At 34.2% G+C, this 242,427-nt stretch overlaps 3 protein-coding genes across 6 annotated transcripts; 1 reads left to right on the forward strand and 2 right to left on the reverse strand.

Annotated features, from left to right (window-relative positions):
- Positions 1-28,630: 28,630 nt before the first annotated feature.
- Positions 28,631-82,159, reverse strand: CENPC (centromere protein C). Of its 4 annotated transcripts, none has more exons than XM_051964110.1 (18): positions 81,529-82,157; positions 77,844-77,890; positions 77,116-77,186; positions 76,285-76,382; positions 73,446-73,554; positions 72,534-72,792; positions 71,915-72,118; positions 63,020-63,858; positions 59,703-59,897; positions 53,589-53,886; positions 49,483-49,593; positions 46,292-46,374; positions 39,523-39,630; positions 39,153-39,260; positions 36,737-36,832; positions 34,082-34,236; positions 29,843-29,933; positions 28,631-28,858 (listed from the first exon to the last, which is right to left on the reverse strand). In XM_051964110.1, exons 1-18 carry the CDS (start codon positions 81,571-81,573, stop codon positions 28,761-28,763), a joined length of 3,015 nt encoding a protein of 1,004 aa, XP_051820070.1. In that variant the 5' UTR covers positions 81,574-82,157; the 3' UTR covers positions 28,631-28,760. The 4 variants fall into 4 exon arrangements, with proteins under 4 accessions (XP_051820070.1, XP_051820068.1, XP_051820069.1 ...); XM_051964108.1 differs by having other exon boundaries at positions 72,534-72,828; XM_051964109.1 differs by having other exon boundaries at positions 39,523-39,627; positions 72,534-72,828; positions 81,529-82,156.
- A 19,889-nt stretch (positions 82,160-102,048) lies between these two features.
- On the forward strand, positions 102,049-161,411 carry STAP1 (signal transducing adaptor family member 1). The gene is made up of 10 exons (XM_051966628.1): positions 102,049-102,259; positions 123,524-123,595; positions 132,323-132,436; positions 136,940-136,996; positions 139,689-139,861; positions 146,414-146,542; positions 155,622-155,691; positions 157,181-157,277; positions 159,946-160,056; positions 160,910-161,411. Exons 1-10 carry the CDS (start codon positions 102,140-102,142, stop codon positions 160,978-160,980), a joined length of 1,014 nt encoding a protein of 337 aa, XP_051822588.1. The 5' UTR covers positions 102,049-102,139; the 3' UTR covers positions 160,981-161,411.
- Positions 161,412-164,382: 2,971 nt separating this feature from the next.
- Positions 164,383-233,781, reverse strand: UBA6 (ubiquitin like modifier activating enzyme 6). The gene is made up of 33 exons (XM_051966627.1): positions 233,667-233,781; positions 230,645-230,707; positions 222,856-222,950; positions 222,570-222,598; positions 222,278-222,372; positions 221,656-221,767; positions 219,094-219,174; positions 217,645-217,767; positions 212,831-212,954; positions 207,797-207,900; positions 205,194-205,256; positions 204,330-204,406; positions 202,484-202,550; positions 201,527-201,670; positions 196,864-196,931; positions 196,472-196,550; positions 195,138-195,218; positions 194,476-194,553; positions 193,137-193,318; positions 186,381-186,486; positions 184,249-184,338; positions 183,836-183,916; positions 182,465-182,593; positions 181,180-181,231; positions 181,005-181,068; positions 178,704-178,773; positions 177,806-177,877; positions 176,164-176,281; positions 174,149-174,342; positions 171,563-171,690; positions 170,267-170,354; positions 169,864-169,958; positions 164,383-166,758 (listed from the first exon to the last, which is right to left on the reverse strand). Exons 1-33 carry the CDS (start codon positions 233,750-233,752, stop codon positions 166,626-166,628), a joined length of 3,171 nt encoding a protein of 1,056 aa, XP_051822587.1. The 5' UTR covers positions 233,753-233,781; the 3' UTR covers positions 164,383-166,625.
- Positions 233,782-242,427: the final 8,646 nt, after the last annotated feature.

Here is a 242,427-nt window from a genome sequence, read left to right on the forward strand (position 1 = left end):
TAAAGTTAACTTGTAAATCCATTTGGTTCTGGGTTTTTCTTTTTTTTCTTAGGGAGCTCATTTACATCAATTTATATTTTTTAGATTAGTGTTCTATTTCCTCTTTTGTTAATCCAAGTTTACATTTTTGTAAGTATTCATTTATTTCACTTAGATTGTCAGTTTTATTGGCATATAATTGGGCAAAATAACATTTTATAAATGGCTTTAATTTCACGTATATTGATTGTACATCATCCTTTTCATTTTTGGTACTTGTAATTTGGTTTTCTTGTTTTTAAAAAAATTAAATTATCCAGTAGTTTCTCTATTAAATTAGCTTTCCTCCCATAAAACCAGTCCATAGTAATATTTATGTTTCAATACTTTTCATTTCAATGTTTTTGTTTATATGTTTTTAATTTTTTTCCCAGTTACATGTAAAACATTTTTTGTTTTTAAACTTTGAGTTTCAGATTCTTTCCCTTCTTCCCTCCCCCCCACACACTATTTGAGAAGGTGCATATGAAGTTATACAAAACATTTTCATAACAATGATGTGAAAAAAAGAAAACATAAATCTTCACCCTGGAAACCCCACTACCACCATCAGTAAAAAAAAAAAAAAAACCTTTAAGAAAAAAAAATGTTTAAAAAAAGAAAAGAAAAGAAAAGAAAGAATTCTTCAATCTGTATTTAGATACCATCAATTCTTCCTATTGTACTGCTGCGAATAGCAAAGTCATTCACAGCTAATCATCCCAACACTGCTATCTACTTTGCATATAGTACATTTCATTTTGCATGAGCTCAAGGAGGACTTCCTAAGTTTTTGTGAGAACATTCTGCTCATCAGTTCTTATAGAAGAAAAATATTCTAACATAATCACATACCACAATTTATTCAGCTTTTGTCCAATTGATTAGCATCCCCTCAATTTCCAATTCTTTGCCCTGAAAAAAAGAGCTGCTATATTTTTATACAAATATAGGTTCTTTTACTTTTTTAAAAATCACTTTTGGGACTCATGCTTAGTAGTAGTATTGTTAGATCAAAGGATATGCATGATTTTATAGCTCTTTGGGCATAGTTTATCTTTTGATCATTTAGTAATTAGGTAATAATTCATTTTTATAAGTTTAAATCAATGCTCTATATATTTGAGAAACGAGACTGTCATCAGAGAAAGTTGTTTCAAAATTCTTTTCACAATTACTACTGCTAATTGTATTCTTCTTCTCCTATTTATTCTATTCTCTCTTTTTTTAACATCCCTTTTCAAAAATATTTTGCTTCTGACCACTTCTCCCCCAATATGTCCTCCCTTCTATCATTCCCTCCCCTTTTCATATCCCCTTCCTCTCCTACTTTTCTGCATGGTAAGTTATTAGATTTGTATGTAATTTCCTCTTTGAGCCAGTTCTAATAAGAGTAAGATTCACTCTCTCTCCCTCCCTTCTCCTTCCTATCCACTGTATAAACTTTTTCTTTCCTCTTTTGTGGTAGATCATTTACACTATTCCACTTTTCCCTTTCCCTTTGTCCCAGTACATTCCTCATCCTTTTTTTTTTTAATATTATTCCTTCATTTTGAACTTAAAACTGTGTCCTCTCTCTCTTTCTCTTTCTCTCTCTCTCTCTCTCTCTCTCTCTCTCTCTCTCTCTCTCTCTCTCTGTATATATATAGATATAGATATACATTTCTTCTAACTGCCATAATAGAAAGTTCTTATAAGTTACAAATATCCTTCCACATAGGAATGCAGATAAACCTTATTAAGTCCCTTATGATTGTATTTCTATTCAGTTCTGGACTTTTATCACAAATGCCCCCCAAAATGTCCATTTCTCTTCTAAAGAATTATGATCAGTTTTGCTAGGTAGATGATTCTTGGTTGTAATCATAGCTCTGTTGCTCTCTGAAATTATTTTCCAAGGCCTCCAGTCCTTTAATGTAGAAACTGCCAAATTTTGTATTATTTTAACTGTGCCTCCACTATACTTGACTTACTTCTTTCTAGTTAGCAATATTTTCATCTTCAAATGGGATCTCTAGAATCTGGGTATAATATTCCTGAGAGTTTCCATCTTGGGATCTCTTTCAGAAGGTGATCAATGGATTCTTTTAATTTCTATTTTTCCCTCTGGTTCTATAAAATCAGGACAGTTTTCTTGGATAATTTCTTAAAAGATTATGTCTATGCTCTTTTTTTATTTCAATCATGGTTTTCAGGTAGACCAGTAATTTTAAAATTATCTCTCCTGGATCTATTTTCCAGTTTTTCCAATGAGATATTTCACTTTTTTTCTATTTTTTTCATTCTTTTGGTTTTGATTGTTTCTTGATTTTTTCATAAAATCATTAGCTTTCATTTGTTCAATTTTAATTTTTAAAAAAAAAATTTTCCTCAGAAAGCATTTGTTCCTCCTTTCCTGTGCTTCTCCAGGATTCAAGATTATCTTGAGCTGCTTTTTAACTCCCCGTGAGTCCCCCTAAAATTTCCACCAACAGACCAGCAGAGTCTGAGAAGAATTATGAATGGGTGTGTTGGGCATGTATCTTTATTCGGGATGGCAAGGGGGGAAGCCATTTTTATGGAGAATACCTAGTTTCTACTAGTACACAAAATATTGCCCCTTCATGCACTGATTGGTTTATCTGTTTTATGTTTCTTTATGTTCCCTTAGTAATTTTGTGGTTTTAGGCCTTAACTATGGAGAGCATAGATGTAATAAATTTGTCTTGACTGCATACATTGATGTTTCTATCTTTTCTTGCTTTCATAGTCTCTATGAGAGTCAATACAGCTGATTTGTCATTGGCATTTCACACTTTTCCATTTGAACAATGTTACTTTGTAAAGCTTTTTGTATTTCCTTTTGTATATCTCATTTCTCTTTTCAATTTTTCCTCTATCTTTCTTACTTGATTTTCAAAATCCCATTGGCTCTTTTCCATGAACTGAGACCAATTCTTATTTTTCTTGAAGGCTTTAGATGTAGGAGCTTAGTGTATTTTGATTTTCCTTGTCAGCATAATAATTTTCAATGGTCAGAATCTTTTTCTGTTGTCTGCTCATTTGCCCCATCTATTACTCGACTTCTCTTTGTTAAACTAGGACTCCATTTCTAGGGTGGAGGGTGCACTGTCCCAGGCTTCAGGGGTTTTGTGCAGCTGTTTTCAGAGATCCTTCTATTTCTCTTTTCTGCCCTGGAGCTGTTAGTTACATCTCTGCTTTACTATGACTAAATCCTAGAGTGCTAAAGAGTCCTTCCACAGTCCTTCCTATAAGCTGAGCTGCCAGTACCACAGCTGTCCATGCCCTCTCACCCTACTGACAAATCATTACTGCTGACCTTTTAAATTGTCTTGATTATTTCTGGGCTGAGGGACCTGGAACCCACCAATACTGCCACTGACTGGGGCCCTCAGGCCTGTTCCTGTTTTGGTGGCACCCAGGCTGGGGTCAGAGCTGCTCTGGGCTTACCCCCTAGTGCAACAGACCTTCCTGCTGTTCTTCAGCTGGAAAATTGTTCCACTCAGTCTTTGGGGGGAAGAGGAGGGTTCTGATATTCTAAAATTTGTTTTAAAATCCTTATTAAAGGAATTTGAAAGGCTTTGGAAGAGGGCATGGCAAGTCCCTGCCTTTACTTAGCCATCTTGGCTTCATATATCCTTCTTTTTAATTTTATTAATCCCTCCTTTGGTTTTTAGGATCCTCCATTTTGATATTTAATTGGAGATTTGTAATTTGTTTTTTTTTCTGTTTGGATTTTTTTGTTGTTGTTGTTGACTACCCACTTCACTAATATGCACTCTCTTATTGGTTCACATGTTTAGAGCTATAAAATTTTCTCTTTGTTTTGGCTGCATCTCACAAGTTTGGCTGCATCATTATTTCATTGTAATTCTGTTAAATAAAACTGATAATTTCTACAATTTGTTCTTTGACCTACTCATTCTTTAATATTAGTTTCCAATTAAATTGTTAACTTTGTTGAGTGTAATTTTTTGCAATGGTCTGAAAAAGATGAATTTAACATGTTTTCTTTTCTGCATTTGGTTATAAGGTTTTTGTATCAGTATATGATCAGTTTTTGTGAAGATTCAGCTGAAAAAAAAAAAAGAAAACTCCTTTGTATTCCCGTTCAATATTCTCTAGGAGTCTAGCACATTAACTTTTCAAAGAGTCTCCTTTATCTCATTTCTTATTTTATGATTCTGAGCAGGAAAATTAAGGTCCCCCACTAGTACAGTTGTACTGTCCAATTCCTCCTGCAATTCATTTAACTTTTAAGAATTTAGATGCCATACTGTTTAATGTTTAGTATTTGTATTACTTCATTGTCTATGATAACTTTCAGCAAGATGTAATTCCTCTGTTTTTCTATTTGGAGTGTAGTTTTGCTTTTGCTTTGTCTGAGATTACAATTGCTACTCCTAGCTTTTTCACTTTAGCTAAAGCATAATAGATTCTACTCTGACCCCTTATTTTAATACTATGTGTGAATCTGTTTCTAGTGTGTTTCTTGTAAAACAACATATTACTGGATTCTTGTTTCTAATATGTTCTGCTATCTGCTTCCATTTTATAGGTGCATTAATTCCTATTCATATTCACAGTTACGATTCTTACCTGTACATTTCCCTTCATCTTATTTTTTTTTATTTATCCTCTCTTTATCCTATCTCTACTTATAAAGTTTATTTTGCTTCTGTCCACTGCCTTCCTTTAACCATCCCCCTTTTATCATACACTGACCATTTTCTGTTATCATCTTCTTTTTCTTTTTTTGCAAGACAGATTTTTATACCTGTGGGTGTATATGTTTGTCTCTATCTGTATCTATATATATACACATATATTTTTTCCCTTCTTTGTGCCACTGTAGATGAGTGCAGTTCATGTATTGCCCACCTTCCCACTTTCCCTTCCACTCTCAAGTTTTTCTTGTGCACATCTTTTAAGTGAAAAAAAATTTCCCCATCCATCCTTTGCCTTTTCCCTTTCCTCATGGCTACCTTCTTTCACACAAATCCATTTTTTTTTTAACATTATCCCAAAATACGTGGCTCTCTTCAACAATGAGATGAATCAAATCAGTTCCATTTGTTCAATAATGAAGAGAACAAGCTACACCCAGTGAAAGAACTCTGGGAAATGAGTGTGAACCACAACATAGCATTTCCACTCCCTCTGTTTTTGTCCCCTTGCATTTTTGATTTCCTTCTCAGATTAATTTTATCTTATTTCTAAACCCAATTTTTTTTGTGCAGCAAAATAACTGTATGGATACGTATACATGCATTGTATTTAACATATTTAACATGTATTGGTCTACCTGCCAATGGGGGCAGGGGGGGCGGGAAAGGGGAAAGGAGGGGAAACGTTGGAACAGAAGGTTTTGCAAGGGTCAATGCTGAAAAATTACCCATGCATATATCTTGTAAATAAAAAGCTATTAAAAAAATTATCCCAAAATAATTGACAGACTCCCATATTTTCTATGTAGACTCAAGTACTGAAATAATGAAAAAAATTCTTTTAAATTACATTATTATCTTCCCATAAAGAAATGTAAACAATTCTCTTTTGTGTTTACATTTTTATGCTTTTTTTGAGGGTTTTTTTTTTTTTGAAACTATTCAGTTCTGATATTTTCATCAAGAAAGCTTAAAAGTCATTTATTTCATTAAATACTCATTTTTTTTCCTCAAAGGATTTATACTCAATTTTTCTGGGTAGATGAGTCTTGTTTATTATCCTAATTCTTTTACATTCTGGAATTTGATATTCCACTCCTTTACTGTGGTAGATGTTAAATCTTGTGTGATTTTGATTATGCTTTGATCATATTTGACTGGTTTCTTTCTGGCTTCTTGAAGCATTTACTCCTTGACCTGAGAGTTCTGGGATTTGACTATAATATTCCTGAGAGTTTTCATTTTCACATCTCTTTTAGGAGGTGATCTGTATATTCTTGCAATTTTTACACTCTGCTTCTAAGATATCAGGGAAGTTTTTCTTAATAATTTCTTGACAAATAATATTTAGGCTCTTTCTTTGAACTTGGCTTTCAGATAATCCAATAATTCTTAACTTTTCTCTCCTTGACCTAATTTTTTAAAATAGCCTTTTATTTTTCAAAATACATGCAAAGATAATTTTCAATATTCATCCTTGCAAAACCTTGTGTTCCAATTTCTTTTTCCTTCCTCCCCCATTCCCCACTCCTGATTCCCCCCTGACTTCCAACAAGTAATCCAATATAGGTTAAACATATGCAATTTTTCTAAACCTATTTCTACATTTATCATGCTGTACAAGATAAATCAGATCAAAATGAAAAAAAAAAATAAAAAGAAAGAAAGAAAGCAAGCAAACAACAAAAAAGATGAAAATACTATGTTGTGATCCACATTCAGTCCCCATAGTACTCTGGATGCAGATGGCTCTCTCCACCACAAATCTATTAAAATTGCTCAAAGTTGGAATATTGTTATCTAATTCAACCTTTTTTCCAACCTATGAATCCTTTCTATAGCTCATAACATTATTACATGATGACAGATTTGAAGAATGATTGTCCAATCCACTTTTTACATAAGAAATAATCTGATCCAGGACAAGAAAATGTTTTACTAGAGTTTGTGGGGGAAAAAAGTAATAATAAATACTCCTTTAAAGAACAACTGTGTTTAAGGAAGAAGGGTTACTTACTTAGAATCTCAATTTTCCATAAGTAATGTTCAACAATATATCTTCTAGTAACATCCCTGGAGAACTTGGTCAAATTTAGCAACAAGTTCCGGCTTTTTTAATTGGAGGCAGATTTCACATTCAGAAACCCTATTATACATTTACAGGTGTGTGTGTGTGTGTGTGTGTGTGTGTTGTGTGTGTGTGTGTGTGTATCAGCAGCCGTGTCTTTTAATCATTTAAACTATACAGCTCCTATACTTTAGAGCTATAATGGACCTTAAAGATAATATTTCTCTTCCTCTCATGTTTTCTTTTATAATAGAACTTGTGATTTCATTGCTAATCAGGGACTTGCTTCAGTTTTACAGGCTTGTTTGAAACTGCATTAATTAATTTAAGCTGCAGAATATGACAAGTTTCCTGGTAGCTAACTTCAAAGTTAGGAAGACCTGGAATCAAATCCTGCCTCAATACACCCTAGGTGCAAGATCTTCCCTTCTATTACAGATTAGTAAGAAATGACACATCCAGGTTCATGCAGTGGCAGAGATGAGAATTGAAGCCAGGTCCCCTGACCATAAATCCAGTGCTCTTTCCACTCCTCCACACTGGCTCACAAGAATACCCCTGAAGAGGAGGTCCACTATAGATTCACTGACAAGCCAAGAATACCATCAAATATACATGTATATAAAGAGGTGTGGAGGTTAATGTCCCAGGAAGAAAAGGAATGCATGACACATTTAATCTGAATTATTAACATTCTTCCCATCACTTTCTATCACTAAATAACCAACAAAATAACGAATCAAGACCTAATTAATAGTATTTGTCAGCGCCTAAGGTATGGGTGCTACAGACCTGACTCTAGCACATCCCTGGAATGTGTATGTTCATCCATGCATTAACATATATATCTGTGTGTGAATGTGTTCATGTGTACTCTCTAGAGATATGTATGTTTGTAGTCAAAATATATCCATAATTTTCTATTTAATAATTTATATATCTGTAGACTTAAAATATGTGCATTAATAGACAGATGATAGATGGATACATAATCAATACTGTCCTGTTTAAGAATCAACCCTGAAATTGGATCATGCAGAAAAAAACAGACAGGGACACACACATACACACACACACACTCACACACACACAGAATTTTGAATGGAGACATCACTGTGCATACTTTAGGGGAAAAATTAGCTGTACCAATATTACTTTGGAAAGAATTACAGATTTTAGAAATGTTGGCTATCATCCATCCTTAAATGGTTCTATAGTGATATTATCTTTCAATTCTGAACTGCATCATCAAACAGTAGAGCCCACTCCACCATCATTTCACCCCACATGGACTAATTATGAAGAATGAAATACATTTTTGGATATAGCCAAATTTCTTTTATTTAATTATGTGTATCTGTTAGAAACATTTGGTTTTATTTCCCAGATGCAAGAGATAAGAGATAAAAATAAATGCTAATTGGAAAAATAAAACTTATTTTTTTAAAGTTCATGTTTATTTCTGTGTTAAATTCATAAGAAAATTTTTTATTAATAAGGAAAATGCTTTCTTTAAGAAAAACAATTTAAGACCTCAGAAGTCTGAACAAAAGAAACACTCAGTAATGACTTCAAAAGTTTGATGATTTCTACTTAGTGTTTATTTTGTGCATACAGATTTATATACATTATCTCTCCCCCATTAGATTATAAGTTCCTTGAGAGCAGAGAGTGCTTTTGCTTTTCGTGGTATGCTCAACATTTGGCACACACTATCTGATGCACACATGAGTGCTTACTAAACAACTTGCATAATGATTGAAAAAATAAAATAAAACAACAAAAGACTGACAATTCTGAGTTACCACTCCACACCTAGCTAATAGGACAGAAAAGGAAAATGGCAAATGTTGAAGATGTGAGAAAATTAAAACGCCAATGCATTGTTAGTGAATTGTATACAATTCAACCATTTTGGAGAGCAATTTGGAACTATGTTCAAAGAGTTATAAAATCATGTATATCCTTTGACCAAGCAACACCAACTACTAAGTCAATATCCCAAAGAGGTAAAAAATAAAAAACAAAGGATTTATATATACAAAAAAATCGACTTTCTTTTTAATAGCAACTTTTTTAGTGATAGCAAAGAATTGGAAATAGAAGATGTCCATCAATTAGGGAATGATTGTGATGGAATACTATTATGCTTTAAGAAATGATGATCAGGATATCCTCAAGAAATCTGGAAAGATTTACATGAACTGATGCAAAATGATACAAGCAGAACTAAGAGAACATTGTACAGCGTAACAGTGCATTTTAGGATGATCATCACTGAATGATTTAGCTGTTCTCAGCTATACAATAATCTGAGACAATTTCAAAAACACCATTCATCTCCAGAGAAAGAACTGATGAAGTCTGAAACCAGATCTACTTTTTTCCTTTTCCTTTTCTTTTTTTGGTCTGTGTTTTCTTTCACAAAATGATCAATATGAAAATATGCTTTGTATGCCTTCACACATATAACCTATATTAAATTGCTTGTCTTTTCAATGGGATAGGGAAGGAGAAAATTTTTAAATTTTTAAAAATGTTTAACATTGTTTTCAAATGTAATTAAAGGAAAATAAAATATTAAATTTAAAAAATTAAGAAAAACGTTACACTGACATAATACAAAAAACATGTATGGAAGAAAACAAGAGCAAAAGATGGGAAAATGCAATAATTTTCTTACTTCCTTCTTAAATATATTTAAAAAAAACTATAGATTATAGAAGTTCAAAGTTTCTTATACAATCCTCTCTCCTGATCTTTGTATATTGAAATGTTTTTTTTAATGTATTACTAAAATTCACAGTAAAAAGAACATTAAGTAAAATACTTTCTGCAGCAGCTCCTCCTAGAATCTATTTTCTTTCATTGATGAACTTCTCAAATGTATAGTCTTAAAAATATTTCATTTTTAATGACCTGTCTTTTGTTGCCCTGTCTGGTTTCCATCTTCACTGCTTTAGTAAAATAGCACCCTTAAATATCACTAAAGGCTAACTCATCAATGAATTCAAATGTCATTTTCTTAGCCTCCAGGACCACCCCAGTCTGTGGCTCCATCTTTTGCTGTTTTTCTCATTCCTTCTTTCCCTCAAACTTTTTCCTATATTGAATAATCCCTTCATAGTGTTTCAGTCATGCTCAAGAATCTAAACAAAATCTCCAAGTCCCTGAGAGCTTACTTAAAGAGTTTGCCTACCTCTTCCAGCCTTGGGCAGACCCTCTCTAGAGAACATTTTGAATTTTTCCCTGGAGTTTAGAATTTTGAAGTCCCATACAAAATCACTTGCTAGAGACATGTGGAGTTGTGCTTTGTGCTACATGGCATCAAATTTATATTAGTATATAAAAGAACAAAGATAATTTAATCCAGCATATTTCAAGTAATTACCTTAACATGATATATATATATATATATATATATATAGAGAGAGAGAGAGAGAGAGAGAGAGAGACAGAGAGAGACTTTATTTTATTGTACTTTGCTTCATTAGCCTTTGCAGATATTGCTTCTACTTTTATTTTTAAAACAAATTTAAGGTTTGTGGCAATCCTGCATCAAGCAACTCAATCAGTGTCATTTTTCTAGTGGCATGTGCCCACATCACATCTCTATCACATTTTGATAAACCTCAAATTTTATTTCAAATTTTATTATTACGTGATATGGTGATCTGTGATCAGTGATCTTTGATGTAATTGTTTTGAGTAACCACAAACTGCGTTCATATAAGTCAGTGAACTTAATTAATAAATGCATGCTCTGATTTGCATTGACCTGCTATTCCTTATCTGCCTCCTTCTCCTTGGGCATCCCTATTCTTTAGACACATTATTGAAATTAGGCCAATAAAAAATTCTACAGTGAATTTTAAATGTTCTAATGAAATCAAAAGTTAATCAATAGGATAAATCTCATTGCTGTCTCATTTTAAGAAATTTCCACAGCCATCTCAACCTTCAGCAGCCTCTGACCAGTCAGCAGCCATTAACAGTGAGACAAAGACCTTCTACCAGCAAAAAGATTACAATTCACTGAAGGCTCAGGTGATGCTTGTGATGACCCGTTAGCACCTGGGTACTTTAGAATCAGCCGGAGTCAGGATAAGCAAAAGTCCTTGATCTTTATTCTTTGTCGAAGAGTGAGGAAAGCAATGGACACAGGAATCTCCTCTTTTTTCTACCGCCTGGAGTCACACTCCCTTGTCCTCCTCCACCCTCTAATCCCTCCTCCAAATCTCTCTAGACCAACAGATCGAGCCAGCACCGAGTAGTGGGCAGGGCCAGTCTTTCTCCAAGCAAATGCTAATAGAGTATTGTCCAATTGGTAGTTAGCCTTAAGTGCTTGCTTGTCCAAACCTCAGTGTGTGAACTCAAGAGTTTGAGCCCTTTACAGATGGTTAGCATTTTTTAGCAAGAAAGTGTTTTTTTTTTTAAATTAAGGCATGTATATTCTTAGACATAGTTTCTATTACACACTGAATATAGTATTACTTAAACATAACTTTTCTATGCCCTGGGTGTTTTTTGCTTTGTTGCCGTGGGCCAAAATTGAACCTGCAATATTATCCAAGGCATACCTGCATAAAAAATAATATATTGCATTCTTAATGTTTATCATGTTTACAAAGGCTGTGTATGAATAGATACAGATGCATATTATACACACACACACAGTCCCAGGCATTTCCTCTGGCTATTCCCAATGTCTGGACAGTCCCACTGCTCCAACTAGTGATCTCTTCGGCTTCCTTTGCAGTAGTTGTTTTGTCTTTCATTTTTAAAGATGACATCACAGGATAAAATCTGGACTGAGGAGTGAATGGCCCGGGATGAAACGGATGACCTTTAGTGTCTGAATAAGTCCCAAGCTTTGCTCAACGCCTGCTGTAGAAGCTTCCCATATTTGAGGGAGCTCTCTTCAGAACTCACCAATGCATTTGGAGCCTGTAACCTGTTAGCCCATCTAGGACAGTTTACCTGGATGGGCTGCTGCCCCGACTGCAGCTTCTCGGAGTCACAGATGAAAGGGCCAGGCAAACCTACAGGCGGATGAACAACCCTGAAATGAGCTCAGCAAGCCCTCCATCACAGGCGCTACGCCCTTCTTGAACACTCCATGATAAATAAAATAAAATCCCACATTTTACAGGAGGCCTCTCCCAGTCTCTTAATTCTATCTTACCTCTGTCAATTGTTTCCTATTTATCCTATAGTTTGCTTTGTATATGTTTGTTTATATGTTTTCTCCCCCACTAGATTGTAAGCTCCTTGAAGGCAGGAACATAATAGAAACTTAATAAATGATGGCTGGTTGATTGAAGAGACCAAAGGAGTGTAGAAACTTTGAGATTTGAAGAAATGAATGAACAATCCTAAAGGATTAAACAAGGATAAAATGTTTACCTTTTCATATGAGATCATACCTGTAACCCCACCAAATCATAATATCATCAGAGGGAGAGTAGACAGAAGGACTGAAAGTAATTTGGTTATGGTTTGATGATCCTACAAGAATTGAAGAAAAGGAATAAACTAGATGAGAGAAAGGGGAAGGAAAATAAATTTAAAGAAAATTATCTCATAAGTAGAGCGAGCAAGCAGACATCTATACCAAGGTGGAGGGAGGGAGGGAGAGAAAAGAGGGAGGAGGGCAAGAGGGGTAAGGGTGCATTGACCTCTATTTAAACTGATCAAAGAGGAAAAATATGTATATACACAGAGTTGGTTACAAAAATACATCTTATTCAACAGGGGAAAGAGGGAAAGGAAAGGAATTAATTATTCCTAAAATTGTCAGAATATGCAAAAATATTAAGAGTTCTTTTTGAGATATCAAAGAATGAAAGTATAAGGAGGTATCCATAAATGGGAGAAGATAATAAATGGCAGTTTCAGAAAAACTTGAGAATTATAAACTGATGCAAAACCAAGTAAACAGAACCAATTCAATATATTCAATAACAACATGGAAGACAAACAACTTTGAAAAAATTCGGAACTCTGATCAGTGTAATCACCAACTAGAGTTCCAGAGGGGTAATAAAAAAACATGTCATCTCTAACTTAATAGGGACATGAATTACATTGAAAATAGAATGAGATTTTTTTTTTTTTTTGGACTTGGTCAGTGAAGAAATTCATTTTACTTGATAGTGATATTTTATTTTATTTTTTCCATTATGGGGAGAAGGGAGATCCAATTAAGTCTAAAAATATGCATATAGAACTATTTACTCCATATATTCATCTAGCTTTCTTCCTGTTATTACTACAGCTTCCCAATGTCCCACATTCTTCTCTCTGCTACCTCCATGACAACTTCCAGGGCTCCTTGAGTACTCAGGGAGATGAAATAGCATTGAAGAAACACCTAATACACTACTATGTAGGAAAATTAGCAATCCACCTAAAGAAAGTATGTTTTCTCATTTATTATTTAAATCATTTAATGAAATGGACCTCTTGGAGTAATTTCACAGTTCCCTCTAGGTATATGACTCACAAGACTTTTAAGTACCTTTCTCCTTTGATCTTCAAATATCTTTTTTCTCCATCTTTAGAATGTTAAAACTGCTTTATATTTTAATGATCTAGCATTCAGTTTTAAAAACCTGTTGGAAAAATTAAGTTGAATAGACTAAAAACTAGGATAGAGTGGCTTTCAGACAATATATATATATTTATAGATATTTTCATTCTTCCTCACAGCTGTGAATTAACAGTAACATTGTCCTAATGTTAGAAAGTACATGATTTGTGATTCACTTTTAAATCACATCACTGATTCAAGTGAAAAACTAGAAACTGCCTACACAGTATTTGTTGGGCAGATCCTGGAATAGAAAAATTTAACTGACTTCTCTAGATTAGGGTCTTAAGCCTTCCCCATGTCCCTTCCTTTGGTAAGGGAGCAGCAACGGGAACAGTGGATAGTGCACTAGGCTTAGAATCAGGAAGACTTGTATTCATGAGTTCAAATCTGGCTTCAGACATTTACTAGCTGTGTGACCCTGGGCAAGTCACTTAATGATATTTGTTCAGTTCCTCATTTGTAAAACAAGCTGGATGAAATGAAAAATCACTCCAGTATCTTTACCATGAAAACCCCAAAAAGGGTCATGAAGACAAAAATAAACAACTAAATTTTGTCAGTGTTTATCCAAAATATTTCCCTTATCGTTTTGCCATTTCTACTTATTTGGATTGAGACATTAACTTCTTAAAAGGCATATGCCATGTTTTACCTAGGATTTATAATATGTTGACTCAGATTTGCTTTCAGATTATCTAACAGAGAGCAGAGCCCTTGGGAGAATGGAACACGAAGCTAAAAGACTTTAATGAGAATGTTGGATAAGATACAGAGTTATGAAAGAGAGTCAAGAGAAAAATTGGGTCACTGAGCACCTGATGGTAGGAAAAAGTGAAAAAACAAAAACAAAACACTACCTTTAGGAAGAAAAAAGCATTTAACCATTTCGAATTTTCTTTAAAATTACAAATTTTTAACTCTCTCATACCAGAAAAAGTCTTTCTTCCTTTAAACATTTTATTTTCTTAATTGTGAATCTAGAATGGAAACTTTCAAATTGTCAAAAATTACATTTCTACCAATAGATTGAATTTGACTGCTACTATTAGAACCATTAATTCAAAATAATTCACCATCACAAGAATTTAGACTATTCACACAACTTTTATAGCTAATTTTCTACACACACTATTCTCAATGTGACTTTTAGAGGGTCAGTTTTCCTGAGAGCTAACAGAATGAGTTTTTCTGAGGGTGTCTCTGTGTATAAATCTTCAGACTCCTTCCTGTTCATCAATTTATACATACCCATCAATGCAGAGGCAGAGACCTCGTGAGCAAATGTTACCTAATATGGCATAAGACCTTTCCTATTTTTCCAGCATTTGTTTCCTCATTTTTTGGTCATATACTCATGAAATTCATGACTCTCTTTGAGTAGTTCATTATTATGCTCATTATTCAGAAGAGAAGACATTACTAACCAGATATTTAGGATTTGCTAAATTTCTTGATTAAGTAAAAAGAGGGGGACTATATTAGACTTCCTTAGTCATCCTACTTTCATGTCCTTTTACAAAAACCTCCAAATACAGTTGTGCATCTAAGTTACTAGTCTAAGTCTTGTCCATGCAATAAAGTCTAAGATCCTTATTTTAAGTCTATGATCCTATGAGACCCATTCAATTGTAGGAAAGACAAGTGTTTCCCCTCAGGGTTATTTAGTAAATATTTTCTGTGTGAAAGAAATGATACTAAGCAATTTTCAGAGCAGCATTCCCGAGTTGTTGTCATTAAGTACAGATGACAGAAACAAACAGTATTTTGACAAAAATAATTTTCAAAGACTCTTATGTGCTAAATTACCTCTTCCTGGCCACTAAATTTTTCAATATCTTGAAAAAGTTGTATTTTGCTTGACATAGGTAAATGTTGGGGGATGAGACACCTTAACAACTTTGGGTGTCACAGGTTTTGCAAAAGAATTTGCAGTCTCAAGTCTCCAAGTTGAGGTTTGGCAAAAAAGGTTTTATTGACACTAAGTGGTTCTCAGTGGGCTAGGAAAGTAGTAGTGCATTGAGAGAAAGAGTTTATATAACCTATTCAACATGTAAAGGACTGCTTGCCATCTAGGGGAGGGGGTAGAGAGAGGGAGGGGAAAAATTGGAACAGAAGTGAATGCAAGGGATAATGCTGTAAAAAAAAAAAAAAAAAAAAAAAATTACCCTGGCATGGGTTCTATCAATAAAAAGTTATTTAAAAAAAAAAAAGAGAGAGATTAAGAGTTTAATTTTATTTAGTCTTCTGTGGCCCAGGGCTAAGGAGCGATCTCTGAGTGAATTAAGGGTGGAGGGTGGTAACCTGAAAAGTAATTTTCAGGTGAATTAAGGGCGGTGATTATTTTAGGAGTAGAAGCTAAAGAATGACCTCCAGGTGAATTAAGGGTGGAGGCTGGGTGGTGGTCCAAAGTTAGAAGATTCAGGATTTTATGATCCAGGGCCTCACAAAAATCAGGGGACCAAAGAATCCTATTACATCATAAGCACTTGGTCTCTAGAAAGCATTTCTATCCCCTTGGCTCATCAGCCAATGTTAATATCCAGTCTATGGGAATAAGGGCAAGAAAACAAACACCAGAAATTGGTTTATTAAATTATTTGGGTTTTCCAAATATATTAGTTGTATTCTCCTTCTGGCACAAATAAAATTTCTTTTAAAAAATTATGCTCTTTAATTACCCAAAACAGAATTAACTGAATCTGTTTAATAATGGTATGAAAGCTAATCAAGCTGAGAGAAAGCTTATTCAAACTAACAACTGTTGCTTTCTAATCCAAGGAGGTCACCAGAGGAAGGAAGCCCTCAAGGAGTTAACAAACAAAAATAAACTGGAAGAAATAAATCACTCAAAGTGAATCTTTCATACAAATAACACTAGCGGCTCAGGAATTAAGAGGGATTCTGACCATGACTTGTTTCTTATTTTAATCTTTATTCTATTCAGCCAAAAGATGCAATATTTTCCCCTTAATTCAATGTTTCATTTTTAAAAGAATTTGTTAGTTTATGATTCTTGAAATTCCTTTCCAGTTTGGGGTCTACAATAGAGAAGGTTGTTTTTCCCTCCCTCAAAATTATTTAGGTACCTGCCATCAAGTTAATAGAGGTGATCTAAACCCCGAGGCTTTCTGCTAACCTCCTCTATGGATTTGGCCTGCCAGTCAGTGCCATACTCCCCTCTCATTCTTTAATGGCATCTCTTCCCAGTTAATTGTGAATTCTACTAGGGAACTTGTCTTTTCCACTGCCAATTGTTAAAACCACTTTCCTTGCTAACTCTATGCCCTCCCAAATCCATTTCACATTTACCACACCTGGTACTTATTTTACCTCTTTCATTTTGATCATAGCCTCTTCTCATAAATAAAGGTACCTTTTGGCAAAGAGAACACCATTGTGAATTCTTCCCATGTGCCTTGCACTGTAATGCCAGAGAAACTAAGCAAGACAGAGATTAGAGAACAATTTAATAGTTTATTATCCATATTTGGTCCCAGGCTGAACGAGACTACAGTCTCAAAGAATCCAGCCTCGAGCATTAGACAGCAAGACTCTTTTACTGGATAACAAGAACAATGACATAATGGGGGAGGTACTTGAATGGGGATAACCTAATGGGGGGAGGCACCTAGGATGACACAATGGAGGGAGATACTGGAGAGGCTCCTGATATTTTAATGACATCTAAAATGGATAAAGACTTTTATCCCATCAAACATTAAGAAGGAATGATTGCAGCCTAAAGATATAAAATTTTTATCTCATCAAACATTAAGAGGGACAGGTTATAACCTGAGGCAGAATAACTAAATAGGACAATTGGGAAACTGGATCAGGACATTAGAGAACTGTGGTACAACATTCCACACTCTCTCTTCTAACTATTCAAATCTTTGAATTATCTTCCTCTAGAATTTTGAACAACCCTATGTGAAGTAAATAGACCAAATAAAAATCAAAATAAAGCTAGAACAATGCAAGGACTCATGGCAAAGTCAAGTCTCCCCCTGATAACCCCAGAGTTAATCAGCAATACACAAAGCTCCTTATTGCAAGCATGTCAGGTCCTCTGCAGTTGGGGAGCATATGGACAATTCATTGTGAGTTAGGTCTGTGATCATTTGTGCATGACTTAGCCTCTGCTTACAGAGCAGCAGGGCTCAAGACAGTTGTGCTGCCCATTCAGAGGGGCACCCGCTCCAGGGGAGAAGGGTGAGGCTTGGAGTAGCTCTACCTGTTCCCGCCCAGAGGAACAGACACAGGGCTGCTACTAGAATACAGATTTCTGAGCAGATTATGCACAGTTAGACCAAGGCAGACAAACCCCAAACTGTTAGAGGCCCAATATCAAACTACAAGGTCCCTTTAAGTATGCTGCAATACTAATTAAGGACCTGGGGTAACAGGAGTAGAGAAACAGATCAGAGAGACTGCCAGTCCCAAGACAGGTATCCAACAGAATAAGGGATTTCAAAGTTAAAGCATAACCAGAAAGCAAATCATAGTCCAGTAAATTTAAGCAAGGAGTAAAAAATGAAAAGAACTGTTTAAAGGACTTCCAATTAAATCTGAACTAGTAAGATAGGGGGTAGGGCAGAAGTGCCTAAGAAAATGCACCAGTTTCCCCAATTTCCTATTTCTTCCTCCCTCTCCTTTTTTTTTTTTCTCACAGAAAGGAATTATCAAATAACCATCCTACATATAAATCATATACATATATATATATCAGACCAAAAATCTTTCAAACAGCAGCAATAGTTACAAGTTTTAACAATTTCCATCCCAAGTCTTAAACATAATAATACAGTTAAAATTTTAACAATTCAACCACTTCCCCACTCCCCCATATCAGTCCAAATTACATCAGGAGAAGGGGCGATGGTTTTCTCAAAAGCTGCTTCCTGCTGAAGATGGGCAGAGATGCTCAGTCCAGGGAGGGGGGATGGGTGTGGTATGGCATACTGACAATCAAAGCTGATCTAGGTCCCAGAAGCAAGTCAATATATCTGTAATTTGACCAAATCTAGAAACAAAAATAAATCTAACAAAGAAAAGTAAGAACAGTCTGAGACAGAAAGACTGGTCCACAAGGACTACTACAAGATGTGGCCTCTCATTATAGTTATAAACCTTAAAAAAAAACTTGAATATCCAAACACAATATCTAGTAACTGATAGATGACCAGACTAAATACTTATTCGCTCAAGTATTTAGCATATAATGATTACAGATAACCAGACTGGAAGCAGCAAGGTATGACATAATTGAATTGCATTAACAGTTTCTTATTGACTATTCTTTTGATTATAGAAATCAGTTACAGGAGGAAAAAATGCAGTGACATATTAACTACAAACCCAAGAAATTTTACCTCCAATAACAAATCCCATTAACTAAAGTTTCAGACAAATCCTAAACAGATATTTACCATAACCTTATATTTATACAAATCAGTTAAATTTAAATCTTTACCTTTGAAGACAAAAGATCCCTATCCCATCCAACCTTTAAAGTACAGGAAATCAGTGGGGGGAGGGAGAGAGGGAGAAGATTCCATAAAACCCACATGTCCAGCAGAGCTGGATTTAAAGCATAACTTACAATGTTATAGTTAACAAACTCTGAACCAAACTAAATACAGCTTTAAATTTCCAATAATACAAAACTGCTTTTCCTATCATATTTCAAATAATGAAACAGCAGAGTTTCTTTCTCTCCCTCTGGCCCCATGTGGCCATTATTCCCAATGGACTTCTCCTAAGTTCTAACTTGGCCAGAGTTGAAGCCTTCAGAAGTCAGATCCTTTTTTGCTACATACTTTACCTAATTAGAGGCACATAACCCCTTTCAGGTAAGTTAACAGAACTTCTTTAACAAGCTATTGTTCTTTTCAAGATCTCATACTTAAAGTTAATTAAATCTAGCCTGCACAGGCAACAGTAAAATTATTTCTCACATTTTAAAACTGCCTAAAAGAATACTCAGAACAAATCTGGCATGCAAAGTCAATAGTAAAATTATTTCCCAAATTTGATCATTGTTCTTAAACTTAACAGAGCTCTTAAATTAACAAAATAGACAAACAAATCACACAGAACACAGAGCACACATAGACTGTCCAGCAGTCAAAACATTTAATACAGAGCAGGGGCTATCTGGAAAGACTAGCCTTGAGGGAAGTTGTCAGCTCCAGTCTGCCTTCCCCTCTCATAATCCAAACGGAGCCTGCTATTTTGTTTTGTTTTGTTTTGTTTTGCAAACACCTAGATTTATACTCTGAAATGGCCACAGTTGTGCCAGCTGGCACACAGAATCAGATGATGTGTCTTAGGAGACACTCAGGTAGTGCCAACTGCGTCCAGTTCGACACTACTTCTCAGAATTTTAACACCTGTCGATGTCCTGTTATTCTGAGAATCCAGGTGCTAGCACAAGCAGGTAACCAGATAGTGCCCAAAAAGGCACTCAGAATCAGATCAGACCATGTGTCTAGGAGATACAAAACCAGAGAGTATTATCCAGCATCCTGAATAACAGCCTTCTCGGAATTCAATGCCTGTTAGCATTCTAGTATTCTGAGAATCCAGGTGCTAACACAGACAGACGGACAAACAGACAAATAGATCAGATTGTGTCTTCTGACACCTGGATTTACTCTCCCCTGGCCAAATCGAAAAGTATCTGTCGGGTGTGGCCCCAGCTGGTGAACTGATCTCTTCCTGGAGCCTCTGGAGGAATCCAGAGGACTAACCTTTCCCAAGAAAAAGAAAACCCAGATCCCCAACTGTTTCCAGGCCCAAAGTGGAGACTTGAAATGTCTCTAACCCCTAGTCCTGTTCTCAGTTTCTGATATCTCACTGGGGCCTCCAAAATGTAATGCCAGAGAAACTGAGCAAGACAGAGGTTAGAGAACAATTTAATACTTTATTAAATAGAGAGATTTACTGGGACCAAATGATCCATGTTTGGTCCTAGGGCTGAATGAGACTATCGTCTTAAAGAACTCAGCCCTGAGTGTCGGACAGCAAGACTCTTTTATAAGATAACAAGAACAATGACATGATGGGAGAAGTACCTGGATGGGGATAACCTAATGAGGGGAGGCACCTAGGATGACATGATGGAGGGAGGTACTGGAGAGGTTACTGATATTCTAATGATGTCTAAAATGGAGAGACCTTCATCCTGTCAAACATTAAGAAGGGATGATTATAGCCTAAAGATATAAGACCATTATCTCATCAAACATTAAGAGGGAAAGGTTATAACCTGAGGCAGAGTAACTGAATAGGACAATTGAGAAACTGAGTGCCTCATACTTCAAACTAGGAATTGATACCCAACTCAATCAAGTCCACACTAGCCGAGGGAAAATCTCTCCCAGAAAAGGCCTAATCTCTATCTTGCCTTTCTCCAGGAGAAAGAAGAGATAGATTCAGATTTAGGATATAATACTTCAGTTGGGATACAAGATATCTGGAGGGAAAAAGGAAAGGGAAAAAAAGTTGGTCACAAGTAATTAAGAAAAAGTGATTAAAGCCAAGGTATCAGATCAAAGTAGAATTAATAGTAAACCTCACTTGGCATTGAATTTTTGGCTTATGGCTCTGGCTGCCTAGGAAGAGATTGGCTTTACAGGTTATCGTTGATAAAAAGAGAGGAGCTCTAGAGGGGAGACAAGAAAAAAGGATTAGAAGAAGGTAGCTATGAAAGAACCAAAATCCATGAAAAGAGCAAAGTCTTGTCAATCATTACACTGAAATTAAAAGATGAATAGGGAACAGTTCCTGTCATCAAGAAACAAGTAAATTATTGTATGAGAGTCCAAGTGGACATACCCAAGATATGGGAATGAAAATAAAAAATATCACTAAAACTGGAGGTGAACAGAAAAATAAATGGGAGTCAAATCAGTAATTCATTCAGCAAATAAAGTGTAAAAAAAATTCATTTAAAAAATTGACGATAGACATGGTCTTTGAAGTTTAAGGTACTTTTTTCATCTAAGGAAAGGATCTAAAACACCTTTCTGAATAGCTATTTAAAACTTAAAATGCGTTATTTAATTATAATCATAAAACCATAATCTCTGGATCACAGATTTAAAAGCTACAAGGGATCTTCTTAAGAGGTCATCTGAGTTAACCCTTTCACTTTATACATGAGCAAACTAAATGCCAGAGAGAAAAGTGATTTGTTTAAGTCATGCAGATAAAAGTAGTACAGGCAGAATTTGATCCCAGATTCTGATTCTAAATTCAGTGCTCTATAAACTGTATTATGATCTCTTAAAGATAGTAATTAGTTATTATATAACAATTTGGGTAGATAGATAATATATTAAAGAAGTGAAGAGTAAGAAAGTTTCTAAGTTTATCCAATTAAGAAAAAAATACTGTATGAGCTGGAACTCAGGCTCTCAGGGATGCTGAGTATATGATAGGTACTTAACATTTTTAAAAATCCCCAGAAGAAAATAAGGGTTAGAAGGCAAAAAGAAATACAAAAGCCCAGATTATACAGCATTAAAGTAATGAAGGCACTATTATTTGAGGAAAAGTGAAAAGGTATAAGAAATTCAATAAAGCCAACATCAGTCATCAATCAATTTCGGTCCTTTTTCATACACATCTGAAGGTTCAGACAAAATCTTCAGTTTATTTGTTCAATAGTTCTGTGTTGGATTTTGTATCCCTAAGGAGAGGGATTGCTCATAAATTTGGGTCTTAATTTTAATTTTAATTATTGTTATTGGTACCTGGAATTTTCCTAGTAACAGACTAAAACTATGAGTAACAGTTTATCCGGCTACATGCCACTGAAGTATTGAGGGATCTCTCACAAACACCTCTAGTCAAACTCCAAAAAGAACTAAACAGAAATAGACATAAATCCCTACACCCAGTCCAAGAAGCAGTACAAACCCAGAGTGGAGTTGGACCACTGCAAATGCCAGGCTAGACCAACATTCAGCAACACTCAAGCAAGCCTCCAGAGGCACACCAAGAAACAAGGTCAGGGAAGTATCAGACAGACATCCAAGGAAGCATCCTTAGAACCCAGTTCAGGCAGGCCCAGGAAGTTACTATGCCCAACAGCCCTACAAAAGGCATTAACTTGAGATATGGTCCTAACAGTACTTAAGAATAACCTGACTGCCAAATCAAGTATAATCCCACAGGAGGAAAAATAGATCTTTAAGGAAATAGAGGCCTTTGAAGCAATTCAGATTTTTTAAATGGAAAAAAAAATCAGTTGGAGAGGAAAACTTAAACTTCAAATGCAGAAATCATTTTTCTGGGGGAGGGGGTGTTTACATTCTAATGGGGTAGAATAAATTTAAGTGTCTCCTTAAAATCCTAATGACTTTAAGAGCTTAAGACAAAGTCAAATAAGAAAGATAGGGGGCCTGGGCTCTGTTCTGATATTTTGAAAAGGAAATTGGAGGAAAACAAATATGAAGAAAAAGAAGATATCAAAAAAGTAAGCATGGCAATCATATCTCACACAAGGCAATAGTAAAAACAGATTTGATTAAAAGTCAACATAATAAAATTTGTGGGATGCAAATTTTAGTCCTTAGGGTAAAACTTTTATGTCTAAATACTTTCTTCAGTAAGAGAAAAATAGGCATAAGACTTAAATAAAAAAAAGCAATCAATTAAAAAAGACAAATTAGTCAACAAAAGAGAAATTCTGCAACAAAAGAGATTAACAAAAATGAAAGCAGAACCTTATTAAATTGGTAAATATAACTAGGAACTTTTTTAAAAAAATAAAAGTCCTTTTTTGTACAAAAAAGAAAACCAAATTATATGAATTGTGAATACATCCATCCATTCTGGAGAACAATTTGGAACTATGCTCAAAAAGTTATCAAACTGTGCATACCCTTTGATCCAGCAGTGTTTCTACTGAGCTTATATCTCAAAGAGATACTAAAGAAGGGAAAGGGACCTGTATGTGCCAAAATGTTTGTAGCAGCCCTGTTTGTAGTGGCCAGAAACTGGAAACTGAGTGGATGCCCATCAATTGCAGAATGGCTGAATAAATTATGGTATGTGAATATTATGGAATATTATTGTTTGGTGAGAAACGACCAATAGGATGATTTCAGAAAGGCCTAGAGACACTTACATGAACTGATGCTGAGTGAAACGAGCAGGGCCAGGAGATTATATATTTCAACAACAATACTATATGATGACCAATTCTGATGGACCTGGCCATCCTCAGCAATGAGATGAACCAAATCAGTTCCAATGAAGCAATATTGAACTGAACCAGCTACACCCAGCGAAAGAACTATGGGAGATGACTAAGAACCATTACATTGAATTCCAAATCCCTACATTTTTGCCCACCTGCATTTTGGATTTCCTTCATAGGCTAATTGTATACTATTTCAGAGTCCGATTCTTTTTGTACAGCAAAATAACGGTTTGCTCAAGTATATTTATTATGTATCTAATTTATACTTTAATATAGTTAACATCTACTGGTCATCCTGCCATCTGGGGAAGGAGGTGGGGGAAGGAGGGGAAAAATTGGAACAAGAGGTTTGGCAATTGTCAATGCTGTAAGGTTACCCATACATATAATCTGTAAATAAAAGGCTATTAAAATAATAAAAAAAAAACTGTGATTTTTCAATCCCATATGTAGTCTCTTAACGGAATATGAAAATCTCAAAATCTTAATTTATGTAATGTCTGATTTGTATACCTATTTTATATACCTTTATACCCAGAGTTACACAAAAATATCTTGGGAGAAAAGGGGTTGATAGCGGAAAGAGTTTAAGAAGCCCTGGTCTAGAGAACTCCAAAGACATTGACTAAAAATTTAATTGAAATAATAAATATTTCATCAAAGTTGTACCAAGAAAATAAGAGAGAAAGGTCTTTCAAAATACTAGAGAATTCATAAATTATTTTGGAGTATACCTAACCAAGAATTACGCAAGGACATGAATGCAACTATAAAACACTCTATAGAAATAAAGACAAACCTAAGTAATAGAATACCAAATTTTCATGGATTGACCAAGGCAATATTATAAAAATTACAATACTGAATTCATTCAATTATTAAGTGGCATATCCCAACTAACAATGTTACTTTTTTGGGCTAGGAAGTAATGGAATTATGCCTGCAAGAAATGATGAAAAGGATGAGTTTTAAAGAAACTGGGAAAGATTTGTTTGAAGTGATATAGAATAAATTGAACAGAAGCAGAATGCAGCAACATTGTAAAGAAAAATAATTTTCAAAGATTTAAAAATTGATCAAAGCAATGATCAATAACAGAGGACAAATGATATAGTAAGCCATCTCCTGACAGAGTTGATGAAACTAATGCACAGAATAAAACATTTTGTTTATTATAGTTTTTTTATTTACAAGATATATGCATGGGTAATTTTTCAGCATTGACAATTGCAAAACCTTTTGTTCCAACTTTTCCCCTCCTTCCCCCCACCCTGTCCCCCAGATGGCAGGCTGACCAATCCATGTTAAATATGTCAAAGTATAAATTAAATACAATATATATATATATGTCCAAACAGTTATTTTGCTGTACAAAAAGATTTGGACTTTGAAATAGTGTACAACCAGCCTGTGAAGGGAATCAAAATAGCAAGCAGACAAAAATAGGAGGATTGGGAATTCTATGTAGTGGTTCATAGTCATCTCCCAAAATTAAATATTTTTGAAGAGAGCTAATATGAGAATTTGTTTTGTTTGACATTTAATACAAGGTATTTGTTTTCCTATTCACCATAATTAGGAGGTAGAAGGGAAGGAGCTAAGCATTGAGCTTCCCTACTATCCCCCTTCCTACCTCCCCCCCCCCCCCCCCCCCCCCCCGGCAAAAAAAAAAAAAGAGAGAGAAAAGAGTAATTGAAGCATCCATAAATGCACAGAAAAGAGTAAAAGGCCAAAGCCACACGACAAACAAGACATTTTAATGGATACATTTTTAATTTTTACGTGTGTATCTATGTGTAAAGCAAATTTCAGGTACAATCTTTTTCTGCTTTATGTATGTAATGCTTATTTTATATTATGTCTGCTAACTTTGTAATTTTTAAAAATAAATTTAAAAAAAGACATTTTTCCTACCTTTACAGACTTAGAATATATCTTCTTTCCTATACAGCCACCATCCTAGTTCAGGTCTCTTGCATCTCTTGCATGTAATGTAATTTATTTGGTTTCCCTGCCTCTTCCTACTCCAATTGATTCATTTAACTGCCAGAGTGCTTTTCTTAAAGTATATGTCTTAAGTTACACTCAGTAAACTCCAGCAGTTCCCTATTAGAACTCTCAAGTGACCTCAAATGAGGGAAAGTGAAGTTCAATTGCAATCTTGGACAGTTACTAGATTTGTGGTCCTAGGCAAGTCACTTAACCTGCCAGTTTCTCCAGCTTTAAAATGGGGATAAAGCCTGTTTCACAGGGTTGTTATTTTGTTTTTGAATTTATTTTTTATTAAAGCTTTATATTTACAAAACTTAATTTGTTAAGGGCCATGCCTAAGTGAAGAGGCAGGTCAATTCTACAAGAGCCTCTACAGCTGTAAATCATAACACTTGAAGAAGCTGCCAAGTAGCCTTTCTTCTCTAGTATTTTGAAAGACCTTTATCTCTTTATATAAGAAAAATCAGATCAAAAAGGAAGAAAAAACTTCTCTTTGGGTGTAGATGTAAGTAAGATCACTTAACAAGTGGAACTAGTTCAAATCATCTGTTGAAATCATTGTTGAAGAGAATCACATCCAACAGAATTAATCATCATATAGTATTGTTGTTGCCATGTATAATGATCTCCTGCCCATTTCACTGAGCATCAGTTCAGGTAAGTCTCTCCAGGCCTCTCTGAAATCATCCTGTTGGTTGTTTCTTACACAACAATAATATTTCATAACATTCAGCCATTCTCCAATTGATGGGCATCCACTCAAGTTTTGTTTCTTGCCACTACAAAGAGGGCTGCCACAAACATTTTTTGCACCTGTGGGTCCCTTCCCTCCTTTAAGATCTCTTTGGTATTAAAGCCCAGTAGAAACACTGTGGGTTAAAGACTGTTAGATAATGTTTTGAGCACAGTTCCAAACTGAATGATTGGATCCAGTCACAGTTCTACCAACAACGTATCCGTGTCAGAATTGTTATTTTAATCAAATGTATTTGTAAAATGCTTAGCATTGTGCCTGACACATAATAGGTGCTTAAATACTTGCATCCACCCTCCTTTTTCCTTTCAACTTTATAACTCTTAGAATCTTTAACTTCCACCGAAATTCAGGCTCAAATATCAACTTCCTCCAGACATTCCTGGTCTCCCCTTCCTTCCCCCTAATTCTTTCCTCTCCAAATTATCCTTCATTAATTAATCTCATAAAAATAGACATTATGTATATATTTATATGTAATGGGCTAAGGCTTGAGTTGATGCACTGAGGTCCTAAGCACATGAGGCTAAATAGTAATTGGACCATACTCTATTAATATATAAGCTTGGAGAAAGAATGGCCCCCACCCACTCTTTGTGCAAGTCCCGATGTGTTGTATAGGAAATGACGATTTTGGTGGGTGGAGGCAGGGGAGTGGAAAAGGAAGGGGAGGAGAGACTGCTTGCTTTTGCCAAGTGCATCAACTCAAGCCTCAGCTCATTACATTTATATATGCATATTCTCTCCCTCATTACAATGTAAATTTCTTGAGGACAAGTTCTACTGGTCTAATTCCTGACACAGTATTTAATAAATGCTTAATGAGTAATTATTCCTTACACGTGATATTCCACTTTTAGTCTTTGCTCTAGCTGTCCCCCATCCCTGGAAAAACTTCCTCTCCATTTATTCCTTTTCAAATATCATTTTCTTCATAAAAATTTCCCTAAGCATCCAAGTTGCTAGTTACCTCCTGCTCTTAAAAGTACTTTGTATTTAGTCTGAGTGTCATATAGATAGTGCCTCCCCACTGAAAAATTATCCATGCCTATATCTTGTAAATAAAAGCTATAAAAAAAAAAAAAAGATAGTGCTCCCCCCTCCCCCCCAAGTAAGCTCTTTGAGGATCAACTCTTCAAATTTTGTCTTTAATGTCCTAAGACCTGAAATATACTGGATAATTTCTAAATGCTCATGGATTTCTTATATCTGCACATCCGAATCCGAATGATACTGGACTATTAAATAAATTTAAAATGTTTACTTCTTGAGGTCAGGACCTGTTTTTACTTTTCTTTCCATTCCATTTCATTCCCAACGCTTTGCACAGTTGCATTTGATAAAAATCTGTTCACTGAATGACCAAGACCTTTTTCATATTTGGAATATACTTGTTAAATTCTATCTCATATAATCCTTGACTTTCTTTAGTGGTCAGCTCATTTTGTTGATGAAGCCTTCTCTAATCTTCTCCTTCCAATTATCACAATTCTCTTCTTTGTCATTTTTGTTATATATCTCTCCCAAGACAATCTAAGTTCCATCAAAAAAGGGGTTATTTTATCTTTATTTTTTAATCACCATTATCTAGCATAATGCTTTGCACATAACACCACTTAGTGTTTATTAAATTTAAATGGAATTGAATGGTATTAACAAATTCTGAAACAAAAAACCCCTACCATTTCAATCTTCATTAAAGAAAATAAATTTTACATTATCTACACTTGATTTAAAAAAAAAAATCTAAAAATCTTAGCTTTAGAACACTTTTCAGATTAAAAACATAGCTTACATTTTAATCACTGGCAAAAATATATCTTCTTAAAAATAATGTACACATGGACAGTTTGCAAGCATCATTTTAAAACCATATTCATTATGAATGATATAATAACACTCTAAACTAATGAGACACCATGATACCCAGCACAATCCTGTTAGGGGGTAAAATATATATTGAAACACAAACCAATGTGGCATATTTCCTAAACTACTATCTATGGAGAAGAAGATACAAAAATGAAGTTGTGAGCTGCTTTATTTCTCCCACTTTAAAAGAGTAGCTTTTTCCAAAATAATACTCATTTCAATTTTTTTGTTAGTTAATTTAACCTATAACAATTCAAAGAAAAGGAAAAAAAAATCCATGATTAACTAGTTAAACTATTTTTCTTTTGACAAAAACAAATGTCCTTCATTTTACTGATTAACAATTTTATTGTCCTATTCATGTTACTAAGACCTTGCCAGAAACATTTTTTACACCTGTGGGTCCCTTTCCCTCCTTTAAGGGGGGAAAAAAAACACCAAGACACATAAATGAAAGAAGTTTGAAAATATTTATATATTATGTACACAAAATAGAATGTTTATGATTCAAACACAGGCAAAAAGTCATTCCCAAGAAAAACGGTCCACCTATACAAGAATGCTATGCATACATATGTAGTTTATTTTTCTTTTTCTTTTTCTGGTCTTTCACTTTTTATCTGAGTGAAAAGAAGAATGCTTCTCTCATTCAGGAGATTTTTTATGTTGTAAAAATTACCTAGAAGCAAAATAAGGAAAAACATAGTAAAATTATGAAATTTTCTTCATAAATTTAACTCATTTCCTTTTGACCAACTTTTTGTACACTTAAGAATACATTTAGTATGCTTAATTCCAATAAACAGTACCTCAATTCCTATTTTTCAAAAAGCCTCTTATCTTTCAAGTAATGATACAGAAAGAAGTTAAGTAACTTGACCAAAGTCAAACAGCCAGTAAATTATCTGAAGCAAAATTTGAACCTAAATATTTCTCCAAGTTCAATGCCATATCTACTGAAGCATATTGCTTCTCAAAAGGAAAAAGTCATAGTATCCAATATTTCTTAAGAGTCTCCCACATAAGTAAGATCTGATGCTATTTAGTTTCTGAGATCAGCCAAAATGGAATGCACTCAGATTAGAAAAGGAAAAGTCTTTGAAGTTCAAAGACTTAACCAACAGTCCCTAGGAAAGCAAAGGTCACACTGAACTGACAAATTCTTTATGAATTGTTTATGCAAGAAGGTAATCCTAATTAGCTTGGATAATAGAAAACAATAGAAATCAGGTTCACACTGAGTGCATGTAATGCCAGAGCACTGTAGTACATACATAATGGAGTAATTTGTTAGGAAATAAAGTTATTTCTTTAATAGTATGTACACATATATTTACATGTATACATATAAGAAATTATATACACATATGAAAAGTATTTGAGGTAGAATAACAAAAGGATAATAAAAATGGAAGTATGTAAACCAAGTAAGCATGACCATATTAGTTCTTCGTAAATTACTAAGGAATATTATATCTTTCCTTCTATTTGAGGATTCCATATTTTAATTTTTTCTATGCTCAATGTTCATTAATAATCATTTTCTCTATGTATCTCAACATTCAGTTCCTATTTAATATGGCTTTTAATTCTACTGTGTTCTTATATAAAAATAATGATAAATGTTACAATTCCTTTGAAATTACTTTTCTTTCAATCTTACCTGAAGGAACATAGAAAATGTCCCCTGTAGTCAAGTTGTAAGATGTTTCATGTAAAGTACATATAAGATCACCACTGACAATAAAGAATACCTGCAAAATATAAAATCCCATCTCCATTTAATTAGAATTTTTAAAAACTCTACTCTTATAATACACATTTTTCTTTTTAAATTTGACCCTCTTAGTGATATGTTTCCTCAGTTTTTTTTTTTTTTTTTTCAGGATAGTAACTTTTACCATAAGGAAGTCCTGTTCAGTCACAATAAGAACACTAATAACACATAATTATTACATTTAAAATAATAAAGTGCTAAGACCCTGATAGAGTACCACCATCGAATGTATCGAAACTTATTTACAACACATTTATATAAATGCAGAGAGAACTCCACAAAAAACCTAGAAAATTTGATATTTGGATAGCATCCTGTTAATTTAAAAAATAGGCCCTCTCTTACCCAGGGAACAAAAAGCTCCATTTAAAAATATCAAAATAGATCTGTTAAAATTTTAAGCTAAAGGCACCATAAAAGCTTTTATATGCAAGAACAATTATATTCTGAATGATTCTGAAAGGACCAGAAAATCTAAAATTCAGAAAAATCTAAGAAATTTTTATTTTTGATATTGAATCTGAAAAGAAATTTGCCTCCATTATTATTACATGGAATTCATTTAAGCAAAAAGCATATGTTCATGTTCAAAAAATGAGAAATTAACACTTTATAATTCTTTGTAGTCATTATCATGGTAGATTCATGTAACTTTGAATGTCATTTTTGGTTAGCCTACATAATTATTACGCTGAAATGCCACTGAGTTTACAGAGAAAGTAGGATTATAATCAACACTCTTAAAACAATGTTTTTAAGTAATCTACATACAAACTACAAAATTCCTTTAATCACTATCTCAAAATTATAAAGAAACTCAAGAGACTACCCTTACTCCAAATTCAATCTCCTCTACAATTGATCATCGAAATTTATCAAAGGATTTCATCTACCTCCCAATGTACCCCATCACACCAAATCTCTCATGATTTGGAAGTCTTTTCTTAAATCAAGCTGAGATCTACAACTCTACGACTTCCATTCATCCATTATTCCTAATTGTACTTTTTGGGGCTACTTAGAAAAATCCTTCTTCCAAATAATACTCCATAAGCAAATATTTGAATACAATTGTAATTCTTACTGAATCTTCTTTTCTCCAAATTAAACATCATCTAATTCTTTCAATTGATCTTCCAATGAATGATTATGATCCCTGAGCCTTTTATCATTTTATTTACCCTCTGTCGCTTGATACACTGCAGTGGATCAATGACTCTTCCAAAATAAGACTCTCAGAACTGAATACATGTGGCTCTAATGGTACAAGAGGACTATCACTTGCTTACTTTCCAGCCTCCCTTAAAAAGTAGTTTTTTTGACTGCTATACAATATTGGATCTGCAGTGTACCAATAATGTCCTTCAAACCTTTTTCATGCAAGTTGATCTGTAGCCACAAATTCTACACCCTCTATTTGTGAAGTTAATCCTTTAAGTTTTTTTTAAAACAGCCCAAAACAACAATCTTTTTGGATCCCCATTATCATAGCTGCTTGTTTTCCCTCCAATTTTGTGTTGTCTACAAATTTTATGAGGGTATCACCTTTAGCCAGAGCCAAGTAACTAATAAATTAAATATGTTTAAGCCTAGGCCTCCACTAAGGACCTCATTGCAAAGTGATACTGAATGATTAACGATTACTCTCTGGGTCACCAATTCTAAATTCACTAAATTCTACTAGCCCAAGGCCACGAAGAACTTTTAAAATGTTTTATTAACATCTAGATAAGCCATGTCTTACAAAAGTCCATTGGTCTAACAATCTTATACTAATCCTTTCAAAAAAAAAGAAAGAAAGAAATGGCTTTGACATAATCTATCTTTTGAAAAGAAATTTTTACTTTACCTTCATTTATAAATATGTACTATTTGCACCACATACTTTCTTCCCTAAAGAGCCATTTCCTTTTTCAAAGAAAAAAAAGCAACAATGCTAACTAGCCAAATCTAACCAGATCTACCATATTTATGATGATTATAATGTGCCACATCCAAATTTCTCAAGTTTTGCAAAGGAAGAAGGAAAAAGAGTTTTCTCACCTATCCGTTGGGTCAAGTTGGTAACTATAACTAGTTAGCATCACATTTCACTTTGGGAGGATGTGATGGGGGGGGGGGGTCCAAAAAAATTGTTTTGGACTATTGGACTATTTTAAAGATTAACTAGGGATTAATTAACCTTAAATAGGGATTATACTAGCCTTAAATAAGTGAGTTTCACAAATAGGAGATGTAGAACTTATGGCTACAGATTAACTTGTAGAAAAAGATTTGAAGGGCATTAGTACATTGCAGGCCCAATATTACATAGCAGTCAACATGCTTATTATTTTCCTACTTCTAATCACTTCACTTTGTACCAGTTCACTGTCTTCTAATACTTCTTAGTATTTTATTTTAGTTTTTTGTTTTGTTTTTTCATCTCTGACTTCTTCAGGATAAATACCTAGCAATGGGGAATGCTGGGTTGTAGGCCAAGACCTATTCATGATAAAGTCATAAAAGCTCAATAATACATTTTAGTAATTTGTCCGAACTGAAAGTAACCTCACTGATTCACTGATTTGTGGCTTACAAATTCTATTCTCTTTTCTTTTTGAAATACTGAATATTTTACATATATGTGTGTGTGTGTGTGTATATGTGTGTGTGTGTGTATATATGTATGTATGTTAAGTGGATATGTGTAAATCATACACATATATTCCCATCAAACTCCCAGACTTCCTTATCTTCTTCCTTATTATCCCTAGCAAATCCGTACACCCCAGGTTAAAAATTCCTGCTCTTGAGGAATTTGGGAAAGAATTATACAAGAATTCCATAGAATTAGAAACCACTAATGGACTATGATTTACAATGATAGATTTACATATTTATTATCAAATACATTTGAAAAATCAGGAGCGAAACACCAAAGATATCGAAGACAAATTTGGAGAATTAATAGAGGAAAAGTACAAAATGGAAGCTTGAACAGATTATTATGTTAGCAAAAGATAAGAAGAATCATATCATGTCATTTGGAAGAGGTGGGGAAGTCAGCCAGCATACTAATAAGGTAAATTAGTCTGCCTAAATCAATTTATTAAATTAAAGAAATATTATAGCATTTTCATGGATTGGTCAAGAGCATAGAGTTGAATTATTGAATTTAGGATTATTCAAATGTCATAGACTTCTTCCTCTGCCTGGGTCCTTTATCTCATTTTTTCCCCTACTGATTCTTAAATTCCCCAAAATTTTCAGAGTATAATAGAACATTCCCTTGTTTACTGAAAGAAATCTAAAGTCCCAATAGTAGCTCACTTTGTTACTAATTTATTTAACTGTCCATTGGAATCAGATCAGTTATATTTATTGTCCTTCCAGTTTCATGCCTAAGAATTTCTAAAATGCTATGGTTTATGTAGACATCACATTTCTATAATTTTTACTCTCCCTCCCAGCGTTTCATAAGGCAACACTGCTCAAGTCTTTCCCTATCCTCCCTTTGAAAACCTAGATTATATTCTAAATTGATGTTGGCATGCTGTTCCACTTAGATATCAAGTATTTTCTGATAAATACAGTCTCTGGGCTCCTTAGGTCTCCTCACTGTTGGAACTGCTATTTAACTTTTTAATTTTTGTTAAAAAATGATGGTACTCTGTATTGATTCTTTTTCTTTACCTTCTGTTTTTAGAATCAATAACTTATTTTGTATATCAGGTTACAAACTTTTGTAATAGGATGCTATAGCTTTACTTCTTTATACTTTCTTCTAAATTAGTGATAATTTTCACCCTTGTTCCAACAATTCAATGATAAAATTGTCATTGGTTGCTAAGAAACTTGAGTTACTACTCAAGTGATTTCCTCTCTTTTAAGATATAATCATTTCCATTTTTTATGATTCTGTTTAATTTCTTATGGATGAAACTCAGTTATTTTCGATCTGTTAGCATAGCACAAAGCATGTTAAAAATATTTGTTGCTAAGATGGATGGACTGTAAACAAAAAACCTCAATACATTATAGTTACTCTTCCATTTTATTAAGGTTTATAAATAGCTATTTTGGTGTTTTCTCAAGGCCATTAAAATTGGATACAACCTATAATACGAAAAAATGGATACTCACCACTGTATCTGAACAGACGTACTGTTTTCCCTTTTCTTTAAAGGGCTCCAAAATCAATGTGCCAGTGGCAAATAATGAAGTATTCAAAATTTTAAACATTTTCAGCGTGTCATCCTGAACACAAAATTCATGTGTACCTTTGAGCTTCACTAGGTCTAAGGGTTTAAAAGAAAGATATAGCATGAGTTACATAATGTATATTAGAAAAGTAGGATGGTCTATATTAAGAACATCTAAGTTCCAATCTCAGTTCTGCTAATAACTTCTTGTGCTACTTCACTTCCACTATGAAGTTGTTTCTTCTATAAAATGAGGAGGATGACTAAATTAACTTTGAAGTCCCTTCTAGATTTAAATCCTATGATCCACTTACATGTGACCTTGTGGAAATCAGCTCAATTAAATGCTTGCTTGCATTAACTATCATGTATGTACTTCTACTTTTTCCCTTGACTAGTCACTCCGAATGCTGAAATATTTTTGAGGCTCAAAATATTGATCAGAAAATGTTGAAATAGGTATAGAGTTAATTATATGTCTTGATTTCATCTAAAGTTCCCAGGATTCAATGTTTTCTTTTATCCATGTATATTTCTAGATACATAACTTGATCAAGATAAATAAAACCGGAGGCACAGTGGTTAGAATACCAACCCTGAAGTCAGGAGGTTCTGAGTTCAAATCTGATCTCAGACACTTAACACTTCCTAGCTGTATGACCCTGGGCAAGTCACTTAACCCCAATGGCTCAGGGGGCAGGGGAATATAAATAAAACCATGGAGTAAAAGTTAGTAAAGTCAGACATTGATAGCTAATGGTTTCACAAATATGTAGATTATTTTCAGTAGGACAGATCAAAACACACCTATGCCTTCTTAATTCTCAATCCAATTTTCCCTTAAGTCTTCCACAGCAGATTTATTCTATATAAAGAGTCTTTGCTCTAAAGATAGATATCTGTGAATACAAGCAAAACATTTATGTTGTCTATCTTTCATTTATTCTAAGTGATACCTTCACCCCTTTTCCAATCGTATGTGTCACTTTTTTCATGATCATTGTTATTATAACACATTCCAATTTTACCCATCTATTGCCTTTTGGGTAATCCATAATTTTTATTTTGTAGAGGTTGAGCAATTACATTGGAAAGATAAGATCTTATTCAAGTGGGACACTATTAGAGGAGAGCCATAATGCTTTTTCATAAATTGCTGATTAAAAGAATGAAAATTTGTATTGTGTATCTTTCATTCAATTTGACTGAGAAAATGGTCTGCTGTGAAGAAATGTCTAAAAAAGTCTGTCTGTTCCCTTTTCATTCTTTCAGTCTCTTCAAGCTTTGCTTGATCTCTTTTAAGTGGTTATAACCCATGATACTATTCTGGAGCTTCTCTTCCCTCTCACTCTGAATGAGCTCATGTCATAGTAAAATATCACAGATTTAGATATGATTATAGATCTGGAGCTGAAAGGAACTTTCTAAATAGCTCCCTAATCCCAAATCCTATGACGTTATTTGAATTTCAAGTATCTCATTTATAAAATAAAATTGATGGACTAGAAGACTTCCAGGGTTCTTTCAAGGTCTTTAATCCATGATCCTCTACTATTACTAAGGCATCTTTTAATTAAAGCATCTATGTCTAAAACCACTCATGATCTTTCCCTTCAAATATAACTCTATTCCAATACTTTTCTCATTTTTATCAAGGGCACCATCCTTCTACTCATGCAAGTTCACAACTAAGGGATCATCTTCAACTTTTCAATCCCTTTCCCTTCTCATATCTAATTAGATATCAAATTCTGCTGATTCAATTTTTTTATAACATCTCCCTATCTAGCATCTTTTTTCCCACTCACAGCTTTTTAAAGGCCCTTATGACCTTTCACATGGATTAATGCAATAGCTTCCTCACTTGGTCTCCTTGTCTCAAATTTTTCTGCTCCTCAATTCATTCCCCAGTTTCCAAAGTGATACAGCTAAAAAGTGCAGGTCTGCCTATGTCACTCATTTGTTCAGAAATCTCCAGCAGCAAATACAAAGTCCTCTGTTAAAGTCCTTCATAATTTGAAACTAGTCAATTTGCTACTTATTATTTGCCTTCATGTACACTCTGTTCCAGCCAAACGGGTCTACTTAACTATTCTTCATACACAACATTCTATTTTCCATTTCATTTCTGAAATGTCCCCTGCTCACCTCTGCTACCCAAAATCTCTACCTTCCTTCTAAGCTCATCTGTACCACGTGCCTAGAATGTTCTTTCTCTTCACCTCTACTTTTTAGCTTACCTTTGACTTCCTTCAAAAGTAAGCTCAAGTCCTTCCTTCTATAAGAGATTTTTTGTAGTTACTTCTACTGCTAATGCCTTACTTCTAAGATTACCTTCAAGTTAGATTGCATATATGTATACACACACATATATATTTATATGTAAATAGTTATTACATATTATCTCATTAGAAAATCAACTACTTGAGAACAGGAATAGCATTTTTGTTTAAGTATTCCCCAGGAAATAGTGTCCGGCATAGATAATTCCCTTAATAAATTTTTGTTGGATGACTGATGAATGACTGAGCAATGAAAAATGTCATACCAGCAAAATAAATCAGAAGTTAGTCTTGATGTCTATTCAACATCTTACCCCTGAAAATCATTTGTTCTCTTCCTGGATCAAATACACAAGTTGGTTTAAAAGGATCTCCAAGAGATACATTCAGGGCAGCAATAGCTTTCTTTTCTGAAAAACATCACAAAAATACACAGCAAATACTTAAAACTGGTAAGCTAATGATGCATACATATATAATTAATTTTAAATTGTAAAGAATCTTATTATAGAAGACTATAATAACTATAAGAGCTCAAAAGAAAATTAACATTTTCAAATTCCAAGTGCTTAGTCTGAAGAAAAACTGTTTAAATTCTATTCTCTAGTACAGTACATTAGAAAGGTTACTGAAGTGGAAACAGGAAATTTATATTTTAGTCTTGATTTTAGCTAACTAAATGACCTTGCTAAGTAATTCACTTAACTTCTCTAGGCCTTAACTTATTTAGCTATATAAGAAGATTTGATATGATGAGCACTAAAATTACTTTCAATTCTAAAATTCCATTTTTAAAATAACACCAAAAATGAAATTATTTTTGCTAAGAATCAGACAAAAAAAGCAGACTGAAATGAAAAGGTTAACATTACTTGAACTTTTCAAACTATTTTTAAAGATTTTTTTAATATTACAAATAATTATTTTAAATGTTTATATATGAGATAAAATCCACAAATGTAAGTTAAACATAACATAACTCTGACAACTTCAACTATTAGAAGAAAGTTTATAAAGACTGGAGGATAAGAAAAATAGTGTCAAAATACATGTCACAGGGCAGTTTGTTGGTATAGTGGATAGAACACCAGCCCTGCAATCAGGAGGAACTGAGTTCAAATCTGGCCTCAGACACTTAATACTTCTTGGCAATGTGATCCTGGGCAAGTCACTTAACCCCAATTACCTCAGAGGGGAAGGAAAAAAAAATCATGTCACAAAGATCCTGCACTAAAGCTCTAATTCATCCATTAAGCCAATTTATATTTATTTCAGATACCATTCTAATAAGATTATTTATCTGATTTCTCAGGTCATAGAAGATTAGATGCTATAGATTAAAGGGAAGAAGGGAAAATAAGTTCTAGAAGCAGGAATATTGGTGGGTATAAGAAGTGTAATCTTACAAAATGATAATAAGGGAGAAAATAGGAAAAATTCCAATTTAGAGCCATTTGATGATTTAATAGTTCCAACTTTTAAACACAGTATAAGGATTGAAATCTATAGTTATGAACCTATGGTATCAAAAACCATTTAAATATGTTTAATATGCCTCAAGGGAAGGACATGCATAAAATTTTGGAAGTTGCCAAAATAAAAGGTTTTATACTTACAGAGATTAAATTATGTAGAAATTAGTCTACACAGAATAATTAATTCCTTGGCAACACGTGACATTATAGGATCAGCGATGGAAGGGATCTTCAAAGTCATCTAACATAATCCCTTCATTATAGAAGCAGCAATTGAGGCTCAAAGAAGATTTTAGATTTATGAAATTCTAAGATTCATAAGAGTTGAAAGTAATCTTAGAGACCATCTAGTCCTCACAGCTTCTTCTGACTTTTGAGGTTTTTGTTTTATTTAGCCAGGAACTGGGCCACCATAACACTTTCTGCAATCTCCACTTCATGTCTCTTCATAATTGCCTGCCTTTATCATCCACAGGTCTTTTTATAGATACACTCTCTTTCCCCATTATAATGGTAGCTAGAAGTATTTCCAGCACTTAGCATAATTCCAGGCACACGGTAAGCATTAATAAATGCTTTGTCTATCTACTTACTTATCTAATTATTAGTCCAGGTGTTCTCAAATTTTGTATGAATCTCTTTTGACATTATCATGAAGCCTATTGTACCCACTTCTCAGAATGTTTTTATGTATTTAAAACAGAGAGTTCCAAAGAAAAACGATGATAAAATCTATCTATCAAATAGTTTGAAAAACAAGTTCATGGACTCTAGGTTACAAACTCCTGAGCTCAATCAATTTAAGAATAAAGAACCCCTTTAAAGGGGTGGTCAAGTGACTTGGCCAAAGTCCAGATCTTAAATGACAAATCCATCTCTCTCCAAGTTCTTCACATTTTATGAGGCTGTCTCCTCCACAATTCCCATCTTCTCTTTTCAAAGATGGGGAAAATCAAAAAAAGAGGCAGACCTGAGATTCAAACCCAAATATTCTGACTTTAAATCCAGCAATCTTCCTATTATACAATTATTTAAAGAAGGTGAAGAAGAGAGAAGAGGAAAGGGAATAAACATTGTTATTGTGTCTAATAGATGCCAGGCACTCTGCTAAAAGTTTCAAGTACTATGCTAATTAGTCCTTAAAGGTTAAAGGAAACATTTCAAAATATTCAAAAAGAATTTTTTAAAACTCTAAAATTAAATAGCAAAATAAAACAAAAGAGATATAAAAAATTTAAGCCAATTAAGATCATACTTTGTTCATCTTCACAAGAATCTGTATGAGCTTTTTCCCTTTTTCTGTTAGACTTCTCTCTGGGTGAAACTCTGTCATCAGATATTGTCCCACTGGCCGCAAATCCATCTAAAACAAACGAGGAAGTTTTGTCATTAATTTCAACTTCAGCTCTTACTATATAATTTTTATACTTAGTCTAAAGTAACCAAAATTTTATAGAAGGAAAGAAGAAAAGGTGACAGTGTTTTGATAACTTATTCCTTGATTATTAAAATTTTCTCATGCCTCTTCTGAGGTTCAATACAATATATAGAAATAAAAAAACACAAAAAATCATAGTTTCTCTCAAAATGAAATAAAACGCATTCCAATCAAAGTTAAGCATTACCTAATAATGTGCCTTCATAGTCTACTCGCTCTCCTCTCCAGTATTCCAAAGGTTTCATTTTAATTCTTGTGGTACGACGAACATGTGGCGTTTTGTCAGGAAGGTCTACTTAGAGATGTTAAACAAAAACAGAAAGAAGTTACATATCTTCATAGGTCTTCAAAAATCTTCTTGAAAATTAATTTTTGGGGACAGAGTTAAGATGGGAGAGAGAAGACAGGACATTGCCTGAGCTCTCCTCAGCATCCCTCAAAATCAACACTAGATCAAGCCTCTGAATGGATTTTGGAATGACAATCCACAAACAAATTATATAATAATTTTCCAGTTTAAAATATTTGGAAGGACTTCAGGAAAGGTCTTTCTCAATTGGGCATGGGGGAATGTAGCCCAGTACAGGCAAAACATGATCCCAATCTAGTGAGAAACTTTTAGCCAAAATACAGCAGTGTTGTCAACTTTGTCCTGGTTCAGAAAGCCAGTAGAAAAACAGGCCAGCTGTGAGCTCTCCAATACAACTACAGATAACAGGCAGGACTTGGTCGGGCCCACCTAGCAAAGTAGGAAAGCCTGCAGCACCACTGGCCCCACTTTCAGTGAGAAACCCACGTTCATTTACAGTGGAAACTTGGGAAAATCTCCCCTGTATCCTAGGGGCAGACCTCAACTTTTAAAAATGAGGAAAAAAAGCAAAAAGAGCTCTGACCATATAAAGTTCTGTGGAGACAGGGAAGATCAGAACATAAACCCAGAAGAGGACAGCAAAGGCAAAATGCCTTCAGATAAAGCCTCAAAGGGAGACAAAAAGATCTCCAGCTCAAAAGGTTCTCTTAGAAAGAGTTCAAAAAGGATCTTAAAAGAGAGATAAAAGACAAATGGAAGAAAGAAATGAGAACTTTGCAAGTTTGGGAGGAAAAAAACTAACAACTTAGAAATGAAAGCACAGAAATTGGCTGAAGAAAACAACTCCAAATAAATTTGGCAAAATGGAAAAAAAAAGTATAGTGAAAAAAACATCTTTTTAAAAAAATAAATTTGGTGACTTAATCCTTTCCAGGATTAAATGTTTATGAGGTTCTTTCTCTTTCTCCCTCATAATGTCTTCCTTTAATGGTGTCTTTCTCTCCTCACTATATAGCTAATTCTAGTTAGTGTGCTAAACTCTTTTATGGATTTAGGGTGCCAGATAATGGCATATTCCTTCAATGGATTCTTCCAATTTTCCTTGATAACCCTATTAGTCTCATAAATCTATTTCATATTTACTCACTCCCTGGTACATATTTTACCTCTTCAGTTTGTGTATAACCTCTTCTGAATAAACCTACCTTTTGTCAAAGAAAATGGCCATTGTGAATTTGTTAATTTCGAACTAGGAACTGCTATCCTGACCTCATCATTTGGTGCTTTAAACCCTCTGGCCTTCTCCAGAACAAAAGGTAAGAAATGTGCACCCAAGTATTTTTTCCTACTCTTCAACTAAGGCAGGATACAACTGAGAGTCCAGACATCTCAGGGAATACTAGTGACCAAAAAGTCTACTGGGCAATTTTGGGGTAGGGGAGACCTAAAGTTGGAGAACTCTTCACAAATACATCAAGTCCTTTTTTGAAGATGATCGCACATCCCCACTTTGCTCCCAGATGCTTGAGTGTAGGACAGATTTGAGTGTAGGATAAATACTGTAGCATAGTATTTGTGCTCCCCACTTTACAAAAGGAGGACTACTGTGATATGTGACCATATAAGATGTAAAAAATGCATTTCTTTCCTTCTCTCAGTTTCTCTGTTTTATTTTGGTTTTTGTCTTATTTTCATCTCCATCAATTAATTTGATTTGGCCTATTGTGTCTTTTAAGATAGGTTCATCAATATAACTAAAAGAGGACTGATGTCAAACCTGAGCCTGCAGAAAAGCTGCAAACAAACTTAGCAGAACAAAATCTTAGCAAATTTTGAGACACTCTTAGCAAAAATATCTAGGTTATATTTTGGGATGTTGTCCCTCTCTGTGTGTGGAATGTTCCACACACTTCTTTCCCTTAAAGAGAGACTTAAAAGATAGGACATGGCCAAGTCAACATCTCTGGCTTGATACTTTCAAGCCTGGATTCTTCTAGAATTTATGCTGGTACCCCAAGATCTTCAACATAATCCCTCACATTTCTGGCATTAAAGGTAGGCTAGTCCTTACTGAGAGGCTCCCTCAACCCACAAATCCCTATTCTTGACACCCCCAGGATCCTAAAGCTCCTCGTCAGCCCCGTCATCTTGCACTCATGCCATGGGAAATCTGTTCTTTTCATCCCTAAATATAGCACGGTTAAATGGATGGATAAAATATAGAAAAACTAGTGTAATCTGAAGAGGAAGTTTTTTTGCCACCTTAAAATTTGGGGCATCTCCAAGAAAATTAATTTAAATGTTGGTTAAAAACTGGCATTCAAAAAGTTTTTCTCAAAAATGAAGCTTTAAATTTATTTGTGTTTAAACTGAAAATCTGATTCTAAAATTTCTTAAGAGAATTGTTTGGGGAAATCACAATTAACTGGCATATGCTAAAATTGTGAACTTGTTTATTCTGAATCCAAGATTTAGAAATATGGGAATATTAATCTGTAACATGGGAATATTATTGCCAGAAATTAAATTTATATTTAAGCAAAGTTCTCTCTGGTAAACTTAATCTAACACATATTTGTATAAGATGCTATGCTGCTCTCTGAATTATATGCTTTGCAAATTTGTAAAATTTCTATCAATTATGTTTTAATTTCTATCAGACCTGTTATAAGTTTTGTTTTGTGAAGTTTCACCCCAAATTATTTAGCTATCACCTATGTTATAAATTTTAGAATCATCTTGTTTTTCCCTTTAATAAAAACAATAATAATAAAATAAAACTAAGCTCTCCTGAGAGCTGTCAACTGAATATTCTCAGTAACTACTAAAGAGTTAATAATGGGTTCTGAGATTACAATACTAGGATATATATTATTTTATTGTATTATCGAAATTGATGATTTTAAAACCTAAAACTGGTGTAACTATAGTAGTACAGTAAATGAGCTTGGTATGGAATATGAAATTCTCATACAACAAAGAAAATACAGGTGACAATTTGGCTGTCATTTCTAAAAATTCTTCATAGAGTGAGGGAGGCATTAAAAAACACAGCCCACAAAAATGCTAAGGATAGTTGAAGTGAGAGATAGGTAGGAATAACAAAAACTCAGTCCTCCTTCTTTGGGGTTTCTTGTCAATTCCCCTTGTAAGTTTTCTTGAATCCATCAGTGTAGGCAAGGTCATAAGCCCTGAGAAATTTAAGTTACATAGTTCCCATATGGGGAATATGTTTACTGAGAATCTATAAACTAATTATATAGAAGTGACTTCTAATGATTCTTCTTTGCACCAGGTTGAATTTAAATTTAAGAAAAAGAAAAGAGAAACACATGAAAGATATTAAATTTCTCATATGTCTAAATCCTGGTAAACTTTTATTAGCAGTAAACTGCTATTCAAAACTTCATGAGAGTAGAAATAATATATCTAGCTCTAAGCTGTGATTAGTACAATTTGCTAGTTGTGAAAAAATCTCTTGGGACTTTATTTGATATTCTTTTTGAGTTTTGAATTTGGATAAGATTTTTTTGATGGATCATCAAGTCAGTAATCCACCATTCAAGAGAAATTCCCTAAATTACTCAGAGGAATGATTTCCTGTAATAGTCCAGGATTCTTTTGATTCAAGTTTCTTAGTTATGTTCCTTTCAATAGGAACGTTTCCCACCTCATTATTCTTGAGTCTGGCAAAGAGATGAAATCGTTACTGCATGATTACTTGTCAACTGTGACTATTACCTAAAGTTAAAATCAAACAGAGTTAAGGATGCTTTGTCCTGCTAAAATCATATGCCTGCTTTTTTCTCTTACAACAAATTTCTAACAAAAGAAATAATAAATCTGGTGAAATGGAAAAAAAGAAAATTCCAAAAATGTTTGTAGCAATCATTTTTACCAGTAACAAAGAATTGGAAAATGAGTAGATGGCCATCAATTGGGGAATGACTGAATAGCTGTGGTGTGTAATGGTAATGGGATATTGTTCTATAAATAATGAACAAGCTGATTTTAGAAAGGCCTGGAAAGATTTACATAAATCCACTGTACACAATAACACAATAACACAAGAAAGTGCAATGATCAATTCTGAAAGACTTGGTTCTTCTCAGTAGTTTAGTGATCCAAAGTAATCCCAATAGATTTTGAATAGAAAATGCCATCTGCATCCAGAAAAAGAACTTTAAGAGATTTAATGTAAATCAACACATGCTATTATGTTCACTTCTTTTTTCTGTTTTTTTTCTTTCCCATGGTTTTTTCCCTTTGTTCTGATTTTTCCCTTTCAACATGATTCATAAAGCAATGTGTATTTAAAAATAAATAAATTTTTTTAAAAAATAGAATTGGCAAAATGGAAAAAAATCCATTAAACAAAGCAATTTCTTTGAAAGTACAAATGGCCAAAGGCAAAAGGAGATTTTAAAAAGCTAACTGAAGAAAATAATTCACTAAAAATCAGAACTGAACAAATGAAAGCAAATGACTCAATGAGACATCAAGAATCAGTCAAACAAAATTTAAAAAATGAAAAAAAGAAAAAATAGAAAATACCTTACTGGAAAAAAGATTGACCTGGAAAATAAATTCAGGAGAGAACATCTAAGAATTTTTGGTCTGAGAGCCACGATCAACAAAAGAATCTGGACAATATCGTTCAAGAAATCATCAAGGAAAACTGACCAGATATTCTAGAATCAGAAGGTAAAAAGTCATCGAAAAGAATGCACTAATCACCTGAAAGAGACCCCCAAATGAAAACTCCAAGGAATATAGTAGCTAAATTCCAGAATTTAGGAGGAAATTCTGCAAGCATGAGGAAAGAAAAAATTCAAATATCAAGGATCCATAATCAGCATTACCCAAGACCTAACAGATTCTACATTAAAGGATAAGAGGGCCTGGAATATGATATTCTGGAAGGCAAAGGACTACAACCAAGAATCCCTTACATAGCAAAATTAATGGACCTTCAGTGAAATAGGAAATTATTAATCATTTCTGATGAAAAGACAAGAGCTAAACATTCCCTGAACTCAAGGAGCTCACAGAAAACTGCATCCCTCTTCAAAAGAATGTAAAAAGGTACATAAAGGGAACAATACTATTAACTAGTTTGTTACATTTTATTTAAAGACATATATCAATATATCATACTTCTTTTAAAAAAAAAGCTATTGCAAGTAGTTTCCTATGTAAATTTTCTTGTTCTTTGTACATAAAACTGTTTCTGTTAGTTCAACTTAATTAAGGATGATTTGACCTGAGTAATTGAAATAGATTGAAGAAGAAAAAAAATAAAAGTAGATATTCAATACAAGTACAAGGAAGAGATGAGGATACAAACTAAGGATAGTGAGAATAGAAAGGGATAGGCTTATTTAAGTAGAAATGTAAGGGATTAAAATGTGATTAAAAGTACAATTTGGTAGAATTCAAAAGGAAAGATATTAATTCCAACAATAGGAGCACAGAAGAATACAAAGCCAGTTTTGAAATAGAGTATGAGTTTATTCGTATATATCTAGGATGTTCTTTGAGAGTGGAGAGTAAAACATGTGTAAAAAATGATTATAACAGCTATTTTTTGTAGCAACAAAAAACTAGAAATTAAGTAGCTGCCAATCAGTTGGGAATGGCTAAATAAGTTATGTTTTGTTAATGTAATGGACTATTGTGTTACAAGAAAATGGCTGATTTCAGAAAAACCTGGAAAAACTCACATGAGCTGATGTTAAGTAAAGTGAGCAGAACCAAGAGAACATTGTACATAGTAACAAGAAGATTATGTGATGGATCAACTGTGATGGACTTGACACTTCTTAACAATGTAAGACTCGTGATAGAAAAAGCCATCCACATCCAGAGAAAACTAAGTAGACTGAATACAGAGCAAAGCAAAAAATTTTCAACTTTTTAAATTTTGTTTTGTTTTTTCTTTCTCACTGTTTTTTCCCCTTATATATGACAAAATAAAAATATGTTTTAAAAGAACTGCATATATTTAACCTATTTAGGATTACTTGTTTTTTTGAGGGGAGGGGGGAAGTGAGGGAGGAAGAAAAACTTAGAACACAAGAATCTTGCAAAAATAAATGCTGAAAAGTGTCTTTACATATATTTGTAAAAAGTAAAATATAACTAATTAAAAAAAAAAAGAGGGGGGCAGCTAGGTGGTGCAGTGGATAGAGTACTAGTCAGAAGGACTTGAGTTCAAATAAATGGCCTCAGACACTTAACACATTCTAGCTGTGTAACTCTGGACAAGTCACTTAACCCCAATTGCCTCAGCAAAAAGAAAAAAAAAAGGGGAGGGGGGGAGAATGAGGGAGGTGTCAAGAACTCAAGAGATTTTAGAGAGAGGTAGGCAGCAGGTGACAGAACCAAAGATGTGTTTTTCATCTTTGTAGAAAAGATAAAAGAAGCGATGACATGAGAAGAGTGAGACCAAAGTTATGATGATATGAAAGGAGAAACAAGCCTAGTATGGGGTCTTATAGGTATTATAGAGTATTTTAAAATATTACTATTTAATATATTATATATAATAGATATCATATAAAATGCTACATTCACCAATGAATATTTCTGTGTATAAAGCTTTACAAATTTAAGAAAATTAAAGAGTAAACTATCATTAACTTACTTGCACCAAAACATGCCTGTTCATCTCCAAAGATTTTGTTGTTTGCAGATGTTAAAACATTATTCCTTATTCTGGCTGGTCCACTTTAGAAGGAAAAAGAAAAAATTCTCAAATTCCAAGCTTTTAAAAAATGAAGTTCTCTTTCTCCAAGAACTATCATGAATTTTTTTAAAAATAAATTAAAAATCAATAGAAATAAGAGCATGACAAGGTAGTAATATTAACTTAAAAATATATTTTTATTTCCATGATTGCAATTGAATGCATATTGTATGATGATTCAGAAAAATTTGCACAATGAAAATCTCTAGATAAAAGTGTGACATGAAAAACTTAAACATGTTAAGACCAAAAAAAAGTAGTCTAAAGTTATAAATAGGCAATTTAAGAATATGAAATACTCCTATGAAAAATTCTCCCTTATTAAGAGAAATGAAAATCAAAGCACCTATGAGGTTTTTCACTTCAAACAAATCAACCTAGCAAACTTGAAAAAAGACAAGTGATATATATGTTAGAGGAAGTATGAAAGACGAAAATAGAGAAACATTTTTTAAAATATGCATTTAAATTTCATAATAGGCTATCATATCAGATAAACATCCTACTTAAGTTTAATTGTACTTCATTTGCTTTAAAACTGCCCTTCTATCTACTATAATGCATGCCTGTGCCTATTCAAGTATCTCAATATACTGAGGAGACAGATGAAGAAATTAAAGTCACATGAAAAAATGTTGTAAATCACATGATTAAAGAAAAGCAAATTAAGACAACTCTGAAGTACCACCTCATACTTATCAGATTGGTTAAGATGAAAGGAAAAGATAGTGATAAATATTAGAGGGGGGATGTGGGAAAACTGGGACACTAATGCATTGTTGGTGGAGTTGTGGACTGATCCAACCATTGTGAAGAGCACTTTGGAACTATTCCCAAAGTGCTATCAAGATGTGCATACCCTTTGATCCAACAGTGTGTCTACTGGGCCTGTATCCCAAAGAGATCTTAAAGAAGGGAAGAGGATCCATATGTGGAAAAATGTTTGTAGTGGCTTTTTTTGTAGTTGCAAGGAACTAGAAACTCAAGTAGGGGAATGACTGAATAAGTTATGGTATATGAATGTAATGGAATATTATTGTTCTATAAGAAAAGATCAGCAAGATGATTTCACAAAGGCCTAGAGAGACTTACATGAATTGAAGATAAGTGAAAAGCTGACTGAAACAGAACATTGTAAACAGCAAGATTATGTGATAATCAACAATGACAGACTTAGTTCTTCTCAGTAATGTGGTGATCCAAGACAATTCCAACAGAACTTGGGATGGAAAATGCCATCCACATTCACAGAGAGAACTATGAATGGAATAGTTTGTATATTTGCTTTTTCTGTCTCATGATTTTTTCCTCTTTTGGTTGGATTTTTCTTGTATAACATGACAAATATGAAAATATATTCAAAAGGATTGTAAATGTATGACCTATATTGGAATATTTGCTGTCTGGGAGAAAAGAAAGTAAAGACAGAGGAAGAAAAAAATTGGAACACAAAATATTATGAGAATGAATGGTGAAATTTATTTTTACATGTATTTGGAAGAATAAAATACTACTAAGGAAAAAAACACATTGTGTAGGCTATAAAAAGTTGTCAAGGGCTATGTCAATGAGAATGGGCACTAACACTAGGTTCTACTATGATGAAAAGCAGTCTTCCCAGTCTTTAAAACTACTTTTCAAGGGGAAGACTATCTAAATAAAAAAGGCCTCATCACCACTATGTTAACCACTATATAAAGCCTAAAGAGAGAAAATCTAGTAACACAAACAGTCTTCTTAGTATGAAAGCAAGAAGGAAACAGTCACACTTTCACAAATCTTATTCCATAGTGAATTATAATTTTACAATTGCACAACTGGCTAACTGTGGAATTAAAAGTTCCAACAAAAACATGTCTTCAATGAATATGACAAAAATCAGACAAGATTCTTTGAAAGATAAAAGAGCAAAGATAACTTTTGTTCAATGATCTTCAGATTATTAAGACGTAAAAGAGGGATGTTGTATGATCACCAATTATGATTAGCATTATTTGGGAGGATGTTTCAATGCACAGTCCAAATGGAAGAGACCTTGTAGAAAAGTTCCTCTAAATATTGCTATTTATGAATTACATTGTTATTAGCTCAAGCCCCAAAATTTTGCAAAGCCTCCTAATTGGATGCATAGTTACTCAAAAGATTTTAGCTACATACAAAAACTCATCAGAATAAAAAAAATCTATTAGATTGAGTTAAGAAGTTATATGGAGAAATCACCAAGCTGTTTCATATACATTTTAGAAAAATCCTACAGAACAGCAAAGATCTGCACCCAGAATTAGTGGGGGGATTTTGCCTTTCTGCCACCAGAAAGTCATATAATGCTTTTAAAGACCTTGAAACACGTGTTCTTTACAAAGTCTGAATGCTCCCTTGGTAACCATAAAAATGTCAAATGATATGGAACAAAGATCCCACTTAGTAGGTTGGACCTTCTTTGTAGGACAGATAAAAGAGATGAATAAAATCAGAATGCATAGCTCAGTAGATGCATGAATGATAGGAGCACTCACATCACTGAGTGCATAGATGCATTAAAGTATCCAGTTATGATAAAAATGAATCAACTCCAAAATGAAAAATCAAGTTGACTCTCAGATATCATCTATATCATTTTTAGATGACATAGTTTTAACTAAAACAAAATGGCACTGCCTTAAAACATTCCATGAATGCATAATTAAATAATACAAAAATTAAAAATGCATCAAAATCATATTTTCAGCTTCTCTTAAAAAAAATTAGATCCAATAAAGTTTAATATCTAAATCCCAACTTTTAAATTTAAAGAGTTGGTCACAAGTGGTTCATGTAGTCCATTTTCACTTTCTTTTGTTCATTGGGTAGGTATACTGTCTCCTCTGCCAATTTACAGCCAACTTGTCTACCTTTCAATATTTAGTCAAGTGCTAGTATTTTTTGCTAACATAGCAAAATCCAGTCACAATTCAAATTATGCAAATTCAGTCAGCCCTTCTAATGCATTTAAAAATGAAAACATAATTTTAATTTACTAAGTCAGAGAAAAGAACATATTATTGGACATTAAAGGAAAAGTCTAATTTTAATTATTTATTGACCAATACCTTTCTTCCATGTTTGAAGTCACAAAAGTTTTTGAATCTGATGTTAGCACTGCTGGTGTCAGATTATCAGTTTGATCATCACTGTTAGATCTCTTAGGGGGTTCTGCAGTACTGTGGAAATAAAAATTTTAAACTGCTTATACACATAAAATCAAACAAATATACTGTCTACAGTGAGTGACACTTTGTCACCTTACCCACTCCTTTCCTCCCTGGCAGTTAGTGTTCACTACATTCTATGATGGGCACTTTTATTCTGGCTTTAAAGATCAGAGCTGAATAACAAAGGAGTCTTGATCCCAGAATCTTCAAGGGATTTCATCTTCAAAAAGATAGAAACATTTAGAGATCTGATTTTAAACCAGGATCTGGTAAGAAATGAATTTTGGGATCTTAGAACTAACCTACACAGATAATTTTATTGTGCTTATGTAGTTCTTGAGTAGAAATGATTCAAAACCATTTTGTTGATTATCCATTAAAGTGAAGTGGCCATTTTTAAAAGGGAAACTCAATTTAGTTCAGTTTAACAAATATTTAATATTAAATACCTACAATAATAAAAGTATTATAATATACTAAAGAATGGGACATAAAATAAAAAATGAGACAGCCCCTGTTTCTTCAAGGAGTTTCTTGTCCAAAAGGATACAAACATTATGTGCACCCAAAAATAGGGGGTTGGGGAGAAGGGGAAGGGACAGAGACTTCCTTACATCGTAAGGAAGAAAAAAGGACAAGTTGTGTACAATTTTATCTCAAACTGATTTATTTCCACCAATGAGAAAACATATCTAGAGACACTAATAACGTGACCAATTCAAAACGAGTTAGTGTCAAGGTCGGGACTTGATGTCAGGTCTTCTGATTTCAAATCTAATACTGTTTCTACTACAATAGGCTAAGGGTCCATGGTCAACACACAAACTTGAATCACATCCCTTTTCTTAGTTTTTATACAATTAAAAATCACTGCCTATCAAAAATATGTTCAACTTGATTATATTTAAGAGAATGAACTTTTCAAACAACTTGTTCTTTCTGAATAATATAAAAAGCAAGTTACTAACTGCAACTTGATATTTAAGGATACCTAAGAGAAAAAAATGAGTAAAATTTATTTTAAAAAAATTTTTAACAAGTTTTCCTGAGATATTGTTAAAAATGCTTTTTATTAAAACAATTAAGTGTCTTGAATTAATGTGTTAATTCTCAAGATTATACTGGATAAAAATTATAATTGTCTTTAAAACTATATTCAAATCAATCATCTAGCTTTCTAGAAAATTATTGAATCTCAATAGGTTAGAAACCTTATGATAGAGTCATTACACTATGAATTCTATAATTCTAATTTCAGCTCTGCTACCACCTCACTCAAAGAATAAGAATAAGCTCACTTTTCCATTCTGAGTCTGTTTCCTATCTACAAAATACGTGTCTTTGACTAGATGATACTGAATAGAGTTCCAGTTAAAAAACTTTTGATTCCTTTATCAAAGGGAAATCTAGTTTCAGTTCTTCAACAGCAAAAGAAGAAGACTCAGATGAATAACCACATTTAATTTCTCCTGCTGGTCTGACTAAAAAGGATGGCAAATTGTATTATAAGCAAAAAAAATTTCATATATAACTTAAACAGAAATGTTAGAAGACTGGAAAGACTTTCAATACAATCTAGAAAAGAGGCTGTGCCTATTAGGAAAAGCTTAAACTAAGTAAAAGCCAAGCTTAGGAATTAAAAGATAACACCAGATTGGTCACAGAAAAAAATCAACACATCCTGCATATAACACAAGTATTCATATACAATTATATATACATATATAAACACACACACATATACATTTTTCCACTATAAAAAGTACTACTATATTTTTATGTTTACACACATATGTATATGTACATGTTATTAATCAATGAATATTTATTAAATGTCTATTATGTTCCACTTTTTCCTACCACAAAAAGTGCAGTTTCGTTTACACACACACACACACACACACACGTCTTTGATTTGTCTATGTTCTACCAGAAAAAGTACTTCTATAATTTCATTTTATTCATGTACACACAATTATTTTCAGCAAGTATTATTTTAATGTATCAATTTTGAGGTACATTCAAAATAAGTTTCAAAATACACTGTCAGAAACTACTAAATATGTAAAATCTTTCATTAGTCTGGGTAAAAAAACAAACAAACCAAAAATCAATAAACTTTTCCAAATAAAATAATTATGAGTTTGGGTTGAAGTCCAATACAAAGAACACATATAACTTTCTAGTGAAAGTTGTCCTTGAAATAAAAGATAAGAAAACATAACAAATATCCATAATTAAGCTACTGATGTTTTTCATGGTCTGATAAATTCATAACTGTGTCATGTTAAGTGGTGGAAGACCATATGAAGAGTCAAGAAACATTGAGTCTAAAGCTAAGCCAGTACATGCTACATGAGGACAGACAAGTTATATATCTAAGTTTCAACGTTCTTTTCTATTTCTAAGGTCAGACATAATTTTTAAATAAGTCAAATTTATAAGAATAAAAGTCATTTCTCAACTGATAAGTGGTCAAAGTATATGAATAAACAATTTTTAGATGAAATTAAACCCATTTATAGTCATATGAAAAAACGTTCTAAATCACTATTCATTAAAGACATGCAAATTAAGATAACTCTAAGTTCCACTTTACACCTTTTAAATTGGTTAAGATGATAGAAAAAGATAGTGATAAAAATGTTAAGAGGGAATGTGAGAAAACTGGGACACTAATGCATTGTTGGTAGAGTTGTGAAATGATCCAACCATTCTGAGTAGCAATCTGGAATTATACCCAAAGGGCTATCAAACTGTGCATACCCTTTGATCCAGCAATGTCTCTACTGGGCTTATATCCCGAAGAGATCTTAAAGGAAGGAATGGACCCACATGTGTAAAAATGTTTGTAGCAGCTTTTTGTGATAGCAAGAAACTGGAAACTGAGTGGATGTCCATCAGTTGGGGAATGGTTGAATAAATTATGATATATGAAGATAATGAAATATTATTGTTTTATGAGAAATGATGATCAGGGTAATTTTAGAAAAGCCTGGAAAGACCTACATAAGCTGATGCTGAGTAGAGTGAACAGTATCAGTTGAGAACATTGTACAAATAATAAGATTGTGATAATCAACTATGATAGTCTCAGCTCTTTTCAATAATGTGGTGATTCAAGGCAATTCCAATAGATTTGGGATGGAAAATACCAATCAAATCCAAAGAGAGATCAAGATTAAATATGGATCAAAGCACAGTATTTTTCATCTTTTTTTTTTCCTTTTTTTTTTTCCCCTTTTGATCTGATTTGTCTTACACAACATGACAAATACAGAATTACATTTAAAATGATTGCACGTATTTAACCTATGGCAGATTGCTTGCTATTGTGAGGGGAAAAAAATTAGAACACAAAAGTTTTACAAAAATGAATATTGAAAACTATCTTTATATATTTGAAAAAATTTAAATACTATTAAAAAAGAAATAACTTATAAGGCAAATTGCCTCAGTAAACAGAGACCTTAATATAAATCCCATCCCTGAATTTACTACTTCTGAACCTTGAGTATGTCACTTAAAGCATCACAGACCTCAATTTCCTCATCTGTAAAATAAAGGTACTTGACTAGATGAACTTTTGAGGGCTTTTCTAGTTCTAGATTCTAGATGTATGAACCTATGAGAAAAAAATTTAATTAAATGATATTTAAAATAGTAGTTCATTTCTTATACCTATATTAAAAAATTACAATTAATATAATAGACATCAGGATATCCTAGGTCCTGTCTTAGCTTTGCCCTAACATGACAAAAACAAGTTCTTTAACCTTTCTTGACCTTCATCCGGTCCTACCTATCGCACAGTATTAAACCATCAAATGAAATACTTGGACATGAACATGTTTAAAAATGCTAAAATGAAAATACCTGTGAACTCTGAAGAACACATTAAGGTTATATCAAATAATTTAAATGTACTTTTTGCTGAAAGAGGAAAAAAATGGTAAATTGTATCAGACCAATTCTAAGAAACATTATAAATAATGGATTAGTACCTAGAACAGAGGTTTTTCTTTCCTGGAGTTTCTTTCAATGAACCTTCTTGTTCATCCAATTTGGGAATTGTAAGGGCTATATCACAATTTTCATCACTTGAATACGATAATTTCTTTCTTTTTTTTTTGTTTAGAATGGATGCTTTTTTTGGCTTGGCACAAACAGGTGATTCCTGTTGTTTGAGTGGAATAGTTTCTTTCTCCAAAGTCTTGATAGGTATCTTCTTTGGTTCTTTAGATGGTTTTTTTTTTTTTTTAAGGCTTACTGGTGAGTCTAAAGTAGGACTGTAAGGCATACCTAAAAAATTCAGTGGTAATCTAAAATTAATAAACTGTTTGTCAACACTAACAAAAATTGTTTACATTTATACATAAACACTTTATAGTATTTTGTAGTACTCTACACTGCAAATGAATTGAGATAAGAATAGGATAATCATTCTGAAGTCACGTGGTGCAAGTTCTATTTGTGCTTTCTCCTCATAACATGCAGTTGGACAAATCTCTAAGAACTTTAATTTCAGTATTACCTGTTATTGGAAATGTTATTCCCTACCTTATCTATTTCACATATTAGTTGTATGGATCAAAGAAACTAATGATCTATGAAAGGATCTCTTTCCTTTGAAAGGACTCTTTGATAGGAAAAAGACTCTGAAAATAATAAAATACTATCCAAATATTCAATTCAAATTATTTCTTAAATATTTACTGGATGCACAGAACTGTGATAAGCTAGACTCTCATTGTTAGTTTATTACTCATGCACCTCAAAAAAATATGAAAAAAAATTTGCTCTTCAATTTTAAAATGTCATTTAAAAAAAAAAAAGCCAAAGTTTCAACCAAAAAGGGTGGGGTGGGGTGGGGAAAGGAAATTAAATAGTCCAATTTCACTACAACTACAACTTCAGTATTACTACTGGGTTCTTCATGGTACCCATGGTACTAGAACATTTGTTCATCCAGCTGCCATGAGGAAAAAATTTTTAGGAAATGTAGGGGTAGGACAATGAACCTACCAAGGAAGCATGGAGAGCTCCAGTTACAGAAGAAAAAAACAAGGTTTCTCCCCCTTCTCTACTAATCGTATTACTCAGTTTCAAAGTTCTCAAATGACATCTTCCTTCTAATTCTAAATCAAATGTCAGATCCCTTCTAAAGTTAAACTGGAAAGGTTACCTTAACCTTGTACATATGGCCATCATAGTGAACATTTTATCTTCATATAACATTTTTATTTTCACTATTTAGATAATCAACATAAATAAAAAACCAATAAAACTAGGCAAATAATAAAAGCTTTCAAGACAATTCTGATCATTGTAATTTTTGTGTAATTAAGTCTTATTTCTCCAACTAAACTAAATGCTATTTCAGGAACAAAAATTTATTCTTTTTCTTTATATCTTTATATCCTAACAAGGCATAGCAAGCATTCATACCATATTTGTTCACTTCAGTTCAGTAGCTATAATTTTTTTTTTTTAAATAACGAGTGGAAAAGTTAAGATGACTAAGCCCTTATATTTATATCCATAGATTTGAGGGACTAGATCCACTAAATAAACTGCCTAAAGAATTATGGACAAAGGTTCTTAATACTATTCAGGAAACAGCAACAAAAACATATCAAAGAAAAAGAAGAGTAAGAAAGCAAGTTGGATTATTTGATGAGGCTTTACAAATAGTTAAGAAAGGCAAAGAATAAAGGGGAAAGATAAACGCAATTGAATACAAAATTGCCGAGCAAGAAAAGATAAGGAGATTTTCTTAAATGAGCAGTGCAAAGAAATAGAAGAAAACAATAAAAACAAATGGGAAAAACATGAGAGTTCTTCAGGACAAATGGAGATATCAAGAATGTTTTCTGTAAAATAGAAACAATAAAAAACAAAAATAGAAGAGATTTAACAACTATAAGAGTTTAAGAAGAGGTGGCAAGAATATACAGAAAAACTATATAAGACTGACCTTTATATCAGTGATAAGCACCATGGTACGGTTACTGCCCTAGAGCCATACATAGTAGAGAATGAAGTCAAGTAGGCTTTAGGAAGCATTGCAAACAAGAGAGGTTAATGGAAATGAAAGAAGTCTAGTCAAATCATTTAAAATTCTAAAAAGATGATGCTGTTTAAAGTGTTGCAACCTAACATACCAACAAATTTTGAAAACTCAACAGTGGCCACTGGATTGGAAAATGCCAGTTTGCATGTCAATCTTAAAGAAGGATAATGTTAAAGAAAGTTCAAACTATTCAACAACTGCCTTCATGTCACATGCAGGCTAGGTTATGGTTAAGATTCTACAAGCTAGGCTTCATTAAAATACAAATCAAGAAAATACCAAAATGCAGTCAAGTTTTGAAATGGCATAGGAACTAAAAAGACCAAATTGCCAACATCCACTGGGTTATGGAGAAAACAAGGGAATTCCTGAAAAATATTTCCTTCTGCTTCATTGACTACATTAAAGCCTTTTACTGTATATCACAATAAAATGAGGTTTAAATGAGATCTAAAAAAGATGGGAGTACCAAATTAAATTACTGAACTCCTGATGAACATGTATTCAGCTCTAAAAAAGCAATAGTCAGAACCAAAAAGAGAACAACTGGTTGATTCAAGATTAAGAAAGGATAACAATAAGTTTGTTACACCTTATTTAACTATAATTATACACAGAGTACATTATGTAAAATGTCAGACTGGATGAATCAAAAGCCAGAATTGAGAACTGATAGTAGAAATATTCACAATCTTAGATACACAGACAATACTACTCTGGTAATAGAGTATAAAAAAGAATTAAGAAACCTCTTTATGAAGGTGAAAGAGAACAGTGCAAAAGATGGCTAGAAGCTTAACATTAAAAAAAAATCTAAAACCATGTTCTCTGTACCATTGCTTTCTGCTAAATAGAGGGAGAAGAAATAGAAGAATCTCAGATTTTTCTATTCTTGATTTCAAAGATTCTTGAAGACAACTGACTGTAGCCATGAAATTAAGATGCTTGTTCTTTAAAAGGAAAGATATGACAAATCTGGTCAGAACACTATAAAGCAGACATAGCACCTTTCCGATTGAGGTCCCATGGCTCAAATTGTTTTTTTCAGTAGTTATATGACTGAGAGTTGGTCTGTGAGGAAATATGAGAGTTGCAGAATTGATGCTTTTGAATTGTGGTGCTGGGAAAGAGTTTAGAGACTCCCCTAGACAACAGCAAGGAGACCAAATCAGTTAATGCTTAAGGAAATAAATTCTGACTATTCACTGGAGCTTAAATATTATAGTCATATAAGACAATTCACTTAAAAAATTCGATGCTGGGGAAAATTAAGGTTAACAGAAGAGGACAGGCAAAAGATGTCACAGAAACAATGAATATGAACTTGGCCAGACTGGAAGATGGTGAAGGACAGAAAGATGGGAAACTGAAAAGTGATATCCCACTACAATCACTAGAATTAATACTTCTGAATTAGATTTAGATTTGATTGTATAGGCCCTGATAATAGATTTTATAGTAGTTTAATTTTCCTATCCCTATGAGTACAATCTGAACTTGAACTATCTTGACTCAAAAAGGAAAGAGGTGTGAATAAGGAATATAAACTGACTTGCTCATAAACTATTTTGCCGATAACGGGCCACTTTGGTGTTGAGGGGGTGCCTGACATAGGACTGTCCAGAGCATATTAGTCAATTTTGTGTTTTTCCCATTGTCATGGGATCCCTTTTGTCAAACAGGCCAAATGTAAGCCTGCCCTTTACCTCTGCTATACAGCAATTACAGCCTTAGTTTAGTTTTTAATGCAAAAGTATTTTTCATACCAAGTTATAACAACTTGTTACCTTTTAAGAGGAACTATGGACCCCATTTATTGGCCATTGTTAGCCTTGCCAATAACCTGATTGTGCTCGGAATTTTATTCCTCTTTTTCTCTTTAATGCAGTTTTTTTTTTTTTTTTTTCCAACAAGAGCCTGACAGGCTATCGTTCATGGGATCACAAAGAATCAGACATAATTAAACAAGAAAAATGTGCCAGGTATTGCGCTAAGCACTGGAGATACAAAGAAAGATAAAAGATAGCATCAGCTCCTAAGAATTCACAATGTAATGGGGAATGACATATATACAAATAAATTGGAAATAATCAACAGAAGAAAGGTACAATAATTAAGAAGGATCATTAAAGATTCATTGTAGAAGATAAGATTTTTAGCTAGGACTTGAAGGAAGCCAAGAAAACCAGGAAAGCCCAGGAGGTACAAATAAGAAGGAACAGCATTCTAAGTATGGAGGCAGCCAATGAAAAAAAGGCCCATTTGTCAATAGATTCAGTGCCTTTTTCAAGGGAAATCAAGGAGGTTATTGTCAGCAAATATGGGGGAGGGAGGGGAGGAGGGAGAGGAGGAGAAAGGCAGTAAAGTAAGTAGTTAAGACAGTTGGAAAGGGAGACAGACAGTAGGGTATGGTGGTTGGTGGAAGGAGAGTAGATTATAAAGAACTCTAAATGTCAGGGGATTTAAATTTGCTTCCTGGTGTCACATAGTGCTATTAAGAGTCCTCTTATACAAAGGCAAGAACTAGGGAGAAGAGAAAATAGTAAATAAGGAAGTAATTTACTAAGGGGAAAGGATGATTTTATGTGGCCATTAGACAATAGTCACAATGAGAGTAAAAAATTGTGATATAATTTCAGATGAGAAACTGCTGTATGGTTCAGAAATGGTGAGGGAGTCACCATTTAATAAAAAAAAAAGCTGGACCCAAAGAGATACTAAAGAAAGGAAAGGGACCTGTATGTGCCAAAATGTTTGTGGCAGCCCTGTTTGTAGTAGCTAGAAGCTGGAAAATGAATGGATGCCCATCAATTGGAGAATGGTTGAGTAAATTGTGGTATATGAATGTTATGGAATATTACTGTTCTGTAAGGAATGATCATCAGGATGAATACAGAGAGGACTGGCGAGACTTACATGAACTGATGCTGAGTGAAATGAGCAGAACCAGGAGATCATTATATACCTCAACAACGACACTGTTTGAGGATGTATTCTGATGGAAGTGGACCTCTTCGATAAAGAGAGCCTTAATTGATCAAAGATGGACAGAAGCAGCTACACCCAGAGAAAGAACACTGGGAAATGAATATAAACTGCTTGCATTTTTGTTTTTCTTCTTGGGTTATTTATACCTTCTGAATTCAATTCTCCCTGTGCAACAAGAAAACTGTTCGGTTCTGCACACATATATTGTATCTAGGATATACTGCAACCCATTCAACATGTAAAGGACTGCTTGCCATCTGGGGGAAGGGGTGGAGGGAGGGAGGGGAAAAATCGGAACAGAAGTGAATGCAAGGGATAATGCTGTAAAAAATTACCCTGGCATGCGTTCTATCAATAAAAAGTTATTTAAAAAAAAAAAAAAAAGCTGGAAATATTTCTAGAAGCAAAGCAAAGTTTATTATGCATTCTCACGAGAAGGGCATCCCAACATGGAGCAAACAGTTTAAGAGAAGAAGAAGCACCTTCTGGGGCAGGGTTAACACTTTTAATCCCTAATGCAAATACCCCCTCCCACCACTGACCCTCATATGCCCATTGGCTGAGGACCTTACATTCTAAACGTGGGAACTACCCAAGAAGTTGAATTTGACCAATAAGTACATAGTTGCCCATATATGACTGAAATAGGGAGAAACTGATGACATAGAAGGATAGCAGGAGGGGACTTAGGCATGCCCCTGACTCAATCTTCAAAGTCCTTCAGGCCTACGCAAACTCTGAAGTAGATGAAGCCTTACTCGATTTTTACAACTGTCTTGAAAGATCTCACCTCATCTCGTTCACTGCTAAGTAATGTTAAAAAGGACAAATATGGGAGCAGCAATTAGGAACAAGAGGTGTTATATCTCTTTCTCCAAGATTAATGTATTAAAAGGTTATAAGAAACAATAGAGTGTGAATTGGAGAACATGGACAGGAGTGCAGGGTCATTTTGCAAGAAACCAAGTCTGAAGGAGTACAAGCAGATAAAAGCAACACAAAAGGAACAAAGTCAGAATAGAAGAGACTTTGCTCATTATGAAATGGGAATACTTACTCTGTTCTGTTGTAACTACCCACCAATTAGACGGACGCTTAGAAATTCTCTGACTTCTAGTAATAGTGAACTTTTGAGATTGGTTTTGTTTCAGAGTAATTTCTCTCTTCACAGACATTTGTTGGTTTTTAGATCTTATCTTTAGTCCTTTTTTCTGAATTTGTTGAGAAGCTTCATTATATTTTTTTTCTTCTCCTGAAATCAAAAAGCATGATAAAGTAATTCTTACTCAGGACATGCAAAACTTTCTAAAACCAATGCTTAAGTTTTGATTTTGTCTTCATAAAAGAGAATTAAATTTTCTGTAAAATTCTCAATTATTCAAATTTAATGACAAATGTTAGCATTTCATATTTGGGGAAAAAATCATGCTGATAACAAACATTTAATTCCAAGTCATTTAAAAAAAATTAAGTTTTTTTGCTTAACGTTTAAGTTTACTTAACACTTTTAAGGAAATTAGGAGAGAATTTTTTGTTTTTAAGAGCAAAGTCTTGTTCAATTTTAGACAGGTAAGATATGAAGTGATTTTTTTCAATTTGCACTTACTTCTATGTGTATATTCAGTGTTTAGCACAGTGTTTTTTATATATAAGTATTAAATTTTTTTATTCATTCAATTAAGACAGGTTCAGATTGAGAAAAAATAAAATTAATGAATGGTGACAACTAGAGAAAAGGAAAACAATGATTGGCAGCATAAGTGGACAATAATTATAAAGTTTTAAAATCAACTAATTAAAAAAATACCACTTAATGTAAGACAATTAAGAAACCAGAGGACTTTAAGTGACATACACACACATATGTAAAAAGGATAATCTTCAGCTATATCATTTTAGCTGATAAAAACCAAAGAGAAAGAAACATCATTCTATTTTAAAGCTTACTTATAATCTAGAATTTGTATGTAATGAAAAAACAAGAAGAGATGGAACATAAAAACCTACCAAAAATTTTAAAAAGTATTTAATAAGTTCTTATTATGTAGCTAACATCATATATATTCTAGGTCCTTCAGGATATAAAATTTTTTTTTAAACAAACTCTGCTTGCTCATAAGAATCTTACAATCTAGTTGAGATGATATACACATGAAACAAGTAAAAAGATTCACACCCAAAAATTATTCATTGATGACAAAATAATAGGTATAGCATACACAAAACATCTGCAGGATTAAACTGCATGCTATAAATACAAAAGAAGTTAGAAGATAATCAATATATAACACAGTCACCACTTTGATGAAAGAGTTGGGGAACTTGGTTAAAAGACAAAAGTAAAACTAGGAACTTGAATTTGGGGGATTCCAAAGTCACTGGCATAGAAGTAATAATAAATACCACGGATCTAAGATGACGATGAATAAAAAGAACAGAGTAGACACAAATAACATTTACACAGCTAGAAATATGGAGAAAGGTTGATTTGGCAATGGACCAAAATGGCAATGACATAGATAAAAGGATGATAGAGAAGGAAAACCTAGACATGACAAATTACTGATTTAATTAACCATTCAAATTACTACATAAGGAACTATCTGCATTTTAGTTTTTCTTCCCGGGTTATTTATACCTTCTGAATCCAATTCTCCCTATGCAACAAGAGAACTGTTCGGTTCTGCAAACATATATTGTATCTAGGATATATTGCAACATATCCAACATATAAAGGACTGCTTGCCATCTAGGGGAGGGGGTGGAGGGAGGGAGGGGGAAAAAAAAATCGGAAAAGAAACGAGTGCAAGGAATAATGTTGTCAATATAAAGTAATCATTAAATAAAAAATAAAAAGAAAAAAAAAAAACAAATTACTACATAAGGATTAGAAGCAACAAAAGGCTAATTAAGAATCTTAGTGCCAACGAGTATGGAAAGATAAAGGGAATTTTCCAGTTATCTCAAAGATCATTTTATCACTAATTTAGAACTAGAAGACAATATAGGCCATCTTTAACAAGTTTGTAATTTTATGAATGAGAAAAATAAAGTGAAGATGTTAAGAGACTTGCCCAAGATCACCTAACAAGTGACAGGCAAATTGTGCTTCTGTCAGTGGCAACCAAAAATAAATAAATAGAAAGGAAATATCCACAATTTGCAAGGAACTAGATAGTAGGGAAACAAAAACAAAAAATAAAAAACAGTACCTACCCTCAAGAAGTTTAAATGCTGTCAAGATATTAGGACACACCCAGTTTCCCAGAGGTAAGGCCCAGCAAGCAGGCAGTGCCCTGAGCCTGGCATAACAATAACCCTTTGTCTTCTGGATGATCTCATCCTCTGGCAAAGCACCAGGTATTCACTGACTGACTTATGATTTTCACATTAATCAAGAACTGGGAGGATTTGCTGGGGCTCTCCTTATTTCCCAGGAATCTCAGAGCCAGAAGCCTAAAGCCACATCTCCTGACAAATTCACAATCCTGGAACTACCAAGTGAACTGAACCAGATACTGCATTCCCAATGCTATCGCACTAGCTTCTGGTCCCACCCTGCTAACTCCGGTTGGATACTTCACTGGGTATGACTTGAGACAATCACTATTCCCTCAGGCCACCTTGGAACTGTTTACTGAAAACCTAAGAAGGATGTGTAGTGGTCCTTCTGCTCCTATGTGGTTTTCTAGAGATAAGCCCTGACCCTGTGCCCTCTGTTAAAGTCCCTCATCAGCAGGACTTTCCCTAGCAAGATTGTCTTCACTTTGAAATTCAACTCAATTGATTCCTGACTCGCCTGTCTCTGGCTTGCTTTGTTTGACAGAGAGAAGAGGAAGGCACTAAAACAAGCAGCTGGGGTGGGAGTGGGAGAGTGGTGATAACAGGAAAGCCTTCATGTACAAGAAAAATAACAATAGCTAAACTTTGAAAATAAGTAGGGATTCTAAGTTGCAGCCAACAAAGAAATGTATTCCAGAAAAGATGGAAATTCAGGAGAGGCCAAGTTGATGGGAGATAAGAATGTCCTATGTGAACAGCAGCATGAAAGCCAGCTCAGCTGTACCACAGAATGGATAAAGGAGAAGAATATTATATAAAGCTGAAAATGTAGGCTGAAAACTTTCAGCCAAAAGAGCTGCCAGGAGGTTCAAGGAGGAAAGTGACTTGGTCAAGCTATCCCAAAGCCAAGATTTTAAATCAAGCCCTTTTACTCCCAATCTATTGCCTTTCTATTGTATTATGATCCCTTTCATTCACACTGAAAAGGCTTTATCAATTGCTTTTCAGTACTCTAATTCAGTTCCTGTTGGACAAAGTGTGATTATACTTTCATCCTTCCAGTTTCCCCACCCTATGTAATCAAACACTTACCAGCAGCAGACAGTTTTTGCTTTGTAGAGTGACAAGATTCTGCTCTTTCTTCCTGTTGTCCCAAACTTTGGTCAGATGCGCTTTGTAATTTGTCATGATTCGTTTGTGATACATTAAATCTTTTCTGATGCTTCCCACCTACTTTATGCTTATATACTCCATTTTGGCATTTTCTCAACTTTCTCCTTTCTGTAGTTTGTGTTTTCTCCATTGAGTTAGTTTGGGATTTAGTAGTTCTTAAGGCAATATCCACTTTGGCAATATTTTGCTCACTGTGGAAACTATCTTGGTTTTCTTCAGCAAAATTAACTAGACCTTCATCAAATTGTCTATTATCTAATTGGTCCACACATTTTTCACTCTGATGTTGCACAACAGTCTTTTTCTTTTCAAAAAATTGTTCCGTTTCCTCAGAATATAGTGTATGTCTTGTGGATTTTGAAGCATTTCCCATTTCAGGAGATAATTTTTTTCTTTTAGAATGTGATTTCTCCACTGCATGAGCTTTATGTTTTATGGATTTTGAGATCTTCTTTCCAACAGTAAAATCTGAAATTCCATTCTCTGTATCAGGATGTTTATCACTTGCTGTGTTGCAATTTCCTCCTTGCTGTTGCTCTATCCTTGCCTTTTTTCTTTCTGGGTCCTGGAAACTCTCCACAGGGGCTGCCTTGCTTTGTTTGATAGACTTGCTATTCTTGTTAGGTATTAAAATCCAATCTTGAGAGACAGAGCAATCTGATTCATCGATTATAAATTCATCATTTGATAATTCTAAGTCATTTGGAGGGGGGGAAGGAGAATAGGTCTTTGGTGGTGACACACGCCTAAGGACAGAACTAAGAAGGAACACTGTCATATTAAACAAGTTTAAATACGAAACAAACAACCCCCCACTAAACTGTATCAGAAAGATTATATATTATCAACACAAAACTTACCTAATCTTTTTAGCATCAGGTCAAAAGTCACCTCTCACATGCTCTCTGACCCGCCCTATCACTACATCCTCATTAGTCAAAAATTGTTCTCTTCAGGTCTCATAAAGCATCTTTTAATATATCTTATGTATTTATAAACCATTCTGATTAATAACTAGAAATAACAAGGGAGAGGGTAAGGGAGGCTTGTAAAGGAGATGAGACTTTAGCTGACCTTTGAAAAAAAAGATAAGAGTTTACTTTTGCTCCCTTAAGGATCAACATTTATTAAATATATTTTAGAACATGTTCGGTAATTATGGAAAGAGCTCCACTGTTAATCGAATAGTTCTATCTTTGACACTTAACTACTTGTATACCCTGACCATTCTGAGCCTGCTTTTTTCCTTTGAGGAGACTATATCTATTTCCTCCTGAGGAGTGAAGCTCAAGAAAGACAAAGTATTTTATCACCATAAGGCATTGTCTGTGAATATAAGTTATTAAGAATATTTTATTGAGGCAAGGGCTAGAGATCTTAAAAGCAAAGTCCTAACTTGGTCAGATGGGATCAGAAAATAACTACTATGACAGATAGGAACTCTTAAGAAGTAAGAATGAAGAGGGAAGGCATTCCAGATAAGAGGATAGCCTGTACAAAGGCACAGAGGTGAGTAATAAAATGAACACAGCATGTAGTGTAAGCAATTAGGGTAGTTTAGATAAAACAAAGTATATATGGTAGAATAATGTGAAATTGAATTTGGAAAAATGGGCTAGAGGCAAACTATGAAGGTTTTTAAATGTCAAAGACTTTTATTTTATCCTAAAAGGCAACAGGGAAACATAGAAATGACATAGTCAAATCTGTATTTTAATAATGTGGAATATGGGAACGAAGAGACTAGAAACTAAGGTTACCATATGGTTAGCTATTTTTTTAAGCATTCCTATCCCTCCATCCAATTCATAATGGAAGAAATATTAATTATATTCAAATATCCAGAAATTTTGGGAACTTTGTGCCAAGAGAAGAGCTGCTAAAAATTTCTTGCTCTACTTTAATGATCCTTATGTCCTTTGAGAGACAGACTACCAAAAACCAGGAAATTCTACTGGAGATCTGATTCTCATCAACAAGGAAAAGTTAGTATGTGAAGGTTAAAATGATGGAAACTGAATGGGAAATAATCACCCCATGTTAACAGATGTGACAGCAAAGTTGCAGACAATTTGACATGAACTCTAAGTTTCAAAAGGTTAAGAGAAAGATGAAGTTTCATGTCCTAAAATTCAATAATGGAAGTTTTTAAGTAAAAAGGAAATTATTCTAATCAAGGCATGATCCAAGGGAAATGAAAACCATATTCAGGGTCAAGAGACCTTGTTTTATATACTGTCTCAGAAACTTACTAGCTGCTTCACCTGCACTTATTCATTTAACACCTCAGGAATTCAACTGTTTTATCTATTAAATGAGATTGATTCACTAAATCATTGTATTGAGGCAAAAAACAAAAAACAAACTTTATGACCCTAGGCTGAGAATAGTTTTTATTGAGGATGTGTGGTTTGAGCAATTAGGATGGCATGGGACAGAATTAATACGATTTTAAGAGATGTAGTAGCAAATGGGCAAAGAGAAGATGGCAGGAAGAAAAAAAAAAAAAAGGCACATCAATTATGGTATTTTTATGTAAGATAAGTAGGCAACCAGGCAGAAAAAGGCCAGCTGTGTCTTGAATTCAATCAGGAAGCTCAGAAGAGCATCTTTCAGTACTGAAATAAATTGAAAATATTGTTGAACTACTGCCAGTGATCACTTTACTATAGAGAATTAGACAAATACAGAATTATAAAAAGAAAAATAGTGTCCCAATTTCCAAAAAATGGGAGAACGTAATTCTCAAATGATAAATCAATGAATTTAATTTTTAATCTTGGCAAAATGCTAGAACATGTTGCTAAAAAGTTAGTGAATACTTAGAAAAGCAGTGATTACAAAGAATTCTTTGTATTACCCTGGCTTTATCAAGAATAAGTTAAATTATGCTATTTCTATTTCTTTTATTAAACTGGTAAATCAAAGGAACAGATTTTATTATAATATTTGCTTAAGTTTTTCTTGCTTAAAATTTCTTAAAATTATATGATGGAAAGATACAGGCTCTAGATAAAAATATAGCTGATAGATTCAGAACTGCTGACGCAAAAAATAGTTGTTAATGTTTCAAAATCAAGTTGGAAGAAGGTTGCTAGTGTAGTATCCTAGTGATGTTTGGATGCTATACCTATAATGTTAAATTAAACTCATTTTAGTACCTTATTGCATACTATTTTATGCAAAGTTTCAAGTCTTGTCTCCCCAGTATTATTAACGACTGAGAAAGTGGGGGAACATTGACCATGTCATCCATCTTTTGTAGTCTCCACAAGATCTAAAAACAGTAGTTTAAAAAAAAAAAAAGTAGGTACTCAAAAATACTTGCTGAATTGAATACAGGAATTTGGTTCTCTTAGGCAAGTAGAAAGTTTCTCCTAAAATGTTTGTGCTATAAATTCACAGCATAAACCATTTTTTATGAAAAATGTTAAAACTCACGCTAATCCAAGTTTAAATTATGAAAACAAAATTTAGAATTTCACAAATCAAAATAGGTTTTTTCCCCCAATTCATAGCTTTAAGTAACTCCAAAAATAACCATTTGTAAAATCAGATATTAAGCATCAAAGGACTAATTTTAATAAACAGATAAAAATGCTTTAAAAAAATATATATATATATAACTGTAACCTACTTAATTGGAGAAATCTCACATATATGTGACTCTATAAATTATAAATTCATATTATGTAACTTCCTTAACTGACCCCCTAACTCATCCTTGCTTCCTACCCCTCCTCCTCAAGTTTTCCGTATCTCCCAGACCTCCTCTTCCCCATCTCAGTTGAGAAACCTTCATACATCCTACCATCCTATCAAGCTATCATACCATCTCTTTTTTACATCTTATAAAGCCTCCTTCTCCACTTGCTGCTTCTACCTCTCTCCCTCACTTCCCAATACTTTGTGCCTGGTTTCATGACTAAAACTGCTCTCTTCCAAAGCAATAATGATCTTTTTAATTGCTAAATGTAAGGGTCTTTTCTCAGTCTTTCTCCAACTTGACTTCCATGCAGCACTGCTGATCAAGTTCTCTACCTAGAGATTCTCATTTCTCTTGGGAATCCCTCCTGATTATTCTCCTAGCTTTCTGCTGTCCCCTGTCCTTTTCAGGCTCACCAACTGAAGTCCATCACCACCCTGGTCATTCCCCGGGTTTTGGGACAGAACTTCTTTTCCCTTTCCATTCTCTCAATAACCTCATAAGCTCCTCTGTTTTTCTCATTCCCATGCCTATTAAATACAGATTGCTTTATCTAAGCCCATTTAAGCTGCAATCCTAGATGACTTGCCTCCTGAAGATTTCAGAGTGGCTAAGTCAGAGACAATTCAGATTCAACATTTAATTTTAAAATGTATTATCTTTCTGCCCCAAACCCACCCCCTTTCTGGGAAAGGCACCATCATGGTGCCAATTACTAAAGTTCATAACCCAGTCACCCTCTCCTAAACTCTCTACTTCCCTACACCCCACATATTCAATCAGGTGTCAGATTTTGTTGCTTTTACTTCAACATTTTTCATATATATAACACCTCCCCGCCCTTTCTCTTTACTCAAAAGACTCTCATCATCTCTTAACTAGGTTGGTTTAATAAGTCTTTCCTTGTCTTTTCACTTGACAGAGCTCACCACAAAAGCAATTCCATCAGTACGAATCTAATCATATTATCCCAACTCAAACAACTCTAAGAGACCCCATTTATTGCAAGTTCTTAACCTAGGGTTCATGATTTTAAAGCTATTTTCATAACTATTTCTTTTGTAATCTTATGTATTTTAATTTACCCAGTTAATAAAAAATACATTTCGGAGAAAGGCTTCACAGACTTCATTATATTGCCAAAAGAGTTCATGACACAAAAAAGGTGAAGATCCAGTGGTGCATAGGATCAAACTGGCCTTTTCTCTCTGTTTCCCATATATAACACTCCTCTCAGCCAACTCTCTCAGCATTGTTTTTCAATATATGGAAACAACTGCTTCATTAGTTCTACCTCTCGTCATATAACCTTCTACATGAATCCTTTCTTGATGTCCCTCTATCACTAGAGCCCTTTCTTCCAACTACTTTGTATTTAATTACTTGGTATTTGTTTGTATGTTTTCTTATTATATTTTATATTTACTTATGAATATACGGACATAAGACAAATATAGATATATAACTGTTGTGAAAGCTCCTTACAAAGCTGGGTTTTATTCTCTGCATTTCTAAGTGACTAGCACAGTCCTGATACACAACAGTTTAAAAAATGCTAGATGGCACAATGTATAGAGCATCAATCCTGAAATCAGGAGGACCTAAGTTCAAATTTGGCTTTATACATTCACTAGCTGTATGACTTTGGGCAAGGTATTTAACCTAACTGCCTCCCTCCCACCCCTGGAAAAATCAAGCCAAACCAAAATATACTTACTAATTAAAAGCACCAAATATGGGGATTACTACAGGGAATAAAGATATACTCCAAAAGATCTTGCCTTTTGAATATAATATTAAGAAACAAAAATATTTAAAAGAATTTGTTAAATATCTATTAACTAAATTATTCATATCCAGCAATCTCACTAGTTGACATATATCCCAACAAGGTCAAATGAAGAAATGAAAGGTTTATATTTTTTGTGGAAGCAAAAAACAAAACAACAACAACAACAACAAAATAAAGTGAGTTCACTAAAAAAAATTGCCATATAAGTTAATATAACACTCCATTAAACATGAAAAGGATTTATGGGATCTGAAATTTCAATAAGTAAGCCATCTAGTAACATTATTACTAGGAACTACTTTATTACATATTTGTTTTTGCAGGCAATTGGGATTAAGTGACTTGCTCAGTCACACAGCTAGGAAGTGTTAAGTATCTGAGGCAGGATTTGAACTCAGGTCCTCCAGACTCCAGAGCTCTATCTATTGTACCATCTAGCCGCCCCTATTTTAGTATTTATTTAGGCACTATTTCTATCTACATAAATAAAGGGCAGAAGGAAGGATTCATAGATATGAAAATGTGGTCAGTAGACTTTCTTAACAAAGAACTGAAAACAAAGTATGTGGTCTTTTTTATTAACAAAGAAATAAAATGTGACTATCAATTAGAAAAGATTCAGAGAAATATGAAAAAATGAAGATTTACATAAACTGATGCATAGTGAAGTTAGAAGAAATAGATTAATTTATGTGACAACACTAAAACTTTTTTTGAAAAACAATTTTCAAATCTGATCAATACAATCAATATATATACTTCAGAGGACTTCAGAAGAAGTCCATCTTTTGACAGAAAAATGATGAACTAATGATATAAAAAAATGACCAATTTGTAAATGATCTTGACATTCTATATTCTTTGCATATAGAAATGTTCACATCTGCAATATTTGTCAACTTGAAAATTAAAAACAAATACAGAACCAAAACAACAAAATACAAAATGGCTTACAACCATGTAAATTTTTTCAGTTGCTAAAAGATAGCTGAGTTCTATGTAATGGAAAACCACTAATGACCCCAAATAACAGATAATCAAATATGCCCCTCTTCCTCTCAGCACAGAAGCAGATGATTAGTAATTAGAGAAAAATAAAGTAACTCAAATTCCACCTCACACTCAAGAGATTAGCAAAGCTGAGGAAAAAAAAGGAAATGATAATACATTTAAGCTTTATAACACATATGAGGAAGGTGCTTAATTCTATTTTACAAATGAAGACACTGATTCTGAAAAGATTAAAAGACTTCTCCAGAATCACACAGCTAACAAGTATGATCTAAACTTTGAACTCATGTTTTCCTGACTTTAAGTCCAGCACTCTTATTAGGTCACATAGTTAAGAGGAAAAGGAAAACTAACATATTTAGAGCATTTTTTTTTTTTTGTAATGGCCCAAGAAATACAAATTATGCTGGTCATCAATTGGAGAACGGTTGGACAAATTATGGAATATGAATGTAATATAATACTACTATGCCACAATGAAAAAAGGTTTCAGAGAAAACCAACAGGGAATTAAAGAACTGATGCAATGAAGTGAGCAAAAACAGGAGAACAATTTATATAGCAACACTATGACAAATTATGACAAATTGTGGAACAATGTAATGGCCAACCACAATCCTAGAAGAGAAATAATGAAAAAAATGCTCGATACCTCCTAACAAAAAAGCAATGGACTCAACTTGTAGATTGAGATATACATTTTTGGACATGGCCAATATGGGAATTTGTCTGGCCTCACAATGAAACAGAAGTTTTCTTTACCCAGTCCTTCCACAAGGGCAAGGAGGGAGAGAAAGCAAATGCTTAAATTAAAATAAAAAGAGCCAAGGGCTCTTATGATTAAATGAAAATTCATATAATAGTCACTTAAAATGATCAATAGAGCCAGTAACAAGTCTGGGTCCTCCGAAGCCCTGAGGCTCTGAGATACAACTTTGTCCTCAAAAGTCAGAGAATCTGGAAGTCTCAGCAGGGACTAAAAACTATGAGAATTCAACAAAGATACCACCCAGAAACTAAAGGTAGGCTCCAACACCCCATGGGCCCAGATCAAGCAGGGACAATCATTCCATACAAAAGCAGAGTGAAGCAAGCAAAGAAGGCCTGGCCCAGAGGCAATGACTGTAAGGAAATCAAGACAATATTAGAAGCAAAAGTCAGAAAATTCTCACAGCAAAATGGTTTAACTGCAAAGGATATGGTGTTATATGGTATAAAGGTAAATAAAAGTTAGACTGGTTGTATTGGTAAGGTAAGGAAAAGTCTTGTTATAAGCAACTGAAAATGAAAGGATTTGTTTTGTTAGTTTTTTTTTCCCACAGAAAAGTAGCACAATGGAACTGAAAGACTAGCTAATAAAAGGAGCATTTCATGACTACATTGGAAAATGCAGTTAGTTTTACTTCCACATCTCACCTTCAGCCTCTGATATCCAAAGAGTAGTCAGAAAGATACTTTTCCTCTATCTCTAGTTTAAAGAATTTTTAAAACATATCCTCAATTCTGCCTAGCTACACTCTACCAGTCCTCAGGGTCCAACTCAAATGCCACCACTTCCACGAAACTTTTAATAATTTTCCCCTTCATAAATTAGAATATCCCCTTTCATCTGGCTGTGGAAATTTTCTTAGTATTTCCAATGTTCTAAATGGTATGCTACAAAATTTTTAAAATTTATTTTATATTTAATTTATGGAATAAAGCAAGCATTCCTAAAATATAGTATAATTTTAAAAATTTTTAAATGACTGCACATGAAACTGTAACTATTCTATTCAACTTGTTATTCATTTACAATATATAAATATTATCGTGCACATTTTTTTTTCTGACACCCTAAACATGACTATAATTAGACACAAAAGTGTGTGTGTGTAAAATCATTCTATAAATTATCCTATGTATCAGTTCTTTTTCTGGATGCAGTCTTCCTTCATATATGCTTTGTAGTTAATTTGTGTATTTATAATAGTCAAAATGACTTCTTTGCATAAAGCTGTTCTTAATATTGCTCTTAAGTTTTATTACCCCATAAAGACTGCAAATTACTTGAAGGTAGAATTGCCTAATACTTAATATGTCTTTAATAAAAGAATTGTGCAGACTTCTGAGTAAAAAGACCTCATGTACCCAAAGCAAAATTTACAATGAATTTTTTATATTGAATTAATGCTTCCCTGGAAAAAAAAAAACAACTGAATTATTTTCCAATTTTAGATGAAAATTGCAAATTTCTAATGCTTATTATAGAATTTTAAATAAAAATATTTATTTTTCATTTCAATTCATATAATTATTAACTCACCTGTTTCTATAATTACTTTTAGCTGCTTGTAAAAGTAATGTTGAAAAATCTGTGTCTGTTTTCAGAGAAATTTTCTGTTTGGGATCTTGTATTGTTTGCTCAGAAGATTCTGATGGTGCCCTCTTTTGTTGTCTTTCTGATATTTTAACACCTTTTTCTGCTTTCTTCACAGCAGACCAAACCATTATATCTTCAGAATTTAAGCTACAGATTACACAAAAAAATTAAATGGATATGTGTGTATAACTTGTGAAATACATGTGTCCATGTATATATTCAAAATCAAAAATTTTAGGTAATCAAATTTAATTTCAGAATTTCTCTGAATACTTAAAAAGATTTTCTATACAACTCTGTAATCCGATTACTAAATGACATACTATTTTTTTAATTTTCAAGCTTTTGTGTAATACATGCAATGAGAACATCACAATTCTTCTCTTTTGTATCACAACTTTAAGCTCTACTTTCATCCAAAAGTTTCATTCTATCTTCCTGTTGTAGTGCTTTAAGTGAAATGCTAATAAAAAAGTTTATTTTTCTTCCTCAAAATCTGTTATTATTAAAAGCAAAATGTGAAAACAAAAATGTCATCATTTGAGAAGTATAAAAAAATTACCTTTTTTTAGTTTTAAGACTCGATTTGGGAAGCAAAGGTTGCTGGGTGACTGAATTCCCAAACACACGGCTCCATCTATCTTGTGTAGTAGGAGTAGCTTGCTGAGGTAATGGTAATATCTCTGTTTCCTTGGCCAAAAGACCAGGTGATCCAACTGTTAAGTAAAATTCTTCCACAACTTCATTAGGAATTTTATTACATTCTTCAGCTCCATTCGAATATCTTAAATTTGGTGTCTTCTTCAAACCAATTAAATCGCCTTGTGAAAATTTTTGAGGAATTTCAGGGTATAGGGCTAAGAAAAAATTATCAACTAAGAAAAAACTTTCATATCATTACAAAAAAAAAATAAATACAACTCACTAACCCAGAAATAATTTCAAAAGACTAACATCTTATTAATTTTTGACTACTCTTAAGAATTTACCCATAAAGCACTGAAGTTTCTTTAAATGCAGGGCTAGATCTTTTCAGAGGTAGAATGCTAGTTTTTTATTTTCTTATTCACTTACAAAAAAATGACTCCCCATAAGTTAACCTCTCTATTTTCCTTTAAAACTTAACAAAATTGAAGTCTAGCTGAACCCATCTCTGCAGAGGACTCCAAAAGAAATGATCCTTAAACTTTTTGTTTGGGATACAAAAGTTTACAAAAAGGAAGAAAAAACAGGACAGGATCCCAAAGTTCTTTTAAGATGCTTAAAAGCATCAATACTTTTGCAGATTAATCATCACCCAAGAACAAAAAAAAGAACAAGGAGTACAGGAGATGGCAAGAGAGTGTAAGAGGTTTTAAAGGAAGATCAGGAATCTAAAGTAAAAGTAACTTAGCCTTCTAAAGTTTGCCTAGAGTCAATCCTGAATTCAGTGCTTCTTTCAAATAACATCCCCATACATATAATTATTACCAACCTGAACTGCTATTTGTCTGATTTTGTAATATAGCAGGCTGCTGTGAAAAGGGTGAAGCATTTTTTTTCACCGAAGAAATCCTATTAGATTTTGAAGGTGATATCTGGTCCTGAGTAGGAACAGGGAAAAAAAATAATAAAGAAAATTTCACTATATTGCAAAACAATATTTAAAATCTAAACTAAATGGCTGATTTTGACCAAACTAATTGACTGCTGCCTTTTTTATACTGACAAGGAACTAGAATGGATGTGGAATGGATGCCCATCAGTTTGGGAATGGCCAAATAAGCTGTGGTAGGAATGTAATAGAATACCATTTTCTATAAGAAATGATGAGACTGATTTCAGAAAAGACTCTGAAAAGATCTACATGTCTTTCCTGAGTGAAGTGAGTTAAACCAAGAGAGAACATTGCACAGTAACATTATGTGATCAACTGTGATGAACCTGGCTCTCTTCAACAATGTAGTCAATTCCAGGCAATTCCAATGAACTTGTGAGAGAAAGTGCTATATATACCAAGAGAGAGAATTATGGACATTGTATGTGGATCAAAGCACAATATTTTCAACCCCCCCCCCCCCCCCCGGCCCCTTTTTTGATGATGTTGTTTGCTTGGTTTTTTTTTTTTTTTTCTTTGTGACTTTTTCTGCTTTTCATGTGATTTTTCTTGCACAGCATGACAATATGTTTACAAAGAATTGCACATGTTTAACCTATATTGCATTACTTGTTGTCTTGAGGAGAGAGGAAAGAGGGGGAGAAAAATCTGGAACACAAGGTTTTGAAAAGATTAATGTTAAAATGTATCTTTGCATGTACTTGGCAAAGTAAAATACTGTTCTAAAAAAAAAAGTAGATTGCTGATTCTATGTCAGAGATTCTTAACCTTTTTTGTGTAAAATGGACCCATTTTAATCTGGTTCCATTACATGGAACTTCCCACCAAAACAAACTGATTATTCATGCCTTTTCATTCGTTGACTCCTACATACAAATATTGGAAGAATTTATGGTTTTTATCCTGTACTTAATACCAAAAGAAAAAAATTTTTTAAGTAATTTAATTTTATTTATTATAGAAAGGGGGAGGAGGGGAAAGATGATCATTTCTCTATCTCCAAATCTCTTTAAGTATAGCTTGCATCTAAAAGAAAAAAATTTTTTTCCAATGAGCATTTACTTTCGAATCCTATCACACATGAAATGAAGGGAAGGAGAGAAAATAAAATAAGGGAGGGGAAAAGGAAAGAAGAGAGAGGGAAAGAAGGAGAAATAGAGGGAGGGAGAAAGAAGGGAAAGAAGGAAAGAAAACAAAATCTTTTAACAAGTATTCATCATCAAAAATTCCCTTAAGTGGTCACATCCAAGAATTTATTTATTTCTCAATTTGCATTCTACACTACTGTTTTGAAAGTGGGTATCATGCTTTATCAATGATCTTCTAAAAATGTGGTTGTTGTTCACTGTATTGATATGAATTTTTAAATGTTTCAAAGTTTATTTTTTCAACATTATCCTATAAATTATTCTCTTTGTTCTACATACTTTTTCATATCAATTCTTATGGTACAATAGTATTGCATTACATTCATATATTACAATTTTCCAGCCATTCCATTAAATCTCCATTTCAATTGTCACTACAAAAAAGCTGCTACAAATGTTTTGTACATATAGGTGCCTTTCGTTTTTATCTCTCTGCGGTATAGGACTAGTTAGGGTATACCTGAATCAAAGGGTATACATAAGTATAATGACATTTGAGGCATATTCAAAATTGCCTTCTAGAATCACAACAATTCATAGCTTCACCAACACTTCCTTACTGTGCATTTTCTATAACAAGAATAAAATCTAACAGGCATAAAAAGGGAAATGATTCAAATTAACTACAAAATGCATGACATTCACATCAATCTATCAAAGCACAGAAAACAGTATATAGACAATTAAAATCCTTGTTAAAGAAACAAAGAAATGAAAGAAAGAAAAAAAGAAAAAAATTTTAAATAGAAAATCAAGAAAAAAAGAAATTAAAAAAATTAATTATTACAGGACTATTTCCATCAAGTGAAGAATGGCAAAACAAATTATGGAATTTGAAGGGGATAGAATATAAGCAAACTGTAAGAAATGTAAAACAAGAAAACATAGCCATGATACAAAACTACAGAACTACAACAATGTAAATGCAAAGAAACACACACAAAAAAATCTAAAATACTGAAAAATTACAACTAATAAGCATGTAAGAAGAGATGTGAGAAGGCCTCTCCCCAACTCTTGCAGAGGAAGAGGTCTACAATCATGCAACATTTGCCTATGTAAGGTTGTGGTTTTTGAAATTACGTTAATTTTTTTTCTGCCTTTTGTTTTTAACTTTTTAAAAATTGCTATTTCAATGGGACAGTTTTTCCAGGAGAGGGCATGAAAAAAGAAAAAAAAAGATAATTAACATTTTAAAAAATGGAAATAAACTAATAATTTATTAAGCTGATTTTTAGTAGCACAGTCACAACAATCAGTAGATTGGTTGGTCTGAGAACTGTCTATAGCCTTGCCATATCACCAACAGCTCACCCTCCCAACTCTTCCAGAAAAAATATATGTTCTCACTATGAGTTCTCTTGTGTCTCATAAAATTTCCAGGTATATAATGTATAACTAAAACACACAGAATTTGCTTGCTTCTGTACCATCATAAAATATACAGAACGTTAATCTGAAGTCAGTGGAAAAACCATAGTAATTTTGCAAAAATAAGCCTTATAATTTTGCTGGAGCATAAATTCCATTTCTTAAAATTAATACTGACCACTACCTTTTAAACTTACTTCTTTATTTGGTGATGAATAAGAATCATTTCTTAATTTGCAAGGAGTTGAACAAAGAGTTGGACTTCCAGGATTTGTGCTAAAACCAGTATCAGAACCTAAAATAAACAAATAAATAAAAGTCTAAAATTTAGAATTTAAAATACCATATAAATGATCAAAATGCAAAGGCCTTTTTGAAACACTTCAAATAATTTTTCACCAAAACCAGCCATGTCTGTATGAGCTAAAGATAAAGTAAATCCAAGGGCTTAATTAAATACTGTTGAAGGTTTGCACATACAACCAGACTATGTAAATCCAATGTGAACATATATGCACATATATAAAAAGCACTAAAAAGATACATGTGAAGTTTTTTGATAGCCACCAGACATAGTGTTATGATTTTTAATACACCTCTCCAAAGGAAAAAAATTAACTTATGTTGTCACACTTTTCCTTTATGTTGGATGTGGTGGAAGGATTGGGATGAGAAAGGTAGCAGAGTATGAAATAGCTTGTAATAGAAGAGAGGTCTCTTTTGTAAGCTTTAAAAATAGATTTTTTGTTTCTGTTTTTCCCCAATAGTCTTACTGTATCATCTTAACTTTTCAAAAGTTGCCCAATGCTTAGATTAAGTACTTGTATAGGAAATCCAAGTACAAAAATTATCCCCATTCACTGGATAAAAAGTACAATCAAATTGCCAAAATGAATGATGCATTTCAGATAAACTTTTTTTTTTTTTACAATTTTGTTCATTTAAACATTTTATTTTTAACATTAAAATAATCTCAGTCTTCATTTGCTCCAGCCATCTCCACACAAAAATTAAAAATATGGGCTTACTTTTTTCTTCAAAACAGTCTTGTATGTTTTCCAGTATGTTCTGGCCTTGCCATAGATCAGTATCAGGAATCCTACAATAAAAGAAAAGAGTTATTAAGAGGAAAGGGCAACAAAATGAGAAAAAAAATCTATTTTTGCTAAATGCTTAAGACACTTAAATGTCATTTGTAATCTTTGCTTTACTTTAAAATTCTTACATTCAATTAGGAAGACATTGGCATACTTTATGAATACTTGATAAAAGTGCTTCAAAATATAAAGTTCAGTATCTGAATTACTAAAACCAGATATAAATGTTATAAAATTATTTGAGTGAAGGACCAAATAGATTCATGTCATTAGAGGAAAATATTGCCGCAATTTACTAAAACTTTTATTTAAAATAACTAAAATAGTCCCAAAATCATCAGACTTATAAGAAAACCTGAGTTCTAAGAAGGTTGTGGCTGGGTCAAAGTTACATGAGCAGATTTGAACCTATGTCCACTAACTAGTCAGTACTTGTTCCACTATACAAATAAATATTTATTGAGTAGAAGAGTATTTAGAGGATAATATTCCCTTCAATTATTGAGACCTGATTCTACTCCGAGTTAAAATTTTTCCAATCATGACCAAAATATTAAAATTTTAAAACTCCTACAATACATTCCTTCAGTAAAAGAAATGAGTTTATTCATTAAAGTTTGATTTGAAAATCAAGTTTCAAAAGCTTTTGTAAACATTACCTTGAAGTATAGCAAAATCTTGTTCTGTATCTAATTTTCAAGTGATCCTAGGGGGAGGAAAAAAGCAAATTATTTACCTGGATTTAATACTCAAATTATGTTTAAAAAAAAAAAACTACAGCTAAAATTGCACATATTATTTAACTTGACCACATATGACAAACTGACATGATTTCTCCTTACTATTCTCCTCCAAACCCATTCCTATTTTTGTTGAAGGTACTATAAACTTCCCATGTTACCTGGGAGTCATATTCCAGTGAGGTTCTTAATCTGTGAATTTTAAAAAATCATTAGCAGAAAATATATAGATCTGCGAATCATTTGCATAGAGATCATTGAATCTATGGGAGTTGATTAGATAGATCATTAGGAGAATTAGGAGATGAGGGTTGACAACAGTTTTAGGTAACACTGGGGCAGGACGTGACGTAGCCAAAAAAATTCAGCATGATTAGTCAGATGTCCCTAGGTCCCTTCAATGTTCAGCCCAGTTGCTACTACCTCCTATACGAGATCCTTCCTCCCCCCCTAACCCTCTGTAACTTACCTTTGAATACATTGTTTTTATTAATTTGTGTAAATGTTGTTTCTCCAATAAAAGGCAAGCTCCCTAAGGGTAAGAGTTGTTTTACAGTCTCAGAATCTAAAACTGTGCTTGACATAATCAACAGAGGCATTTAATAATTAATTGTTTAGGCTGATAGAGGATGGATCGCTGGACTGCTGAAGACAGAAGAGGGGAATATCAAGAAAAAACAAGGATCATGCCTCCATATTGGTGGAGGGAAAGTAGTAAGACAAGGATCCAACAAGATTTCCATTATTCCAAGGCTGCTATTTGTCCTTCACTCTGGAAGAGGACCAGGACATTAGGGAGGTGATGCCAGGACATGCAAGTGAACTGGATTTAGGTGGGGGAGGGCTGGGCAAGGTCACCTGACTCACTTTCCTGTCCAAAACCACCTGGGTCCAATGGCCAGACATAGATTAAGATGACAGGAGATAGCCCTGGATGTTGTGGGAGACCTGGCCCTGAGATTGCACTCATCCAGTGATGAAGGCTGGGGAGCAAGGTGAGAGCAAGGTGAAAAGGGTGGTAAGAGGACGAGTTTTAAGATGCCTGGAAGAGAAAGTGTTGAGTTTGGAGTTGGAAGATCTGAGCTTCTTCCCATTTGCTAATGTCACTTAAGCCTCTCTGAGCCTCAGTCTCCTTAAAGTCACATATCCTACCAGCCTAGCATATCCTCCAAGCCTCAGTTTCCTTAAAGGCACATAACCTCTTCGAGCCTGTTTCCTTAAAGTCACTTAACCTCCGAGCCTCAGTTTCCTTAAAGGCACATAACCTCTCGAGCCTGTTTCCTTAAAGTCACTTAAACCTCCAAGCCTCAGTTTCCTTAAAGGCACATAACCTCTTCGAGCCTGTTTCCTTAAAGTCACTTAAACCTCCGAGCCTCAGTTTCCTTAAAGGCACATAACCTCTTCGAACCTGTTTCCTTAAAGTCACTTATACCTCCGAGCCTCAGTTTCCCTAAAGGCACATACCTCTTCGAGCCTGTTTCCTTAAGTCACTTATACCTCCGAGCCTCAGTTTCCCTAAAGGCACATAACCTCTTCGAGCCTGTTTCCTTAAAGTCACTTAAACCTCCGAGCCTCAGTTTCCTTAAAGGCACATAACCTCTTCGAGCCTGTTTCCTAAAGTCACTTAAACCTCCGAGCCTCAGTTTCCTTAAAGGCACATAACCTCTTCGAGCCTGTTTCCTTAAAGTCACTTAAACCTCCGAGCCTCAGTTTCCTTAAAGGCACATAACCTCTTCGAGCCTGTTTCCTTAAAGTCACTTAAACTCCGAGCCTCAGTTTCCTTAAAGGCACATAACCTCTTCGAACCTGTTTCCTTAAAGTCACTTATACCTCCGAGCCTCAGTTTCCCTAAAGGCACATACCTCTTCGAGCCTGTTTCCTTAAGTCACTTATACCTCCGAGCCTCAGTTTCCCTAAAGGCACATAACCTCTTCGAGCCTGTTTCCTTAAAGTCACTTATACCTCCGAGCCTCAGTTTCCTTAAAGGCACATAACCTCTTCGAGCCTGTTTCCTAAAGTCACTTAAACCTCCGAGCCTCAGTTTCCTTAAAGGCACATAACCTCTTCGAGCCTGTTTCCTTAAAGTCACTTAAACCTCCGAGCCTCAGTTTCCTTAAAGGCACATAACCTCTTCGAGCCTGTTTCCTTAAAGTCACTTAAACCTCCGAGCCTCAGTTTCCTTAAAGGCACATAACCTCTTCGAACCTGTTTCCTTAAAGTCACTTATACCTCCGAGCCTCAGTTTCCCTAAAGGCACATAACCTCTTCGAGCCTGTTTCCTTAAAGTCACTTATACCTCCGAGCCTCATTTCCTTAAAGGCACATAACCTCTTCGAGCCTGTTTCTTAAAGTCACTTAAACCTCCGAGCCTCAGTTTCCTTAAAGGCACATAACCTCTTCGAACCTGTTTCCTTAAAGTCACTTATACCTCCGAGCCTCAGTTTCCCTAAAGGCACATAACCTCCGAGCCTCAGTTTCCCTAAAGGCACATAACCTCTGAGCCTCAGTTTCCCTCAAGGCGCATATCCTCCAAGCCTCAGTTTCCTAAAGTCATATAACTTCTGAGCCTCAGTTTCCTTAAAGTCACATAACCTCTGAGCCCTTTTCCTAAGTAGAAGATGAGGGGCGTCTACGGCACGAAATCTAACGTCTCTCCCAGATCTAAATCAGAATCTCCGGGCCGTAAGACTACGGGAGGAGCCCTAAGTGAGAAGGCAGGGCAACCTGGGTTCTAGAGAAATTAAGGCTTAAGTGGAGAAGCGGCAAGGGAGCGTGGCAGGTGAGGAGCGTTAGAACCGCGAGCTCCCGAGTCTGGGGGGGAGTTGGCCCGACCAACGTCAATCCGCAGGTCTGCTGTAGGGCCCTCCCCCGGGAATCCGAGACGTAGGAAGATGGTCTCCAGCCCCGCCCCCTTCTCTGGGAAGGTAGGCTCCCGGACCACCTAGGCACAGCGCCGGGCACAAAATAGCACTTAATAAAAGCTTGCGAAATTGTAATCAAGTCTGGATCCAAAAATGGAAGCATTTCGTCCAAAATAATCCAATGAATACTGCGGCGGGCAGAAGCACCGCCAGATTCCAAAGCATCGGTAAACGTGTCCGCACTCAATCCCCTCCCCGCCACTGGGCACCCAGTCCCGAGTAGGGGCTTTGTAAAGGGCGACTGAACTGTCCGCTTGGCCTGAGGAGGCGTGAGCCCCCATACCGACAGAGGGATGCAGACCCCGGGATACACCCAAGACAAAGTGCAAACGGAGTCTCGTGTCCAGGCTGTAGGGGAGGGACTGAGGGCAAACGCCACGTTCCAGCCACCGAGAATGGCAGCAGGCAGCTCCGGGGGGGTCACTCAGGTGGAAGGGGGCTCCCACTAGGTCCAGTCCGGCCAGGCAGGCCCCTATAGGTCCTGTAGCTAAAGGGGGGTGTGAGGAACAGACGAGATGTCAGGAGCCTTTCGGCCCGCCCACAGTAGCACCTCTCTCCTGAGGCCCGCCCCTCGGGCCAAGAGAAGGAAAATGAGGTGGAGGAGAACCCTGGGGGCTGGGCCCGCCCCTCCCCGCCCGTGACCACGAGCCATTAGTTTTAAACTGCCACAAAACCAGACTTACCAGGTCTGAGGAAGCCATGGCCACACCACAGCTCCCCGGCCTCATCGGCCCAAGTCCGTGATGGGGACCCGAGCCACACGGGCGGAGGGAAGGGTGCTGGCCGGCTCAAGCCAGGTCGCTGGCCCAGGTTGAGGGGAGACGTTTCGGGATGCCCTCCGTAGACTAGGGAGTCACTCCGGCTGTTGTCCCCAAGAACCCACGGACCCTCACCGCGGTCCCCTCAGGCCGCTAAATTCCCGGCAAGGAGGGAGGGAAAAATTTGAAAACTGAATGCACATGCGCAGAAACGGACTCGGTCCCGGAAGAAACGTACGGCAGAAATCAAAAACTCCTCCTCCGTCCCGCCTCCTCCCGGAGGAAAGAGGAGAGACCAGCCCTCGCCACACCCACCCCCTGAACCTGAGCTGTAATTGGAACGAGAGACAGGACTTCCCGGCTGCGATTGGCTGCTTTGCTTCCGTCGGGCCCGCCTCTCCCCTCTGTGACCGTTGGGGTTTCTGTCGTTTTTTTGTCGCTGGAAAGCCTGCTGAGGAGAGGCGTTTGTGGACTTCTCGCTGAGTGGCTGAATGAGTGCGAGTTCGTGCGTTCGCGAGGGAGATCAATAAAGAGTTCTGAGTGCGTGCGTGGTGTTTGTTAGCGGTGAGATCTGTGTGCGAAACAAAGCTTGTGTCTATTAACGGACTGGGGGAAGGAGTGACGGGGAAAGCGTGCGTAAGGGCGTGGGAGGGATTTTATGTGCATGAATGAGAAAATGTGTTACCGGAAATTGAAAGTGCGATCTGTTTAGCCTGCGGCGGAGGGATACTTCCAATTGCCATACCTACATATGTGTTTGCATATATGGATTGTGTACATATATAGCGTGTGTAAAGAACATATATTTACATATATATACATATGCATATACATATTAACATTTGTGTAAGAGAAATCCCACGTTGAAAACAAAAGGACCCCTGCAGGGGGATTCTATGTTCTTCCTGGTCAGGAATAAGGTTTGGACAAGTAGGATGAAAGAATACAGTTTGGGTTGTTTTTTTTTTTTGTTGTTTTTTTTTTAAGTTTTAATATTATTTTATTTTCCCAAATACATGTAAAGATAGTCATCGGCATTCATTTTTGAGACTGTGCTCCAAATTTTTCTCTCTTCCTTCTTTTCCATTTCGGGGTGTAGCCTTCTTTCTTAAAGCACTTTATATAGGGAATTAATGGAAGAAAAAAAAGCAAAAGAAAGTGGCCTAGCTGTACCAGACCTTAAACTATATTATAAAGCAGGGGTCATTAAAACCATTTGGTACTAGCTAAGAAATAGAATAATGGGTCAGTAGAATAGGTAGGGTACACAAATAATAGGTTAAATATGGGCTATTTTAAACAATTCCATATTTTTTATGTTGTGCAAAAAAAAAAATCAGAACAAAGGGGGAAAGGACATGAGAAAGTGGGGGAAAAAGGTGAAAATAGTCTGCTTGGTCTTTATCAAGAATGAGTTGATTCAAGGTAATTCCCAAAGACTTGGGATAGAAAATGTCAATCATCCAAGAGAGAAAGCTATGGCGACTGAATAGGGATTGAAGCAGAGTATTTTCACCTTTCCCGAGCCCCTCCTTTTCCTTCCCCCTTTTTAACAGTTTTAGGTATGGTACAGCTAAGCCACTTTTCCTTTGCATTTTTTTCCATTAATTCCCTATACAAAGTGTTTTAAGGAAAAAAGGCTACACCCCTGGTATCATCATGGACTTATTGTACTCACTTCCTAGCCCACCCCCATATCCAGTCCATTTCAGAAGTCTTATTTATTGCATTTTTGCAATATCTCCAATATTTCCCCTTCTCTCCTCTGGCTGCCACCACCCTAGTGCAGGCCCTCATCACCTCATACCTGGATTATTGCAATAGGCTGCCTTCCTTGAGCCTCCCAGGTCCAATCCATCTTCTATGCGGTCAGGAAAGTGATTTTCCTAAAACCTAGGTCCTACCATGTCTTCCTTATCCCCTTTATACATAAACACATATTCAGACTCCGGTGATTCCTTGTTATTTCCGGGATTAAATATAAAAATCTTCTGTTTGGTGTTCGAAGCTTCAGATCCGTACCCCCCAGCTTTCTAGTCTTACACTATATCCCAACTTCCACATACCTTACCCTCCAATGACATTGATCTCTTTGCTGTTCTTCAGAAAAGACACTACTACCTCCCCAGAGATCTATGGCAACCCCAGCATGGAAGGCTCCTGACATCAGGACATATACTAAGGGTTCCCCTTCCTCTACAGTGCCTTTCCCCTATTTCCACCATGGTCATTTTCATTTTGTCTTCCATCTATGAGAAATATTCTTGGCCACCTTTTAATTCAGGCCTTTTCTATGATTCAGGCTCAGAATGAAATAGTCACTCATAGACAAATGTTTGACAAAAACAAACTTTTTCATTAATATGGAAAAATATTCAACAAAGATAAAACATTAATTAAGCACAGTAGCATGCTCAAGCAGCAGAACATTTGAACCTGAAGAGCTCCTGACTCCTCAGGCACTTGATTTATCTAGTTAGTTGACCAAGAAGTTACATTATTCCAGTCTTCATTCCCTGGACCAATTAAGTCCTAAAACAATTTCATTACATTTTTGGGGAAAAAAACAAAACACAGATCTAGCCTCTGTGGGATAAGTATTGCTAATTCTACATGTAAGGATGAGTTCAAAGCACTTTTTTGCTTTTGGCTGGCCCTATGCAGATATGAAAAACTAGGAATGTAGGAGAGACAATGATTTTTCCTGTTAACTTTTCCATTCATCTACTTGGAAGATCAAAAGATTATTAGAGATGAAAAAAATTGGAGAATCACTAACCTAGAAATGGTGGTTTGGAAGTAAATATTCTTTACATAGATATTGGGAAAACAATTATACCCATGAGCAATATTGATACTTTATATTTTCTTTATTTGTGTTCAAAATGTTTCATAATTGTATACAATTGTATACAAACCTTGGGTTTTGTTTTGACAATTAGACTATGATGTATTTTATAATATCTACAGTTATTTTAAATGAAAATTCTCTCTTTTCTGGCTAGGCTTTATTGATGATATATAGAAAAGCAGCTAACGTGAAGTTTTTTATACCCTATGACTTTGCTGAGGGTAAATGGATGACACAATAGATAGACTGCCAGAATTGACCTCAGAAAGCTTATCTTCCTGAATTAAAATCTAGCTCAGGGTCACACAGCTATTATAATAGCTGTGTGACCCTGAGCATGTCACATGTGCCTTGGTACCTCATCTGTAAAAATGAGCTGAAGAAGGAAATGACAAACCATGCCAACAATTTTGCCAAGAAAGCCCCAAAGAGCTATACACAATCTAAGTAACTGAAGTTTTGCTAAAGTTGTCAATTGTTTCAAACTAGTGTCTAGTTGATTTTAATGTTGTATAAGTATACTAACAGATCATCTGCAAAGATTGATAGTTTTATTTCCTCATTGTTTATTTTCCTTCAATTTCTTTTTCTTCTCATTACTATAGCTAACATTTCCTTTTTAAAAATAAACCTTTTAATTTTCAAAACACATATAGTTTTCAGCATTCATCCTTATAAACCTTTTGTTCCAAAAATTTTTTCTTCCCTCCCTTCCTCCAACTCCTTCCCCTGTATAAGTAATCAATATATGTTAAACATGTGCAGTTCTACTATATATATTTCCACAATTATGCTGCACACAACTCAAAAAAGAAAAAAATGAGAAAGAAAACAAAATGCAAGCAAACAACAAAAAAAGTGAAAATACTCTGTTATGATCTATATTCAGTATCCACTGTTCTCTCTCTGGGTGCAGATGGCTTTCTCCATCATAAGTCTATTGGAACTGGCCTGAATCATCTCATTGTTGAAAAGAGCCACATCCATCAGAATTGATCATTGTATAGTCTTGTTGGCTGTGTACTCCTGCTTCTGCTCATTTCACTTAGCATCAGTTCATGTAAGTCTCTCCAGGCTTCTCTGAAATCATCCTGGTGGTCGTTTCTTACAGAACAATAATATTCCATAACATTCATATACCATAATTAATTCAGCCATTCTCCAATTGGTGGGCATCCACTCAGTTTCCAGTTTCCTACAAAAAGACCTGCCACAAACATTTTTGCACATGTGGGTCCCTCTCCCTCCTTTAAGATCTCTTTGGGATATAAGCTCAATAGTAACACCGCGGGGTCAAAGAGTGTACACAGTTTGATAACTTTTTGAGCATAGTTCCAAATTGCTCTCCAGAATGGTTAGATCTACTCACAACTCCACCAACAATGTATTAGTGTCCCAGTTTCCCCACATCTCCAACATCCATCATTATCTTTTCCTAATATCTTAGCCAATCTGAGAAGTATGTATTGGTACCTAAGAGTTGTCTTAATTTGCATTTCTCTGATCAATAGTGATTTAAAGCATTTTTCTATGACTAAAAATAGTTTTATATGACTATAGCATTTCTAATACAATATTTAACCATATTAGTGATAATGGATGTCCTTGCTTTACTCTTATCTTACTAGTAAAACATCTATAGTTTATCCCAATTTATGAGTGATACTTGCTCTTAGTTTTAGACAGGTACTACTTATCACTTTAGGAAAAGCTCCATTTATTACTATACTTGCTAGCGTTTTTAATAGGAATGTGTATTGCGTTTTGTCAAAAGTTTTTTTTTCTGAATCTGTTGATATGATCATGGGATTTTTGTTGTTTTTCTTATTGATATAGACAATTAATGCTGATAGTTTTCCCTATATTCAACCAGTTGGAATTCAACAGCATTCCTGTTAAAAATCTTACTTGGTCATAGTGATGGTATGACCTTTGTGATCTATTACTGTATTTTCCTTGCTAGTTTTTTATTTAAATTTTTTCCATCAATACTCATTAAGGAAATTGGCCAATTTTTTTTCTCAGTTTTATTTTCCTGGATTAGGTTTCAAAACCATATTTGTGTCATAAAAAAAAATTGGTAGGATTCCTATATTTTTTTCCCAAATAGTTTTTTTTTTAAATAGTATTGGGTAACTTTAATAATATAGTGTTTGACAAACCCAAAGATCCCAGTTTCTGGGATAAGAATGCACTATTTGACAAAAATTGCTGGGAAAATTGGAAATTAGTATGGCAGAAACTAGGCATTGACCCACACTTAACACCATACACCAAGATAAGGTCAAAATGGGTTCATGACCTAGGCATAAAGAATGAGATTATAAATAAATTGGAAGAGAATAGGATAGTTTACCTCTCAGACCTGTGGAAGAGGGACCAAAGAAGAACTAGAGATCACTATTGACCACAAAATAGAAAATTTTGATTATATCAAATTGAGAAGTTTTTGTACAAACAAAACAAATGCGGACAAGATTAGAAGGGAAACAATAAATTGGGAAAACATTTTTACAATCAAGGTTCTGATAAAGGCCTCATTTCCAAAATATATAGAGAATTGACTCTAATTTATAAGAAATCAAACCATTCTCCAATTGATAAATGGTCAAAGGATAGGAACAGACAATTCTCAGATGAAGAAATTGAAACTATCTATAGACATATGAAAATATGCTCCAAATCATTATTAATCAGAGAAATGCAAATTAAGAAAACTCTGAGATACCACTACACACTTGTCAGATTGGCTAGAATGAAAGGGAAAGATAATGCGGAATGTTGGAGGGGATGTGGGAAAACAGGGACACTGATACATTGTTGGTGGAGTTGTGAACGAATCCAACCATTCTGGAGAGTGATTTGGAAGTATGCTCAAAAAGTTATCAAATTGTGCATACCCTTTGATCCAGCAGTGTTACTACTGGGCTTATATCCCAAAGAGATACTAAAGAAGGGAAAGGGACCTGTATGTGCCAAAATGTTTGTGGCCGCCCTGTTTGTAGTGGCTAAAAGCTGGAAAATGAGTGGATGCCCATTAATTGGAGAATGGTTGAGTAAATTGTGGTATATGAATGTTATGGAATATTATTGTTCTGTAAGGAACGACCAGCAGGATGAATACAGAGAGGACTGGTGAGACTTACATGAACTGATGCTAAGTGAAATGAGCAGAATCAGGAGATCATTATATACCTCAACAATGATACTGTTTGAGGATGTATTCTGATGGAAGTGGATCTCTTCGATAAAGAGAGCTAATTCAGTTTCAATTGATCAAAGATGGGCAGAAGCAGCTACACCCAAAGAAAAAACACTGGGAAATGAATATAAACTGCTTGCATTTTTTTTCTTTCTTCCCGGATTATTTATACCTTCTGAATTCAATTCTCCCTGTGCAACAAGAAAACTGTTCGGTTCTGCACACATGTATTTTATCTCGGATATACTGTAACCTATTCAACATGTAAGGGACTGCTTGCCATCTGGAAAAGGGGATGGAGGGAGGGAGGGGAAAAATCAGAACAGAAGTGAATGCAAGGGATAATACTGTAAAAAATTACTCTGACATGAGTTCTATCAATAAAAAGTTATTTTAAAAAATAGTATTGGGGTTTATTTTTCCTCAAATGCTTGATAGAGTTCACTTGTAAATTCATCTTTTCCTGAGGATTTTTTCTTAGAGAGCTCAATGATGGCATCTTCAATTGTTTTTTCTAAGACAGGGTTCTTTGAATATTTTATTTCCTCTTCTGTGAATATGGACAAATTATATTTCTGTAAATACTCATCCATTTCATTTAGACTGTCCATTTTAGGTATGTAATTGAATAGGTTCAAAGAGTGGTGTGTGTGTATGTGTGTGTGTGTGTGTGTGTGTGTGCGCGCGAGCGCGTGTGTGTGTGTGTTCTGTGTAAAAATCTATCTTAGCCTACAAAGAAATAGATAGGGAAGGGAATAAGATAGTGGTGGCTCAATAAAAGGCAAAACTGATTAAGGGAGTTAGTGGTCAGAAGTAAAACATGCTACCGAAGAGGGACAGGATTAAAAGAGAGAAAGAGAAACATAAACAGAAGATAATAGGATAGAGAGAAATGCACAGTTAGTAATTATAACAATGTGAGTAGGATGAGCTCCCATTTAAAATACAAGTGGATAAAATGAATTAGAAAGCTACAAGAGAAGAAAAAGAAATCGAAGGAGTTAGAATAGGCAATAAAACAAAAGTATCACTCTTTATAGATGATATGGTGACATATTTAGAAAATCCAAGAGAACTAATTTTAAAAACTATTAGAAATAATTAACCTTATTTATTAAATTTATTTATTTATTAAAAGCAACGTTGCAGGATATAAAATAAATACACATATATTATCAGCATTTCTAGATATTACCAACAAAGCCCAGCAGCTTGAGATAAAAAAAGAGACATTTCATTTAAAATTTAAAATAATAGTAGACTATATAATGCTTAGGAGAATACCTGCTAAGACATACCCAGAAACTATATGAACAATTACAAAACATTTTTCTCACAAAACCAGATCCAAACAATTTGGAAAATATCTACTGCTGTATCAAACAATAATAAAAAATAACAGTTCCACCTAAACTAATTACTTACTCAGTGTCATACCATCAAACTGTCAAAAATTACTTTATAAAGCTAGAAAAAAATAAGAACAAAATTCATTTGAAAAGAAAAAGTCAAGAATATCAAGAGAATTTTTTTAAAATGCAAAGGAAGGTGGCCTAGCCATACCAGACCTAAAATGATATTATAAAATGGCAGTCATCAAAACCATTTGATACAGGCGAAGAAATAGAGTAGTGGATCAGTGGAACAGATTAAGTATGCAAGACACAATAGGCAATGACAATAATCTATATTTGATAAATCCAAAAACTCTAGCTTCTGATTAAGAACTGTTTGTCTCTTTTATTTTTAAATTAAAAATCCTATGATGCTCTTTGTCAATGACACTGCATGAAGGGGATTAGGCAGAAAAGAGTTTTTTCCTTTAAGGTGACTATTTTTTTAAATGAGCTATTTTTTAAAAAACTACCTCTAGTTTTTTTTTTTTTTAATATTTTTTTTACTGGATTCTATTCATCTGAATAAACCTTTTTTGGACGCTACACTACTAAGTATTTATTCTCTGTTAGATGATATTGGATTCAGCCTTGTGTGACATCATTTTGAAGCTTCTTTCTGTTACCAACTTCAACTGAAATTCTTAGCTGTAATCCTTTCTCTTGTTTCTGAAAAATACTGTTGTTTAACCATATTCCAAACCTTTCTCTGGCATATAGAGCTTGACAATACAAAATTTCATCAACATGACAATGGACTTAGAATAAATCTTTTGGGATTACAGTGCTATAATATATAATTTTAGATGCTAAAAAAGCTAAAATTTTGTTGTATTAGTAATGAAACAAGAACTTTAAACAAATGGAATATTAAGTTTCCTTTTATTGTCTACAGGAAACTTTGTAAACTATACATTATACAGGATTTGGTTGTCTTTATCAAATGCTCCATTACCACTTCAAAATAATTAGAATTACAGTTGTAGAATTGGAGCTATATCTTTTCACATGCTAAACATATCTTTAGAAGACATGGAAATCACAGGTTATACCATCATGCAGGAGCCTGAAAAGCAAATATAAAGAACTTTAAATATCGGACTAATATTACCAAAAAGGTAAAGAAATTCTCTTCTGTAAATATAAAGAAGTCTAAAAGATTATACAGAAAACAGAACTCTCTCCTCAACTTAACCATTTGGGATCTCTATTTTTCCATCTGTAAAATGAAATTCTACTAGATGATTTCTAATATTTCATTCAACTCTAGCTTTCCCATCCAATTACCATTGGTGTGTGTTTATGCTTTCATATGCATGCATATTTATGAATATGTGTGTTGTTGTTGTGTGAAACTAGATATCTTTTTATAGTAAAGAGAAAATTGTGACATGCAAAAATTCATCTTAAAGAGGGAGTTGAAAACTATTAATTACTTGAAGTTTGGGAGATAGTTACTTTTTTTTTTCATAATTATAACTTTTTTATTGACCATGCCTGGGTAATTTTTTACAACATTATCCCTTGCACTCACTTCTTCTCCGACTTTTCCCCTCTCTCCCTCCACCCCCTCCCCCAGATGGCAAGCAGTCCTATACATGTTAAATATGTCACAGTATATCCTAGATACAATATATATGTGCAGAACTGAACAGTTCTCTTCTTGCACAGGAAGAATTGGATTCAGAAGGCAAAAATAACCCGGGAAGAAAAACAAAAATGCAAATAGTACATTCATTTCCCAGTGTCTTTCTTTGGGTATAGCTGCTTCTGTCCATCATTGATCAATTGAAACTGAGTTAGATCTCTTTGTCGAAGACATCCACTTCCATCAGACTACATCTTCATACAGTATCATTGTTGAAGTATATAATGATCTCCTGGTTCTGCTCATTTCACTTAGCAGGGAGATAGTTACTCTTTAAAACTTTTTTTACAAGGTTATTGCAACACAGTATTATTTTTCCCTAGTTAATACTCGATTCATATTGAATAATTACAAAACTATCACAGCCAGGTAAATATATTTGTGATACCAGATAGATGGCAATAATTCACTGAAATGTAGGTCCAATGCTCTTTTTGGAGATTTTTTAGAGGTTTAGGGATAAGAACCACCAAAAAAAAAAAAAATGCAAACAAATACTGTTGTGTAGAGGTAAAGGAACATTCCCTACACTGATGAAATTATAAACCCCTTGTGATTGGAGGAAGGGCCTTGACTGAAGCAAGCATTTCATCAGCCCTCCCAACCTTCTACTATCTCCCCAGTTTCTAGTGCCTTGGAATGATTCCACTTTTCAGATAACTTCTCACACCACTACCTGGCCCCTTGGGGTCATCAATAATTTCCTGAATCTCCTCCTCATTGATCAGCATACTCCCACCCCATCACACCCTTGGGTCCCAGTGATTCTGAGCTACAAGTACCCACTCAAGTTCTATCTACCCTTTACACCATGTTTTTTTGGAATATCACTTCCATAGTTAACACTTTCTTTCATTTTAAAACTTTTCCTTTTAAATTCTTTCCACTTAATATCCTCACTGAGATCTTGTTCCTGCTAATGATCCTGAATCCTTAGCTATTCTTTCACTCCTACTCCCAATTTTGTAGTAGAGGATTAGGTATACTCCTTGCTTCTACTGTCACTTCCAGGTTTTCCCTCTAGCCACTATCATTCAAATGATTTCTTTTCCTTTGAGATCCATTCAATCCATATTTATAACCTAATCAAGATTCTGGTAGTTGTTATTTAGTGAACTCAGTACTTCTTCATTCATGAATTCATTACCTAATTTACAATCCTCTCTCTTCCCCAACTTCTGCAATTTTTTACATATACCAATATCCTCTCAAACATTTTAACTTCCCAATTCCTCAACTCACTCATTTTCTATGACCTACTCTTCCACTCCACCTCAGACACATCTAGAGATGGCCATACACTTAATTTTGCCATTTACCACAAGAATTTTCCACTTCTGTGTTCATGAACTCAAATTCCTTGATCTGGTCATCTTTTATTATTCCATCATTCTCTCTGCCTTATAACCTGCTACTCTGTTGTTCATTCACACTTTGAGTTCAAATCTTGCTTCTGCTTGATTATTCCCCAAACCATTATCACTTTTATATTTTCCTTTCTCCACCTTGACTATTTGGTAACCCAGTTCTTTTTCTCTCCAATTCCTTGCTCCTTTGACTTATCATTTGCTTCCTTTGCTCCTATTTCATGTACTTTGGGTTGAAGTTGAAGAAAATAACAAAACCATGCTAATTGGTTCCACTACAATTATTTTTTTATACAATCTCAATTGGGTCCTCACTGATGCAATGCAATGCCATTCATCACAGCAGTTCTTCCAAAACTTTTCATGTCTTCTCAAATGTTCCAGTCATTTCGCTTCCTATTCTCTTAGCTGAGACCATTACCACATATTTCACTAGGGAAAAAAAAAAAAGTGAACATTTAAGGAGACTCCTTCTTCTCTCTTCTTCCTTATCTCACATCACTAGGTTATCGTCCAGTACCATCTCCTTCAGTCCAGTCTCACATGAAAATCTGAACATTCGCCTTACCTTTTACATGCATAAGCCATCCCATTCCATGCATAAACAATTGTATTCTATCTTGTCTTCTCTAGCAGACTGCCCTCTTTAACATTCTTACTCTGTGTCTCTTCTTCAATCTATTGGTTTCTTCCTTGCTACCTACAAATATGCCCATTTTTCTCACATTCTCAGAAGATCCTCAACTGATCCATACATACCTGTGGCTTATTTTTAAATTTTCTTCCTTTTTTTCTTTGCTCTGGAGATGGATACCATTAGACACAATAGATATGGGTGTGTGTGTGTGTGTGTGTGTGTGTGTGTGTGTGTATGTAAAATTGTTCTATGCATACTTCTACTTATCTTTCTCTGGATGCATATAGCGTCCTTCTTCATTTGTCCTACATAGTTAATGTGGGCATTTATAATAGGTAAAATAACTTATTTGTTTAGAGGTTCTTAAAACAATATTGCTGTTACTATATGCAATGTTCTCTTGGTTCTGCTCATTTCACTCTTCATTATTTTATGCAAGTATTTCCATATTTTTCTAAGATCCTAAAGCTTATCATTTCTTATAGTATTATTCTATCATAATCACATACCACTGAATACCTTTTTCCCTGATCATCTTGAAAAATAGGTCTAATAGTGGTTTCACAGGGTCAAAGGGTTTGCAGTTTTATAACTCTATTGGGAATAATTCCAGATTGTTCTCCAAAATGGTTATATCAATTTGAATATCCACCAATAGTGAATTAGTGTTCTAATTTTTTTCATGTCCCTTTCAACATTTATCATTTTCTCTTTCTATCTACCATCTTAGCCAATCTCATAAGTATGAAAGGGCACCTCAAAGATGTTTTGATTTGCATTTTTCTAATCAATAATGATTTAGAGCTTTCTTACATGATTTGGTATATACATATATATATATATATATTTCTTTGATTTTTTCCAAAATTGTTTCAAACAATTTTTAGTTGAATCTTTAGGATTTTTAAAAGTATGCCATCATTTTGTCTGCAAAAGAGATGTATTTATTTCTTCATTGCCAATTCTAATTCCCTCAATTTCTTCTTTTATTACTACTGGTACAATTTCTATTACAATATTGAATACAGTTGGTAACAATGGACATCCTTGTTTCACTCTTGATTTTGGGGAAAGGCTACTAGTTTGTCCCCATTACAGATAATGCTTTCTGGTTTTACATAGATGCTTCTTATCATTTTAAGGAAAAATCCAGTTATAGCTTTGTGTATAGTTTTTTTTTTTAATAGGAATGTATTTTGGCAAAAGCTTTTTCTGAATCTATTGATATAATCATTTGATTTTTGTTGCTTTTGTTATTTTGTTATTGATAGCTAGGTGGCTTAACGGAAAGAGCACAAGACTCATCTTCCTAAGTTCAAATCTGGCCTCAGATACTTACTAGCTCTCTGACTCTGGGAAACTCACCTAACCTTATTTGTTTCAGTTTCCTCATTTGTAAAATGAAATGGAGAAGGAAATGGCAAACCACTCTAGTATCTCTGGCAGGAAAACCACAAATGAGGTACAAAAAGTCAGACAACTGAATAATCAATTATGTCAATAGCTTTTCACTTCAGCCTCTCCTCCACTCCACTATCAAATTGATCTCCCTAAAACAGGGATCTGTTCATGTCACTCTGCATTCAACAAATACCAGTGACTCCCTCTTACTTCTTGAGTCAAATCTAAAATATAAAATCTTCTTTTTGACTTTTAAAGCCCTGGACTATACTGACCTTTCTAATCTTCATAGACTTTGCTCCTCCTCTTCATGTACTATAATCCATAGCAAGCACTTTCCTCTAACATTACTTCTCCCCCTTTTTATTTTCTTTTTTTTTTCTGGCTATACATATACAATGATTTTTTTTTAATCTATACAGTTCTTTATGAATCATGTTGGGAGAGAAAAATCAGAACAAAAGGGAAAAAAAACTATAAGAGAAAAAAACAGAAGAAAAAGAAAAAAAAAGTGAACATAGCATCTGTTGATTTACATTCAGTCTCCATAGTTCTCTCTCTGGATGCAGATGGCATTTTCTATCCAAAGCTTATTGGAATTGCCTTATATCATTGAATTGTTGAGAAGAACCAAGTCTTTCATTGTTGATCATTGCATTATCTTGCTGTTACTACTTATAATGTATTTCTGGTTCTTTTTGTTTCACTCAGCATCAGTTCATGTAAATCTTTCCAGATTTTTCTAAAATCAGCTTGTTCATCATTTTTTATAGAACAATAATATTCCTTTACTTTCATATACCACAACTTATTCAGCCATTCCCCAATTCATGGGCATCTAATAATTTTTCAATTCTTTGCATGCACAAAAAAGCTGCTTATAAACATTTTTGTACCTGTGATCTTTTTCCCTCCTTTATGATTTTCTCGGGATACAGACCCAGTAATGGCACTGCTGGATCAAAGGGTATGCAGTTTGAAAGCCCTTTGGGCATAGTTCCAGATTGCTTTCCAAGAATGGCTGGATCAGTTCACAGTTATACCAACAATGTATCAGTGTCCCAATTTTCCAACATCCCCTCCAACATTTATCATTGTCTTTTCCTGTCATTTTAGGCAATCTGAAAGGTGTGAGAGGGTACCTCAGAGTTGTTTTAATTTGCATTTCTCTAATCAATAGTGATTTAGAGCATTTTTTCATATGATTATAGATGACTTTAATTTTGCACACCATGATAATATGAGGACAAATGAATTAGGACTCCAAGATTCCTTTTTGACAACTTGAAACCTCTCTGATCCCTTGTGAGACAGAACTGAACTTACAACACAGTCCTTCACTACACTCAGGCTCCAAAAAGATCCTTATATTACTATTAATGAGTTTTTCCTACCTATGTATTCTAGTGATGGAAACACATTTTAATTCCCCATCTTATGCAAATTATACTAATTTTTCCTTAAAAGTATTAAAGCTGTTGTCTAAGAGCAGGGTTTCTTAAACTTTTCCACTTGTGACCCTTTTTCTCCTCTGAAATTTTTATGTGATCCCACATATACAGATATATCGAATAGGCATACAAATTAAACATTGCTGATAATAAATCATAATTTTGTGACACGCATTCAGTGATGTGAGCACTGTTTAAGAAGCTTTTTTTCTAGACCAGGATTTATTATCTCTCTCTCTCTCTCTCTCTCTCTCTCTCTCTCTCTCTCTCTCTCTCTCTCTCTCTCTCTCTGTGTGTGTGTGTGTGTGTGTGTATGTATGTGTGAATGAATCTCTTTCTCAGTCAAAATAATGTTTTTAAGTGCATAAGATAAATTGAAGGCTTCCCTCAAGTCCCAACTAAAATCTGGTCTTCTACAGGATACCTTTCCCAAGCCCTCTAATTCTAGTATGTTCTCTTTTAAAAATTATTTCCCATTCATCCTATATGGAGCTTGTTTGTACATATGTGTTTACTTGTTTTCTCCTCCATTAAATTGTGAGTAATCTTTTTAAAAAAAAAATAATTCTAGCAGTTAGCACAATGACTGGCACATATTAGGTGCTGGGTTTTTTTTTTTTTCTCTTTGGCATTAGGTGACTTTCCCAAGGTCACACAGCTAGTGTTAATCGAACTCAGGTCCTCCTGACTTTAAAGCCAGTGCTCTATCCACTGTGCCATCTAGCAGCCCCTATTAGGTGTTTAATAAATGTTTATGGACTCCTGACTTCTCCAGTCAGAATACCTCTTAACTATGCTCTTTGTTTCTGAAAACTATTAGAAAAGATATTGCGAACAGGATGGCAAAGTAGGGAAAGCACTCATCTATGCTGTCCCAGCATTCCCCTCTAAACAACTTTAAAATAATAATTCAGATTGAATTTTGGAGTGGTAAAGCCAACCAAAGGTCAGAGTAAGGCATTCTTCCAGCCTAAGACAACCTAGAAAGTTGAAAGAGATCTATGACAAAGAGAAGGAGGCTGGCCTGGAGCTCATAGGGATGAAACTCCAATGGTAGAATTAAGAGGTGGCAAAAGAACCAGCAACTGCTTCAGGAGCTCTCAAGCCAGAGATGATAAAGAAACCCAGAAACTAACTGGTTAGAAAGAGATTAATTATAGTGTACAGCTGTGTTTGTACTGGATACAAGACCAGATGCTGTTTGGCAAATCCATTGACTATGTCTACTTGTAGCTTATAATTCAAGGACAGAGAGGATCGTTTTCCATTAAGAGGGAGTAGAAGCCCAGAAGGGCAGTATCACTTCCAGCCCCAAAGGATCAGAGATCCTGAGGAACTGCATCACTTAGTCCCGAGGGAGGAAGAGCCCCAAGGAGCAGTATTGATTGCCATCCCAAGGAATCCCAAAAGGGACTCTTCCTGGGTAAGGACCAGAGTATAAACCAAGAAAGCAGTAATCATACCTCTCCCCAGATCACACCAGCTTAGAAGCACTGAAAACTTCCAAGCCCCTAAAACTAGTTCTGAAATCAGCAGTATGAAAAAACCTAGAGCTTGAGATAGAGCCTCTTCCTGCCTCCACAGCAGGAACAGAGCCCCACGTTAACATAAAGTTCCAAATTAGAAAGAGTGGGAAAATGGGAAATTACAGAGAAAGTGAGAAAGAACCTGACCATCAAAAAACTACTACAGTGAGAGGGGAGATCAAGACACAAACTCAGAAGGAGGCAAATCAAAATAGCTATAAATAAAGCCTAGAGGGGAGAAAAAGTGAATTCAGAATAAATCCAACAAGAATTCCTGGAAGAGTTAAAAAAAAATTGATTTACAAAATCAAATCAGAGTGGTAGAGGAAAAATAAAGTATTTAAAACCAAGGGGAAAATTATGAAAAGACAATTAGCTTGGTAAAAGAGGCAAAAAATTAGTGCAGAAAATAAATCTTAAAAAAAAGAATTGACAAAATTCTCAAAGTAAAATAACTCCTTAAAAAGCAAAATTGGCCAAATAGAAAAAGAGATATAAAACCTCACTGAGGAAAATAATTCCTTAAAAATTAGAATTGGGAAACTGAGAACTAATAACTCCATGGGACATCAAGAAACAAGAAACAAAGACTTGCCCAGGATCATATAGCTTATAAGCATTTGAGACTATATTTAAATTCAGGAAAATGGGTCTTCCCAACTCCAGGCTTAGACTATATCCATTGTACCATCTAGCTGCCTTTAGTTACTGATTAGAGAAATGCAAATTAAAGCAGTTCTAATATACCTTCTCACATCTATCAGATTGACTAACATTACACAAAAGGAAAATGACAAATGCTGCAATACTTGTGGAAAAATCAAGACACTAATTTCCTGTTGGTAAAGTTGTGAACCACTTTAACCATTCTTGAGAACAATTTGGAATTAGGCCCCAAAGACTATAAAATTGTGCATGCCCTTTGAACCCACTAATACCACTACTAGATCTATATTTCATAGAGATCAAAGAAAAGGGAAAAGTTCTTTTTGTATAAAATATTTATAGTAGCTCTTTTTGTGGTGGTAAAGAATTGGAAGTAGAGGGGATGCTCATCAATTGAATAATAACTGAACAAGTTGAAATATTGGGCTGGAAGACAATTATGCTATAATAAATGATGAGCAGGATGGTTTCAGAAAAACCTGGAAAGTCTCATGTGAACTGGCATAAAGCGACATGAGAAATGCCAGGAGAACATTGCACATAGTAAAATCAATATTGTAAAAAAGATCAACTGTGAAAGATTTAGCTACTCTGATCATGACAAAAATCCAAGACAATTCCAAAGAATCCATGATCAAAAATGCTATTCACTTCCAGAGAGAACTGATGAACTCTGAATACACATTGAAGCATTCTTTTAAAATGCTTTCTTAGTTTTTTATTATTTTATTTTGCTTGTGTTTTCTTTTTCAACATGGCCAACATGAAAATGTTTAAGTGATTTCACATAATATAATTGAAATCATAGTGCTTGCCTTCTCAAGGTGTGGGAGGAGTTAGAGGGAAAAAGAATTTAGAACTTAAAATTTAAAAAATTAAAAATTAAAAAAAATTTCACCTTCAACTGGAAAATTTTTTAACAAAATAAAAAAAAAATATTTAAGCAAAAATACACACTGGTAACTGGTGTGTCCAATCAAGGCAGTGAGAATTCTCCAGTTAATATCATATAAGGATGAGAAGAAATTAGGGATGTTTAGTCTTTCCTGAACTATCTTGCATATAATTGTATTTACTTTACCTTTATTTTGTTTTTGTATATACACATATATTTTCATAAATATGCACCTGTATCCCTATTTGAAATACAAATACAAAATACAATATGATGCAATACAATGCAAAAACAATTTCTATTTTCAAGGAAGTTACATTCTAATGGGAAAAATGAGAGAGCGGGGTGGCGGGAAAGAGAGAGGGAGGAAAAGAGTTTCATTCTTTGTCCATATGTTGGAGATATATATAGTATGTGTGTGTAGATGTGGAAAACAAATGGGTATATATGTAAGTTTGTATACATACACGTATTTTCATTCTTTGTACTTGTATCAAGCGCTTAATATGAACTTGCTGATTGATCATTGATTGAAAATAAAATGCTTAAAGCAGACCATGAGAGCTAACATCAAGTGTCTAGAGAACTGTGGATAAGAAGAAGGGTTAAAATCCTTCAACTTAGATCTAGATGGTAGTCCTGGGAACAAGATAGAGAAATTGAAAAGAACCAAATTTACACTTGGATGCGGTAAAAACTTCTAACACTGAGAACAACTGGACTCAGCTCTAGATTGGAACAGATATAGGACAGAGAGCAAGGTCGGGCTACATACAATATGCCCTCATGGCTGTTAGGGATAATAGGAAGCTTGGAGCCCAGCTAAGATTGCCACTTTCTGAACCAACGGAAAGGAAGAAAAATGTAGCAACAGTACTCAGAGGTGTCTGTTCTTGTTGCCATCCAGAAAAAAGGGACAAATAAGAAGCAAGGTCAAGATTAAACCTTCTAAAAGCCTTGTCTATACATAGTAATACACCCTATTATTTCTGTTCAAAAAGGTCACTGCTTCCTCAGTCCTCTCCTGAAAAGTAAGATAATACTACATATCTACACTGAAAGATGTGCCAAAAAGAAATAATTTTGGGGTGAGAAGGAATTGAGCCACTGAATGAATAGAAATCCCCTGACCCCTCTCCAGTCAATATAATTCATTGTAACCAGATCTGTGGATTTAAGGCAGATGGGCCTTCAATTCTGTAGCCTTTTGGATAACTATCACCCAATGACAGGATGTAAGTAGAGGAGGGTGTGGTATTCTTATTATCCTCTTCCCATTCAAATAGACGATATCCTGTGGTGTTTTTCTTCTTTAAATTATAATGGTTCTCTCTGGGAGCAGGTTTCTTGGGAAGGTTCTCTGGAGGCAGCCTTAGTTTTGGTTGAAAGTAATAATCACTCCAAATGCAGCCAGCTGATAAAATGCAAACGTTTATTTTCTTCTTCCAAAATAGCCTGGTGAGTTTTCCTTAGACGCCTATCTTTCTGCTTGATTCCAAGAGCTCTTGCAGTTGTCCTTTGCCTCTGCTTTCTTCAGCCCAGCCAGCACAAAGGTGGAAGATGGAACGAATCTGTCTTGCCTCCGAGAGAGGGCTTCTCTCTGAAATGACTTGATTGGCTCACCGAAGCTCTATTTATGCTCCTTCTCCAAGAGTGGGATTGTGGGATCCTAGAGTGGGATTATGGGTTTCCTTCCAGAGTGCTCTCTGGCCCTAAGAGCTTCTTGCTTATATGAGCTCTCTAAAGGTGTGAACACAAGCATTATGTCTATCAGTTCTACTTAGTACCTTGTTTCAAGTTCTGGCCCATAACATCTCCTGGTAGGATCAGATGAATCATACTGAACCGTGCTAAATTAGATAATTATTGTCTCTATCAACTCTAATGACTTAACACTTTGTAAGGATTCCAACAATATCCGATGGGAGGGAGGAACAAAAGAGAATGAGTTGGAATTAAAAATCTCTTTGGGGGTATAGGGTAATTACATAAGAATAAGAAGTGTCATCAGCATACCAACATGATACTACATGATTACTACATACAACATGATTACTATTTTCCCTGAAACATTTTGAAAGAAAGTTCACTTTGGATATTCTAAATTTCTGCTTACAAAAGAATGTAATAAAGTATTGATTTTTAAAAATTAAATAAACTTCCTCATTAGAACTAATATTGAGATTATAAATGGTATAGAATGTGAGTTTTAAATTTAAACCATTAAGTTGGTTTAATAATGTGCAGGTTCTGGAGATACAAAGGTGAAAAGGAAGCAGTCATTCATTGCCAACAAAAACCTGACATTCGTTGGGAGGAAACAAGTACCTACATAAATATGCACAAATATGTAGATATTATATGTGTCTGTGAGTATAAGATTATATTTTTATATAATATGTACTCATTGCATATGCATTTATATTCATTTAGCTAGCACTACCTCAGGAGTCAAAGGATCTGGGTTTCAATCTCTCTTCAGAGACATCCTGCCTGTATGCCTTTGGATCAGTAAACTCCTTGGTGCTCAATAGCCTGATCCACAAAATGGTGAGCTTAGTCCAGATGGCCTTTCATGACCTTTCCAGTTCTAGATCTATGAACCTATAATCCAATGACCTATGGAGAGAATTCTAATGACATTATTTTGTGAAAGAAATTACCTCAAGAGACACAGAGAGAGACAGGGAAACAGAGACAGAGAGATAGAGGGAGAGACAAAAAAAGAGAGAAAGACAGAGAGACAAAGAGACACAGAAAGTCAAAGACAGAGACAGAGTCAAAAAGAGAGAGAGATAAACACAAAGAGATAAAGAAAGAAAGAGAGACAGAGACAGAGAGAGTCAGAGATAGAGAAAGTCAGAGACAGAGACAGGGAGACGGAGATAGAATCAGAGACAGAGAGAGAGAGAGAAAGAGAGATGGAGAGACAGAGTCAGAGACAGAGTCAGAGAGAGATACAGAGAGACAGAGAGAGCCAGAGCCAGAGAGCCAGAGATAAAGTCAGAGACAGATTCAGAGAGAGAGAGAGAGAGAGAGAGAGAGAGAGAGAGAAGAGAGAGAGAGAGAGAGAGAGAGAGAGAGAGAGAGAGAGAGGAGAAAGAGAGAGTTTTCAAGTATTAAATTCTCTCTCCACCCCCAGGATAGGGCAGCAGGGATTAAATTCCATTTTAATTCTGTCCCTTTACTCCTAAAGTAATGTTAATCTTTTGTTTATTTGCTCCTTTTCAATCTCACTCTCAGGTATTATTATAGGCAAATAAAAATGAGCTTATTCCCATCCTTCTTGACATTACAAAGAAAAAAGAAAAATAGGAGGCAGGCAGGGGACGGAGGGAGGGGAGGGAGGGAGAAGGGGAGGGTTTAAAAAAAAAGTGCGGGGACTTCCTCTTTGCTCTGTTTTTGCTTTCCTATCTCACGGGGCGAGAAGGCAGTTTTAGGCTGAGGCTAGAGGCAGTGGATCCCCAAACGTTCCCACGTATCGAGAAGCCAGCGGGGATGATGGCGAAGAAGCCCCCCAAGGCGGCCCCTCGGCGGATTTTCCAGGAGAGAATGAGGATCACATCCCTGCCCTTGTACTTCGAAGGCTATTTGTTAGTGAAGCGGCCAGAGCACCAGGTAAGGCGAGAGCTCTCTCTGCCCAAGTGCCAGCTCCTGGCGGGGAGCGCCAGCTTTTAGGAAACAGCTCCGCATCGGAGGGACTGGCGTGCGCTTGGCAGCGTCCTCGGCTCTGCTCTAGCACGCCGAAGCGATGGCAACCCTCCTGTTTTTTCACAGTAAAACTTAGCGGGCTTATCGTTCAAGTCCAGAGCTTTAATTCCGAAATAACCAGCCAATACTAGTGCGGCATCGCGTGGGATTCGTAGGGAGGGCATTTCCTCCAGCGGTGGTCGGGGAGAAAGGTTAGAGAAGGGCTGACAGGTGAAATACCCGATCAGGATTCGCGCAGGAGCCCGTCGCAAAGCCAGGGCGGGAGAATCCAAGTCTTGTGCCCCCGAGGCTACGTCTCGGACCGTTACACCCCCCTGCCTCCGCTGCAGATAGACCCATAGCAAAGGTTTTGCCGAAAAATTCTTCCGAAAAAAGCTCATCAAAAAGTCACAAAAAGAATTGTAGTTTACAAATGTTTTTAAATTTTCTGGAGAGTTATACGATTTATGTGTTGGGGGTGGGGGTGGAGGAGAGTATTTGAATTTAATTGAGATTGAGAACACTATGTCCTCGATCTGGCTCAGCTATTTATAAGCTACATAATCATGGAACCTCACTGTGCCTCAGTTTACCTACCTTTATCATCAGGAAACTGGATTAGTTGATCTCTAAGATTTGTCCCATTTCTAGAATATAAGATTCTGCCCTTATGATGTCAGAGTTACGTGTGTCAGCATCAATAAATTGTGAAAAGGATTTGACAACTTTGACTTCTGTTTTTTTTTTTTTTCAGGAGCTCAGAGTTTAGTACATGTATACATAGATATGGACACATATAATAAATACGCATATACACATATGTAAATATATCAAAAATAGATTTTAGTTTATATATTGCTTGGGAACTTTAAAATGCTAAGATGACATAACAGAATTTTATAGGAGAATGATTAAACATTTAGGTAGTTTTTATTTTTCTATTTTTAAAATTCTAAACTTAGCAATCATCAACACAAATAAATGTTTGTTTATAGAAAGAATAAAATTAAACCCTGTTATACCCTGTTTAAAAATTTTATAATAGCAATAAAACATTGTTTGCATCCCCGGTTTCTTTTCAGTTCTTTTTAATTTGAATTCCTCCACTATTGTTATTTTAAAAAAAAAAAAATACTTGTAGTTAATGTATACATTTTTTAAAAAAATATTGCTGTCTTCATTTTGAATGTCTCCATAAGGCTCCATATATATATTTATACTCTTCATATTTGTCATTGCTCATGACCAAATACTATTTTTGTTCACATTACTATTTCTCACATTAATTTATAGCAATTTGTTCAGCTGTTTCTCAATGGTGGGACACATTGAGTTGGATTTTTTTATTATTATACATATTGTTAAAAAGCAACTTTTTAATGTAGTCTTTCTTCCCCTTGCTCCCTCAGTGTCATTCTTAAGATTCTAGTCATAAGATTGTTGAGTCAAAGAACATACATGATTTTGCAGTTTTGTATGATTCTTATACTGTTTTTTAAAAAGATGGTACTGATTTCCTGCTGCCTTCTTAGTGTAATGTTATGCTTATCTCTTCTAGTTAGAGATATCATAATTTTCAATTCAGCTAATTTAATAGGTGATTTTTAGTTTGCATTTCTTTTTAGCAGATTTTTTTGTATTTATTGAACATTTGTGTTTTTTTTAAACTGTTTTTATTGTTGTAAACTTAACAAACACCAACAAACATGAACATTTCACCACACAAAGAACAGATAAAGGAAGACTTCATATAACATTATGAATTTCTATAATTTACGACTTTTTAATGTGCCTATTTTAAAGTTAATGTGAGAGTTCTAAAACAGTTCTGCTTATCTTTTGAACTTCTGCTTTCCTCTATTTTTTCAAGATTGATGGTATTCTCTTCTTCTTCTTCTTCTTTTTTTTTTTTAGTAGCTAAAAGAATATTACTAAAGTGATAGAAAAGAAATGTGAGGGATCCCTCCATAACATCCCTGAAAAAAAATGTACTGAGAACTCCTAGCTTCCTGAGTTTGCTCTGGGTAGAAGCCTCATTGAATTAACCTAAAGCAGTACATTTTATGTGAAATTGAGTTCTTTGTCTGGGATGCAAATCAGCAATTGGAGCTTATACAGCTGGTGTTACTCAATGATTTAACACTTGGGTGTTATGTAACACAAAAACAAATAAGGTAATTCTGTGATTGGATTTTTTTCTCTAACATCACTTTCATTATTTCCAGTCTCCCTTAATCCTCTTCCCAAAGTAAATGCCATCCCATGACAAAATAAATATATTTAGCGAAATACATATATTGCCCATATCTGACCATGTATGTCTTAATCTATACCATCACCCATGCCAAGAGATGAGAATCACGATTTGTCATTATCAGGCTTCTGGAATCATGATTGGTCATTATGTTGATTACAGATCTTAAATCTTTCGTCATTATAGAAATTGTTTTCCTGGTTCTCACTTCATTCTGCATCAGTTCATATAAGCCTTCTCAGAATTCTCTGAATCTATCCCTTTCATAATTTCTCATGCACAATAATATTCCCTTAAATTCATACCAAAATTTGTTCAGTCATTTCCCAAATGATTGAGACCCACTTTATTTCCAGTTCTTTGCAACAATGAAGCTATTTCTATAAATATTTATTCATATTGATCCTTTCTCTCTTATTTTATCTTTTTGAGATATAAGTATTGCTGTATGAAAAGGTAAGCCTAGTGTAGTGACTTTTTGGCTAATTAATTTATGTCAGTGTACCCAGAACCTCTCAGCCCTGCTAGAGTCTTGAGGAGAAATATAGTAGATGAGTTCTGGGGCCCCATACTTCTTTAAGAAGACCTTTGGAGCCTTGGAGTGGTCTAAGGATTTCACAGGATAGAAGGAAAAATATTCTAGGTGTGGAGGTTAAGAGACTAGGGAAATCATTCAACAGCATCTGAACAGGCTGCCCTAGGAGTACAAAGCTTGGGAAGCTGGGAGACAGGTATGTTGTGAGTATAGCAGAGTCAATCAAACACAAAATCCAAATTATATTTGGTCATGAGGTCCTTGTCTGCACATGTTGTCATCCTATAAGGAATGCTGAAATGTGGTTCTGACTGGATTTTGGCACTGCGACTGAACTTCTACATCTGGGATGGGGGGAGGGGAAAGGGCTTCTCAAAGTAGGGGTCCCTCCTGAGGCTGGGGAAGTTTTAGAAAGTACCATATCATGTTCTTAACTGGGGGAATGGATCTGACTTAGAAATTTATGTCAATAAATTTTTGAATTTTAGATTTTTATCAGTGTCACCTATGATTTGGGGTGGGAAGAGGGTGCTGTGTTCCACAAGAAAATACCAATTGTAGACTCAACTAACCCAAGTTCATTCTACGGTCAGACCTGACATCTGAGAATCAGCCTTTCCTCAGACTCTGTCTCATTAAGTCCCAATCCAAGAATAGGAAAAAAAATTCCTGGGAAAATCTTTTAACGCTTAAAAGTCCCAGAGTCTTCCCAAAGGAATCAATAGGGTCCCTCCTACTCAATTTATAAAGTAGTAGATACTAAGTATATTATTTATTTCCTCTACCACAAAAGAAATGTTTTTCTTCTTGCCACAAAAGGCTAATAAGTATATGATGACAGATACTTAAAACATGAAACAGTAACCCATCATTCCTGTTATACTCTCTTGAGAAGTAAAAACTCTCAGGTGACTTGTGGAACTATTGAAAAGATTTTCACTTTCTTCTTGGATCTGTGTTGTCTGAATATAACTCATAGTACATCTTTTGGCTAGCCAAGCATATGTCTCTGAGAAGGATCTACCTGGGCACTAACTCCAGATCTCTCTAGGTCATGAGGTGTCATTATCTCTGAATCTTTATTTAGTTCACTTATGCTTAGTGAAAAAAATGCAAAGTGGAGGATGTTACTAGAGCTTCAAGAGCCATGCTTGGAATCACCAAGGCAAGCACAAATATGCCATGGGCATTTAATCACTGAAATTGCTACTAGAGAGTGAGGAGGGGAGAGAAATCTTGTTTTCCTCAAGCAGTAATTTCAAGGGATGGTTATTGGAGAGTTCTAAGGGACCTGATTAAAAAGAGAGGAAAAGGGGTAAGACTAGAGATCACTTTTTTTTTTTTTTTTTTTTTTTTTTTTTTGTAAAAAGGCAGTATTTCCTGTTCAGTTGCCACTTTTCCCTGATAGACTTTCCAGGGGTGATGACCATAAGGAATATTTTCAGTCATATCTATCTCTTTGCAAGGGGACTAAGCATAAAAATATTCTCGTGCATGCTTTGTTGGATGGCCTTCATCAACACAAAGTACAAATCCCGGTAGGCCTGCTTTCCTACCATGAGTTATCTCAAATACTTCAGAGCTGAGCATGAGAATCACCATAGAGGGTCAGAATTTAGGTCCTTCTCTATTCATGCTCTAGGACATAACTCCTATAAGCTCCAGCATAAAGCAGTTCAGGGAAATCTTACTATGTTAGAAATGTTTCTGATGGAGATTTTTTAGCTACTTTGCTTATTTTCCTTTTTATTCCAAAATTCTAAAATTCTAAAAATTATTTTTTGTTATTAAATCCACATGTTATTTCTTGTCATTTCTATTTCTGAGATAGGAATTTTTCTCTTCCCTAAACTATGAAAAAATAATTCTATGTTCTAATGTTCTTATGATATGTTTAAAAATTATGTAAAATGTCAATTGATTTTGAATTTATTGGTATAGGGAACTCATAGTCTTCAAGTCAACAAGCATTTATTAGTACTATGTCCCAGGAAATGTGCCCAAACTGGGAATACATTTAAAAGGAGAAAGACAATCTATATTCTCAAGGAGAGCTTTCTTCTCTGTATTACATTCTAATTGGAGAAGACACCACATAAAAGGAAGCTAAAAAGCAGGGGTGAAGAAGAAGGTATCCATGTGGGGTGATGGTAAAAAAGTAGGGAGAATCAGGAGTGGCTAGAACCTGGAGAACGAAGAAGTGGATTTTCTGGGCAATTCCCTTAAAATCAAGTTTCTCAAAGAAACAAGCCAGTCACTGGATAGGGTTACAGGGACAAAGTAACTCACACTGTGAGAAGATCAGGAATGAAGTAAATTTTTAGAGTGAGAAGACTTCTGTGGCACTTTAGAGAAAGTCCAGAGGAAATTCCCCGATGAGAAGATACCTTTTACTGATGTAAGTCTGTACCTTCTCTGTAAGTTTTTATTTTAGAGAATGCTTGGGGTACCAAGAGTTTAAAGGACTTCCTGAGGATCACAGAGCCAGGAGATCTCAGAGGCAGGACCTAACCCCAATTCTTCTAGCCTTGGAAGTCCAGCTTGCCATTTAATGTGTCATACTTCCTCATTATACAATAATTGTGTTATATAAAATGCAATATGGATTGAATTTCATTTCTTCCATAATATTATCTATTTTTTTAACAGTTATTATTGAATAATACCTTTCTTCAATGTCTTCTGACCTTGGACTCAAACACATCTATTAATTATTATTATATATGGTTATAATTTTGAATTATGACTAAAGGAATCTGTCAGCTTTTTTACTTTTTCTTCAATTCCAGATAGTTTTACAAATTATTATATATGATATCTTTTGAGATGTGACATTGTAAGTCCCTCTTTTTTCATAATTATCCTTAATATTCTTGTCCATTTCTTCCTTCATGTAATTTTTAAAATATAATCTCTCCTCCCTTTTTTCCAATTTCTAACAAAGAGGTGCCTTTCTCCTTATCAAGGCCAACCTTCCACATGCACACTTACCCCTGTCAATGTCTATTACCAAACATCAAAAAGAACAACAGAAAAAAAAAATCCCTAAAAGCAAAACCAAAAATATTTCCGAACATATAGCAGAACACAAAAAGAAGGTTCCACATGAAACTGAATCTCCATCTCCAACTGCCTGCCTATTTTTAAGAAATATAAAATAAATTTTACATATCACTTTCAAAACTTTCTCTCTTTTCTGTACTACTTTTTTTTTCCTTTACAAGGAAGGAAGCAGTTTCAAAGAAGAAAAGTGAAATATATTATATATTGAAATATATGTGAAATATATTATAAATATTTTACATATATATATGAAAGTTAAAATGACTTGGCAACTGATTGGATATATACTCACTTTTCTTCTTTGACACTGCTTCCTTCCTTGATCCCTCACACCAGGACTATTGAACTAGCTTGTTTGGTGAATCTCCCTGCTTCAAGGTTCTTCCTACTCTATTCCATCCTCCAGTCAACTGTCAAATTAATCTTCCTAAAGCACAGGTCTGCATGTAATTCTCATCTTCACCTTCCCTACACGCCATTCAATAAATTCCTGTGACTTCCTATTACCTCCAGCCTCAAATATAAAATCCTCCATTTTGTTTTTTAAGTTGTTGGGCTTCATAGCCCAATTCCTTCCTATTATTTCACTCTTCTGAAACCTAGCTCCCTTCATCCTCCTTGAATGGCTTCCTTCCCTTTGATTCACTGGCTATCCAAGTATAGATCTCTCTTCCCCACCATTTCTGCCTTCTTTCTCCAGCTTCTTTTAGCTTCCTTTAAGTTCCTTTTGGGTTCTGTCTTCTGCAAGAAATTTTTCCTAGTTCTCCTTAATCCTAGTACTCTCTAACCCCAAATTATCCTGGATATACTTTTCTTTTATATATATTTCTCTCTAGGTTGTCTCCTCCATTAGATTGGGAGTATCTTGTTTTCTGGGATTATTTTTTGCCTTCCCATCTCTATTGCTTTGCAGATAGGAAGCATTTAATAAGTGCTTGTTGAAAACTTAATTTGACTTCCTTGTGCACTTCCTCTGTTCTTTTCTATGAATTTAAAAAAAGTTACAATGGATCTTGTTTTATTTGGCATCATTTTTGCTCCTCTCTCTACCCCCACCTCCAATTAAATCATGAGAAAAAAAGAAAAAATTACCTTGTAACAAATAAGGATAGTCATGCAAAATGAAAGCATACAATGACCATGTACAAAAATACATGTCTGCATTTTGAGTCCATCATTTCTCTCTGTCAGGAGTTGGGCACAATGCTTCATCATATGTCCTCGTGACATCATTGATCATTACATTGTTCAGTTCTCAGCTCTCAACTTCTCCAAAATTGTTTTTCTTTACAATGTTGCTGTCTTTGTATAAAGGTGTTCTGGTTTTTTCTGTTCACTTCATTCTATGTCAGTTCATACTATCCAAGAATCTTTGAAAACATGTTCACCATTTTTTAGAAAATAATATTTCTTTTACATTCATTTGTCACAATTGCCCAGTTTGTCTGAGGCACTTTAAAATACTGCCTTAGATTTTATAATTTTGCTTTTCTTTCTCCCTCCCTTTTTAACCTTTTCAGGAAATTTGTTTTGCTGGAGACTGTTCCCTCTATATTTTGCTCCCTCCTACTTCCTGTTCTTAGTGCCTCTGTTCTTACTTTTTTCTCTATTTATTTTGATGTAATTTTACATCAGACTCTCTGTGTGTCCGGCCTCTATTCACTTAAGATAACTGTGATCTCCCTATCCTTTCCTTCATGTTTAATGACCTTCTCATGTATTCAATTATGAGAAAAAGCAAATTTCAGCTCCTTATTCTTCCTTTCTATACTGTTGTAATCCTTTTACCTCACTTTCTTTCTCTTCTTAAAATCCTGAGAATGGAATCAATCCACTTCTGGGATTTTTATTTTATTTCTATGTCCTCCATAATCCACACTGAGAACATTAAGGTTCTTTTTAAAAAAAATTATTATATCTTTTTGTTTACAAAACATATGCATGGGTAATTTTTTCAACATTGACTCTTAACAAAACTTTTTGTTCCAAATTTTCCCTTCCTTCCCCCCACCCTCTCCCCTAGATGGCAGGTAGTTCAAAACATATTAAATATGTTAAATTATAGAACATTAAGGTTCTTAAATGACATTTTTTTTCTTTTCCCTCTATTTTAATGTCAGCACTGTCTCATCATACATGTTATTCCTATTGTTCAAGAATTACTTCTATTTCTGTGAATTTTTGTGTTTATATTTCAAAATTTCTGTCCAGTTCTGATCTTTTCATTAGAAATGTCTAAAAGTCCACTATTCCTTTATGGATACATTTTTCCTGTTACTCCCTACTTCCATTGGATTATAATAAATTTTTCAGGGAATGTTATTCTCAGTTGTAAACGTGCATCTTTTTGCCTTTTGGATTATTGTTTTCTAAGACCTTCTCTTTATAAATTTCTTGGTGATTTTATCATTCCTTGGTACTTAAACAAAAAAAGTTATTCAAAATGCTTCAATAGACAAGAACAGAATGAGAGAGAGAGAGAGAGAGAGAGAGAGAGAGAGAGAGAGAGAGAGAGAGAGACAGAGACAGAGAGAGACGGAGACAGAGAGATAGAGAATGAGAGAGAAAGAAAAAGAGAGAGAAATGGGAACCATGGTTCTTCATTATTAGTCTTCTGGAATATGGTTAGTCATTATATTGATTATAGATTTTAAGTCTTTCACAGATATTTTCAAAGATATTCTCAAAAATGTAAAAGCTACATAAATTGTTTTTTTCTGTATTCTTATAGAATTTTTTTCTTTGATGGGAGCTTTGAATTTTTGCCTTTGATTTATTCATCTCTTCAACCTTAATTCTTAAACCGAAGCCAATTTCTTTTCCCCTCCTGTACTTTAGGATGGGATGGTCAGCCCTCCTTGGTCTTGCCTTCTTGCATTGACATAGATTCCTGGAGGCTACTGGATCCTTGGCTATCTGGTTATACTAGGAGGCTGCCCTTGCTGACAGTGGCTTTACTAGTGGGCCCTTTTTGGCCTGATGGGTATTGCATCTTGTTCAGTCCTAAGATTGAAATAAAAACTTGATGTATGTAATCCAAGTCCCAAAGCCCACCAGGACTCTCTCCCTATTTTAGGATATCAATGTCCCACACCTACAGGAGTTGTCAAGAATGGGAGAGATGTGAGTGTTGGTTTCTAGTCTCTTCCTTTTCTTTGGCTTTTGCAGTTGGCTTTTGAGTGCTTCTGGCTTCCAGCTTAGAAGGAAAAGAGGGACAATCTCAATCCCACTTGTTGAAGGGAGAATAACACTCTGGGAAGAAGGCAATATGAGAGGAGTCAGCAGTGTCCATCAATCAGAGACTTTAGAGAATTTTCAGAGATCTAGAACTCTTTCTGGCTTGAGCTGAGTTATTTCACTCCTAATATGAGTTGCATTACTCTGTATTGTCTGGTATATATTATCCTTTGTATACTTTCTTTGATTTCAATTTTACTACTTATTTGGATAAATGCTACTCACTATTTGTGCATATTGTAGAGGCAAAGAGAATATGAGGTTTTAAAGGGTTTGGCTGTGGAATTTAGAAGTCAATAGTTCCTATTTAAAATAATTATTTTTGCTAACTAGATGCTAGTTTGGTTATTTGTGGTTTGTCCAGGATGTGGGTGGGAGGAGAGATGTCCGACACAATTTTCCATTAACTCAAACTCTCTTTTTATTATCACCATGTCTATCTATAAGCACTTTCAATCCCAAGTACCTATTTATTTCTCTTCAAGATGATGATGGGTGAGACCTAACCCCCAAATGGGGGATATAGGAGCTTACTTGTTGACCCAGTCGTGGTTGAGCAGATAAATCCAGATATCGCCAAGGAAGTGAGGCAAAGGAAGGCATATTATCAATTTTCTAAAAAAGTTTTATTTCAACCAAAAAACATTTATTTTCTTTCCCACTCTCTCCACCCCATTTTAAAAAGAAAAAGAAAAATCATACCCATTTAAGAAATATGCATAGTCAAACAAAACAAAGACCCACGATGGCATGTGCAAAAATGTTTGTCTCGTGCTACTTCTTGAGTCCATTTTCTCTTTATTAAGAGGGGAGTAATTGGTCATAGGGTTGGTCGTGTTGTAGAGTTCTCATGTGTTTCACAGTTATTTGATGTTATAGTAAAAGTTGATGTCCTGCTTCTACTTGCTCTATTTTTTTATCACTTCACACAAATGTTCCCAGGTTTTTCAGAAATTGTCCATATTGTCTTAGTGCATCATAGTATTCCATTACATTCATATACCATAATTGTATTTAGCCATATTCCAGTTGATGGGAAGCCATTTAGTTTCTAGTTCTTTGCCATGATTTAAAAAAAAAAAAAAGGTGCTACAAAGATTTTTTTTTTTACATGATGGTCTTTTCCCCCTTTTTCTTTGATTTCTTTTATGTATAATGTCTTGTAATGGAATTGCTGAATCAAAGGGTATGTACACTTTGGTGAATCTTTGAAGATAATTCCAAATTACTTTCTAAATTGGTTGGAACAGCTCAAAGGTCCACCCACAAGTCATTAGTGAGTGTTTTTCCTACAACTATTGCAACATTTGTCACTTTCTATTTTTTTCCATCTTTGCCAATATGATGGATATGAGGGGGAATTATTAGTAATTTGAAGCATTTTTTTTAATAGCTGTTGGTAGTTGTATTTCTTCCTTTGAAAACTGCCTGTTTGAGAGGACTGGCGAGACTTACATGAACTGATGCTAAGTGAAATGAGCAGAACCAGGAGATCATTATACACTTCGACAACGATATTGTATGAGGACATATTTTGATGGAAGTGGATTTCTTTGACAAAGAGACCTAACTGAGTTTCAATTGATAAATGACGGACAAAAGCAGCTACACCCAAAGAAAGAACACTGGGAAACGAATGTGAACTATCTGCATTTTTGTTTTTCTTCCCAGGTTATTTATACCTTCTGAATCCAATTCTCCCTATGCAACAAGAGAACTGTTCGGTTCTGCAAACATATATTGTATCTAGGATATACTGCAACATATCCAACATATAAAGGACTGCTTGCCATCTAGGGGAGGGGGTGGAGGGAGGGAGGGGAAAAAAATCGGAATAGAAACGAGTGCAAGGGATAATGTTGTAAAAAAAAAAAATTACCCTGGCATGGATTCTGTCAATATAAAGTAATTATTAAATAAAAATTAAAAAAAAAAAGAAAACTGCCTGTTTATATCTTTTGACCATATATCATTAGGGAGCATATTATTGGATGTATGTCCTCTTCTTATTTAATTTATAGGGTTTTTTTTTCCTCTGAGAATCTCCAATTATAATTCTATTTTGTAGGTTTTCTGTGAGAAAAGGATATTACAGCTGTTAGCTGTTTTATGGATGGTCAAACTAAGATTGGTTAAATTGTACATTGATGGTCAAGAATACATTATGAAAAATATTGAAAAATTTCATTTAAAATAAATTAAATAAAACTATGGAAATTAATGGAAGTGCCCATCTATTGGTTATTGGCTAAGCAAATTATGATATAAAAATACAAAGGAATGCTATTGAGCCATTAAAGCATGATAAAATTAATGATTTCAGGGAAAACTAGAAAGACCTGAATGAACTGATAGAGTCAAGTGAACAGAACCTGGAAAACAATTTGTATATTAACAATAACATTATAAATAAAGACATAAGAATTCTGATGAATGAGAAGAAATCAATACAATGATTAGTCCAGAGTACTGAAAATGCTGCCTATTCCTCCTGACAGATGATGGACTCAAAATGCAGACTGAGGATTTCCTTTTGTTGACTATCAATGTTTTGTCACAAGGATATTAAAATTTTTTTTCTTTTTGTTCATTTAGGAGTCAGTAGGAAGGAAGGAATATAAATTATTCTTAATTGATAATACATTTTTAAAACTGTATATTACTTCACATTAATATTTCTAATGATATGCAGTTATCAATTCATTCTCTCCATCCTTATAGTCTTTGTTAAAAAAAAAACTATGAACTTAGCAGATACCAAATACAATGTCATTTCCATATACAAAATAGAAAAGAAAAGGAGAATTATACATGAAAACTGAGAGTCCTATTGTGTAGCATTTTTAAAATATAGTAACCTTAATATATACATATTACATATATGTATATATGAATGTATATGTTAAAAATGAAAATTTTAATTTTCTTAAAAAAATACAACTTTCTGAATTGTTCTGCAATTTTCTGATTCTTGCTGGCCTTTCTTCTATTCTTTCATATGTACTTAAAAAAAGTTTCAGTGAAAAAAGAAAAAAAAATACTTCTATTAAGTCTTTTTTCTTTCTGTTTTGGCTACTCTATTTCCATCCCCATCTCTTTCTCAGGTTACCCCCAGATTGAAAAAAGGAAAGAAAAAAAAAAAACACTAAGCCCTCACAATAAATATGAATAGTTAAGCAAAAAAAAAAAAATCCCACCTTGGATGTGTCCAAAGATGTATATCCTATTCTGCATCTTGGGTCCATCACCTTTCCTAATTCCCTTACATTGATAGAAAGATACAATAGATCTGGCTCCTTAAAAGGAAAAATTAAAATAATAAAGGTTAATCTTTATTTGTCCAATTTTCTCATTTGGTAATTCAGAAAGTTAATTTAGTTTTTAACCTGCAATAATATGTCTAATCTAAAACTTATTTGTATCTCTTTAAAAGAAAACCTTCCATACTTCTTTTTAAAAAATTTCCTTTGAGTGAAGTGAGCAGAAACAGAAAAACATTGTCTACCAATATTTTACCATGTTCAACTGCAAGACAGTTCCAAAGCATTCATGTTGAAAAATTTTATCCACACTCTGACAAAGAACTTATGGAGTCTGAATGCGGACTGAAGTATATTATTTTTCACTTTTTTTTTTGCATTTTTTTTCTTTTGCATCTTCTTCACAACATGACTAATATGTAAATACGTTTTGCATGATTGCACATGTATCTACTTGTTTGTCACCTCAGTGAGAAGGGAGAGGAAGAAAGAAAATTTGGAAGTCAAAATTTTAAAAATATAATAATGTTATATAGTGAATTATTTGCTGTCTAGGGGAGGAGCTGGAGGGAAAGAAGGGAGAAAAAATTTGAAACACAAGTTTTTGCAAGGATAAATGTTGAAAGCTATCTTTGCATATATTTTGAAAATAAACTTATTTTAAACAATACAATGAATCACAGAAGAAAAAATAATGTTAAAAATTATCTCTACATATAATTGGGGGAAATGCTATTTTAAAATTATTTTGAACTTCTTGTTAAAAAACTTCCTTACATAGTAATTTATAAATATACATACTTCAAAAATTTAAGAACCATTTTATTTTTCTGAGTATCTCTACTGCTGAGTCATTTGTATTTTTGCCTGCTGTATCCCATTGTTGAGTCTTAATACTTGAAACTTATAGAACTTTAAAATTCCCAGGGCTTTTCATATCTAGCCATACCTTTCCTTTCTGAATTTATGAACTTGCTTTTGGAATCTGTGTGGTGATTTACATTTGCCCTTACTAAATCCAGTTATATTAAGTTCAGCCCATTTATTTTAGCCTGTTGAGATCCTTTTTAGATCAGACTCTGCCATTCAATCTGTGGGCTCTCTTTCCCAGCTTCATTTCATCTACAGATTTGATTTGTAGGTTATCTATGCCTTCTTTTAAGTCACTGATAAAAATGTTGAACAGCCTAAAGTCAAAACAGACAGATAACTGGGCCATTCATTTAGCTTAAGTTCTCCTTGTAAAATGAAGGGGATGGACTAAAGGTTCTATCTAGTCTAAGGTTATCCAATTCTCCCAGTCTCTGAAGTTTTGTATTCAGAATTTACACAAGATTTATTGATATCTACATGTATAATGGAGACTCAAAGAAGAATTTCATGATCCATCAATATTTGTGCCCTTTCTATTCTTTGGTTTCTGTCTATGGCTACAATTCTTAGTGTTTTCAGTTTTGCTATTTCTATTTGTAGGCTGCCTTTGCTCAAAATAGATCTTCTAAGTTTTATACATACAGGTTGTTTCCAAATAGTCACTTCTTGAAGCACATGGTTAGACAACAAAATTATACGTATATAATTATAACATGATATGTGATTATATTTATTTTGCTCAGCTTCTTTGGCTCGCTCCCGGCAGCTCTATACACACAGCAGCTATTTGAATTTTCCTTAGTCATATGTCCCCCACACATAAAGATTTTAGCTTTCCAGATTTTCAAAAAGTTTAGCTTCAGTGCTAGGATGCTGACTAGACTCCCAGACTCAAAAAATACATATATTATCAACACTTCTCTTGACAAGTATAAACAGGGGTGTGCTGGAACCAGATCATTTAGATTCCTGAAAGCTAATGTTAAATTTTCATTCTTGACATTTACAGCATTGAAAACATTAATTGCTACAAGTCATGGCTTGATGTATTGTATTATTAGTTGTCTTTATTTAAGAAAATGATAGAGAAAAACATCAGTGCATATTAAACTTAAAAATGAGTTAAGCACACATTTTTTCCAAACATTTTACTGTTAAACATTTACCAGCATACCCTTGATAAAAAATACTCAACTATGTATATGTGCATATATATAAATATACATGAAGACATATATGTGTATGTCTAAGAGAAAATAAAGTTAGAAAAATGGGCAAAATGATAAAAAAAAATATTGCAAATTATTGTACAAGTCCATAAAATTTCTATTTACTTATTGTTAACCCTGATAAATATATATATGCATGTATGTATGTATATTACATTTAACACAGGCACATTTCTACTAGTCACATAATAATATTTTTTTAACAGCCACCTTGTAGTGAATTTTGTCATTTTTTATTATTTTCATCAGCAACATAAAAGTTTTATTGATTACCTTTGGATGTCCGAGGACATAACAATACTACTTATCAGGCCAGGAAATTAAGGTCTGAGTTGAGACTTTGTGGTCTAGGGCTTTGTGAAGACCTTATATTTATTGATTCTGCCTTGACTTCATTCCTCAGTGGTTAACACTTCCACCTCCTCTTATTCTCCTGATGAGAATAAAACTGAACTCCCATTGTTAAAGAACAAACCAATTTTCCAGAGGTCTTCTTCCTCACCTCCATTTGCCTTGACTCTACCAGAAACTTTTAAAAAAATTTGTTTGAAAAAAACAGAAAGGAAAAAGAAAAACAGAAAAGGAATACAAAGCAAAAGAGAACATTGTCATGTGTCCAGCAGAACATCAGAGAGGATTCAAATTATATAACAATAAATTACCAGATCTAGAAAATATTTATATTAGGAGAAAAATTATATTCACGAATGTTCATTTTTCTTAACTTCCTGGTAAATTGTTCTTTGGTTCTCTGCTGGCACCTTGTTTACTTTATTCTTTTTTCCCTCCTTTCATCTCTCCCCTACTCACAAGCAAGCTACATTTAAGAAAAGATATATTTATGTAGATACGTGGCGCGTGCGCGCGCACACACACACACACACACACACACACACACACACACATCTTTCCTATCCCTGCTGCTTTTTAAATTAATTACTTAAACTCTCCCCACCCAAGTATTCCTCCCTTGGTTTCTTCCCTCCCTCTTTGCTTCCCCATTCGCCCATCACTCCTCCCTTACTTCTTTATAGATTTTGGGGGGTGTTATACCCTTCACCGTATATATATGTAGTATTGCCTATTTGACCCATTCGTGATGTGAGTAGGTTTTCAGAACTGCAAGTCCCCTTACCCCCTCTGATGCCTCTGTATCCATTCTTCCTCTGTACCTCATTTGTATAACATGATTACTATTTTTACCTCAACACTGTCAAACTTTCTTTTGAGCTACCTTGTTGTTGATGTGAATCTTAAACATATAATATAAATATATAAAATATAAATAATTTGTCCATGTTTAAACAGTTTATCCATGTTAAGTTCCTTAAAAGTGATCTTTCATATTGGCCTCTTATATGTTAAATTTTCTGTTAAGTTTGGATTTGTTTGATAGAAAGTCCTGAAAATCTGCAAGTTCATTGAATGTCCTTTTTTTTTTTCCTCATTCAAAATTATATGATTTTGCTGAATGTGATATTTTGCTGCAGACCTAGTTCTTTCGCTTGGCTATAGATATGACTTCAAGACCCGAGGTCTTTTATTGTAGTTGCTGCTAAGTCTTGCATAATTCTATTTGTAGCTCCAATGTATTTCTATTGTTTCTTACAAAATTTTCTCTTTGATCTAGGAGTTTTAAAATTTGGCAGTCATATTCCTGTGTTTTCCACAAAGGATCTCTTTGTGGATTTTTTGTATTTGTCTAATTTTTCTAATTGTCTCCAGGACAATTTTCTTGGATTATTTCCTGCATTATCGTGTTAAAGTTCTCTTTTTGGTCATAACTTTCTAGAAGTCCAATTATTCTTATATTTTCTCTTCTTAATCTGTTCTCCAGATCTGTTGTTTTGCTTATGTTTCAAATTCTGTTCTATTTTTTCATTCTTTATAGTCTGTTTTTATTATTTTTTGGTGTCTCATAGCTTCACTGGCTTCCCCTTGCCCAATTCTAATTTTCAAAGCATTGTTTTCATCTTTGAGAATCTTTACTTCTTTTTCTAGTTGATTAACTTTTTCATATAATCTTGTTTTTCTTGAATAGTTTTTATTTTTATTTCTACTTTCAAAACTAGCATGTTTTGCTTCCTTCTGAATTTCCTTCTGAATTGTTCTCTTCTGTGCATTAAAAATGTTTCAAAGGCAACTTTTTACCCCCTTTTTGGGGGGCAGGTCACTATTGCTAACCTCCCCCAAATGAAAAAACAATGACCACCTTGTAATAAGTATAATTGAGCAAAACAAATTTACATAGTGACCATGTCTGAAAATGTATGTGTCTTTTTGTATCTTGAGTCTGTTATACCTCATGGGTCATCTGGAGTTGTGGTTGATCATCACTTTGATAAGACTTCTCAAGTCTTTCAAAGTTGTATTTCTTTATAACATTTTTGCTATTGTGTAAATTATTCTTCTGATTCTGCTCACTGTACTCTGCATCCATTCATTATAATTTCTCCAGGGTTCTCTGAAATTGCCTTTTTACCACTTTCTGTTCAATTATTCCTTAGTTTCTGGGTGTTACCTTAGTTTCTAATTCTTTGCTACAACAAAAGGTACATATATATATATACAAATAGATACTTTTCTTTTTTCTTTGATCTCTTTGGCACATAAGTCAAAAAGTGGAATTGCTGAGTCAATTTTTGCACAGCTTAGTGACTTTTGGGGTATCAATCAAAATTGCTTTCCAGAATGGTTGGTCTAAATCATAGCTCACTAGATTGAAGAATGTGGGGGGGAGGTCTAATGTGTATGAAACCTGGAAAGGTAGGGGCACCTAGTTTATGAAAGATTTTGGATGCTAAACAGATGATTTTGTACTTGATCTTAGAAGTGATTGGGAGCCATTGGAGTTTATTGAGTAGGAAAGAAGGGGATTGACATGGTCAGACCTACAGCTTAGAAAAGTCACTTTGGTGGCTGACTGAAACATTGATTGGAGTGGGGAGAGACAAGGCAGGCAGACTCACCAGCAGGTTATCACAATAATCCATTGATGGGGACTGCCATTAGAGTGTCAGAAGAGATAAAGGGATGTATTTGAGAGATACTGCAAAGGTAAAATTGATAGGGATATACGAGATAGTGAGGAGTTGAAGATGACTCCTAGGTTATTAGCCTGGGACACTGGAAAGACAGTGTTGCCCTGGATAGGAATGATAATCATTTCAGTAATTTATCAGACCTTTATCAGAGAAACTTTCTACAAAGATTTTTTTCCCTCTAGTTTTTTATTTTATTTATTTATTTTTTATTATAGCTTTTTATTTACAAATTATATGCATGGGTAATTTTACAGCATTGACAATTGCCAAACCTTTTGTTCCAATTTTTCCCCTCCTTCCCCCCATCTCCTCCCCCCATGGCAGGTTGACCAGTACATGTTAAGTATGTTAAAGCATATATGTCCTAACAGTTATTTTGCTGTACAAAAAGAATCAGAGTTTGAAATAGTGTACTATTAACCTGTGAAGGAAATCAAAAATGCAGGTGGATTCCCTCTAGTTCTTACTTCTTCTCTAAGATCTCCCTTTACATAGAAGCAAATGGTAAAAGAGAAGGAATGTGAGCATACACTGAAGCAATCTGCTTCCATTCCTTTGCCCTTCTTTTCTCCCCTTAACCAGATCCTAATCACTGTATTCTATCTTGTCTTTTTCCCTCTTTTAATATTGACTTCAGGATCTATATTCTGAAGATGAAATTTATTGTTTGGACCTCTTCACTTTCCAGAATTATTCTACCTCCCAACACCTTCCTTTTTCCGATTCCAAACTATTTTCTGATTGAATTGTTTATATATATATATATTTCTACATGACATTCCATGTGTCTTTGTATGTATGTATGTTTATGTATATATGTGTTTACTCTTCATTTATCCAGTCCAGATAAGAAAGAGATACATGTGATACTCGCTTCTCTATTTGATGTATTGTTGATGTAGGATTGCACTCAGCTTAGCCAGGTAAATTATTTTTAGACTTTAGTAGCTTTCCTTTGTCTTTTGGATTAATGTATCCCAAACTCTCTGCTCCCAAGTCCTATTGTGGTCCTAACTGGGCTCCTTGGTACTTGAACTCTTTCTTTCTGGCTATTTACATTCTTTTTTAATTTGACTTGGAAGCTCTGAGTTGTGTTTATGGCATCCCTGGGACTTTTCCTTTCAGGATTCTTTTCTGGAATTGTTCTATTGGTTCTTTCTGTCTTTTACCTTTTCCTTGAACTTTTAATGGATCTGGATGATTTTCATTCATGACTTCTTGAAATATAATATCCAATTATAGTTAATAATTGATAATTTTTATAATCTATTTTCGGGGAGCCTATTTCTTGGATCTCTGTTTGCAATTATTTTTTTAATTAAAGCTTTTTATAAAACATACACATGGGTAATTTTTCAACATTGACCCTTGTAAAACTTTTTGTTCCAAAATTTCCTCTCCTTCCCCCCACCCCCTCTCCTAGATGACAGGTAGTCCAATACATGTTAAATATGTTAAAATATATGTTAAATCCAATGTATATGTACATATTTATATAGTTATCTTGAAAATAGGCTCTAGAAAGAAAAAAAAACCTGAGAAGGAAAACAAAATATATCTGCTTGCAGTTTTAATGCACTTATCCCTTTTCTTAATCAATCTCTGGATTTGTAATCATTTTTGAAACTAGTTTTCTTTGATTTTCTCATCTCCCCAGATGTAACTCCTGAATTTGAACTTTCTTTGTGCCAGGGCAGGCTCTTTTTAAGTGAGGTGATAGTTCTGCTTGGTCTCATTTTTCTTTCCCTTATCTTATTGTTTTGCTAACATTTGTACAACTGTGTCCAATAACATCAAGGAAAAAGATCAGCAATCTATTTCCTCTGCCCCCTCAGACTTCTAAGATTTAGAGCTGAAAGAACATTAGAGATTATCTAGTTCAACCTTTTCATTTTACCGATAACAAAATTGAGGCCAAAAGAAGGGAAGGAACTTGCACAACTTGGTCTCCTTTGCCTTCCAGTGCACTACCCTAACAGCTTTTAACTCTGATGGTCCAGAAATTTTAAAGTTTGGCTCAGAATAATCCTTGGGCATGGCTTTTGAGTGTGAAAGTGTTGTTTGGGGAAACAAAGAGCCTCAGAGATGTGCTCCCTGGAGGAGTGATTCCCCCTTAGAATTGTATCCAGCTTTGGGACTGTCCCTTAGTCCCAACAGAAAAATACAGACCCCTGTTGTTTTTCCTAGGGACACATCCACATGACCTGTCCTTCAGCCCAGTGCAGGGAAAGTAGCTCCCAGGAAGATGTGTACATAACAGACAAGTATGAATAATACTGACCAAACAAACAAAACTCCATATGTTTCTATAGCACTTCAAGGTTTGCCAAGGGCTTTCCTCATAGCAACCCTGTAAGACAGTTAATGCAAACGTTATTATCACTGCTGTACCGGTAAAGAAACTGAGAGCTTTAATGACTTGCTCATGTCAAGCTGGGAAATCTCTTGTCCTACCTCCTAACCCAGCACTCTTTCCTCTTTCTCCTTTTCTCTCTTCTCTCTTTCCCTAACCCTATCACCCTCTCTTTTTCCTTCTGTCTGTCTCTGTGTGTCTGTTTTTCTCTCCTCCACCCTTCTCTTTCTCAAAACCAAAAAAAAAAAATCCCCCCCAAAAAAATCACCTTAAAAAAATAAAAATAGAGTTAGCAAATAAACAGAATTTAAACAGAGCAGGAGTCTCCCTAGAGTAGTAATGCTAGTTTGTCTGCAGCAAGGGGATGGGAGAAAGAGTGGAAAGCAAATAAACCGACCATGTCTTATAGGACAACAAACAGGTACATCTGTCCAGATCGTTCCTGAAGCAAGTTAGCAAACCAACTAAGGCTCTAACTGCTCATGATTATATTTCACTTGAGAGAGCAATGCTCTTTTTTCCTGACCATAGACTCATATCTGGTGCTCCTCTCCTTGCCCATCTTTCTTTTCCTCCAAGAACAAAAGTTTCTGGGTGTCTCTACACTTATATTCTGTTGCATTACTTCTCCCAGAATGCTAGATTAATGGCAGTTTTCAGGGTGTAATGGGGGTTGGAGAGGGAATCAGTTCTGGGAGACTCATGGGCTCCATTGGCATGCCACAGAGATCCCCAGATCTCCAGCAAAACAGTTGCTTCTTTCATCAACCTTTATATTGTAAAAGAGAAGAAAGAATTGAAATTGACAGCTTTCTTTAAACTTTGAGGAAAATCATGATTTTGTTTTTTAATAGTATTTTTATAGTAATAATATTTTTATTTTTCCAATTATGTGTAAAGATATTTTTCAACATTGATTTTTATAAGATTTTGAGTGCCAAATTTTCTCTCATTTCTTTCTTACTTCCCTCTCCCCAAGACAGAAAGCAATTTGATACAGATTATATATGTTCAATCATTTTAAACATTTCCATTAGTCGTGTTATGAAAGAAAAAATCAGAACAAAAGGGAAAAAAAAACATGAGAGGGGAAAAAAGCAAAGAAACAAAAAAGATAAAAACAGTATGCTTTGATCAGCATTCAAAAAAGAAGCATAGAACTATGTCACAATGAGGGATGCCTGGAGAATCTAGAGAAGCAAACAAGGTATGATCTTTACCTTGATGAGGTTATCTTGAAGACCCTTTCGTTCAAGAAATCATGAAAATGTTTTTGTCTTTATAGTTATTGCCATTTGATGAAAATAAACCATCAAAATAAATTTCAAACTTGTTTTTCCATAGGAATTTAAACACTACTGGACAGAGCTGAGAGGAACTACCCTTTTTTTTTACATCGACAAAAAAAATCCAACGGTGAGTACTTTATTTTACAGATTATGTAATAATTGTTAATGATAACAGTAGCTAGCATTTGTATAACACTTTATAATTTACAAAGCTTTTTACATGATCTTCTTTGAGCTTCACAATTCTTGTGTGCTATTATTGCTCCATTTTGCAATTGAGGAAACAGCCTAGAAGAATTTACATGACTTCCCCAAGAGTTATAAGTGAATGAAGCAGATCTTTGACTCTAAATTCTGCACTCTGTAGTTAAGTCAAAGGTAAGGAGTATGGAAAAGACTCCTGTTATGGGCTAGAATTTATGTTTTGTGTCCGCTAACTACCTAATGTAGCTTTTTGGTAGTTATATTGTTAAACCATACAGCATGGTTTAACTTTTCATCTCAATTTTTCAAAAGATGTATTCTCTTTGCTGATGTAGGTTGTAAGACTTCTATTCCTTAATAGACATTTTGTAAGTCAAACTTGTTTTTGGAGGAGAATTCAAGTAAATTCAGTAAACATTTATTAAATGCTTATTATACGTTAGGCACTATGTCTAGCTACAGGAATGAGAGAAGGTGAGAAAAAAATTTGTATATGTTTTCTAGGAACTTATAATTTGGTAGAGGAGATAAGACATGCCCAGAGAAGTATAATGAAAGCTAAAATATACTAAGGGCCAAAGAGGGGTTTTAAATTTAGGGTCTTTTTCTTTTTAATATTCTTACCATTATTTTTCTTTTTTTTCCCTCCTAAATCTTTTCATGTTTATTGAAACACCAGCATATAATACCAGGGTGTGGTGCTTTTTTCACTTTCTCCAGTTTAAATGAAATATTATTTGACCTAAGTTAAAATATAAAACCCAGAAAATAATGGAATTTCAGCATAAATTTCTTTTTTTTTTTAACAACTTTTTATTGATAGAATCCATACCAGGGTAATTTTTTACAGCATTATCCCTTGCATTCACTTCTGTTCCAATTTTTTCCCCTCCCTCCTCCACCCCCTCCCCCAGATGGCAAGCAGTCCTTTATATGTTGAATAGGTTACAATATATCCTAGATACAATACATGTGTGCAGAACCGAACAGTTCTCTTGTTGCACAGGGAGAATTGGATTCAGAAGGTAAAAAATAACCCGGGAAGAAAAACAAAAATGCAAGCAGTTTATACTCATCTCCCAGTATTCTTTCTTTGGGTGTAACTGCTTCTGTCCATCTTTGATCTATTGAAACTGAATTAGCTCTCTTTATCGAAGAGATCCACTTCCATCAGAATACATCCTCAAACAGTATCATTGTTGAGGTATATAATGATCTCCTGGTTCTGCTCATTTCACTCAGCATCAGTTCATGTAAGTCTCGCCAGTCCTCTCTGTATTCATCCTGCTGGTCATTCCTTACAGAACAAAAATATTCCATAACGTTCATATACCACAATTTACCCAGCCATTCTCCAATTGATGGGCATCCATTCATTTTCCAGTTTCTGGCCATTACAAACAGGGCTGCCACAAACATTTTGGCACATACAGGTCCCTTTCCCTTCTTTAGTATCTCTTTGGGGTATAAGCCCAGTAGAAACACTGCTGGATCAAAGGGTATGCACAGTTTGATAACTTTTTGAGCATAGTTCCAAATCAGCATAAATTTCTAAAAGCAAAAATTGAAATTTATTTTTTTCAATTTTATCTTTCAATATGTTATTACTCTGGATGCTCATGTTTTTGTCCTGGAATTAGCCATTGAATATTTTCAGTCTTAATGATAGCATACATAATAAAATTAACTCAAACAAATAAGAATAATATAAGCAATTAGTCCACACTTTTCACCAAAGTGCTTGGAAGAGCCCCTATTTGGTTATTTTCAGTCACTACCATGTCATTGTTGACGTCTATCCCTGTTTGATTTAAAATGAAGGTTTTTAGTTTCCAGTGTAACTGGTTTCCTTTGTAATCTTGTATAATAATATTATACACTTAATAATATTATTCTGAGAAGGGATCCATATGTTTTATCAGACTGCCAAATGGGTCCATCACACACACACACACACACACACACACACAAAGGTGAAAAATCACAGGGCTGAACAAAGTATTGTATGGAATATCACTTGCTGTTGAGGGATGAAAGATCTGGAAACACTTAATGAAGGAGTTAGTACTTAACCGGACCCTAAAAGGAAAGGAAGGGAATAGGAGGAGGTGAAGAGAAAGTCCATTCTGCTACACCTTCACCCAAATTCAAACATGTTTTTAGAATGAGATTAGGAAATAGCTCAATCTGGCTGGGAAGTGAAATGCATGAAGCTTGTTGGAGAAATGAGGCACAAAAGTTAAGGTTTAAGCCAAGTTGTGTGGAGGGCTTAACTGCCAGACTAAGGCATTTGGATATTATCCTATGGGCAAAGGGGAGACACAAAAGGTTTTTGGCAGATGAGTGATTGTGCATAAATAAAATTACTCAGTAGTTGGTAAATCAATCCATAGATCTTTATTAAATATTATACATCTATGTAAGTGCCAAGGATACAAAGAAAGGCAAAAATAGCACTTGTGACCTCAAAAAGCAGGAGGGGCAGACAGCATGTACAGCTATGTACATATAAGACGTATACAACCTGATGGGAGATAATCTCAGACGGAAGCCCAAACAATGGCTGGGACTTGTGGAAGGGTAGAGACCAGAAAAGGCCTCTTGCAGAAGGTAGTATTTGAGTTGAGTCTTGAAGGAAGCCAAAGATGCTGATAAACAGAAGGAAGAAGGCAGCCATTCAAGGCATTCAAGGGGGAGAGCGAGGGAAAAGGTACGGAGTGAGGAAATAGAGGGTTGTGCACAAAGTGTAGCAAGCATAATGTCCTTGGATCTTAAAAATATTTGGAAGAGAATGATATGAAAAAAATCTGAAAAGTTAGGAGGGGAACAGGTTATGGAGGGCTTTAAAAGCCAAACAGGATTTTATATTTCATCATGGATATAACTGGAGCCACTGGAGTTTGAGTAGGAAGGGAATATGCCATTGACCAGTCTAGAGGACCAATGATGAACGATGTTGCTTACTTCCTGACGGAGAATGGGCTCAAGATATAGAATAAGACATGTCTTTTTGGACGTGATCAATGCAGGAATTTATCTTACTTTACTATATTTGTTATATAGGTTTTGTTTTAATGGGAAGGGAGAAAAAAATAAAATGTATTTTTATTAATTAAAAAAATAAAAATTTAAGAGGTTGTTTAGCAGCTTTGTGAATAAAGGATTAGAGAAGGGAGAAACAAGCCAGCCAGTCAGAAAGTCACTACTGTATCCAGATAATAATGAAAAGGAGATGGCTACAAGATAAATTGGGGAAATAGAATTGATAAGATAATTGATTGAGTGTGAGGGTGAAACAAAGAAAAAATAAACAATAATACTAAAGTTTTGAGCCCAAGGAACTGGGTATATGGTACTAAACTTCAACAGAAATAGGGAAATTTTGGAAGAAGGGCAAGTTTTGTGAGAAAGATCTGTTAATTTTTCAAACGTTGAGTTTGAAGTGTAGTGTAGGACATTCAACAAGCAGTTAGAAATGCAGAAAAAATATATACACATGTATCATATGCATTGGTATGATAATTAAAACTATTGGATTACTTAATTTGTCTCTGGTTCTGTATAAGAAGGTTTTTTTTTAACACATAAAATTAGCTCTAAACAACTGGAAAAATATTAGTTGTTCACAGCTGAGCTAATGACAGGTCTACCTGAATTAATCTACTTATTCAGTGTAATACCAAACTACCAAAAATATACTTTTTAGAATTAGAAAAAATAATAACAAAATTCATCTGGGAGAACACAAGGTTGAGAATATCAAGGGGATTAATAGAAAAAAATGCAAGAGAAGGTGGCCTAGCAGTACCAGACCTAAAGATATAAAGCATCAGTCATCCAAACAATTTGGAACTGGCTAAGAAATAGGGGGGTAGGTCAGTGGAATAAGTTAGGTGCATAAGACACACGACTAGAGTAATTTACCATTTGATAAACTCAAAAACTCTATCTTTTGGGGTAATGTTAGGATTCTTACAAAGTGATAAGTCAGTTGTCTAATTTTAGCATCGTGCTTAGCAGTTCTCTAGTTCAGAGTTCACACTTTTCACACCTTTAAGAGTTCACACATTAGTTCACACATTAGTGTTTGAGATTCACAAGTTCAGTGGAGGAGATTCACAAGTCAGGAACCCACAATCCCACTTTCTCGGAGGAAGAGTCAAACTTTGAGTTCCCATCTCTAAAAGAGCATATAAAAGGAAGATCCTCAGTCAGGAGTCAGTTGAGGGGATTGAGAAGCCAGAGACTGCAGTCGGGCAGAACTGGAGATTTCAGAAGAAGAGAGACTGAAGCTGGAAGAGGCAAAAGACTAGCAACAAGAGTTCTTAGAACCAAAGAGCCTCAAAGAAAACTAACCAGGCCCAAGGAAGGAGACAATAAAGGACTGGACTTTAATCCCTGGCTGTATTTGAGGTGATTATTTACTCTGAACTGAAACTAAGGCTGCCTCCAGAATCTCCCCAAGAAACCTGCTCCCAGAGAACCATTATATTTTAGAAAAGAAGAACACTACAGGATAAGAAATTACTATTGGACAAAAATTGCTGGGAAAATTGAACAATATGGCAAAAAGTAGCTTAGACCAGCATTTCATACTCTGTACTAAGATAAGGTAGAAATGGGTTCATGATTTACACTTAAAGAGTGATGCTCTAAGCAAATTAGAAGAGCAAGGGATAGTTTATCAATTAGTTCTGTGAAGAACTGAAGAATTTGTGGCCAAATAAGAAATAGGGAACATAATGAAGTACATAATGGATAATTTTGATTACATTAAATTAAAAAGAGTTTGCACAAACAAAATCAATGTAGTCAAGTTTGGAAAGAAAGGGGAAAGCTGGGAAACAATTTTTATAGCCCGTGTTTCTGATAAAGGTCTCATTTCTAAAATATATGGAGATCTGAGTTAAATATGTAAGAATAAGTTGATAAATGCTCAAAGAATATGAACAGACAATTTTTAGATAAAGAAATTAAAGCCATTTGTAGTCATAAGAAAAAATGCTCTAAATCACTATTGGTTAGAAAAGTGTAAATTAAAACAACTCTGAAGTGGTTGTGTTGTGTGAGGCCACCTCTCAGATTGGCTAAGATGACAAGAAAAGTTAATGATAAATGTTGGAGGACATGTAGGAAAACTGGGACACTAATGCATCGTTGGTGGAGTTGTGAATTGATCCAGATATTCTGGAGAGCAATTTGGAACTATGCCCAAAAAATTATCAAACTGGGCATCCCCTTTTATCCAGCAGTGTTTCTACTGGATCAAACAGATCAAAAAAATAGAAAAAAACACAAAAATATTTGTAGCAGCTTTTTGTGATGGCAAGGAATTGGAAGTTGAGTGGATGCCCATCAATTAAAAAATGACTGAATAAATTATGGTGCATGAATGTAATGGAATATTATTGTTCTGTAAGAAATGATCAACAGGCTGATTTTAGAAAAGCCTGGAAAGACTTTCATGAACTGATGTTGAGTGGAGTGAGTAAAACCAAGAGAACATTGTACATAGTAACAATAGTATTGTGTGATGATCAACTGTGATAGAATTAGCTCTTCTCGGCAATACAGTGGTCCAAGACAGTCCCAATAGATTTGGAATAGAAAATACCATCCACATCTAGAAAGAACTATGGATCTTTTTGTTCGTTTGCTTGCTTTTTTCCCCCTCATGATTTTCCCTTTTATTCTGATTTTTCTTTCATATCATGACTAATAGGTAAATATGTTTAAAATGATTGTTCATGTATAAACTATATCAGATTGCTTGCTGTCTTCGGGAGTGGGAAAGGAAGGGAGGGAAGGGGAAAAAATTTAGAACTCAAAATCTTACAAAAAATGAATGTTGAAAACTATCTTTATATGTATTTGGAAAAATAAAATAGTATTGAATTTAGAAATAAAATAGACAATGAGATGGGATTTAGAAAGAAGATTTTTCAGTTTTGTAGAACCTGCTAGTGTTTGGGAACAGAACCCAGAGTCACTTCAACTCTATGGTGAGGTCTAATAGGGCTTTCTAATACATGGCACATGTTCTCTATCCCTTTTGTCATTTCTTATAATGCAATGTTTCTTTAGCTACATGTATCATTGGTTTCCAGGTCTTTGCCAGTATGAAAAGAGTTTTATAAATATTTTTGTGCTTATGAGTCTTTTTCCTCTTCTTTGATCTCTTTAGGGATATAGGCCTAATATTGGTATAATTAGGTGAAAAAGTATGTACAGTTTAGTACATTTTGAGGCATAATTGCAAATTGTTTTCCAGAATGGCTGTATCATTTCATAGCTCCCCCAACAAGACATTAGAGCTCCTGTTTTCTTGAAGTCTCTCCAACATTTGCCATTTTCCTTTTTTAAATCATCTTTGTCCAGTTGAGAGGTATAAGGTGAAAGCTTGAAATTGCTTTAATTTGTATCTCTCTTCTAGTGATCTGGAGCAAGTTTTCATATGGTTCTTGATAGCTTGTATTTCTTCCTCTGAAGGGAAAGTTTATAATTCCTGACTAGTTGTCAATTAGAGAACAGTCAGTTGTTCTGATGACTACAAATTCAAATTGGTTCCTAATATATTTTGTAAAAGGGACTTTTTTCAGAGAAACTTGCTGCAAAGATTTCTCCCAGTTAACCTTTTCTTTAATTGTAAACCTAAACAATGAACATGAACTTGGACAGACTTCAAGAGATAATGCAGAATAGATAGGCCTGGTATCAGTGGGGTCACAAAGAGTCAGACATGACTGAATGACTGAACAGCAGCAACGGTAGCAACAACAGCAATGGCTTTATTTGTGTGAAAAGTTTTTTATTTTATGTAATCAAAATTGTCCATTTTATTTTCTATGATCCTCTCTATTATTGCCCTCTTCAATTTTGGTCAACAACTCTTCCCTAAAGAATAGTTGTGAAATTTTCTTTCTTGCTTTTCTCATTTATCATATGACCTCTTATATTTGTCATGTTTCCTTTTGAAGCTCATGCCCATTTTTTTTTGGCTGAGGCAATTGGGGTTAAGTGACTTCCCAGGGTCATACAGCCAGGAAGTGTTAAGTATCTGAGGCCAGATTTGAACTTAGGTCCTCCTGATTTCAGGGCTGGTGCTCTATCTACTACACCCCTTAACTGTCCCTGCCCATAGGTCTTTGATGGTATTTAAATCAGCTTAGTTCTCAGGATATTGAAGCTTCTATTTCTATCTCCTGGAAAAATAAAAAGTGTCAGTTTGTATTATGTGTAGACTTCCTTTTCATTTGGGAATTTTGTAATTCTGTATCAATTCTACTTAACATATCAATGTTTTTGTCAGAATTCATTCTCTTCATGGTTAACGACTCCCTAGCCTATTGGAAAAATTCAATTCATTAAAATATTTTTTGGGACAGATGTTTAATAGTCTGATGACCAAGCCTTAAAGGCTCACCTGGACTTCTGGTAATGGTTTTGGTAGGACTTTGAATAAAAAAGTGAGTTTCATGAGAAAAAAAAAAATATTTTTTCCTAATTCTTAGTACTTCATTCTTTGCATCATATTATTTATGAGAAGTATTTTTCTTTCATAACTGCAACTATCAGATATTCTTCTTACTGGTCTTCTTGCAGTTCTTCCAGTGTCACTCTAGAGAGGATCCTGGGATTGGATTTACATAGGCTATATTACTCTGAAGGGCTTTGTTTTTTTGAGGATTAAATCAACTGTTTTGCAGCAATAGTTTGTTAATACATGTTATTTAGAAAAAATATTTTACCTCATTTTCTTTTGTCTTATAATACAATAATTCTATTTTTTTGTGAGCTTGGTTGATACTTGCAATTCTCGATTTCCTCAAATCAATAGCAATATTGCAATGTCTTTGATAGCTATTGGATTGTGCACTTAAAGAAGTACAACTTTTGCATGTTTCCTAAGGATTAGCGGACATACTTTAAAATCATAGAATTTAAAATGTAACAAAAAGCTTAAAATTTAGCATTTGACTGACAAAATTTGACTTGAGTGGGAAAACCAATTCAATACAATCTTGGTCCAACATTCAGTCTAGTCTCAGTAGAAGCATACACACAGATCCATTGATTTCACAAAATAAAACCATATCAAAATTATTGCTCATCTCAAGAACTAAGTCATCACTGTACTAACTGAAAGGATGTGTGGAACAACGTCAGGAAAATGGTAAAATACCTCAAATTCATGGCTAGATTGGATGTGAAAATGAGGGATAGTTCAATGACCTCAGATATGGGGCCAGTCAGATATAGTGGACTGGGTAAATCTGCATTCTCTTAGTCACCAACCAAGCTAGTTGGGCCCCAGGAAATGAGTTTTAAACATGAAAGATATCTTTCCCAGAAACTAAGAGTAGGAATTGTGGAGCTTTTGTGCAATATAAGCAAGCCAGAACAAAAATAAATCACATCTTAAGGCAATGGAAATAGGAGAGAAGAGTTGAGAGAATTTACTCAAATAACTAACTCAGGAAAGTAGGAGTCTAGGACACTTGCTAAAATTGAGGAAGAGAAGCTATCTTTGGGGATTTGAGGAGCCCTGAGTAAAATATAATTTAAAACTCCTCTTAAAAGAAGCAGTTATACCTCTTGCTATATGTATTTTCCATTAAAAATTAAATGTCATTTTCTTTTATCTCTGCAGTACATTGACAAATTAGACCTGACAGATCTCACATGCCTTACTGATCAAAATCCGACTGAGAAGTGCAGTGCAAGGTTCCTGTTGGTACTACCCAAGGAAGAAGTAGAACTGAGGGTAAGGGGCAGTTTTGACTATAAGAATGAAGGCTCTGACTTATACTGGTTGATTCCCCCTTTTTTTTCTTTCCCTCACCAATTTTTTTCTATTTTTTTTTTAAATCAAAATTTAACAATTGCTGTTACCAGATGGGTATAAAACTGCCTATCTCCCTTATATACAGCTTGCTTTTCTTTTAAACTATATAATATGTTCATTATGGAGCTTTCAAAAATATCTTTCCCATGTGTGCTTTATCCTGAACATCTTTCTGCTCTCTCCCATTCATTTTCTTTAATGCTTTTATCTGTATTCAGACACAATCAGTTCTTTCTCTGGGTATGGATAACATTTTCCATCATAAATCTTTCAGAATAGTCATGGATCATTGTATTGCTGAGAATAGCAAAGTCATTCACAGCTGATCATCCTACAATTTTGCTATTACTTTATACACAGGACATTTCACTTTGCTTGAGTTCATGGAGGACTTTTAGGTTTTTCTGAAAGCATGTAGGTTATTATTTCCTATAGAATAATAATATTTTATCATAATCACATCTCACATTTCCCAATTAGTGGGCATCCCCTCAATATCCAATTCTTTGCCTTCTCCCATCCATTTTTAAAAAAAGATTCCTTCATCTCTTATTTTCCTTCTTCCTCCCTCCTTCCCTCTTTCCCTCCCTCCATTCCTTCCTCCCTTCCTCCCTCCCTCCTTCCTTGCTTTCCTTCATTCCTCCCTTCCTTCCCTCCTCCCTTCCTTCCTTCTTCCTTCCTTCCTTCCTCCCTTCCTTCTTCCTCCCTCCATTCCTTCCTCCCTTCCTCCCTTCCTTTTTTCCTCCCTCCATTCCTTCCTCCCTTCCTTCCTCCCTCCTTTCTTCCTTCCTTCCTTCCTTCCTCCTTCCTTCCTCCATTCCTTCCTCCTTCCTTCCTTCCTCCTTCCTCCCTCCTTCCTTCCTTCCTTCCTTCCTTCCTTCCTTCCTTCCTTCCTTCCTTCCTTCCTTCTTCCTTCTTTCTTTCCTTCTTCCTCCCTTCCTTCCTTCCTTCTTCCTTCTTCCTCCTTCCTTCCTTCTTCCTTCCTTCTTCTTCCTTCCTTCCTTCCTTCCTTCTTCCTTCCTTCCTCCTTCCTTCCTTCTTCCTCCCTTCTTCTCTTCCACTATATCTTTATCTCCTCACCCTATACTCAATTGGAAAAGAAAAAGAAATTCTTTGAAATACATAGGATAGTCAAATTCTCCCACTGGATTTGTGCAAACATATACATCTTATTTTACATCTTGGATTTTTTTACTCCTCTGTCAAGGCATGGGATAGGATCATTTTTCTTTTTACAAGTTCACAGCTGAAATAGATTGAGAGGAAGGGCAACAGGATAGGCGAACCAAGGACTTGTACTTTGTTGCAGTTTCTCAAAGTTTACTGAGTTCTAGACAATAGTTTTGTTTCTTTTCTTTTCCATCCTTCCTTTTTCCCTTCCTACCCACCCCCTTCCTTCCTTTTGTCCCCTTCCCTCCCTCTCTCTCTTCCTTCCTTCTTCCTCCCTTCCTTCCTCCCTTCCTTCTTCCTCCCTCCATTCCTTCCTCCCTTCCTCCCTTCCTTCCTTCCTTCCTCCCTCCCTTCCTTCCTTCCTCCCTTCCTCCCTTCCTCCCTCCCTCCCTCCCTTCCTTCCTCCCTCCCTCGCTCCCTCCCTCCCTCCTCCCTCCCTCTCTTGCTCTCTCCCTCCCTCCTTCCCTCCCTCCCTCCTTCTCTCTCTCACTCCCTCCCTCCCTTCCTTCCTTCCTTCCTTCCTTCCTTCCTTCCTTCCTTCCTTCCTTCCTTCCTTCCTTCCTTCCTTCCTTCCTTCCTCCCTTCCTTCCTTCCTTCCTCCTTTCCTTCCCTCCTTCCCTCCCTTCTTCTCTTCCACCATATCTTTATCTCCTCACCCTATACTCAATTGGAAAAGAAAAAGAAATTCTTTGAAATACATAGGATAGTCAAATTCTCCCACTGGATTTGTGCAAACATATACATCTTATTTTACATCTTGGATTTTTTTACTCCTCTGTCAAGGCATGGGATAGGATCATTTTTCTTTTTACAAGTTCACAGCTGAAATAGATTGAGAGGAAGGGCAACAGGATAGGCAAACCAAGGACTTGTACTTTGTTGCAGTTTCTCAAAGTTTACTGAGCTCTAGACAATAGTTTTGTTTCTTTTCTTTTCCATCCTTCCTTTTTCCCTTCCTACCCACCCCCTTCCTTCCTTTTGTCCCCTTCCCTCCCTCCCTCCCTCTCTCTCTCTCTCTCTCTCTCTCTCTCTCTCTCTCTCTCTCTCTCTCTCTCTCTCTTTTTGAAGTGGATTATCTTGGATAGTTGTGTTTGTTTTGGAAATAAGCTGAAACCTGGCACTTTCTTCTGACAAACTCAAGGTTTCAAATTGGCATCTCTATTATGTGAGCTAATTAACTTAAACAAGCAGCTAGAATTCTGATTCTCTCTGTCTCTCTCTGTGTGTGTCTATTTCTTTGTCTCTTTGTCTCTATTTCTCTCTCTGTATTTTTCTTTTTCTCTCTGTCTCTGTCTTTGTCTCTGTCTAGCTGTCTCTGTGTCTCTTTATTTTACTCTGTCTTTGTCTCTGTTTCTTTCTTTTCCTTTCTCTGTCTCTCTTTGGCTCTGTCTCTGTCTCTCTTTCTCTGTGTCTCTGTCTCCTTTTCTCTGTTTCCCTCTTTTTCTCTCTGTGTGTGTTTATAGTTTTTGTGAAAGATATACATACATATTCTCAATTTTATTTTTACTTGATTTATGATCTCATTGCCTTACCATTTGAGAAACTCTATCACTGTAATCCAACCCCTGCTCTGAGATTTCTGAGAGCATTGAGAAGTTAAGTGATTTCCATTCAGTCAATAGGTATCAGATTTTTGAATCCAGGTCTTCCTGGGAGCAGTTTTTTAGCTTCTATAGCATGTTGCTTCTTATGTGTAAGTAAAAAATTAAAAAAATATATGCTGAGGGAGACTTGTAGCTAAGAGAGAATTGATCAGAAATCTACCCAGAAGTTGTCCATAACCATATTGCTGATAAATCAGGAATTAAGAATTATGAACTAGGGGGCAGCTAGATGACAAAGTGGATAGAGAATCAGCTCTGAAGTCAGGAGAAACTGACTTCAGATTTTTCCTTGACACTTACTTTCTTGTGACCCTGGATTAGTTACTCAATCCTGATTGTGTTCCCCCTCCCACCCAAAAAAAGAAAGAAAAAATCTGGAGCCTTTAAGAACCAATTACAATTGTTTCATATGCATATCTTCTTTCAACAGTTTGACAATGCATCTGTTATGTACTGGAAATCAGAAAGTTCTCAATGTTTGATTTTTTTTTAATAAAAATTAAATATTATGGGCAAAACTGAATATGAATATTGATAATAATACTCTTAAACCCTTGGGCCAATAATCATATAGAATAAATTAAAAGTAAAAATTAATAGCAATAGCTAACACTGTGTAAACTTTCAGATTTATAAAATACTTTTTATCTATAATTTCATGCCAACCTCATAACAACCTTTTAGGCTAGGTGCTTTTATTACTCCCATTTTACACAGAAAGAAATGAAGCTGAGAGAAGTTAAATTACTTATGTAGGCCCATAGAGCTAGTATCTGAAACACAGTTTTACCCAGGTCTTGCTAACTCCAAGACAAGTAGTCTTTCCGCAGAACCAAGGAATGTACACTTTTGTTTGCTATAGATAGATTGGTTACAAACTTGTGTATTGCTTAATCATATTGTAAATTCATGAAAACTGAGATCAGCAGATTTCAGATTAGATTTTAAAAGTTTGTGACATTTAGGGAAGAAGATTAGCCATAAAAGAACTCATTCACACCCATATTCTTAATATATCCTAGAGGTAGTGAGCTCATTTTGTAGCTCACTTGTTAGGGGTTCCTGTGTTTCTGTGTAGCATAGTGGACATATAACTGGCACTGAAATAAGCAGGGCTGGGTCCAAATCCTGTCTCTGATATATTTAATGATATGCCCATTAGTAAGTTATTTAACTTCTTAGTTTCCAGGAAATGGTCTAACACTATAAGATACTGAAGAATTGTTGATATGCATTGGTAGAAGAAGTTTCCATATTGTAAATTTTCTGTGCTATTGAAATCACAGCTTTCAGAGCCCCATATTATGTGTTTCTGATATTTACAAATTAGCTAAGATAGTCATGGTATAGTGAATTAGAGAGCTGACATCGGGATCAGTAAAACTTGGGTTCAAGTCCTAATTCTAATTATATTGGCTCAGTGTCATTGGACCAATCACCTAATTTCTCAATACTCCCAAGTTACTTTAAAATGATAATAGATAAGATGAATTAGTAGAGGGAATTTCTTCACCAGACATGTCCATACCAAAGACACCATAGGCCCTAAAATAAAATTTGAAAAGCCAACTAACTAAACAAAACAGTAAAGATGATCAGAGTATATTTATATGTTCAGACCCTCATTTGCTTTTTTCTTCCTTTTCAGACAGAGAATACAGAAAGTGGGGAGGAGTGGAGAGGCTTTATTCTTACAATTACAGAGGTAAGAGCTATTCTGTCATTCAAATATATTTCTTACTCTTTTCATAGCTCATTATTTTGGTTTTCGGGAGCACATGTGAAAAAATAAAAGGCTTTTTAGTGCTTTTTCTCAAGCCCAAAAGAGTTCTTTTGTCACCTGTCGTTTCCTGGCAACTAACAATTTAACATTTAAAAAATATCTAAACTTTATTCAGCTACGTCTGTAGTAAAAAATAGAAATTAGTAAGAGATTAGTGGGCAGCCATGATATGGAAAGCTGAAAGGAACCTTGGAGATTATCCATTCCAATCCCCTCACTTTAGGGATGAGGAAACAGGCCCAGACAGGTTAAATTAATCTCAAGATCTGACTCTAAATTTTTCAAATACAAAATATTCTGCAGAATGATCCTTATTGCCTTAAAGTAGCGGTTAACCTTTAACCTTGGGTTATTTTTCTGAGAAGTCAAAGTTCCCTGTTGAACTTGTGCCTGTATTCTTTCTTCTCATGGAATGGAATAAAATGGAGTGGAAGTAAAACAATGATTCCCTTGGTGGACAAGGTCATAGCCTATTCTTAAATCTGTCTCTTCTTAAGCTGTTTATCTGATCTTTGACAAGTTGTTTTGAATCTGGTTAGCAAAATGCAAATATGATTCTAAGTTTGAAAGTTGGTTTATTACTATTCACAGAAAAGAGTTAACATTTAAATATTTATTTATTCACTAAGTTTCTAGGAAAGATCTAAGTTATAAAGCCATCAGAATGCTAATTAATTTTGACTTTAGGGAACTAAAAGTCCCTAAACATACCTTCTCCCTATCTCAACAGAAAGGTAGTGGACTAGACATCTGGAATAAGGCATATATTGTCAAAAAGGGCAGTATATTGTGTTGTTTTGCACTTCTTTGGTAAAAGGGAGGATTCTGCTTGGTGGAGGGTAGAAGAGAGTGGTGGTTCAAAGGAAGCTGTGGTCACTGGAAAATGATAACAAAGAAAAAAAAACTTCTGAGCTAAAAATAAGTATGTGCTTATCTAGTGTTCTTTGACACATTTTATCAGAGGAAAATAGTTAGCTCCACTGCTAATAGTTCATTAAGTGTTGCAGCAAGATAACTCTTTTTTTAAAAAAATCGATAATTAATGATTGTCATCAAAAGAATATCACTCTGATAATTACCTTTTAGCATAGTTACATAGGGCTACAATAAACTGTTGTGCTTAAAAAAGCACTCTCCCCAACCTATGCAGCCATTCCAATTCCTGAATCGCCATATTTTTGGATTAAGTCAATCTAAACTGTATCCAAACCTGATTTCCTAGTATTTCATTTGTAAGTTAAGTCCTTGCTGCCACATGAATTAATAGATCTTATTAAGATGATAAACATGTTAATCCTTGATCTTTATTAAAAGAAAGAAGGTATTGGAAAAAATACTAACCAGGGAATCCAAAGACCATGGGCAAGCCACTGTGTGAATTCTCAAGTCCTCGGTTTCTTCATCTGTAAAATTAAGGATCCAATAACTTATACTTCAACATATTTAACATGTATTGGTCAATCTGCCATCTGGGGAAAAGGGGTGGGGGGAAGGAGGGGAAAAGTTGGAATAAAAGATCTTGCAATTGTCAATGCTGAAAAATTACCCATGCATATATCTTGTAAATAAAAAGCTATAATAAAAAAAATTAGAATTAAAAAAAAATTAAGGATCCAAGCACCTCTAACTGGTTTTGATGACATCTCAGGTAGCTTTCAACTTTAAAATTCTATGATATATGAATTGAATTTTGCAGGATTAATTTCCAAACTAGACAGTAATTGTCAGGACAGAAAAAAGCAAATAGGCCAAAGGTGTCTGGGACTTGAAAGATGGAGGAATAGTTGGGACAGATAAAGATTACTTCTTATAGTATATATTATGACTTGGCTGGGTCTATAAATAAATGTGTGGTCCAGTTACTCATTTGCTAAAACATGATGCTAAGGAGATTGGATTCTGTCTCCTTATGAGAAAATTCTCTTCTAAAGATATAGTTTATACTCATCAATTACTTTATAAATGCACACGGTTGGTCACAATAGGGGGTGAATATGGATAGCCCAGCCCCAAACATCTCTGCTATTAGAGAATTCATGGATTACATGGATGCATTAATGAATGGTGTCAAATTAAAATGTTATCACAAAGGCCATCAGAGCTGATGAGAGCAGACTGTGAGCTACATTTATTTATAGTTGATTCTTTGTGAGCTGGCTTGATGCCCAGTTCTGCTGATCAAGCTTCAGATATTCTAGATCACCCTTAGCCCCCACTATATTTCCAGAAATTATTTTGTGTAATGTTTGGGGTATTAGAAGTTGTGCTCTGGGACCACAAAGAGAGAACCTCTATTGGGCAATTCTAGTACACTTCATTGATTTTAATTGTTTCAGAAGCGGTTCCAAGGGTTATGAGTAGAATTCCATATGTCTTTCACTCTTCCCATCCAAGTAATGAAGCATTTATTAAACACCTATTATGGTCTAGATAGGCTCTCTGCTAAGTACTGGGAATAAAAATACAAGAAGAAAGAAAATATTCTCCTAAAAGATGTCTGAAGCCTTCAGGACCGAACCAAATTCATATCAACTATATAACATCATCTGTTATATTGCACTGTTTTTTGTTTTTTTTTTAAACCAATTTGTCTCATGTCTTAATCAATTCTTAGTTATCAGTCCCTCAGCATGTGTCTCTGCTGCCTGGACAAATGATCAGACTGCATGAAGTCTTAGAGAAAGAAAAGAAAAGAAGAATTGAGTTGGAAGGACCACCCAATATACCTCTGAGAAAAGAAAAGCAACCGATTGAGGAGTACGTGGATATCCTGAATCCTATGCCGGCGTAAGTCCTTATTGAATAATGGTTCATTCATCATAACCTTCCTTTCTTACTTATCTGTTGATACCAAGATAAATAAATTATTTCTAAATATTGATCCAAGGACAGTAAACTACTTTATTTTATTAGTTCTACGCTTATGGCTTCCCAATATCTACCTGCATTTCTGAGCTCTATTTCCATATTTCCAATTAATTACTTGCTTGATAGTTATGCCGAAATGTATTGCAGTAACCTAAATTCAGTTTATTCAAAATGGAATTTATCATCTTCCTCCTCCTCCTCCTTCCCAATCCCTGATCTTTTCCTTCCTTCGAATTTCCCTATTTTCATTGATGGTATCACATGGTCTCCTTACAAATTCAAAGTCCTGCCTGACCTTGCCCAGTCAATATTCCAATGACCAATCCCTGTTTATTTATTTATTTATGCTGGAATCAAGGCATAAACTTTGTTTTTCACTTTCATGGCTACTGTTCTAGTTCAAAACTAGATTGTTTTATAAGCTTCCTATGAACTGCTGCTGTCAAAGTAACCTCTCTAGTTCATAGACCTGATTATATCACTCCTTGTTACTAAACTGTCACTTTATCCTCATTGATTACAAAATACAAACTTTCATCCTGGCATTCAAGACCCTCCACAGTCCACCTCCAGAGAGTAGAAAGAATTGGAGACAGAGTCACTGGCGAGAATCAAACTTTGTCATCTATTAGCAGTGTTACTTGGAGGAAGTCATCTCTTTGATCCTCAGTTTCCCCATCAATAAAATAAAGAACTGGGCTAAATGATCTCTATGGATAGGGAATGTCTTTTGCCTTTCTTTGTTTCCCCAGTATTTAATGCAGTGTTTAGCGTGTAATAAGTGTTTATTCAGTGTTTATTGAATGACTAATTTGAAAGCTTCTTTTAACTCTAAATTTTGTTGTTAGTGAATTATCTTTCAAGCCTTATTAATGAGCCATATGTTTGAGCCCAACCATCTGGGGCCTTTCCCCCAATCAAACCCTACCCTCGATGTATTTATACACATGCTGTTCCTTTTTCATAATACTGACAACAATTGCAGTACCTTCTTTGAAAGCCCACATCTGCCTCTTTGATGGGCTTTTTTCTGACTCACCCTTCTTAGATCTCTCAGGCCACTCTGTTTGACCTTTTCTATATACTTATTTTTATTCTATGATGTAGTATATTTTTTATCTATTAGTTTTTTCTTCACTCTTAGATTGTCATTGTATTTCCAATGTCTTACATGCACAAAATAGAAATTTATTGTTTGTTGAATTGGATTGGATTATTTGGTTTACTGCCACTATGTTAAACCAATTGAAGATGTGACCAGGCTTATTTACCACAGGTTATCTCCATACCAAACAGTCACACAAGCTCTTTGAACACAAACCTCAGAGGAAATAGCCATCAAGAAAGAAGGATCAAATACCTTTTAACCTCTGATTTTATGTTTGATAACCTATGCAGCTCAGTTGGAACACATTTTAAAAATATAAAATACATACATATATATGAGATTTCAATGTGATCAATCAGCAAATATTTATTATATTCAATGACATAGTAAACAAAATAGGAGACACAAGAAAGTCTGAGACCTGATCAATTCAATTGTCTCCCTTATTTGTATATTCACTCAGGAAGCTGTATTATTTCACACACAGAATCACAAAACATCTCAGAGTTGAAAATGGCTTCAGACCACCTAAACAAAAGTTTCATTTATAACATAGCCAGGAAATTTACAACAAGCTTTTACTTAAAGAGCTCTTTGAAATGTGAAGTTCCCAAGGATGTCTCATTCTATGTATGAATTGCTCTAAATATTGAATTTTATTTTTACATCAAGATAAAATCTGAACATTTGCAGCTTAAGTCCAATGCTCCTAATTCAGCCCTTGGAGTTGAGTGGAACAAATTCAATCCTTCTTTATATGATAGTCACATATTTGAAAATAACTATTATCAACTTCTATACTTGTTTTCTCAAGGCTAAATATCTTCATTTACTTCATTTTATCCTCATTCAGGAAATCTGGATATTCTTGCTGTCAATATCCTTACTAAAAAGTAGCACCTAGAAATGACTTATTTATCATGTGTTCTGTTAGAGACAGAACTATGGGAGGACAGGATTCCATGAAATTTTATGCTACTTCAAGGGATGGCACCTTTTGAAAAAGGAGCATTACGAGATTCTGATCCTTTTTTATTTTTTTCCCTAAGTGTTTATATGTATGAAAAGAGTTTACCAGTGTCTGATTGAGAATTCCAGTGTGGAGTTTCATTGGAGAAATGATGGACAGAAACAGCTACACCCAAAGAAGGAATACTGGGAAATGAATGTGAACTATTTGCATTTTTGATTTTCTTCCCGAGTTATTTTTACCTTCTGAATCCAATTCTCCCCGTGCAACAAGAGAAATGTTTGGTTCTGCAAATATGTATTGTATCTAGGATATACTGCAACATGTTTAGCATATATAGGACTGCTTGCCATCCTGGGGGGGGGGAGGAGGGAGGGAGGGGAAAAAACGAAACATAAGTGATTGCAAGGGATAATGTCGTGTAGAAATTATCCTGGCATGGATTCTGTCAATGCGAAGTTATTATTAAATAAAATAAAATTTATTATAAAAAAAAAAAAAAGAGAATTCCAGTGTGACACATTTGGAAATATTTTTAAAATAATTGTTTTTTTAAAATATTTTATTTTATTTTATTTAAAAATAACTTTATATTGACAGAATCCATGCCAGGGTAATTTTTTTACATTATCCCTTGCACTCATTTCTGTCATACATACATACAATATATGTTTGCAGAACTGAACAGTTAGGAGAATTGGATTCATAAGGTAAAAATAACCTGGGAAGAAAAACAAAAATGCAGATAGTTCACATTCATTTCCCAGTGTTCTTTCTTTGGGTGTAGCTGCTTCTGTCCATCATTTATCAATTGAAACTGAGTTAGGTCTCTTTGTCAAAGAAATCCACTTCCATCAGAATACATCCTCATACAATATCGTTGTCGAAGTGTATAATGATCTCCTGGTTCTGCTCATTTCACTCAGCATCAGTTCATGTAAGTCTCTCCAAGCCTCTCTGTATTCATCCTGCTGGTCATTTCTTACAGAACAATAATATTCCATAACATTCATATACCACAATTTACCCAGCCATTCTCCAATTGATGGGCATCCATTCATTTTCCAGTTTCTAGCCACTACAAACAGGGCTGCCACAAACATTTTGGCACATACAGGTCCCTTTCCCTTCTTTAGTATCTCTTTGGGATATAAGCCCAGTAGAAACACTGCTGGATCAAAGGGTACGCACAATTTGATAACTTTTTGGGCATAATTCCAAATTGCTCTCCAGAATGGTTGGATTCATTCACAACTCCACCAACAATGCATCAGTGTCCCAGTTTTCCCGCATCCCTTCCAACATTCATCATTATTTTTTCCTGTCATCTTAGCCAATCTGACAGGTGCGTAGTGGTGTCTCAGAGTTGTCTTACTTTGCATTTATCTGATCAATAATGATTTGGAACACTCTTTCATATGAGTGGTAATAGTTTCAATTTCATCCTCTGAAAATTGTCTGTTCCTATCCTTTGACCATTTATCAATTGGAGAATGGCTTGATTTCTTATAAATTTGAGTCAGTTCTCTATATATTTTGGAGATGAGGCCTTTATCAGAACCTTTAAAAAATAATTGTTCTTGTATAAGCTATATCAGATTACTTGCTGTCTTGGGGAAGAAAGATGTAAGGGTAGGAGGAGAAAGCATTTGGAACACAAAATCTTATAAAAATGGATTTAAAAAACTCTCTTTAAAAGTATTTGAAAAAATAAAATACTATTGAGAAAAAAAATTCATTTATTCTGGGGGAAAAAAGAATTCCAGTGTAATGTAGATAGTTCTTGCAGCTATTTGAAAACACTCCTTGCTTATCCAGTCTATTTTAAAGAGCATTAGTATGTTCCTTTTACCTTGGTAATCAAAGTGATCTTGCATATTAGTGAAATTTGGCCCTTGGTACTATGTGATCATTAAATAAATGAAATAGTACATAAAAGAAAGGGAGAGTGAAGTACAAAAAGTGGAAGAGTCTGACACTAATTGTTTTGCTTGATTATACTTATTTGATACAAAGATTATTTTTTGGAGGGAAAGTTGTGGGGAAAATGAGTGGGTAGTGAAGTGGTAGGGAAAAAAAGGTAAAGAAAGAACAAAAAAGAAAACAGTATCAATAAGAGCAAAAAGGAAGTTCAGAAGGGGACACAGATAAGCAGGGAAGTTTACTACAGTATTAAATTTAATATATGTATTCTTAAAAACCATGTCATAAAAGTTCATAATTTCATGTGCAACCCTCATTTTTCTTGCTTTCTTTGGATAGGACAATGTTTATGTTTGTTGATATCTGATAAGCTTATAATAGCATAGTCCCTTCCTCTTCAACAAAATAAAATCAGGAGAGAGAGAAAAGGAAGTAGAAAGAGTGAAGTGGAATGGAGTATAAAAAACAGATATGGAATACTATGTAAGGAAGGAAAGGCTACTAGATCTATACAATCAGAATCAGTTCTCTCATAAAAAGTGAGGTGTTTTCAAGGCTCCTGTGAAGTTGGTTCTAGAGTGAGTGAGAAATAGGCAATCCCTGATTTTATAGCCAGCCAAATTAATTTCAGGCCCTGAGTCCTTTGCTGTGATATCACCACAGATCATTGGGAACTAATAACAAGGTCTTAGCAGACATAAATATCTGATTGACAGCTCTGAGCCTCCAATAATCTGTCTGCAGGAAAAGACTAATTGGGGAGAAGACAATAAATGTAAACTCTGGATTTGAGCATAATTATATAAAAATTGCTGGTAAGTTTTTGGATCCATGTCATCATTCAGGATCATTCACAATACCACTATAGAAGCCTGTCTACCATCTCTTAAAAACATTTTTTTTTAAATCAATGTTTTTTGTTTTTACAGAACTTGTTTGTTCCAGTATTTTTATTCATTTCTTTCCCCCAATCCAAATCAACAAACAATCCCTTACAATAAAGAATAAAAAGAGGGGAAAAAAAAGATACAGTTTAGTAAATTTAACCAATACAGTGAAAAAGTGTAACATATTCTTTCATCACCCCTCTCATTCTTATCAAATTAACTATCAAAATTGAGACTCAAACTGCTCCATTTTAAAAGCTGTTCATTTCAAATTTCACTAGTTAGAATCAGTATTTTAAATGCTATAGAGCTATTCAATGTGCCTTAAGAGTGAGTAGAAAAAGGTATTCAAACATCCCATTAAAGATTAGTTGCTTAAAGCAGAGATTGTGGAACAGATCAGATCTCCTCTATGGAAAACAAATTGTCTTAATTTTATCAGCTATTCTGGTCCCAGATACTCAGAGCAGTCAGGTTTTGTTAAAGGAATGATTTAAATTTTTGTGTTCTCATTTGGTAGGGAAAGGATCAGAGAGGAGGTGAGTGAGTAAAAGGAAGAATTGTAAATATTAGAATATTTTACACAGAAATGTCCCAGGTTGTGCCCTTTTGGAGTTATAAATTCTTAGATCTTTCAGGAAACATCATTCTCTCTTCTAACAGATATTTCAAAGAATTTTTTTAATACTGATAATTTTTCATTTTTCAACATACATGCTAGCTTTCAACCTTTACCCTTGCAAAATCTTGTGTTCCAAATTTTTCTTCCTCCCTCCTCATCTCCCCCATCCCCTAAACAGTAGATACTCCAATATATACAAAACATTGCAATCTTCTATACATATTTCCACAATTATCATGCTGCATAAGAAAAATCAGATCAAAAGAAAAAAATGAGAAAGAAAAAAAAAACAATTAAACAACAACCACAAAAGTGAAAATATTTTGTTTTGATCTGCATTCAGTCCCCACTGTCCTCTCTTTGAGTGCAGAGGCTCTCTCCATCAAGAGACTATTGGAATTGCCCTGAATCATCACATTGTTGAGAAGAGCCATACAAATCAGAATAGATTGTTATGTAATCTTGTTGTTTCCGTGGTCAATGTTTCGGTTCTGCTTATTTCACTCAGCATCAGTTCATGTAAATCTCTCCAGGTCTCTCTGAAGATTGTTTCTTATAGAACAATAATATTCCATAACATTCATATACCACAATTTATTCAGCCATTCCCCAGCCAATGGATATCCACTCAGTTTCCAGTTTCTTGTCACTACAAACAGGGCTGCCACAAACATTCTTGCACATGTGAGTCCCTTTCCCTTCTTTAAGTTCTCTTCAGGATATAAGCCCAATCGAAACAGTGCTGGATCAAAAGGTAGGTACAGTGTGATAGCCCTTGGGCATACTTCCAAACTGCTCTCCAGAATGGTTGAATTAGTTCCACCAACAAGGCATTAGTGTCCCAGTTTTCCCGTATCCCCTCCAACATTTATCATCATTTTTATTGAAAGCATTTTTAAAGCAGTCTTTTAATTAGTCAGACTAAAAATTAACTATACTTCTATTTTTTCTTTCTCTGTAGGTGCTTTTATTCAGTGTCTCGGAAAGAAGCAACTGAAATGTTAGAAAAGAACCCTTCTTCGGGAAATATGATCCTAAGACCTGGTAGTGACAGTCGGAACTATTCCATTACCATCAGACAGGAGTTAGAGTATGTTGAATTCACAAAGTTTATCGAATTGTTAACAGGAATTTTGTCACTAAGAATGCAGAGCCCTATGGTTCATACAATTTTATTTAATACTTAATGTGGAGGAAAAGTACAAGACAGACTAAAGACTAGTTGGGCAAATTATTATAGGAAAGAACAATTAGCAAATATACTAACTTGGGTCCAATTTATATTTCTCTTATCAAAGAAATGTTTTAAAAGTAAAAGGTGATCGAAAGTGACCATTTAAAATTTAAGATGAACTTTATATTTGTGTTTTGAAATATCTGTTTTTCATAGCAGAGATCTAAGGCTCCATTATGAAAACTATAAAAAAAGGCTAATAATAATTATCCTTTAGAATAAATATAACATAGCCTTGAATCCATAATATGCTTATTGTTTTACCTTGCTGTGAACACTAATCACTCTATCTTTTGGTCATAAAACACATTCTAAATAGAGAAAAGAATAGGGACTAAAGGTACAGTCATAAACAACAAACCAATCAACAACACGACATTGAAATAATAAGGAAAAAACCCTAGCAAAATATGAAACAAGGTAAATTGTGTGATTTCTTGAAGAAAATGAGCTAAAACAGAGGAGCTTCACAAATTGCAAATTGTCAGAATTAAGATTTCCCTTGTGACCTACCCTGTAACACTGATAAAATGTTGAGAATGCAGGTCAAGCCAGTTGAGCAGAAATGCATAAATGTATTGTGCATAATGTGCCTGTTTATTTATCAAATGAATTGATTTGACCACTTGACATTTCAATCTGACAATTTGACATTTTCTTCTTTTCAGTTTCTCTCTTCATAATTCACAGGTTGTTCCTAGGTACAGTGTGTTACCATAAGAGTTAAAGACAGGAGTTGATCATTGTTCTTTCTCACTTCAAGCCCAATACATCAGGATGCTTCCCAAATAATAATTTCTATAAGTAATTTAGCTGTATTAAGCAGTTTACTCAATCATTCAGTTGTGTCTAACTCTTCATGATCACAGTATGTCCAGGAGGTTTTCTTGGCAAAGGGACTGAAGTGATTTGTTGTCTTTTGCCTTAATCTTTTGGATTAAGGAAACAGAAGTTAAATGACTTGCCCAGAGTCACACAGCTAGTTAAGTGTCTGCTCTCAAATTTGAACTCAGGTCTTCCTGGCTCCAGGCTAGAGCACCCAGAGCTCTATCAATTGAATCACCTAGCTGTCTTTCTTATCCAGCACTAATTTGTGGCTTAGTCTGTCAACAAACATAATTAATGTTTAAATATTTTCAAATGGACACAGGGTCTAGAATTTTGAGTGGGTTTCAATTAAATTTATTGTATAGACAGAGATCTTAATGCATTTTGGACCTAGGGAGTTCACAGAATCCCTCCCTGGTTTATGTATGCCTTGAGGATCTTGAGTCCTTGATTTTTAGAGTCATAGAAAGTAAGACCAGGTATAATTAAGGGATTTATACAAAGTCAGAATCATTTCTTAGTGGCAAATCTAGGACTTGAAAAAAATCTCTTGAATCCCATTACATTATGCTTACATTATTCCATTACATTATTTTTCCTCCTGTATTCAAAGAATTATTTTGCTTCTTAAAATATGAATGCTATAGTTTAGCAACAAAACAGTAAAAGTAAGATTAATTCAAGCCAGGAAATTGTGGAATTGGAAGCAGAAGAGCATAATTTTTTGTTAGTACCACCAAAAATTTCTATTTAAAGAGCCTCATATACATGAATTACAAAGTGGTACAGTGGGTAGAAAGCCAGGAGACCTTCATATTGACTAAGAATTGTGAATAGATAATGAGGTTATATATATAGAAATTCTCAAAAATAAATGTTAGCTGTTGTTAAATCTTTTTGTTAGATATTTTTCTCTAAATGTTTTGAAGCTAAAATTTCTCTGATTTCATCTCACTCACTTCCTTTGTGACTTTGAACCATTTGTTTAACTTCTCTACAGCCCTGTTTAGCCTCTTTTAACTTCATCTAAGAAAGGAAAACCTTGGGGTAAATGATTATCCTTTTCTAGCTTTAAACTCTATGATCTCATGAGATGATTTAATTATGATCCTGCTGTAATTTGAGAATAGACTTATCATATCATGTTACTAGCCCTGTTGTTCTCTGATAATCATTAATAGCTGTTGATTTTTCATGTTAGTGGACTGTTGAGAATTTTATAGAACTCAATAACATGTATAGCCTAGAAAGTGCAGCTACTTGTCAATTATTTTTAGCAAAGATGACATTTTTGTGATGATGGATTCTGTCTAATCCATGCACGCCTTCTTGTCCACTTCCCTTGATAATCACTGGATCATGTTTTTCAGGCAGTTGATTGGGCTGCAGTTTGTGATAGTAAAATAGATATGTTGTCATCCTTTCTGGGAATGAACCTACAGCCTTTGTCTCAGAATCATCATACTGACAAAACAAACTAACCAGCCAACTATAGAACAAACACTGAAAGCTGATTTAAGAGGAGTAAACAAATATAATTTAGCCTGAGAGAGGCACACAAAACTAATATCCAAGCACCAGAAAATCACTTGAAGGAGTTTCATTGAAGCAGTAAGTGGTGATTATTAATAAATATCATTAAGAAGAGTCCTGGGAGGAAAATAACTTTCCACCATAGTTTAGCCTTGTTGGGTAGACTTTTCTTACCTGGGTTTTAGAGAATAAAATAGATTCCTCTGTTACAGAATGGAAATAATTTAGAAGTTTCCACTTTCATTTAAAGAAAAGAATAAAATGCAAGGCAAGTCAAGCAAAGTCTTGGATCTGAAGATAATTTATTTTTATAATTTATTTTTATTTTAAAAGTTATTCAAGTTCTCTTTTCCACCTTCCTAATAAAAACAAAAGAAAAACTTTCTAACTAATATACTTCATAAACAAATTCCCATATTTTTCTAGTCCAAAACTGTTTCATTTTGCATATTTAGTGTGTCACCTCTTTGTAGGGAAGTGGGTAATATTCTTTGTCATCAATCCTTTGGAATTATGGCTAATAATTGCATTTATAGTTTTTAAGTCCTTCATACTTGCTCATTTTTGCCATGTTATTATTATTCTGGTTCTTCTCACTTCAGTCTGCATCAGTTCATAAAAGTCTCAGGTTTCTATGAAACCTTCTCTTTCATTATTTCTTAGAGTATTATAGTATTTGATTATATTCATAGGCCAAAATTTGTTCATTCACTTTTCAATTGATGGACAGCTATCCAATGACCAATTCCTTGACATTTTAAAAAGAACTGCTATAAATATTTATATGATATGATTTATATGTATATCATATATGGTATCATATATATATATATATATATATATACACACACACATATATGGTAACTTAGCTCAGAAAGATGAAATGACTTGAAAAACTACACCCAACCAATTCATGTCACAACAGGAAATGGGACCTTGATTTTCTCTTCTTCATGCATCCTTGCCTGAGTAATCTGTCTGCCCATGCCTACCAATTTAAAAAATATTAGCAGTATTTTTAAAAGTCTAAATGTTTTATTCTGATTAGCTTCTTGACATCTTTGCATTGGTTTAAGAATTTCTTCTAGCTTTCATTAATAATGCTAATAGTTACATTGAAAAAATATATTACGATTATAAAATATTCTCCTAACACATAATAAAATTCTTCTCCTCATATGCCCATTAGATAGGTACCAATACAACAATTCCCAGTTTTCAAATGAGAGTCTGGAGGAAGATTAAGGGACTTGGTAAATGTCACCCACTAGATTCAGTCAATTCAATTAAACCAGCATTTATTAAGCACCTGTTTGTTATGTGAAAAGTACTCTGCTATATTCTGGAGATTCAAAGACAAAACCAACAAAGTCCTGCACATTAGGAGATTGCATTATACTTATAAAATATTGAGGGAAGAATCAACATTTGTTTTCATATAAATACTGTCAAGGAACACAAAGCAACTTATTTTTTAAAAAAATTTATTGCAATTTCTTATTTTTACATCACCTTTATTTTTCAACAAATCCCTGCCTTCCCAGAGAGTTATCTCATAGGAAAGAATAAAAAAGAAAGAGAATGAAAAAAAGTTAGACAAAACAAACCAACCCATCCACCAAGTCTAATATCTTATGCAATGGTTGCAGGGCTTCATATCCAGTCTCCCACTTTGAAAACATGAGAGAAAAGTACATTTCATTTTTCTTTCCTCTTTGAGGTGATGATTGTGACAATAATTCAGTTTGTGTGTGTGTGTGTGTGTGTGTGTGTGTGTTTGTGCATACACACTATAAAGTAGTCCAAAGAGTAGTTTAAAGAGAGCGATAATACTTGTAATTGAAAAAAGCAGGAATTTAATACTCAAGCCAGGTCTTCTGACTTCAGATCCATTTTTCCTCAGATTTCTCCCTCCCTTTCTTCCTTCCTTCCTTCTACATTAATTTCTGAATGTATCTTTACCCAGTAAGTCTTACTTCATTAAAACAAAACCAAACAACCTAAATCAACCAATATAAAGATAGCATACATAACATACTACACTCATAATCTTCCACCTCTCCAACATAATGAGAGGCATCTAATCTCTTCTGGGATTAAGTTTGGACATTATAATTACAGAGTTCAGTTTTGTTTTATTATTCTTTTTCTTTATATGGTTGTAAACATTGTATATATTGCTTTCGGAACCATTGTACATATTGCTTTCCTGGTTCTGTTTAATTCACTATCAGTTCATTTAAAATTTTCATTTTTTTAAAGTCCTCACATTTGATGTTTCTTACAGTGTAAAATATCAATATCTTTTCCATTCTGCCATGCTGCCTCTTTTAAGATTGTCCAGACTAAGTATTGCATTTTCTGCATAGTTGGGCATTTTGATTGTGGATATGGCTTTTGACCAAATACTTTTTTAGAATACCAGCCTATCCAATATTGTTCAGTGTCACATTTTGCACAAATACAGTTTGCATTATGTACATCATGTGAACCGATCAGGAGAAATTGTTTTTCATCAATTCTACATTATGACACATACCAGGAAATTTCCTCTGTTTGACAAAGCTTTTGCTCTTGATGAACAGAAGATAAAGAATCCCCCAAAAGGAGTCAGTACTAAAGTTGCAAGATTGAGATTTTTATGCAATTCCTTATTTGAATTTTTAGTATCATACAAATATGACAATGTCATTGGGGGAAAATTCTATTTGTTTTGAAGTAGGTTCATAGTTTAAAAAAAACGAAGTAGGAAAATGGAATGGTTAAATTAGAATATTCGCGCATCCAAGTTCCTATAAGCATTTTGAAGATTTCGCTGTTTTATATTTCCAGAGGTATTTGCTGCTTTTCACAATCTACAAAATAATTCTGAAGAATATGACCCTCAGAATGTCAGTATCTTTTCCAAATTTGCACAGTAGATTAAAAAAAAAACATTTCTGTGATTCTGATTGTACTTTATGCTGGACAGAATCTAAATACTTAATAATGAGGAATAGTAGTGGCAGTGAATATAGGAATCTTGGAATACGAGGTTTGGAAGAGACCTGAGAGGTCGTATCTAATCCAGGCCGCTTATGTAGTTGATGAGTAAGTTGAGGTTCACAGAATTCAAATGATTTACCCAATCAAATGGAGCTAGCTAGAAGAATTAGGACTAGAACTTGGGTCTTTTGTCTCAGTCCAGTACCCTTCTTTCTGCCTTGATAGAAGAATATTTAATTTACTGGATCTTATTAGGTCCCTGAGCACAAAGAATTCATTGTCAAGAGTCTGGCAGTAATCCAGTGTTAGGAAACACCTGTGTTGCCCACAAAACCAAATCTCTCTTAGAGATGGAACAAGAAACACGATTCAGTCATGTGAATCTATGAGTGTGTCTGGCAAAACAGGAGCAACAAAGAGCACGTTGCTTACCCAGAAGCAGCTTTAGGGAGGCATAAACTCCACCTGTTCACCCTAGTCTTTTGATTAGGGAAGGACAGAATCACTTTGTGCCAGATTATTAAGGTGACCCTTCTCTTGACCCATTCTCATTGGCCCCATGCTAGGGTATGTGATTCAAAAAAGCAAGAAACTGGTCTCATAACAAAACTTCCTGTTTTATTTTTATCTTTTATTCGTGGTTAGCAAGCTAGGATGGCAGATGATTTATCAGCAGATTCAGTCTTCCTAAGAATTTGGGTCAAAGTCTTAGAGCCAGTAAGAGGTAGGATAGAATGGAAGAACCGCAACTTTGCTGCTTATTATCTGTGTGACCCAGAGTAGTGGTTCTCATAGCATGGTCTAAAAAACCCTTGCCGAGGGCCAACAAATTCGAAATTAGTTTTATTTCCAATATGGTAATTACCTACAAAAATGACTCTCATAAAGAAAAACCAGGCAGATCCTCAATAATTTTTAGTAGTACAGAAGAGATACTGAGAACAAAAGTTTGAGAACCACTGACCTAGAACAAGCTACTTTATGAATCTGTGCTTTTTCACCCGGACAATGAAGGATTTGAGTTAGATGATCTCCAAAATCCTGTCTAGTTTGATATCTGTGAGTCTCCGTGCCAAAGTAATTTACAGTGTTTTGTTTGTTTGTTTTATGTTCTTTAAGGTTTCAACTAGGAAATCTCAAGATAGCAAATTGTGCTAACATTTTTTTTTTATTCTAATTAATCCTTGAAAAAAAAAAAAAGATAGGGCTGAGGTGAGAGGGAGGAAGTTAACATTAATCAGAGAGAGGAAGTGTATGTTCTGCTGCCAATTACAACTCTGAGTCTTAGTTCTGTTTATTTTTTGCTTTTTTTCCCTCCATTACATAAAATCAAGATTCCGAAATTGTAACCAAATTTCCCAGGCAGTTTGATGTAACGTTGTATTTATTGGGACCAGTGATATTTTAAAATGTTAACAGCAGGTGCTAAAGGCTTCTTTCGCTGTCAGAGGAGCTGTACATAAGCAAGGCTGACCTATTAATAAGGAATCATATGTGTGGAGGAACACTGGGAAATTTCTTTAATTTCTCAAACCTTCCCCACCATGTTGTAATTAAAGTTTGAATTGCTAACATTAAGGAGTCATTCTTTTAGGTTAAAAATTTTCCTGGGTTGAAAGTAGCATAAAAATAATGTGCTCGGTAAGGAGTTAGTAGTCAGAAATACTTTTATGTTAGATCATTTGTGCTATTTCCCCCAGTTTGATGGCTACACAAGAGCAGGTGCTGATAAGTCAAGATCATGAGGTGCTATAGAGCAGGGCTTCTTAAACTTTTTCCTCTCGTAATCCCTTTTTACCTGAGAAATTATTATGTGGTATATATATATTTATATAAAATAGGCATTTACAGATAATAAATCATAATTTTCCTGCCCCACATTAAATTATGGAGCCCTATTTGGGGTTACAAGCCACAGTTTGAGAAGCTTTGGGATTATGATCCAGAGTGGAACACCCCAAACTACAAGAGAGGAGCAGAAGCTCTGAATCATCAATAAAGACAATGGCATGAAACTGCCTGTAATTTGGCCCCGGACAGGCCTTAGTTATTGGGCAAGTCTGGAATTAGTATTTCTCTCAAGCAAATTATCATAATAAGGTCAGTAAATTTTTCCACTTTGGGGAAAAGTTTGGGGTAAGCTATATATTGAAGGGAGCCCCAAAATACAAGACATATCAAATTCTTGTCTTAGAGCTTCAGGTAGCACCTCTGGGTGTTGTTCAGCCACAGCTGACTCCTTCGTGAGCCTTGATCCGTGGGCTTTTTCTGGCCCAGGATGTTGGAGTGGATTGCCATTGCCTTCTCCAGTTTTATGAATTCCCTCGAGTCACATAGCTAGTAAGGTGAGCTGTCTGAGGGGAGGTCTGAACTCTGAGCTTTCTCCTTCTAGGCCTACTGCTCTGTCTACTACCTGCCCCTAGGTAGCATTAGTTCCTAGTAAATAGGGCGACACTGAACCCACTCCAAGATTCATCTACTGAACTTAACTAAAGTGCTGGTATGATTCCTGTTTGTTAGAATTTTCAGTATAACCAGGTATCATTTGGAAAAGTCATTGGTATATTTACATAACAGTAGAATTAAATTTCTATAATGTAATCTGATAAGTGAAGGTTTTATTATTTCAGCTGTGATATTCCATAAAGACCATGACAGTCCTCACTTTCCCTAGCTGTAAAATGGAGTCAGTAGGTAACAGCAGTAGATACAACGCTGAATTTAGTGTTAGGAAGACATGAATTCAAATCTGGTATCAAACACTTTTTTGCAGTTTAATTCCTGGGCTTAATTTCTGTCCTCCTCAGTTTCCTCATCTGTAAAATGGGGATAATAATAAAACATTCACTTAACCTCTCTCTACCTCAGTATCTTCATCTATAAAATGGGGAAAATTTTAGCTACTACCTTCCAAATTAAAATGAGGATGATAATAATAGGACTTTCCTCTTAGGGTTATTGTGAGAATAATATCAGATTTTGATGAAGCACTTTGCAAAGCTTAAAATTCTACATAAATGCTAGCTATTATTATATGCTTTGATTTACAAGAGTTCTCAAACTTTTAAAAAAGGGGGCCAGTTCACTGTCCCTCAGACTGTTGGAGGGCCGGACTATAGTAAAAACAAAAACATTGTTTTGTGGGCCTTTAAATAAAGAAACTTCATAGCGCTGGGCGAGGGGGATAATTGTTCTCAGCTGTTCCATCTGGCCCCTGGGCTGTAGTTTGAGGACCCCTGCTTTAAAGAATGATTGTGAGGGAAGTACTTTGTAAACCTTAAAAGCATTTATGTAAATGTGATTTATTTTCTTTAAAGCTGTAGAAGAGTTTCTGATTGCATTTGTGTGTGGATCCGCACAAATGAAATTATGAATCCTTCAGTATTGAAGGACTTTTCCTTCTCAATAGTCATCTTTGCTTATCCAGATCCAAATATCACTTGCCCACAGTAGCCTGATGTGATTTAAGATGGACTCACCAGACATTTTTGTTGGACTTGGTGGAAATTTTGTCATATACATGTTTAGTTTTTATTTTTCCCCACAATAATGAGAATAGGAAAGAATTATTGTTTTTGCTTTATTTTAGTACTCCAAGAATAAAACACTACAAAGTGGTGAGCGAAGGAGCCAACTACACTATTGAACTGGAAAAACCAGTAAGTCATTATCTTTGTTGTAATTATCTTTGTTACAGATTAACTCTACCCAAACTTCTGCTTTCTAAAACTATAAAGAAGGTTAAAAAACAAAGATAAAAACTTATTGCCCAGGAAATTTATGCTGATGAAAAAAATCCTGTGAAAAATATTGAGGCTAGCAGATTCTCAGAGTGGAGAAGGTCCAGGGGGGCAATTTGGCACTGTGTGGTGATACAGGAGGGGTAGAAGATTACCAAGATTCAGGAGGTGATGGTAGCTCTTTCCCTTTCTTAATTTTGTACAATTCTTTCTAAATAAAGATTATGTTGAGGGTGAGACAGAATATTAACTTTGTTAGACATCTCTCTTAAATTCCCCCAAGTACAAAAGTTTAAAAGAGTTTGTTTTGAATTAGAAAGTAGAGAAACTTAAAATTCTTAAGCATTTTCAAATTTTAAGAGAAATGTTTGAGTAAATGTCCTTCCCTCCCTTCCCTTTTCCTGCCCCGCCTCTAACTTCTTTCACCTGCAAAATCACAATGGAGGGGATGGGATAAAGAAATCCCATCCTTCTTTCTCTTTACCCTTATGATGCCTCAATATTCTCTCTGGGTGGGGAGGCTTGTAATGGTCTAATTCCAGAATAAGGAAAGGAAAGAAATTTAAGAGTTTTAGGGCAGAGATTGAGGAAGGAAGCTAAATAATGTTTCTGTTTACAGGAAACTGATAGGTCTCAAAGAAATTTGTATTGTTCTCACAGGGCCTCCTTGTCCTGTCCCTAGCTTTCCCAGTTTCATTGCTTCCAACTCAGTGGGGAGGAAGAGGAAGGCCATAGAATTTCCTGGCTTATGACCACATCCTCTGGTGTAGGGCATGGAAAGGATGCACTCCCCTGGAAGAGGCAGTTACTGTCAGACTCCTCCCTCACTGGATTTCTAGCCTCTATCCTCTCCCAGGATTCCTTATCCCTTATCTCTGGCCTGGCTTTTTAGAATATTCTAAATGTGTAAGGGCAGATTAAGACTGAGCCCACTGGAGTAACTAAACTAACCTCAACCTTTGGGGCCATGGGCAACTGCCACCAGGGGAAGGATTATTACCAACTAATATGGAAATAGTATTTTTTATTTCATGTAGTGTAAAATACATTATTTCATGTTGTGTTTCTACGTCATTGATATTGTACCAGATTGCCCTTTTTGTGATTCCTCTTCACCTTAGAAATTGGCTTTTCCCTTTAAATTGATTTCTCAATTTGCATATAAGTAGGGGATACTTATTGGGGAACATGCACACTGTAATTTGCCTTACTTGGCTTAACCTCCCCATATGATGGCCCTCCTGCCCACATACATTAGTGTTAATTCTGTACCTCCTAAGGTGTTTGTATTATGCTTTATACTATTAGATTGGGTGGCTGTAGGGAGCAGATTTTACTGCATTAATCCTGTGGTCATTAGAATAATCTGAATTTCTCCTCTTGTGTTTTCTGTCTTATTGTTGCTCAGGTGACACTCCCAAACCTCTTCAGTGTCATTGATTATTTTGTGAAGGAAACTCGAGGAAACCTAAGACCGTTTATATATTCCACTGATGAAAATCTTGGTATGTTTCTTGTAATAGTCCAGGTATGAGGTAATGAGCTGCACTGCATGCATTTGCAGTAGAAATACAAAAATTAGCATCAATAAAAATTTTTCCTTTACAGAAAAGGATGAATTGACAATATTTGATAATTGTTTGGATGTGGGGGTGTGGAAGTGAGAGGCCCCCAGAGAGGAGAGATGGAGTTTTCAGAGGAGTAGAGATTTAAACCTGGGTGAATGGGAGAATTATAGTACCATTCACAGATATAAATTAGTCAAAATAAGTTCACTTGGAGAGGAAAATAGTGACTTTAATTTTAGTTGTGTTAAATTTGAGAGGTTAGCAGAACATCTAGGGGTCAGAACTCAACAGGCAATAGGGAACACAACTAAGTTCATTGAACAATTAATTGAATATTATATTACTCATTTGTTTCATGCAAGGCACTGTACTGGACATCAGGAATGCAAGGTGAAAAGTAGGAATAGTCCTTGACCCCAATATACTTAACATTTGATTGGCAATATGAAAATGGAGGTTGAAATGTATATGCATTTTATATGGCTGGGGTGAATTTAAAGAGGGCTGAAGACAATCAGAAAACAAACATCTTTTTTGTGGTGGTTTAGAAACAATTGGATGAGTTTATAACATAATTGGTTTGGTTTTATTTTTTTAACTGCTTAAGGCAGCACTAAAGAATTTTTGCCCCAAATTTTTTTTCTCAGTAGTTTTTCCAATTACATAGTTTTCCAACATTCATTTCTGCAAAATTTTGAGTTCCAATTTTTTTTCCTCCTCCTTTTACTTTCCCCCTCCCCAAGACAGCAAGCCATTTTCATATTTATCTTGTTGTGAGAGAAAAATTAGAAAAGGGAAAAAGTCTGTGAGAAAAAAAGCAAGCAAACAAAAAATCTGGTGAAAATAGTAATTCTGTAAATTAGCTCAAAATCTTTGCAAAATCATCTTGAATCCACCAATGGAAACTACTGAGCTAGACCAATGATCCTTAGCTTAAGGAGTTTCTTCCTTTGACTCCCTCAGAACTCTTGGATAGTTCCAGTAGATGAAAGGTTGCCATTCTTATTGGATATATTCTTCCTAACTCAAAAGCCATTACAATTACTTTCATTTCAATTCAGGCATTTTCACCAGCATATTCTTTTGGGAATTTGATCTAGGTGAGCAGCTGGGACAAAGGTATGAATATTGTCTATCCCTCAGAGGCAAAATTTGCAAAACTTTTCATATGTGATTAAGATATTTCACCTTTCTACCTTTCCTAGGTTAATGATGTTTATTCCTTTAACTCGTAATGGCTTCATCTTTTATACTTTAGTAAAAACTTTTGTTGTTGTCTTCCGGGGGCATCTCAATTTATAATTGAGAGGATTAATCTTAAGTCATTCATTTTCTTTCTAAAATAAAGAAGTAATACCCATCAGAACATACTTCTGAGATTATTTTTCTATTTTGTTTTCATATCCCAAATGACTAGTACATAACTTGTGCTTAATAAAGATCAGTTTGGCTATGTTAATAAAAGCTATTTTTATTAACCAGTCTCATAATTCCTGGAAGTGTCTGTTTCTCCTATATCCCTCCCCTACCTGAATTTGACTTCTTGTCAGACATTGCTTAACCAGTCTCCCTATAAAAAGCTTTTACAAATGATTATTACTATAATAACATAAAAAAACTCTCTAAAACCAAAACCTCAGGGGCACATTCAGAGGCGCTATATCACCTAGATCTCTGAGGAAAGTGGGCTCACTGAATCCCTCCTTGGACTTGGAGGACCAAGATCCTCCTTGGAGTATTGATGCTAAGCTGTTTACAAAGCCTTGCATGGACTCTTTCTCTTAGATCACCAGATTCCTAGAGGTTCACTCTCTTGACTTAAAAACTAGTAAGATGAGGGCCTCTAAATGAATTTCTTCCACTAAAGCAAAAGAACACAGCAGACAAAAAACCATCTATTTTCTAGGGTCAGGTCTCTTCAGTCTCTCTCCCTTGAGTTTCTTTTTTTTTTTTTTTGGTCTCAGTGAAAAGTCAAAACCACTAAGAAAGGAAGAGAATCAACATACAGTCTTCCTGTCATACAGCCATGAGCCAATTAAAATATGCTTAAATTTTCAAAATATTATATGACTTGATTCAGTGAAATAATTCAAACTGAATTAACACTTTTAGGTAATGATAACTAGTCTCACCTGCAAAAGCTTTAAAATGTATATGAGGCTAAAGACCAATATCTAAGTGGCTGAATCAATAGTAAATTTGTAAACTTTTTTTTTTCACTTTTATTTATACATTTATTACTAAGCATAATAATTTTTCAGATTAATTATTGCCCTAGTCTGGTGACTCTCAAAACTTGTTTGCTCAAAATTTGCTATAAGGAATTCAGAACATCAAGAGAGACATGCACTTGTGATTTTAACAATCAGTTCCATACATTTTGGGGCAGACTTAAGTCAAATTGATTTAGTCTACATTTTGAGAATCATTGTTGTAATCATTATTGTTTGTAAAATATTTGGTTTAAATCTTGATTTTGGGTAGCAAGGTATTATAAAATATACAGCCGTTCATTGTCCCTGATGCTTTTATTTAGAATACTTGAAAATCTAGCACCCAAAAAATGAGGTTGTCAAATTATTTCTCTTTTTTTTGGCTCCTTTAGGACATTCAAAGACAGATTCACCACTTAAAACGCCCCCCTGGAAGCAAGAGCCTCTTATGAGACCAGTGATCAAAAATGTTTTTAGACCTAATATGAAAGATTACATGAATGGTGAGAAATAGATTTTTCTTTTGGAAATATAGGCACCTAAATGGAGAGCTACTTTATAGGTAATCCACATTTTAAGTTTCCAAATGTGTTCCAAAGGTTAAAAAAAAATCAGTTAAGGATGGAAGGTCAGTCTAGATATCTTCTAGTAATAAAAAAGTCACTGTGAAAATCTAGTCACTATTACCTATGTAAGAATCATGGAGTGTTACTCATCTATTTTTATTTTGAATTATATTTACCCATTGGCACAATTTGGTTTCTTGGATTTCGTGATTGCCTTTGGGCTTCCTGCTTTTCTATGGATTCTCTCAAATATTCCCAAACAGTGTCTAGAAATACAATTACTTCTATATCTTCCTTGCTGACTCTGCTTCCTAAGATATACTTAGCATTTGTAATGGAGATGAATACTTAACATTCTATTTCAATTCAGGAAGAAAAAATAAGCTGATCAAGATAATTGTATAAATGTTTACATATATTGGAGTTAACATGTATTTTAACATGTTTAACATATATTGGATTACTTGTCATCTATGGGAGACAGCGAGGGGAAGGAGGGGAAAATTTGGAACACAAGACTATCGAAGTGTCAATGTTCGAAAGTTATCTGTGTATGTTTTGAAAATAAAAAACTTTAATTAAAAAAAAAAGAAAAAATAAGCTGCTTTCCAAAGCATAAACTTTTTTTTTTGAGTTAATAATATCTTAAGTAAAATGGAAAGAAGGTGACATTTGATTTTGTTAAAGAAATAGAAGACATTAGTTTGGGAGCCTGATATTGAAAATGTTTCTCTCCTTTTCTTTTGCTTATTATTCTTGGTTAATTTCAACTTTTTTTTTTTTTCAACAGATTGTGCAGGCCAAGAATCCAATAAAATGAGAAGAGAGAAAAGAGAAAATGAAGAAAAAAGTGGATACTGACTGAAATAAAATTATAAATCAGCCTGCCTGATCTTGGAAAAACCTATTTCAAAAATTCTACCTAGCAAGAAGATTCATGTCTCCTGATTCTGGGTGACAAAAAATCACCCCAAAGCACTGTGCTATTTTCTTGGTAGTTATCCTTTTATAAGGATGATACATATGGTAGTTACATAGGGTTTCTGGGAGATGGACATTTCCACATGCTTTTTATAAGCTGACATTAATCACTGTAAATGAAATTTGAATTCTCAATCTGACGGTAGTTCCAATGCCTTAATAGACCTTGTTGAAGTTTGAAACTGAACTTTCCAAGTACAAACATTTTAATTGACCACAAAGAGAAGCATTTAATCATTAAGGAAAAAACACTTAGATCACAGTTCCTCATTTTCATTATTTAAAATAAATGGGCCTTACCTTTTTTTTTTTTGTATTTGTTTTCCTCTTTACTTTCTCAAAGGATTTCAGACTCATGATTGTAAGGGGCTTCAGAGATCAATTAATTCAATTGATTCTTTAAAATGAAATAACCAAAACTGAATATTAGACACATCTAATGTTACATTAGAGAATTAGGTGATCTATAATTTCTCACCTTATGGCATGAGACCATCTACAAAGTGGAGAGGACAATGGAGAGAACACTGGTAATGGAGTCTAAAATTGCAAAGCTGTATTAGAAGCAGTTTGTAGATGGCACAATTTGACAATCTGAGGCACTTTAAAATTCTATTAGGTGTATATCTTAATTTCTACTTGCTTTTCAGTTCTTAAATTCTATTGTGAAGATCAGAGGAAGACTGGAGTTACTGGAAAAATCAACCATTTATTGTAGTCTGAATTATAAAACGGGTTATTAAAAAGAGCTGATGTATAGCATTGGAGAGCAAGAACATTTCTAAGGGGGATGGCCACAGGCCAAAATTTTAAAATCATTCAGCAGATTGCCTGTAAAGAGTGCGGTGCATCTTGAGAAGTGGTAGGAGATAAGCTGGTTCTGACTGAATAGTATGAACAATAAAAATAAACAGCAAACCAAATTAATTGTAAGTTTCATTAAATATAAAGTATAGCCTTCATGGATTGGGTTCTTAACCTTTTTGCCTTAGACCCTTTGGCAGTCTGGTAGCCTCCTTTTAACAATATTCAAATGCATAAAATAAAGTTGCAAAAGAAACCCATCATTTTAAAATAGTTAACAAAATATTTTAAAAACTTAATTCACAAATGCCAGGTTAAGAAGCTCTTATTTAGGACACAGGGCTGTGAAAATCTTACTGTACTTTGCCCTGGAAAATAACGTCTTAAATACTGTGTAAAGTTTGGAACGCTATACTTTAATTGGGATTTCTACAAATTACCTGTCCAGAGTAGGACAATCATAAGGATTATGGAAACAAAATTAGGATTCAGTTGAAAAAAACTAGAATGTTTAATCTACAGAAGACAAAATGGAAAAGATGTCAAGCATATATAGGATTTTCTCTAGGAGGGAATAAACTTGTTCTCTACCTCAGAAGGTTGAATAGTGTTAAATTATGAGATAAATATGGACTCCATTAAAGGACAATTTTCCTAATAACTAGAGCTCTCTAAAAATGGAATCATTTCCTTGGGTGTGATACATTTCTTGGTACTAGAGACCTTCAAAGAAAGTTTGGAAGGTTATTTGAGATAGTATAGATTCTTACTTTTGGGGGAGGTTAGACTGTATGACCTCTGAAGAGCCTCCAATTCTGAACAAGCACATTACTACTTTCTTGATCAACTTTTAAAAAGCCATAATAGTGGGTAATTCAGGACCTAACTGACCTAGAAATTCCATTACTCAAATAGGTGCTAATATTTTGCTTAAGACACAGAAAACTCTCCATAAATCTTAACTGATACATACTGAGAAGGGATAGAGTAGATGATAGTTCTGAGTGGAATGGCAACAGGATTTTTTTTTCTCCCTCAATTTAACTCAATTTAACAGCTCTCAAGCCTTAATTCTTATTTTGCTCTTAATATCTTTGGAAGCTGGCATATAGGAAGTTCTTGCTAGAATGTTAAATTGATATTTTAATGACCATTCTAAAGGAGATAAGTCTTTATAAAAGACATCATAAACTAACTCTTGGCAAAGAACAAGATTAAAAATTAAGTATTGCAATACAAAAAATGCAAAATATAAAAAAGAAAATGGAAAACATTTAATGGTAAAACTTTAGGGAAAAATGAAGAAACTGAGAATAAGCATGGTATTTTCCAGGAGGTTATTTTGTTTCTGGATTTTAAATGTCATACTGCCACAACAAAATATTTTAGAGGGCAGATTCTCAGTGCTGTATTGATTTGTTGATCCCAAGAAAATTCCTGTTTTGCTAGTTGAAATGATAGAGGGTTTATCTTGAACAAATCATTTTAAGAGAAAAATATTGTCTTTTTAGAAAATCTTGTTTTAACATCACTTACATTTGTCAATGACACCTTTTCATTCCCCTATCCCTTTAGAATCATCTCTAAAGGAAGATTAAGATTTGTGTCAGCTGATAAGACTGGATGAATACTTTTATGGCCATCATCAATTTAAGGCTGCAATTGACTTTAATAGTCAGTGATATGACTTCTTCCCCTTAGAGGCAAAGAAACTTAGACTTTAAAGAGATTAAGTTATTTACATAAGATTCTAGTGATACAGCTGGGATTTGAACCCAGGCCTTCTCACCCAAATTTATTTTTGGGGTACTATCTAATCCAAATAATTGACTTCCTGCTTTGAAATTGGGGGATGTAATGGAGCTACTATTACAAAGAGCATCTTTTCTTTCATCTGAACAAAAGAATTTAGTCTGGGACAGTGTCTGTTTCTTTTATCTTTGATTTTTAATTCAAGTATTATTGGGATGAGTTGCTTAAAGGATCAGAGTTGGTAGCATATCCAGGATTAGTACTGGGCTTTTCTACTCCCAAGGCCCAATATCAATATACATTGATAGTGTATATCCAAAAAAACCTAGATATGTAAAACTATAATCTCAAGTACAATTTGTAAGGATAACTTTATAGATCAGAGGTAATGCTAACTTAAAATGTACTTCAACCATGTTTTCAATTACACATCCCCAAATTGTAAAATTAGAATTATTGGTACTATTTTCAGAAACAGTTGCTGTTGATGTTCCTTCACTGTTTACTTGATTCCTTCTTCACTTCCAGTGGGGAAAAGTGTGTAATGATGTTCCAGGATCCCCTTAGGGACGAGAGATTTTTTCTGTCAGCACCCTATACTTAATCTCAAGATTCTTCTCACAGAAGCATGAAGATAACCTGGTATAAATTATGGAATAAGAAACGATATGGGATAAGAAACGATCAAGACACAGAAATATCTTATTTTTTTAAAAAAGATACCCATTTTATGAATTTAATAATTTTAATAAGTAAAAAATTACCTGATGGTCCTGTACAAATCATGTTTTTCATCTTTACATCTGATATTTGTCACTGATGTATGTAGATTTCACACTACAGAAATGCACACATGTACAATTAAAGGAAGAACACGTGGAAGCTCACAATGGCATTCCAAAGGGGGTAGAAATAATCAGATTGGAAATATTAGTTGCAGAAAAAATTGTCTCTAAATGGACAGTTATAACCATAAAATGAACTTAATATTGTTGATTTTGTTTATACCTACAAAATCATTAACACTGCTAAAGTATTCACTGATAGAAAAGTTTCATGTTTACTCCTAAAGAAACCATGTGATGGAAACCACTCCAAATTACAAATAAATAAATGCATGGGTATCAATAGCTAGTAATTGCACACCATAAATTAACTCCCAGAAAACTCTCAGTACTGTCTCCTAACTAATTTGAAAGTGGCGTAAAGGACAAAGTCCCATTTTAAAGTTTAGGGACTGGGGACAAAATAAATCACAGGATTTTGAATTTCCCCTCAATATAGGAAATGTGAAAAACAATTTATTCTTTCATTTGGACTATGAAGCAATAAGATATGAACCATGGCAAATACTGATGATTTAAAAAACAATTATTTTTAGTTTTTCTTTGACTACTTTGCCTCAGTAAATAATAGAGATTTAGTAGTGACAGGACTTTTTTTTTTTTTACTAAGAAGCAAAATTAATCAGATAATTTATATAACTGGTATAAAGAAAAGAAATGATGTCCCTTATTAAATTAGAAATCAACATGAGCTAAACTTGATGCAAAATCCAGTTTTTAATATCTATCTTTGATATTTTTATACTTGGCATCTTGAATAACCTTCTCATACTGACAAATTAGACAAAGTAAAAAAAAAAGGGGGAGAGAAGATAAAAAGAAGGGAAATATAGCAAAATGACTGCACTGATGTTCTGAACAGCTTGCTGTTTTAGACTGCATGATAATTCCCAAAGTAACAATCATTTACTGACCTCATTGACTTGACAGTGCTGAGGAACTGATCATTTGAAAGAGAGTACCTGCATTTTTATCTGTTAGGTCTCAACAAACAAACTTTATGTTGATTAGGGCTTTTAAAAAGAAATCTATCTCAGTCCACATGGTCTTTGGAAATAGGCAATAAAAATATTCTTTTTTCATAATCAGAATAAATGTTAAAAGTATTATATTTTAACTACTATTTTCCATTTCTTTCCAAGGATGCCCTTCCTTAAAACCTCCTATAGACTGGTGGGCTACAGAGGAAACCAGACTTAGTGAATTCCAAACAAAAACTATTATAAGACATCTGACATTTTAAGAGGCATTTTAAAAATCAGGATTAGTCATATTTTCCATTCAACTCCCTGTAATCTCCAAGTAGCCTATAAGCAATTGTCAGAATTAGCATAAATTATTTGGTCAAGATTAACATAGAACCTCACCTGATCCTCGTCTTATACTTCATAAGCTGATGTTTTCAACAGAAGGTCTGATTTATGGATTGGGTAGATAAATATACTAACTGTGATGATGATGATGACGATGACGATGATGATGATGTAACAGATTGGTCAAAACCCCTTACAAGAAGCAGAAGAGTGCTGCTCATAAAAAGAATTTTTTTTTTACTCCACAATTATAAATTCTTTTTTCTAAGACATCCACAAAAGAATTGATGTTTGAGTTTCAAAGCCTAATCATCTGAGGTACTGGAACAAAACAAATACTAGAACATAGAAACAGCATTTCAAATTTTCAAAGTCCACAAAAAAAATGATTCCACGAAGCAGCTTGTCTATTTCCATTCTGTAAGACTTTAAATTCTTGATCATTGTCACTTCCTTAGACCTTGTTCGCATCTGAAAAGGATGACCGATAAATATATTCTTCCTGTTTTCACTCATTCAGGATAATACATATATTTTCCCTTGTGGTAAATGTCATAAAATGGCATTCCAGTTCAATAACTGACATTCTTGTGACTAGACCAATGTATGAAAAGATTAGGGACAAGTGTACAATAAATCAATTCTGTTTTACAGTTCTTCAGTGCAGTTTCCTACTGAATTTTCTTTCTTTTTTAAGTTAAGGCTTCATTAAAGAGAAATACATAGTACCGTATTATGACATTTAAGAGTTACTCAAGTTAAGTACACTCCTATCAAAAGAAGTGGTCCTGGAGTGACTTTAAAATTGCTGTCAATCGTCTTGACTGAAGTAGTATCTTACAGGGGGTCCTGGCAAATCTTCATCACCATCATTTTCTGGGGCAAATGATACAGTAAGATCTACGTATTTCTTTTCACTTGATGGTTTCACAAGCTTGTGCATTCTATGAAGAAAAATCAAAGATTAATTCTGTATAAAGTTATTTAGAGATAATAATTCTTAAAAGCAAAACAAAAAAGCTCGTCTATCTTTCTTCCAAACAATATCCTTTATTTTTTCTCCTCTCTTTTGTCAAGAGATTAGGAGACATCCTATTTTCCAGACCTTAAGGCCCAATAAGCAAGCTGTGCCCTGAGGTAGACATAACAACAATCTTTTGTGTTTACCCTTGGAGAAATGATATAGATTTTTTTTTATTGTTTTGATCCCTATTTCTTATGGGATCCTGAGGAAGCTGATTGCAGGTAATATGCTTTGGCAGAAAAGTGCCTAATCAAATCTCCTGACGGGCTAAATGAACTGAACCTGATGCTTCATTCTTGTTCCTGCTGTGCTAATTCTGGCTCTGTATCCTTCTGAATGATCACAAGGTCCAATGAGCTTTAAGACTTGAGGCAATTGGAGCAGCTAGATGGCACAGTGAATACAGCACCAATGCTTACGTCAGGAGAACCTGAGTTCAAATTTGATCTCAGACACTTAACACTTCCTAGCTGTATGACCCTGGGCAAGTCACTTAATTCCAATTGCCTCAGGGGGGAAAAAAAAGACTTGAGGCAATCAATTTGTAGACTGTTTCCACAGGTATCCAAGAATACCTGCACTGTCCATAGAAATGCCAACTAAGGAAATTATTTACTCAAGACATAAAAATGACTGCTGGGTCCCACTTTTTTGTGATTGTCTAAAAACCTATGTTTGTCACAAGTCACATAAACTTTCCTTCTCAGGAGCAAGCCTTCTACTTGCAAGTGTTTTCCTCCCTTTGAAATTAAACTTCTTTTTGATTCCTGATTCTCTTGTCTCTAATCTGGTGACTAGTCCAGTCACCCACAGACTAGAAACTAGTTCAGGCCCAGTTGACATTTTCATTGAGGAACTTTCAGAAAAAGTAGCCTTTGTCTCGAAAGTACGGAACTTCTTAACCTCTTGTAATTGTATATATAGTATGATTTTATATATACATATAAACACACACACACACACACACACACACACACACACACCCCTTCCCTGTATCAAATAGTGGCCCAGCAGAGAACAAAACTCAGAAGGAAGCACAGAAAAGCAGAGTAGTTTTTAAAAATAATGTATGATATTTATTACTGCTTTAAAAAAAAGTAAACTGTGAAATGGAGATTTAAGGTTTTATTTTGAATCTTCTTTTTGTACTGTGCTGTTTACATGAAAATGATATTTTTTTCTTTTTGTATTTAAGTTCAAAATGGATAAAAAGTAAAAAAAAACCCTCTCAGTTGTCATATCCACTCAAGTACTGTTGTATCCATTCTTTCCTTTTCATTTCCACTCATTATCATCTATTTGAACTACTGTAATAGCCTTCTAGTTTGACTTTTTGTCTCTAGTCTGCCAGTTTTACAGTGCTTCCCAGATTAATGCTACATATTTCTTTGTATTTCCAAACTTGGTGCCTTTTCCATATTGATTGATCTATCTACTATTCCTCAAGCATGACATTCCACTTCCCCTCTATGCTTTCTGTACTGACTGTCTCCTTTGCTTGGAGTATTTTCCCTCCTTACTTCTACCTCCTTTAAAATTTAGCCCTAATGTGATCTTTTATATGAAGTTTTCCTGATTCCCCTACAATTGCCAATGTCCTTCACAAAACAATCTTATATTCATGTTGTTTTCTGCGAGAACATGAATTTGCTACAGGCAAAAATTATTTCACTTTTTCTTTATGTTCTTAAAGCTTAGGCATATTATTTGTCACAAGGCAGGTACTTAATAATACTTGTTAAATGGTTTTATGTTATTATGAGCCCCCCAAAATAAGATCCTTAAGGGTAGGGCCTGTCTTCTTTTTGATTTTGTATTTCCAATGCTTAGTCCAGTGACTTATCATAATAGACATTCAATGTCTGCTCAACTATTCAATGCAATGTTCAAATGTTTGCTCAAATGAAATACTGGTATCTCTTTGTTGTGAATTCTTTGTAGTAAATTTTTAATTCTATTAATTATATAATTTACCATCGATTTAATAATTTCTGCTCATACCAAATAGTAATGTTTAATTTTTTTTTTTTTATATATAGCTTTTACAGTGGAGGGGAAGAGGGGGAATGAGTAAATCTTACGTTCATTAGAAGTAGCTCAAAGAGGAAATAACATACACACTTAATATGGGCATAGAAATCTATCCTGCTCTGCAGGAAAGTAGGAGGAGGAGAGAATTCGAGAAGGGAGAGGGTGACAGAAAAGAGGGCATATTGGGGAAGAGGATGGTTAGAAGCAAAATATTTTTAAGGAGAGTCAGCCTGAAAGGAGAGAGAAAATAGAATAAATGGGGAGAGGGGCAAATAGTTAACAATAATAACTGTAAAAAGAAATTTGAAGCAAGTTTAAGGCCTCATTCCTCAAATGAATAGGGAACTAAGTCAAATTTATTAAAAAAAAAAAGCCATAACAATTTTTTTAGATTAATAATCAAAGTCTAAAGGCCTTTGCTTACTTAATTCGTTACAGCACCTTCCCAAATCAAAACTATTGGCTCTTTGCTCTTCTCCCTGTGACTTCAGTCATTTACAGTACCAAGACTACAAAAATGTGGCAACTTCTTTTATAGCATTTATTTGTTAACTAAAAATATAAGAAGATGGAATGTTTTTTCCTTAATGTGACATAAAAGGGTAAAAGCAGAAAATCATTAAAACGGAAACAATTTTGATTAAAGTTGATGGTTTTTGAAGAATTCAAGCTAATTTAACTGGTCTATAAAAACATATAATATTTCTGTGAATTACAAAAGAAATCTTGCATTAGGTTTTTTTTTTTCACCATATACTCTAGAAAAGAGTTTTGTTTTAAGAAAGTCAACAAGTTTTACATAGACAAGATGCTTGTAGATTCTTTGAAGATGACTATGAATACAGAATATCACTAGTACATTTAACATTTGCCTATTTACTTACATATTCTGGAATATTGCACCAGTATTACAAAATCTTAATTTGTATAGTGTAGATTTAAGCCAAGATTTTAATCCTGGTGAATCTTTGGGGTTAAACATTTTGATACTTACGTTAACTTTAGTCTTTTTATATGACCAGGCATTACAGGAACATAAAGCATTTTGACTCCCTGTACGACCATTGTTGGTTCAATTCCATACTTCTCCTGTGAACATCAAAAAAATTTTTTTTAATGGACCACAACAAAATGTAGATATTTAAACACTAAAACTTTAATCCTTGTGACCAAATACTTTTTTGAGACAGCTGAACACTACGACTCAGTAACAGATTTGTGGTAAAGGCAAGATAACCAAGATTATCTTCAATATGACTGAAGCCATTTACTTTTTGCTTGTACAGAGAAAAAGAAGCATAAATAAAGAGTGAGGATGAGTGTTCTTAAAAGAAAAAATGCTCTTTTCTCAAATAATTTCCAAACAGAATGAATAAAGAAGAAATAAAAGGTCTCACCCTGACAGCATTTATGAAATCTGAAAGGGTAAAATCTTCTTTTCCATGAATAGTCCACCTGTCCCAGATTGTAAATGTTATTCCATTTCTGTTATTAAAAAGAAAATGTTTAGGGTATTTATTCTTGTTTCGCTTTAATAAAAATACAACAACGTTCATTTTGTAGGTGGTACTTATTTTTATTAAAAATTAATGTAAGAGAAGGTAAGGCTACTTCTTGAATATTTTAAAATCTTTGTCTATTGACTTATGAAAAAAAACTTATCAGAGCTAGGATTTTTCAAGAGAATTGAATGGAATGTTTTTTTTTTTTTTCCCCCCAAATCTCCAATTCTGAGTTAGAAGAGTCATTAGATGCCATTTAATTCATCATGTTCATTTTTTTTTTTTTTTTTTAAGAAACTAAGGTTCAGAGAATTAAGTGACCTGCTCAAGATTGCAAAGCTGGTTGTAGAGAGCCTAGACTAAAATCCAAAATTATTGACCTTACTCTAGAGCTTTATATCATATAGTGTATCTAGGTGGGGAAAATATGATTATTACATGTGAAATAATGAACAACTACACTTACTCAATTGTGTCATATATAGGTTATACTGATGGGGATATCAAAGGAATGAAATCTGTCTTCCTTATTATTGTTCTGTAAGGAACGACCAGCAGGATGAATACAGAGAGGACTGGCGAGATTTACATGAACTGATGCTGAGTGAAATGAGCAGAACCAGGAGATCATTATATACCTCAACAATGATACTGTTTGAGGATGTATTCTGATGGAAGTGGACCTCTTTGATAAAGAGAGCCTTAATTGATCAAAGATGGACAGAAGCAGCTACACCCAGAGAAAGAACACTGGAAATGAATATAAACTGCTTGCACTTATGTTTTTCCTCCCGGGTTATTTATACCTTCTGAATTCAATTCTCCCTGTGCAACAAGAAAACTGTTTGGTTCTGCACACATATATTGTATCTAGGATATACTGCAACCCATTCAACATGTAAAGGACTCTTGCCATCTAGGAGAAGGGGTGGAGGGAGGGAGGGGAAAAATCGGAACAGAAATGAATGCAAGGGATAATGCTGTAAAAAATTACCCTGGCATGCATTCTATCAATAAAAAATTATTAAAAAAAAAAAAAAAAGAAATCTGTCTTCCTATTTAGCATTTCAAAGAATAAAAGAACAGTACAAAGCATATCTATTTCCTTCTAAAAATGGAAAAAGGTAAATTTCCATTATATTTTAGAATATAGAAAACATTTTATTTTTTAACCATCTACTTGTTGCTTACCTGATTTCAATTTTTTTAACTTCAGCTGTCTCGGTAAACACTATAATTGGAATGGCTAAATTAAGGAAACAATTTCTGTAGGCTTCAAATGGAAGGCCACCAGCAATTTTGATCAACTCTAATGCAACCTGCATACAAGAAAAAGATCCTATTAAATATTAGGCAAAATTTAATTTATAATACACTGTGATACCTTTTTAAAAAAAATTAAATTTTTTTTGATACCTCTTACTTAGCATTTTTCTCATACATATCTCAGGCATTTCTCAGAAAATGAAAACACCCCATAAATCAATTCTTAAATTATAAGGCTTTCAGAATGGTGAGTATTCTTCTTATCTTTCCCAGGGGCCAGAGGTATCATGCTACTTCCTTCTACATGCAATACAGATGTACACTGCCATACTTTCTTTTTTGATAACAGCTTTTTATTTTCAAAACATATGCCTAGATCATTTTCAACAAAATGCAAAACCTTGTGCTCCAAATTTTTTCCCTCTCTTGGCTCAACTCCTTCCCTCCTCCCTACCCCTTCCCATGACAAGTAACCTAATATATGTTAAACTTGTGCAATTCTTCTATTCATATTTCCACCATTATTATGCTGCACAAGAAAAATCAGATCAAAAAGAAAAAAAAAACAAGCAAACAGCTACAAAAAAAAGGGTGAAAATACTATGTTGTGATTCACATTCAGTCCCCACAATCTTCCTTCTGGATACAGATGACTGCCATACTTTCTAACCCTAGTTGAGAATAATAATCCAATCAATACCACTATTCCTAGAATCATCATCCTTTTCATCCCCCTGTACAAAACAATTCTCCTTCAATCACGTAATGACTATCTTCTGCTTAGTCAATATTGAAATCCTCTATCCATGTACACTGCTTTAGAGCACAGACTGCTTCACTTGCTTGTGTTAGTATCCCTAGTTTTTACCACAGTGCCGGCACACAGCAAAGTTTTTAATAAATGCCTTTTCATAATTTAAAAAAAAATTTTTTATAATGTTTTCTACATTTTCTTCTATAGCCTGTTGGATATAAATTTTCATCTTAAGATGTTCATCTATTTTCTTTTAAACAATTGTTTTTCATTTTCTTAACACTCATCAGACAGAGAAACTTCCTCTCAGTGGTTTATGTCTTGGGGTGTATTAATAATAATATTCATTAGTGTATACTCCTTCTACAACTTGCTTGTCTGTCCCACTGGTTTACCTCCTATTTTTAAATCAATGTCAAATAGTTTTGGTGTTATGCAAGACATACATGGAATTACAATTGAGGATTAAGAGCCATTTTTCAACAATTAAGTGGTCAAAGCTTCAAACGTTTTCAAAAGAATACTACAAACTATTAACTACACAAAATATTCCTTCAAATAACTAAGAGATATACAGATTAAAACCGAGTAGGCAGTTACCAATTGTCAAAGATTACAAAAGAAAGAAAAAGTCCATTTTGGATATGCCATGAGAGGATAAACACAGCGGTGTGCCATTGGGAGGAGATGAAAATTGATCTTTTGTTTCTTGATGGCTTATAAATCTGTAATAAAATATACTAAGTAGGCTCTAACTGCCTCAAGAAATTCCTTTTTCTCCTCCAATTTTCTAGTTATGTCTTAAAAATAATTGAAGATGGTTCAAAAGTGTTGGTTTTTTTTCAAAGTTTCCATATCACATCCAATCCCCTTATTTAAAGCAGAGTACCTTACTTTGTTTTTATTTTATTATTCAAGGCAACTGGGGTTAAGTGACTTGCCCAGGGTCACACAGCTAGGAAGTGTTAAGTGTCTGAGGTTGGATTTGAACTCAGGTCCTCCTGATTTCAGGGCCGGTACTTTATCCACTGCGCCATCTAACTAACATCTGACTAGATCAGTTACATTACAATGAAATATTTTCTACCATTCTAAAATATCTCTACACTTCCAAAGTGACATGAAAACTGCTGAGATGTATCTTGAGTATCTTTCTTTATGCCAAGAAAACAGAGGTCATTTGTTTTAAACTGAGGTGCTGATCTTTCTAAATGAGTTTATCAGTTCTTAAGGGCTCAATGAGAGTTTCTATTAAGCTTTTTCATATTTAAACAGCCATCTTCGGCTTTCTCTTAAATCTAGACTCACATCATCAGCAATCTAAAGATCATCTTAAAAATAAAAATGTCCAAAATTAAATTAATCATCTTTCCCTCAACATCTCCCAGACTTCTCTATCAATAGCAAGAACAACATGTTCTAATTACTTAGGTTTATAACCTCAGGGCTACTTTTGATGCTTCACTCTCATGCACTGCATCTTTATCAACAAAATTAATTACAAATAAAGGCTTTTTTTTTTTTAAAGAAAAACATTTATCATTCTGATAAGAGTTGTGACTACATCAGTTACATTACAATGAAATATTTTCTACCATTCTAAAATATCTCTACACTTCCAAAGTGACATGAAAACTGCTGAGATGTTTTCAGTCATAATTTAAATTCTATACTAAATAAGATCAGTAGTTATTCTTCCTAAAAATATAAAAAGTCACAATCAGAAAGGTTTTCATTCAGAGAGTCAAGACACTCACCAAACCAGACACTGCAGCAGTGGATGTTGCTATAGCAGGGATTATTTTCCCTGCAATGCGCTTTGTTTTCAGTCGGTCAGCTGGTTCAATGTTATACATCTTGGCTCGAAGATTGGAAGCTGCAGTGATAAAATCTATGTGCCCATTACTATCATCATCTTTTTCAAATGAAAGCACCACCATTTGAAGATCATCTGATTGAAAAAGTGAAGGGGGAAAAAAAGCTTGATCTAGAAGTTGATATTTTATTATTATTTTTTAATAATAGCTTTTTATTTTTCAAAATACTGGCAAAAAATAGTTTTCAACATTTACCTTAGCAAAATCCTGTGTTCCTAATTTTTTTCTTTCCCTCCTTCCCCACCCTCTCCCCTAGATAGCAAATAATCCAATATAGGTTAAATATACAATTCAAAAGTTCACATCTAAAAGCAACAAATATGACTGACATTATGTTAGTTTTTTTAATCGAATATTTGTTTTATAATTTAAGATGATTTAAGAAAACATGACAAAATGGGAGATATGTCAGGAACTGTAGTTACTAAAAAGTATAAAGGCCAAGTTTTGTGTGTTGACATGAGCAAATAATATCTATTTAAAAAACAAACAAACAACAAACTTATGAGGTCATTGGTATAAGGAATTCCTCATGAGGAAACTTTCTCTACCAGATACATTGGCCCCTTCTTGCAATTTGTATTTTTGAAGTTGCCTGGGGAAGTGGGAGATGAAGATTCAGGTACTCTATTTTGAATAGGACTGAAATCCAAGTTCAAGACTTTCAAACTAGCTCTGTAGTAACTGGGCCATGATGTCTCTAATCTAAATACAATGAAATAAACATGCAGAATTTAAGCAAGGACAATGAATGAGTACAATTTAGATACATTTCTAAAAGAGGTCAGGGTTAGTTCAAAGTCAATAAGAAAAGATTGTAAATGGTCTAAAAATGTGGCTTCTCCTACATACATTAACTAGTGGACTTTTTAATATCAAGACTGAATCAGTACTAGTAAAGAGTCAAGTACAACAAAAACATCATACTTTAATAAGCTGACAAAAGTACTTTCCTCACAAGTGTGTTAAGATAGTGTTTATTTTTATAGATGAGGAATTTGAAGTTAAGTAATTTGTTCATGATCATTTAATTACTATATTTAGGAGGTGTTTCCAATGCAAAAAATTATTTATTTAAAAAAAAAATCACCAGAGATAAACAAGTGGTTTTATCTCTAGTCTACAACAGATAATTCATAAGAAAGTCAGAATATCATCTCAAGGATTCTGACTTTCCTATGTAATAGACCGCTGTTGATCAAGTTTATACTTTTAGCCAGAGTTAACCTAAGGCATCAATCCAGCACAGGCTATCTCTAGTAATAGTTCTAGACAGATTTGTTTCTGAGGGAAACTGACTAAGGTGGAACCTAAAGTGATTCCAGTCACACTTTTTCATTAGTACTCTTTACCAGCTCATTAGGTAAAATATATAAGAGCACTGGGGATAGAAAATTGTTATATTAGTACATCAGAACTCCTCAAATTCCTCTGGCAGAAAGAGTGCTAGAATTATTGAATTCAGTTAAATTTTAAAAGTGAAAGAAGGATTTGTTATAATCCTTTGCTTGTTTTTGTTCAGTCATTTCAGTAATGCCCAATTCGTTGTGACCCTGTTTGGAGTTTTCTTGGTAAAGATACTGAAGGGGTTTGCCATTTTCTTCTGCAGCACATTTTGCAGATGAGTAAACTGAGGCAAACAACTAGATTAAGTGACTTGCCTGGAGTCACACAGCTTGTGTTTATAGCTAGATTTGAACCCAAGAAGATGAATCTTCCTGACTCTAGGCTTGGCAACTGATCCACCATACCATCTACTTGCCCAATCATCTTAATAATGGCTACCAAACTCACTTTATAAAATTCCAAGTTTTTGTCTTTTGTGTAGATACAGTACTATTTAAAGAAAAAGTCACAGTCAAAATTGCTTTTGTAAAAATGGATAGTCTCCTTACTTTTAGTAGCCTCACTGGATGATATGGCCTTTTCTAACTGGAAAACAGCATTTCTCTCATCTTCACTACTAACAGGAACATGGTCGGGTTTCCTTGCAGTTTCATCTGTTTGCACAACCTAAATTTATAAAAGAATCAGAACTACTTAATTTACTGACATTATTTTCTTGGTCTTAAATTGGCTCCCATAATACAAATGTTTTTTATTATGTTAAAACAATAAAACTACAGAGAAAAGAAAAATGGAGCCATTTTAGTGTAAGCCCATTCACTGCAATCAGTAATGTCAAATAAATATCTACATGTATTTTTAGAGAGAAGCAGGAGCAACTACACCTGTCATTTTACTGATAAAGGGATTCCCCCTAAGGGAATTTTCTATCAAGACAGATAGATATCTGATCTGCTACGAATAGTGGGGTATAAAGAGGTGAAGTTTCTTGCTTAGTCACACAGACCATGTGCAGTAATGGAATTAGAATCCAGGTTTTTACTCTGAGGCCAAATCTCTAAACAACATAAACTTTGGTGCCTCTTATTTCATAATAAAAGGTAAAAAAATCCTTGGTAGGATCAGCTAGAATCCATAGAAACTCTTTATATGTCATAAGCTAGTTTAAGATCAGCCAATAAACAAATATTTATCTAAGTTATGTGCTTAAAATAAACTTGCTCCTAAAACTTTTCTGATAATAGGCAGTGTCATCACAAGGAGAAGTTTAAGACTGGTTTGGATAGTTTGGATAGTACTATTAAACACAATATGGGCAGGCATTTTCTTGGTTCCTAGAGAGCAGGGGGTAGGGCCACATCAGGCCTGTAAAATCATTTGCTAAGGCAACTACAGATGATGATGAACTGAAAGCCAGGTATACCAACCTCCCACTGCTTTGAATTCTATAAGCTGATAATTTTGTATGGCCTGCAAACGATGTTACAAATATTCAAATGGCCCTTGGCAGAAAAAATAATTTGCCACTCCTGCTTTATAGGATAGGTTCCAGTTTCTCTTTGATGTTAGGGGTAGAAACAGTGGCTCCACATAACTTTTGACTCAATTTCAGAGCTTTCCATGGGTACTCTTTAGTCTATACATGCTGAAGCCACAGGGGATTTAATCAACAAGTATTTATTTACTCAAAATGTTTTAATTATTTGCAATTCATTAGCATTTAGGACTATAGCAATTTATTTCTTTTCTATATCCCTCCAAAAAGTCCATTTGGAAAATAAGGTGAATGGCAGAAATTGGCAAAATGCACCTTTATAGGATAAGGTAACAGAATGTGAATTTGTTTTCATTCAATACATATTTACTGTCTCCCTCTACACATTGCCATTTTTCGAAGTGCTTGAGGATATAAAGAAAAAGACTGCTCCTGTGGACCTTACAGATTACAGGATGGATAAAAATGCATCAAATTAACTGCAAAGCAGATACAATGCAAAAATACAATAAAAAGAAAAAAATTATCACGAGAGATTATTTCTGATTAGAGATCAAAGAAGGATAAATGGAAGAAATCCTAATAAGGAAAGACAATGATGTTTTGTGAAATTTTTCAAAGAATGATACAGGAAAGCACATGCCAGAAAAAATTCAAATAATAAAACTAAATAATGAAAATATTTTAAAACATACCTTGTTTGAAGGTTTGAATTCTGGAATTTCTAATTTGGAAAGTATATTGGAGAAAATTTCTACTGACAAGTCCTATTTTAAAGAAAATAATTTCAATATATAACATCTCAAAATCTAGCTACATTGTGATAGAATTAATGCTGAAATTATTTCTGTATTCTAAGATTTTCCCAAACAAGAACAAAAAAAAGGACGAACAATCCAAATGCCAAACAAAAAAATCCTAGATCCAACAACAAACACATCATCCATCTAGAACCACTGCATCCTATTGCATCCATTTTAGATATTCAAATTTTATTTAAACAATCGTTTCCCCATGATGCTACAATTCTCCAAATTGGAGATACATGTAAATTAGCTGATAATCTAATTTTGTAGAACATGCAAATGAAACTGAATAAGATTGTTGAGTTTTTTGGATTACTGGCAGTTAAACTACGGAAGTTTAGGAAGACTGGTGTTCATTTATGTCATTTAACTATGCATAAAAAGTATTCAGTTAATAGCTTTTAGGAATCTGGTGAAACTTTTTTTCCCCTCTAGAGGCCTATCAAACTAGGTAGGACTCATACTGAATTTGCAGTTTTACTAAAATCTTATATCTTTTTCTGATGAGCTAGTATCTGCTTCTTTCCATATGCTTTTGAAGTTGCCTTTCTGAATCTAAGATGTCAAACTTTATACCACGAAATCAATAAAATCATTTTTATTGGATAGTATATTTTCACTGTTAAGTTTTAGAGCAAATATGTTTACAACTTTCTGTTTAATAGATATGGAAGCCTGGGCAACAATGCAACATATTACAGAATGTTTCTTAAAAGAATGGAAAACGTTTCAATTGATTAAATTTTGATTTCTTTTTATCCCTCTTATTACTTCAAGAGCATCTTACCTTTTCTGTAAATGGTATACAGTATATTGTAGCAAATAGCTTTGCAGCAGTCTGTATGAAACTGAAGTGTCTGTTAAAAAGCAAACAAAAAGTAACTTAGATTAATGACAATATGATGTAACAACTAATTTTGTTTCAGCTTAAAAGAACGTTCTATAACACCATCAACTTTTACATAATTAGGGTATTTAATTTTTGTTATGGAATATTTTCCCCAAGTTTACAAGAATTGATAGCCACAGGTGAAATAAGACAATTAATTATACATCTACTCTCTAAAACATCAACAAAACTTTAACATAGGATGCCTGTAAGTTTCAAAATCATAAAACTCTATTCTGAAAACATTTTGACTGCATTAGTACTATTAATGGTGCCTAATGGAATGCCAAAGACAAAATTAAACAAGCATGCTTTTTATATGATCCTATGTAGCATTCTGTAAAGTGATATTAATAAAAAAAGCTGAAGCATACAACTGAATTGTAAAAAAGGCAAAACAATCATCTCACTTATGTAGATTTCTTATATAAAAAGGATTTAATTATAATTCTTTTTATGTCTCCTAAAGTGAGATTTTCTTGCTCAGACAAACCATAATCCAAAATATTTTACTTTACATATACTTTTTAAAAGTCTATATTAGCCTTTAGGAAAAAAAAAATTATATAATGGATACTATTTGACTGTAATTTACCTATTACTTGTTATTTTCCTTTTCTCACCTTTCTCCTTTTACTAAATGGCAACCAATAAAGGAGGGAACAAGTGTATAAAAAATCATAGTTTTGAAACTAGATGAACCCTTAATGTTATCTTTAGGTGAAAAAACTGAGGTTCAGACCAATTAAGTGTGACTTACTCAAATAGTCAAAAGTTCAGACCCAAGTCATCTTTGTATTACAATGTGGTAGATATCATCAGAATATCAAAATAATCATGAAGAAGATAACTTTTATGCTACAAAAGATATATATTTTAGGGCACATATAAATTACAAAGAAATATGGAGCCAAAAGATATGGGGAAGCATTAAGAAGTTTTAGATAAGTCATGTGTAATAAAATTTAAAAGAAAACTTTCTTAAAGTAAAATCAAGAACTTCCTAATAACTTAAAAGTAGAAGCCAAAATGTGCCTTCAATTTCTGAACCATGTCCAACACCAACAAAACAAACAAGTGAAACAACTTATTAATTTTCTTTCACAAACCAAAATTCCATGCTTCTGGCTTTACTGAACATAAAAATTATCACTGACGTTTCCCTTTTTGAATACTGCCTACATAATGATCTTAAAAAAAAAACAACCTCCTTACCTGATCTTTTAAATTAATTTCAAATAAATAAACCAGCCCTGTTATTTTTAAAATGCAAAATATTTTTATGGTAGCTTAAAAATCTAATCTATTATTTCTATACAAGAAATTCTTTGAAAGTCAATTAAAATTAGTAAAGCTGAAAAATTCATAACCCTATTGCTAACCCAGTAATGATAATCTTCAAGACTACCATCAAGAGGCATCAGTGATAAATAAATAATGACATTCTTTACTATTGGTCTAGTGTAGATCACTAGTTGGGAACTGCATATTCAGAAAACATATAATGTTCTTATTTTCAGTCTAGTGCATGTTATGTTCTAAAAAAAAGTTTTAAAATACTTTTATGATAATACTCATAATATGAATAGAAATTGGGTTAAATAAGCTTTAGGTTATCTTCAAAGTTGAAGTCTAATTCTAGAATCCCATTTGGATCTCATAATAACTTGCAGCTAAAGAAACTGGGGTAGGGACATTAATTAAATGAAATTAAATGATGATTATATTATATATAATTAGTTAAATACTGAAGTGTTAACTAAAGACAAGAACAATAAATTCTTATATAATTGACAACAAATGTTTCAATGAAAGGATTGCTAATTAAATATTATGAAAAACTTTAACTGTACTTAAAATTCAAGATTTCACTAGCTCTAACACCTTAGGAAATATTTTTTGTTAGTTGGTACAGCTAAAAATATCTTCATACTGTGTCTTTCAATGCCTTCATTATGACAAATAAATCTGATGTAAGGTCCATTCAGGAAATGCTTACAAATTGGTGGAACCTGTGATCCACAGACATAAACTTCAAGAACCCAGGTTTAATCCCTTACCACTGTTGAGGTGAAGCAGAATTTTACTTAAGTAAAATGTTTACAAAGCATAGAAAAAAATGGGAATCTTTACTCTCAAGCAATATAAAGTTTGGCCTATGGAAGAAACTACATCTTTTAACTGTGGTCTAATACTTACAAAGGATCGTTAAATTCAAACTTTATTGGAGAAGGTGGCCTCTTTGGGGACTGCCAAAACAAACCTAATAAAGACATTAGTAGTGAATTTTAATGTAGGGAACCATTAAAACAAACAAACAAACAAACAAACAAACAAAAACTAAAGTGTTCTCCAGATGTTTGGGTATACTTACTGCCATCTTTTAATCGTGTGTCCAGGGGAAAACAATGAAGAAGCTGAAGAGCCTGGAGCATCAGAGAAGGGAAAGGGAGTAGGGAGTGAAAGAAAAACAGAATTAACATTAAAAATAAGGTTGTTATAAAATTACTTTCTTAAATAGTGTTCTTAGTCCAGATACAAAACCCTAAGGTACAGTCTCTCTTTTTGACTTTGCTACTTAATTGTTCTCCATTTTTAGTGTGACATTTAATCTCTCCACCCTTCCCAATGATTGGCCAATTCAACTATATACACTTTTCTGTCTTAAATTCCTTGCATCTTTGTCCTGTCACTGCTCACATCTTACAAAACCCCACTTCTGGGTTCTGCTACCCAACCTCCCACTTGAGTTCCGCCTAACACTGCTGGACTTTTCCCATGACCATGTGTCATGGGGCATGCTCTACCCTGTCATGCACCAATCCTTTTATTTCTTCCCTAATTGATTTTTTTTTGCATTCCCCCAAATAGCTGTTCCAGATCTTCCCTTAAATCCCAGACCTTATCCTTCCTCTCTTCACTTAAGGAGGTGACATCACCTAGCCAGTGACTCCAAGCTTCCTCTCCTCTCCAATTCAAACACCAAATACCAGAATGGTTCTACACCATCCCCAATTTTATTTCTGTGCTCTGAAAAAGCAGTGGCCTTTTCCCTAGCCTCTCTATTTGTGCTTTCTCTATTCCTAGAGAATAGTGCTCTAATTTTTTTTTTCTATTTTTAATGATCAATTTTTCTGGCTTTTCCCTTTCTGTCTACAAATACACCCAGATCTCTGTGTCCTTAAAATTTTTTTTAATAGACTCTACCCATCCCCTCAAGATATCAACCTAAAATTCTCTTACTGATAATCAAATGTCTAGAAAAAATATCTTATAATCATTGCATTCAACTATCAACCACTTGTAACCACCTGGCTTCTGATTCTTCTTCCTCATTTAAATGGTCTAATATTACCAACTGCTAGATCCAGTGATCTGTTCTCCATCCTCATCTTGCTTGACCTTGCTTGTTGGTTTTGTTACTATCGGGTTTTCTGAGAGTCAAAATGGCCCTAGGACTGGAGCCAGAAGCCAGGATTCAAATGCTGCCTGTTATGCACTAGCTGGCTGATCTCTCCATCAAATGAGGAAGATCATACTAGATGACCTCTGAGGTCCATTCCTAGTCAAGAGTCAGTAATTTCAGTGCTGATTTAAATAAAGCTTAGATCTGGTCGAACATTTATTCAATATTTGTGGGTCCTAAAAAACATACTTACCTTATGATTAAAATATTTTTCAAATTTCATTCTTGCTAATTCCACACAATGGGACCAATTTCTAGGTCTTCTACTAAGTGACTTAATAACCTGAAAGCAGCCTTCTAAACTCTCTCCAGACTGTATTCTCTAGAATGAGGGAAAAGTGGATAAAAAAAAAAAAAAAGATGAAATATAAAATAGGAAAAAAATGCAATTTTTAACTAAGCAAATAAAAAGTTCACATAAATTATAATGAAGAATAGCATCACAGAATATTAGCTCTAGAAGGAACTTTATAGATCATCTTGTGATGTGAATATCATGTGAGGATACCTTACTTCACATATAAGGAGAAGGGAATATGCATTTACATAGTACCTATCATGTGCCAGGTCCTGCACTAAGTGCTACTTAGAAATATTATCTCATTTGATTCTCACAACCACCTTGTGAAGTAGATGTTATTATAATCTTATACAACTGAGGAGATTAAGACAAACAGAAGTTAAGTGACTTGCCCAATGTCACACATATAGTGTTAGAAACTGGATTTGAACTCAGGTATTCCTGACTTCAGACCCAGAGTTCTTTCCACTATGCAACCAATTGAGCCTCTAAGCCTCAGAAAAACTATCCTCCCAGGCCTCCTTTTTTTCCTACAAATGAGCTTGGTTAGATAAAACTTTCAAGTTTCACCTCAGATCCCGAGTCTTATTTTCCCGAATTAAAACATATCAATTACTTCAAAATGATTATAGCACTAAGATGGATATGTGGAGCCTGAGTTCTAGGTTTGGGTCTTCTACCAACTAGTTAAGTGACTTCAGAGAAGCTACTTGGTTTCTCTAGACTTGTTTTCTCTCTGTAAAATGGTTGGATTAAGTGATTTCTAAAAAAATCTTCCAGCTTGAACAATCTTTGTTCCATTAGTCTTTCTGCACAAAGTAATTCCTTTATAGCCCTTAGTACTAAGAAATATAGTTTATTTCTTTCTCACAAAGTACTAGTAAATAAGATGTAGACCTTAGAAAGACCTTATGACTAGATGAAAAGAAGCAACCATTGACAGTGATTTCAGCAATTTTTCAGATGTTCTTATTTAATTCTCCATATTTTTTGCTTGAGTATTTGAAATTTTATTCTCATTATGCACTACACACCTCAAAAACTGTATAATATTTTAATGATTTTTTTACACCAGAATTCAGAACGCTGTAACCCACATAGCATTTATAACTTGAAGATTAAGAATTTTAATTTCCATAATCCTCAAATTATAGTAGTAACAAGGGTTACTCTGTGAGGGAAACACATTTAGATGTAGCTTCTAAAATTTAAATCAATGCAAAGTACTATCTTAACCCATTTAGAAACCATATTGATTCTTACCTGTAAGACCTCCTCTGCAGATGAGTAAGTTTGCCAAAATTTGTTGAACAATGAAGGCTTGTGGGAAAATGAGCTTTCAAACTTTATATGGGGGAGGAAAAAGACAAATTTTGAAAAGGACCATTTAGATAGTCTAAAATGCTTTCTTTTCCACAGAAAACTAAATATTTCTCCCCTCTCCCTTTTTTTGTATAAAGTAAGTTGGTTTATTTATGATTTTTGCAAGAAATGGATGATCCAGCTAGGGTAGTCCCTGAATAGATCCGAGGTTAAGGGACAAGCCTTTTCTTTTCCTTAAGTGCAAGGTCTTCCCCCACTCCCCCCAAATCACCCACTGGCTGATGACAAAGTTACAGACTTCCTGGTCTTCCCAATGAATGGACAACAAAATATTTAAAAAAATAAGTATTTACCTTATCTCGTGCCCACTGAATAGTATGTTCAATAGCAGCTGGAAAAGATTTTAAAGTGCAAAATGGTATTTCTTCTTCTGGAGGATCTCGCTAAATTAAAAAATACAAAAGATCACATAATTGTTGAGGACAAATATTTGAATTTTCTTATTTTTTGAAATCATGTTTAACTCTGGCATCACGTATTTCAAATTGTAAAATAAGCAAAACTTGAACGTCTTTTCCTTCTAACATAGAAAGTGGAAGATTATCCTAACTTTCTGCTACCTTATTTTGTTTTTATAATGAACTCCTTTCACATTAAGTCTACATTCTACATTTGCTACTGTTATACTGCCCCTTATAAGATTGAATCTCTAATTAGTCAAGTCTCTAAGTAGATTGTAAACTCCTACACAGCAAGTACTATATCTACCTTATCCATTTTAGTATGTAGCACACAAATATGTCATAAATATTGCCAACTTTCTATACTGGCTTTTCAATAAAATTAAGGAGTCAATTTTTTTAATCGCCAAGAGAGCTTTTATAAGGGCCAGAAAATGTATCAGAAATACTACTCGGTCTTACTGAAAAATAGAATGAAGAACTTCCAACCTTAATTTTTTTCTTTTTCTTAATAGAAAGTATATATTTTGCTTACTCTTCAAAGAGGAAAAACATTTACAAATGAAAAATTTATTAATGTGCTCGTTATTATTTTATTGGATCAAAAGCTGGTCACTGTGTGAAATTTCTAAGATATATGAAAAGTTTCCAAAATCCGAGGAAGACTGATAAATGGGAACAACATAATGTAGAAAAGATTAACACAAGTAAAGTGCTATTAAAATTATTTCCAAGATTCCAGGATATCATATTATGCCTTATTGTCACATAACTTTTTTTTGACCTGCTAAAAAATCTTCAAACCAGTAAGTTAGGACCTTCTTTGTGCATGAATACATTTCTGAGTTTATAATAGAAGTAAATAGGCAGAACAAGTCATTTAAAATAAATTTCATGGAGAATTTTGCTAGATTACATCTTCTTAGGAAATGTAAAAATGTATTAATAGTATTCTATGTCAGCACAGTAATTCAGAATGCTTACTTTATGTCCCCCCCCAAAAAAAAAAAAATTTCTATTTTCTGACTATCAAATGGATAGGGAGGGAAAGTTAAAACATTTGAAGACAGATTCAGGATTCAAAAACATCTTCAAAGACTGTGGAAAATGAACCAAATCTAACAAGGTAAAAGTTAATGAAGATTATAAAAATAAAGTTCTACACTTGAGCTGAACCAAGTGCTTGAATATATGATAGGGATAATGTAATCAGGCAGTCACTTGTTGACAATGATGCATTTTAGTTGATAACAAGTTCTATGTTCCTTGTATAGTTTCAAAGGGCAAAGGGGGCTAATGAGTAGAAGGAAGATTAATATGGGTAAAATACTCAGAAGACTTGCTGGAAAATGCATTAAAGGAAATGCTCAAAGAGACCCCTTTTAGGGACTCAGATTAGGTAACTCCTAGATTCTTTCTAAATGTGATTAAGTGCTCATATGTGAAACAATGTTTTCCTTTATTCTTTTTATGTGTCCATAAAAGTTAGCTCAGTATTAGTACAAACTGACATGCAGACAGATTACGAAATGATTTATTTGAATTGTCCTTATTAGATTAATTATCCTTCACAGTATTTCCAAAACAAAATGGTTTAAAGAAAAATAAAAGAGGATTGTATTGTAATTGTAAAACTCTATTAGGTACAGCTTGTACTTTCTAAAAATAGGGCTAGATGGTGCAGAGAATCAAATGCCAAGGCTGGTATCAGGAAGACTCATCTTCCTGAGTTTAAATCTGATTTCAGACAGTTCCTAACTGTGGGATCCTGGGCAGGTTGCTTAGCCCTGTTGTTTGCCTCTGATTTCTTAACTGTAAAATGAGTTGCAGAAGGAAATGATAAACCACTCCAGTATCTTTTCCAAGAAAATCCCAAATGGGGACAACAAAGAGCTGGACATGCCTGAAAACAATTGAACAACAATTTTCTAAAAGCACATGGTAAATTGGACACATTATTTTAAAAGCTATTCTGGTTATTTGCATCCTACAAACTTAACATATTTAACAAACTTAACACTTACATGACTATTATAGGACTCAGTTAAATGAGGTATGATAGCTTCAGTGTGTCCCTTGGTGCCCATTGTGCCAGAATCTAAGAGAGGACGTAGATTCGCTAAGCAACGGCTATTTGAAAAGAGAAAGAAACAAAATTGTTCAATAAAACACAAGCCAAGGAAGTGTTTTTGTTATACAAGGCAGCTAAGAACCAGATATTATTAACTGTTTTCAAGTCGATGATTTCTAAATATACTATACAGGAAGTGTCGTACCTCTTCCATGTTTATCTGCTTTTTTTCCTCCCTTAAGCTTGATTAGTCTTAATACCCCTTCAAATGCAGTAAAAAACAAACAAAAAATCCAAAAAACTTATCAGGAATAAAGAAAATACTAAATACTAGAAAAAAAAATTTCTTATCACTTCTTAAGAACCCTTTTATACTACAACTGTGGCAGTTTTTTAAACTAAATTACTAAATTAAATTTTACTAAATTTCTAAAATTACTAAATTTTTTTTTACTACATTTACTAAATTAAATTTTTTTACTAAATTTTACTTTTTTTTTTTTTTTTACTAAATTACAATTAATTTCTTGGTTTCTTTGGTTAGGAGCTATGATGTTTCTATAAGATATATAAAAATGTTTACTATGTAGGTTTTTTTTTTAATTTTAAAAGCCATTACTCTTTCCTAAATATAAACAAATATAACTTGTCAGAAAATCTATATACACATATACAAACATTATTAATTATTTTCTGGATCATCTCAGATAAAAGACACCCCAATATATGCAGTACTGGACTACAGAATATTTTAAAATTGGAGACCTGGAACTAGAGAGCTGTCAGAAATTGAGCCTATGAATAAACTGAATACTTTTGGTCCAAGTTTTGTCGTGCAGGCTCTTTTGGTCACCTAAATAAAGGGATGGATCTCTGGTCCCTGAGAAACTTAACAGATAAATATTTTGTGGAATCCAATCAGTTATAAAAACAGGCATTTATTGTTCTTAGAACAGGTATAATAAATAGTTAAGGGGTCTGTTTCACTCTTCTATCCTCTTTACTTATGGCAATTCTCAAAGATTTCAAAACAAAAATCTGAAAGGAGAAATAGAAAACACCTCCTTTCTCCAACAACTACTCTCTTATCTTTCTGGGAAGTAAGGAAAACTAATGAAAATGTAATGCTGTAGACCTTCCCTAAATTTAAAAAAAAAAAAAAAAGCCAGAAAGCATCTTTGTTGAAGTTTTCCTAGAGATCCATAGCATGCTCAACCTTAAGCCTCCAAAGACTCTGATTGTCTATAAAGAATAATCCTTCAACAAATCTCACTTCAATATATAAATTTAAAATAATGGCTTACTGTTTCATTTCTAATACCAAATAATTTACCACAAAAATGAGAGACAAAAAAGAGAGATTGAGAGACAGAGATAGAGAGAATGCATATGAGAGAAATTAATCTTCCACTCATTATGGGAAATAGTACACTGAGATGAGAATGACTACTTCCCATTTCCAATTCATTCTCAAAATAGCACTAATTCAGTTATTAATATTCTGTACCTTATCACTCTGACACTTTGGCCACTTTTTCATATGAAGTTTATGTACCAATGCTTAGTGGAAAGAGAGATAAAGATCTAGATCTTCCAAAACCAAACCAAATCAACAGACATTCTTGATAACTGCATTGCAAAAGTGGATATAAAGAAGGATGGGGAAACATTTTAGAAATTATGGTTCTGCATTAAAAAACGAGAGGGTCAAAGAATACTCATTATATTTCATTAAATATATTTTTTTAAAAAGGGTGCTGGATGTGACAATAACATAAAAAATGAAACTGAAGGGCAGCTAGATGGTACAGTGGATAGAGTGCCAGCCCTGAACTCAGGAGGACCTGAATTCAAATCTGGCATCAGACACTTAATACTTCCTAATTGTGCGACCCTAGGCAAGTCATTTAATCCCAATTGCCAAAAAGAAAGAAAAAAAAAGAGAAAGAGAGAAAAAGAGAGAGAGAGAGAAAGAGAGAAAGAAAGAAACCGATTTTATCTGAAGAGATATAAAACTGATTATCAATGTGGGAATCATTTCTGAATCACCTGCAAGTGTACAGATATAATATGATCCTGATCTATGAAAACAAAGATCAGCATCAGTACAAAATTAGAAGGAAAGCTAAAGATGAGATAGACATAGGGTGCACTTAAAACTACTTCAATGTTAATGTAATTTACAATGTAAACAAGCTTTTGATAGTAAAAATTAGAAAATGGATAAAGGATAAAGCATTAACATAGATGAACAATTACCCAAGATGATTTAAATATATAAAACAATTACAACAATGAAAAAGCCAAAAAAAAAAAAAAACCCAAAACAAACCAAACAAACCAAACAAAACTCCTGAATTGTAAGCAGCAAACACTTCATCTCTTGGCCAAGTAAAAAGACAAGTTAGTTTAAAAAACTAACCCGCCCATAAAATACTTTGAAAAAGAATGGTAGATTACAAAACAGGACTGCCTCAAAAAACAATCAAGGACATATGAAGGGAAAAGCAAGATTATATAGAAAGTCTAGTGTGACACTAATCATCAAGATATATAAGATTTCAAGATTTTTCCCTAGGTAATACAGCAGACAAGAGCATGGTACTTGGAATCAAGAAGATAAGAATTTAAAGTTATGATATATGAATGTAATGAAATATTATTTTTCTATAAGAAATGAACAGCAGAGTGACTGCAGAAAGGCCTAGAGACTTATAGGAACTGATAGTAAGTGAATTGAGTAGAACCAAGAGAACATTGTATACAGCAATAGCAATTATTATATGATGATCAATCCTGATGGACCCTAGTTCACTGCTTTCAACATGAGATACAAACTCTTGAAAGTGAGAAATGGGAATTATAAAAGAAAAGGACTGTTAGGTGTCAGAGGATATAAAGGGGCATTTTCAAAAGAGAAAAGTCAAGCTATTAACAATCATATAAAAACTTTCTAAATCACTAATAATAAGGTGAAATGCACATTAAATAATTCTGAGGTTTCACCACACAAATATGATTAAATGAATGCTCAGTGTGGAAAAGGTTGTAGGCAGACAGAGACATTCATATGCTATTAGAAAAGTTGCAAATTGATGCAAAAAAGTTGTAAATCATACCTACACGGTACAGTGTCAGATATACATTGCATTGCTTGCTGTCTTGGGGACAGCAGAGGTAAGGAGAAAAAATTTGGAACTCAAAATTATATAAAAATGTGTGTTGAAAACTAACTTTACATATAAATGGAAAAATAAAATACTACTGAATTAAAAAAAAAAAGATAGGAATTCAAATTCTGACTCAAACACTAAATAACTGGGTAATCCTGGATAAAACAAATCACCTAATCTCTGTTTCTCAATTTCCTTGTCTATGAAATGGTTAAAAATAAATATCCAATGAGTTAGATGTGAAGTGTTCTGTAAGCCCTCAAGTACTATATAAATATTTGCTGTTGTTATTTCTTGATTATAAAAAAGCACTTAAAATTCTGAAGAGCAGAATGTTATTTCTGCAACAAACTATCTCTCATGCTTAGGCTAAGAGTATACAGATTCCTGAACAATGAAAGTACAGAAATTAATTTGATTCAACAACTCTATGATCAATAATGAGGATTAACACTGATACATTTTGAAAGCTGTGCATCTAAGACTGACATGAAGAGTATCCTGCACAGAGTTGAAATAAAATCAGATTTCCTGAAAAATTATGATCCTTGGATGATAGGTGTCAAACTCAAGCAGAAATAGGAGTCATTAATGAGGATCCTTAGGTTCATATATTGACTTAGTTTTAAGATATAATATACTATATAGTTTTTAAAGTTTGCTAAATATTTCCTATTTACATTTTTGCCCGATTTGGGCTGCACTTAGGCATACTACAGGCCCCAGTTTGACATCTCTGCCTCAGAAGAAAACAGTGTATTGTTTTCAAGAAAAGTCCCAGAATATGATAATCTTTGGAGTGACATCCATACCTACTCAAGAATGCTGCAATCTACGCAGAAAAGAATCAAAATGAAAAAAATATATATTTCCTAAAATATTGAAACTGACTTAAGTCCACTAAATTGATGAGATCCTCAGCACCACTACATCACGGACAGGTACTAAATGGTGACATAAGTCCAAAAATGAACAGGTAGAAGAGGATGGATTTAACTAAGAAAGCTGGGCCTGGAGTTAGAAGACCTGAGTTTAAATTCAATCCCAAGACACCAGTTTTGTGATGCTGAGCAAGTCACTTAATCTCTGTCTGCCTTAGTTTTCTCAACTGTAAAATGGGGATAATAATAGCATCTACCTTACAGGGTTGCTGTGAGATTTAAATGAAAAATTGGTTAAAATACTAGTTAAGTGACAGACATATAGTAGGTGTTTAATAAATACTTATTCCTTTCCCTCCTTTCTTTTTATTTACTGTGGGGAAACTGCTGCACTCTTAATTATTTCAAGCTGCTTTCTGCCATAAAAATGATCTTTTTTTAACACCCAAAACTTAAATTATAAGACTGGGAATCATGAAGAATCAAAACTTAAAATGATTCAAAGGTCAATGGAAAGACGCATATATTATAGGCAGGCACATAAAAGTTATCATCCAGAAAGATATATGACTTTAGAAGGGAAGCAATAAACTGGGAAAACATTTTTACAGTCAAAGATTCTGATAAAGGCCTCGTTTTCAAAATATATAGAGAATTGACTCTAATTTATAAGAAATCAAGCCATTCTCCAACTGATAAATGGTCAAAGGATATGAACAGACAATTCTCAGATGAAGAAAATGAAACTATTTCTAGCCATATGAAAAGATGCTCCAAGTCATTATTAATCAGAGAAATGCAAATTAAGACAACTCTGAGATACCACTACACACCTGTCAGATTGGCTAGAATGACAGGGAAAGATAATGCAGAATGTTGGAGGGAATGTGGGAAAACAGGTTCACTAATACATTGTTGGTGGAATTATGAACACATCCAGCCATTCTGGAGAGCAATCTGGAATTATGCTCAAAAAGTTATCAAACTGTATATACCCTTTGATTCAATAGTGTTTCTACTGGGCTTATATCCCAAAGAGATACTAAAGAAGGGAAAGGGACCTGTATGTGCCAAAATGTTTGTGGCAGCCCTGTTTGTAGTGGCTAGAAGCTGGAAAATGAATGGATGCCCATCAATTGGAGAATGGTTGGATAAATTATGGTATATGAATATTATGGAATATTATTGTTCCGTAAGAAATGACCAGCAGGATGAATACAGAGAGGATTAGAGAGACTTACATGAACTGATGCTGAGTGAAATGAGCAGAAGCAAAAGGTCATTATATACTTTAACAATGATACTGTATGAGGATGTATTCTGATGGAAGTGGATTTCTTTGACAAAGAGAAGATCTAATTCAGTTTCAATTGATCAATGATGGACAGAATCAGCTACACCCAGAGAAGGAACACTGGGAAGTGAATGTAAACTGTTTGCATTTTTGTTTTTCTTCCCGGGTTATTTTTACCTTCTGAATCCAATTCTTCCTGTGTAACAAGGAGAACTGTTTGGTTCTGCACATATATTGTACCTAGTATATACTGTGACATATTTAATATGTATAGGATTGCTTACCATCTGGGGGGAGGGGTTGGAGGGAGAGAGAAGAAAAGTCAGAACAGAAGTGAGTTCAAGGGATAATGCTGTAAAAAGTTACCCAGGCATGGGTTCTGTCAATAAAAAGTTATAATCATGAATAAATAAATAAATAAAAAAGAAAAGAAAAAAAGAAAGATATATGACTAACAAAAGAAAACAGGCCCATCATATAGCAGACCAAGTGAAAATAGAAGGAAAGCTCATATGCTTCAGTGCTATTCACATTAGATATTAATCTAGATATTAAACAATCTAGATTACTGGGTAGATTGCCAATGGGGGATTTATGGGATTACAAGAAAAAGAACTGCATGTGAAGACAAGTTGAAGACACTTTGTGATCTGTACCAATGGAGAGAATACAAACACTGATAATCTTAAAAACAGAGTGAAATACTTCTTTTACCAATTTACAGAGATCATGCAGTAATGAGCTCTGGGATTAGAGTTTGAAAGTCCTGAGTTAAAAAAAAAAAAAAAAAAAAAAAAAAAAAGTCCTGAGTTAAACTCTGGCTTTGATACTTATTAGCTGTGTGAGAGTTCTCCAACCTCTAATGAACTTTTTTCAATACATTGATTTTGCCTTCTTTCTCAATACTTGCGGTTACTTTTAAAACATTCCTTTCATGATTTGCTTCTTCAAGAGCTTTATCTTTTGTCAATAATTCAAAATTATGTTCACTAAAAAAAAAAAAATCATTTTTTCCATAATCCTTGATCTTTTTTCCTAGTATTTGTAGTTTCCATTTTTCCTTCTGCATATCTGTATATGCCAATCTGTTGTCATCACAGTTCTCTATTCTTTCTTTCTATGAGCACTAAAGCTTTAAAATCCTGTGATTACATTCTTACAAAACCCATGAGTCACTATGTAAATCATTAGTTCTTTATTTTATATCATTTAGTGATAGTGCATTTTAACTCAGCATATGACTGTAGATATTACAACGTAAAAGAAAATAATACTTAATTTAATCTAAAGAGTTGATAAAATGAGTGGATACAGAAACAAAGACCAAGATTCTTTATGACTCAATTAAAAAAAAAACTTACCTGTCCACATATCTGCGGGCTTCCACATTGTCTAAAGCTGTAACAATTATATCTTGTTTAGTATAGAATTCATCACTGTATATCATCTCAGTGGCAGGACAAACTTTGTGCAGGTGTGACTCAATCTTTAACTGAGGATTTATACTCAGAGTTGCAGCAGCAGCAGTATAACTTTTAGGTTTCTAAACAAATTTTAAAAATTACAAAATTCTTTCAGATACTAAGTCAAAGTGAGGTTTTTAGAGAGATAAAAATTGACATATATGGCTATCACACGCTCCTACTATCACTAACTATATCAGTGTAATGTGATCATAATGTACATTGATTAAAGTGAAATAAGTATCATTACTTTTGTCATTACAGAGCAAAATGTCATTTATATTACTAAATGATAAATTTTTGAATAAATCTAATTAATAATAGTAATAATAATAGTTCACAACTTGTGAATTAATACAAATACCATATAATAAAGTACAATTATTTAAAAGCTTATTTCCTCTCATATTATTTGTATTTGAAGTAATCAAAATTTATTGAATTGAGAATCCATATAACTGTCAAGATAAAAATAGATGGAAGATAGATAAAAAGATAGAAAAAATAGAATAAATGTCAGCCATACAGAAGAAGTTGGGTATGAGTAATTGTAGATAACATTAAAATTTTATTTTTACTATTTTGGATCACCTCACACATAGCAGACATTTAATGAATGTTTGCTGAAAACAAAATGGATGGGAATCTATATAAAATATATTAAATATTTCTGTGCTTAAAAAAAAAAGCATTTCAAATCTCCAATTTTCATACCATCCTTTAATATAGAGACATTTTATTGAAGACTTAGAGATTTTTTTCCATAACAACTGAAAATGAAAGTCAACAAGCTTTGTAAACTACATTAGCTATTCCTGTAGCTGGTAGATATGTGGGAACGGCAATGTTTGTTGCAAATCTCACCTCATGATCAACTGAGGCATATGTAGCTGTTTGCTCTGCTGCTACACACACACATACACACACACACACACACACACACACACAATCTATTGTAATGCTTTTGAGTACTTTTTAAATAGATTTTTCTGTTCTTTCCCATGTTATTTCTAAGCTTATGAAAACAGTCTTTGGCTATAATAGTTTATATTAAGTATTTATTCATTGTTATTTCTTAATTATTGTTTTATTTAAGAATCATGTCCAAAACTCAAACAAGCTTTCTATTTTAAAAATTAATTTCTTACTAGAATCAATATGGAAAACATCATACTTCATCATTATATTATTTTTTGCAAAATAAAGTGAGTACTATTGAAGTGAATAGGTACTATACCTGTATGTGATGGGGTCGAAACAGAAACTGTCTATTTAGATTAGATTTTTCTATTAAGTCAGGATCTGTAATTGTTACCTGGAAATAAGAAGGAAAAAAATCCTGTAATCATAAATAAATTTCATGTAGATTCATGTAAACCACAAGTTAGAAAGGAGGTAGATGGACCTTCTATCAATTGCTTTATATTTGTGTTTAGTAACATGGGCAGTATTTAAAATACATATATGTATTTAAAAGGACTCCAACTAAGCTGCAGAATTTTGGGATGTGCAAAAGGTGGAAGAAGAGATGGACACAAAAGAAGTAACTAGTGTCATAAAAATACATGTTCTTTACAATAATGATTGTACTTTTATAACTTGAAATTTTCAAAACTATTTTTTAAGTTTAAAAATTTAATTTAAAACAACTCACCTTAATGATGGAGTTAATATGTATTTTAAATGAAATTATTCTAATAATGTCTGATAACCAACTATGACAGTTTTATAATTTTTGGTCACCAACTTTATTACAAGATAAAAAAAAAAAAACAATTTTAATTTGATACCATTTGATAAAGGTATCATTAAAAAAAAAAATCAACACTTCCAAGGTTACATAGTCCAAAGTAAAATTATTAAATGTTTGTTATCAAGAGTATACCAGGTATACCTTACCATTCCTTTCTCTTTGCCAGTGCCAATCCCAAGAAGTGCAAAGTTTTTTAACATTTCACAACCTATTGCTCCACATCCAACCTACAGAGGATAAAACAACAGGAGGAACTAAGTCATTGATTTAAAAGATGTTTTATTACAGAAAAGTCCAAACTTTTATTTAAAATTACATTTTAAGTTTGAAGAAATAAAAAGAGAACAGTGTAGCAAGCTTTGAATCTAAGAAAGATCCCGTCTCTGAGAAGTGAGCTGCCTAAGCAGAAATGAGTGTTACTTATTCTAAAAGGTAGTGGGTCAAAAACTAAGTTACATTTTTATACATGAAAGACTGATAGAGGGGCAGGGGAAGGCTGGCAGCTAGAGATTTCTCCAATGCTTAGGTTGCAACAGTCTCAGTTTCTTTCATTATTTCAAGGTCTGAAGGTTCCCAGTCAAGTTTTCAGTATGAATCATAGATAATATTTCCTCAGATACATGGTTACTTTGTTTCTCTGCTGCCTTTTTCTTCATTCGATCTGCCTCTGAATAAACAGTTAGCTTAAGCGCCAATTCTTCCACTTTCACAAAGTTCTCTTCATCAGATTTTTTACTTAAATGACCAGAATTGGGTGATTTAAAAAAAATTAAGATGTTATATCATACTTGTCTATATAAATAAATATTCTAAATAATACAAGTTTATTTCAAATTCTTGAATACAAAAATGATCCAATTTATCTAATCTTTATTAAAATAAGTTTTATAATAAAACACAATGAATAAAGATAGCTTCAAAAATCTAGAACTTTGAAGAGCAAGATAAAGCAAAAAAAAAAAGGGGGGGCGCTTAAAAAAAAGGATTAATTTTTTTCGTTTCAAATGCTTACGGTATATTAGTTAACTATAGTAAATTAGTGTAGTGATACATCTTTTATCTTTTATAAAAAAAAATAACAATCTACTTCTAACTTATTAACTGATCCACAATACATTTCCTTTTGGCTTTTAAATAAAAATACGTTGACAGCTTTTTTATCCTTGTATGCAATATCTAGCATAGAGTAGGTCTTAAGTATCTATATGAATATCAAAGCTAGACTTTGTTTATTATCAGAACATTTCGAAAAATAAAAAGGTTGGTCACTTAAAAATACCATTAACTTTAATTAAAAGATAAATGGGAGAAAATGTATTTTTAATTATGGGAAAATTCTGCCTTCCCATCTCCATCTCTTCCACTCCCTCAAACCCACCATTTCAAAATAGTGCATATTAAGTCCAACTAGTATGTCTTTGTCTTAGTTTATTAAATTAGCTACATGAATGTACCACATATTCCCGCTATCTATACTTACTAAGAATATATTCAAATTTTGAAGCTTTTGGCATAAAGTGTCACCAATACAAGCTCTTAATGCATCATATCGATCTCCTCTGCAGGGGGAAAAAAAATGACAGAAAGACAAATCAACACAAACAATTACACTATTTAAAAAAAATTGTCATCTATAACAAAGATTTAAATTGCTTATTCAAGGATTCTATAATGCTTATCACTATAGCATGAAAATGATCAGTTTGAAATGATGCTTAAAATACCTCCCTAAAGGAGATCAAATATAGTGGAAGAAACTTATATTTTGAGAGATAAATAGTAAGCCAAAAGTATTAATCTAATTTTTTGTTAGGCCTCATGATAGTCTCTTGTAAGCATATACCTACAAAGATACATAGCAGAACTTTTTACCTTGGGAGGAATTCTTCACAGTTAGATTTATCCAGAGATTCAAACAGATCTGCTGCTTCAATATATAGCTGGAAAAAAATACAGAGTATACTTAACTGTTTACAATACCTTATTTATTTTACTTTTTTTTTTCTTTCTGAATCTCACAAATAAGAAAAATGACTTAATATCACACAAGAAAAGAAATTATCCTATGGACTTAAAAAAAAGAACAAAGAACAATTACTCTAGAAAATTTATGTAAACTACATACAAACTAAAATAAAACAGAAGCTAAAACAAAACTGAGAAGTAGCACATAACTATTTTAAAGACATTCATTATGGTCATTTTAGATAAAATAGCTCGCCTTTAATAATTTTAATTCCAGTTCCTTTTCAGGACTCCAAGGGAAATTGATTGAACTACTTAATTTTAACTACATATTTTTGTGAATACTTAACATGATTTCTAAGAATTCATCTAATTCTAAATAATTTATTTTTCCTGTAGCCAATATATTATATAAATGAAATAAAATGACCTAACCTTAAAGCACTATATAACTATTAATTATTATTACATTTGTGTTTTATTAACTATAACAAATTATTCTCATAAAGTACTCAGTTTACATTTTTCAAAGAGCTTTCACATGTATATTTTCTGATTCAATCTCAGAACTCTGTGAAACGAAAAAGGTATGAATTTATGCCCAATTTAAAACTGAGGCTCCTAGTGGTTGTTACGTATTTAGTTCAAGTCACATAGTTAGAAATAAAATCAAAACTAACCTTAAAAAGTCCAAATTTAGTGAGAATTGAATAAATCAGGTCCCTCACTTGCAGTTTAAAGAATTAAGTCATTTAACAAGAACCAATTATAGCCTGTAGCAATCATAATAAAATAGCAGTTATGTTAAGATAACTTAATTTGTGCATCATGTTCTTATTTGTATTGACCATCTTGAGGGCAACAAGAATTAATTATCATACAGTTTTTAAATCATCTGTAAATATTAACAACTGCCATTCTAAAATGTGAGTTCCTTATCCAATGACTTGCCTCAATCCATCACTAATAAAAAGGCAAATGTATTAATATTGATATCTTTTAATATAAATTACAGCAAAACATGTAAGTTTCAGCAAAGCAAAAGGGAGAATTTATCTACATCTCCTTAGATATGCAAATAGCTAATTAACAACTAAAAGAAAAAATTATCATTTAACTAGATAATTGGTCATTTTACCTTATCATCTTAATAATTAGCAAAAGCTAGATCACCATTAGCACAATTGCAAATTATGTGCCACCATTTCATTAAGGGATGATCACAGAGAAAACAAAATCCTATGGATTTACTATGACCATCATATGATTTTAAAATAGTCAACATATACAATGATATTTAGAGATTTCAATGAGATGGTGAAAAATGTTAGAACATGTGTTTTGGAATTAAAAATAAAACCACAACAGGTCAAAGACTTGTAGACTCGTCAGAAGCTTCATACATGTCCATAATTAATACTTTCTTCCAGCAGAGAAGACACAATAAACATTGGTCAATCCTATACACACACACACACACACAGTCTCCCTCTCTCTAAAGTCTCTCTTTAACAAGAGGGGCACCTGAATGGTGCAGTAGATAGAGCACCAACCCTGAATCAGGAGAACCTGAGCCCAAATATGACCTCACATTCTTGACACTTCCTAGCTATGTGACCATATCTCAATTGCCTCACAAAAAAACAAAAAAAATGGCATAACTGCATAACTCTTTTAAAAATATTTTGACAAGAAATAATTAATAATTAATTTCTGAATTAGCTCCTAGTGTGAAATAAGATTATTGAACAGTTACAACCAAAATCATACTAAGAGAGTAAAGATGAGACAAGAGATTACAATTACAAAAGATACAAACAAGCTCTTCAAAGTGAGACATGGGAATTATAAAGGAAAAGGACTTTTAGGTGTCAAAGGATACAAAGAGGCATTTTCAAAAGAGAAAAGCCAAGCTTTTAACAATCATATAAAAACCTTCTAAATCACTAATAATAAGGTGAAATGAACATTAAATAATCCCGAGGTTTCCCCACACAAATACGATAAACGAATACTTAGTGTGGAAAAGGCTTTAGGCAGACAGATACATTCGTATGCTTCTAGAAAAGTTGAAAATTGATCCAACCACTCTGGAGAACTAATTTATGATATGAAGGCATGTGTGGTATGAAGGCAAAGCCAGAGGAAAACGTACAACATAAAAACATTTACAGCAGTACTTTTTGTACTAACAAAGACTTAGGAGGAAAGTGGTGCCATTGACTTGAAAATGAAAGAACTGTGGCACGTGAACAAAAAAGGAATATTATTGCACCTCCCTCTTCTCCCCCCCCCCCCCCACCAAATTCAAATATGAAACATTGAGAAAACTTGAGGAAGACATTTATGAAAAGAAGCAGAATTGCTTGCCTATGATTTTCTATTACAAGTGAGTGTTGGTCTGGGGGTAGAAGTGAGGATAGGGAAAAGGGAAAAAGATAGACTAGTGGAAAGTGACAGGATGAAAAAGACAAAAGAAACACATTCATAAGGGGGCAGAGAAACAGATTATTACAGGCTTGTTAAATTCAATAAATATTTAAAAACTAAGCTTTTTTTGTATGTTTGTTGATAACGATTAAGTTTATAAGGAGAAAATAATTTACATGATGACATTAATATGAATCAAAAAAAAATTTTGTGTGTGTGTGTGTGTGTGTGATACAATATGGGAGGGTACCTAAAGGGTAAAGAGAAGGGCCACAGAGAAAAGTAAGTGATGCATCAGGGCCAAACCAAGGGCTGGTAATGAAGTGAAGTTGACTACTCTGATCTCAGGAAGAGAAAGGTGTAAAGGCAAATGGATGAGGAAAGAGTACAGGGGCAATGCTGAAAAAGTGAAACGGAACGAGACCTTACTTGGGAGGTGGGAAGGGGTCCAACTGATGATTGCTTCTGTGGGTGAAGAGAAATGTATGGGATCTGGTGTTTTACAAGTTTTTTAATCCTGTGAAAGGAGGTGAGGGAAGTTGGAACCCTAGGGGGAAGAGGGGAGCAACTGAAACCTGGAGTGAGAGACAACGGACACAAGGAGGAAATTTCTTGGTAAATAAAGGAAAAAATATCAACAAAAGGAGATATAGATTAGTGATGATCTGTATTCTTAGAGATGTAGTAGAGGGAGGGGCCTTACTGTGGGGTAGTGTCCTCTCTGACACCTGCAATAACTGGCAGTTATTGAGATACAATGGCAAAGGGAAACATAGGATAAGGCAGTAGCAGAAAGTGCCAAGAGGAGAGAGCCTAGAAGAGATATCTGGGAGGCTTTGAAAGTATGAGGACACAAAGAAAAGAGAGAAAGACTAGATAATTATAGGAATCAGAAATCAGAAGATGGATATCCAGAGTGAACAGAAAGAGAACATGGATAATGAAGAGAGCAGAGAAATATTTCTTTTTTTGGAAAAAGTACCATAAGATGAGATCTAAAAACTAAAGAATAGGACAAGGTGAAGGGAAGAAGAAGGGACAATCTATTTGACTGAAAAAAAGGAGAGACATATATAACCAGATAAGAAAAGTAGAGAAAAAGGAATTAAAGGTAGGTGAGAGGAAGAGAGCCAGTGAGAATAAGGCCATATTAAAAAAAGAGTGGCACTTTTTGTGATAGCTAAGAACTGGAAACAGAATAGACAGATGCCCATTAATTGGGAAAGCACTAAACACATTATGGTACATGAATACAATGGAATTTTGTGGTGCTCTAAAAATGCTGTGTGAGATGAATAAAGAGAAACAAAGAAAGATCTATATGAACTGAAGCAGTAAAGTAAGCAGAGCCAAGAAAACTATAAAAAGCAACTAAAACAATGTAAACTGAAAGAATGACACACCCAAACAATCAGAAGTACCTGTAAAAAAATTATAAAGATAAGTAGAATTAAAATGAAATGTTGAAAAGACACTCCCAATCTCCTCTTCAGGAAAGTGAAAGATCCACAGTTGTTACACATTACATATGTTTTCAGACTTCAATGCATTGTTTAGTTATGCTAACTTTTGGGAGGAAAAGAGATACATATAACATGTTAAGATACAGAAAATATCAATAAAAATATAGTTGAAGAATTAATGCAAAGGAAAATAAAAGAGACTTCAGGAAAAAAGACTTCAGAACTCTGATCAATGCAGCAACCAACCATGACTTTGGAAGACTATGGTACAGCATATTTTCTCCTATAGCATAGGCACGGGGGTGATAGGTGGAAAATAAATATGGAATGAGAAAGACATGGTCAGTCTGTTCATTTTTGTTGAATGACTGTACTTGTTACTAAAGAGGGTTCTATTAGAGGAAGGGAAGAAACCACTAAGAAGTAACAGTAATGTAAGAAGAGCATCGATATAATAGTTAAATGTAACAAAAATAATATTGATACAGATCGCCAGCCACAATGAAGGGATATGGCATTAAGGCAATACTGGTTTGTAGTGATCTAGAATCTGTAAAATTATTTTAAAAACAAACAAACAAACAATGGAATAACATTAAGAGCATTACTAACTCATAAAATAGCAGCATTCAATAGAAGTTATTAAAATATAAACAGTACCAAAATACAAAACTAACCCACTGGCATAAGGGAGAAAATTTTCCCGTCACAGCTTTCAATACTTCTTGGCTGGCAACTCCTCCTATTGCTGCAGCTAGGGGAGCTAAGAAGCCTTGGGCAGTCCAGGAGAGCCAATTCACAATGTTAACATCTACTTCAGGCTGAAAAATAATCCAGAAAAAAAGATGAACAACAGTATTTTTATGGGACAGATCATTTAAAACTGTACTGACATTATCATGGGTCTACTTCTAAAAAGGCTGCCCCAAAACTTTTCTAATAAATGCACTTCAAAATTGATGCAGAAAAAAGTTCTGAATTCACAACACAATTCACATAAGCTTGTGGTTTATAATATAAACCTTTTGTACACAGTAGGTACTTAAATCAACCTATCAATAAGGATGAAAAACCTATGTAGAAAGTGCTATTAGTGAGGTATGAGAGATACAAAATCAAAATTGACAGTCCCTCCTCAGGGAGTTAATATTCTAGTGGGAGTGGAAGGGAGTGTATATATGGGAGGTATAGAACATGGACACAGTTCTGTAAATATAAGATGTACACAAAATAAACATTAAGTACTTTAGGATAGAGTAAGGTACTAACAAGTGGGAACAGTAAAGGCCTCCTATAAGAGAGGGCATTTGAGTTTTGTCTTTAAGGAGATTAAAGTCTTGGGAAATGGAGGCAAAGAGGAAGAATATTCCAGGTGAGAGGCATGATTTGGTGTAGAGTGTCACAGACAGGGAATCCCAGGGATTTTAGTCTAGTTGGAGTACAGAGTACATCAAACAGTTTTATGATATTAGATTGGAAAGATAAGATAAAATCAGAAGGTAAGGGGTTCTGGTTTCCAAATGGAGTTATGTTATATTATTCTAATAGGAATAATCCTCCTCCTGATAAGGGGAGAAATTAATAAATGTTGGTTAAATTGAAAGGCTGCAAGTATTAGCTTACAAAACACTCACCTTCTCTTGCAAGGTTGCACTTATAGATGTTGCTAATTTCAATAATTCTTCAGAATCCTGACGACACCTAGTATGCAACACAAAGAACCACTAAAGATCAATACGCTACAAATTTGTGTAATACTTTACATGGATTCATATTTAAACTAATAAACAGAGGAGGCAGTGTGATTGGAAAAAGCACAATGAACTTGGAATCCAGAGATGCTTCAATTCAAAATCCAGCTCTGATATTTAATTAGCTGTGTACTTTAATTTCTTTGAGCCTAAGTTTCCGTATGGAGATAATAATACCTTTATGGTTATTGGGATGATCAAAGTAGAGAATGTATAACCCTAAATTTTAAATGCCAGCTAATATCATTTACTACAAATAACTTCAGGCGATAATTTAACATGTAATAATTCAACTATTTTTCTAAGATTCCTGAATTTAACATCTGACCATGTCTAATTTCATCAGTAGCATCCCAATCCTAAGGGGAAAAATAAACTTCTCTATTAATTATTTAAAGCTGGCTCCACTCTTTCTCACTCATACACTCACAAAGTAGCCTATTTGCTGTTCTCTCCACAGAACATTTCATCTCCTGCTTCTGAACTTTTGCCCATATCCTATGGCTAGAAAACTCAGCTGAGATTCAGGTCTTTCCTGAAACATATTAGTTGGTTAGTATTCTCTCTCCTACTTCCATTGAAGTTACTTTGTATCTATTTATGTGTGTACATGTGGTATCCTTACAATAGGATGTAAGCTTTTTGAGAACAAGAACTATTTCATTTTTTATCTTTATATTCCCAGGATTCAGCACTATGCTTGGTATAACACAGATGTTTTATAAATGTACATTTATAAATGAATATATTCTCCTCATCAAAGATTAGCCTTTGGAAAACTTTTTTTTTTTTTTAAAAAGTTCAATCAAGAAGAGGAAAAAGGACTATTACTCACTAAGTATCTTGTGAATTTTAGAAAAGGAACAAGAAAATATCAAAATGATGTTAAAGGATTAATAATTACTACCATGGCTTTAAAATTTGATCCACGTGAAAATTTTCTCAAGTACTTCTACCAAATTCTGCCTTAAAAATATGTTCATTGTACCATAATGCATGGCTGCCTTTTTATATTCATAATCTCATTTGAAGTTCACAATCTACAAAGTAGAGGGCAAGTAAAATACATATTAGGAACCTGAGGTAAACAGTGATTTACTTAAAAGTAAAAAAAAAAAAAAAGCTACTAAATAATGGAAACAAGATTACCAGAATACTTATGTTCAAAAATTGGAACGACATCAGTGGCCCAGTGCTGACAAGATCACTCTAGATATGCCCTGCCCAGGGCAGGGTGCAGAGATACATTGTGGGACAATTGTCTCCTTCAGGCTTTCTGACTGAGATCAAATGTTCTCGCCACTTTGCCATACTGCTTCTTTACTGTATTCATTTTGATTTTAAATTAGCTCTCTCTCATGTAGGTATAAAATCTAATACATATATATCAGAAAAGTCCCCCTAAATTCTAGAATGTTTAAATTCACATGAACTATAAAGCAAAAAATAGCTGAATTCTAGAACTTAAAGGCTTATTGATCAGTACCCATCATATATGGATGTTTACAAAATAATGATTCACTGGGCAAGGAGGATGTTTTTTTAAATTGGTTTGTAAATGCCTGCACATTGCAGGTGATCAGCAAATACCAAAAAAAAAAAAAAAAAAAGGAAAAAAGAACTGACCACTTTGTTCCTTTTAAGTCAAAAAAGAACAATGCTCTTGTAAGATGGTTAAATAGTTCAAATTTCAATGAACAAACCCAAGACACCACTCAAAATATATTACCCAATATTTGGCTTTCGATTATAGTTTTCCTGGAATTGGTCCAGGGCAAGCATTGCCGCATGGATCTGTAGAGGTGCCTGTTCAGAAGAAAAAGGGAACCACAATATCAATACACATTTTTATTCTTAATATTTAATATTAAAAATGACCCACTGTACAAAGTTAGAATAGGAAAGAAGAAAGCATAAAGTTTTTGCCTCTCATTTTACAGATGAGGAAAATGTGCCCCCAAGAGATAATGTACTCAAAGCTGGAAAGGACTGTAAGACCACCTAGTCAAAGTCCCTGTTTTTACTACAAGTCTTAACAAGGTTACTCAGCAAATTAGTAGTATAAATTTGCCACCAGAATTTAGGTCACAGGTCCTTAGGAGAAAAACTGTAAGGTCTGTATACTGAGCAGATCCTCTACCACCATTTTGCCTTTTGTTCCTTTATCTTCTGCTTTCAGTTACAAAGAATGAAACTGTAATTCTTTCCTTGAAGAAATTTTAAGAATATTTTCTTATACTCTTTGTACATTTAATAAAAGCTATATATATGAATCAATAAAATTATACCAAGTATCTACTAAGTACCTAACAAGTATTATATTATGAAGAGAAGAATGTATATATTTCACAGAATTTAAAAGTGAGTTTGAAAAATTTCCTAAACTTATTTCATGTAACTGAATTAAAAAAAAAAAATGTGATTACCAATACAACTATATTTACTGAAGGCCCAATTTGCATATAAAACCAGAATTGTGCTAGGAAAATATTAAACAGAACCCACTTAAGGATTTCTTAGGATAATATAACATTTGCATAAACACAGAGGTATATTCTACTTTAAAACACATTCTCCCTAAAGTATTAATTACCTCAGGTTTGCTAAAATCAGCAATAAGGCATGTTGGATGTTTTATTTGCTTCTCCAGGCATTCCTAATAAAGAGGGGAAAAAGAGAAAATAATAAAGTATTTAAGTTCTACAAAAGTATGTTACTATAAATTGCGTAATTGATATCAGCAAAAAAAAGTTTCAGAAAAACTCATGATAATAGCATACATTAAAAGGGGAGATAAATATTCTATCTATAAATCAATGATAGAATGGATGGAAGAATACATAAAAGGGCCCGTTTTGGAATAAGAAAGGGTTCAAATCAAGCCACTAACATCTTCTGGCTAAGTGACTCAAGGCAATTCTCTGAGTGCTAAAGGCAACCTCTCTATGACTGATATTATTGTTGATATACTTCAGAAGAGGAAATTATTGAGAATTTTCTATAACAATGAAATATTAGGCTGGTATAAAAACAACAACAATAACAAAATCTTTCATTATTGTTTTCATTTTTCTAGGGATTTGAAAGAATATTAATGTTGAAAGAAATTAGATTGTGGGCAAAAAATATAACCAAAATAAAATATCAGCCCTTCCCATTTCTGCTCCAAATGTTCTTTTCTCCTCTTCTCTCTTCACATTCTCTCCCTTCTATCCAGATGACTATGAAGTCTACTAGCCTAGCCTTATTCTCTCCTGAACTCTTGTTCCTCACTGCCAATTACCTGCTGAACCTATCTACTTGTACTATCAGCACTTCAAACCTAACATGTCCACAATAAAATTATGTTACATGCGGATGACTCTACCACTCAATGATTCTATTGACTGAGGCCATAACCAGTATTTTTCAAAAATAATCTATGCATATTATGAACTTACTCATTAACAAACAGGAATAAAAAAAAGTTGAGAACATACATTTAGTTTACTCCAATTGCCCAGATTTATTACTTTTTTAGCTATCCTAAACTCTTCCTTCTCTCTCACTACATTTATCTGATCATTTGTCAAATCTTGATAATTCTACTTCCATACCACCTTGCAAAATCTTACTCAGACCTTCATTAGCCTTTGTCTGAGCCTGGACAACTGAAACAAGACTGCTTGGCCTCCTTGCTTACAGTCTTTCCATTCTCAAATAGATCCTCCACACATATGTCAAACTAATATCCCTAGATGTGGGTCTGACACTATTACTTCTCTCCTTTAAAGTCCTCAAGAGATGTCTAGGGTCTCTAGCATTCAATTCTCTTCAGCTTGGTACTTAAAGTTCTCTACAATATGGTTCCAGCTTATCTTTTCAAATATACTTATGTTATGTCTTTTCAAACAATTTGGAATGCAAGATAGCATGCACTTACATCAGCGTTCTTGGAGGTCTGAAAGATATTATTCTCCTCAAATCCATCTCTCAGAAGAATTCTTCTGTTTCCCTTTTGCAGTAGCTCAAGTGCTAGCCCAGTATATATCTCTTAGGTTGCAATATTTTTCTCATGCCAAACCAACAACCCCTCCCCAAATTCCCCAAACAAGTACTCTTCTTGATCTCAATGGAAAGTTATTAATATATTCTCTTTAGACACAACAGATTCATATAAATTCTACCAGAAGACCATTATTCTATTCTCCACAACATACATTTCTTGTATTAGTCTTTTGTAAAACTGAAGAAAACATTTCAAATACTCCCATTAAACTTATGGATAAATTTAACTGAAATGCATAATATTATTGTTAGTTAACCAAAAAAATGTTCAAGCTATGCTAACTTTCTTAATGACAGAATCTAGCACGAGAACCTTCCTACTTCATTGTATTAGGTATGTGTGTTTTGTTGAATTTCTTGGAAATAAACAAGACCAAATGCAACTGAATGTTTTGGCTAATAGTGTTCAAATATAAAATTATTTTTATTCATATCACAGAACTTTGGTACTGAAAAGGTCTTTTTGAAACATCCAAGTTTACCTTTTTTTTTTAGGTAAAGAAGGTAGTGATTCAGAGAAGAGAAGAACTTTATACTAGCTGAAAATCTTTTTTAAAATTACATTCACACAAACTCCTAAAATAATAAGTATACTGTAAGGACTATTATTTTACAGGACATGAAACTGAAGGGGGACAATAGAGATGATTCTCATTCACATTTCTTAATAAGAAAGCTGAAGCTTAGTGCGAGTTAAGTATATTTTCCAAGGTACAGAAGTGATATGCAGCACAGCCATATCCTTTGTTCCAAATCTAATTAATTCTGATTTCAACTATACTATGGCTGGCACTTTAGTTTACAATTCAGAATGTTTCAGTGACTCAGGACCACAGTATTAAACAATCATTTTCTACTACTAGAAGAGATGGAAAGATGCTGACTTGAATTCAAACAAGTTCCAAAAAATCATTAGCAAAGTTCTTAAAAAAAAAAAAAAAAAAAAAAAAGTAAATTCTGGAAATGATTTTCTTAAAATTTACTTCCTTCTCCTTGGTGTAGAACGATAAAACAAATAAACAAAACTGAATTCTAGTTGAAACTCTAATTAGTTGGCTAATAATAGAAGATATATGCTTTCTATTTATTCATGAGCTATTCTGTTGGTCACTCAATGTAAATATGTATTTAACAAAACAAAATACTTACAAAACAAAATGTTTGAGATGTCTTAACTTGAACAGCTATACCTCCATGTAAATATGGCTCCATTTCTGTAGTATCACCAATACTGAAAGAAAATGGTGACACCACTGGGGAAAAAAAAAGAAAATACAGAAACCATTATACCCTAAACAGGATTCACATGGCACGACTATCTCCCCCTACACTTTATTTTTCCTTTAAGTCAAGCATGCAACCACATTTTAAATTTTGAACTATAGTCTTTTTAAAGCAATTATCCTCTAGATTCTATAATGACAATAATATCAAAGGATATATTAATTCAAAACAATTATAAAGTCAAAATACAGATTATGCTTCTAAAATTTTCTTTTTTTCAAAGAAAGAAAACTAACATGTTTGTATAATTATTTTAATTCTCTAAAGTACCTATGAATGAAAAGTTTAAGTAGATAAACTGAATTATTGGTTTGCTGATAATTAGATATGATCTCATACTGACATAGGGCTTTAAGGTTTATAAAGGGCCTTTTCTCACAGGTACTTACGAGTGCAAGTATATCCCCTGTTATTTTCTAGATCAATGAACAGAAGCTGAGAGGCTAAAGTGACTTGTCACACAGCTAGTTTAGAGAAGAAATTCAAAACCAGGCATCCTGCCTATAAGTTCAGTATTCTTTCTGCTATGTTAAGTTGGCTCTCTATTTTATAACTAATACTTAAATCTTGTTTACTAGGTTTTTGGGTGTGAATCCATTTAAAACTAATAATAGTAACATAAAATAGCTAAATTATTACCTTAAATTTTAAAAGTATTCTATATATGTTATTTCATTTAACCTACACAGTTAGAGCTATTAATTTACAGCTTACTGATGAGGATACTGAAGCTCAAAGAGTTTTAAGTAACTTAATTGTCCCTGGTCAAAAGCATAGTAATTTTTTTTTCTTTTATCAAAAGATACTTATTTAAGAGAAAAAGTTACAGACAAAATGAAGAGATTTTTTAAAAATTTAATTTAATTTAATTTTATAATAACTTTATATTGACAGAATCCATGCCAGGGTAATTTTTTAACACGTTATCCCTTGCACTCGCTTCTGTTCCGATTTTTCCCCTCCCTCCCTCCACCCCCTCCCCTAGATGGCAAGCAGTCCTATATATTTTAGATATGTTGCAGTATATCCTAGATACAATATGTGTTTGCAGAACCGAACAATTCTCTTGTTGCACAGGGAGAATTGTATTCAGAAGGTAAAAATAACCCAGGAAGAAAAACAAAAATGCAAATAGTTCGCATTCATTTCCCAGCTGCTTCTGTCCATCATTTATCAATTGAAACTGAGTAAGGTCTCTTTGTCAAAGAAATCCACTTCCATCAGAATATATCCTCATACAATATTGTTGTCGAAGTGTATAATGATCTTCTGGTTCTGCTCATTTCACTTAGCATCAGTTCGTGTAAGTCTCTCCAAGCCTCTCTGTATTCATCCTGCTGGTCATTTCTTACAGAACAATAATATTCCATAACATTCATATACCACAATTTACCCAGCCATTTTCCAATTGATGGGCACCCATTCAATTTCCAGTTTCTAGCCACTACAAACAGGGCTGCCACAAACATTTTGGCACATACAGGTCCCTTTCCCTTCTTTAGTATCTCTTTGGGGTATAAGCCCAGAAGTAACACTGCTGGATCAAAGGGTATGCACAGTTTGATAACTTTTTGGGCATAATTCTAGATTGCTCTCCAGAATGATTAGATTCATTCACAACTCCACCAACAATGCATCAGTGTCCCAGCTTTCCCGCATCCCCTCCAACATTCATCATTATTTTTTCCTGTCATCTTAGCCAATCTGACAGGTGTGTAATGGTATCTCAGAGTTGTCTTAATTTGCATTTCTCTGATCAATAGTGATTTGGAACACTCATATGAGTGGTAATAGTTTCAATTTCATCATCTGAAAATTGTCTGTTCATATCCTTTGACCATTTATCAATTGGAGAATGGCTTGATTTCTTATAAATTTGAGTCAGTTCTCTATATATTTTAGAAATGAGGCCTTTATCAGAACTTTTAACTGTGAAGATGTTTTCCCAGTTTGTTGCTTCCCTTCTAATCTTGTTTGCATTAGTTTTATTTGTACAAAGGCTTTTTAATTTGATATAATCAAAATTTTCTATTTGGTGATCAGTAATGGTCTCTAATTCATCTTTGGTCACAAATTTCTTTCTCCTCCACAAGTCTGAAAGATAAACTATCCTATGTTCCTCTAATTTATTTATAATCTCCTTCTTTATGCCTAGGTCATGGACCCATTTTGATCTTATCTTGGTATATGGTGTTAAGTGTGGGTCCATGCCTAATTTCCGCCATACTAATTTCCAGTTATCCCAGCAGTTTTTATCAAATAATGAATTCTTATCCCAAAAGTTAGGATCTTTGGGCTTGTCAAACACTAGATTGCTATAGTTGACTATTCTGTCTTGTGAACCTAACCTTTTCCACTGATCAACTAATCTATTTCTTAGCCAATACCAAATGGTTTTGGTGACTGCCGCTTTATAATCAGGTACAGCTAGGCCACCTTCATTTGATTTTTTTTTTTCATTAATTCCCTTGAGATTCTCGACTTTTATTGTTCCATATGAATTTTGTTGTTATTTTTTCTAGATCATTAAAATATTTTCTTGGAAGTCTGATTGGTATAGCACTAAATAAATAGATTAGGGAGTATTGTCATCTTTATTATATTCACTCGGCCTATCCAAGAGCACTTAATATTTTTCCAATTATTTAAGTCTGACTTTATTTGTGTGGAAAGTTTTTTGTAATTTTGCTCATATAATTCCTGACTTTCCTTTGGTAGATAGATTCCCAAATATTTAATGTTATCAACAGTTATTTTGAATGGAATTTCTCTTCGTATCTCTTGCTGTTGGATTTTATTGGTGATGTATAAAAATGCTGAGGATTTATGGGGATTTATTTTGTATCCTGCTACTTTGCTAAAATTATGAAATCTCTAATAGCTTTTTAGAAGAATATCTGGGGTTCTCTAGGTATACCATCATATCATCTGCAAAGAGTGATAGTTTGGTTTCCTCATTGCCTACTCTAATTCCTTTAATCTCTTTCTCGACTTTTATTGCAGAGGCTAGTGTTTCTAATACAATATTGAATAATAATGGTGATAGTGGGCAACCTTGCTTCACTCCAGATCTTAGTGGGAAAGGTTCCAGTTTTTCCCCATTGCATATGATGCTTACTGATGGTTTTAAATATATGCTCTTGACTATTTTAAGGAAAAGTCTATTTATTCCTAACAAGCATAGTAATTTCAAGATATAGATGAGAATTGGAGGTCATTCTTCTTTCCAAGTACAGGAAGTTTCCCCACTAAGCCACACTTATGTCTCAAGATGTTAAGTTGTACTTCTTTTTTTTTTTTGCTGAGGCAATTGGGGTTAAGTGACTTGCCCAGGGTCACACAGCTAGACAGTGTCTGAGACCAGATTTGAACTCAGGTCCTCCTGACTTCAGGGCTGGTGCTCTATCCACTGTGCCACCTAGCTGCCCCATAAGTTGTACTTCTTAACAAATAGGATCCTTACATCAATCTACCATAGAGTATAGCCTGAATAAACATTTTTCTGTAGTATTCTTTGTTTGGTTTTCTGGAGGTCTTGGAGCAGCCTTCTTTTCAGCAGAGCAATCACCACAAGAACAGGCAGGTGATAAAGTCCAAATCCTTTATTATCTCCTTCACAATCTACTTTCCTTGCATGGAGCTGGGCAGCTTTCTGGAGAGCCTTTCAGACCCATCTTGGTCTCAGTGGAGGAAGTGCAGGAGGCCAGCCACCAGGAGTCTGACCCAAGATGGAATGAATGTATCTGGGTCCTTTCTGAGTCTATGAGTGGCCCTTCTGAGTCTGTCTCTGACTCTGACAGGCCTTGGTCTCAGTGGGGGAAGTGCAGGAGGCGAGGCCAGACTAGCCATGGTGCTGTGAGATGAAGTGAATGAATCTGTCTCTCAGTTCCCCAGGAGAGCCTAATGGAAGATAGAATGAATCTCTCTCCTTGGCTCTGAGAGCTTGAGCTCCCACCTCCAGTCCTTTATCTTCTCTAGTTCTGACTCTGGCTGAGTTTGTCCTAGCTTATATGCTCTCTTATAATTACATTATTATCGGTGTCAATCTTGTAGAACTATATTAAATACTAAGTACATGTACTGAACTAGAGAACTATTAAGCACCATGCTAAACTAGATAACCCTTGTCTTATTAATTCCATTGACTTAATACCTTGTAAGAATACTTGTTTCAAGCTTAGAGTTCTGGCCTATAACATTTTTCCATCTCAGTTTTTTCTCTGGGAAAATCAGGATAAGTTCTTTTGACTAATGATGGAATATTTTAGAAGAAGGTTTTGCAATATTCTATAATAGTCAACATAATGTCACTGCAAACAGGAGCATCTAAAGAATCTCATTATCTATTGGGAGTTCTTTCTTCAATTTCGATTCTGTGCTAGACATACTCCATATAAATGGCAAATAATTCTGATGAGCTTTAAACCTTGTTTCATACTGATTACATTCAGGCCATCATATATTGCTTTTAATGACCTCAAGTAATTCCTTGAAACAAAGATCCATTTTATCACAATGATATTCTCCTAATGATGCTGCAGGGCTACACCAGAAGCTTTAAGGAGAAGGAGATAGCATACCAGAATATGCTACAGCATGTTAGCAACAATTTGTAGACTAATTATTTAAAGATCATTCTGTGAAAAGGAAATGAGTCAAATATGTGTGAAAACAAAAGATAACTGATAGATAGTCTGTATTTCACTGATATCCAGAAAATAAGGTTCCTATCATATCAGATGGAACACTTATGGAAGACTTATTAGTACATGGGCATGATTTACAAAGGATGAGAAGGTGAACGAATGAATTGCAACTTTTACCACAGGAGAGTATCAGAACTCTATAAATGGGTCAAAGATTCAACTTGAAATTTTAGAACACATGGCATCAGCTTACCAGTTATTTGTTTTGTGAATCCATTTAATCCCGTCATGCCATTTATTTCTCTAAATGTTACAAAATTTCCTGTCTCAAGTCTGTGAGGATGATTTTCAAGACAAGTTACAATTCCAGGATTTGCCTGAAAGTAAATTAGCCAGAAGGTTAATGAAGAAAGAAAAACTTTCAAAGCCCAGTCTCAATTATCTTTATTCAAAATTTTTGTCTCATCATTTAAAATTCCTTCAATAGCCAATACAATAAAAATCAAGAGTGGGAAAAAGGATCTAGAAAATTTTACTTGAATGTTACTTACATAGCAACAAAAAATAAACTGACAGGTTGGTGAAAAACCAACTAAGAAAAAAGAGAAGGATATGCTATCATAATGAATCACAAACCTTTAGAAATATATTCAAAATTTTTTTCCCCTTAAAAACAGGATAAGAAAAAGCATTTATTGTACATGGATGTATTTACGAGAATATAATTCAAGTGACAGGAAGCCATAACCCCTTTATACTTTAATCAGGTTCTAGTTAACATATGTAACTTTGGTGTTAAGTTTCTCACACTGGACTTTAAAACTTCACAGAGAAGTTAAAAGATTACTGGATGAAATAAATCATTGGGGGAAAGGTTATACAGATGGCAGTATTGAAAAAAAAATGTAACAAAAAGTATTTGTTTATTAGAGTCATTTTAAAAAATATTCTATTTGGCTCTTTTTACCACTGAAATCTACCAAAGACCAAATTAAAGAAGGGAAATTTGTTGCTTTTTGGATAATAAAGATGATATTCCTAACTTTGGGATTAATTAAAACTGAAATAAGCAACTTAGGAAAGTTTGAGAAATTAAAAAAATGTGGAAAGTCATTCATACAGATAATTTTATCTTTCAAAAACTAGAAAAGCCAATAAGGGGAACTTCCATACTGAATCTAATTTATATTAAATATACATCAAAATTGGAATTATATATTATATTGGAAATATATATTATATATTGGATTATGTTTCAAAATTGAAATGAAATGAGACACTCGAAAATCATTTGACAGTTAATAAAAAATTTATTTCATAATAGTGGAGAAGAATACTCAACAATAGGCATCAAAGACACCTTTAATAGACTTGGTTGGGTTTTTCTGTCTGAGCTGCTCATTGTGGTCTATCAACCAAATAGCAGAGAACTCTTGTTCCTTATGGCTGCTTTGTATTCAGATGACAAAAAAGGGAGTCAATAGCTTGAGTTTTAGCCCTCTCAGTCAACTAAGACTCAAGGACTGCCTTAGTATCTTTTAGAGAAAAATTCGGACACAGGGTTGGACTGAGGATACTGCTTTTAAGAGTATACTACTAAAAAAAAAAAAAAAAAAAAAGAGTATACTACTGTCAGTAATCTGTGAAAGATCATTTAAAATTAAAGTTGTAACAGACTGGAGAAGGGTAAATTTTCCAATTTTCCAAAAAGGGAGAAGATACACTTTTCAAATAATACAGGTTAGTGAGAGTGACTTTAATATCTTGAGAGAAGTGATCATTACAAGGATCCAGCACAACTTTAACTACAGGTCATGCAAAATAACCTTATTTCCTTTTTTTGGATAGCATTACAAAACTGGCAGATCAAAAGTATATTATACCCATATGTTACTCAGAAACATTTGATAAAGTATCTCATGCCACTCTTAAGTACAAGACAGAGAGATGTATTCTAAATAATAGGACAGGGGAATGAATTTCTAACAGGACAGATTCAGAGTAGTTGTTATAACCTCAAAGTCAGTCTGAAAGATCTACAGTGCAGTAACTCAAGATCTGTGTTTCCTAATATAATAATCTTGGATAAAGACCCAGAGAGCAGGCTCATCAAATGTGAAGAGAAACTGGAAAGAATGTTTATTAAGAGCCTAATATATGTCATGTACTGTGCTAAAGGCTGGAGACACAAAGAAACATTAAAAAAAATAATCCCTGTCCTTGAGGAACTTAGAATTTAATGGGGGAAGACAACATGCCAATAACCATATATTGACTATATAAGTCTGTGTGTGTGTGTGTGTGTGTGTGTGTGTGTGTGTGTGTGTATAAAAAGAGAGAGAGAGAGAGAGAGAGAGAGAGAGAGAGACAGACACTATATAAGACAAACTACATACACAACAAACTAGAAATAATCAACTAGGGGAAAGCACGAGAATTAAGGCAGATCAGGAAAGGCTTCCTATAGAAAAGACTGTAAGTGAGAAGGAAGAGAATTCCAGGTATGGAGCATAGTTAGTGAAAATACACAGAGTTGGGAGATGGAGTGTCTTGTGTGAAGAACAGAAAGATGGCCACTATTACTGAATTGAAGAGTATAGGGAGGGAGGATGGGATGTGTATTGAAGGGATAGGCAGACTGGAAAGGTTGGTGGAAGGAACAGTTGTGAATAGGACTTTGAACAACCACCACAGAATTTTTGACTCGATCTTGGAGATAAACAGGGAACTACTGGAGTTGACTGAGCAGCCCAGTAAGTGTACGTGACATGGTATGTAGAATAGAGAATGGACTCAAATGGGAAGAGTCTTGTAACACAGAGGCCACAAGCAAGTTTTTGCAATAGTCCAGGGATGAGGAGACAAGGACCTGAATCAGGCTGATAATACTGTCAGGAGTGATCAGAGTTTATGAATATAAAAACTATAAGAAATAAGTTAACACATCAGATGTGAGTAAGAAAAGAGTAACTCACCCCTCTCCCCCAAATCCTGACATTTTAAGAACACTGAGCTCATATTTAAATAAGATTATATTCAAAAGAGATGGCTATAAAGACTTCAGGTTGGGGAAAAAAAACAAACACCTTGTTAAGTATAGAATGGAGGAAGCAGATTGGACAGAAGTATGTCTCAAAAAGAATTGAGGGCAGCAGTATAATGTGGCAACAAAAAAAAAGCTAATGTTATCTTGGGCTGCATAAAGAAAGATATAGATTCCAGGAGTAAGGATGATGTTTCTTTTTGTATTCTGCCCTAGTCAAATCACAACTGGAATATAATATCCAATTTTGGGTACCTCAGTTCAGAGATCCCAATAAGTTAGAAGCCAGAGAGAAAGATGTAAGCAGGATAATGTAGATTTATGGCTCCACATCATAATGAGGATTACTTGAAGGATTTAGAAATAGTTAGCTTAGAGAAGAAAAGTCTCAGGTCTTGGAGGTCTGACAGCAGTCTTCAAACATCTAAAGGGGCATCACATGGAAGGATTAGATTTGTTTTGTTAGGTTCCATAGGGCAGATTCAGAAGTAATAAGTGAAAATTACAAAAGAAATACATTTAGGCATGATGTCAGGAAAAAGGTGCCCTGACAATTATAGTTGCTCAGAAGTGGAATCCACTGTCTCAAGAACAGGTTTTCCCTCATGAGAGATCTTCAAGCAAAGGCTGAATGACTACAATTTAACTGTTATAACAGAACATATTTTGGATTATTTTTGGATCAGATGGCTGCTGAGGTCACTTCCAACTTGAGGATTCTATTTTATTTCATTGTACTTTATTTTGTTTTATTTACTCCTTTCTAAAATAAGAGTGCTAGACTAAGGTCATTTCTGAAATCCTTTCTCTTTCTGATAGCAAACTTAGAATCATTATTTAACGTCATATGTAATGAAGGACAGACTAAATTCCACATTAAAAAATGGGCAAAGAACACAGTAATGGCATGCAGAGAACAAAATGATACTGCAGGTTAATTTAGATCACCATTTTCGATTCACCAGAATAGCCTCCTGTTGAAATAGATGTGAAACTTGGATATAAGATAGTTTGAACTCATGTTCAATGAACTGTCAATCTTCCTTATTCAAAGGTAGTTTGTTAAAAAAAAAAAAAAAATGCCTATACAGAATTTAAACAATTACTGCTATTAAGTACAACTTAAAACAATTTGGTAAAACAATTTTTAAGCTAGACTCAACTATGAAAGTTCTATTTCTTATTTTACTTGTTACTTATTTTGCAACTCAAGGATGCAGTAATACCTATATGCATTAGAAAAATATAAAACAAAGGTTATGTGGAACTGGAAGGGGAAAGTTAAACCTTCATAAAGAAGATAATATTTCAGATGGGTTTTTAAAGATGAGTAAAATTTAATAGAGTTAAGAGAAGGAAACTAAAAGTATATAAGACCTTTAGGATCAGCATGAATAATGATATGAAAGCAGAAAAGAACAAGGTTTATTCAAAGAAGTATTCCAGTTTGGCAAAAATAAGGTAGTGTCTGATTATGGAGTGTCCCCCTTTCCCATCCAAAAAAAAAGGCAGGCAAAAGAGTTTCAATTTTACTAGCTAGGCTATCTTATAATGGAGTTCTTCATAAAGAAATTTAATGAATTTCCAAGAATCTGTAGTTTTAGTGGTATACATACAACCTCTACTAATTCAGATGGCAAACCCTCTACACACAACAAATTATCCTTATAAATAGTTGTGGCTAATAAAAACATTACTTAGTTCAACCTCCTGGTGGAGAGCCTCTTCAGCAAACTTAGTCTGTTTGTCTTGTGGTGACAGCTATACCACCTGTAGCCACATCCATACTCAGAGCTTTGAGGTGTGTTTCAATGCATAAGTCTTCAATTATCAGGGAAACTCACCTCCATGTTACCAGGTTTCCAAGGAAAACTTTTGCAGGAGTTTGAATGCAATATTACAGTCAAATAATTCTAATATCCTTCATCTATCACTATCAAACTGAAGAGGATAAAGGCATTAAATTTAAAAGTACTCAAAAATTATTATAGGAAATATTTGTTAAGTTTGAAATTCAATCTTACTTGTGTTATGTTTGAAATGAAGATTTCTTTTGGTTCTTCTCCTGACGTATCTAGCACTTCAAATTCTTCACCAAAATCACAAAACAAACGTGACCAAATTCCAAATACATCTGCACTGATGAACTGTAAAATAAAATATAAATTAAAAAAAATTTAAAATTTGTAACAAACTATTATCTTCTATTAGTAACATAAATCTACCTCAAATGTGCAAGGCAGTAATTCAAAATTTGTCCTATATTTGCTATTAGAGAAGCATGGCTCATATACCTCAAATACATAACAAGATTTTTTCATTTCATGATACCCTGTCACTTCCAATTTAACTCTGCTGAGTCAAGTGGATAGAAAACAGGACACCTATGTATTCAATAAGAGATAAGATTGAAGATAAGAGGCAAAAATAGGTCTCAATAAAGCTGACAGTACAATTATATGGAATACAAGTAGAGGTGGGATGATAAAAATAACAAGAATTATTGTTATAACTAACATTTAAATAACACTCACTATGTGCTGGACACTGTGCCAAATAATTATCTCAGTCGACATTCATAACAACTATGTAAGGCAGGTACTATTTTTATCCTCATTTTACACATGAGGAAACTGAGGTCCACAAAAACTTGCTCATAGTTTCACAGTCAGTGTCTGAGACCATAATAAAATCCATGTTATTTTTGTATTGTTCTTTATTACTGATTATTATTTTCATGAAAACTTCATAAACAAAATCTATGTGAATAGTCTCTGCTATAAGAAAACTCTTATCCCTTAATGAAGTGCACTTAAAAAATTAAAGTGAGGGAAGAAAACAGGAATCTGAATAAATCATTTCCAAGATGGAATATGACCAAATAAAAAAGTAAATTACAAAACTGTATAATGCTAAGTCAAAAAAAAATGTACAAATTTCAGGAAATAACATTGTATATTCATATTCAATGAATTGTCAATCTTCATTGTTCAAAGGCAATTTGTTAAAAAAAAAAAAATGCCTATACAGAATTTAAATATTGACTGTTATTAAGTACAACTTATAGTTTGGTTAAACAATTTCTTAGATAGACCCAATTATGAAAGCGCTATTTCTTATTTTGCAACAATAAATGGCAGGAAAATCACATACTATGCTTAATTATAGGAAAAACACTCCCAAGAAACATTCTATGTTCGAGGTCAGAAAAATCATCCTCTACATGTCTACATTCTCCACATTTAAAAAATGAACAATTTAAGAGTTTCAGCAACTGATTACAAATCAAAGTTTCTTATTTTTATGATAGCACAAGTGAACGTGGAGTGGAAACAATGCTCTCCCCCACCAAATTTTACATTTGGTCTTCCTGTCATTAATTTCTTACACAACTAAAGGAATACCCAAAGATTTTAATGTAGCAATGTCTTTTTGTGCCTCTGACTATACACATTTAAGTTGTTTAGCATTACCTTAATAGGTGGGTGCTGTGCACGGCAAAAATCATTGATCTTCTTCTGCAATGGAAGCCTGATTTCAGTCAATACTACACACTGTTGAGGAAGTAACATGAGATTAAATGCTAGAAAGCTTATTATAATTCCTTAAGCAATATTTCTCTATAAGCTTGCCATTTCTGACTTTATTTATAATGTACTTATAATCTGAAAATATATCTTGGAAAAATTGTTTCATTCCACCCTTTCTAAAATCACCACACCAACAAAAATACCAATCTGGTATTACACTAATTTTCAAGATTAAAAAACAAAGAAATCTCCAATACGTGGACTTTCCCAAATCCATACACTCTTGGCTAGAACTTTGGTTTTCCAAATTTAGTGCTCTTTCTTCTAAAATAAATTACTTACACTCAAGTTTTCTCTACGGGAACAATCTTATTGTCTAATCTGCTCTTTCAGAACAACAATCTATTAGTAATGATTCCAACATATCAATTCTACTTTTACAAATACAGTTTACTTTATATTACCTATTAAGTACTATTAAGGGGTCCCTGGTTTTCACTTTAGTTTTGTGAAGTTGTTATTGCCCACTGACAGAAACTAACTTTGTTTGAAAACAATTAACATGTAAATAACAGCACTAATACTTTACATATTTATTACAAAGAATCTGTACTTGATCTCAAAGTCATTTGCTTATCTAGGAACAGATCCTTAGGTAAAGATGAATTATTCAATTTTACTAAACATGTATTTATTAAGCATGTATTATGGACAAGGTGCTAGGAATACAAAGAAAAAAAGTTCTCAAGGAACTTGTATTGTACTAGGCAGCACAGTATGTAGAGAAACAGATTACAAGGTACGGGGGTGACAGACAAAATTCTAGGAAAATTCTAACTGAGGGAATGAAACAAAGTTTCACTGAAATATCACTTTTCTTGAGCCTTGAGGGAAGGATGAGGATTCTAAGAAATCAGAAGGAAGGGGCATTTTCCAGGCATGGGAGACAACTTATACATATCTATGGAGGAATAAGGCATATAGAGTTCTGGAACATACAAGAAGGGAAATAATAATAAAAATTAAGGGGAGAGTAAGGTTTTTAAACATGTGCACACAAACACACAACTATTCTATATTAGCATATATTTATTCAACAGACTTTTATATATGCATTCTGAGACAAAAATACAAGATTACAAAAATGTATGAGTCAAAGATTATATCCTTTAGTTATTTCCTCATAGGCTAGAAGAACCTTGAGGAAAAACAAAAACCAAAAACCAAAAAACTGTCTTCTACTTTTCAAAGTCCTAATTCATAATTAATTGGTAGAACCTTACTTTTTTTTTTTTAAACCTTAATAATAAATCTCTTTTATTCTGAACTTGGTCCCAAATGGAACAAGCCTTGGAACACACAAAGGAAAGAGAAAGAGGGTTGTCTAAAAAATTGTGACGCTAAACAGCTGGATATATATTTTGCATATACTTTTAAACTGATATATTTCCCCATCATGCCGTAAGTTCCTCAAATACTAGAGTTGTGGAACTGGGTACTGGTCTCTCCAGTATCTAGCATCTAGAAGGTTCTTGGTAAATGCCTGTGGACTGATTGCTACCAAAACAGGCAAAGGATTTGGAAGAAAAAAGTAGGTTTGAGAAGTGAGCAGATGATTAAGAAGATGGCAAATGAGAAGAGGATAATGGGATTTCAATTCAGAGGCATAGCTCTGTTCCAGGGATAGAGAGCACCTAAAAGACCAGTTCTCTCATATTCAGGAAAAAAAAGGCGGGGAGGGGGAGGCTTAAACTGAAAAGAAAGTGAAGGGAGGAAACAGATCATCTCTGTCCATCCATCAACCAAAGTAGTGATAATGAATGTGAGCAATTCACAGAAAATTTAAAATAAACAACATATTGTAAGATTCTGGTTTTCGTGGGTAGACTCTTCTAGATGAAAGTCAATCAATATCACAAAACATAGACTGTAGTACACTAAATATTTTATGTAATAAAAGACAAATTAAGCATTATTATGGAATATTCTTATGAACTGAGTTTCAAACTTTTGGTCTAAGGCCTAGAACAGACTTTATACAATTTGGGGATACCTACTCTTTGTAATAAGTCAATAGGATTCCACACTCACTTTTTAAACTATAAAGTATTGGTGAAAATCTTTAAATGCAAAGTGCGAAAAAAAAAAAAAAAAATCAAACCACAGATTGTTTAACATGAAGATTTGCTTTTAGGAATTGCTTCACAGGAAGTTTCTAGACATTTATTTTAGTATTGCTGGTGTATATGGCTTATAAGATGCTTCAGGAACTGTTATTTAACAATTTAAAATATCACTACTACATGAGTTAAAGGATTTAGAAAAATCCTGGTTTTTAAAAATTCAGATATTACTGACATAAATAAATATAACATGACTCCAAGTAATTTTTTTTCCTGGTTCATTATAGTTCTTATAGTAAATGAATTTTACTTTATGACCATTTAAACACTGTTTTGAATTATACCAACATTAAATATAATCGCCTATCTGAAAGTCACCTACCTGATACTGTTTTAGAAAGGAGAGGTCTGTTGTTTCATCTAAAGACACAGAAGATGATGTGACATGGACATATGGATTTAGCTCTGCAACATGATGAATAACAGCTTCAGCTCTGAAATTAAAATGACATAATTTGTCCATTGAAGATAAGCTGCATTTATATACTACAATAAACTCTTCTGGCCAAATACTTCAATGAATCAATGAAATATGAAACCTCAGGGGAATTTTTAATAAAAATGTTTAAAAGCATAAAAGAACAAACTGATAAATACTTAGTGTATCATTTAATGAGGCAGTAGTTACACAATCTCAAAGGATATGCCCATAGCTCTGTGAGACATTTTTAGGTCAATATTAAAATTAAATGGGAATTCCCTGTATAAGGCTAGATTTTGAGTTTCTAACTAGTGAGTATGATAAATGTTTCCTTGATCTTTCAAATTTATTCATTCTTGTGAAAATGCTGAAAGTTAGACAAAGTAACAATGTCAAAGGAAGTTTAAATAATCAGTACAGTTAAGACTTTCTGGATTAAAAAAGCTTTAGTTCTTTTGAATTCTGGATTATGGAAATACAAACATATATAGAAGAGAAATCAAACAATAAAATGTGTCCAGACCTGGTTCTTCTATTTATAACATCATCTTCACAGATAAAGAAGTTAGTTCCTAGATCCCATGCTTGACATTGCTTTGTGTCATGAATTGTAAGTGCCTTCAAAAACAAATACAAAAAAACCCACCAAACATTTAAATAAATATGTTTATATATGTGTATACACATGTGTGTATGTATATACATGTGTGTGTATGTAAAATGTTGAGAAAAACAATCAAATAAGTTATAAGCATTAATGAACAAGAACTAGGTGTAACAAATAATTATTTTGTCATGTACAATTATCCACATACCTTGATTCCAGCAAGAACAACATTCTTAGCTGAAATGGAAGGGAAAAGAAAAGATAAATATACCTTACTATTGGCCATACCCATGAAAAGCAGATAACTCATCATCTAATTCTCAAAAGAGAATTTACAAAAAAATTCTGGGAGGTGTACACAGGACAATTAATATCTGGTGGAAATTTTATTTTTAAGTTAAGCAAAATAAAAACTACATTAAGAAACACATTAAAAATTCTGACAAGCACTTTGGGACCTTAGTATCTCAAATAAATATTAAAATAAAACTTACCGATTTCTACACCAAGTCCACCCATGCCACTTAAGAAAACATGGGATCGGGCCATCTTCTGCATTGCTGAATCTCCAAGAACATATCTTTGTCGACTACAAAATAAGAAACACATTGGGGGGAAAACTCATCAACAAAAACATTCTTTTTTTAAACTTCTAATATAATTAAATTCAGTATTTATGGAGGAAAAATAACCTGTTTCTATCCTCAGCTGAAGTTATAAAAGTTTGTATGAATCATTATTCAACACGATTCAAAACATACTTTTAATTTTTAAAACAAATAACTTCAACATAAGAAATGGAACTTGCATGTGTTATACAGGAGTTAAGAAGTTTTTGCTTTAAAATTAGTTATTAAAAGGAAAAATAGAAGATTTACAACTTTCAAAATATTGGGCATACTAAAACCAGCCAATCAAAGAGTTTATATACAAAAACTGTGATAATACAAATACTGATGTGATATTATGGCAAGGGTACTGGATTAGCCGTGAAGAGAACTAGCTTCCAATTCAGACTTTGCCATGTTTTCTAATCTGTGAAAAGAAAGTTGGATTGTATAACCTCTAAAATGCTTTCCAACTCTAAATCTGTGCTCCAAAAATCCTAAGCACCATTTCTTGAAGATAATGGCCTTGCTTATTTATTCAATTCAATAAAGGTTTACTAAGTTCTTACTTGTAAAGGGCTGAAACTTTGAACAGGTGCACTAGAATCACACAATGGAACACTTAAGGCTAATTACCTATTGGACAAATACTCTATTAGCATATGCTTGGAAAATGGCCCTTCTCACTATTCTGTGCTGGCTGAATCGTTTGGTATACACAGATAATTGTAGGAGGGATTAGGGGATGGAGTAAGACAAGCCAGTCATTTTGGAGGTGGAGGAAGAGAAGGAAGGTTATGGAGAGCTTGTAGCAGTCTTGTCCATCCTCTTCACTTCTCCCCCTAATAAAGACCAAGGACTTTTGCTTATCCTCACTCCAGCTGATTCTAGGGCATCCAGGGTGCTAACCCAGATCTCACACTTACTAATAAAGTTCTGAGTGCAGACACTAAGGAATTACACCAAAGAGTCCTTGCCCTCAACTAGCGTCTATTTCACTGAGTGCTAGGAAATACAATATGTCAAATAGGTAAATACAAAGTATATTAAAAAAAAAAAAAAACTTAAAGACCACATATGTACTAATAAGGGAAGGATCTGTAAGGAGGCAGCAAGTGAATTGTGCTTTGAAAGAAGTTAGTGAATTCCAAGCATGAGAGACAGATCATACAAAGGCATGGAGACTATAAATGAAAAGTTGTATCTATGGCACAATTAACTAGAACAGATAATTTATAAAGCTGAATGATAGGAAATCAGGCCAAAAGAAAGTCATATTGTAAAGATTTTATATATCAAACTTTAGATCATTTATAACTTGGGAGCCACTGAAGATTTCTGAACAGAGATCAATCAGATGAGAATCATCAATTTGGGAGCTGTATGGAGGATGTTTTAGAGAGGAAAGAGAATGGAAGAATGGTGATCAAGTAGGAGGGTGTTAATGTCTATGGTCCAATCACTTCTGTGGTCCTCACTTACAACATTATATATCTTAGATCTCAGGCTTGAAATGCATTTCCCTTCTAACTCCCACACAAATTAGATTCCCTAATTGCTTTCAAAGTATAATTCAAAATACCAATTTCTACAAGAGGTCTTTCCTGATCCCCTCTAGTGCGGAATGCCAATCTCTCAAAATTACTCTTTATTTTGTATTTGTAAATATATTACATATATTTGTTTTCTCTCTAAATAGGATGTAGGCTCTTAGAGTGAAGGGCTTTTTTCATTTTTTTGTATATTAAATATATAATAGGTACTTAATAAATGCTTGTGGATTGATTGCTGGAGTGGTGCCCTGTGAGTAGAGAAGAGGATGAAATTTTTGTAAAAGATACTGTCATGTCAACTCACTAAGACCAGGACAAGTGATTGGCTAATGATTGGTGGGAAGAGGTAGAATGAAGAGGGAATAGAAAAAGAATAAGCATTTAGTGTTTACTATATACCAGGCACTGTGCAAAGGATTTTTTACAAATATCATCTCATTTGAATTTTGTAGCAGCTCTGAGCTTAGGTTCTGTTATCCTCATTTAACAGGTGGCAAACTGAGGCAAAAAAGGTTTCCAGGGTCATACAGCTATCAAGCATCTGAGGTCAGATTAGAATGGTAGTCTTCTGATTCCTTCTAGTGCTCTATCTACTGAACCCTCAAATGCTCCTCAGAATTCCAGAAGTTGAATTAGAATGTTTAAAAAAATCTCAGAGGCCATCCAATCTAACATGCACTTTAACAAAAATTCCCTCTACTACAAAGTTAATGAATCATTATCCAGTCTCTCCTTAAGGATTGATACATCCTTTAAAGACCTCATTTCTCAAATATTATTGAGAACTGAGTCAAATTTATAAAGATAAGAGCCATTCTTCAATTGATAAATGCCTAAAGGATATGAAGTTTTCAAAGAAAATAATCAAAGCCATCTCTAGTCATGAAAAAAATGCTCTAAATCACTATTAATTAGAGAAATGCAAACTAAAACAACTTTGAGGCACTACCCCACACTTAATCAAATTGGCTAATATGACAGAAAAGGAAAATGACAAATGTTGGACAGGATATGGGAAAATTGAGACTGTAAGGCACTGTTGGTAGAGTTGTGATCTTATCCAACTATTATGGAGAACAATTTGGAATCAAGCCCAAAGGGCCATAAAACCATGCATACTCTTTGACCCAGCAATACCACTACTATATCTATATCCCAAAAAAAGATAAAAAACCAAAAAGGAAAAGGATTTATATATTTATAAAAGCTCTTTTAGTTGTGGCAAAGAATTAGAAATTAAGATGATGCCCAGCAATTGGAGAATGGCTGAACAAATTGTGGTATATGATTGTGATGGAGTATTATTTTGGTATAAGAGATGATGAGCAGGATGCTCTCAGAAACACTTACAGAAACCACATGGACTGACAAAATGAAATGAGCAAAACCAAAATATGATACACAGTAATAGCAATATTGTATGATGATCATCTGTAAATGACTTATTCCCAGCAATACAATGATCTAAGACAATTCTAAAAGACTTATGAAAAATGCTCTCCATCTCCATAGAAAGAATTTAAGGAATCTGAATAAAGATGGAAGCATACTTTTTTGGGGGGTGGGGGGAGGGATGGGAGGGAAAGAGGAGGACTGTGTGTGTGTTTTTCTTTTACGATATAACACAGATACATGTTTTGCATGACTGAACTTTTATAATAATCTATATAATTTTTTTTTTGCCTTCTCAATAAGGGGATGGAGAGAATTTGGAACTTAAAATTAAAAAGAAAAATGTTGAAAATTGTTTTTATGCATAATTAGGGAAAATATTAATAACTAATAAGTTAGATAACTTAAATCCTTAATTTTGGCCTTTCTTAAATCTTAGTACATTCTCTCTGAGACTAATCTTAATTTCTCATTTGTCTATCTTGTCTATATACAGTTGTTTAGAAACTATCTCCCTGATACTGTCTTGAGAGCAGAGACTGTTAATTTTTCTTTTGCCTTCCTTCCTTCCTTTTTTGCTGAGGCAATTAGGATTAAGTGACTTGCCTAGGATCACACAGCTAGGAAGTGTGAAGTGTATGAAAACAAATTTGAACTCAGGTCCTTCTGACTTCAGGGCTGTTGCTCTAGCCACTGTGCCACCTACCTGCCCCATCTTTTGCCTTATGTGTATATGTATGTATGTGTGTGTGTGTGTGTGTGTGTGTGTGTGTGTGTGTGTGTGTATATATATTCTCCAATTGCTGGGCATCAGCATATATATTGGATATATATATATATCCAATGCTTAGCAAAATGCCTGACACAGAATAGCTATGTAATAAATAATAAATGACAGCTGACAAGCTGACTTAATTTTAGTGAGAGAATCCATATTCACTTTTGGTTACCTTTAACTTTAGAAAAATTCCCATTAAATCCTGCCTAAATCTTGATTTCTATTACTTCCACCCACTCTCTTAGATTTGTCCTTTGACAAGGACTTCAAGAAAGTGTAATCCCCTAAACATATAACTATTCAAATACTAGAAGACAGTTATCATGACTTCTTTGAATCTTTTCTTCAAAAGACTTTTAAGTTCCAACAACTGATAATTCTAAATCATGAACTCTGTATACTTTTGTCCCTTACTGGTATTGTCATTAAAATGCATTGGTCAGAAAAGAATAAATGTAGACTGATAGGGCAGAATACAATGGAATTATCACATCCCTAGACTGACATTCTGTATATTTTATCAGCTTTTTTGTCCTCATACTTTAACTCTTATTGAATATCTAGTTCATTTAAAATACCCTAATCTTTCCCGAGAGCTATCTATCCATGCAGAGAAGACACTAAAAGGGCACTAAGGATGGGGTGGGAGGGAAGTGTTCCATTACAAAAAGTAAGACAGTCCTGCCTTATATTATACCAGAAAACAAAGGGGAACGGTGCCTAAATGAGCAGTTTTAGAGTTAACAAGATGGTGAACTGCTCCATTAGGCAGTCAAATAATTTTACTCTTCCTAAAGCAATGCTGTAATTGTTATAGGATGACTTTTCCCATTTTTTGCATCGTTTGTAAATTATCTTTAAAATATTATATATTTTTGTTGTTAACTAACTATGATACCACTATCTGAGGAAGTCCCTGCCATTTCCATAATTGAGGTAACAGAGGCCATCCACTGGGAGATCCCTTCTCCACATCTTTGCTCAAGTCACTGAGAAGGTCTGTCTTGAAATGGTCAACATCTTGACTTATGTCTTTTGAAACAACCTTCCTCTTCCTTACTGCTAATTTCGCTTTCAGTTTTTCCTTATACACCAGTTCTCCTCTTAGCTGAAGTCAGACAACCCCAGATCACCTCACTTGCCATTCCCTCAAGCTACATCATCCTATATCTCTTCTCCCTTTTGAACATCAAGTCCCGAAGCCATCTCAAGGGCACAAATCACTTCACATATGAAACATTTTCCCTCCCAAATTACCCCTTTTCCACATCATTTAACTACTGATATAGTATCTCTGGTTTTTCTGCTTTTGCACTGGCTGTCCTCCAGACTTGGAATACTCCTCTCCTCACATCCACCTTTGGGAAATTTTTGTTTCCTTCAAGATTCAAATCAAAGACCACCTTTTGGAGGTTTTTCCTATCCTCCACCTCCAGCTGTTAGCACCTTTCTTTCTAAAGTTACCTTATATGTACCATGTATTTTGTAGATACCTATATATATGTACTTGTCTGTTTCTCAATTCTAAACTAAGAGATTTCAGGGAAAGGACTGTTTTATTTTTTGCTCTCATATTCCAGAACTTAGCATAATACCCAGTTCATAGCAAGTGCTTAAGAAATGCTTGTTGACGGACTGATTTCTTAGCCAAATTTCTGGAAATCACCTACTTAATTGTTAACCAGCTACCATCAGTGGGGGGAGCAACTACAATAATAAAATAATTTTTAAAATTATTGAAACAGGGAGGGCATATATAAAGATATACACATATAAATAAAGCTAGAAACAGGAGTTTGGTTATTTAGCAAAGAAGAGGATGGGAACATAAATGCTTTGAAGTTTTGAAATTGGTAACTAGTTCAACAACTAGCTGAAAAAGATGAGCCAATTTAAGTGAATGGGGAGTTCAACTTAGGTACATCAAATTTAAAGCACCACTGGCAAAAGAGAAAAATAAAAACTGATGCTCAAAAGATCAGGGTGGGAGATGAAGATATGGGAATTATCCAATAGAAATGATCATTAAAGCCACAGGATTGAATGAGATTACATCTATCAGAAATAGAAGACATTTAAATACGTAGCTAAACTAAATGGAAAGCATGTCATGGAAAAGTTCTACAGAAGCAGAACAATGAGAACCTTAGAGAAAGCCATTCATCAGGGAGTAGATGGAGATAAGAGCTTGCAAGACAGAAATTCTTTGGAAGAGAATCAGGAAATTGCAGTATCATGGAAAATGATCGAATGTCAGGTAGTAGAATGTTTAAGAGCATTAAATGTTATAAAAAAGTCAAAGAACTCGGGGACTGAATAAAGTTCATTGGAATAGACAATTAAAAGGTCAGGGATAAACTCCAGGAAGCAGCTTCAATGAGGGGGAGTCAGATTCAAATACTGTCCTTTCTTTTTAAGATCCATGTGACCTCTACTTTACTTAAGTTTCTCAATAGCAAAATGAGATGTCTAACTTTTGAGGGCCTTTCTAGGATTAAACCTGTGATTCTAATGAGTAACACCACAATCCAAAGAATTAAGGAGTAAACAGGTAGTGAGGAAGTTGATGTAGATCCTTTTCAAGGGAAGTTTGGCAGTAAGATGAAAGAGAAGGTAGTGAGGGGATAGAAGAGTCAAAACAAAGTTTCTGTTTTTAGGATGAGAATCACCTGTATAGTTTGTAAAAGGAAGGGAAAGAACTAATGGAAGATACACAGAAATGGCCCTAGATTCTAGGATAAACAAAAATGTATAGAATGAAGGATACAGTTTCAAAAGGTTACTCCTCATAGTAGGAGGATTAGCTGCTAGGAGATGTTAGTGGCAGTGGACTAAAATAGCTGACCCTGAGCAAAAAAAAGCAAGTAAAGTTAGAAGAGGAATGATGAGACTTGGGGTATAAAGAATGAGTTCTGGACTTTAGGTCATTCAGTCTAGGTAAAGAAGACTAATACAAAATAACACTAATAAAAATAAAACAATATCATAGAAGTTAAATCGCATAGTTGGATGCCTATAAGGTTATAGAGGAAAAGGCAAATTAATTAAAGCTAGACTAATCACAAAAGGCTAATTCTTATTTGTGCTATTTATCTTCCAAAGGAGGAAAAAACCTTCAACTATTAAAATATTCACTGATTTACAAATGTGTTTTATCTTCCTTGGGCAACATTATTAATGTTATTTAGGTCACTTTGTCATATATAATAAAAGGATGAAGATTTTTTTTTTCAGTAACACATCTCTGTCAGATAAATCATTTTTTCTTTTGTTTTGTAGAGGCAATAAGGGTTAAGTGACTAGCCTATGATCACATAGCTAGTAAATGTCAAGTGTTTGAAATTGACCTATTCTTCAAATAAATACTTTATATATTACCTATCTGGAATTATTTATTTTCTTTAATGGACTAATCTGTTGTATTCATGATATAACACTGATCACCTCACCTTTCTCATATATCACTAATTAAAATTAATCGATTTCCTATTATTATCCTTTAGAATTCTACTGAGGGAAATTTTTTTTTTTTAAAGCATATTGGTCCAAACACAGGTCACATGATATTTCTCAACTCTGGCTTACATGAAATCTACATATAGCATAAAAACAAATGTTAACTTTTATATCTATGTATTTAATATTTTTCCCCAAACAGATTTCATTTTAAGAATGTTACCAAGATTCAGAAGCAGTTTATATACTTATAGTTGTTCCAACATTTTTCAGATGGTAGTTTAACAATTAATATTTCAAGTACATCTACAAAAATATTTAAAATTATGCCAAAAAAGCAATTCACCAATTCTAATTTGAGGGAGAATTCTTCTGAATATGTGCAAAATTCTTCAGAGGTCTAATGATAGCCTCAGATCATGTCAATATTAAGCAATAAGCCAATAACAAATACTGAAATACAACTTCCAAACTGTGGCTTTCTATGGACTCTTACCTGTATAAAGCATCATCGATCTCCATTGAGTCACCTGCCATATGGGGGGAATGTATGTTTCCACTACAAAGAAAAGATAATAATTATTAGGATAAATAAAATAGCCAAATAATACTTAAAGATTTAACAAATATTTATTAAACTTTCATTACGGGTTAGGAACTGTGATTTCACTCATACAGAACATTCAGATGAGGAAACTCTTTTTTACTAATGAAGGTGGCAATCTCTACAATTTATAATATTAGAGAATCGAATAAAATACTGACAGATTAAATGAGTAGTTCAGAGTCACAAAAGCAGTACCTGTCAGAAGTAGGTAATAAGTGGCATGATGCTAAAAAGTCAAGGTTGGAGGCAAGAAGGACCGGATTCAAGGCACACCTTTGATACTAAGTTTTACAAATTTAACTTTATAAGCCTAAAAAAAATATTCATTTTTTTTTACATTTAAAATTCATTTAAAATACATTTTAAAATATATTTTGTTTTAAGATGAATAAATTTTAATTCTTTTCAAGTATGGCCTGAATGCTTTATTTGTATATGGTAAGACCCTGGGTTCTCAAAAGCTAAATGAGCAAGGTTAAAAATAGAAAATCGTATTAACCAAGAAACTGGGGGCTATTTTCTGAGCATATGACTAGGTAAATTGAGAAAGACTCAATCCATGATTGGCTTTTTTTTTGCTGAGGCAATTGGGGTTAAGTGACTTGTCACACAGCTAGGAAGTGTTAAATGTCTGAGACCAGATTTTAACTCAGGTCCTCCTGACTTCAGGGCTGGTGCTCTATCCACTGGGCCAACTAGCTGCCTCTGGCACATTACCTTTTAGAGACATCTATCTAGTCAGAGCAAATGTAATCTGGACCAGTGGAAACACAAAAATATTCTTAAGCTACCTAAGAATTAGCCCTTTTTCACTGAAAGAGCAATATTTCCTACACGATGATAAACTAGATCTTAAAGAATTATGAAATGGGATTAAATACTAGGTTCTTTAAAAGCATTAACAAATATTCAAGTACAGTTCTAAGTTTTCAGATACTCACGATTCAATCATGGTATCTTTAATTCTGTCATTAAAATATAATATTGCATATTTCCATTTAAACTATATTTGATCAAAATCAAATGCTCGATTAACTCATGGATTTTCAGTGAAACCAAAGGTTATGTGTCTCCACAAATTTTTTTCCTAAAATGAACTTACAATTTCTTCATCTTCAAAATAAAATAAGAAAATAACATTTTGGATTTGCTTGACCTTTTGCTTGGCAGTACCCATGAAATCCTTCAAAAAAGTGAGGTCTAATGGGCAAAGTTTAAAGAAAATGAGGAAAAGGTATGTTCTAAATATAGCTCTTCCATTAAATGCTTGCACCTTTAGAAAAGTATATCCCACAAAATTATTTCAAACAAATGTGATTGATACATTACAAACTCCTGTTTAATTGAATTTTTTAAATTCCTGCAGTCAAAAAAGTCATCATCCTGGATCAGGTTTGTGTTAAGCTTTCCCAAAATGAGGTAGGTTAATCCTCCAAAATAATCTAACATAAATTTGATACTCATAGGAAGTTAGTTTGAGAATAACTGAGTGCTCCCAAAAGAATGTTGCTTTCTGCTAGATGGCACTGTGAATGCAATGTTGGGTTTGGGGTGTGGAAGACCAGAGTTCAAATTCTACCTCAAACACTTAGCTGTGTGATTTGGGGAAAGTCACTTAACCTAAGTCTACCTCAATTTTCTCATTTTACAAAACAGGGATAACAATAGCACTTCACAGAGTTGTCCTGTGGATCAAATAAGATAACATGTGTTAAGGGTTTTCTAAACCTTGAAACCTTATACGAATGCTATTTATTTATAATAGTATATCAGCACTACAACTATTGCAATGATGTGGTCTTCTACGATTTACTTTTGCAAGGCTCACACCAGAGTTAGAGAATAGGGACTGGGCCTGTAATTTCAGTGCTATAGGGGGAGGAAAAGTCCCTCTACCATTTTAGAAGAGCACTTTCTCATCAAGAAATGTGTATTTCTGTATGTGTATATATGCATATGGGCACACATATATAGCTATAAAATACACATTTTCTATGTTCGACAATTTTTCTCTTTTTTGTTAAATATTTCCGAATTTCATTTTAATCTGGTAAAGTACATGGTTTCTATGGCCTAGGACAGTGAGAGATTAAGGGATTGGCTCAAGATCAATGTTTATTCTATTTAGGCTCATTCTGGCCGATTCTCAGCTACATAGAAGCGTCAAATACCTAGGATTTTGGACGCCCTCAGTTTATTCCTTTAGGATTCATCACCCTCCTTCCCACTCGCTCCTGCGCCTGCTTATTTTGCTTCAGAAGAAATACTCTGTAATGGACCCAAAGTGACTGCTTAATCCATCATATCTTTTAACACGATAGGATCCGAGCGGTAACAATTTTCATAGGAGCAGGAAGGATCCCAGACCACGCTTTTTTGCAGGTGGGAAGGATAAGGGGGCGAAGCTTTGCAGTCCCCGGCTCACAGGGGGCCAGGACGGACGGACGGGCGGGCTCAACAGGGGATTCCCTTCTAGCCCCGCAGGAGGAGGGACGTCCAGACGGACCCATTCTCCGGGTTTCTAGGCCTCTGGGTAGAGTCAGCACTTGGGCTCATCTCCCTATTTATAGGGAGCGTGGAAAAGGCCGAGAGGACACCTGGGGCGGGGGCTCTCCAGCCAGGGCGGAGAGCGTGGCCGGAGTGGGCCCGCGCCCTTGGGGCCAGGGCATCCCTCCGGGACCGGGGGCTCTTTCCGGACCGCCGCCGAGGCTATTTTCTCCTCAACCGATTTCGGGGTCCGTGAACCTGGAGCTGCCCCGCCCCCCTCTCTCCAGGTCAGCTCTCCCCCCGGCCCGGAGCCTGGTGCCCGGCTTCCCTCTTCCGGCCTCCCGCGGTGAGGCGTAGCGAGCTCGGAGCTCTGGCGGCGCTTTCCAGCTCCTGCCTACCCATGCTGGCCCCTCGGCCGCCTCACCTGCTGGTCTCCCCCGGATCTGCCGAGGTCGCTGCGGCTAACGCCTCTGCTCCCCCAGGCGCTGGGAGAGAGTCGGCTTCCTCCATCTCTGCTGCTACTGCCGCCGCCCAAGGGAGGCAGGGAACGGGGAGGAGCCTGCGGGGTCAGGGGGCGGGGAGAAGTGATGTCGTGCGATAGGGCGGGACCCATTTCCGGCTCTCGGTGTACTCTACTTCCGATGCGTGGAGGTGGCGTGACTGGAAGCTTCACTGATGTACTCTGTGTGTGTGCGCCACTGGAAGTTTCTTATTACACTAATATACTGTGGTTGTGTGTGTGTGTGAGAGAGAGATAGAGAGAGATTCCCCAGATGTAGAACCCCCTCCCTCTCCCAAATTCAGATCCAATAAAGTCAACGAGCATTTATTAAACAGCTGTTACATCCCACCATGGTGTATTAGGATCCAATGAAAAAGGGAAAAAGGCGGTCTTTGCTACCCAGGAGCTCACAATCCAAGGGCGGAGACAAGGGTACGCAAAGGAGTTCTGTGTGGGGTCAATTAGAAATACTCAACGCGGAGCACCAGAAAGCATTTTATCTGTGGCTTGAAGAAAGCGAGGAAATGGCAACAAGAGCATTCCGGGCTGTGCCCAGCGGAAATGCCCAGGGTTTTCCTCCTGAATTCTTAAAAGAGTTTCGTAGAGACACTGAGAAGTGCAGTGACTTTCCCAGAGCCACCCAGCCAGGAATCCTCGGAATTAGCACTCAAACCTAAGATGCCTTTGCCCTCCGATGTGGTTTACTCTATGCAATCGGTGGTTGATTGCTTGTCATCGGTCCTGGCAAAGCAATAGATGAACCTTCTGTGATAAGCTAGGGTTGTTATGATCTGTTTTTATGATCACAGATCTGTAGCCTTCTGGGATTAACAATTTAATAATTATATTAGTGAGTATGGCCGGATTATGTTTCAATAATTTGTATATCTGTATATATATATATATATATATGTATGTATGTATATATATATATGACTTTATTCCCCTATGTGTGTGTGTATGTATGATGTGACACTCTTTCCTCGTCTGTGTGTATATATCTATATGTTAATAGATATATACATATATGTGACATATATGTATATACACACATATCTGTGTGTTTGTGTATATATGATGTGACACTCTCTTCCTCTCTGTATGTATATATGTATATACACATATGTAATGTGAAACTTTTCCTCTGTGTGATACACACACACACATATATGATGTGACTCTCTTCCCTTGTATGTGTGTGTGTGTGTGTGTATGTATGATATGACTTACAGTGGGGAAATATAACCTTGGAAGTTTCTAAAAGGCAAAGATAGGAACTCAAGAGGGAGGGTCAGAGAGCTAGATAGAATTCACTTGGCAAACCCAGATCTGTCAAAAGAAATGCCAATCAAAATAGTCTGGGAAAGATAACTTCCTTTTTTGTGTGCAATTATGGTGGATAGAGTTTACATTATGATTGGAAAGCTAAATTCCTATCAAAGTTATCTCAAAGGTATTGTGAATGTCTTTAAAGATGCTAACTAGATTGAGCCTGGATGTATGAATCAACGATAGACTGTGACTTCACATTATTTTATGAACAGGATTCGGGCTTCCTCCTGATGGGAAAAGAGTAAGTCATATCATCTATAGATATAGAGATAGTAATTATTCCAACATAATTCAGGCATACTCAGTAATATGAGTGTTAGATTGTCAGGATTTGACTTCATTGTAGATGATGATTCTTGAGTTGAATTTTCGAGGAAACTTAGAATTTCTCAGCAGTAGAGACGAGGAGAAGTCCATTCTAATTATGGGGAAGACAAGCAGTAAAAAGGCATAGCAATTACAGTCAAAAGATAGAAGATAGAACAATAGACTATGTTGCACCATAGAATGTGTGTGGGGAATAATATAAAATAAGGTTGGAAAAGTTGGAGTCATGTTGTAAAAGGGCTTTAAGTGCCAAATTTAGGAGATTATCCTAGGAGCAATTAGGGAATCACTGGAGTTTATTGAGTAGAAAGTGTGACATGGTCAGACTTGTGCTTTAGGAAAATTGGTTTGGCATCTGATATGGAGAATGTGTTGAGCCTGAGGCAGCAGCCTCATAAGTTTAGGGGGCAGCTAGATGGTACAATGGATAGAGTGCTAGACCTGAAGTTCTAAATTCAAGAATTTAGGAAGGCTTCAGACACTTATTAGCTATATGACCCTGGGCAAATCTCTTAAATTTGCCTCAGTTTCATCATCTGTAAAATGGGCTGAGAAAAGAAAATAGCAGGCCAGTCTAGTTATTTGTCAAAAAAAAAAAAATCTGATATGGGGTCACAAAAAGTAAGGCATAACTGAAACAATTGAAGAATAACAAAGATTCCTAATTTATGAACAGTCTGAGATTTGCTCTCAACCTTAATTGCATTTGCAGTGGCAAGTTAAATCTCCAGAGATTAATGACATCTGTCCCTCAGATTTAATGAATAAGCCTGAAGGATTTATATGCTTGTAATGTTGTTGTCCTGAGTTCTCATTCTGGGGTATTCCCCCCAAGATTAATCATTAGTGATTAAAGTACTAATATAATTTGCCAGTGCCAATTAGCATCTTTTCAGTAAAATTCACCAGCTAATGATAGTTCTTCAATATTCTAGAGGATATTTACTTTAAAAATAGAGGAAAATAGAAGTATGACCTTCCTTTCCAAACTTTCCACACTCTTCCCTCTGTGGTCTTAAGAAAGAGTTGACTCAAACTTAAAGTGGGACCTACAAGTATTCTACCAATGTCATTTCTATATGTGGGTAGCACAAGGAAATAAGTCCTTTCCTTGCTTTCAGGGAATTATGTCTTGGCTGCTGATTTGGTTGATTACTGGATTGGGCCAGATAGCTGGCTCTTCCTTGGATTTAACTGCTTCTGCTTCAGCTGCCAACTCAGGCTTTGCTACAGGCTACAGTGCCTGCATCTTAAGTGGTTCCTATGACTTGTAAAGCTTAAAAAGTCATGATTTGGTCCATTTTCTTCCTCATTTCCATTCACCCTGAGATCAGGAAAGAACTAATACCTCAAAGCAAAGAAACAGAGGTGCCTTGTGGTCAAAGCCATGTGTCAGCCCTGTTTCTTTCTCCACTTGGAAACTTGCCTCACTCACTAAAAGGGGAAGGAGGTAGACTTATGCCATTGTGGGTCTATCTCCACAGCCAATTCATTATTGATTTCATGCAATAAGTGGATAGGAAACAGTTACAGAATACCTTAGCATGTTATAAAGTGAAGGGCCGTACCTTGCATACATACATTTCTGATGCTAGTACCCCAAGAATCCATGTGGGCACCAGGCAGAACATTGCGTATTCTCAAAAGATTGGGTCTCTATTTACCAGTTTGTTATTTGTCCATACTAGAAGTTACAAGCCCTCAACTAGGAATGTGTGAATAGAGAGAAAATTGAGGGTTGCAAAGGTAGAATCAATTAGATTTCAGAATTGATTAGATATATTAGGTAAGGGTGAATAAAAAATCCAGCGATTATGACCTTACTGGAAAGATAGTGCTACCCTTGATAGAAAATAGGGAAATGTGAAAGAAATTTGTGTTTTTTGAGGAAAAATAATGAGGTTTTTTTTGAACATGTAGACTATGAAGTGCCTATAGGACAGCCAATTCAAAATATCCTCTAGATAGTTGATGATAGAGGACCGGAATCCAGGATAGGGATCAAAACTGCATATATAGTTTTGGGGACAGCGATGATAATAAAATCCACAGAAATTAATGAGTTCATTAAGTGAAAGAATATAGAAATAGAAAAGGATAATAATGAAAGAACTTGGGGATATACCCATATTTGAGAGGCAGAATAGTTAGCAAAGGAATTTGAGAAGGAACAGTCAGATAGTTAGTAGAGCCAATGGTGAGCAGTGTTAGGAAAACCCAAAGGAAGAGAAGATGGTCCAGAAGGATAAGGATTGAGAAAACACCATTAAGTTTGGCAACAAAGAGCTCACTGGTAACTTGAGAGAGAGCAATTTCAGTTGAATCATGAGATGGGAAGCCAACAGCAGTTTAATGATGCAGGGGTGCTGAGTTGACACAGAGTAACTACCCATTTTCAAGATCTAAGTTCATAGTTTCACTGAGACTCCAGCTCTCATTATTCTGTAGTTAGACAAAGATTCTCTGGTCCTCTTCTTGAATCTGATTTGCATCCAGACAGCCTCATATATTGTTATATTATTGACTGCTTTGAGAGTTTGCTTTATGTATTACCAAATTATATTCTGGAGTGATATTATGGGATTGTTGGCAGATGCTGAGGGCAACAGGGAAGTAATAAAAATTTGTTCCCTATGCTTCTAATAGAGTTGAAAAAGAAAAAGATTAACTCTCACTAATATTTGACTTTTTCCCTTTCTACAAGGCTAGCCCCCAGAGGAATCTCAGGTAAAGCTTACCGTAATCCAGCTTTAAGGCATTGTCCACAGCTTGGTTTCTGAATCCTCAGACAAATCTTCATAAACATGGTGAGTTGGTACAAGGCAAGCCTAACCTAATTTCCCCTGTGACTCCATTCGCTTCAGTTGCATATATTGTTCTTAATGTGGGACCAGGAGTTAATGTTAATATCATTTGTACATAAATTCCTGGAAGTCATCTTACTATGTCAAAGCAGTGGATGCCACCTGCTTGATTCTTTATTCCTTCAGGTGCTAATAGTGACCTTTTCTCCCTACAATATCTAGTGTCTACCATAGAGTAAATACTTAATAAATGTTTATTGATCAATTCTTACTTTGCTTATATTTCATATATGCTAATTTATAGATATATACTTGTATGAATATATATATATATATATAAAATCTGACAGAATATAAACTTTTTGAGGGCAAGAACTTTTTTTTATCTTTTTTATAACCAGCACTCAATGTGTCTAATAAATGATTGATGATTTTACAATTCCCATAAAAGTGTCCAAGTTCAAAGAATGTTTGTTTTCTGATGAGGTCCAGAAAATTTGTCAAATTTTAGAAGAAGGTTCTTCATTTGAGTTGATGCTACAGTTTTAAACTGATAGAAATTCCTTCCTTAGTATCATACATAGTAGAAAAACCAGAGACCAAATACTTCCAAGGAGTCAATGATAAATCAGTTAAAGCATTTATTAACATTTACAGGGATTAGACAGATGTTACACAGGCAGAAATATTGATGGAAAGAAGTAATATTTAGCATTGCTAATATTAAATATTATTTTCTTTTCGAAACCAATGTCAAAATTTAGTTTCACTTTCATTCCGAATATTTTGACATTTCCCTTATCTAATGATCTGATGGACAGAATGAATAAAAATTAATGGTGTGCTTTAAAGTTAAGACAATTTCTTTCATAAATTTGAGTAAAGTGTAAGGCTTACTCTTTCTACAGGAAAGTAAACATATACCTGCCACCAGTTTGAAATCAGGCCAAAGGGAAAAATTCTAAGAGATGTCTTTTAAATTCAAGTTAATGAATTTCGTAGCCTTCTGCAACATAAAGATATCGTGGCAGATGTTTAGAATGTAGGGCTGAAAAACAGCACAATGCCTATTCTTAAGGAATTTATAAACTAATAAAATTTCTCTTCGTAAAAAGTGACCTTACTTTTGCTGTAAATAATATAAAACAAACTTGAGTACAAATAAACATGAATGTGGATATACATGAAGAATTAGTACTTCATCCTGATGTAATCAATATTAAAACTGTTTTTGCTTTTCCATTAATTTCATATTTCCTAAATTTTTATTTTATGTTTTTAAAGAGACATAATGAAGACATAATAGAATGAAGACATTATAGAATAGAGAATTCTATTATATCTTCATGATGGGGAAGTGAGCTTGGGTTCTTAAAGACTATTAGAATAACATATACTCTGGAAGGTCTAACAGAGCTTATGAGGGCTTCAAAGATTTTTTACTTTCATTTGTATAGAAATTTCCCATACATGTGATTCTCAATCATGAATACCTGTAAATGTACCATAGAGTTACTGAAGTACTGAATTTTTTCCTGTTATTCTTTTAATTTCTGAAGTGTACAAGGGTTCTACTTGAATTGGCCACTATCTTTCATTCTTGCAATATCACAGGAACACTTCCCCTTTTGGTCACACACATTCTTCTTAATGTTTTTATGACAAATCTTTTTTGCAAGTTGTTGGTAACATTCTACCAGCAAATTAGCTTCATCATACATCTTTTCTTTGTCATTTAACTCTCAAGATCTGATTTTGAAGCTCTGAATGGTTATCTTAATACTTGTTAGCAGCATAGAGGCTAAAAATCAGAAACTTAATAGAGAAGAATCTATGGTATTTTACCAGAGAGAAAGATGGGTTATTCCTGGGGGCATTTATACTGTAGCCTGAACAGGTATAGTGTTAGAATCCTAGTGTTAACTCAATGGAATTGATAGAAACAGTGATTATATGCTTGGCTTTATACCTTTGGAGTTCACACCTTTGGGAGAATTCGCACATTAGAGGTCACACATTAGAGCTCACACCTTGAAGAGAGTTTACACATTAGAGCTCACACATTGGAGTTCACAAGTATGGGAGATTCACAAAGTTAACTTTGTAATTTTGTGAATTCACACCTCCCATAATCCCACTCTTGGAGAAAGAATCAACCTTTGAGTTTACACCTCTTAAAAGAGCATAAAAAGAGCTGAGTTAGTGAAATGAATTCAGTTCAGAAGAAGCCAGGAGTCGGAGTTGAGCTAGAAGCAAAGGACTAGCAACAAAAGCTCTCGAAAGAGATATTTTGGAAGAGATAATAACAAACTACTTTAATAGCTGGCTGCATTTGAAGTGTTTATTACTCTGAACTGAACCTAAGGCTGCCTCCAAAACCTCTCCAAGAAACCTGCTCCCACAGAGAACCATCATATAGTATACAAAAAAAGAGAACACTACAGTATAGAATTTTTAATATCATAGAATTGCCTATGAATATTTAGACTCTCCTGAATGGAAATATGGTTTTAGATGATTTTAAGTTGTTTCTGTGGTTTCTTGCTCATAAATCAAGTCTAATTTTCATTTTACAAAACTATCAGACTGGAACATTTTTTGTAAACCATTATTTTAGTGATCGTAATTGTTTCTCATATAGAATAACAATCCTTTTGAGATTTGGTAGATAAGTCCTAACCTATTGTTAAGACACTTACAGATTTAATGACTTGCACAAAAATCACATAGTAAAAAAGATAAGATATGAAACTATTTTCCTAGGGTTATGTCTATTACTCAATTTTTTCAAGGCTGTCTTTAGGCAATTTCTTTAATGCTAATGTTTTCTGCTGTTTGGTTGCAAATCATGAAATACCATGTTCTCAGATAATCAAAATTTTAAGTGATCCAAAGGGCAATGGAAAGACTAATGGTGAGTGTAAATAGGCTGCAATGTATTACTAATGATGAATTATATATAAAGAATGTTTCCTGATAGTATATGGATTCTCTGAGGGCAGGAGCAATTATATTTTTGTGCCTGTCATACTTTATGGTACTTAATTATTTGTGAATGATTAGATTGGAGAATGACTTAAAGCCATCATTCAGGACATATATGATCATATAGCATGCACTAATTAGTGACAACAGGCGGCCAGCAGATATTCCTGAGATGAAGAAAAATGAGAAGTTTTCTAGTCCATTCAGTAGAATTCTTCTGGAAGATTTATAGGACATGAATAAGATTTGCAGAAGAAGAAATGGTATGAAAAGTCTGTGACTTATATTGATATAGTTAGTACCTAAACTATTTATTACTTATCCATCTCAGCATTTAAGTAATTTCAAAAGGAAACTTCTTGGAGAGTAGGGCTCCCTCTTCCACATCAGATTTCTTTTTGGAAATGCATGTACCTTTTTTTGATTTGTTGATATTGTAATTTACAAATCAAACTCCTAAGCGCACGCACACACACGCACAAAATACATGTTTTGTGCAAATAAGTCTTTTTTCACATAATTATTCCTCTGCTTCTGTAACTTGATTAGTAAGTTTCCAAAGCAAGGTATATCCTGTAGATTTCTAAGCCTATTTTCACTGACCCTTACTTTAGAGTTTCATTGGGGTTAAAAAAATATGAAGAATTTCTTTCAGATATAACATCTCATTTTCTTAGGCCGAGTATAATTTAATATAATTTTGCTATCTCAAATTTGGTAACCATAAGCTCACGTGATCTGTCCTCTTGTTGACATACCTTCATAAAGGATGCTTTATGTATGCATTTGATTGCTATGAGATCCAAGAGGTAAAATTGTTTTAATAGTCAATATGAAGGAATATGATTGGATGTTAGTAGTCTTATATAGTCTATTCACCACATAGAGGTTATTATTGTCCTATGGCCTTCCTTTTTGATTATGACAGAGTTTAAGCCCAATAATTTTAGGAAAGATCCATCAGTAACAAATATGGAATGTACCATGCTGTATTTAACATTTGACTAAAAAACTAAGTTTGTATTTTTTGACATGAACTCTAACTTCCCCTTCCTTAAATACCACAAGTTCATATACGCCATTATGCTACCCTAGGATGCTACACATTTCTACAGAATCTTTAACTTAAAAACTTCTATCTTAAAAATAAGAAATTTTTGAGTTAATAAAGAAAAATTAAGCAATTTAAAATATTTTAGCTTTAAAATTAACATTGTCATTCTGCCACTGAATCT

Source organism: Antechinus flavipes, chromosome 6 (assembly GCF_016432865.1).
Source record: "Antechinus flavipes isolate AdamAnt ecotype Samford, QLD, Australia chromosome 6, AdamAnt_v2, whole genome shotgun sequence".
Lineage (NCBI taxonomy): Eukaryota > Metazoa > Chordata > Mammalia > Dasyuromorphia > Dasyuridae > Antechinus > Antechinus flavipes.

Bases quoted from the DNA above. Each gene is read 5' to 3' on its own strand.
- STAP1 (XM_051966628.1), top strand. From the start codon at position 102,140: ATGATGGCGAAGAAGCCCCCCAAGGCGGCCCCTCGGCGGATTTTCCAG. The intron at 155,692-157,180 runs GTAAGTCATTAT...ATTGTTGCTCAG, and splicing joins CTATTGAACTGGAAAAACCA to GTGACACTCCCAAACCTCTT. The intron at 160,057-160,909 runs GTGAGAAATAGA...TTTTTTCAACAG, and splicing joins TATGAAAGATTACATGAATG to ATTGTGCAGGCCAAGAATCC.
- CENPC (XM_051964108.1), bottom strand. From the start codon at position 81,573: ATGAGGCCGGGGAGCTGTGGTGTGGCCATGGCTTCCTCAGACCTG. The intron at 39,261-39,522 runs GTAATGCTTAAC...CGTTTGTTTTAG, and splicing joins CTATGAAGGCACATTATTAG to ATGGATTTGCGGCCAGTGGG. The intron at 28,859-29,842 runs GTAAGATTGAAA...TTTTGCTTCTAG, and splicing joins CATTTTCTATGTTCCTTCAG to GTAATTTTTACAACATAAAA.
- UBA6 (XM_051966627.1), bottom strand. From the start codon at position 233,752: ATGGAGGAAGCCGACTCTCTCCCAGCGCCTGGGGGAGCAGAGGCGTTA. The intron at 230,708-233,666 runs GTGAGGCGGCCG...TTTTCTTTGTAG, and splicing joins GATCCGGGGGAGACCAGCAG to TGGAAACATACATTCCCCCC. The intron at 181,232-182,464 runs GTAAGTATGTTT...CTGATGCTCCAG, and splicing joins AAAAATATTTTAATCATAAG to GCTCTTCAGCTTCTTCATTG.